At 55.4% G+C, this 280406-nt stretch overlaps 4 protein-coding genes, 1 long non-coding RNA gene and 3 other non-coding genes across 12 annotated transcripts; 5 read left to right on the top strand and 3 right to left on the bottom strand.

Moving 5' to 3' along the window:
* The first annotated feature begins 9254 nt into the window (after window positions 1-9254).
* Ddx27 (DEAD-box helicase 27) lies at window positions 9255-27019 on the top strand. Its single transcript, XM_005325225.4, has 21 exons — window positions 9255-9411; window positions 10330-10476; window positions 11085-11144; window positions 11366-11528; window positions 12002-12045; window positions 12134-12220; window positions 13052-13157; window positions 17042-17215; window positions 18183-18333; window positions 19661-19760; window positions 19880-20021; window positions 21090-21243; window positions 21964-22045; window positions 22149-22326; window positions 23520-23626; window positions 23748-23850; window positions 25278-25372; window positions 25464-25587; window positions 25960-26047; window positions 26658-26732; window positions 26869-27019. Exons 1-21 carry the CDS (start codon window positions 9319-9321, stop codon window positions 26885-26887), a joined length of 2292 nt encoding a protein of 763 aa, XP_005325282.2. The 5' UTR covers window positions 9255-9318; the 3' UTR covers window positions 26888-27019.
* Window positions 27020-28408: 1389 nt separating this feature from the next.
* On the bottom strand, window positions 28409-55383 carry Znfx1 (zinc finger NFX1-type containing 1). Of its 3 annotated transcripts, XM_078051959.1 has the most exons (15): window positions 55101-55383; window positions 54087-54271; window positions 52757-52869; window positions 46321-48129; window positions 44207-44338; window positions 42556-42704; window positions 41228-41377; window positions 39842-39956; window positions 37527-37774; window positions 35866-36005; window positions 34690-34844; window positions 34175-34320; window positions 33152-33262; window positions 32538-32633; window positions 28409-31895 (listed from the first exon to the last, which is right to left on the bottom strand). In XM_078051959.1, the coding sequence occupies exons 3-15, from the start codon at window positions 52836-52838 to the stop codon at window positions 29454-29456; spliced, it is 5775 nt and encodes a 1924-aa protein (XP_077908085.1). In that variant the 5' UTR covers window positions 52839-52869; window positions 54087-54271; window positions 55101-55383; the 3' UTR covers window positions 28409-29453. The 3 variants fall into 3 exon arrangements, with proteins under 3 accessions (XP_077908085.1, XP_077908084.1, XP_077908086.1); XM_078051958.1 differs by lacking the exon at window positions 54087-54271; XM_078051960.1 differs by lacking the exon at window positions 54087-54271 and having other exon boundaries at window positions 52757-52863.
* Window positions 55384-55642: 259 nt separating this feature from the next.
* On the top strand, window positions 55643-59359 carry LOC101964185 (uncharacterized). Its single transcript, XR_257777.5, has 5 exons — window positions 55643-55830; window positions 56162-56253; window positions 57092-57154; window positions 57424-57492; window positions 59145-59359. It is a non-coding gene; the product is annotated as an uncharacterized LOC101964185 (long non-coding RNA).
* Window positions 55996-56086, top strand: LOC120887067 (small nucleolar SNORD12/SNORD106). Its single transcript, XR_005730235.1, has one exon. It is a non-coding gene; the product is annotated as a small nucleolar SNORD12/SNORD106 (small nucleolar RNA).
* LOC120887068 (small nucleolar SNORD12/SNORD106) lies at window positions 56928-57018 on the top strand. Its single transcript, XR_005730236.1, has one exon. It is a non-coding gene; the product is annotated as a small nucleolar SNORD12/SNORD106 (small nucleolar RNA).
* LOC120887069 (small nucleolar SNORD12/SNORD106) lies at window positions 57246-57338 on the top strand. Its single transcript, XR_005730237.1, has one exon. It is a non-coding gene; the product is annotated as a small nucleolar SNORD12/SNORD106 (small nucleolar RNA).
* Window positions 59360-109883: 50524 nt separating the features above from the next.
* Window positions 109884-192588, bottom strand: Kcnb1 (potassium voltage-gated channel subfamily B member 1). 3 transcript variants are annotated; one of them, XM_078051956.1, is made up of 3 exons: window positions 192482-192588; window positions 190524-191255; window positions 109884-120503 (listed from the first exon to the last, which is right to left on the bottom strand). In XM_078051956.1, the coding sequence occupies exons 2-3, from the start codon at window positions 191088-191090 to the stop codon at window positions 118518-118520; spliced, it is 2553 nt and encodes an 850-aa protein (XP_077908082.1). In that variant the 5' UTR covers window positions 191091-191255; window positions 192482-192588; the 3' UTR covers window positions 109884-118517. The 3 variants fall into 3 exon arrangements, with proteins under 3 accessions (XP_077908082.1, XP_040129869.2, XP_077908083.1); XM_040273935.2 differs by lacking the exon at window positions 192482-192588 and adding an exon at window positions 191815-192002; XM_078051957.1 differs by lacking the exon at window positions 192482-192588 and having other exon boundaries at window positions 190524-191429.
* Window positions 192589-204496: 11908 nt separating this feature from the next.
* Window positions 204497-237220, bottom strand: Ptgis (prostaglandin I2 synthase). Its single transcript, XM_078051955.1, has 10 exons — window positions 236996-237220; window positions 227775-227898; window positions 226517-226695; window positions 225595-225738; window positions 222156-222307; window positions 218068-218249; window positions 211860-212028; window positions 210793-210974; window positions 209185-209336; window positions 204497-207212 (listed from the first exon to the last, which is right to left on the bottom strand). Exons 1-10 carry the CDS (start codon window positions 237067-237069, stop codon window positions 207068-207070), a joined length of 1503 nt encoding a protein of 500 aa, XP_077908081.1. The 5' UTR covers window positions 237070-237220; the 3' UTR covers window positions 204497-207067.
* Between the last annotated feature and the right edge of the window lie 43186 nt (window positions 237221-280406).

Here is a 280406-nt window from a genome sequence, read left to right as displayed (position 1 = left end):
GTTTACAGAGAAGGGAGCTGGGGGTATAATATAGCCGGGTGGTTTAGCATACAGGAGACCCTGCTTCAAACCCTGACATGCACACAAACACAATATATATATATATATATATATATATTTTTTTTTTTTTTTCCCAGAAAGGGCCCCATGCAGCAGAAGTTTAGATCTACAAAGAGGTACCAGCCATCTGGTGCTTACATCTGAGTCCCGGGAAGCTCCTGTGAGCGAGGACCCAAACAGCTGCGGAGGATGCTCTGCTTCACCATTGCTCGTCCTCGAGAGGGTTCAGAGAACCTCTTCTGTGAATTCTACAAAGAAACAAAAGTCCCTGCAAGTTGGAATAAATTGCCACTTCAAGGGAGAAATGCTGCGGAAGTGATGCTCAGAGCATGTCAGTCAAAAGGAACAAGGAGCTAGTGCCTGCTGCCTCCAAGTCGCCAGCCTCTTGCTAGCGCCCCCTGCAGGCAGGTCCTAGCAAGCCGGCAGTAGGCAAAGTGCAAAGGCGGTTTGCGGAGGCCTGCCCCGCCCCTGCCCCAGCCCCAGCGCAGGCCCCGTCCCAGCCCCAAGAAGCAAGGTAGAGGACGGCTGGTTCGAAGCTGAGAGGAGCTTAATCACTTTATTTTTAAATTTTGGTTTTGCAGTGCTGAGAATCAAAAGCAGGGCCTCTTGCATGCTAGACAGACGCTCTACCACTGAGCTACACCTCAGCCCCTAACATACTTTTTCCAAATTAATAAATTTGAAAAAATTAGATGAAGCTACACAAAATCAAAGAACAAAAATATGTTCCCCAATACCATTTTGTAGTTTCCCTACCCAGGGGCAATCACTGTTTTGTGAGTGTGAGTATGTGGTACTGGGAATTGAACCCAGGGGTGCTCTACCCTCTTAGCTACATTCCACACTTGTTCTTTTTTATTTTTAGATACAGTTTTGCAAAGCTGCTGAGGCTGACCTCAAACTTTCAATCTCCTGCCTCAGCCTCCTGAGTCTCTGGGATTAGAGGCACGCACCACCACACCCAGCCAGAGGCTATGACTCTCACTATAACCTGTTGAACATCTTTCCTGACAGTGTCCTTATTTTATTTTATTTTATTTTTTTTAAAGAGAGAGTGAGAGAGGAGAGAGAGAGTGAGAGAGAGAGAGAGAGAATTTTTTAACATTTATTTTTCAGTTCTCGGCGGACACAACATCTTTGTTGGTATGTGGTGCTGAGGATCGAACCCGGGACGCACGGCATGCCAGGCGAGCGCGCTACCGCTTGAGCCACATCCCCAGCCCTGTCCTTATTTTATAAATGAGAAAATTGGCACAGAGAAGCTAGGGAGTTACTAACAGCCACACAGCAAGGGATAGAAGCAGGGTTTAATCCAAGGCTGTCCCCGCTCCAAAGCCCATTCTTTTAACCATTATGGATCATGCTTACATACATGAATTATAGTTGGTGTTGTATGTACAGAGCTTCCTGTAAATTATTTCTTATTTACAATCATGCTTTCACATCTGTCCATATTCATACTCTTGGTTTTATTTCTATCATTTAAACTGCTATTAACTTTCTGATTAGGGCCAGGCAGGTAGCTACCTGGGAGGCTGACACAGGAAGATGGAAATTTTCCAATTACCCTGGGCAACTTAAATAGTCTCTGTTTCAAAATAACAAAACAGGTGAAGTGGTGCACACCTATAATCCCCACCACTCAGAGCTGAGGCAGGAGGATTGCAAGTACAAGGCCAACCTGAGGAACTTAGCAAGCCCTGCACAACTTGTCTCTAAATAAAAAGTAAACAAAGGGGGGGCACGTGAGGATGTGCTTCAGTGGTTAAGCACCCATGGTTCAATCCCCAATAACAAGAGAAAGGGAGAGAGGAGAGGAAGGAGGAGGCAGAGGGATAAAGGATGTCGCTCAATGGTAGAGCGCCCCTGGGTTCAACCCTCAGTACTACAAACAACAACAAAATTTCCCATTAGGACTTAACACGTTTTATTTATCTATTCTTCTAATGTGGACATTTAGGTTCATCTACTTCACAAACTTTTTTTTTTATAGCTCTTAAATACCCCAGAAATTATTCTAAGTGCTTTTTGAGTTTTCATTTTTTCAATGTAAAATGTGTTCCCAGAGACCCAGTGTGAGGATTTCTATAGAAATGAAATATTTTAGCTGCACCAGATGTTTTAAAGCATAAATTCTTTTTTTAAAAAAGAGAGAGTGAGAGAGGAGAGAGAATTGTTTTTTTAATATTTATTTTTTTTAGTTATTGGCGGACACAACATCTTTGTTTGTATGTGGTGCTGAGGATCGAACCCGGGCCACACGCATGCCAGGAGAGCGCACTACCACTTGAGCCACATCCCCAGCCAAGCATAAATTCTTAAAAGTAAAATTTCTGGGGGCTGGGGATGTGGCTCAAGCAGTAGCGCTCTCGCCTGGCATGCTTGGGGCGCTGGATTCCATCCTCAGCACCACATACAATTAAAAAATAAAAATATTGTGTCCACCAAAAACTAAAAAATAAATATTAAAAATTTTTCTCTCTCTCTCTCTCAAAAAAAAAAGTAAAATTTCTGTGTCAAAGAGTATGCCCATGTTAGTGTTCTTATTATATTTTGCTAAATTGCCTCTAAAGAAAATGTTCTACAGGTTTATATTCCCACCGATTGCCCATTTCCTCCACACCTTCACCAACATTGCATATTAATATCAATGTCTCAAAAAGACATTAGTGCGCTCTCTCTCTCTCTCTCTCTCTCTCTCTCTCTCTCTCTCTCTCTCTCTCTCTCTCTCTCTCTCCCTCTGTGTGTGTGTTTCTGTGTGTGGCTGGGGATTGAACCCAGGGCCTCATGCATGCCAGGCAAGCACTCTACCACTGATCTACATGCGCTGCCCTTTTAAAAATTTTATTTTAAGATAGGGTCTGGCTAAATTGCCCAGATGGGCTTCAAAGTTGCCTGTAATTCCAGGACACAGGAGGATCACTTGAGCCCACAAGTTAGAGACCAGCTGGGCAACATAGACAGCCTATCTCAAAAAAAAAGAAAACATAAGTTTTAGTTCATGCACTGATGGTGGATAAATAGAACATGGTATATGCATATAAAGAAATACTATTTGGCAATAAAAGGAAATAAAGTTCTGATGCACAACCCAGCATGGATGAACCTGAAAGCATCACTGTAGGTGAGAGAAGCCCATCCATCACAAAAGGCCACGGTTGCATGAGTCCATTCATATGGAGCAGGCAGCGCAGGTGAACCCCTAGAGGCAGGAAGTGGGTGAGTGGCTGCCAGGGATCAGCAGGATGGGGGAGAAAAGGAGTCACTGGCACATGGTCTCTTTAAATGGTGATGAGAATGTCCGAGAACTAGGCTGTGATCACGGTGGCATGACTCTGTGCACACAAGTGTGTGGACTGGACAAAGTGGGAATCACATCCCCTTGATGCTGTTTTGAATATGTCTTTAAAGTAAAGCTTTTTGTTCGATGTGGGTGATGCTTTGGTAGGGAGCAAGAAGGGGTGAATCACGTGTCTCCCCCATTCCTGTGCTGAAGTCTTCACTCCCTGGACCTCAGGGTGCTGTATTTACATACCCCAGGGGAGGTATTTGGAGAGGTCATTCAGCTGGATGGAGGCTGTCAGTGTGAACCCTCATTGCATACAGCTGGGGTGTGAGAAGAGGACTGTGGGACTCAGGCACACACAGGAGTCTGCAGAAGACGCAGAGAAGACACCACTTACAGTGACAGGAGAAGGAAGGTCTCAGAGGGAAGCAGCCTTGTCTGCACCTTGGATTTCCACCCTCCAGAACTGGGAGCCCATTCACTGTTGTTGGGGTCGCTCCTTCCTAGTGTTTTGCTGTGGCAGCCCTGCAAACTCACACACAAACTGAACCTCGGTGGACAATCCCCAGTAGAGCCCGGGCTGGCTGCAGCCTGCAGGCTCCCATGTCAGCAGCAGGGTGTTGACCAGGGGGATTTGGAGACATTTTTGGTTGTCACAGCGGGTGAGGGATGCCACTGACGTCTGGTGGATGGAGGCTGGAGGATGCTGCTGAACACCCTGATCAACCACACAGGACGGTCCCCACTAGACCCAAATGTCATTGTAGTGCCAAGACTGAGAACTTTTTTGACATGAAGGGAAAAAAATGTCTTGGTATCTCCGAATTAGCATCAGGCCTTGATTTTGTGACCCTTAAATGAGGTATTAAACAAAAAAGTGGTTGGATCTGATTTGCATTTTTAAAAATCTGCTCCTGCGTGGAGGAGAAGGAAGTAGAAGGCAGAGACTTCGAGGACCATGGTGTCATGATTACTGCCACATGCAGGGGAAAAGGATCTCAGCCCCGGGGGTGGGGGAGCATCCTCGTATTTCATAATAATGCACATTCACTGAACGGCAATAGTTGACATTATCAGTGTTTCCTTGTGCCAAGTGCTGTTTCCAAACTTGTAGTCTTCTAACAACTCAAGACCCGAGTTTCATTCTATCGCCTTCTGTGTGTGTGTTTTTAGACTTGAACCCAGGAGCCTCTACCACGGAGTTACATTCCCAGCTCTATTTTACATCTTGACACAGGGTCGTGCTAAATTGTCCAAGCTGGCCTTGAACTTGCAATCCTTCTGCCTTGGCCTCCACGGTCACTGGGATTACAACCATGTGCCACCAGGCCCAGCTTATTCTGTTGCCATTGTACAGGAGGGAAAACGAAGGCCCAAATCTAATTTGCCCAAAGTCACAGCTAATAAGAGGTGGAGCCAGGATTTGAACCCAGGAAGCTGTGTGATCAACCTCCCTGCTAAACTGCCTTGATATCAAATCACCAATAAACACCATCATTGTGCCAGGCAGCAAAATCATATTTGGAGCCAAAGCAGACCAAGCGCTGGTTCTCCTGTTGCGGACAATCTGGTGGGGGAGCCCCTCAGTCAGCTCGCTACAAACGGAAGCAGAATTGCAACTGCAGCTGCTGCTCCAAAGGAGAATCGCATCAAAAAGCCTTTTACTAAAAGGATACCATAAAAGCCTTTTACTAAAAGGAGAGAGAGGGTGAGAAAGGAAAAGAAGGGAGAAGGGGAGGGTTTGACTCAGGGGTTGGAGGTGAGAAGGAGTCGAACCAAGGAGAAGCTTCTAGGCCCTGTAGGAAGGGGTTTGACTAATCCTAATAAAACTTGGGAAGCCAATGAGGATTTTTAACAGCGCATGGGGCAGGGGAAGCACCCTGATTGGATGCAGGGAGCCGCCGTGTATGAAGTTCATTACTATTAGAGGTGGGGGAGAGAAATGGAGTTGCCAGACGTTGCAGGAGACGACATTGGCAGGGTATGGTGATGACAAGGGACAGAGGGGAGGGAGCACCGAGGCAGAAGAGAAATCAAGGATGCATGCCCCTGGAAGGTGCAGGAGAGAGAAAGCAGTCGGACCAGACCGGACCAGTATTGAGGAGGTAGGAGGGATAGTTCCTGGAAATGGATTCACTATCAGGAGATATAAAGGAGAGAGTGGCATTGGTGTTCAGTGGCATAACTCGATGCAACTGCACCATCAAAAGCAGTAGTCTCTGTCCACATGTGGTTGTGTAAATTAATTAAGATTAAAATTAGGACTGGGGCATAGCTCAGTGGTGGAGCAGTTGTCTAGCACACACAAGGCCCTGGGGTCAATCTGCTCTACAAAAGAAAAAAATTAGAATGAAACCCTCAGTTTCTCCTATAGCTATGTTACAAGTGGTCAATAGCTGCATGTGGCTAGTGGCTACCAAGTGGGGCACACAGATGTAGTTGCTCTTCATCCTTTACTCATGGAGTCTATTCATCCCCCTCCTTGCCTTTTCCCCCGCCTCTGGTACTGGGGATTGAACCCAGGAGCACTTTACACTGAGCTGCATCCCCAGCCCTTTTTAGTTTTTAGTTTGAGACAGGGTGTTGCTAAGTTGCTGAGTCTGGCCTTGAACTTGCAATCCTCCTGCCTCAGCCTCCTGAGCTGCTGGGATTACAGACGTGGCCACTGCATCCTGCTCCGTCCTTGCCTTCAGTCCTGTGTGTTGTGACTGTCCTGGATTCCCAAGTGTTCCAAGCTGGTGCTCTCAACACTGACGCCGACTACGTGTGGTGCTGAGCTCTAAGGCAGTGGTCTGTGACAGGGGCCTTCTGTCAACTGCTTATCACCTGCTTGTGACAATATAAATATAGAAGTTGAGAACAAGCATCCAGAAGATTTGCTGGTAAACTGACATTGTCACGTTTTTCGTGTATTTTAGAAGAGTCCCAGTCTTCTCTGGTTTGGAGATGCAAAGTGCTGGTCCTTCACCAGGGGCATTTGGGAGCCTGGCTCCTCTGTGCAGAGGTGACTCCTGCTCTCCGGATCTCGGTAGGGGTGGAGGATCCAGAGCGCTATGTCTTCTGCTTGGAGTGCAAACATTGACGTGTGGCTGAAAACCCAGGTCCATCCTCCTCCTTTATCCACCAACTATGTACTAAACAGCCACCCTGCCAGCACTGTAGGAAGCAGTAGGGCCGTCGCAGTGGACGAGGTGGAGTAGGACCTGTCCTCTCAGAGCTCCCTACAAAGACAGACCACAAGCGAGTTCCCCAAATGAATAAACACAGTGATTTCAAAGTAGTTAAATGCCCTGAGGGGAATAAAAGACGGTGAGATGGAGGATCTGCAAGGTGAACGCTTTCAGTTTCTGGGTGGTGAGGCGTCTCCAAGAAGTCCCATTCCAACAGAATCCTGAGGATGGGAAAGTGGCAGGCGTGAAGCAAGGAATCAGCCTTCCAGGCCGTCAGAACAGCCCATGCAAAAGGCTCTGGACAAGAACGAGACCAGGGAGACCAGGGAGGCTGCTGGAGACATCCAAGTGAGACACAGAGACCTGAGTAGAGACAGGAGCTTGGCTGGGGGAGGGCGGAGCTGGGTGGAAGGTGAATCAGATGGAGCTGTCCACTGTCTGTCTGGAACAAGGACTGAAGGGATGGACTTTGGGACGCTGTGCAGATTTTGTACCTATGTGCTCCCAAGGGAGTTTTTCATTTGTGAGAGAGAACTTCCCTGAGGATCTGTAGGTGAAGAAGCTTTGCCCAGGAGCTATCACTCAACCAAGTGTTAGCTACTCTTCATTCACAAGCTTCGAAGATTACTGCCATCGCCGCCGCCACCACCACCACCGTTTAAAGTCATCTGAATGCTGGGCCCAGTGGCACATGCCTGTAGTCCCAGTGGCTCAGGAGGCTGAGGCAGGAGGATCACAAGTTCAAAACCAGTAACATCAACTTAGCAAGGCCCTGAGCAACTCATGAGGCCCTGTATCTAAATAAATTATAAAAATTCTCTCTCTCTCTCTCTCTCTCTTTCTCTCCTCTCTCACTCTCTCTTTAAAAAAAAATAAATAAATTATAAAAAAAGGTTGGGGAATTGGCTCAGTGGTAAAACACCGCTGGGTTCAATCCCCAGTACCAAAAAAAAAAAAAAAAAAAAAAGTTGCGGGCTGGGAATATAGCTCAGTTGGTAGAGTGCTTGCCTTGCATGCACAAGGTTCAATCTCCAGCAACACACACACACACACACACACACACACACACACACACACACACATACACACAGTCATTTGAGACTATCATTAAAAAAAAAAGTGTTGGTGAGGATGTGGAGAAATGGAAAGCCTCATACATCGTGTAGATTGAAATGTAAAATGGTGCAGACCTCGTGGAAATCCATTTGGTGGGTCCTCAGAAAGCTGGACGAAATAATATGACCCAGAAATTTCACTACTAGGAAAATACTCCAAAGATTTGACAACTGGGTCTCAAATAGATGTTTGTGTGACAATGTTCATCACAGCATTATACACAGTAGCCAAAGGGTGGAACCAACCCAAGTGCCCATTAACAGATGAGTGAATAAGCAAAATGTGGTCTTTACATACAGTGCAGCACCATTCAGCCACAATGAAGTTCTGGTACATGCTAGCACACGGATGAACTTGAAAATATCATGCTTTTGAAGCAAGCCAGACACAAAAGCACAGATACTGTATGATCCCACTTATATGAAATCTAGGATAGGCCAATTCATGGCAAGGAAAGTAGATGGGAGTTTAGCCTGGTCTGCAGGAGAGTGGAGTGAGAGCTATTGCTTAATGGTTACAGAATTTCTGTTTGGGGTGATGAAACAGCTTTGGAAAGCGATTGCACAATATTGTGAGTGTAACTAATGACATCCAATTGTACACTTAAAAATGGGCAAAACTGCAACAAAGAAAAAAATAACAATGGATCCAACTTTTGTGGTCTGTTTCAAGAAGAAAATGTTGATTTGGAAAGGAGGCTAGGTAGTACAGGTGACTTCATCTAGGAGGTGGTGCTCAGGGGGAATTGCCTAGATCAGGTATTCTTAGCTGACTTAACAAGTAAGATCTTCATAAGCAGATGAGGGGGAAGTTTCTGCTATGCTCTGAGTCCTTCTTTCCTAAGAACTGAAGCTACTGCCTGGATTATACCCTTGGCTTTGTTATTAACTGTCTTTGTGACTCTGGGACCTCTCTGAGCCTCAGTCTCTTCATCTGTAAAATGCCAACAGGAATGGTTCCTCCAGACTGGGGTTGTAAGGATTAAGTTAGTGAATATGTGCACAAGTACTAAGATCAGTACTAGTACATAATAAATGCTATGTAAGCGTTAGCTATTCTTTTTTTTAATTTTTAAATTTGTTTTAATTGGTTATACATGACAGTTGAATGCATTTATGTACTTTGATATATCATACATAGATGGGATATATTGTCTCATTTTTCTGAGTGTACATGTTGCAGAATCATATTGGTCATGTAGTCACATATATACGTACAGTAATGGTGTCTGTTTCATTCCACTATCTTTCCTATCCCCGCATTAGCTATTCTTATGTTTACTTTTTTTTTTTTTATGAAAGTAAATGTTTACTGTGGGTGAAAAATCTAAGGAAAAAAATCACTTAAATTCTAGCCACGATTTTTTTGTCCAAAAATACAGACATATACAGCTTATCAAACACCTCTTTGGAAGTTTTCCTTCAAGTCTCGCACCATCCTCAAAGAATCCCATATTTTCTGAGAACACAGACAATGGAATTTTATTTACATCCAGGCCCGCCCCTTGATTTCGTCATACAAGCCACGCCCCCACAGCCGCGTGCGCGCTGAGCTCGGGAAATGAAGCCGCGTGGGCGGGCCTTCCTCGAACGGAAGTGACGTATGGCACATGCGCGGTGTCGATGAGAAGACTGCGGAAGAGTAAGGGCCTCTCCGCACGTCACCGGAAGTGGCTGCTGCTTCAGCATGCTGGCGGAGCTCGGTTTGATCGGGACCATAGGCGAAGATGACGAGGTGCCGATGGAGCCCGAGTCTGACTCCGGAAACGAGGAGGAGGAGGTAAGAGCCGGCGGGGGTGGGGGCGCGGCTGGGTCAGGGTGCCGACCCTCGGGAGTCCTTGATATCTTCTCTTCCCTATGATTCCTAGGTCGCTGTCCCTGAATCCTCAGCATCCCCTGGGGAGGGTCTCACTCGGACCCCGGGATCTTCCTCAGTTTGCTCGTTATTAGCTTTTCCCCACCTCTGCTGTTGGCCGTGCCATTATGTGTCGCTTTGCTGAACTCAGTATCCGTTCAATGACCTGGTATTTAATTCAGGCCCTGGGTAATAGAGATCCAGAGGTGAAATCAGTCTTGGTTCCTGCGCAGAGAGCAATGTTATCCATCCATTCAACTGTTCATCAAGCCACTAATTGACTACGTACATGTGCTAGATGTGGTGTTTAACTTTGGGGACCGAAGTGAACCGAGATGGGCGCTGACGCCTGCGTTGAGGTGGGATGATTTACAGACCGTGAGCACAAAGAAGGTGCTTACGGTTCAGAGACTCACCCAGGTGTTTCCCTCGGCAGAGACTCACCTGCCTACTTGACACGCCTTTTGTACAGATTCATCTCCTACAAGGCCCAGTTTCTGGTTTCCCTCAGCTTCCCATCCTGCCAGAAGGCTTGGAGTCATTCTTGACAGCTTCTTCCTTCTCTCCCCATTTCTCCCACACCCCATCCCCTGGCATCCACCTTTCTATTCTCTGTTTCTGTGAGTTCGAGGTTTCTGGTTTCCACGTGCCTTCTCATGTGGTAGGTGTGGTGTTTTGCACAGGTACCTTGGGAGGTGTCTTGAAAATTGTAGCTTGGTCGGTTTCTCACTCTATTTTAGCCTTGTGTGTTTCTACTTTCTTATTGGACATCCTCCTTTCCTTCTGCCTTTCCTACTGTTCTTTCATCTCACCTCACAGTCACCCTGCCTGTCCTCTTCCCAGGGGCCCATTGTGCTGGGCCGAAAGCAGAAGGCCTTGCAGAAGAACCGCAGTGCCGATTTCAACCCTGACTTCGTGTTCACTGAGAAGGAGGGGATGTATGATGGCAGCTGGGCCCTGGCTGATGTCATGAGCCAGCTCAAGAAGAAGGTGAGATGGACAGTCACAGGCAGCTCCAGACAGTGGGTCTTGGGACTAGCCCGACCTCACAGCCTCTTGCCCTGTTGACATTCAGCAGGTACCAGAATCCTGTGAAATGTATAGGATAGGGAACGGAAATCACAGGGGACCTATAGTCTTGATTAATACTAAAGTATAAGATACTGCAAAATTGATGGATTCCAGGCTAGTTACAAACATTCATAAATCTATAGTTAATGTTTAGAAGTATCAAAAATATTTATTTTCTTATAAAATTTACATGACAGCTTTTTCTGGAATGGGGGGTAATGAACTCAGACGTATTAAGACATGCCCTCTTGATTTTATAGTGCTCATCTGTACTCCCATTTGCTCAGGAGGCTGAGGTGGGAGGATCCCTTGAGCCTCAGAGTTCAAAGCCAACCTGGGCAACCTAGCTCCCATTTTTTACAGAAAATCTGGTAACAGCAGCCCAATGGTTTAGGAGCACCCAACATTACAAACCTTGTTTGACTTAAAAAATTACAGAGCTATGTTTAAGACCTGACCTTCGGAAACCTTGCTTGATATCTCTCCTTCATGCATATTTCTTTTTTTCTCTTTATTTTTATCTGCAGAGGGCAGCCACTACCTTAGATGAGAAGATTGAGAAAGTGCGAAAGAAAAGGAAAACGGAGGTGAGACAGGAGCCACTTGTCACCTTTCCCCAGCCGTCCTGAGAGCCTGGCTGTGCCTGTCTCTTTAAGCCTGGGTTGGGGTGCAGCGTGCAGGGCTCTTAGGGCTGTGCACGGAGGCGTCCCACAGTGTCTGCCCAGGCTCCAGACTCGGTATTGCCCCTTTAGAGTGTGAATTTCCTGAAACTTGTAATCACTCTTGCTTTCTTCTCTTTATGCCCCAGGACAAAGAAGCCAAGGCCGGGAAATTGGAGGAGAAGGAAGGAGAGGAGCCGGGGGACCCGGAGCAGGGGGACCTGGCGGGGACAGAGGAGGAGGCAGGCTCGGCAGAGGAGGAGTCTGAGAGCGAGTACTCGGCAGCTGAGGAGGACATCCTCACCAAAGCAGGTGTGCGTGTGGCGGGTTGGTCCCTGCGCCCTGGGGCACGTCCCCCTTAGGTTTCAGGGTCTTTGGGATTTTGCTGCTGTTACATGGAACCGGCGGCTTCCTCTTTCCCCATCTGCAGTCCCACACAGCTGCCAGCTGCCTCTGTGACTCAGACTTAATTTGAGGTGACCACGTCATGGGGTCCACCCAGGTAGCCCAGGAGGTATCTTGGGCAGAACTTTGTGCGGAGGTGTCACCATGTGTGGAGAGGACACGGTGTGGGCAGCCTGGGCCACACCTGCCAGGTTCCCTTCCTGCCTGACCGTAGCGAGTCACTTCATCACGCTGCCACCTGGGGTCCTCATGTTTGAAGTGGGGCTGGTGGCAGAAGCCCCCTGTGTCAGGTTGGGTGTGGTGGTCACAGGCGTGCTGAGGACATGGCGGGCGATGCAGGCGCTGGCTCCCGCTGTGCTCAGCAGGCGTCCTCTCTGTAGATACACTCAAAGTGAAGGAGCGGAGGAGGAAGAAGAAGGGACAGGTGAGCGTGGGCTTGGGGCCGGGCAGCTGTGAGGTCGTTGGGTTTTCATGGGCCCCGTTTGCTGAACTGTCGCCGTCTTCCCGTGTAGGAAGCAGGAGGCTTCTTTGAGGATGCGTCGCAGTATGATGAAAACCTCTCCTTCCAGGACATGAACCTGTCGCGGCCGCTTCTGAAGGTAGTGGCTTCTTTGGGCAGCTGGGAGGATCCTTACAGCAGCCCAGGTGGGCTCCTTGCTGCCCCTCTCTGTCCCGCAGTGGCACCCACTTTAACTTGGGGAAAAAGCCAAATTCCTTGTACTATCTTGTAAGGCTCCACCCTCCCTGTCCCCTCTGTGGCGTCTCTTGGCACTCATTCTCCGGCCTCACTGCCTCGCTAGGCCAGAGAGCCTCTTCCTCGGGGCCTTTGCAATTGCTGTTCCTCTCCCTGGAAGACTCTTCTCCCAGAGATCTGTTGCGGTTCTCCCTCACCCCCTCAGCGTTGGCCGAGACCCCTGTGCACCCACCTCTCCGCCCACCTCCCCAGCCCCCTGCTGCTGTGATCTTGGTCTGTAGCACGTCCTTCCGAGGACTGTGTTTGTCTTTTTGTCTGTTCCTTTTTCCCAGGTTGTGAGTTTCCTGAGGGACGGGTGGTTTTGTTTCATCCGTTTGATTTGGTACCAGGGATTGAACTCAGGGCTGCTGCACCACTGAGTACATCCCAAGCCCTTTTTATTTGTCGTTTTGAGAGAGACTCTCTCAAAGTTCTTTCTAGTCTTGTTAGGTTGCGGAAGCTGGCCTTGAACTTATGTTCTCCCTGCTGCAGCCTCCTGAGTTGCACCTGGCTCCTGGGCCTGTGTTGTGTTTTCTGTTGTTTATGGATGTCCTCCCTGGCTAGCGCAGCACCGCCTGCAGGCCCTCAGTCCTGTCTGGAATGAGTGTCCTGGAGGGTCTTGCTGCAGACCTGTTTGTTTCCTGCTGAGAGTCCTCTTTGTTCCCTGCCTGGTCTGACTCTGTCTCCTTCTCTTCAGGCCATTACAGCCATGGGCTTCAGGCAGCCCACCCCGATCCAGAAGGCGTGCATTCCTGTGGGTCTCTTGGGGAAGGACATCTGTGCCTGTGCAGCCACTGGGACAGGTGAAAGGATGGGGACTTGGGGTGGTGGAAGGGGATGTCACACCCCAAATAGGGCTTTAGTCGACTTCACACGCTGGCTTGCTAAATGTGCTTGGGTTTCTTAACTATATACAAAGTCTGCAGAAATCCGTGTTCAGTGGGTGATATTGATGGCTTTTGCAGGTGTGGAGCGATTTGAGTTGACGAGTTTCCATTTTGTCTTCATAGCTGCATTTTATAGAATGTTGAGTTTGTTTCTGGCACCTCCCCCTTAAGAGGACAGTAGCTGGAGGGAACCTGAGGAAACAGGAAGGGTCCTCTATGGTGGGGTAAGACACAAGAGAGTGCCGCTCAGCCTGCACTGCCAGTCCCAGAGGCATGTGCAGGTGGGAGACCAGGCATCTCTGCCTTGGACCTCCTAGAAGGTCACCTCTGTGTCCCGGCTCCCTACAGCCACAGCAAGGAGCAGAGGGAAAAGCTGGTTGAATAGTCCAGTCCTTAAGATGCCGCGAAGAGGACAAAATCAAAACTCCATCTACAAATCAGTAGTCTCAGGACTAGGACAGCCGGCAAGTCAGCCTGTTCCTGGGAGCCCGCCTCCCTCTGACCCCCAGGGGGTGGGCCAGGGAGCCTCAGTGCTCTCTTCAGGGCACAAGTGACATGACGGGGCAGAGTATGCTCAGCACCTTCCGGGGCACTCTTTGCAGTGTTTGGTCCCTTCTCTCAAACCACATAGCCAGCCATGGGGAACCAGCAGGTGCCACGTCGCACTCTCAAGTTTTGTTAGACTTCTGCCTCTTTCTCATTTTTTTTTCTGTGACAAATTGAGAATTGTCATAGTTTATTCACATGCTCTTTTTGGAGGCAGTTTGGCAATATGTGGATTCACTTTTCAAAGTGTTAAAAGAGTTTTTTAGTTATTTATACTAATTTACACTAAAAAATAAAGATGTGTAAGCAGAGGTCGAGAAGACTGGCTCACTTCAGTATTTTGAACATGGGACAAAATCATGGTTTTAGGGATGATGGTTTGTAAGAATTAGCTTCTTTAATTTCTACAACATTTCTCTTTTTGTAATGATTCAAATGCAAATATATTGGGAAGGGGGAGAGTAAAAAGCTCCCCCATCTGCCCCATTTGCATCTCCCCCACTAATGTGTTTTGCCACCAGATACTCCAGAGTGTTTGCATTTTTCTTGGCAAATGCAGATGCAATTGAATACATTTAACTTAAGTGCAGTTCAAGAGCTGCACCAGCATGTGCCACAGCCCAAGGCAGCAGACTACATGTGGCTGCGTGTGGCCTTTCTCACTAAATGGGTAATCTTGGATATTTTTCCTGCCAGTCCATGTGCACCCACGGGGTGTTCCTTTGATTGTGTCTTGTGGCAGCTTTTATGTTTGCTAATTTTCATTTACTGCATTTTCAATTGAGTATAACTTATATATTGTAAAACTCACATATTGCATCCAAAGTATATAGCTTGATGATTTTTTTTTTTTTGGCACCAGGGATTGAACCCAGAGCCACTTAACCACCGGGGACTACATTCATGGCCCTTTTTGTATTTTATTTAGAAACAGGGTCTTGCTGAATTGCTGAGAGCCTTACTAAGGGGCTGAGGCTGGTTTTGAACTTGCAATCCTCCTGCCTGAGTGCTGGGATTATAGGTGTGCACCACTGCACCTGGCAGCTTGGTGAATTTTTATATATGCCTATATATTGGTGATCTACTTGTATGTTTTATTTTATTTATTTATTTTTTTAGTTGTAGATGGACACAATATCTTTATTTTTTTATTTATTTTTAATTGGTGCTGAGAATCGAACCCAGTGCCTCATACATGCTAGGTAAGTGCTCTACCACTGAGCCCCAGCCCCAGCCCTATATTTTATTTTATTTTATTTTATTTTATTTTATTTTTTTTTTTTTTTTTAAAGAGAGAGTGAGAGGGGGAGAGAGAGAGAGAGAGAGAGAGAGAGAGAATTTTTTTTAATATTTATTTTTTAGTTCTTGGCGGACACAACATCTTTGTTGGTATGTGGTGCTGAGGATCGAACCCGGGCTGCACGCATGCCAGGCATGGCACGTTACCGCTTGAGCCACATCCCCAGCCCCATTTTATTTTATTTTTAAATATTTATTTTTTAGGTGTAGATGAACACAATACAATGTCTTTATTTTTATGTGGTGCTGAGGATCGAACCCAGGTCCTACCTGTGCTAGGCGAGTGCTCTACTGCTGAGTGACAATCCCAGCCCCATATTTTATTTTTTAAAAATATTTTTTAGTTATAGGTGGATACAATATCTTTATTTTCATGTGGTGCTAAGGATTGAACCCAGTGCCTCACGTATGCTAGGTGAGCGCTCTACCTCTGAGCTACAACCCCAGCCCTACTTGAATATTTTAAATGTTTACACATAGCAAATCATCCTCATTATCACCATCATTTATGGTACTAGAGTTGAACCCAGGGGTATGTAATCTCAAAGGGCCTTGTTGAGTTGCTAAGGCTGTCCTTGAACTTGCAATCCTTATGCCTCAGCCTCCTGAGTTGCTGGGATTACAGGAATGTGCCACCCCACCAAGCACAAATCAATTTTTTAAAAAATTATTTATTTCTTTCATACATGACAGATTAATATTTTTAACTGATATTAAGAGATACCAACACAATTCAGAGGGTAAAGAATTTTAAAAAAGGGGCTGGGGTTGTGGCTCAGTGGTAGAGCGCTTGCCTAGCATGTGCAAGGCCCTGGGTTCGATCCTCAGCACCACATAAAAATAAATAAAGTAAAAGATATTGTGTCCATCTACAGCTTAAAAAAAATAAATATTAAAAAAAAGAATTAAAAAAGATTTTTTTTGGTACTAAGTATTGAATTTGAGGTCTTGCATATGTTAAATACTTTATCTATCACTGAGTTAATATCTACAGCAGTGGATTAAAAAATTATAACTTTGTTACTTTAGGTCAGCGGGGAAGTAGCAAAAATAAAGAAGTGAGTCCCTTGAATCCCTCACTCAGTGGTAACATTCTAAGTTATTGTAGGTCAATATCATAACCAGGAAATCGGTGTTGATACAGTTGTGTTAGGTAGAGCTTGTTTAGATTGTCTGAGGCAGTAGAGGAGGTCTAGGCTAGTTCTGCGTCACAGGTGTCAAGGGGTCAGGTGGAGGTTGTCTTTCTTTAATCCTACCTAGTACCTCTTGGCCCTGCCCTGATAAGCCCTTCATGGGAGCAGAGAATTTATATAAAGGGAATGTTCATCACTGCATTGTATATTAGTGAAAAGCAACCAAAACATCCAATTATAAGGATCAGTTAATTTATAGTAGAGATACTCATATGCTAGAATGCTATGCAACCATTTAAAAAAAATAAAGAATATTTTTTAAAAGGGAGGGTTGGGGATGTGGCTCAGGAATAGAACGCTTGCCTAGAATGTATGAGGCGCCAATACACAAAAAACCAACCAAACAAAAAAACAAAAACAACTCAAGAAAACAGTTTACCTGGGGCTGTGGCTGTGGCTTAGGTGGTAGCCTGCTCGCCTTGCATGTGTGAGGCAGTGGGCTTGATTCTTAGCACCACATAAAAATAAAATAAAGATATTTTGTCCACCTGAAACTAAAAAAAAAATTAAAAAAAAGAAAATAGTTTACCTGAATTCTGAGTAATTTTCAATTTTATTTATTTTATTCTTTATTTTCATGCTTTTTTGACATTTCCTATGTAGTTTTATAAGACCATATAGTTTGAAAGCCAAAAAAAAACACAACTTTTTTAAGGTATTTTATGTTCCCCTGCCCAGGCTTACAGATTTTCTGTACTCGGGCAAAAAACCTGAACATGGAGGGAACCAAACCTGTTCTTGTTTCCCTGCTGTCTCCTCTAGGCAAAACAGCAGCTTTTGCTCTGCCTGTCTTGGAGCGTCTGATCTACAAGCCCCGCCAGGGCCCTGTGACCCGGGTATTGGTACTGGTTCCCACCCGGGAGCTGGGCATCCAGGTGCACTCCGTCACCAAGCAGCTGGCCCAGTTCTGTAACATCACCACCTGTCTGGCTGTGGGTGAGTCGGGGTGGGTGCCAGTTCCTGGGACCCGTGATGTGGTGGAAGGTGGATGTGGCTCACTCTGTGGGAGCAGGGGCTAGGAAAGGCCTGTATGTTCTCTTGAGTCCACTTAAAAATTGGCTGATGTGGGGCTGGGGATGTGGCTCAAGCGGTAGCGCGCTCGCCTGGCATGCGTGTGGCCTGGGTTCAATCCTCAGCACCAAATACAGATGTTGTGTCCGCCGAAAACTAAAAAAAAAAATTCTCTCTCTCTCTCTCTTAAAAAATAAAAATTGGCTGATGTGTTTTTGTAGTACTGGTACTGGGGAGGGGAGAGAGTTCATTGAGACTTAACTACTCTTGAAGAATGAAACTTTAAAATTATGAATTTTTTTTTTTTGGTATTAAACAACTTTAGGAAATAATTTCTGCTTAGCATGAATGTTGAGTCAAATGTTATTTGGGGCAGGATTTCCCTGATAAAGTTACTTGAGAGCTGGGGCTGCAGCTCAGGGACAGAGTGCTTGCCTAGCACGTGTGAGCACTGGGTTCCATCTTTAGCTTTGCATAAAAATAAACAAAGGCATGCTGTCCATCGACAGCCACACGCAAAAGTTACCTGAGAGTGTCATGCAGCCTGCAGTGTACTCTCCTTATGCAATTGGAAGTCAAAGGTGATCTCTGTCCTCACATGTCAAGACATCATCGGTTTTTACCAGGCCTCTTTCAGTCCTGGAATGTTCCAGTCATTCTATCTGGAAATGCTGTTGTGTTGTCACCTGTTTGGATTTTTCACTCCGTCTAATGTGATTAAATAATATGTCTCTCCCTGTGTGTTGCATCCATGTGGGCAAGGCCCCCGTTAGTCTTGCTTGTAGCTGTTTCCTGTTCATCTGACAGGAGACAAAGGCAGGTGGCTAGTGTTCTTAGAACACAGGTGACTGACTGGCTGACCTGGCCATCTGGTGTGTCTCTCTCCTTGCAGGTGGCTTGGATGTAAAGTCTCAGGAAGCAGCTCTTCGGGCGGCACCTGACATCCTCATTGCCACCCCGGGTCGGCTGATCGATCACCTCCACAACTGCCCTTCCTTCCACCTGAGCAGCATTGAGGTGCTCATCCTGGATGAGGCTGACAGGTGAGCCCTGAGGGTGCCGCCCGGGTACTCTGAGGTCCCTCTGAGCTGCCACCCTGCATTATTCTATAGGACCTTCAGCTAAGTGGAGACACCCCTTCATCCACCCACAAGGGCCTCTGTTGGTGCGTGGAGCAGATTTTTCTGCTTCTCCTTTCTTTCTGTAATAGTAATGGTTAGGAGGTGACGTCAGTCACATGTGGGCTCTGCTGCTCCTAACTGAGATCCGGGGATGTTGCACTCGGGTTCAGGAGTAGTGTCCCCGTCATGCTGAGTGGTGCAGGGGCAATGCAGGGATGGGCTGTGCGTGGTGGCTTCAGTAGGCATCTCCCTGGCTGTGGTGGGACCCCTTGTCCCTCCGTCCCTCCTCTTTCTCTCACAAGTGTCCCATCTGCTCACCTCTTTCCTTCATGCCTGAGCCAGGTGAGCTGGGCTGATGGCACAGCGGGCAAGGGGCGTGCTGAGGTGTCCTCTCACGTTGAAGCGTCTCAGAACTAGCAGGCCTGGGAGCATGTGACCCTGCATGTGCTTGCTTGGTCCTTGGCTCCTCTCATTTTCACACCAGCGACACCACAGTCAACTCGTCAGCTCCCCGCTGTGGGGCTCTCAGTGCTGTCCCTCAGGGTGGAACCGTCTCCTCCGCCTCCTTCAGGTTTCTGGATCTGCGAGAGAGAAGGGCATGGCCTCGCCTAGCCCCCAAACCAGTGGGGGTTTCTTGAATCCAGTCAGTCACCTGGAGATAGCTGGAGGGTGAACGAGGCTGAGGGGGCGTCCTGGGTGAAGGAAGCCTCAAAAGACACACAGCCAGCTGCAACCCGGGAACTCTGGCTCTCTGACTCAAATACAGGCGGCTGTAACTCACAGAGGGCAAGAGGAGGCGGGATGGAGGGAGGGGAGAGGGTCAGGTGTCCCCAGCACAGTGGAGGGATGGCCTCTCGAAGCCTCCTGATGCACAGCCCGTCTCTGCATTTCAGTTGAGGACATCTGAAAGTGGCCTGTACTTCAGATGTCACTCAAACACTGCCATGTCTTGATTGTGACAGGTTATGTGGGACAAGGTCATTGTCCTTACTGTGTGTTGGAATGTTTGGGGTCATGATATCTGTGACTTACTGGTATATAGTTTAGTAACAAAAAAAGAGTCATGAGGCAGGTGTTGCATGATGATAATTCTTGGTGAATCTTGGTTAAAGGGTAAAATAACAATAAATTAATTCTAAACACAACCAGGGACAGCCAAAACTCAGCCTGCGTGGTAGTCTGTGACTCTCGCTGTGACAGAAGCGTGTTCCCCAGTGTCGTGTCATGTCCTGTCTCTCTCTGCCCCAAGGATGCTGGATGAATACTTTGAGGAGCAGATGAAGGAGATCATCCGAATGTGCTCCCACCACCGCCAGACCATGCTCTTCTCAGCCACTATGACAGATGAGGTGGGCCAAGGGGCTTCTCCGTGGCGGGTCTGCACAGGGGGCCATGCGTGGGTGTGCGTTGTTGCTACCTTCCCACCTCCTCGCGGGAAGCTGAGCGCCCTTGGCTCTGTGCTCGGCAGGTGAAGGATCTGGCTTCTGTCTCCTTGAAGAACCCTGTCCGGGTGTTTGTGAACAGCAACACGGATGTGGCTCCCTTCTTACGGCAGGAGTTTATTCGCATCCGGCCTAATCGGGAAGGGGACCGGGAAGCCATCGTGGCAGGTGAAGGCCCAGGGCTGGGCAGGCTGGGCCTCCTGGGTGTCCACCCGAAGCATTAGGGTTTTGCCTTCTTGTTCCTCCGTCTGTTTTCCCCTCAATCAGAGCCACTCTGCTGTCCATCCATCTTTATCACCATGCTGGCCTCACCCAGCTCCTCCCTCCGTCCATTTTTGTGTCCTCCTGAGTTCCTGACCACTTGCCACCAGTTGCTGCTCTGTTTTTTTTGTGTGTGTGGTGCTGGGGATTGAACCTTGTCATGTGAGGCAAGCACTTTACCAGCCGAGTTGTGTCCCCAGCCCCAGTTGCCACTCTGGCTTCTTAATGCAGACACCACTGTGTGTTGCCTGGATTGTTGCTGCAGCCTCTTAATTTCCTCTTCCTGCTTCCTCTTGGCTCTTCATAATTCATTCTTCCCTCTGCAGAACAGTTTGTTTTTTTAATTTATTAATTTTTTAAAAAAATTATACATGAACACAATGTCTTTATTTGTTTATTTGTTTTCATGTGGTGCTGAGGCTCAAACCCAGTGCCTCACATGTGTGAGGCAAGCGCTCTGCCACTGAGCCCCAGCCTAGCCCCTGCTGAACAGTTCTTTACAAAAGAATACCTGCTCCCGTTACCGCCTTACTGAACAAACACCCTGGGTGTGGCAGCTCCGGTTGCTCTTATGGAAATCCAGACTCTACCTAGTGAACCCCTTCGGATACTCGAGGGCCACATCTGCCGGCTTGGGCCCCCTCATCCCCCATGCTCGTTCTGACCTCCAGGACGTGACATTGCTCTTTCTTCAGCCTGGCATCCTTGTCCTCATGGGATAGTCTGCCTTCTCATTCAGCCTCAGTCACCCCTCCAGGAGGTCAACTCTAACGCTGCTCTGCCACCCTCCCTTTACTCTTTCTCTTGTGACATTTATCACCCTGGGGAATTAGTTCCTGTCTGCCTTGGCCTGTGAGTTCACCCGGCAGGGACCGTGCCTGTGCCCCTGTGCCACTCAGCAGGCTCATTGTCAGGTGAGGGAGGCGCCTTGTGCAGCAGCGCACACACGGTGATGGCGCACTCTTCTCCCTCCAGCTCTGTTGACGAGAACCTTCACCGACCACGTGATGCTCTTCACCCAGACCAAGAAGCAGGCCCACCGCATGCACATCCTCCTGGGGCTTCTGGGGCTGCAGGTGGGTGAACTCCACGGCAACCTGTCCCAGACCCAGCGGCTGGAGGCCCTCCGGTATGTTCCCATGTCAGCTCCCTTTCCTCCTTGGGCTGATCAGAGAGGGTTCTCTGCATCTGACAGAGAACCTGGAAACGGGATCCAGAAGGTTATGTTAGAGCAGCAGCAGGGATACAGATGGCACAATGCCCTGCTTAAAAATTTTTAATCTAAACTGAGCTTGCTGGTGCTACCTGTCGTCCCAGCTACTCAGGAGCTGAGGCAGGAGCATCACCCGAGCCCAGGAAATTTGAGAGCAGCCTGGACCACGTAGCCTTAAAAAAGCAAAGTAAAGCAAAGACTTGGAGCGCTGTCAGGTCATGTGTTAGCTGCACTGATTCTCACAGAACAGAGTCGACCTCTAGGTGGGGAGCCCTGGAGAGCTCCCCACCCGCCACTGTTCCTCACAGGGTGCTGGGAGGGGTTGTTACAGCAAATCTGATCTGAACAGACGTCTGCCTCACGGTTTCCTGTAGTCTAGCTTGTTGGTTCTCACACTTGAATCTGGACAGGAATTAGTGCTTGAGATAGAACACAAACCTGCATGTCCCCATGTAGGCAGCTGTTAAGGGTGAGTGTAAGTGTCCACCGGCTGACCTTTAGAATGCATCCCCTGCTGCTTGACTCCAGGAGGCTTTGTGGTGACTTTCCCGTCCCTCTATTCTCTCGGCTTCTCGGGCTCCTGGGGAGCATTACTGGGATAGGTATCTGAATAAGCATCTCTGTGGCTATTTCTAGGCGCTTTAAGGATGAACAGATTGATATCCTTGTGGCCACAGATGTGGCAGCCCGTGGACTTGACATTGAGGGAGTCAAAACGGTGAGAAGGTCCTATCGTTTTTTGAGTTTTTCTTCTTGCCCCAGGGCAGCGTGCCACCCCCACTCGCATGCTGCAGGTCTGACTGCCGATTCTGACCCTGCAGGTGATCAACTTCACGATGCCCAACACTATCAAGCACTACGTACACCGGGTGGGGCGCACCGCACGAGCTGGCAGGGCCGGGCGCTCGGTCTCTCTGGTGGGAGAGGAGGAGCGGAAGATGCTGAAGGAGATTGTGAAGGCCGCCAAGGCCCCTGTGAAGGCCCGTATTCTTCCCCAGGGTGAGGAGGCACAGCTGGAGCAGGGCGGGCAGAGAGTGGTGCTCTGCAGTCAGGCCAGCTTGAGTCCCCGCTCTGCCACCTCCTTGTTGAGTCCCTGGGCAGGTCTACCTCAGTTCCCTGGGCTGTAGGCTTCTGTGTGTAACAGGACATGATAATAGCAATGAAAACACAGAGCCCGTCATAGGGGTTTTCCTGATCTGTGGGGTCCTGTAAAGCCCACCCATCTTCTTCAAAAGTTACTTTCATTAATGTCACAGAAGTAGTTATGTATTCATCATCTGGAATGAGTAAATAATTACAAATGTGTATGTCAAAGAGCTAGCTGGGGGGTTAGGGATGTGGCTCAAGCGGTAGCGCGCTCGCCTAGCATGCGTGTGGCCCGAGTTCGATCCTCAGCACCACATACTAACAAAGATGTTGTGTCTGACAAAAACTAGAAAATAAATATTAAAATAATAAAAAAAAAAGAGCTAGCTGGGCACACGGGCGCATGCCTGTAAATGCCAACAACTCTAGAGGCTGAGGCAGGAGGATTGCAAGTTTGAGACCCTGTCTCAAAGTAAAAAAGGGGCTGGGGATGTAGCTTAGTAGCAGCAGCATCCCTGGGATCAGTCCCTGGTCCCACCTTGTGTGCCAGTGCCCGCCCCTCCACACTCCGGGTCACGGTGTCCTCTTGCTCATTTTCCTTTGGTGCGGTCAGCCTGGATCGCTGTTGAGTGGTGCTGTGTGCCCTGCTCCACTTCTGTTCCAGGTGCTGGGGACAGAGCAGGGGACCAAACAGCTGATGTTCTGGTGGAGAAATCAAAGATAAGCCAGTGGTTGATGCTGTGGAGAGGCAGGAGCAGCCCCTGCTCTAGCAGGCTGCTCAGGAAAGGCTGGCCTTCTGCCGGGTCCTGGATAAGAATGTGGTCTTTTGTGTTTTCAGATGGGGGTCTTGCTATATTTCCCAGGCTGGCCCCAAACTCCTGAGCTCAAGCCATCCTCTCACCTCAGATCCCAAGTAGCTGGGACTTCCTTACAGGTTTTGTGTCACAGCTCCCTGCTCTCAGTGGAGATGTTAAGTAGAGAAGTCACACATTAAAAAAAAAACACTTTTCTGTCAGTAAACAGACCATCGCTTTTGTTTTCATTAGCTACATAGTATATTAGTATTCACCCATAGTTTAATGTCTTTTCTGTTCTCTCCCCTGGAGATGTCATCCTCAAATTCCGGGACAAGATTGAGAAAATGGAGAAAGATGTGTATGCAGTGCTGCAGCTGGAGGCAGAGGAGAGAGAGATGCAGCAGTCGGAAGCCCAGGTGCCCGCTTTCTCAGATGCTTGTCATCTGCCCCGGAGTCTGGGAGAGGCTGCCTGGAGCTGTTGTGCTGTGGATTCGCAGGCACAGTCCCACGGCAGCTGCTCCCTCACTGTCCCCACAGATAAACACAGCAAAGCGGCTCTTGGAGAAGGGGAAGGAGGCAGTGGACAAAGAGCCTGAGAGGAGCTGGTTCCAGACCAAAGAAGAGAGGAAGAAGGAGAAAAGTAAGTGAGGGAGGCCCCCGCAGCTCCACTACGAGGGTGTAGCAAGAGGACCTGAAAACAGGGCTCCGGCAGACGCCTATGCCAGCATTTTTTGAAGTGATATTCTGAACAGCCAAAAGGTGGGAACGGAGGTATCCATCAAAGATGAATGGATGAACAAAGCGATGTGCACCTCACACTCACGCTGGAGGATCATTCAGCCATAGGATGCATGAAAATGTGTCCCATCGATGAACCTTGCAAACATGCTGAGTGACATAATCCAGACACGAAGGACAAATACATGATTCCACTTAAATGAGGCACCTAGATAGACAAAACGTCAAAGGCATAGAAGTTGCAGAGATCCTGGGGCCAGGAGGGTGGGAAGGGAGCAGCTTGCTGAGTGGCTTACAGCACTGCTGCTTGGCATCATGGTAGTGATCTGGAGTTTTGTGATCAGGTGGTTGTACAGCATTGTGATTGTAATTAATGCCACTAAGTTACATACTTCAGGATGGGTGAAGTGGCAAATTTTATGCGATACATATTTTACAAAAAAACAAAATTTTTCCAAAAATGTATATACTTGGTGTATAATTTAAAAACCAACCAACCAACCCTACTCTACATTCCTTGCTTCTTTCACATATTTCATAGCTTGGGGCTCTTCTCATGTAGGCATATGCATAGCTGCTTTGTTTTTTTCTCCTTAGTGGCTGTGTGGGCTTTTATCGTGAGTAGATCATAATATAGTTAAGTAGTTTCTTATGGGAAGACATTGAGATTGTTTCCTACTTTCTGCCATTATGAACAAGTGATGTGAATAACCTCATATGTTGGCCTTTCATAATTAAGCAAGTGCACTTGACTTGGAGAAGTTTTTAAAGGTGGAATTATAGGTCAGAGTATATGGTTATTTCTAATTCTGGTAGAGATTGCAAATTTACCCTTTGTTTCTCGTTGTACCAGCAATTTCAGAAATATTGCCTTTATTTGATGGGACCAAAAAAAAAAGTGTATATACGTTAAATTTTCATGTTAAAGATAGAGTTATATTAGTGGGAAGGTGTGAGTAGTTTATGGAACCAAACCTTCATCTTTCCTAACAGGATGGTAGATAAGGAATGCCTTAAATGGATTAATAAAGAAATAGTAAACAAGAATGTTTTTTAGTGAGGTGGAGGAAATCATCATGCATTTTTCCTTGTCATTTTTAAAATTGTCACATATTAATTTAAAATAGGTGTGCTGGGGCTGAGGTTTGGCTCAGTGGTAGAGCACTTGCCTGGCATGTGTGAGGCATAGGGTCGATTCTCGGCACCACATATAAATAAAAGTCCATCAACGACTAAAAAGTACTTTAAATAAATAAAATAGGTGTGTTCTGCTAGTAATTTTAAAAATACAAAATGTTCCCTGAAACCTCATGTCTCTTCCCATTTCAGTTGCCAAGGCTCTGCAGGAGTTCGACTTGGCCTTAAGGGGAAAAAAGAGGAGGAAGAAGTTTATGAAGGATGCCAAGAGAAAGGGGGAGATGACAGTGAGTGGCCTCCCTGCAGAGTCTGGTCCCACCACCTCTGGGGGTCGGCGTGCCCTGTCTGTTCTGCATTCACCCCTCCCTCTTCTCCCAGGCAGAAGAAAGGTCCCAGTTTGAAATCCTCAAGGCGCAGATGTTTGCTGAGCGACTGGCCAAGAGGAACCGCAGAGCCAAGCGGGCCAGGGCGATGCCTGAGGAAGAACCGGCGAGAGGCCCTGGTAGGTGGGGAGGATCCTTCCCTGACGGTCGCCTGTTCTCATGATGGTCAAGGGGAAAATTTGAGGGATGATAGTAGGCCACATTTTTTGAATAACTGGTATGTACCAGGATATATAACGTTCCTGTATTGGCTTCACAAGGCGGAGTGACCCTTGGTTGGTGGGGAGAGCTATGATTTGGACTCTGGCCTTTCAGAGTCTTCTGAGTCTTCCCTGGATGCTACTTGGAGGAGTTGGTGAGGGTAGAAGGAAATGCACAGGGTCCTTAAACACAAGAGATCCTCTGAACTTGAATTCATTACCCGGAGCTAAAGGGGATTTCGGAGCTTGGGCCAAAGAGGACCATGTCTCATTCATTCTTTTGGCGCACAGCCAAGAAGCAAAAGCCAAAGAAGAAATCTGTATTTGATGAAGAACTCACCAACACCAGCAAGAAGGCCCTGAAGCAGTATCGAGCTGGGTAAGGTTGTAAGTTATCATGGAGTCCTTGGTATTTTAGGGAAACTATGAATCTTTTGATTCTTTCTCCATTCCCAATTCTCACATAACCATAGCATTATAATATATGAACTCAGAGATGCCTCTCTGTCCCCCACCCACCTAAAGCCCACCTATTGATCCCAGGGTGAGAGCAGGAGCAGGGTTAAGGTACCACTGCTCCATAGTGCTGTGGCCCCCCTGCTTTGGAGGTGAGATGACTCGTTTTTGAGTTCAGAAAGAGTTATCTCAGTCCTATTAGAACCCCCCCCCCAGAAAAGAATCCATGGGTTTGCCCATGGGAATGGTTTGTCCTGCCACTCTTCCCTGGGCTGCAGGCAGCTGGACTGCTTCCCAGGGAGTCTTAGTAGTCTAGTCACAGGGGAAGAAGGGCCTCCGCCAAGCTGGTCGTGAAGCTGGGCTTGATTTCCGGAAATGCATGTTGTCAGGTAGAAGGAGATGGGCTTGGAACCCAGGCCCTGGAAACGCGGTCCTGGCAGTGCTGCTCTTCCTGTGGCGGGGAGGGGTGGGCACGAGACATTACCCTTTGTCCGACAGCCTGCAGGTTCAGCTTTCCCTTCTCTCACTTGCAGCCCTTCCTTTGAAGAAAAGAAACAGTTGGGTTTGCCCCATCAGAGAAGAGGAGGAAACTTCAAATCCAAGTCCAGGTAAGCTGGGCATGGTGGCACATGGGTGTTGGAAGGCTGGAGACTGTGATTGTTTGGGGTTGAAAAACAAACCTTTTGTGGAATACAAGCTGCTTCTTCCTTTTTCTGGTCTTAACCTGCTGATTTTCTTTAATAGATACAAGAGGAAGAAATAGCCATGGCAGCCTGACGAAGTTTGCAGGGCATCTTAATCTCTCCCTTCCCTGTGGGAAGTCATCCTGGTTTGCTGGTTTTATCTGTCTTTTCTCCATTTGTTTTAAAAAAAAAAAAAAAATTCTTAAAAAGCCTGTCATTTGTGTGTTTAAAAAAAAAAAGTTGGACTGGGCACGTGGCTAGGTGGTAAAATGTTTGCCTAGCATGCATGAGGCCCTAGGTTCAATCCCTAGCACTCCCTGCCCCCCCCCCCAAAAAAAAGTTGCCAGTGGTAGAGTAGCACGTGTTCCCTAAGTACCCACCCAGGCTCCCTTCTGAGTAGCTTTCATATAACAAGTACAACCAAACATTAGTCTGGTTTGGCAGAACTCCAATATTTCACCTGTGTGGCTGTCTGGTAGCTGGGCACCATCGTGAACACTTAGTTATCTTTTTGCTCACAGGGGCTGGGTGTGGAGTGAGGAATTTGTTTATTCATTTGTTTGTTTGTGGTGCTTGAGACCAAACCCAGGACCTTTTGTATGCAAGGCAAGCATTGTACCACTGAACCATGTCCCCAGCCAGGAAGTAACTGCTTAGAGAAATGTTCTTTTATTAATGCCCTAGAACTAAAAGGCTACCATTGGGCACTTGGTGCGCTGAGTTGTGATTCAGTTTGCTGCCTATGAGGCAGGTACTGTTGTTCTCATTTTGCTAACAGAGACTTGAAAAGAGTAACTTTCTACAGTTATACAGCTGGGAATTCAGGTTTATGAAATCACCCATAACCTAACTTATTACTGCTGTGTGCTGTAGAGATGGAAGCCAAAACTGGGCAGGAGGGACCCTGACCCCATGAATTAGCTCCTTGTTGTAAAAAACAGCTTTCACTCTGCAGAATGGTTCTCATCCTTTTCTGGATCACAAGATCCCTTTCAGAATTAGATGAAAGCTATGGGATACCCTTTGGGAAACTGTAATTCATGTCCTATGTAATTTAAGTGTACGCGTGCCTCCCCCACCCCGCCCCAGTCGTGGGTTAAAAATAATAGTTTTCCAGTAGCACATGTGCCAGACACTATAGTAGGTTCAAAAGTATTCAGTCAGGCTGCACCTAACAGTCACCAACATAGGATCCGAGTTAGAAAATGATGGACACCTATATTTTAGAATGCAGTTCAAACAACTGTAGGCTCTGTATACAAAGAGTGGGTCCCGAGTAGGTCCCGAGTAGGCTTGAAAAGCCGAGTGCAAATTTTCTGAAAAGGGATATGCATTGCTTCAGCTGATCACCTCTAGGAGGACTCATGAAGTGAGCGGGGTGGCCACTGGGGAAGGAAACACCGTGTACCCTTTTGTACAGGTTGAAAAAAAAATTTTTCACCCTAGGTAAAAACAACTCATCAGCTAAATAAAAACCCCACACCACAAAAACAAAAGAATGGCTTCCATGTACATGTACGTTGCAACAGCTCTGTCCTGTCCTGATTGTCTGTCTTAGGCCTCCCAAGCTGTTTCTAAAAGGAGAGACAATGGATCACTGATTCTCCGTCATTGTTTTTATTAATTGGCTTTATAGGCTAAAGTGCATAGTAAAGACAGAAAAGAAAATGCATACATAGGAAAGGGAGTTTTTTCTTGCCAACATTAGAAAGGACCTGAGATATCTAAGTGTCTGTTCTAAGGAACACTGGACAGAGGGAATGCGGACACAGGCGGCTGGCCTGAGGCTGGCTTCTGGCCTGGGGCTGGGGCCTGCAGAAGCTGCTGGCATGCTAACCCTGCCCAGGTAAAAGCTTGGAGAGAGTGCTGGGACAAAGGCTTACACTTGGGAGAGGTGATGCTGGTACTGAATGTGAGCTTGACTCCATTTGGGCCAGGGAACCAGCACTGTTATGGAACCTCTTGGATGGCAGGTAACGAAATCACTATCCAGGTGTAAGTTTCAGGAAAGGGCACAGAAGTCATCCCAGCTAGTCTGGGCCTGCTACACACAGCCTCCTAATGGGGTAGTGCACTTTCCCCACTCTGAATATGCCGGTGGGTCAGGGTGAGCTGAAGAATCTTTGTCCATCACACGCCTCCAACTTCTAAAGAGGGGTGCCCGAAGAGGTGGGAAGTGGGGTTTCTTGTGCTCCTTGGAGGGAAAAGCAGTCCAGACTCCTCTGGGCCACTTATTACAATGAAATTTAGTCTATAGGTTAGGATCTGATAATTAGCATCAGTCAGCTTCACTGAGCTCATACTTGTGCCCTGGGAACACTGCAGAAGAAACATCCAGTCAAGACCCAGAGTTACCACTAGGTAGCCCTATGTGGAAGCCCCACGCGTGCTCCGGAGAGTCTGTCCCATACTTGCAGGAAAGAAAGAGGTGAGCTCTATTAACTCTGCTCTCAGTTCTGGAGGTAAAGTGCTTACTCTAGCGCAGGGGTAAATCTAGAATCAAATGTGGGCAAGCCCTAAAAGTGGATCCTTAAGTAGGTGCTAAGACTAAAGGACAGTAATAAAAAAAACCCTTCAGTTCCTCCATAAGGGAGCCGGTCCCAGCCAAATGGTGGCTGGGACAAAAGGCAGCAGTGCGCTATCTTCCTAGATCATCCTCCTGATCTCCTCAAAGTTCAGCAGGTTGTTGGCTGTGTTCGACCAGGCAGGGTGCTGGGCTCCATCCATCTCAGAAGCAAGTTGGTTGCTCCTTTCCAGAGTATGATTTTCACCACCAATTACCTCCTGACACTCAGGACAAGTGGCCCTCTCCATGGCTCCTCCACACTCACTAATCACATAAATGTGGCCATTGGGGCACTTGAACCAGTGGCCACGAGAGAAACCCATGGCGCTAACAATCTGCACTCGTTCTTCCTCTGAGATGCCCAGGCCAGAGCAGGGAAGGGTGGCTTTCAGAGCATCCATTTTTTTCTGTACAAGCTGTTCATCCTCCTGGGTGAACTTACATGTTTTCTCGAGGATGTTCCGGATACTGTAGACCTCTTCTGCTATGCTACCTTTCACCTTCCCTTCTGCCATCTTGCAGCGACTCAGGAGGTTCACCAGGTATGTAAGCCTCTGGATTTCACTCTGAAGGTCACTCAGTTCCTGGCTAGTGAAGCTCAAGCGCTTCCTGGCCAGCCACTCATGGACCTGGTCGAGTCGAGTCCTCACTTTACTTTGTTCTAAGACATGTACCTTTTTCAGAGAATCCCACAGGCTGGCCAAGTGGTCATAGAAGCTGATGTAATTCTCAACAAGCCCCAGGTCTCTAACTGATAGGTTTTTCTGGGCTAACTTCTCCATTAGCATCAGGAAGTCTTCAGGGAGCAGCTGGTGGAGGAGGCTCTTGCTCTCCAGCAGGGCCGTAAGTCGCTCCTGACTGGTTGCAATTTCCCCTGCTGAACCCTGGATCTTTTCCTTGACGATTTCGATCTCTTCTAGTCGCTGTTTGATGCTGGTTCCATACCTCAGGTTTTTGCGTATAGGCACCTGGCAGATAGGGCAGACCTTCAACCTGATGGCAACTTCGTCATCCTTCTGCTCATTCATGTAGCGGTCCAGGGCTTGTACCTCGAAGATGTGGCTGCAGTCTTCTAGCTGCACAAAGCGGGCATCAGGCTCATCCTCATAGCCAAAGAAGATTTGTGTGACCTCATCCAGGTGGCAAACACGGCACTTCTTGGGGCATGGCTCCCCACACAGACCAATGCAAGGGTGGCCACAAGCCAGTAGCTTAGTACAAGGCACATAGCATGGGGGTCGGTTGCAGGGCTCAGAGCAGAGTTTGGTGCACTGGTAGTGCTGGCAGTGCCAGACACAGGGTTCCACACAGGGGCTGCACAACTCCCCACACTTCTTCTTACACTGGCTATGGACACACCGGTTCTGACAGGTCCGCTGACAGGGCGGGCACTCACCAATGCAGGGCTCCTGGCACTTGTGTGAGCAGATGAGCAGGCGCTTGCAGGGCTGCTGACAACGCTCATGGAAGCGCCCTTCGAAACAGCTATGGCAAGAGCCAGGGCAAGGATGCCCGCAGTCCAAGATGGTGTCACACTTGGTGGTACACTTGACTGGCATATCGTACTTGAGGTCTTCCACATTACCACACTTCACCTGTTGGCTGTGTCCACACTTGAGTTCCACAGTGACCATTACTGAACACAACTGCACACAAAGCTCACCACATGGGTGGCTACATCTGTGGCCACATCTCAGGACCTTGGGGCAGGGCTCCTGGCAGCAGAAATCTGACTCAGGCATTGAACAAGGAACCATCTGTTCATGGCCACACTGAGGAATGGTTTTAGGAACCTTCACTTGACAAGGCTGACACTCCTGAAAGCAAACAAGAGGGCACCGGTGTCCGTCCTGGCAAATGACCTTCTGGCATGGCTTCATGCACTGGAACTCCTTATGCAGGGAATCATACGGGTGGCAGGCACGGGTGCAGACATGCCCACAGCCCAGCCGGAACTCACAGGGCAGGCTGCAGCCTCCTTCGGGCACTTTTTGGAAGTCGGAAGCTTTGGAGACTAAGGTGTGGGTATCAGGGTGGTTCTGGCAGCACAGTCGGAGTGTTTGGCCTATCTGATTGTTCTCTCGAAGGGTATGGATGATCTTGCTCCACAAGGGCACCTTGGCTAGCATCTGCATATTTCCAATGCAGTACATCCCCTTCTTGGCTCTGGACAAGGCCACACAGATACGGTTGGATATCTGGAGAAAACCCACCTTGCCCTCCTGGTTGCTTCGCACTAGTGAGAGGAGGATGATGTCATTTTCTTCCCCTTGGTATTTGTCCACAACATGGACCTTGACACCAGCAAATGTCTTGGCAGGCATGAGTTTTCGCAGGCAGAAAAGCTGCCCAGTGTAGGTGGTGAGGATGGTGATCTGGGAGGGCAGGTACTCCTGGCACAGAAAGTACTTGCACAACTCTACCACAAAGTGAGCCTCATGCTGGTTCTGATGGCTTTTGCCTTCTTGGATTTCCTGTTCAGGAAAGTTGTGTTCTACAAAGAAAAGGTTGGAAGAGACCCCCTGAAAAAGGAAAAAATAAGTTAAAAGTTTCCTTCATGGCCCTTGGCTCCCCCGGCTCATCTTCACATGCATTGGCCACTGTCCCAGCTCCAGGAAGAGACCCTGGAAAATTTCTGTACCTTCCATACCACAGTCTTTAATTCTAAAGTTGGTCACCATGTGCTATCTTTGGGCCAGGGCAAATTTTGAGCTGGACAAGGAATTTATGTCTACTTTACTTTTCAAACTACTTGTTTGATATTAACACTTTAAAAAAACCATCCAAACTCCAACCATTATGGCCAAGGGCAAAAGCAGCAGCTATAGTGACGATGGTGAAGATGACAGAGCAGCTAACCTGGGCACTCTACTGAGGGCTTTCTGTACTTACCTCCTCATCCCACTGTACTGGGATGAAGCAAGAGACCTGACACTCAAAATTCTTAGATAATCTGCTGAAGGTTACACCTACTCAGTGGCAGAGTTGAGACTCAAAACCCCAGGTTTGAATGCTTGATTACTACATTACTGTACTATTCTTCCTCAAGACCAGCTTAATTCTTAAAACTGGCTGTTCCCTTTTGGAAACCTTCTATGCCAAAGAAAAGATAGCCTGCTAGATTGTTGACACCATCAAAGACAGATCAGGAAAGACAGACTCACCTTAATCTTCTCATACTTGAGAACAGAGGGATGATTCTCCAGATCCTGGTAGATGTGGGGGGTCAAGAGGCGGGCAATTTCAGGGCGCATGCGGTGCTGAAATAACATATATGTCATTAGAAACAGGCAGAGGACAATTTCTCTGGTTGGTAGAGAATTTTTAAGTAATGTTTGAAAAAAAAATAGCGAGAAAGAGCACAATATAAACAGCTCCTTCAACAAAAACTTGCCAGAGTGACTTTGTGGTGTTTTATAACAGAAAATAAAATAAGTTTGACAGTTATTTCATTACTAAACCATTTTTTTGGGGGGGTGGGTACTGGGGATTGGACTCAGGGACACTCAACCACTGAGCCACATTCCTAGCCCTATTTTGTATTTTTTATTTAGAGACAGAGTCTCACTGAGTTGCTTAGCACCTTGACATTGCTGAGGCTGGCTTTGAACTTGTGATCCTCCTGTCTCAGTCTCCCAAAGCGCTGGGATTACAGGTGTGCACCACCACACCGGCTTAAACCAGTTTCATTTTTATAAGATCTCTCTTTCAGACAATTGGCAGGTTCCCATGGGCATTCTCCTGGGTAATTGGTAATAACAGATGACCGGTTTCTCACCTGGTAATTCAGACGGACAAAAGGAATGTTTACTTTCACTAGCCGTTCAAAAAGGGACACCTCAAGATTGAAGTTCTTGGCCAGATCATACACGTTGGCACTGGGGCGCAGCTGAGAAAAGAAACATAGCTGAGAATTCTATACTGCAACCATTTTCACCAACTATTCATTCATCCAGCAAATGTTTTTCAAGTACCTCCTATATGCCAGGCACTCTTAGGTGCTTACAGGCTAAGGGTTAACAGTGACAAGGGCTCTGAAGACAAGAACCAAGGATAACATGACAACAGTGTCCAAGGGTGAGGATTCTTTAACTATGTGTCTCTGAACAGTGACATCTGAGCTGTCTCCAGCATGGAGGAAGTTGTCAGTTATTCAGTCATTTGAAAAACAAGCCATGGGAGGGAATACAGTGAGCAAATGAGAAGTCAGGAAAGCAGGCTGATTTTCTTGGCCTCTGCAGACCATTTCAAGAAGCTTGATTTTTAATATGAAGTGCAGTGGGAAACACGGAGGGTTTTAAGCTGGAGAATGACAATGATTTAAAATTTTAATATTTGTTTTGGCTCCTTTATAAAGGATGTCTGATAATAAAAATGGAAGTAAAAATGGAAGCAGGAAGACTGGGGAACTTGCTGTCCTAACAGTCTACTTAAAAGGGAGGGTAGGAAAGTACAGAGAATGGATGAAGCCACTATACTAATGCTAAGCTATATGCCAAATATAACAGCACCTGTTCTTAAATTGAATACGGGAAGTAAAGAAAAAAAGGAATCACAAAAAGCCATTAACTAGCTTTGTGGACTCTTTTTAAAAAAAATATTTTGTTTCAGTTGTAGTTGGACACAATACCTTTTATTTTTATGTGGTGCTGAGGATTGAACCCACTCGCCTAGCACGTGCTCTACCACTGAGCCACAACCCCAGCCCCACTTTGTGAATTCTTTAAACAGAGAGGTGGGAGTCTTCCTGTTTGATTCCTCCCCACAGAGGCAGTCCATCTTCCAGGAGCTCTTGCCTTACCTGCTGGTGGTCCCCAATCAGGATGAGGTGCTGGCAAGCTTTGCTCAATGTAGCAATGGTATGGGCCTCAAGGACTTCAGCAGCCTCTTCCACAATGACAATTCGAGGCTCCACCTTCTGTAGGATCTGGCGGTATTTTGCAGCACCTGGAATAAGGATAAGCCAAGAGGTTCCTCTAAGCTGAGGTACAGGATCCACAGGGCCACTGGGTCTCTCGGAATCTCCTTGTGTCCTTCTATGTCCTCTAGGGCTGAGATGACCACTGAATAAGAGAATGAGCACTGGGTGGTCCAGATCCTCGTACCCATGTTGTCATTGTTGGGAGTTGCAAACTCATCAAGAGAGAATTTCACTAAGCGGTCCCAAAATATGGGTTGTTTTCAATAGCTTTTCATGGTATTTTTCCTCTAACCTATTAAAGAAGCTCTCTTTACCTGCCTCGGATACTCTGATAGGATCTGGGTACCAGAATGGAGCTTGGCCGGAACAGCTTTAATGTCCCCACGTTTTCTCACCTGTGGTTGTCATGCCAACAACCTGGGCATCTTTAAGGATATGCAGGTCTTCCTGGAGTCTCAGCTCAGCCATTCTCTCTGCTGATGTGCGGTACTGGCGTTCATAGTTGAGAATCTTCCGGCGAGTGTCAGCCTGATACATCTGTAGCCACAGCCTGGAGAATGGATCAATCAGGGAAAAGAGGCCATGAGAATGTACAGGAACCCCCTTCATGTGCCAATGTATGAAGTGAACCCAAGACCTATGAGGAGTTTCTAGGTAAATGAGTGTGAGAGAAAAAGAGAGTCAGACAACCAGATATAGAGGAGTCCAAAATGCCCCCCAAAAGATGTGTAGGGTGGTCAAGAGCTAAGAAAGGGAGTGTGATAAAGAACAAATGTTAGCTGGGCACAGTGGCACACATCTGTAATCCTAGCTACTTGAGAGGCTAAAGCAGGAGGATTTCGAGGCTAGCCTGGCAACTTAGACTCATTCTCACAATAACAATTTTTAAAAGGCTGGGGATGTTGCTCAATGGTAGGGCGCTTGTCTCATATGTGAGGCCCTGGTTCAATCCCCAATACCACAAAGAAAGAAAAAGGGCTAACTATTGGAAAGAAAATAAAGGACTTCAAAAGTTTCAGGAAGAATTTCTCATAGGTTCTCCCTATCACATTCCGGCCCTCCCTTAATTTTGCATAGAATACTTCGTCCTGATAAGTCTGACCCCTGTCCACACCTCAGACTCACTTGACATCTCTTTCTCTGTGCAAAAGCTATTCCATTTCTCAAATAGCCATTCTTCCTCTTAGCTCAGGGCCTTTCCCTACGTGGTCCCCTCAACCTCACCTGCTCCCCTTTGCCCTGATCATGTCTGTTCATCTTTCAGATTTTGCCTCCAATGTCAATTTCCTGGATATCTCAAACCAGCTAAGATCCCATATAATATTCTCAGTACTCTCTATTCATTTTTCCTAGTATTTATGCCATGTATAGTTTTTTACTTGTGAAATTATGTTCTGAACATGATGACAGAGCAAGTATCTCCTATCCCATGACTACATCCCTAGCCCTCAGTTCAGTGGTGGTACTCAGTCATTAGTTAACATTGTTGAAGGTCTTTGAGAGTATTCTGGGAACAGAAAAGGAATTCCCTGGGGAAATGACATGGGCCAGCTGGGCATGGGGCACAGTACCTATATAGCTGCCAGCGAGAATTCAGGTCCAGCTGCCAGACATCCTGGATCGCATTGGCCTCGGCCTCAGTCATGGTGTTCAGTTTGCGAAGTTCAACCTTCACTTTCTTCTTCATTTTCTTTTTCTGGTTACGCTGGGTCTATAGACATCAATACCAGGCAGGGTACCATCTGAGCAGAGGCAAGCCCAGTTCTAAGCCCAACATGGGAGCCCCAGCATGTAAGAAAATGGGCTGACACCTCTGATAGACTTCAAGTGTCTCACATTCTCACAACAGCTTTCCTACCACAGACTGGCTAAACAAGGACTCCAGGGCCAGAATGCCCGGGCTCTACCTATTATTAGATTGTGGGCCCCAGGGCAGGTTACTCAACTCCTATGTGTCTCAGAATCTCCCTTAATAAAATGGGAAGACTAATAGCACATCTCTGGAGGTCCTTACATGGAAAAAACTTACAATAGTACCAGCACTGTTATCACCAAATATCTTTAATTTTTTTTTTTTAAGTTGTAGGTGGACACAATACCTTTATTTTATTTGTTCACTTTTTATGTGGTCCTGGGGATTGAACCCAGTGCCTCATGGATGCTAGGGAAACTCTCTACCACTGAGCCACAACTCCAGCCCATCAAATCTCTTTTGATTCTTCTCTATTTCTCATTCCTAAAATGTGTTTGTCATGAAAGTAGTGGGGGCAGGGCTTCCTCATTGGATGCTATCAGTGTCTAGCATTTGCTGTTTAGTATAGGGCTTGGCATAGGGCCTGCTAAAGTGGTCCTAATGCCATCACATTACCTTTAACAAGTGGGTGAAAGGCACTGTTTGAGAAAGTGCTCCCCTCTAGCTCTGCCATGAGCCTTTAGAAGGATTGGCATGTGAGAAGAATGTTACCACATTAAAAATCCCCATCTCCAGAAGCTGTATGGCAGAAATATACTCAATACATGCTTCCAAGGATTGAGATCATGATGCCACCCACCACCTGAACTGAATTAGGACATCAGGTGCAAAGCCGGCATTCAGGTGAAAAACTGCATCCAGAGTTGCTCTTTTAAAAAAGTCCCTTAAATTGTGGTTGGGGATCACAAATTGGCATTGTGAGTACCCAGTCCTCTGCTGCAATATGAGGACCACTGGGTTCCACCAACAGGAGAAGGTCTACATGGAAATGTATGGGCACTTATACCACTCTGGCTTTAAGAGAAATGTCAAATTCCAAGCTGAAAGAAGAATAAGCATTCCATGTAGCCTGAAGGATTTACTTTAAGCCTCTAGAAATGTAATGAATGTCCTTAGATTTTGTGATTGAGAAGATAGGCACGAGGCACTAAGACTGTGTTTGATTTGACTCATATATACTACATTCTTCTGTAAGTTCCAGAGAAGCACTTGGTTACCTGCTTCTTGTCTTTCTACGTAGGTACTTCTTGCCAGCACCCCTCTGAACCATAATTTTTATACCCTTGGGATTTAGGCCAGGGTTAGGTAGCAAAATGGGTACATTAGCTAACTGTGAGGACCAAGTAAAGTAATAGAAGCTGGGAAAGACAGGAATGGTCAGAATACTCTCAGGCCTGTTCCAGCAGAGTCTTCACCATGCCCATTTGGCAGTAATAACATGTTTCTCATTGAAACTTTCATGGAACAAAGTAAGTTTACCTTCCACTCTCCTGTAGCTTGCTCCTGTCCAGCTGTAGTTCCGGAGCCATAGTGGTCTAGCCTCATGGCCAAAAGCATTTTAGCCAACTCCTGGTCTGCCCCATTCTCTTCCTTCTTCCGTCGCCGGGGCCTCACCACCTCTTCCTCCTCAATCACCCGGTCTGCTTGAATCAGGTCAGCCTCCTCTGCAATCTCAATCAGCGAACCCTCCTCCTCCCCTTCCTCCTCTTCTTCTCCTTCTGCCTGGGCTAAAAAAGGAAAGCAGGGAGAACAGGGATGGAGATTCTTGAAGTCAAGGAAGGAAGAGGGCACCTCCAAGAGCTGAGGTGTACGAAGACATTCTGAAGGGATTTAAATGGTAACCTGGGGAAAGGGAAACTGGGAGGACTGACTCTAGGGGAGGAAGACTTCACTTTCCTTATATGTTTTGTCACATATTTTACGTTTAAAAAATCATACGACCGAATGCCTTTTTAAGAAGGCAAATACACAGGTCTGAGGTTGTGGCTCAACAGCAGAGTGCTCGCCTAGCTCGTGCAAGACACTGGGTTAAATCCTCAGCACCACATATAAATAAATAAATAAATAAAAATAAAGGTATTGTGTCCAACTAAAAAAAGATATTTAAAAATACACAAAGGAGGGTAAATACAATATAAAGATACAACTTAAAGGATACTGAAGCCAGGTGCGGTGGCACACGCCTGTAATCCCAGAGACTCAGGAGGCTGAGCCCTGTATCAAAATAAAACAGGCTGGGGATGTGGCTCAGTGGTTAAGTGCCTGTGGGTTCAATTCCTGGTACCAAAAAAATAAAATAAATAAATAAATAAATAAATATAAAAACGAACATCCAGGTACCATCCTCCCAAACTAGGTGGAAACTACCAATTTTTTTGAAGATCCCTCTTGTAAGTCGTCCTAACCTGAATTTCGAATAACTCACTCTCTTATTTAAAAGAAAACCCAAAAAACTTTACCATATATGTGTGTGTATAAACACATACACACATATATATACATATACATGTGAATATATATTTACATATGCAAATAGCGTGTACATATAAATGTTGTTTAAATACCACAATATCTGATATCTGTAATTTTTTAGCTTGCCTTTTCTATTAAGTTTTTTTTTTTTTAGTATTTTTTGCTTTAGTTATAGTTGTACACAATACCTTTATTTTATTTATTTATTTTTATGTGGTATTGAGGATCAAACCCAGTGCCTTACATGTGCTAGGTGAGTGCTCTACCGCTGAGCCCCTTCAGTATGTTTCTGAGATTCATCTATATTGCTAGACATGATGTGACTCATTCCTTTTCACTGTTGCACAGTATTTATCTTAACAGACAGTAATAGATCCACCTGTTGTACAAATGTGGATGGACATTTCAATTCTTTCTGTTTTCCTTCTTTTTTTTTTTTTTTTTAAAGAGAGAGTGAGAGAGGAGAGAGAGAAATTTTTAATATTTATTTTTTAGTTCTCGGCGGACACAACATCTTTTGTTGGTATGTGGTGCTGAGGATCGAACCCGGGCCGCACGCATGCCAGGCGAGCGCGCTACCGCTTGAGCCACATCCCCAGCCCCTGTTTTCCTTCTTGTCACAAGTGGTTGTGCCAATTTATAGACCAACTGGCAGTATACCCAGAGTTCCACTGCTGCACATTTTCATTGAAGGGTTATATAAAACCTGGTGGGTGTGTGATAGTATTTTAGTGCTGTTTTAACACTCTAATTTTTTTTTTTTGGTATTAGGGATTGAACTCTGGGGCACTTAACCACTAAGCCACATCCCCAGCTCTTCATATTTTTTATTTTGAGTTAGAGTCTCACTAAGTTGTTTAGGGCCTTGTTAAGTTGCTGAGGCTGGTGCTTTTTTTTTTCTTTTTTCCAGTACTGGGAATTGAACACAGGGGCACTTAACCACTGAGCCATATCACCAGCCCTTTTTCTATTTTATTTAGAGACGGGGTTTCACTGAGTTGCTCAGGGCCTTGCTAAATTGCTGAGGCTGGCTTTGAACTTGCGATCCTCCTGCCTCAGTTTACAAGCTGCTGGGATTACAGGTATGCCACCACACTCAACTCCTCTAGTTTTGATGAACACTTTTCATATGTCAATTGATTAATAGGATTTCTTATTTTGTGGTGTGCCTATTCAAGGTCTTTTATCTGTTTTCCTATTTGACTTTCACTGATTGATTCACAGCTTTTCATTTATTCTGAGCACTAATTTTAAATCTTGCTGTCTAGTCTTTACCATATTCCAAGTGAAGAAGTGGTTCTAGGTTGACATGTACTTCTTACCTGCATTTTCAGGTCCTGCTGAGGCAACATTTTGAGTGAAAGAACCAACACCTAGACCCAGCCATTCAAGCATCATGGAGTGCTTCCACTGCTGGAAGCAGATCCACTCGCTGTCCTAAGAAAGGAAGAATTATCAATGATGAGAACTCCATGACAACCAGTATGAAGGCAGGGTTTCCTCAAATGATCAAAAATAACTCCCTTAGGGGCTGGGGATGTAATTCAGTTGTAGAACACTTGCCTAACATGTGCAAGGTCCTAGTTCCATATCAAGTTCTCAAAAACAAACAAACAAAAAACAAGTAAACATATAAACAAAATTCTCTTAAAATTCAAAAGTTGAAAACTGGCATTCCTTGGGCAACTGGAACATTTAATATGACTTATACAGAACTTAAAAAATCAAAATTTCTATCTTTTGACAAAAATCAGGATCTACACCAACAATAAACCTTTATTATTAAATGGCAACAAATGGCTGGAGCTGGTTGGTGCCACTCTCTCCCCTGTTTGCCACAGCCTGCTCCTTCCTAACATTTCATACTAAACTATTTGACTTATTTACTGAATTTGATTGATTCCCTTTTTTAGGGAGTTTGTCAAGCACTGGAAATCATCAACCCAGTGATAACAGAGGTCCCATTTCACTGGGTTCCTGGCTAGTCACTCTATAAATTTGGTCTCAGTTACATCTTATGGTATCTTTTGAAGGTAGCACTATTATTTCCCTGTTTAACTGGTGAGGATCATACTGGCCCAAGTCAAATAGTTAGTCTGTATGAGCCAAAACTCTGGATGTGCTAGGTTACTTCTGGTTATGGTTTAATTTCCATTTCAGGGTTTTAACCCAGGGGAACTTTACTTTTGATCTGTGTCCCCAGACATTTTTTTTCTGATTATTTTTTTAAATTTTGAGACAGGGTCTTACTAAGTTGCTGAGGCTGGCCTCAAATTTGTGACCTTCCTGCTCCAGACTCCCAACTCACCGAGATTATGGGCATACACCACCATGCCAGACCTTTATTAAGTTCAGAGTTTACAAATATTAACTTAATGATCCAAATGATAATCCTCAAGACGAAGTTATAAGTACTAGCAATTTCATATGGTTCACTTTAATGCTACTGTCCTCCCAGTTTTCTAACAGGATAAACAAACACAGAAAAAGTAATCTGCCCAAAGCAAAGCCAAGATTCAAACCTAGAGGTTGGTTCCTGAGTCTTCTTCCTGACCAGCATGTCCAACTGCTTCTCATCGTGAAAGGGAACATTTTGCCTTATGGCAGCATCAGATCATGCTATAGCTAAAGCTTTGTACTGCTACTTCTACTGGAGGCCACCTCTGAGTGCTGATGCAGCCATGTGTGTGACCTGGGATGAGTCCTACCTGCATCGGTCCACTCATTAGGCTTTCCCAGTGCCGGGGGGAGATGTACTTCTCCAGGTACTGTTCCCGAAGGACACCACGCATTGTGCACTCTAGGGTCTGGGCACCTTCATGGAGCTCTTGCTCTGATTCCTTCATCTCTGTCATGATCTGCCAAGAAGACAGGAAAGATGTAATGAAGACATATTACTCTCCCTCAAATTCAGTCCCTACCCTAAGAGAAAACAAAGCAAAAAAAGAAAAGTAAGAAAAAAGAATAAATGATCAGTCAATAATCAACAAACCCAGTTTCTCAAGGCACATTACATTACTGTGATCTTGAAACCAAAGGATTAGTAACCAAAAGATCTAAAAGATGCCCTCCAGTTAGTAAGAAGAGGAAACACATGAAATAAAAACAGGCCAAGGATATTGTGGCATAGACTACAAGTCTTGCAGTATTTGTTCTCTCTTTTCCTTAAAAATAAAAACTCATGGGGCTGGGGTTGTAGATCAGAGGTAGAGCGCTCGTCTACCATGTGTGAGGCACTGGGTTCGATCCTCAGCACCACATAAAAATTAAATAAAGATATTGTATTCACCTATAACCAAAAAATAAATATTAATAAATAAATAAGAACTCAGAGCAGGGCACAAAGGCATATACCTATAACCCCAGTGACTTAGGAGGCTGAGGTAGGCAATTCCAAGTTTAAGCCAGTCTCAGCAAGTTAGCAAGGCCCTAAGCAACTTAGTGAGACCCTGTCTTAAAATAAAGAGTAAAAAGGGTTGGTGAGTTAGTGCAGTGGTACATCACCTCTGAGTTCAATCCGCAGTAACCAAAAACAAACAAAACAAAACAAAACAAAAAAACTCATTTTTTTTTTTTTTTTAATTTTTAAAGAGGGAGTCTCACTAGGTTGCCCAGTCTGGTCCCAAAATCCTGGGATCAATAAATTCTCCTACCTCAGCCTCCTGAGTAAGTACAAACATAGATGCACAAGACTAAGCCAAGCTCAGATTTTGATCAGGCACAATGCTGCCCAGCTTAAAGATGACATTTCCCTGCCCAGTGGCTACATGCAGAAGTGCTATGGTGGCTTTGGGAAAGTAGCCTGAAGGTCCTGGTAGGGGCAGGGAGGGGTAGTGTGCCCTTCATCCTTACTCTACTTTGGATTGAGTGCAGGGATCACATCAAGGGATTCGCAGAATGAAATGTGGGAAAGAACCTGGGTCCTCCAGAGCTCTGAGGAGCCTCCATATCTACCCTGGGGAGCCTGCTCGGAATGCTACTGCTGTCTTGTGTAGGTTCCTTGAGCTACCTCAGATATGCCACAGCTGGAACTCACACTCATGTAGGCTCTTCGGAGGTGCATGGGGAGGTTACGGCGGAACTCCCGCTTGTTCCTCAGTTCCCTCAGGGTGAACTGCTTCAGGATTTCACTGTTGCTCCTTCCACCCACCCGCACAATGCTGGTCTTTTGACACTTATAGATGCCTGCGGAGCAAAGAACATTGCAGGGTTGAAAAGGCCTAGGCTGGACTAACTCAGATGAGAGTTATGTGCATTTGGGATCTTGTCTCATCTGGTCCCTTAGAGAACAAACTGTGCTTACAGGAAATTTACCCAATTAATGAGCCAGAGGGTCTTAAGAGGATATAAGCTTATAAAGTGTAGTGCTTAAGACCACAGGCTCTGGAATCAAACAATTGGGACACAAATCTTGTCTCTAACATTTATTGTTATGTAACCTGAGTAAATTATGTAATTTGTGTCTAAGTTTCATTGTGATTTGGAGATAGTAACAACTTTTTTATATAGCTATAATCTGGATTAAAAAAATAATAACTTTATGGCATTTAGCTAGGGCCTGGCACAAAGCAAGCACTCAGTAAATGTTATCTATTTTGCAGATTTGATTACTGTGTACATGTCCCAGGCAAGTGCCAGGTTTTGAAGATACAGCAGTCAAAACACAAACTCAGTTTTTACTTGTTCTTCTGTTTCAAGTTCTAGCAAAGAAGATACGCAGTAAACAATCTATTTTAATAACAATCTATTTTAATAGCCCTAAGTATGAGTCCTATAAGTACATGATGCTACAAGTGGATAGTAGAGGACCTCACCTGATCTGGGCCGGGTAGAGATCTATTTTTGAGGATCTACTATTTAAACTGAAACTTTAAGAATAAAGAAGATGTAGGTGAAAAGAGGTTACAGAGGAATAGAAAATAAGCAAAAATAAAAACATTTATTTAGAAAATAAGCAAAAATAAAAATACTTATTCATTAATGCTGTAAATTTTTTGTTATTGTCTGCAGTGCTGGAAACTGAACCCAGGGTCTTGCATATGTAAGCCACCACTGAGCTACACCCCCACACAACAATCAGTATTTTTTGAGTGTCTGATATATGCCAGGATCAGTGAATACAGTAATTAACCTGACCAGTCCTCAGTATTTATGATCTAGTGTGGAGAAACATGAAAGAGATTAAAAGAAAAAGTACAAAAGGAGACTTTAACTTTGTTTGGGGGCAATGGAGAAAATCCACCTGAGAGATTTAAGGTAAGACCTGAAGAATAAATTAGAGCCAGACAGGCCAACAGAGTTCAAGTTGGAGAGAGAGAGAGGGAAAGAAGAACAGCATGAGCCAACTGAAAAACTACAAGAACTCCGGGAGGGCTGGGGAAGTAGCTCAGTGGTAGAGTGCTTGCCTAGTGTGTGCAAGGGCCTGAGTTCAATCCCCAGCACAACAATAAATAAAATAGTAAATGAATAAATAAATAAAGTTCAAGGAATTGAAGACAATCAGTGCTAATGGAGTTAGGAAGAATGAAGGAAGAGAACAAAGATCAGGTTCAGAGTCAGGCTAGGACATGTGGCCTTGCAGGTCATGGTCAAGACTGTGGCCTTTGTATTCAAAGTGCAATATAAAGTTATTGCAGTGGTTCACCATAAATGTTTTGATAAAGAACACTTTTGCCCATAGACATTACCTTCCAGAAACTGGTCCAAAGCATGATTAGTATAACATACAACCAAGATGGGGAACTTCTGGCGACTAATTTGCCAAACGGACTCATTGGTCAGAAGGGCTTGAACAATTTTTAGACCCACATAGGTTTTGCCTAGAAAATAAAAAAAAAAAAAGAAGCTAAAAATTCTAGGAAAAGGAACAATTAATTACTTAGAGCAATTTGTTTTTATTTTTTAGACAGGGTCTCTATGTTGCCAGGCTAGCCTTCAACTCCTGCCTTACCCTTCCCAGTAGCTGAGACTACAACTGTATTCCACCATGCCTGGCTTTTATCTTTCTTCTCAAATTTTGAGGTAATACATCGAGATGATTAAAAATCTAAACAGCATAGTAAGTATATTGTGAAAAGTCTCTTATGCCAGAGTTTATCTCATTAGAAGCAACCAATGTTACCAATTTCTTGTGTAACTTTTCAGAGATAGTCTTTCTATGTATACACAAATACATACATACATATATATATATATATATATACTTTTTTTTTTAGAATTTTTTTAATATTTATTTTTTAGTTTTTGGTGGACACAATATCTTTGTTTGTATGTGGTGCTGAGGATTAAACCCAGGCCGCACGCATGCCAGGCGAGCGCGCTACCACTTGAGCCACATCCCCAGCCCCGCATATGTATTTTTTTCCCTTAGCCTTCTGCATCCCCCCACCCTATGCCTTTTTTTTTTTTTTTTAAAAGATAAAAGTAGGGCTGGGGTTGTGGCTCAGTGGTAGAGTGCTCGCCTAGCATGCACGAGGCACTGGGTTTGATCCTCAGCACCATATAAATGTAAAATAAAGACATTCTGTCCACCTAAAACTTAAGAATAAATATTAAAAAAGATAAAAGATTATTTTTACTGTTCCACATCTTGTTTTTTTTCACTTTATATATCTTAGAAGTAGTTCTCTATCAATAAACAAAGAATACTCTCTCTTCATGACTAAGATAATTTTTAGCTAATTAGTTTTCTACTGATGGACACATATATTGTTTCAGATCTCATAGAGCAAATTCTTTAGAAGTGGTTTTCATACAGTATGGTAAATTTGCCTTTGTGATGAGAGACAAAACTTATGAAAATCAACATAAGACTTAGAGCTATGGACTCATTAATTAAATTTACAAACTGCTAAATTTTTGCATTGTTTCAAGCTAAGTTTGCTACTGTCCTCAATAACTCAGAGTTGAGTGAGGGAGCAATATTGGAAAATCAAAGATTTCAATACAGTATAATAATTAATAATTTCTCCCTTTTTTTCTTTAAATAATGTTTATTTATGTCAATCAAGTGTCAGACACTGAGTGGATACAACAGATACAATAGTGAGCAAAATAAACATGGTTGGTGTATCCTCCTAGATCTTACAGACTTTTAGATAAGAGACTTGCAGGTGGGAAGGTGGCGGTAGAGAGGAATACTTCTATGAGAAGCACAGTGGGGTAGATATGAGCCAGGACTCTACAGCCAGACTATCTGAGTTCAAGTGCTAGGTCTGTTACCACCTGTGTGAGCTTCACACTTCACATTTCTTAAATAAGGGGTAATTTAACCATTCTTTGCCTTAGTTTCTTCATCTGTAAAATGGTTTTAGTAATGGTTTCTAACTCATAGGACCATTATGAAGATGAAGCGAGTTAGCATATGTAAGGCATGTAAAACAGTTTGGCATATACTGTGATTATTACATATTTGGTACTATTTAATTTAAAATAACATAAAAGGGCCGGTGATGTAGCTCAGTGATACAGCACTTGCCTTGTACACATGAGGTCCTAGGTTCAACCCCTAGCACCACAAAAATAAATAATGTAAAATTAAAACAAATTAATAGTTTTTCAATGAAGCAGAGTAAAGTATCTCCCTGAATTTGACCTCTAGCAGTCTTTCTAATCTTGTGATTTGAGTTTGTTACTATGCATGCCCATGGTCCCCACTGGAAAATCACTGAGTGGCTACTTTATAAACAAAATGTATGCCATTTCAGGGCAGTGTTTCTAAGCGAGACATTCTAGAAACCCAGAGCAAAGCCTCCCTATGTTATAGGGTATATGTCAAATGCTCTGAAAAAATTTGTCTTACCTGTTCCAGGAGGTCCTTGAATAATTGCCAACTCCCTTGTGAGAGCAAACTGCAAGGCTTCCATCTGAGAGTCATCCAGCTTCAGGGCTTCTTTTGAGGGCCACTGACTAGGGTCTAAGACATTAACTCTAGGACGTCTCAAACCCTCAACAGTCCTCAGAGATTCTCCAGTGGCTGAAGGATTCTCTATTAAGGGGGTGAAATCATATCTGCCCCCCATTATCAAGTACCTGGGCTCCTTCACATGAGAGTCACATTCCACAATATTCCTCTGGAAGGGGACGTCTTCTTCCTGGACCTCCTGGAGTCCTTCCAGGACATGCCTATAAGCCTCAAAGTATGCTGTTGTCTCCACCATGAGGAAAGAGTCAGAGGGCTGAACCTCTGCTAGCAGCTGTTGGCTCTGCTCATTGAAACAGAGTTGGACAATTCCTCTGCAGAGATCTTCATGCTCCCGATTAGAAACAGTGGCAAAAAGAAATGTCTCAAAGTTGTCCTTGGACATGCATACCAAAGACCCATACAGCAATCGCTTAGAGTTCTGCCAGCGAACAAACTTCAGTGGTTTTGTATCAAACTGAACCTTATAGACAATGCCTGATGATGAACACACAGGAGTGATGATCCTCGTATCAAAGTAGATCCGGATGTCATCAAACTTTCTCTTCCTCAAACACTGATCTTCAAAGCTTTGGAGAAGTTCCAAAATGCCTTCCCTCAGGGGTCTGACAAAATCTTCTCTCAGGAGTCGGAAGTGGGTATCCAGATAGACAGCAGTGCTCTCATATTTTCCAGAAATGATGTTGGGACGAAGGAAGGGCCTCTCATCTAAGTGCACTTCATTGTAGGTCGGGTAGATGGGCATGGTCCGGTAGCTCTCCACATGGCCTTCTGCCTCAGGCTGCACCAGAGTATAGGTATCCATTCTCAAAGTGCCTTCTCGCCTCTTTTCCTGCAGATGTTCAATGATGGTCTGCACCTTTTCCAGGTTTTTTTCTGTCTCCTCTTCTATGTCAACACCAGAAGCTCTCAAAGCATTAAGAGAAGCTGGCAGGAGAGAAATGAGCATGGAAGTTTCCTGCACAGAGCTGGCAGGGAAGACGCTTACAAGATCCTGAAGGAGGGAGATGATATTGCTTATGTGTTCCGGATACTGGTTTCGAATGTCAGGATTGGGTTCGGTAATCATCCCTACCACATAAGCAGGCAGGCAAACTTTGAGGAATTTGGAGTTCTTCAATATGCCTAGTACATGAAGAATACTCTGGCGGTCCATTTTGGAGCTGCAAGCCTTCCGAAGAACCTGGCAGATGAGCTCAAGGAAGTTGGATTTCACGGAAGAATGAGATAGGAGCTCTTTCAGCCCTAAACTTGTGGCAAGTGTGATGACCACCTCAGAGGGGTCTTTTTGCAGAAGACTTTCTAGGAACTTATAGCCCAGTTTCTTAACCTGCTGTGGCTGTTCCGTAGGCTTCTGGTGGGGGGCCCGCCACTGCTGGAAATTTTCATTGGACCATGGTGGTCTGCGATTCCTACCCTCTTGGTTGTCATTTCTCTGCCTGGTATCATTCTCTGGACCATGTCTTTGGCCTCTAGCTTCATCACTGGTATGCCCTTCCTGGTTCCTCCTTCCCTGATGTGGATTCCTCCCCATGGCCCTAAATCTCTCCTCCCTTTGCCGGTAAGGAACAGGATGACTGTTGGCCCTAGGATGCCTTCCAGGATGGTTGGTTCCTCCTCTGAGAGCATTGGCTGGTGGGTTATTGGCCTGATTTCTAGCTCTTGGTGGCAATTCTCCATCCATAGGCCCTAAACACAATGGGAATATTGGGTAAGCACAGAATCAAGGGGCAAAGAAACTGAATGAGACAACAATAAATATGCTTTCATTTTCCAAATAACCAAGGAGCTCAGGTTTTGTAGAGACAAAAATTTCCTACCAAGTTGTATAATAAATGAAAAATAGGGCTGGAGGTGCCGCTTAGTGGTGGAGTGCTTGTCTAATTTACAACGCCCTGGGTTTGATTCACAACACCAAAAGAAAAAAAAAGAAAAGAAAAGAAAAGAAAGTTTATTATGAGTGTCATACACATTATAAAAATATTATTTTTCCAAAGGACGCAAAAAAAGGGAAAATAATAAAATTTGTTAAATGCCTAATATATTGGTTCTAGTCTTTTGCTACTATCAAGTAACGGCCAGAACATAAATTTCAGGGCTGAATAGATCTTGGCTTGGCCACGTCCTTCACTGTGTAACCATGACCAAGTTGTACAATTTCTCTAGGTCTCGATGTCTAGATTGTCGTAGTTAAAAGTTTATAGGGCAAGCTGGGAGCAGTGGCACATGCCTGTAATCCCAGCAGCTTGGGAGGCTGAGGCAGGAGGATCGCAAGTTCAAAGCCAGCCTCAGTAACTTATCAAGGCCCTAAGCAACTCAATGAGACCCTGTCTCTAAATAAAGTACAAAATAGGACTGGGGATGTGGCTCAGTGGTTGAGAGCCCCCAAGTTCAATCCCTGATACCCCCATGCCCCCAAAAAGCTTATAGGGCTGGGGCTGTAGCTCAGTGGTACAGCACTTGCCTAGCATGTGTGAGGCACTGGGTTCAATCCTTAGCATTGCATAAATATAAATAAAATGAAGGTTTGCTGTCCATACACTACTACAACTTTTTTTTAAGTTTATAAAATACTTAGAATATTACCTGACACATGAGAAGCTCTTAGTAAATATTAGTTATTGTCAGTAATAACTATTTTTCACTGGGAATACTCTTGATTTCTGTGGTTACTGGTTCTGTTAACCAATTATCATAAACAACAGACATCAAATGGAATAAAACTATGAAGGAAAACACTATCTGAACTTTGCCCAGCATCAGCCAAAGCAGTTTGAACAGGAAAGAGGAAGGGAGGACTTCCTTTACCAAGATGTTTTTACAGCTAATAGATTGTGAAGGAAACTGAAACATGGATATCAAGTTTTGTTCCAGGAAACTGAAACTGAAGTTTTCCTCCTTTCTAAGAAGAAGTTCATAAACACAGTTCTTATTGATTACCACCAACACTCACACAGAAAGCTGAGCTAGAGGAGGGATAATGAGGTCACACTCAGTACACACAGGAACATGAATGCTACTTTGTGGATGACACCAAACTTGTTTTCCTTCTTCTACCAGACATTTCATAAGTGACCTTACTCAACATACCCAAAGTCCAGTTTTTTTCACTTTCTGTTCCTCTAGAACTGATAATGGAGCTAACTCAACTTATCAGAATGACACTGTGATTTTAAAAACAAATAAGACTATAAATTGGGCATGGTGGTGCATCCCTGTAATTTCAGTGACTTAGGAAGCAGAGGCAGGAGAATCACAAGTTCAAAGCCAGCCTCAGCAACTTAGCAATTTAGCAAGATCCTATCTAAAAATAAAAAATAAAAAGGGCTGAGGATGTGGCTCAGTGGTAAAACAACTCTGGGTTCAATCCTTGGAAAAAAAAATTTACTAATTAATTAAGAATAAGACTGTATACAATGATTGGATAAAAAAATGTTATAAGAGGCTAGGGTTGTGGCTCAGTGGTGGAGCACTTGCCTAGCATGCGTGAGGCACTGGGTTCAATCCCCGACAGCACAAAAAAATAAAAACAAATAAATAAAGGGATTGTGTCCATCTATAATTAAAAATAATATTTTAAAAAATGTTATGAAAACTGAAAGTACACAAAATATTTAAGATAAGCATATTATTTCATGAGACCAGATACTAAATACACTTATATACTTCTTTTTTTTTCCTTTTATTTTGAACTTTGTAGAGAAAATTTTCATGTGACAACATAAAAGAGTACTTGGCAAATATGAATGCTATACATCTGAACTCTAAATTTTTATAGTTATTTTCATATTTACTTTTCCAACTCCTACAATATAAGAAATTCCTGCTTTTAGTATTTAGGTCTGATTAGAAGACTGTTATCTGAAAGAATGAAAAATGTATCATTTCTCATTCTTTTAACACACAGTTCATAAAATAAAATTCCACAGTAATTCCTCATTTGTTCCACAACAAAAATTTGAATGACATCTTACAAACTAAAAAAAAAAAAAAGCAATAATCTATTAGTTGTTTGTTAGAAAGTTCTAAGCAAACAATAATTTCTTCAGTACAGTGATGCTCTTAGAATTAACTTTGGTTTGAGGACTAGGACTCTAAACCTATACTAGCCACTAGCCCCACATGGCTATAAGAAAGTGAAATGCGCTGGGTGCAGTGGTGCACACCTGTAATCCCAGAAGCTTGGAGATGAGACAGAATTGAGGGTTCAAAGCCAGCCTCAGCAATGATGAGGCGCTAAGCAACTCAGTGAGACCTTGTTTCTAAATAAAATACAAAATAGGACTAGGGATGTGGCTCAGTGGTCGAGTACCCCTGAATTCAATCCCTGGTACAAAAAAAAAAAAAAATAGTAAAATTTGGCTAATATTTAAGTATTTGACGAGATTAAAATATTATTAAAGTTTTTAAAGTATTATGATAATGAAGTACATTCAATTTTAAAATGACAATATTTGGGGCTGGGGTTGTGGCTCAGCAGTAGAGCGCTTGCCTAGCATATGTGAGGCTCTGGGTTTGATCCTCAGCACCACATAAAAATAAATAAAATAAAAAGGTATTGTGTCTGACTACAAATAAAAAAAAATTTTTTTAAATGACAGTATTTGGATACAATAAGTAAGAAAGATCATTAAATTTTTATTAAATACCATTAAAGTTTTTTGAATAAAGCATATCTACTCTGGAAATAAACCACATATGAAGAATTTCTTATTAATTACTCACAACTTTTAAATAAAATAAAAAAATTTCTGGGGCTGGGGATGTGGCTCAAGCGGTAGCGCGCTCGCCTGGCATGCGTGCGGCCCGGGTTCCATCCTCAGCACCACATACCAACAAAGATGTTGTGTCTGCCGAGAACTAAAAAATAAATATTAAAAAAATTCTCTCTCTCTCTTTCCTCTCTCACTCTCTCTTAAAAAAAAAAAAAATTCTACTCTTACATTTTGTGAGGAAGGGGCTGGGGTTGTGGCTCAACAGTACGGTGCTTGCCTGGCATGTGTGGTGTGCTGGGTTTGAGCCTCAGCACCACATAAAAATAAAATAAAGGTATTGTGTCCAATTACAAGTAAAAAACCCCCCAAAAACCCAAAATATTAAAAAAATATTTTTTGTAAGAAAAAAATTGAGTAAACTATTTTATATGGATGCAGACAGGCAAGCAAATAGTATATGCTAGAAATTCATTGTATTTGTTATCTTAACAAAGGTCTTCTTGATTTTGTTGCTAATTAGATTTGATTTCTAATCCCTGTTTTAAAATTTCTTGGGATGGGGTATTGGCTCAGTGACAGAGCGCTTGCCTTGCATATGTGAGGCACTGGGTTCAATCCTCAGCACCACATAAAAATAAACAAAATAAAGATATTGTGCCCATGGATAGCTTAAAAAAAAAAAAATCCTCCTCAAAGAGATAATTGTAGAATATTAAAACCTGCTGGAATTTTCATATAGTCCAACTCAATGTGCTATTTGATATAAAGCAACTATTGTACTTTTCTGATATGGGTATTAGAATTTGAATGTGAAGTTAATTTTTAAAACAATTTTCAAGAAATGCTTTTAAAAAGTTTTTATTTATTAACTTTTACACTGGCTACTAACAGAAACATTTTAAAATTGGAATTCATTAGTTGAATGTTCCATCGGAATCTCCAAATTAAAATAAATTTAGGGGCTGGGGTTGTACCTCAGTGTTAGAGTGCTTTCCTAGCATGTGTGAGGCACTGGGTTTGATTCTCAGCACTGCATATAAATAACCAAATAAAATAAAGATCCATCAATATCTAAACAAAATTTTTAAAAATAAATAAAATAAATGTAGATCTAAGATGTATGTTTATCACCTTACTTTGTTCTAATGAATATGCTCAATTCTGAAACACAATTTTACAGGGAAAGGAGATATAATTATAATTGAAATGTTTTATGCTTATTCATAACACTTCACATATGAAAGAAATCAGTATTGAATTTTAAAAGTAAATTTAATCTGCTTCCTTTTGCTTTTTTCAATTATGCTACTAGAAAATTAAAAAATTATGTTTCTATTAATAGCATTGTGCCAAACCAAGAGTTATTTCCATTTCTGACATCCCATCACTGTATTTGCAAATTGAACTACACCCATCTATCATCTCTCTTAAGGAAAGGAGAAACTTATCTGTTTTTCATAGTCATTCATGCTATAGTTAAGGAATAAGTCATTCTTTACTTGAAAGATGCAGGCAATCTCAGGTGGGCTCATTGATAGGCAACCCAGGTTCCTTCTGATTGCTCAGTATTTCCTTCTCACTAGGTAGGAAACTTTGCTTACCTCTGTGGTTGGTATGGGGATTCCTGGGCCTGGCCTCCAGATGAGGTCTTCTGTCTTCCATGTTTAAGTCACTTGAATTCATTCACGCTCACGTTACTTTCAGTTATCTGGAACTGCACAGGTTGAGAATTATCAGTGCCCTGAAACAGCATCTAATAACAATCAAGCCAGTTCTGCCTTTACTTTTCAATGATTAACTAAGAGTTAAATGCAGATTTTAATCATGAGCACAAAGTGCTCAACTTTGTGAGTAACCAATTATAAAATAAAACATTAAATTCATAATTTAGGTGATTTCAAGGGATCAAATTCTTCCTTGCATTTCCTTGGGGATGAGGGAGTGTCAATTCACATTCAAAACTATTGTTCAGTTTATACCTCTAGCTAAGTTGCTTAAACAGTTGCTAGGTTTCATTTTCCTCTCCTGTAAAGCAAATATTGTTGCCAGGAGAAAAGAGTACATTTTTGTTAATCCAAAACCATGTACTATCACCCTATCTGGCATTATTACAATACTCCATACCTCTCAATCCTCTAGAGTTTGAAAATAATGAGCAATTATCCTTTATCCTATTCTTTGGAACACAGCTAAGTGATTAAACCCTCTGCTGTACTAAACCAAGAGAAAGAAATTACCTTTCAATAACTAGTAAGCTATTGATTAACTTAGCACCTATGAGTCCTGTTTCCTCAGAACCACTAGAAATCCGCAATTCTTTCTTTTCTCTTTCCTTTATCTAAATGATTTTTGACACTGGTTCTGTAAGAGGAAGCTTCTATAAGGGAACATCTCAGTTTAACTCACGCATATCATGTGAGCTAGGGTTAGGGAAAAAGCAGGTGACTCAGAGTCCTCAGCAAAAAAAAATTTGAGACTGTCCAAAGTTTTAAAATATTCATAGTTAGAAACTGTGAATAGATCTAGCATTATATGAGGGGCACTGTTATTCTCATCAGAAAAAGGAATCTCCCCTGCACCATGGCTCTACAATACTTTTGGCCAGTCTCTTCCCTAATCTTATCAAACCCTGCTCTCATGGTGGAGGTTCAATAGTTTGTTTGTTGTTTAAGGGGAAAATTTCTTCTTTTCTTGAAAAATATTAAAACAGAAACCCAGAAATTTAGGGGAAATAAAAGTAGTAAGGGGAAATAAAGAAAAAAAGAAACATCAGCAAGAAAGGGAGGCACACATAGGAAGAGGAAATGCCATGAATAAACAGACAAAATGTTTTTTCTTTGGGGGGGGCGAATGAAGGCAAAGAGGGCAGGAAGAAGAAAATCGGTGATGGTCAAGCGGGTACAGGGATGAGAATGAGAGCACGGTAATTACCAGGGTGGAATGAAAGAGGCTGAAGGAGGTGGTGAAGGCTGGTCTGCAGGGAAGTGTCCAGAGTCCGGGGATAAGTCTCTAGTGCACGGGAGCCCAGTTCGGAGGGAGACGCTGTGGGGTCACGGGGCAGCGGGCTGGGGGCAGCCCTGGGCAGGAAGGCGCATTCCCAGGCTCAGCGGGGGCAGCTGCAGAGGTGCGGGGGGCGGGCTTCAGGAGGCGGCAGGGCAGGGTGCGGGGCCACCTGCTGAAGTGCTGGGAGACCCCAGGAGGGATGGGGAGTGCGGGCTGTTGAGGGCACTTGGTAACAGACAGGGGTGAAAGAGGTGACAGGGGTGAGGGACGGGGATGGACATGGTGAGGCAGGGGCAGTGGTGGGAGCCGGCACTGAGGGAGGGCGAAGGTGAGGGAGGTGTTGAGGGCGCTGGGGAGACCACCGGGGAGCTGGGGGCGTGGAGCTGCTAAGGACTGCGGAGGGGCGCTGAGCGGGACGGGCTGAGCAGCGGGGACAGGACTGGAGGGAACAGGGGCTGAGCAGGTGGGACAAGACTGAGGAGGCAGAGGGTGGGGGGACGAGCTGGGGGGGCAGGGGTGAGCTCGGTGGGGGGACAGGACTGGGGGAAACAGGGGTGAGCAGAGGAGAAAGGACCGAGGGGGACGGGACTGAAGAGGGGACGAGACTGGGGGAAGCCGGGCTGAGGAGACGGGGGCTGGAGGGGACAGAAACTCTGGGGAGTGACAGGGACCGAGAAGGGGACAGGGTCTGGGGAATGACAAGGCTTGGGGGTAACAGGGGGCTGAGCAGAGAGGACGGAACTGGGGGGGGTGACGGGACCGAGGAGGGGACGGGACTCCTGGGGGTGACGGGACCGAGAAGGGGACAGGACTCCGGGGAGTGACGGGACCAAGGAGGGGAAAGGACTCCGGGGGGTGACGGGCGCTGAGGAGGGGCCGCGGGCTCCGGCGGGCGGCGCGGGGCGGCGCGGGGCGGCAGGTGCGGGCGCGGCGGGCACTCACCGGCTGCGGGCTCCAGCGGCAGAGCCGGCGGGCGTGGGGCTCGGGCCCAGCAGGTCGGCGGCCCCGCCCGGCGCCGCGCACTTTCGGTTTCCTTTCCCGCAGACCCGGGGCGGGGCGAGGAGCCGGGCGGGCGGCCCGGAGGAGGAGGAGGTGGACGAGGGGGAGGAGGAGGAGGCAGAGGAGGCGGTGGGGCCGCGGGCGCAGGCGAGGGGCCGGGCCGAGCGCCCCCGCCCTCGGGGCGGGCGGAAGGCGGGCGTCGCCTCAGCTCCCCCAGGCGGCGGGGCCGGCGGGCGCGGGCGGGCGCGGCCTCGGGGAGGGGACTGCGGGGGCCAGGCTAACTGCGTCCGGGGCCGACGCAGGCCTCAGCCGGTCCCGAGGGAGCGGGGACCGGGCGAGCCGCTCGGTGCGTGCAAAGCGCGACATGGCGGCGAGGCCTAGGAGCCCGGCTGCCCAGTGTGTACGAGGCGGGGGGCGGGGCTAGGCGCGGCCTTGACAACCATTAGAGCGCTTGGGGCTGCGCGGCTCGGGGACTATGTTTCCCAGGGGCCGTCGCGGCGGGCCGGAAGGGGTGGGCCTCCTGCCACTGCGCACGCGCGCCAGTCCGGCTGGTTATATAAGGGAGGCTCCAGCCACATTCGTTCTTTTGCTTCGGAGGCGTTTGTCGTTTGTGGTGGTTCTGTTGGCGATTCTCGGCATGTCTTCCTTCGCTGTTAACCACGTTTGTTTTATGGTGAGTGGGTACTCCACTGTTTTCCCGTCACGAGTTTGGTCCTCTTGTATCCTCGTGGTGCCATCGCCTCCCCTGCTTGGCCTCGTCTTCTCCAGCGTTAGGGCCGTGGGGAGATGAGTTAGCTAGGAAAACTCTTTCCTTCTGCTTGACTCTAAGGAGCCCTTGGCTGGTGTAAATGATGACTTCACTTTTTTCCCCATCAGATCGACAATGCTGATCTTTTTTAACACTTGCCAGTTAATTCTGACACACCAGCTTCAAGATGCCCTTCTTCTCTCCATGTTCTTTCCTGGCCATGGAAAATGGCGACTGACGCCCTTTTGTATTTTAGGTTAACGCAATTGGATTCAGAATGGATGTTGCAAGACGGGCTCACCTCTGGGCTTCTACGGGAACCCCACTTTCTATCTTCGGAGCTCTGGGGTAAGCACGTTTGTCTTAGGATCTAAGACAAACTTTAGGGGTTAGGATTAAATTTAATTGAAGTTAGATTTTTTTGTGTTGGTGCTGGTTGGAACTCAGGGCCTTGAGCATGCCTAACATGTGCTCTGCCACAGAGCTACTTTTCCCAGAGTTTTGTTGAAACTCTTGGGTTCTTATAACAATTTATATATTGAATGGGTTCCTAGGAAGAAACAGTTCTAGAGGTCCAAAGAGCTTTCTTGAGCTTTTCCATTTGTGAAAAACCAAAAGAATTTCTGTTGACCTAGATACTAACTGCAGAGCTTATCCCCACAGTGTCTGGCTATATATTGCTTAGGCTAATAACTCAAACTTCTGGCCTCAAGCTGTCCTTCCAGTCAATGCCTTGTCCTCTCAAGTGGCTGGGATTTCAGGTGTGACTTCTGCTCATTGAATGAGAGGAGATGTGGCAGCAACTTATCTTTTTCATATTCCTCTCGTTAAGAGCTCAAAGAGCAGCTGCAAAACAGGCCTGTAATCCCAGTGGCTCAGGAGGCTGAGGCAGGAGGTTTGCAAGCCTTAGCAACTTAGTGAGACCCTGTTTTAAAATAAAAAAGGGCTGGGGATATGACTGAGTGCCCTTGGGCCCAATCCCTGGTACTCCCTCCCACCAAGAAAAATTCAAAGAGCTGCTTGCTGGCATATATGATGACTGAACTTTTTTCCCCGACAGATCGACAATGTTGATCTAACTTTCCTAAGCCAGTTTCTGTCTGATATGCCTGCTTGAGCACCAACCATCCCCTAATCCCATGCCCATCTGACTGATGGGATTTAATCTTTCTGTGTTTTATCTTAGGTTTGCTACCAGAAACCAGGCTTTGAATGAACAAGGATAAATTCCAGGAGTGTGAAAGGATTGGTAAGTGATGCTGGCATTTCTTCCTCATCTGAACAGTAACTGCTTTTTCCTAGTGTGGAACTGTCTTTTTGACTCAAATTTTACTCATTGAGCCGGTGCAGCTGATGACACAACTTTTTTCCCCATCAGATCGACCCTGTTGATCTAACTAAACCTGTAAGCCAGTTTTATCTGATGCATCGACACAAAATAACTTCTGTTTTTATTTGTTGCTTGCTCAGTTGGTTGGTGTTTTTCCAGCATTCAGATTATTTGTTCACTTCCTGCAGGAGTCCTGGATGCTACTATGCTGACATTAGTCTAATCTGATGTCTTTGCTTCAGTCCATCCTGCAACAGGTGAGGTTTCTGCTTTCCAGCTGTCACACCCCACTTATGACGCAGTACTGATTTGTGTTCAAAGTGGGAGGGGGGAATGAATTTGAAGTTGTGCTTATGAGGGGTGGGTGATGTTGGCCTGTTTACTAGAAGGTCTTAAAGTTGCTGGACATTGTAGTTTCCTTTCCCTGGCAAATACTGCATCTTTTAAAATAAGGAACTTGTCTGGGGTTGTGGTTCAGTGGTAGAGAGCTCACCTAGCACGTGCAAGGTCCTGGGTTTCATCCTCAGAACCACATAAAAATAAATAAATAAAATAAAGGTATTGTGTACAACTACTAAATTAAAAAAAAACAAGGAACTTGTCTCACATGAGTTGGAATTTGTTTGATCATGATTATTTTTGTGGCATTCAATTATAAGCCTTATTTGTGTTTTACAGAAGATCCACTTTTGCCAAATGAGTATTCCTTTACTTGCTTAGAACCTTTAACTAGTGAAAAGAGTAAACAACAGTGACAGCTCCCCTCCTTGAGTATGGTGTTCCTGCTATAGATTACAGATGTCTCCTAGTAATTCATTCCGTAACTTTATTTTTTAGTTGTAGTTAGACACAGTACCTTTATTTTATTTATTTTTATGTGGTGCTGAGGATCTAACACAGTGCCTTGCACATGCAAGGCAAGTGCCCTACCACTGACTGAAAAGCTGTAGAAATTTAGATTGTTGTCACTCATTACCCTAGATTCGAAGTGTTCTGGGATGGCTTCAGGCTTTCATGTGAAGATTTGACATTTAGAGAGGATCCTCAGCCAGGCATGGTAGTATGTGATCACTTATAATTAAAGCTACTTGGAAGACTGACACAAGGCCAGCCTGAGCTACTTACTTAAACCCTCAAGGAGGGATGTGGCTCAAGTGGTATCGTGCTTGCCTAGCATGTATGAGGCACTGGGTTCAATTCTCAGCACCATGTAAAATAGTTTCCCACCTAAAACTAAAGAATAAATATTAAAGGGCTGTGAATGTAACCCATTTGTAAAGGCACTCTTGGGTTCAATCTCCAATGCAGAAAAACTCAATGATCCTTAATAACTGAGAATACTTTGTTACATAGTCTATTATCCATTACACATTGACACATATATGTATTAATTGTACAGTGCATTTATATTTAGGTTGTCACTTGAGAATCAACAAAATTGTTTTGGGGGCAGTAGTAGGGGTTGAACCCTGGGCTTTGACACTTGGTTGGTACACTAGGCTCGACCACAGAGCTACTCCCCATCCCATGTTTGTAGTTTTAGTCAGTCTTGCTAACTTGCTCAGGCTGGTCTTGAACTTGGGCCCTCCTGCATCAGCCTCCTGGGTAGCTGTATACCACTATACCTGGCTAATTCCCCGCTTTCCAAAAGTTTCTCATTGTGGATTTATTTTTTGACTGTTAACCTTTACCCAGAAGGGCTTATATCTGGATTTAGATTAAGTATTTCAATTGTAACCAGTGTGGGAATAATACATGGGCACAAATATTGGCAGTGTAGAAGAGACAGGTTATCTTAGTGGGAGTTAGCCAGCATGTGGAGAACCACATGCTTCCATATTCTCAGATAGAAAGCACTTTTCTGACCAAAATGGAACAGATTATAATGTACTTTCTATTTTCCTTTTAGAAGTTGCTCAGCCATGGAGTTGGAGTACAAATACTGAAAGAAAAAGGAGTCCTGTATTTCCAGCTGAAACAATCCCACAAGGTGTTTGTGTACTTAGCTGGAGGGCTAGCTCCAGTTGAAGGCCATACTTCCCCCTTTCTTGAAAAATTCAAGAATTAAATTTTTGACTTTGTAGCATTTCTACCTGCAGAAAGAATAAAAGAAATTAAAACTTGTATTTTGTCATGGGAGGTAAACATTCAACAGCCATAACAAGTAGCAAACAGGTATCTGTAAATTTCCTTTGGTTTATGTGAGAATTCAGTGGCCTAGTAGGCAGCTCTGACTTGCTAGGTCTCTTTACTTTGCTCGCTTTGGTGGAGCAGCCTGCCATGTTGAAAGGGGCAGGGGACTTGGTATTTTGAAGCCATTAGTAAGGGGTATTCATGCCAACAGGTGCTTCTCTAGTGAAGACACCAGCTGATCACAACTTAGTTATTTTAAGTCTGTAGCATAGGAACTATGGTTTCTGCTGGTAGGTTGCCAAGATATGCTCATTTAAATCAAGACCCTCTGCAAACTGAGGAGACAGCTTGCTTGAGCTGCCAGGCACTCCTACATCTTTGCCATGTGGGACTTCAGAGGGGTCTGTGCTGCAGATGAGACCTGGCTTTCATTAGCTTTCATTAGCTTCTGAGGAATGTGCATGTACATCTAAGGCAACTGACAGTGATTGGATTTTTTTATAGCGAGACCCTGTCTTCCACTCCCTGAAGTAGACCTGGATTCCTGATCCACAGCATTTATTTCAAGCTATGGAATAGTTATCATGACATATAAAATGTATTTGCTTAGAATCTATGCACGTCCTCCAATAGTCTTTAAATCATTTCTAGATAATACCTAATAAATTCAATGCTATAGAAGTACAGTATTGTTAGGACATAATGACAAAGTGAATGGGACTGTAGCTCAATGGGTGTGCTGGGCTAGCCTTGGTTTGATACCCCACACTGCAGAGGGGAAATAGTCTGTACATGTTTAGTACAATTTTTTTTTTAATACTGGGGACACTTGGTCACTGAGTTGCTTAGCACCTCACCAGTGCCGAGACTGGCATTGAACTGTCCCAGCCTCTGGAGCTGCTGGGATTACAAGCATGCACCATAAGGCACAGCTGCAAATGTGTTTTTTGAAAATATTTTTGAGCTGTGGTTGAGTCCACAGGTGTGGAACTCTGGATAAAGGTCCAACTGCATTCCCACAATCAGTCCATTAATATTTCTCAAGTAACTACCACATGCCAGGGTTTATTCTAGTTTCTGGAGATACAATAGTGGAAAACAACCAGAAAAAAAGCTTGCCTGTGCCAGAGATGACTTCTCCAGTAGAGGGAGAAGCCGAATAGAAAATAATGCACTGTAAGGTGCAAGGATTCTGGCTGTGGATATGTACAGGGCAGCGCTCCTCTGGGGAGCAAACTTCTGGAGGGTAACAGGTGCCCTGTCATGAGTATTCTATAGTTTCTCCCTGGAACTAGTAAGATGACTAATAAATGGTCAATGCCTAGCTGCTATGATAATGTCCTTCGCAAGGAGGCTTGTCAGCCTGGACCTTAATCTCAGACACTCAGCCTCAGTGTGTCACTGGACCTAAGCCTGCCCACATAACAGTCACTTTATACAATGAGCAGTATGTGCAGTATGACCTCAATGACCTAATGTGACCTATGGATATGAATAAAGCTGGCAGCTCAGATGAGCCCTTTTTACTTTGCCCCTGCACCTTGCTTCTGTCTCTCTGTTTTAACACTAAAGAAGGGGCTGGGGATGTGGCTCAAGTGGTAGCGCGCTCGCCTGGCATGCGTGCGGCCCGGGTTCGATCCTCAGCACCACATACAAAGATGTGTTCGCCGAAAACTAAAAAATAAATATTAAAAAATTCTCTTTAAAAAAAAAAAAAAAAACTAAAGGGACTGGGGATATAGTTCAGTTGGTGGAGTGCTTGCCTCCCATGCACAATCCATGCACAATCCCTAGCACCACAAAAAAATAAATATAATAATAATGGTAATAATAATAATAAAGCCATGACTTGTCTGAGATCACCCAGCTGGTAAGTGGCAGAGCCAGCCCTCTGTCAGTCTGGCTCTGTTGGTAGCCTTTGGCTTCATTGCAGTCCAGCAGACACAGGAAAGGAGCCCATTTCTGATCCTTCAAGGGTCATATGCTTTTGACTTCCCTGTGAAGGAGACACTACAGAGGTCAGAAGTGCCAGGGCAGGAAAGCTCCCTAGAGAGCTCCCCTGGCCCACCACCCCAGTCTCTTGGCTTTGCTGTCATCACTTTCCCAAGCCCTGGGGGCGGGGGCAGTCCTCCAGGGCTCATCCTGGGCAGCTTGTCCCTCAGCTTCAGTCTCTTCCAAAACCTGATGCTTCTAGGATGATCCTCGTCTTTGTCCTCTTAACTGAGGTAACTGGGGCAAATTCTTGCACCTGTATAAGCCTCAGTTTCCTCATCTGTGAAGTGGGGTTCTTAATGCCTCCTTCAGAAAGGTTTCAGGCGCAATAAAAATCACATCTGTAGGGACCTGGGTTGTAGCTCAGAGGTGGAGCACTCTATCATGTGTGAGGCACTGGATTCGATCCTCAGAACCTCATAAAAATAAAGATATTGTATCCATCTACAACTAAAAAATATTTAAAAATGATTAAAGAAAATAATTTCTGTAAAGTGCTTAGCCTCAGGCCTGGCTTGTGGCAGGGACACAATTCGTATCTTGTAAATAAACACATCTTTTTGCCAAAGTTAGATGGGAGGTGTTTGATAGTGGAGAGGTAGAAAAAGAACAGTAAGTGTGTCCCGTAAGTGCTTGCCATGGGCCCATGCTGCATGTATTATCTCAAACAGTCTCCGCCCAACCCTGCTCATTATTGAATTTTATAGATTGGAAAACTGAAGCTCAGGGAAGTCGACTGACTGACTTGAAGTCACACCTTGGAAGTAGCTTTGTTGTATTTGGGTCATAGCTCTGCCACTTTGCAGCCATGTGACCTTGAGAAGCCATTCACATCTCTCTGGGCCTCATTTCTTCATCTGGAAATTGGCTCACTGGCTTATTCATTGAATTCTGTTTTCAGGGTTTCTCCCTGGGTAGCACATATCAGAGTTTTGAGTGGCTGAGTAACGCTGTGCCCATGTCTGCGCCAGAGTTATTCATCTATGGATGAATGGGCAGTTGTGTCCACCTTTGGGCTATTAAAGTGATCATTGTCATACAAGTATCTATTTCAGTCCTTGTTTTCAATTCTTTGGGGGTAGGACAAGGATACCACCTCTGGGGAACAGGGCTCTCATAGCTCTGCCTGGAAAGGGACTTCTCAAGTGCTTGCTGTTTCCAGTTTATTTCTACTTTTAATTTCTCCTGGATTTTGCTTGCTTCACTCCTAATTGTGGCTATACAATTACCAGGGAGGATGGAGCCAGATCTTCCCCAGAACCTGCAACTGCAGCCTCCGTCTGCAGGGGGCACTGCGGGCACACATTTCTCCAACATGTGACCAGAAGCTTCCAACCCCAGCCAGGAAAGGGGAAAGTAGCCCTGGCTAGGGCCTTGCTGATGGGAAAGCTTGTCAGAACCTGCAGCCAGCACTTGAAGGGTGGACTGCAGCGCTGGAGCCGGTTCCCCAGGCCTGAGACCGCACAGCTTCCAGGCTCATCTTGCAACTGACGAACAAATCAGTAATCAATTTCCACGGTTCCGGGTTTCCTTCTGTTCTATTATGTTTTCATAGCAGGGCGGCTACTACCAGCTACTACTCGCTAAAATGTTGGCAGCTGAAATCACTTTTATAAACTAACAACTGGGCAACACACATGATTGGGCCTCATGGCCCTGAGGCCACCAGTTTGAGACCTCTGTAACTGTGTCCTTTTCAGCACTGCCCTTGTCATTCCTGAGTGGGATGCCCAGTTAGATGAGAATGTCGGATAAACAACTAATAATTTTTTAGTGTTTAAGTATGTCCCATGCAATATTTGGGACATAGTAAAAAATATTTGTTGTGTATATGATATTCTAATGTAATGAGCCATTATGTACTTTTATTTGCAAAATCTGGCAACCCCTGTCTTGGGGCACCTGGCTTGGGACAGTGGCATCTGTTCTTTAAGATGCAACTCCATGGACCTGGTATCTTCTGAGTAACTTTCATATAATTTGTCAACTTGAATTTTTCCTCCAAAGTTATCTGGGGGGCATTGGGCTGTGGAGTCTTCCAATAGCTAGTCTCTAAACTGGCTTCAAAGCCTGGGCTGGTGGAATTGGCAGGCTGAGTGGCCAGTCTGACAGGTCCTCTCCTCCCTCCTCCCATGGTCCTGATGTTAGTTAACTACAAGTCTGTTTAGGAGATGTCTTAAGGGGCTGGGATTATGGCTCAACGGTAGAGTGCTTGCTCAGTACACAAAAGGTACTGGATTCAAACCTCAGCACCACATAAAAATGAAATTAAGATATTGTGTCTACCTATAACTAAAAAATAAATATTAAAAAAAAGATGTCTTAGTCCAGTTTATGTTGCAATAACAAAATCCCTTAGACTGGATAATTTAAAGGGAAAGAAGTTTATTTTGACTCCCTTTTCTGGAGGCTGGAAAGCCTAAGCGTGTAGAGCTGGAGAGGGCCTTACGCTATTTCAACTAAAGGCAGAAAACGGAAAAGTAAGTGGACCTGTGTACAGGAGGCGGAACATGAGGGGCAGCTTCACGTTATAAGAACCTACTCTCAGCAAAGCTCAGCGTTGCACGCCTGTAATCCCAGCAGCTTCGGAGGCTGAGGCAGGAGGATCCCAAGTTCAAAGCCATCCTCAGCAATGGCAAAGCCCTAAGCAACTCAGTGAGACCTGTCTCTAAATAAAATACAAAATAGGGCTGCAGATGTGGCTCAGTGTTCCACTGAGTTCAACTCAGTGACCCTGAGTTCAATCCCCACTACACCCCCTACACAAAGGAACCTGCTCTTATGATAACTACTCCAGTCACATGAGAATAACCCAGTTGTGTGAGAGAGGCATTCATTTCTCTTAATGACCTAATCATTCTTAAAAGGCCACAACTCTCAACACCCCCACAAGGGCAATTAAATTTTCAACATGAGTTTTGGGGGAGGGGGATAAACCAGCTTCGGCAGAAACAGACCATCTTGAGTTTATTTTTATCTGTGGCTTTTTAAAAAAAAAAAAGAAAGAAAAGAAAAGGAGAAATCTGGACCCTAGCATTTGGCAGGCTCCTTAAACAAATGGTCTTCTGCTAAAATAGACCACTGGCTGGTGGGAGCCTGTGGTGGGTGGGGGAGGAGGACACAAGTGGATGCCAACATTGTTTTGCCCCCAGGTTAAAACGGCAGGGCGTGCAGTCTAGGACTTGGATGTCCCCTTGGCTCTGCCCGAGTACCTGATGTTCTTACAGGTAGAGGGACTACCTGGTGAGCATGGTGGTGTTTATCCCAGGTGGTAGCAGGCAGGCTGTCTCAAACTGCTCCCCTGGTCCCATCTTTCTATCACATAATTTGTCCACTGGAGTCGGTCATAGTGACAGTAGTATATTCCCCACCAGGCTCAGTGCTGGGTACTGTACATACTTTAAACACGTTTTCCTCCCCTTGACTGGAGCAGGGAGGCCACATTATTACTTTACAGATAAGGAAGCTAAGGTCAGGAGAGGGGAAGGGACTTGCCTCAGCCCCAGGTAGTAAATGGCTTTGCCCGAGTCTTCCTTTGCCCCTCCACATCCCGTCTGCCCAGGGCTTCTGGCTCGACAGGTCTGTGCCCTGTGGTTCCCAATGGGTCCCCCTCGGGAGCTTCGGCAGGAGGTGGGAGGAGGCTGGCAGGTGAGGCGCAGGTCCCAATCCCCTGGCTTGTGCCCTGCGGGACAACTCAGGCTGGCTGCTTCTCCATCGAAGGCCACCTCCATCAAAGGCCACCTCTGCAGGGCTCCTCCAACTGACTCTCCTTCAGGACTCCAGTGACTGCTCCTTTATGGCCCCTTCAATTTAGGGGGTGCTTCCTGTTCCCAGCTTCAGGGCTCTGCACTAGCCCTTGAGTCCTTCTGGAATTATGCTTCATTTGAGCCAGACTGTCCAGTGGGCCATGGCTGGTACAGAGACAGAGCTGGGGTTTGAACCCCTGACTCCAACAGAACCTCTGCCAAGGCCTCCCAGAGCTGCTTGCTGGATGCTCCTGCCAGGCTGAGCATCTCCCTTCTGGCTTGGACCACGATCTGCTCTAATTTTTATCACTTTTCCACAACAATTGAAGAAAATGTTGCCAAACACATGCTCTGTGCCCGCCAGGCAATCGGCCCAGTTAAAAATACCACAAAATGTGTTGAGTTTGACAAGACTTATTCCGAGAAGGAACTCCTAGTCCACGTGTATTCCCGCCCCTCCCCAAAGGCTTCGTTAGGACCATTTTAAGAAGCCTTTCTAGAACATTCCCTGGGGGGAAAGCACTGCGCTGCGCCAGAGTAGTGACAGGGAAGATAGTCATCCCCCATCTGGCCCCTACAGCAGTTCACAGCCAAGTCACCAACCACCCGACTGGTTCAGGACACAATTTCAAGGGAGAATAGACCAAGTCGCTCATCTACCTGTGGTGTTTGAAAATAGGGACATAATTTTTTTATTAAAAAAATTAAAATCATGTTAAAATTCAGGTGGGTTATATACTCAAATATATTCTTAATAAAAATAACTATTATGAGGAATAAATTATTGATAATAAAGACTTGGACCTTAGGACATATGTTTAATGACAAAAGCCAGTTTCAAAGTTTGCAACTAAATGATCATTGATAGACATTCTCGGGGGGAAACTGATAGAGATGGAGAAGGAATCATGACGGGAATGGGAGAGAGGAGCTCAGGCCTAAAGGGTAGCACAAAGATTCTTTTGTAGTGATGGGATCTATCTTGACTGAGCTGGTGGTTACAGGAAAATATAAATCTCTTTGTGGGATAAAATCATGTGAATTATATATGCATTGAGTTGCATAGAATTATGTGTGTGCACAAAAATGGTGGCAACAGAATAAAGTCTGAATCTCATTAAACAGCATCACGTCTAATTACTATTCCCTTTGGTTTCATACCGTACTACAGTTATATAAGATGCCACTCTTGGGGGCAGCTGGGTTAAGGGTACGCGGTATTCTCTGTATTCTTTTTGCAGCTCCCTGTAAATCTATAATTACTTCAAAACAAAGAGTTAAAAATACTTTCGTCTATTGCCCAATCAGAATATGTGCATGGTAGAAAGTCAGAAATACAGAAAGAAAAAATATATATATAGCGACTCAGACACGCCACTGTTAAATGTTATTGCGTATCTTTCTAGATATTTCTCTAGCGTTTCTATATCCCATAGGTCTTTTTTTCCAAAGTTGCATCACACTGTAACGCTGTTGTAACCTGCTCTCCGTTACCGTCTTCATTTTCCCACGTTAATAAAATTTCCCATTGTCCCCCAGAGTTCTGTGCAGTTGACAAGGACTTACACCCCATGCTCTCACTGTGTCCCTGGTGCCCGCTGCTCTAGCACCTTCAATCCCTTCCCTCACAACATGGGCTTGTCCGGGGCATGCTTTCATTTTCTGGTCCATCTGATTGTCCCCCCACCCCGGCCCCCGGGGTCTTTCCTGCTTCCTCCTCCTCCTGCAGATCCTGGAGGTTGGGTGTTTGCTCTAAAGTCTTGGTGGAGTCCAGTTAAATATTTTGGCAAGGAAGTGTGGTGGACAACACCGCATGTCCTATGGCATCCTGGGGCATTTATCTATCTGTTTATTGGTCCTGGGGATTAAACCTGGCAGTGCGTAACCTCTGAGCCACATGCCAGCCCTTTTTATTTTTGATTTTGAGAATACTGATCTGGGAGAAAGGGGCTTTTTAGGTGTTATTCCATCTGACTGCACTCAGCAGTGTCGCAGCAACTCCACACACCCCATCTGTTAGTCCCCGGGTGGGGAACTGAGGCACCGTGAGGGCTGTAACGTGACCAGCGTCTGCACCTGAGGTTCCAGCTCCGTCTTCAGCTGATATTCTCTGTAATCGAGTCCTCTCTATACGCACGCTGCTGGGTGACTGCGAGACACAGTTCCTGCGGCAAAGGTGGGATGGATACTGAACCTCTCCCCTTTGGTGCCACTTTCCAAAGTAAGGCACTTTGTGATCAGCCTCAATGGGGACACATGAAGTTTGTTCTAAAATTTAACTTATTTTCTGCAATGGAAATAGAGCCCAGGGCTTCCTGCATGCTGGGCAAGCGCTCTACCACCGAGCTGCACCCCAGCCCTTGGTCCCCCCACCCCCCGGCTTTCTCAGTTTTGAGTATTATCTACTCATGGACTTTTGTTAATTGAATGTGCTTTGATCCATTAGAATTATTCTTCTTTAAAAATTAATTTCAGGGGCTGGGGATGTGGCTCAAGCGGTAGCGCACTTGCCTGGCATGTGTGCGGCCCGGGTTCGATCCTCAGCAGCACCACATACCAACAAAGATGTTGTGTCCGCCGAGAACTAAGAAAAAAAAATAAATAAATGTTAAAATTCTCTCTCTCTGTCTCTCTCTCTGTGTCCCCCTCTCTCTCTCACTCACTCTTTAAAAAAAAAAAAAAAAAAAAAAAAAAAAAAAAAAAAAAAAAATTAATTTCATTTTGGTGATGGGGGTTGAATCCAGGGCTTCGTATGTGCTAAGCATGTACCCTACTGCGGAGCTCCATCCCCTGCTCTAAATTAATCTTTGGGTTGAAGCATAACAGGCACATAGAAAAGGACAGGTCATTCAGCTCAGTGAATTCCCACAGAGAACAGGCCATGTGACAACTGTGCAGATTGGAATTCAGAACCTGCCCCTACCCACCCACCTCCCAGGGCACCCACAGCCCAACCTTCCTCCTCCCAGGTCCTGACTTCTAAACCCGTACCTTAATTTATCATTGTCCTTTTTTGGTGCTCAAATGGCCACAACTTTGGCCTGTAGAGACCCCTTCAGGCTGGCTGCTGTTTCCTTTGAGGCGATACCATTAGTTTTTGAAAGGGTCCTTGTTTTCTGGCGTACCAAGTCACAAAGGAAAAATACTGCGTGGTTCTGCTCTTATGGGGTCTCTAGTGTGGTTAGACTTCTAGACCCAGAAAGCAGAAGGGTAGTTGCCAGGGACAGGCGAAAGGAGAATTAGGGAGGTGTTTCCTGGATGTACAGTTTGAGTTTTGCAGATGAGGTTCTGGAGGGGGCCGGGTGTGGCTCAGTGGGAGTAGGGTGCTTGTTTAGAGACTGGTTGCATAGGAAGGTGAACCTACTAAACTTTATTGAGATGTACTCTTTTCTTTCTTTTAGAATTTTCTTTAGTTGTAGATGGACATAATATCTTTGTTTTACTTCTTTATTTCTTTATGTGATGCTGAGGATCTAACCCAGTGCCTTACACGTGCGAGGCAGTTGCTCCACCACTGATCCACAACCCCAGCCCCAGCCCCAGATGTACTGTTAAAAATGGCTAAACTATGGGTTATGTACATTTTATAACAATTTTAAAAATGCAAGGGCAACCATAAACTGGTAAGACAGAAAGAGCAGTAGCCACCACAGCGCTGACAGAAAAGGCAACTTTCCATGACAAACATTGGATCGAGTTTCCTGAATGAGTTCACCTGAAAGCAGGTCAGCTCTGTATGTTCAGCTCTATTAGCTGATGGCTTTTAAGGGGGAAAAAAGAATTTGTATCACCTGCTTTAATTTGCATCACCTGTAAAGTCTCAGTAGTTCTTTACACAAATACACTTTTCATATCATCTGTAAAAAAAATAATAATAATTCTTTTTAAAAAGTATTTATTTATTTTAGTAGTACATAATACCTTTGTTTTTATTTATTTATTTTTATGGGTGCAGAGGATCGAACCCAGGGCCTCACATGTGCTAGGTGAGTGCTCTACCGCTGAGCCCCAGCCCCATTTGGCAGTTTACAGCTGTCATCAGCTGCTAGAATAACAGGAAACACTGGAGTTGGCGGCTTGATGGGTGCTGATTCCATTTTCCACGGGCTGCTGCCTGCCCCCAGGGCATTGTTATTATTGTTTAATCTGGAAAAAATAGAAAAATCGAGTTCTCTCCCTTTTTCTTCTTTAGATGCACTGAGAATAATTGTGGTTTTTCTTCTCCCTCCCTCCCTCCTGCTCTTAGATCATGCTCTTTAATATGCCGAGTTCTTGGTTATGCAAACAGTCATTGGCTGAGAATTTGCCCCTGGTGAACATCTCCTAGTGAGCTGATTATTCCTGGAGAAGCTGGCCAGGTGGCGGATTTAGATGCGGTTTCGAAAAGTGCTCACCCGCTTATTTATTTTTCCATGCAACTCGTTTTATCTGATGTAAAATTCTCCACAGTGCTAAGGTCTTAAAAGTGCTCTTGATACATAAGAAAACAGCTCCAGGGTGAATGGCCCCAACCTAAAAAAAAAAATGCTAAAGAAAACACCCCTCCAGGGGCTGGATTATTTAAATGATATTTTTATCCTGAACCTTTAAATAGCACTGTGTGGTGATCAAGGCGCACAGGGTTCCTGGGCATGGTGATCCTTAAATCACAGTGCTGTGGTGGCAATAAAAGAAAGTGACTAATTCTCAAGTCTCGTGTGCCTATTAGTGGTTCTGGCTCTGCCATTTACTAGCTGGGTGGATTTGGGAGAACTGCTTTATCTGCATATATTCTCTTATACAAAATGGTCTAAATGCTGCTGGCTTCTATCTCATAGGGTTGCCATAATCTGCAGTGATCACTAGTACCGTTTGGTGCGGCCACCCTGACCCATCCCCCCCCCCCACCGCCACACACACTGCTTTTGTACCACTGGTGCCAACGTCAACACAGTGAGAAAGGTCGATGACATCTTATTGTCTTTATGAAAATTCTTTTGACCTTGTAGATGTTATTTATTTATTTATTTTTGGTACCGGCGATGGAACTCAGGGGCACTTAACCACTGAGCCACCTCCCCAGCCCTATTTTGTATTTTATTTAGAGACAGGGTCTCACTGAGTTGCTTAGCTCCTCACCAGAGCTGAGGCTGGCTTTGAACTTGCCGTCCTCCTGCCTCAACCTCCTGCGTGTGCTAGAGGCTATATATTTTAACAAGCACTGATCTATTCCGTGGCCTTTGTTTGAATTTTGCTGATTTTTTGATTAATACCCTTTTATGAACCAAGATCCAGTCAAGGAGCACTTGTCACGGTTAGTTGTCTTTGGTCTTTATTGGCCTTTCATGATTGAGACACTTCAGTGTTGGCTAGGATTTTTGCAGAATGTCCCTCTGTTTAGGTTTCCTGTGGCCTGCTGTTTCCCTGTGAATGAATTCAGGGTTTGCACTTTGGGGCCTGAGTGCACAGAAGTGCTGTTGGGCCCTTCCCATCCCAGGATGTCAGGAGGCACTGGATGTCCACGTCCCGGCCGGGCTGGTGTTAACGGGATCCCTGCACTTTCCTTATTCCAGGTTTGGAGTCACTCATCTCTCCAAGGAGCCCTGGTTCCTTTTTCTGGAGAAACCAGGATCTCCATGACCATGTGCTCGTGGTCACAGGGGTGTGGCTGCTCCTAGGCCTTTCAACAGACAGAGTCGGGAAATACCGACTCCTGACCTCAGGCTTCCATTCTAGCTGGGGAGCCAGGCAGTGGACAAGGAAGCGAATACAGAGAGGTGATCATTCAGACAGTAGTAAATGATATCAAGGAAATAAAATGGGGAGATAGGAAAGAAAATGACCCGGGGACCATTTTGCCTATAAATACTCAGGGCAGGCCTCCGAGGATGGGACATGTAAGACAAGACATGAATGATGGGAGAGTTGGGCATGTGAAAATCCGAAAGGAAAAAGCATTGGGAATGGGAACAGAAAGTGCAAAGCCGCCGGGTATGGTGGCACTCACCTGTAATGTAATCCCAGTGGCTGGGGAGGCTGAGGCAGGAGGATCAAGAGTTCAAAGCCAGCCTCAGCAAAAGCCAGGTGCTAAGCAACTCAGTGAGACCCTGTCTCTAAATAAAATACAAAATAGGGCTGGGGATTCAGCTCAGTGGTTGAATGCCCCTGAGTTCAATCCCCGGTACCAAAAATAAAGAAGGAAAGGAAGGGAGGAAAGAAGGAAGGAAGGAAGGAAGGAAGGAAGGAAGAAAGGAAGGAAGGAAAGAAGGAAGGAAGGAAAGAAGGAAGGAAGGAAAGAAGGAAGGAAGGAAAGAAGGAAGGAAGGAAGGAAGAAAGGAAGGAAGGAAGGAAGGAAGGAAGGAAGACAGGGCGGATAAAGGCTTTGAGATGGAAGTGAACTTGGTGAAGCCGCACAGAACTCTGTCCTGCATTCTACTTCAGCTGTTGAGGAACTTGTCCATGATGAACTTGATGCACATAACCAACATCAAACACGCGCTTATCTGGACCTGGATTTGTTAAGGTGGAACCAAAACTTTAAACCCCAAACATTTCTCCAAAAACATTCAACAAGTTTCCTTTTTTTGAATTGGAGCTTGAGCCCAGGGGCGCTTAACCACTGAGCCACGTCCCCAGCCCCTTTTTGTATTTTATTTAGAGACAGGGTCTCAGGGAGTTGCCTAGGGCCTCACTAAGTTGCTGAGGCTGGCTTTGAACTTCTGCTCCTTCTGCCTAGCCTCCTAAGTTGCTGGGATTACAGGCGTGTGCCGTCACACCTGGATCAACAGGTTTCCTTTGCGCAGGAAGAATTTTGCTGATCTCTAAATCGTGGGGCTCCAATTTCCCAGACTTTCTCTCATAAGAAGGAAAACTGAGCTGTAAAGCTAAGCATCCATTGAAAGGGCCACAACCAGCTCCAACCTAAACTTCATCATTTTCCAGTGCAGCCAGCTCAGCATTTGGCAGAAAATGGTGAAACAATATTTGCCTGTATGTCCGAGAGTGCCATGTGCACCAGGGGCTGGGCTTTACCCAAAGGCACTGGAAAATTCGTTGGATCAGGCATCTGTCTCTTAGACCCTGGCCAGGCAGGACGTCACCTGGATAACTTCCTTGTCTAGAATTAGTTGTGTCCTTAAATAAACATATTACTTAAAACATAAACACACAAAGGGCACCGGGAAGGCAGCCAGAAAAAGTGGCTGTTCCACATTGAACATTTTGGGATCTTGATCCAAGGCCCAAGTCAGGCATTAACTGACTCAACGCCCTCATTTACAAACATTTACAATGGGCTGGGCGTGAGGAGGAAAGCCTGCAACTCCAGCTACTTGGGAGGCTGAGGCAGGAGGGGCACAATTTTGAGGCCAGCCTCAGCAACTTTAGTGAGACCTTGTCTCAAAATAACAATAAAATTGAAAAAGGGTTGAAGATATAGCTCAGTGGTAAAGCACCCCGGGGTTCAATCCCTAGTGCTTGGGGGAAAAATTTTTTTTGTACTTGCCTGTACTTTTGGGCTGGGTGACCTCAAGCAAGTGAATTTACTCCTCTCAGCCTCATCTCATCTCTGAAAAAGTCAGTAGTGGGGGGGGGGGCAGCAGCACAGCATCCCTTGGGAGACTTGCTGGAAGTGCAGATTCCGGGCTGCACCTCAGATCTACTGAATTAGACGTTCTGAGGCTGAGGCAAAGCCATATGGTTTAGCAAGGTCTCCAGGTGACTCTGACACACCCAACAAAGTCCGGACCTTGAAGTGCTGTGACTGACTTGTTTTGGTTTGCCGGGGACCTTTCTTGATACTGAAGGTCCCCTGTCCCAGAACCTTCTCCCGCCAACCCCCACCCCACCAGTCCTGGGCAAACCGGGTCGTTTGTCATCCTACCTTGATGGGGCAAGAGAGAACTTTCTGGGGTCTTAGTAACGTTCTATGCCTTTGCCTGGGTGGTGGATAATGAGCATATATGTGTAAAAAAATAGCAAGGGGTCTTGTGAAAGTTCACACACTGTATGCACTCCACCCTCAAAAACACTGAAGTCCAGATATATTCTGGATCCACTCAAGCAATGTAAGGGCCTGGCGAAAAGTCGGAGGAAGAGACCACCAAGAGACTGACTCATGCAATTGCAGAAGGGGATTTATTGGGGATCCATTCCAGCGCGCTGGGGCTCCGTGCTCACTCAAGAAGGGAGAGTAGCCCAGAGCCCCGGGGAGGGGTTGAGCAGTGCTTAAGTACACTTTTTGGGGAGGTGGGGGGGCTTTGCATACATCATAACAAATCAGCATGAGGCTCGGGGAAAATTGAACAACAACTCTCCTACATGATTAGCATATTCATTGGCGGGAACAGGTGGGGGGGGTGTGGGGGGTGATTGGTCACTCCTAAGCGGGGTACACACTCAAACTGATTGGTTCGGGCCCTGTATGCCTACGTGACAAGCTGCACAGGGCCCTAGGCTAAATGGCCAGTAGGGCCTTGTCTTCACTGCCTCAGGAATTTCAGGTTGTGGGTGTAGCAGAGGAACTTAACAATACCTGGTCCTTCACTTTTTAACTCAGGCCTTGAAGCTCAGAAACTTTACCCTTTCAGCAAGAGCTCTGGTGGAGGATTCCAGATGTTGGTACCGTAAAAACTCTGCAGGCATTTTCCCTGCTCAGTCAGGTTTGTGAATGAACACGCAGATCTTCAGGGGTCTTGTTAGGGTGAAGATGCAGCAGGTCTGGGCTGGGGTCCCTGAGCTTCTGCCCACACACTCCCAGGGCTGCTGTGGCTGCTGGACCGGGCTCTGCGTGGGAAGCCTAGGCCAGGTGTACCGTCTAGGGTGAGAGACAGGGCCACCTCCTGAGACTTCTCGGTGCTGTTAGTGAGGAAAGAAGGAAGTGGGGGAACAGGGACTAGCTGTGAGCCAGGTAACCCAGCAGCATTCAAAGAGCTAAGATTTAGGGTCAAGTTAGAGAAACAGGGGTACCCAAATGGGCCCTCTCACCAGTCGGAAGCCAGGCATCTGCTCCAGCCAGGACTTGCCCAGGAGGGCCATGTCCGCCTGAGCCTCGGGTCTCCTCACTAAGCAGTCAGGACTGAGGACTCAGGCACGGCTCAGGCTCAGCCTGCTTGTCCCAAAGTCGCCCAGGGGTTTGCCTGTCTGGAGCAGCCATGCGCAGCGTCCAGCGGTGCCCTCCTCCTCTGCGGGCAGACACCCTGGAGACTGGCCCTGGGCTGCGGCTGGTGTAACTGCCCAGATGGAAGCTGGCAGGGGTGCCCTGCATGGACAGAGATTAGTGACTCCATTATCTCCCGGGCAGTCTTGCTCTGTGGCCCTCCTGGAATGTAGACAGAAGGTGTAAGTAAAGTCCTTGTCTGAGCCTTCGCAGTTTTCATCGTTTCCACATGGGAATTTGTTCCCCGAGACCCTGGGCTCAAAGCCAGGAGGCGTCTGTGTCTGGAAGACTGAGCTGGTCCGTTTGGGGCCTGAGGCAGTCCTCCTGAGCAATGGGCTGAGGCTTGGGGGCAAAAACTGGACCCCCCCCTTTTCTTTTTATTTGGTACTGGGGATTGAACTCAGGGGCACTCGACCCCTGAGCCGCATCCCCAGCCCTAATGTGTGTTTTATTTAGAGACAGGGTCTCACTGAGTTGCTTTGGGCCTTGCTAAGTTGCTGAGGCTGGCTTTGAAGTCTCCATCCTTCTGCCTCAGCCTCCAGAGATGCTGGGTGGTGTGCACCACCGTGCCTGGCTGTTTTTTAATTTTGATTCAGTTTCCCCCCAACTTCATTAAAGTATCAGTGAAGCACATGACATAGCACATTTAAAAAATTTTTTTGATCTTTATTTATTTATATGTGGTGCTAAGGTTCAAACCCAGTGCCTCACACATGCCAGGCAAGTGCGCTGCCACTGAGCCCAGCCCCAGCCGATAGCACATATTTTTTTTTTAATATTTTATTTTTTAGTTCTCGGCGGACACAACATCTTTGTTGGTATGTGGTGCTGAGGATCGAACCCAGGCCGCACGCATGCCAGGCGAGCGTGCTACCGCTTGAGCCACATCCCCAGCCCCCCGATAGCACATATTTGAAGAGTGTAATTTGATTATTTTTGAGTAGATCCACCCATGAAATCATCATCGCAATCAGAAGAGAGAACCCCTGCAGCACCCCAGTTTCCTTGTATCCCTTTACATCCCTTCCTCCCTCCCACAGCCCCTCTTCTATGTAATTCTGTCACTACCAATTAGTTTGCACCTTGTAGATTTTATATAAATAGAATCAGGCAACACATGCATGTGCATATCTTCACCTTGCCTCTTTCACTCACTTCATGATTTTGAGAGCCATGCATGTTGTTGATATCAACAGTTTGTTCCTTTCCATTGCTGAGTAGTACTCCATGGTATGGGTATGCTGTAATTTGTCTGTTATTTTATCTGTTGATGAACTTTTTAGTTTGCTTCTAGGTTGTTTTTTTTAAGTGTGTGTGTGTGTGTGTGTGTGTGTGTGTGTGTGTGTATGTATGTGTGGTGCTGGGGATTGAACCCTTGTGTGTGCAAGACAAGCACTCTACCAACTGAGCTATATCATCAGCTCTTTTTTTTTCTGAGAGTGAAGTGGAGTAGGGTGGGGATTACAAATAAAGCTGCTTTGAACATTTGTATACAAACCTTTGCATGGAAAAATGTTATAGTTTCTCTTGGGCAGACTCCTGGGTACAGTGGTTGGCTCTGGTATGGTGGTTGGGTCATATCACTGAAACATACATTATTAACTCTTCAGGAATCTGCCAGGCTGGTTTCCAAAGTGGTTTGACACATTCTGCATGGCATCAGCTGTGAGTGAGTTCCATGGGCTCCACATCCTCTCTGGCGCTGCTGTGATCAGTCTAATTAAAAGTGTCCTAATGGGTGTGACGTGCTGTCTCATTGTGATTTTCACTTGCATTTTCCCTATGACTAGCTGGTGGACGTCTCTTATGAGCTTATCAGCCATTCACATCTCCTTCATCTTCTCCTTCTCCTCCTTCTTTTTTATTTATTTTTTAAATATTTTTTTGACAGAGAGAGAGAGAGAGAGAGAGAGAGAGAGAGAGAGAGAGAATTTTTCAATATTTATTTTTTAGTTTTCTGCGGACACAACATCTTTGTTGGTATGTGGTGCTGAGGATCGAACCCGGGCCGCACGCATGCCAGGCGAGCGCGCTGCCGCTTGAGCCACATCCCCAGCCCCCTCCTTCTTTTTTCTTCGTCTTTTCCTTGTTAGGGATCAAACCCAGGCACTGTGCATGCCGGACAAATGCTCCACCACGGAGCTCCAACCCCAGCCCAAGTTTTTAATATATTCTTTTGTGAATCATCCATTCAACTTCTTTCCCTTATTGAGTTATTTGCTTTCTTATTATTGAGTAATGTAGATAAAAACAGAGACAGAAGCAAGCAAAGGGCAGGGGCAAAGTAAAAGGGCTCACCTGAGCTGCCAGCTTTATTCATATCCATAGGTCACATTAGGTCATTGAGGTCATACTGCACATACTGCTCATTGTATAAAGTGACTGTTATGTGGCCAGGCTTAGGCCCAGTGACACACCGGTGTTGTCTAAGAGAGCGCCTTTATTCCCAGAGGCCGAGTGTCTGAGATTAAGGTCCAGGCTGACAAGACTCTAGCAGAGAGCCTCCTTGCCAAGGACATTACCATAGCAGCTAGGCACTGAGCATTTATTAGTCATCTTACTAGTTCCAGGGAGAAACTATAGAATACTCCAAATGTGGATAACAGGGCGCCTGTTACCCTCCAGAAGTTTGCTCCCCAGAGGAGCGCTGCCCTGTACATATCCACAGCCAGAATCCTTGCAGAGTCGTAAGAGTTCTTACAGATGTGCTCAGTGCTGCCTTCCAAGCCCTGTGTGGCCGTCCTGGTTATGAAGAAAGGAACTCAAAGTGCCGTGTAAATCAGTCTTTTTGTTATGATTCCTCCCAGGCCTCAAGCACTGCATCCTCTTTTAGACTGAGGAAAGATGGCCTCTTTCTGAGCTGCTTCCAGCGCCTGGCTCCCAGGCAGGTGGTCCCCACGCACGCTCCCAGCAGGGGTCAAGACAAGACACCGAAGGCGCTGAAGATAGGAGAGGTTCCTCACCCACAATGACCCTTTGCTCCATCTCCTGTCTCCTGGTCGCTTCTGGAACATTTGGAGTTTGGCTCTGGATGCCCCTGGCAGCCCCGAGATGCTCCTTGGTATAGAGGAGAAGCTGAAGTCTCTCTGCTGTTTGGGGCGCCCCACTGCACGGGCTCCTTCCCTGCTGACAGGAAAGGATGCCCCACCCGCCCCTGGCTGTCCCCGCCACCTTGGCAGAAGTGCCATGTGTGTGAAAATGGAAAGCATTTGGACCCCCAGTGCAGCCTTGGGAGGACCTCAGCGGCAGCCACTTTACCACAGCAGCTGCGTGGGGGACCCTGGAGTGAGGACCACCCAGTAGAGCCCTGTCAGCCCTCAGCACACTGAGATGCCAAGAAGCCTCTGAGGTCCGGGGCGGCGCACCGCACAGCAGTAGATGAGGACACAGAGATGAACGGTGAAGGAGACCGAGGGGGCCCTGCCCCCACCCGGAGCACAGCCCACTCAGCCCAGGTCCACGGGTGCTGCACACTTGGGTGTGTCCATCATCCCTGTCCAGTGGGCAGGAGGATAAGTTTCCCCTTGTGGCTGGAGATGTTGCACCTGCCAAGGGCTCGCAGCCCCCAGGGCCCTTGCAAAGGACAGCAAGGGAGGTTTTCTGGGAACTGGGTCGCCAGTCACTTGGATGTTTCAATTCTGGCAGGAAGGAGAGAAACGAGACGAAGGAGGCTGAGGACTTCATAGGAGACCGCAGGGCTGTGTCTCGAGCACACACCACAGTTGGGAGGTCCTAACTGTGTCCTCACTTGGCCTCCGTGTTGCTGGGACCTCTCTCTGGAAACGTTTGTAAATCTTTATTTGTAAACTGCATTTTAATATGTGCTCTCTCTATTAAAAGCAGCCACCCCTTTCTTCCCACTCCCTGTTCAGTTTTCCAGAGGCAATGACTTCACATTTTTTCCCACATTTATTTGAAGAGATAATACAAAGCATGTGATTAAAATGTCAAAAGCCACCAAAGGTAAAGAGAGAAAAGCTGGATCCTCTTCCTCCATCTCTAGCATCCTACTCTGGTCCCCGCCTTGAAGGGCAACCTCGCATCTCCTTCCAGACACAGGCTGCACAGAGACGATAAACAGAGGTGGCATCATGCCCCTGGCTTTGTCACCTAATAATGCATTGTAGAGGTCTTCCTCATCACTGCAGAGAGAGCCTCTTTATTATGTTCAGGGGCTCATAATATTCCAGTGCAGAGACAGACCCTCACTCCTTGGCCAGCTTCTGAGATAGACTCCAAACTTTTGATATCACAGCAGAGCAGCAGGAAACCTTGGACTCACCTTTTCTAGACTCGAACCCCCCCATCCATAAGGATTCCTGAATCAAAAGGTACACGATTTTGTAATTTTGATGTCAACACTATCCTCCAAAGAGACTGCCCTTGCTGTCCTCGTCTGCCAGCTTCATGATCAAGGCCCGCCTTTCCATTTCTTTCCCGGTTCTCCTCGAATACAGGTCAACTTTTTAGGTCTCCAGGACTGGGCTGGTGGAACAATGTGTCTGTACTTCTGCACTCGAAAGCAACTTACCAGGGAATCGAGCTTCCTCATAGGCACAGTTGTCATGGCCACCGCTCTGGCCCTTTGTAGCTGTTTCTTCTAGTTATTTCCCTGGAGCTTATGTGGCCATTTGTTGATTTAACAGATTTAGATATTAACTATTGATTTTTGCCCCAACACATGAGGATTTTGCTCACATTGAGCATCATCCTCTTGCCTTCTGCCCACCTTCTGTCTCCCTTGGTTTATAAAAAATATTGCAGGCTTTCCGTTTATGATGATAATTATCTTTCTTCCTTTTCTTTTTAAAAATAAACAATCTTTTTTTTTCTTTTCTCTTTTGGTATTGGGGAATGAACTCAGGGACACCTGATCACTGAGCCACATCCTTAGCTCTAGTTTGTATTTTATTTAGAGACAGGGTCTCAGTGAATTGCTTAGGGCCTTGCCATTGCTGAGGCTGGTTTTGAACTTGCCATCCCCCTGCCTCAGCTTCTGAAGCTTCTGGGATCACAGGTGTGCACCACCGCACCTGGCTGAAAATAGACAATCTTTTTAATAGCAGTTTTAAGTTCATAGTAAAATTGAGCAGAAAGTACAGAGAGTCCTCACAGCCCCTGCCCCCCATCCTCCCCACCATCGATACCCCTCCCCAAAGTGGTACCTTTGTTATATCCATGAGGCTACATGGACACTTTGTTAGCACCCAAAGTCCACACTTTACACTAGGTTCACTCTTGGTGTTGTCCCTTGACATTTTATGGGTTTTGACAATGTGTAATGACAGGTGTCAATCATTATGGTATCAAACAGAATAGTGTCACTGCACTGCGGTGCTGGGAATCAAACCCAGGCTCTCAGGCTAAGCCAACATCCCCAGCCCTTTTCATGTTTCATTTGACACAGGGTCTTGCTAAGTTGCCCAGACTGACTTGAACTTGGGATCCTCCGGCCTCAGCTTTTTGAGAGTTGGGATTGCAGGTGTGCACCGTTGTGCCCGACTCGGATTGTTTTCTTTCTTTTTTAAATTAATTTATTTTTTAGTTGTAGTTGGACACAATACCTTTATCTTATTTATTTTTATGTGGTGCTGGGATCAAACCCAGGGCCTCCCACGTGCTAGGTGAGTGCTCTACTGCTGAGCCCCAGCCCCAGCCCCAGATTGTTTTCTTACAGTAATCAGTACTTAAGTTTCCTCGATGTCTTTTTAAGGCTTGATGGTTTATTTCCTTTAGCGCTCCTCTCCCATTGGGTAGATGTGCCACCGTTTGTTTTGCCTACCGGGGACATCTTTTCTGCTTGCATGTTTTGGTGATCATGAATAAAGCTGCTATAAACATTTGGGTGTGAACGTCTGAAGGCACACAAGCTTGTGACTCCTCCGCGTAAATGTCAAGGAGCAGGCTGGCTGGTTCATATGGCAAGAGGACGTGTAGTTCTGCAAGAAGCTGCCCAACTGTCTTCCACAGTGGCTGCACCCTTTTACATTCCCACCAGCAATGAACAAGAGTTCCTGTTGCTACACATCTTGCCAACAGTTGGTGTTGCCACCGTTTTTTGGATTTTAACCATTCTAATAAGTTAGGAAGTGGTAGCTGGTTGTTTTAATTTGCAATTCTCTATGACACATGAGGCTGAACATCTTTTCAAATGCTTAGTTGCCATCTGTACGTCATCTTTGGTGAAGTGTCTGTTTAGTTCCTTTGCCCGTGTATAAAGCAGGCTGTTTGTTTTCTTGCTGGGCTCTGCATGTCTCTGTCTATTTTGGATAGCAGTCCTTCATCAGATGTGCTTTTTTGGGGGGCAGATATTTTCTGTGGCTTGTTTTCTCATTCTCTTATAGTTAAAGCAATCCTAAATCGTTCGAAGTTTAAAAAGTGAGTCCACTAAAAGAGAAATATCCGGGAAATGATAGTTAAGATGGTAGGAATGTGGCAAAAATGCAGGTGACTCAGGTTTGGGCGACAGTAATGACATTAGAGTCTAGTACACAGCCTGGCTCCTGGCTTGTACCTGGCAATTGTCGTGGCTCTTGTTCTTATTTCATTAATAGTAGCAGTGACTCTTGTAGTATTGCTATCATTAGAGAACAGTGGCTCTTATACTACAGTGGCTGTGGCTGTTACTGCCTCAACAATGCACTGTGGTTTTCTACAAATACATTGCCTTATGAATATATTTCTAGAATATTTTTGGATGACCCCTGTATCCCTCTATCTTCCGGGGGACAATGAGGGCTCTACAAAGTTATGGAGACTGTTATCTTCGCATTTTGTCACCACAAGGAGTTGTGCGAAGTTTGGATAGGACGAACGCGGTGCCTCTCAGCCCCGTGACAGGTAGGAGGTGGGTCGGGAGAGGTTGGCCGGGAGCCTCCGCCCTGGCTCAGCGAGGCCCCGTAGGGTCGGTCCTCCTGGAGGTCCGGATGCACAGCCTGAGCTCGGCCATGGTCCCGCGGCGCGTGGCGCGTGGCGCGGATCCTGCTTCTGGAGCTCGTCCTGGCCGTAGTGGCGGCGGTGGCCTGGGAGAAGGCGCCGCCGGCCGCTCTCTGGCCCATTAAGGACGGTGCTGCGCTGGCCGCGACCCGACGTTAATCGCCCAAGGGCCCCCGCGTTACTTCCGCGATTAGGCGCGCGGCTCCGCGCGGAACTGCGAGCAGACGACGCGCTGGTGTGCCCGGGGCCGCAGCGGGAGCGAGGCGGGGAGCGGGGCAGGGGCGCCGAGAGGGAGCGGGGCAGCCGGGATCAGGGCGTGGAGGCGGCGCGCCAGCCGGGGGCAGAGGGGACCCGGAGGAGAGCGCGCCGGCCAGCGGGGCACCGACGTTAGGAGGAAAGCGGGGCCGGCATCTGGGCGAGCGGGTCTCGGAATGAGAAGGTGGAGAGTTGAGGGCGTTTGCGCGCGAGGACTGCGCGCGGGACTTGGAGAGGGCGGGTCGCAGCACAGGCGCAGGGCGCGGGGGCTGGACAGAAGTGGGGGGCACAGAGGGGGCCGCAGCCAAGAGCAGTAAGCGCAGGCAAGAGGGCACAGGCCCCTTCACAAGGGGGACCTTGTGAAACTTGAGACTGGGGGCTGGGAGAGCCTGGAGAGGGGTAAGCGGCCAGATTTAGGGCATAACAAGTACAGGACGGCCAGCTGAACCTGAATTTCAGACAATTCGCTAATAACCTCTTAAGGCCAGGCATGACCTGAACACCCTATAGGACATACTTATGAATCATTGGCTGGGGCGGGCGGGGGCGCGAGCCTGAGGTCCCAGCGACCGGAGGCTGAAGTGGGAGGATCGCTTGGGCCCCGGAGCTCAGGGGCGAGCGTGGGCAACACAGACCCCGACTGGTGGGCACCGCGGAGTCAGGGGGAGGAGGGGACGCACGCGCTACTTTGCAGGAGGGGGTGGGGGTCGTGAGGCAAACGGAGAAGGTGATCAAGAGCCAGGAAAGGGCTGATGCTTGGGAGGGTTTGGGAGGGCGGAGGGGTGAGGAGAGCGAAGGCGACATCAGGGAGGCGTGAAGCAAACGGTCAGGTAGAGGCGTCCTGTGACCCTGGGACTCCCCTGGGACTCGGGTGGGTCCAGGCATTTCTTGTAAAAGTCCTCAGTACCCACCCACTGGGATCTGAAATTAGGGGGATCTTCTAGTTGAGTCGCTAGTAGGGAGGGTCCTTTTTAAATTCCACAGAGACAAATGTCTGAACTCTGTCCCCTTGTAAAGTGGATATGACCCAGTTCTATGTCAGGGAGGAGAGAGGGTGATTGGCCCCTCTACCCTGAGACCCAGATAGCTGGAGGTTCCTTTAGGAGAGAGAGAGAGAGAGAGAGAGAGAGAGAGAGAGAGAGAGAGAGAGAGAGAGAGAGAAGCGGGCAGGACATGGGCCCCCTCAGTGATCCATAGGGACAGGCTCTGTCTTCTCAGAGTGGTGGGAGTCCAGGCTGCAGCGCCAGGAAAGAGTGATTTTGAGTGTGTTTTCTTCCCAAATCATAGCAAATGAGACTTCCTCCTGATTGAATTTGGAGAAGAAATGTCTTGGAAAAACTTTTGGTCTGCCAGGTGTGGTGGTGGCACATACCTGTAATCCAAGGGCTCAGGAGGCTGAGGCAGGAGGTTGGCGAGTTCAAAGCCAGCCTCAGCAACTCAGTGAGACCCTGTCTCTCTAAAAAAAAAAAAAAAAAAAGGCTGGGGATGTGGCTCAGTGGTTGAGTGCTCCTGGGTTCAATCCCTGGCACCAAAAACAAAACAAAACCCCCCAACTTTTGTCTGCTTCCATGAGGAGACCAGGCCAGGGCTGAAGAGCTGAAGCCCCAGTTTGGCCCCACCCACAGGGACTCTGCTGCCACAGCCTGGGGCCTGAGGTCCAGGAGCAGGACCAGGCAGGGGGATCAGGCCTGCAGAGCCACACGGTGCTATCAGCTCTCCCTCTCCTCAGTCCCCTTTCTATGGAGCAGGACTGATGGGCCTGGGAGCCTTAGAGCTTTTTCTTCCTGTTTTGCTCCTTTGGCACCTGCCCCCCCCCTTTCTGGGTGAGGCCAAGCCAGGATCTTGTGACGATACCCTGGGGAAAAGTCATTTTTCACCTCCCCTGGAAGCAGGCTGGAGGGGATGAGAGAAGGAGTTAGGGTAAACTGTTAAATAGGAGGGCTGCTGACCCTTGAGCAATTCTCAGGAGCATCTGGGTTTAGCCACTAGGGCTGGAAGTTCTTAATCTGTGATCCACCATCAAAAAAGGCACCACCAAGGGAATTCAGGTGACAGGTCAGAACTGTATTCTAGAAAAGTCCTTTGGGTAGACAGAGAGGAGGGTGGACCTCCAGGGGGCCTCATCGTCGTGAGGTTCAGAGGACTTTATCAGTCTGGACCACTGATAAAGGCACGTCCTGGTGAGCTGGGCCTGTCGGGCGCGGCAGAGCGTGTCTAAGGAGAATGGGGAAACTCGGTCTGGCCACTGCCAGCTCAGCAGGCACGATGTCATCAGGGTCTCCAGGGTTTCAGGAGCAGTTGCCTCACCGCCCCTTGTCCCCTTTTCTATTGCACTAGAATTTCATCAGAGAAAAACTGTGCAGGCTTGACGTGGGAACAGCGCCACCTGGCGGTGCCTTTGGGCGATGTCAGCCTCTGTTTGTATCCTTCGCTGTGAAGCAAGATTTTGTCCCTCTGGGATCCACTGCCCAACACTGTGCTTGGCGACAGGGACCCTGCACCAACGTTCTGGTGTGTGTGTGTGGGGGGGATAGACACCGCTCAGACACACACGCTTGGCCAGTGGGAGTCCTGGGAGCCCTCCTCTCCTTTTCCTCCCTCCCTCCCTCCTTCCCTCCTTCCTTCCCTCCTTCCTTCCCTCCTCTGAGTGCTTCAACTCTGCCAGGATAGGTAGATTAAAAGACGGCTTGCTCGAAGCCTAAATTTTAAACCTCTTAGAATTTACACAAAACTTGCAGATGCCAGAAGCAAGGCTGTCTGGTTTTGCAGCGCAGTGACCCCAGGTCCTGGATGCAAGCCCTCCCCACATTCCACCTTGCTGACCAGGGACATGTCTGGCAGCTGGTGTGCGATTCCTGGAGGCGGACTTCATGTTTCTGGCTCCGAGTTGTTCCGTGGTTCTGCCAGCCTGCCTTTCCCTGATGTCTCCAGTCCTGACTGGGGACTGTGGACTCGGAATGTGGACCACAAGGGCCAGGGGCCCCATCATCAGGAATGTCCCACTGTGTGGAGCATCTCAAGGACACGGATCCCTAGCACCTGCCTTCTTTTACGGGGGAGGCTCCGAAACAAACCTTGACAAAGGCCCCTGGAGCTGGTTTTCCTCCCACCCCTTCCTGGCCGCTCTCCTCAGAGGTCACACACACTGCATTAGGCATTTGTATTTCCTATCACATTTGTGTGCATATCAATATATCAACACACACTTGCAGGCCATTCTCGAGATTCATGGTGCTCTAGTCTAAAAACGCTGAATGAATGCTGAACCGACTCCCAGAGGAAACAGGTGCACACGTGTCCTTCCTGGATTGCAATCTTAAGGCTTGCTGGGAGGTCTACAATCCTTCAGAGGGATAAGTGTTAAGTGATGCCCGAGGTGCCCCACTAGGTCCATCCCCCTGACCCTGGGCTCCACCCCTGCGGTCTCCATCATGTGGTCATCTCTGAATGAGGCTGGACGAGACAGCAGGGCCTTGTTTGACTTCAGCTGGAGGTGTGCCTGTTGGACAACTTGAAAGTTTTGCCTGCTCTGTTTGTCAGTAAGTAACTGAAAAAGTACTTCAAGTATTGATTTGGGTTACAAATAATTTTTAGCAAATAGGTGAATTAGCAAATACAGAATCTGCAAACAGTGGGGTTGACTGAACATATTTATGTATTTTCTATACCACTCTATAGTTCTGTTTTGCAAGGTTTTTTTGATACTGGGGTTTGGATCCAGAAGGGGCTTAAACCCCAGCCTTTTATTTTGAGACAGGGTCTCACTAAGTTGCTTAGGGCCTTGCTAAGTTGCTGAGGCTGCCCTCAAACTTGTGATCCTCCTTCCTCAGCCTCCTGGATCGCTGAGATTTCAGGTGTGCGTCACCACACCTGGCAGGTTTTTGAACTGTATAGAAATTGCATCACATTGGTGGTGTGCCTCCTTTTCCTACTGGGAAAGGGAGCAACTCCATACTGTGGGCAGTGTAGCTATGGGTCATTTTCACTGCTATAAGCCTTAGCTAATGTTTATTGAGCACCTGCTGCATGCTGGGAGCAAATCCTTGATATGTCATATCTAGTTGGAGGCTCAGGCTACCCTTTGGGGGGATATTATTACTGTGTGTGTGTGTGTGTGTGTGTGTGTGTGTGTGTGTGTGTGTGGTGCTGGGGTTGAACCCGGGGCCTCCTATTCTCTCCTTCCATCTTCCCATTAGCTCACTCATCTTTTCATCCATCCACCTGTTCAGCCATTTCCCTCCCTTCCTTCTTCCACCCATCCATTTACTTCTTTTAAACAATCAGCTGTCATCCACCTGTCACCTATCCATTCCTCCTGGCCATTCATCATCTCTTCACCATCCAGTCTCCTACTCATCTCTGTGCTCCCAACTCCCCTTTCTTTGCCCTCTCCCCTCCATGTATCCCTTCAGCATCATCCATTCTTCCTTCTTTTCATTCTTCCATCATTTCAGTCATCCATACACCGACCCACCCATTCTCTCAACCAACCATCCACCCATCCATCATCTACTCATCCATCCACCCATCCATCCACATATCCACTCATCCATCCATCCATCCATCCATCCATTCAGTCATTGACTCTTTCCTGATCACTCACCTATTCGCTCACCATATCACTCATTCAAAAGACTTTTTTGAGACTCACTATGCAAAAGGCCTGGAGTCTCAGAGATAAGCACGCTCCTGCTTCCAGCCCTGTGCAAAGGGTACCCATGGGGCCACCAACCAGTTCCCAGATCTCGTGGACTCCTTAGAGACTCTGATCACATAAATGACTCAGATACCAGGGATATGAAGCCTTGGTGTCCCTATGTGGCCACATCCTGGGGCGTTGTATCACCTAACTCTGCTTTCTGCTGCAATCCCTGCTCTGATAACCACGGGCAGCTATGGCAAGGAGCGGGAAAAGTGAAGTTATTCCCCAGGAGCAGGAGTAGTTGGATAAGTGGAGCCAGCAAATCCTGAGTTTCAAATTAGAATTCATAAACATTTTTCCTTGAACTAAATTTCTGTTACTCCATGTCCCTCACTTTGATCACTCCACCATCTCCCCACTTACCACCCTGTTACATCTGCACCTCACGAACATTGATTTCAAATTCTGCAATTATTGGCCTCTTCGACTTCATTCAACACTATGAGTGAGTACTATGTGACAGGCATGGTGCTGGGCCTTTGTGACACAGCAAGAAACAACAAAAAGACAGCAATACTTGCCACCACAGTCTCAAGGGAGAAGAGAGAGATAAATAATGGGTCAGATACTGCTAAGTGCAATGGAGAAAAATAAAGCAGGGAAGTGGGTGGGGATGCCAGGGACATCCTCACCGAGAAGATGACATTTGAATGAAGACCTGGAGGAAGAACATGTCAGGAAGAGGGAACAGTTAGTGCAAAGGTCCCGAGGCAGGGCAGGTCTGGTGTGTTCATGGATCAGCAAAGGACCAGGACTGCTGGAGAGCAGGGAGAAATTAGGTCAGGAAGATAAGGTGTTGGTGGGGAGGGGGGTGCTGTAGGTTGTGGTAAGGCCTTGAGCACTTTCATGAGATGGATCACAGCAGGGTTTTGAACAGAGTAGGAGCATGATCTGACTGAAGCCTGGATGCTACTTGGTGATCGGTTTGCAGAGAGGAAGTCAGGGAGGCCACTGATGAGGCAGCTGCAGGGGTCCAGGTGAGGGTGTGGGTGGCCCTGTTACCTGGTGAAGGGGGGCTGCAGGGTGGAGGCACCAGCACGCGGCAGATCCCTGGCCCTCCTCAGTAAACCCCAATGGAGAGAACAAGGTGACCGAGGCGGCAGCGGTGGAGGCGCCCGCAGAACGTAGTAGGTCTCTTTTGATTGCACGGGACAGAAACTCAGCCCAGGCTGCCCCGGGTGGAAAGGAGCCGCGTGGTGTCGTGACTGGGAGGGGAATTTGACTTCCCTCTTTCTCTCCCTCGGTGGCTTGCCTTGCTTCTCCGGCAGGCGCCGTCCCTGCAGTGGTCATCTTGGGGACCAGGCGCAGGCCCTCCCTCTCGAGCCTCGGTCCGTGGGTCAGGAAGGAGCCTCTGATTGGTCCTGCCGGCATCCGGGGCCATTCCTGAGCCAATCGCCGTGGCCGGGGAGATGCGGGGCCTCTGATTGGTCGGCTCCCGCCATCGGCCGCTCTAGTGACAGGTGTGGGCCCGGTGATGGTCCCCACCGGGCCAGGTCACGACTTCCCCCAACAAGCCACCTGAAGGGCAAGTGTCGGGAAGACCTTTCCAGTTGCCACACGCTCCTGGCCGACGACGGGGTCCCCTCCCGGGACGGGAACAGGTTTCCTGCTGCCCGTCACGACTCCTCGGGCCTCCCCGAGGCTGCAGCCACCAGGGGGCAGCAGCGCCACACAGAGCCGCCGCGCGTCCTTGCCAAGCGGCTGTCCTCCGGCAGGGGGCGCTAGGGACTGCTGCTGAACTTGTAGATAAAGTTGGGGAGAAGGAACATTTTGGCAGACTGGGTCTTATTTCAGATTCCTTGGAATTCGGAATTTCCCTTTTAAATCGTCTCACGGAAAATCTTCCTATAAAATAAGACCTTTTGTAAAATGCAGTGGAGTGAATAAGGGTCGTAAGGGGTCTTTTCAATTCAGGAGTGTCCACGGTGGGTCCTGCCCTTATCAGCCATGATCTGTTGCTCAGACCCTTGCTGATTTCCTATCTGTCAACCGGGGTTTTTCTGGTCCATTGGATCAAATGATTTGTTCAACAAAGTTTGTTGAGTCAGGTGGAGTTCTAGGAGTTGAACATAGTAGAAAACAGAAATCTCTGCCTTTGTGGAGCGGGCAATCTAATAAGGAGAGAAATGAGACATGGGCTGTGTAGGCTTTTGTAGAAAGAGCTTAGAACAGGGCCTGCCAGACCGCGCTAAGCCCTCTAAATGTTCATAAAACCAGAGCGGAGTTTTTTGTTGTTTGCAACCTTTTGATGTGAATTGAATTACCTAAAAGGCTTCTGGAGAGGGGAAAATTGGGTCTGGCTGCACATGTCACCCAGCTGTGTGACTTCAGGCAAGTCCTTCACATAGGATTGTGGGCAGGCTCCTGAGCCTTGTGCCCAGCAGGACCCCTTGCAGGTACTCAGTAGTAGGAGCTTCTGTGTCTGATCCCTAGAAAAGGGATAATGATACTTGTGGAAATGAGATGTACTAGGTGTGATGGACCTGGCATATAGTAGGTGCTCAGTGAATCACTGTCGGAGAGCATTGTCACACCGCAGAAGTCCTCCTGCCGGCCTCCCTCCAGCCTCCCTCCAGCCTCCCTCCCACTACCTGTCGCAGGCCTGAGATTCTTGAGTTCATTCTTTGGGAGGGTGGCCCCTTCTTAGAGCCTCAGTTTGTCCGTCCATCTTTGGATAAGCCTTTTCAGCTCTAAGACTCTGATTAACCCCAAATTTCTGTTTTTGGATGTACTTCTGTGACGTGGGACTGGGTACTTGGTGAGGCTTGGGGGACAGTCACAGGGACCCGTCTCCACCAGGGATGGGAAGGAGCAGAAGGGAGAGCCAGCCTGATGTGGGCCAGGTGCAGCAACAGGCGATGGGAGCTCGGAGGAGCCTGAGCTCACCTGGAGGCCCGGGCAAGGGGGCAGATCGGAATGGGTTGAGCCAGCAGCTGGTGAGAGTGGGCACCAAGGCCACGGTCCCCAGAGGGCTCAGCCCGCCAGCCGCGCATTGCAGAAGGGTTTGTGGAGCCCAAGAAGAGTCTCTGAGTTTGGGGCCAAGCAGAAGAAATGTGGCCTGTGAGCTGCTCACCTACTGTGTGCCAGGTTCTTTGAGAATCTTCTCATGAAGGCCCCCACACCCTTCTGGGACAAGAATCATGAACTTGATTGTATGTAACGATGATGGCAGTTATAGTACCTAAATGCTACCCTCTGTGAAGCGCCTCTTCCGTGTGGATGCCGTGCTTAGAAGCTGACCACAGTGGCTGGCGCATGATAGGTGCTCAGTCGGAGGTTTTTTTTTTATTATTGTTATTATTTTGCCTCATTATTATGAATTTTTTTGAGCACTCTACCCCTGAGCTTTGCCCCGGCCTTATTTTGCCTTTAAAAAAAAAGATTTAAATTATTTCTACAGAAAATTGGCTGAAGTGTCTAGGAACAGGTCAGTGGATGCTTGGGGAGGAGATGCAGCGAGGTCGCCACCAGTCAGGGACAGCAGCTGAGCCCCGTACCCCAGGTCCCCCTTAACCTCCTCCTCTGCAGAGGGACTCACAGTCTTGCTCTTAGGGTCCTGTTTCCCTGGTAGCTTTACTTGCCTCCGAGTGGAGTTTCACTTTGAACTTCCTGTAATTGAGACCCTGCAGGATGCGCCCTTGGGGACCCAGTTCCCTGTGGAGTCTGCAGATCCCCCTGCATTCACATTTGCCGCTTTAGATTCTTTTTTGTTTTTGGTACCAGGGACTGAGCTCAGGGCTACTCGGCCACTGAGCCACATCCCCAGCCCTATTTTGTGTTTTATTTAGAGACAGGATCTCACCGCATCGCCATTGCTGAGGCTGGCTTTGAACTTACGATCTTCCTGCCTCAGCCTCCGGAGCAGCTGGGATTCCAGGCGTGCGCCGTGGCCCTGGACTCCACTTTAGGTTCATTTTCCGTGGAGGAGATGGGAGCTCCTGGGAGCTGCGCCACGTCCTTACGTGATCACGGAGCCTGTGCTCTTGGCCATGATGCCGTGTTGTCCCCCAGCAGAGGAGGGAAAGGAGGCACAGAGAGGCTGAGGAACTGGCCTGGGATCGCCCTGTGTGTCCTCAGGGCTGAGCAGCTTGTGGCCATTCCAAGGCCAACCTCTCCCGCAGCCCAGGGCCCACACCTGCAGGGCGCTCAAAGATGTTTTAATTTTAATTTCTTTTCAAACAAGAAGAAAGAGCTAATGTAATCATGCGTCTCCAAGAGCGAGTCCAGCCTGGGTGGCGCTCTCCATGCCGTGCGGCCCTAACCACTGGGGAGGGCCCTGCGGGCGAAGGTTGCTGGTGCCCAGGGAGTTGGTGACACTGAGCCAGCCCATATTTTGCAGAACCAGCCAGTGCTGTGGCAAGTGGCCGGCCACCCTGGGTGCCAAGGGACCTGGGAGAGGCCGGGCAGCTCCTGGACTGTGCCTGCCCGCAGTTCCCGTCCTGGATAGGGTGGAGGGAACCCAGGCCTGGGATCCCGCAGGGCGGCTGAGCCAGAGTCGGAGCTGGTGGCCCCGTCCCTGAGAACGTCTCCCTCAGCCCAGGCTTCCAGGTCGCACCTCCTCAGCCTGCTCCTGTGATCTGTGCTCTATGCTCCTTGCTGTAGGCTTAGCTTTTAGAATTGACTTTCCACCTCCTTTTTATACTTAAATAAATCTCTTTTAAAAGGAAACTTGAATACACATGTTTAAGAAGGAAATATTTGATGGCAATTATAAATGACAATAAACCACAGCAGTCAACATTTATTAAGCCTGTTGGCGGGGCAAGCACTTCTCTTGACGTGTCACCTGATGGGTCATCGAGTTGGCTGCAATTCTGAGGAAGCTGAGGCCTGAGAGGTTGAGCCACTTGCCTGAGGTTAACAGCTAGCGAATGGCTGGGCCAGGATTTGAACCACGAGCTACACCAACTGCTCGGGTTCCCCGCACCAACATGGCAAGAGGTGTTGGTTGACTTGTGCGTCCCTGGGCCTAAGACGGTGCCTGGCACATAAGCATGCTCAAGGAAGATGTCAAATGCATGCGTGAACGATCGGTTGCCATGAGAAGAGAACAATCAGAAAGATAAACACGAGAAACCCAGCAGACCTGGGTTAGCTGGTGTTGCCCAGCTTGACGTCTGTTCTCTTCTCACTTACGCAAACCGCCAGTGCTGGAGAGGGCCAAGGGACGGGGTGCTCGCGGACAACCTAGAAGAGTTACAAGAGTCAAAGGCGGTTAATTTTCTCCCCTTGAGTGTCAACTGTATTTTATTATTTTTTTTTTGGTACCAGGGACTGAACTCAGGGGCATTTGGCCACTGAGCCGCATCCCCAGCCCTATTTTGTATTTTACTTAGGGACATGGTCTCACTGATAGTGCCTCGCTGTAGCTGAGGCTGGCTTTGAACTTGTGATCCTCCTGCCTCAGCCTCCTGAGCTGATGGGATTACAGGTGTGCGCCACTGCACCCGGCCAGCTGTGTTTTATGGCAGCTTTATTGAGAGTTATTTATTAAAGCTTTATTGACAGCTTTATCCACTTGCCACACCATTCACCCACTGTACATATACCACTCAGTCATCTTAGGGTATCCAAAGGCCTGTACAACCATCACCAGAGTCTAATTTTAGAGCATCTTTAGTCCCTCTCCAAAAAATGACCCAAAGAACCTCTGTCCCCATTGGCTGTTACTCTTCGTTCCTCTGACTCCTCCAGCCCTAAACGATGACTATTTTTTTTCTGTTTTTATGGATTTGCTGCTTCTGGGCACTTTATATAAATGGGGCCACAGGATTCGAGATTCTCCGGGACGGGCGTCTTTCAGGTGGAGAAGGCTTGCGGGTGCCTCCACCCTAGAGCGGGTCTGTGCTGGGCCCTGGGCCTCCCAGACCAGCCTCCCTGGAGACTCCTGCTTCCCGAGCACCCTGCCACCCCGGGCAGAGGTTCAGTGCCCGCCTTGGCCCTGGGCACACTGACCCACACTTCCCTGCCCGGGGCTGGGCGGGGTGCATGACCAGCTGTCCTTGGGGCTGGGCAGAAACTGGCCCACAGGCTGCCACTCGATCCTCCTTCCTAAATCAGGCCTCCAGGGCTCCTGACAACCACACTGTCCCCACTGTCTGGCTGTGGAGTGAGTCACCGAGTGGCATTTTGGCAGCACCCGTGTGTCCTGTTCCGAGTTGGGGAGCTGGGGCGATGGAGGGGATGGAGGAGCGGACAACCTGGAGGCCAGCAAGGGGCTGTGGGAGCAGCCTCCAGGACAGGCCCCCCAAGCCCTTTCCCTGGCCTGGGCCTTTGTCCCTCGCAGGCTGCAGGGCTGGGCGGCTGCCGGGCTCTGTGCAGGCAGTTTGGAGGATCTGGTAGCTGTCACTTTTGCAGCCCCTAAATCGTGGTCCCTGTTTTAATGCCCTCAAGGACCGGACCCTGCGAAGTAGGTGATCTGTCCCATTTACAGATAAGGAGACCGAGGCCCCAGAAGGACCCGTGGACTCTCGGGATTGGCAGTGTGGGGGCTGGGTGGGGGCTGGGGTCTGAATCGTGCTGTGGGCCCAACGGGAAGGCGGACGCTGTGATGGGCGCAGGGCTCTGGGATGTGCGGCTGGCGCTCGCACAGGGAATCTGTCGGGAGAGGCCGGGGTCTCCATCCTCCTGGTGCTTAAACAAAAAGATGGGCGGGTTGGGGCGGAGGCGGGGCATCCCAGGGGCTGTTTTGGAGGCTCGCCCCACACCAAGGATCTCAAGTCTTTACGTTATCGAGGCTCTTTGCGGGGAGGTGAGTGATGGGACTCACTTATTTTAGGAAAATGGGGAATTTATAGCCGGGGGTGGTGGCAAGAGTCTATAATCCCAGTTTCTCTGGAGGCTGAAGGGTGGAGATCAAGAGTTGGAGCCCAGCCTGGGCAGCATAGCGAGACCCCATCTCGAGAAAACCCTGTGTGGGGCAAGATGAATGGACTCACGCCATTGAAATACTCAGGGTAAGGCTGCAGTCAGGTACAGCGGGATCCAGGGATTTAAAAGCTGAAGCTGGGAGTCACTTTCTTTTGGTGGTGCTCTCCTGTGTCAGCTTTGTTCTTGGGTAGGTACCTTGTGGTGGCACTGAGTGGCTGCCAGCATCTCCAGGCCGTCTTCCTCCCAGTCTGTCTCCACTCAGGGGAAGGAGGCATCTTCCAGTGGCTCAGCCTTAGCTAAGGTCCTGGGGTTGCTGCTGACGGACCTGGCTGACATCTTCCCATATCCCTGGTTCATCTTCCTGAACCAGTGGTGGGGTGAGGAGTGGGGTGAGGAGTGGGGTGAGGAGTGGGGTGAGTGAGCTCTGACTGGCTGGCCCTGGGGTCAGGTGGGCTTTCGGGAAAGTGGGGGAGGGTGGTCCCCTTGAACCACGTGCGCCAAGAGTGAGGAGGGCTGACACCCTGGGGAAACCTGGAGGCTGGCGTCAGAAGCTGCAGGACAGGGACTGGGCAGTTCCAGACCCTGGGCTTCCTCCTCATGCCAGGTGGAGGGGCTGCCGTCCACCCACCCGGCTTTGCACCAGCTTGCTGCGAGATGGTGAGTGGGCCGCCTTCCCGCTCTGAGCCCTTTCCCCCATGGCCAGTGACGATGTCTGAGGGCTGTTCCAGTCCTGACCCTTGGAGGCCAACACACTTCCTCCAGCCTGCAGCCCAGCCTCCGGGCATGACCGCTTGGGCACATGCGGTCTTCACATACCGGGAGCTGACCGGCCGGCCTGGCCCCTGTTCCCGCCCATCCCGAGGGTGCAGCCTGTGGGGGTGGAGGGAAGGGCCTGGGAGGTTTCCTTCCCATCCGCGATCCTCCTCTAGAGTTGGCTCCAAATGCAATGATCTCATCGGAGCCCTGGGGAGGGTGGGGGGAGCAGCTCTCTGGCGCAGCTGGCATGGTTGGTGACTAACCTGCTTCCCTATGGAAGGCAGGGAGGGACAGGGCAGGGAGGGACGTCGCTCTCTTGAAGACAGGGTAAAAGTTAGGGGGAGGAAAAAGTCCAGGTAAACGGACAGGAGGCTGCGCCGTCCAGCCTTGGGGAGGCCTGTACTTCTCCTGCTCCGAGCCAGGGGACCATGCTCAGGCGTCCCCCTGACCTGCGCTCTCAACGTCCCCCTGATGCTCACTTCAAAGCCTGGCCCGGGGGGAGGGGAGCCCGGCCAGTCCCTGGAGCCGTTTGTCCCATCTGGATTCTTGGTGGAGTCTGCGGCCGGCTGAGCGCGTTTAAATGCCCATACATTAATTTTGAAAGATGAGCTCCTAATCAACTTGTATCGAGCTTGTCAAAGCACCATCTGCTTGGCGTTTGTCACTGTTGCATTACATAAGAGGAAAGACATTTTTAAAGAATGCGGCTACATTTAGTAATTGGATCGCCGGAGAGCAGCCAAGCTGGGGCGGATGGTACTGTGATTCAGAAATGCCACAGGCCCCTCTCCGGGGTGCGGGGGCCTCCCCAGATTCCACATGGTCTTGGCAGACACCTGAGCACAGCCCCGCGTGGGAAACAGGCCCGAGAGCTTCTCCTCCGTTTGCCTGGCTCTCCCGCCCCCTCCCTGCCTCACCCCTGCCACCCCAGGCCACTTCTCTCAGCCATGACCTGATGACCTCACCTCCCCCAGCTCCAATTTTCTGGCTGCAAAGCCCACGGCCCCACCCACCATGCCCCATGCTCCATGGATGAGCGAGGGAGATGGAGCCCCAGTCTCCCCCTCTGACAGTGATGATCTCTGAGGGCTCATCCAGCTTCTGAGAAGCGACCGTCCTAACGGCAATGTCTTACGGTGCTGGCACGAAGTTCAAGTGCGTCGGGCCATCCCCGGGGCAACGTGCTTCACCAGTGTCAGCTAGTTCACAAAGCTCTGCCGATACCCGGCCAGGCCCACCGTCACTTTCCACCCTTCTCCCCTCCCGTCCACGTGATTCAACGAGCATTTAGGACGTGCCCGCGTTGGAGGCAGAGCTGGCTTCGTGCACTCGCAGCCTGAGCACTTATGCAGGGCCCATGCCCAGCTGCCATGGCCTGAAACTCTTGGTTTCTGAACAAGAGACCCCACGTTTTCATCTGCTCAGAGCCTGTCTTATTTGATTGTCAGATATTGAAAATAACCATCAAGCCAACATTTCAAATCAGGAGAGTGCATGTAACATCTAGCTGTGTGTGTGTGTGTGTGTGTGTGAGAGAGAGAGAGAGAGAGAGAGAGAGAGAGAGAGAGAGAGAGACAGACAATGAGCTCATTTTGCCTTCGAGAGTCTGTGTCCTCCAATGCTGCCGCAATGGGTCAGGGCTGGTGCCCTTCACAAGGACTCTTCCGCTGTCTCCACCATCCCTAGGGACTTGGACCAAGTCCCTCTGCTCATCTACAGAGCATGGTGGCTGGGCCGTGGGCTCTGCAGCCGGTGAGCTGTTGGGTTCTGTCAGTCCGCAGGCACTAGACGTGGACAGCGGCTCCCTGGATTTCTACCTGTCAAATGCGGCGATGATACCAGCCGGCGGGCTTTGAGGGTTAAAGTAGGAACACACGTCAGGTGTCTAGAACACACTGTGTTGTCTTTGCTATTCTTTCACTGTCTCCTGGTGAGGGTGAAGGCCCAGGCTGGCCCCTCCAGGAGCTGGAGGCTGGACCTGTAGTAGCTGACCGTAGCCTCCTCCTCCTGCCGTCTTGTGTGACATCCCTTGGCAATGTCACTTTCTCTTCCTACCCCTGCAGCGCAGAGTGCAAAGCATCATTTTTAGGGAGAGGTCTTCTGCCCCTTAAATAGGCCAAGTCAACCCACCTCAGGGCCTTTGCAAAGGCTACACTTCTTCTTTACCTCCTCCTCTGTCTCCTTCTTTCTGTGCTGGGCTTGGAACCCAGGGCCTCACACATGACGGCAAATGCTCTACCACTGAGCTACAACGGTGTCCCGCTTTAGTTTTCTTTTGGGATAGGGTCTTGCCGAGTTTCCCAGGTTGTTCTTAAGGTTGTGATCCTCCTGCCTCAGCCTCCCAAGTGGCTGGGATGACAGGTGTGGGCTAGGCTCACCCTTGCTTCTCAGAACTCCTCTTCCCTTCCTCTTTGCTTAGCTGTCTTTTCACTCTGTCCAGCTCAAATGTTCCTTCCTCCGAGAAGCCTGCCCTGCCACCCTAAGAAGAGTAGCCTGTCACCTGTCAGTGGGCATTCACCTACATTATTTTCTTCCCAGAGCTTGTCTGTCTGCCAGGAGCCTGGTCTCTCTTGGTCACTGCTCTATGTCCAGCTCCTGCACCGTTGCCTGGCTCATGGTAGCTGCTCCAGAATTATTTGTTGAATGACGGAAGAAAGGAAGGAGGAACTTGAACTCACTACCTGCTCAGCTCCGCCCTGCAGAGAGGGACCAGAGACCTGAGACATGGAGAAGGAAGGGCACATGGCAGGGAGGGACAGGAGGGATGCAGGGACTCTGGTTCTCTGCTTCCTGGCATGCTGTCCTCGCCCCACCCCTGCAGGAGGGAGCAGGGTGGACATGAGGACATTAGCTCATCGGCCACCCAGAGGGGTCCGTTGTGCCGTGAGGCCGGGAACAGCTTCTGAGGGTGGAGAGCCAGGCAGCCTGGCAGCCGGGAGGTGAGACTGTTTGCTGGGGCTGGCGGCCGTCACCATGACAACTGGACAGCCCACAGATTCCTGCGTCACCGGGGAAGCAGGTTGCACTTTGGCTGGGATGCAGCAAGGACACAGTGGGGGGCAGTAGCAGAAGGGAGGGGACCCCGCACACTCAACTGGGGGAAGGGAGTTATTTCTTAGGGTTGCTCAGGACTGGGAGGGCCGGTGGTGCTATTTGTGTGTGTGTGTGTGTGTGTGTGTGGTCCAGGCTGTGTGTGTGTGGGGGGTAGGTAGGGCTGGGTTTGACTCTCCACTTTGCCACTTCTGTGCTGTGACATCTTGAGCAAGTGAATTAACCTCTCAGTGCCTTAGTTTCCTCCTATGTCAGATGCGGAGCAGTGATAGCACCTCAGCAGCACTGGGGACGCCCCTTGTATTGTTCCTTGGGTCTTGACATCGACTTACACTGGACTCCAGGTGCCTTCCTGCGGGGTCTGGGGAATCGCATTCTCAGGGATCTCTACTCACCTGGCTTCTTTCATCCATGCAACGAATATTTATTGAGCACCCAGTATGTGCTGGGCACTGTTCTAGAGGCTGGGGATACAGCAGAAAATGAAGTGGACAGACCTCCCTGCCCTGTGGAGCTGAGTTTCTAGTGGGGTAAGCACACATTGAATACTATAAAAAGGACCACATGACGTCAGATGTGGAGAAACACAGGGCAGGGCAGGGGTAACGGCTGTGTGGGGGGAGTGTCTTGCAGTTTTAGAAGGCGATGGGGGATGCGAGTGTGCAGGGGAAGACATAATGAAAAAGTGACCTCTGAGCTACATGGCTGAGGTGAAAGGTCCCTCCAGGCAGAGGGAACAGCAAGTGCCAAGGCCCTGAGGCAGGAACATGAGCAAGTATGTGACTCGATCTCCGGGTGTGTCTGCGTGTGCACTGTTTCGTGGCGCGTGGGTGGTGATGCGTGTTTGTGCACGCACGTGGCTGCTCCCTTCAACCACAGAACCTGTGGACCTGTGCCAGTTGGAGGGAGCCATTCAGGAGCTTGTGGTGCAGGGGACCCTGTGGAGCTGTGTGACCTGCATGTAAGTCCATCAGCGTGTCGGTGAACCGCGCTCCTGGGCGTGAGCACGTCAGCGGTCTGCAGATGGGGGCGTGCGCACGTCTTTATTTAAAATGGGGATGTGTTGTTCACCTTGGATTTTGCATTAATATCGATTTCCCAAAATATTGCATTAAAATGTGATCGACCTCGATTTCTCAGCTTTTTGGTGCCCTTAGTGATGGTGCGTCCGAGGCGGGTGTCTGGCTCCCTTTGCCCTGGCCCTGCCCCGGGAGGGGATGAGCGCAGGTGGGGGCCTGGCTGAGCGGGGGCCTTCCCTGACCACGGGGCGAACCCGGGCGGGGGACACTTGGTTCCTTTCAGACCAGATTTATTCCGCGCCGACTATGTGCCAGGGACTCGGCATACATTACGCCGTTCCCTCCTAACAACCTTCTCTGCGTAGACGCTGGCTCATTCAAATGCGCGTGTGTCTGAGGAGGGCCTACTGTGTGCCAGCAGCACCGTCTGGCGCTCTCGCCGGCCAGGCACAGGCCTGCTGTTCCGGTGGCAGCTCCCTGCGGGAGCCTCCCTCGCCGCACTCCGCACTCCAGGGCTCGGCCCGGGCCTTCCCAGCGGTCTCCAGGCCCCCGGGGGCGGGGCCCAGCTAGCCCAATCAGCAGAGGCAAGGGATGCAACACGTGACCCACATTGGTCCAATCAGAGTGAACCCTGGGACTTGGCTTCCGTGTTGGAAGCTTCCCTCTGAACATTTACCTAGTATTTCTCGCTGTAGGAACGACGTTGCCCTGGTTGGGGTCCATTGCTACAGGGAAAGAGGAAACTGAGCCCTTCTGCCATCTTAGTGTCCCCTGGATCCAGCTCTACCTGAAATCTTTAAGACTTTCCAGTTCTATGATATTTATGATCATTATGTTTGAACCAGCTCGAGCGGGCAGGGACGCCGTGTTTGGCCTCTCCGCACGTCACCTCCTTTCCTTCAGGGATGAGTCCTGTGAGGAGGGGGCTGTGGATTTGTCCAAGATCACACAGAAGTTTCCTAGATGTCCTTGGAGCTTGAACGTGAAACCAGGTCCTTCTGACTGCGAGGACTTCCTGCAGAGTCCTCCTGAGCCCATCGTGGCCCCTGTTCTGCTGTGTGTCTTGGTCAGTGTCCCCTCCTGTAACCCGAGGAACACGGCAGTGTCTGCCCCCGCCACGGGTCACGTGGCGGCGTGTGCAGGTGGGGCGCTCGGAGGGGCCAGGCCAGTAGCTCTCCCCACTCTTGCCACCATTGCGCTTCCTTTGGAGAAGGACGGTGGCCTGGGTCTCTCCTGCCACCAGGATCCCATGGTGGCACTTCATCTGTCTTCTGCCAGACTCAAGCAGGGCCTGAGTCACTCACCCAGGAAGCTGGCACTTAAGGAGCTGCCTGCCCAGTTTCTCTTTTAACGTTTGTTACATAAATTTCACATTTCCTGGAATCGAGGTCTTGAACGTCTGGGCTCATTTGGAAATCGAGTCAGCGAAGAGCCTCATTTATATTAATGGGGTCTGGAGTCTGACTGCAGAGGAGGCTGAGACAGGGATGGATGGCTCCTGGGCTGAGCCGCAGGAGGAGCAGATCCCTCTCTCCAGGCTGGGACTCTGGATGTGAGGACAGTGTGGCTCCCTGGCTCAAATCCTCTGCTGGCTGCCTGCTGCCCTGGGTGTTCACCCTGCCTGAGGAGGTGCTGTGTAAGGGCCCCTGCTGGCTTTGCCCACCTCCTGCCCACCTCTCATCTCGCTCCTCAGCCAATCCAGCCTCCCTTGAGCCTCCTGCCACCGGGCCTTTGCACTTGCTATGCCCACTGTCTGAAAGGCTGTTCTTCATACTTTCCTATGGCAGGCTCCTTCGTATCAATCAGGTCTTGTTTCATAGTTGCCTCCTCAGGGAGGCCTTCCCTGATTGTCCCTCTGGAGTGACACTCCCCAGTTACTCTCTGCCACACCACTGGTTTCATGTTCTTCTTGGTGCTGAGAGGTAGCCTGTTCTCCTGTTTAGTTATTTGCCCATTTATCTGTTGGCCAACTTCCTGTTCAGAATATTAAATCCTAGGATCTGGCCCAGAGAATGTGCTCGACAAGTGTTCGTGGAGTGAGCGCCTGGGTCCACTCGGCAAAGCCTTCCTGAGGTTGGCCCCTGGGAGGCTCCTGAGGCTGGAGCTGGGCGCCAGCAGCACAGGTCAGGACAAGTGAGATTGTTGCCTGTCTGGAGCTCACACTGGTGCAGAGGGACAAGCTACAGTTACTAACACTTACCAAATGTGACAAGGGTTTTATAAAAGACAGCCCATTTAATCCTAAATGCAAACCTTGCAACTGTTATTTGTATCAGTTCATGAAGCCCAGAGAGGTGAAGTAACTTGCCTGAGGTCCCACAACTAGAGAATAGAAGGGCCAGAATTTGAGCTTGGGCCATCTGTCACCGTGTCTGTTGGGTTAAATGGCTCACAGAAGCCACAGGAAGTTGGAGCCTGGTGCCAGGAGGGCTGTGATATGGTGGAGGTTGGACTCTGAAGGCTTAGGAGCCAGCAGGAAGCATGGATTCAGCATTTTATGGGGGAAGGGCTGAGAGAGGCCCCCTGGAGGACATGGTGCCTTGGATGTGCTTAGAAGTCATTTATTTTTAACTTTACATATAGCTTAATAATTTTTAATATCTCCACCCGCCCAGATTTAAAGTTTTCAGTAATACACATTATTCCCGCGAGAGGCAGTGCTATCCTCATCGCTGGGCTGTTGCATCACTGTCATTTGAGGCTCTCTTGGTGTTGCAAGAGCCCATTCCCTGAGCTGGCTGGAGTAATGCAGTGCTCCGGCTCTGGGCCTGGGTTCAAGTTCTAGCACTTTCCCTGACTTGGCTCCAAGCCTTCTCCATGCCTAGGACAAAGACCTTTCCCCAAGTCACAATGTGGCTGGATGGTGGACAACCAGACAGCTGGGACCGTGCCTCCCAACACCACCCGTGCCGGGCTGCCAGGGGACGCGCAGGCCGGGCAGCCGGGACAGGGGCTCTCTGTGAGCCGTTTAACCCAACAGACACGGTGACAGCAGGTTCTGGGGAGTTAGGTTGTCTTAAGGGAATAAAGGAAGAAGACATCTCACCCAGACCCCAGAAACAGTGGCTGCCTGGGAGAGAACTGGTGGCCAAGGGCAGTGGAGAGGGGACGCTCCTCGCAGGTCCTCTGCATTTGGGCATCTTGTGAAATCATCATCTCGTAAATATAAACATTTTCAGCACTTAGAAGAAGGCAGATTCTTTGTGTCTGTGGACTGAACTTTCTGTAATGTTCTTTTGCCTTTATTCAAGTAGGTAGTTCTCTCTCCTTGTCTGACCAGGGGGGCTGAGGCTGGAGGGGGGGTGCCTGCTCGAGGTCACGTGGTGCTTTACTGTCAGACCCCAGGCTTCAGGCAGACAGGGTCCCCCGACCAGGGGCTTCTCCCTTCACTGTGGAAGCCACGCCCAGGAATGGCGCATAGCTCCGGTGCCATGTGGACCGAGCTCAAGTTCTGGTGTGTCCTTTGCCTGCCGTGGGACCTTCGGTGAGTTACTCAACCTCTCGGGCTCAGTCCTGTGGTTACTGGCTCCAAAGACAGCCCGGTGAGGCTCGTCCCCCAGTCCTCACCCCTCTATGTGATCCCCGACCTGTGTGGCCCATGGGCTATTTTAGAAGGGACAGTTGGTGTGACTCCCAAGGCTGACTAATAAAAAAGGCATTGCGACAATGGATTGTTGTTCAGCCTTTAGAAGGAGGACAGTTGGGACACATGGCACAGCCGGGAGGACTCCAGAGGACCTGCTGTTGGTGAGGCGGGTCAGTCACACAGGGACAGAGGCCCACGGCCCCACTCAGGAGGGCGCCTGGCGCAGTCCAGCGGGTGGGGACAGAAAGCAAGTGGTGGTTGCCAGGGTTGGGGGGTGGGAGAGGGAGGAGGAAAAGGGGAAGGGGGAGGGGGAGGAGTGAGGATGGGGAGGGGGAGAGGGAGCTGAGAGTTTATGTTGAGGCTGATAAAAATGTTCTGAACAATGTGTCCAAATGCTTTTTACTGTCACATATAACTAATTAGAACAAATTAAAAGAAAAAAACCCACAAATGAAAACAAAACAAAAAACAAACAAAAATGTTTCTGATGGAAAGTTTTATATGTATTTGACCATAACAAAAATATTGGGCTGGGCGTCATGGCACACACCTGTAATCCCAGCAGCTTAGGAGGCTGAGGCAGGAGGATCATGGGTTCAGAGCTGGACTCCAAAACAATGAGGTGCTAAACAACTCAGTGAGACCCTGTCTCTAAATAAAATACAAAATAGGGCTGGGGATGTGGCTCAGTGATTGAGTGTCCCTGAGTTCAATTCTTGGTTACCCCCTCTCCCCCCAAAAAAATACTGGGAGGGGGAAGATATTATGGCTTCTGTTAGCCTCTGGGATCACTCACTCTGGGGGAAGCCGGCAGCCATATTGTAAGGACACTCAAGAAGCTCTGTGGAGGGCTGGGGTTGTGCCTCAGTGCTCACCTGGTGAGTGAGAGGCCCTGGGTTCGAGCCTCAGCACCACAAAAATAAATAAATAAATAAAGGCATTATGTCCAATTACAACTAATAAATAAATAAAAAGAAGCTCTGTGGAGAGTCAGGTGGTGAATGGAGGCCTCCAGCCCGCCCTCCACACCAACCATCCAGCTATGCCAGGGGGTCACCTTGAGTTCCCCAGTCAGCCTCAGGGGACCTCAGCCCCGGCCCACACCTTGACTGCAGCTTCATGGAAATCTGTCCCAGAACCGTCCGGCTAAGACACTCCCAAATTCCTGAGTCACAGAAACTGTGTGAGATGATACATGTTTATTGTTTCAAGCTGCTTAGTGTCAGAGGAATGTGATGCACAGCGGTAGGTAACTCCACAGGTTCTTGTCAGTGAGCTAGGGGTGATGGTGAGTTCCCGGGGCTGAGGATGGTCGTTTTATTGTGACACTTCTGATGGTGCTTGCCTAGGTTGTGTCCGCAGAGTTAGCCCCTGAGGTGAAGGGCTGGGAGCAGCGCCTGGTGCACAGGGAGTGCTCGATAAGTGTCCACCAGTGTGGCTTTGTGTTCTCTGTGGCCACTGGCCTGCAAGGCACTCAGCCTGGGGGCAGTTCCTCCTGAAGGAACCCACCGACACCCTGGTCTGCCATGGAAACAAACAACGGCTCCCTTATTGCTCACCAAGATTCAGAGAAGGGAAATGACTGCCCCAGGCCACACAGCAAGGAAACGGTGTAGACGGAATCTGAACTCAGGTGCTTCGGATCCCAAAGATTCAGTCTGAACCCCTGGGCTGAGAGCAACTTGAAACCCTTCCCTAGAACTCTTTCCTCTTTAGCAACATCCTGCTGATCAGCTCGGGCTCATAGCCCCGCATCTGACTTGGGTATCATTGGAGACTTCTCCTCCTGTCTGCAGTGCGGTGCCCTTTTCCACTTGGAGACTGGGGAGCACAGTTCTTCAGGAGTTTTGTTTTTGCCATTGCAGACTCCTCCCCCTGGGTCCCCGCTGCAAAGGCCAGGGACGGGAATAAGCCGGTTGCATGTGTTTATAGAAAAAGCCCAGCTGGGCGCAGTGGCGCACGCCTGTGATCCCAGTGGCTCAGGAGGCTGAGGCAGGAGGATCGGGAGTTCAAAGCCAGCCTCAGCCACAGTGAGGCCCTAAGCAACTCAGTGAGACTCTGTCTCTAAATAAAATACAAAATAGGACTGGGGGTGTGGCTCGGCGGCTGAGTGCCCCTGAGTTCAATCCCCAGGACCAAAACAAAACAAAACAAAACAACAACAACAAAAAACAAACCAAAAAAAAAAAAAAAAAAAGAAACACAAGAAAATAAAAAAGAAAGAAAGAAAAGAAAAAGCCCGGATGGTGTGCCGGCCGGTTCCTGCAATGCCCTCTCAGGGGCGGTCACCAGCCCCCACCATTGCAGGCTGGCCCTCCAGACGCACCGCCAGCTGGCTCTGCACAAACAGCTCTCCCAATATTTGCTGTGGGGCCATGTGGCTGACAAGAGGAGCTGGTCCCCAAACAGACCATGAGCTCAGGCCACGGGCATTGCCACACCTGCTCCTCTCCCTGACGAGGAGGGCGGCTGTGCAGCCGCTGACGACATGGCCTTTTTTGAACTTGGGTCTCGTGTGCCTGCATGCACAGGAGGGCAGACGGGGGCCAAGGCTGGCAGGAGCTGGGAGTGGGGCTGTGGTTTCTCTAGTAGCTTTGACCATGAGTGGCAGGAAGAAGTACTTTGCATGGCGATATGTAACACTGGCTTGCGCGCCTGCGCACACACGATTGTAATGAAAGTATCAAGAATCTGTGCTGACCTTTTTTTTTTAATTGAGCAATGCATGCTGGTTTTCTTCTCTTCCATTCCACTCTATTTTTTCATTCAGTCATTTAAAAAGTGCAAGTTGCAACCCGTGAATTTGATTTCAAAGCCCTCTAATGCACAAGTTCATAATCTGGTTCTATGAACTTGGATAGGACAAACTCTCATCTTCACTCTCACCAACCTCTTGCTGAAATGCAGGACTTCCTTCAGGTATGGGTGCTGTGAGTGGATCATAGTGGCAAGAGCAGTCGCAGTAACATCAGCACAAAGACACCCAGCTGGCCTGCATTTCCCTGAGGTCCTGCGGCAGCTGCGCACAGCACTGACACTCCCTGACGCCTCCCAGTTGAGGAAGTCCCTAGACCTCCTGCAAGTCTTACTACTGAGTTTATTAATGAAGAGGTACGTGTGTTATTACTCATTTACACGTTTACAAATACTCTAATAACAGCCTTTCAAGAGAATAGGTTTCCTCTGTAAACCTATGTGTTTTATGCACCTAAAAATATGATCTTGAGGAAAGGTCTGGGGGTGTGTGTGTCTCTCACCAGACTCCAAGGGTCCACGGCACACAAAGTTTAAGAACCCCTGTCCCAGCCGGGTGTGGTGGCACATGGCTGTAATCCCAGTGGCTTGGGAGGCTGAGGAAGAGGATCACAAATTGGAGACCAGCCTCATCAACCTAGTGGGACCCTGTCTCAAAATAAAAAATGAAACAAACTGGGGATGGGACTCAGTGGTCAAGCACCCCTGGGTTTAATCCCTCGTACAAAAAAAAAAAAAGGAGTGCCTCTGTCCCCATGAGCCCCACGCAATTTTGGAAACTGCCCCAGGCTGAAAGCTTCAAGGAGACAGCTCTGGAGCTTGCGGCCTGGCTCGGGAGTCACGGCCATGTCCAGTGTTTCTGCAGCCCTTACTGTGCCAGCGCCCACTGGACCCTGGGCACACAGTGTCTCCTTAGATCTTTGCAGCAGCTCTTGTGAGATGGCCCTATTTTTAGCCCATGTCTCTCTTGGTCTCTTTACTGATTTTGTTTTTCTGCTCAGAACTCTCCCGTCTTTGGGGCTGTTGGTTGGCAGTGTCCCCCGCGAGGAGGTGGGCCTCTCGGGGAAGAGGGGGCTGGCTCTGCTCCGTGCTCATCCCCCAGATATCGAAATAAGCAGGATCCAGGGGGCCAAACCTCAGTCCTCACAGTGAAGAGGATCTGACTGCAATATTTAAAAACGAAAACTAACGCCAGCAGTTCATGATGAGCACATTTCCAAACAAAGCCAGGAGCCGGCCCTGGACTTGGGCACCCGCCTGACCGGCTCCTCGCCCTCTTCCTGGCCCTCCCATAGCTGACCGGAGTCCCCTGCCCCATTCTGCAGACGGGCCACTGAGGCTCAGAGGCAGAGACCCGGGGGAGGCAGGACTGTGGCTTCAGGAGAGTAGTGGCTGACCCGGTGCCTTGAGCTGCCACCCTCGGCCTCATGAGTGTCACACTGGTGTGGTCCTCATGTCCTCCTGGAGGTTTTGTGAGGCCTGGAGGAAGGGACACAGGAGGGGCTTGGCGACACCCAGGCACAGGAGATCCTGGGTGCCCAGGTGCCCCCGATTGTGCGTGTGTCAGGGGATCTCTGAAGCCCCTGGCCTGGATCTGGAGCCAATGAGTGCGGCCTCCTTCTTAATTATCACCTCATAACTGGGCGGGGGCTTTCCCCGTTCAGCTCGGTCTCCCTGCACCCAGCAAAGGGCCTTTTACACAGTAAGTGCCCAGTAAATGTCTGTGGACGGGGCGGGGGGGCAGGGAGGGGTGAAGAAGGGGAGGAAAAGGAAGGAGGGAGGGAGGGAAGGTGTCTAGCCATCTCAGAATCACGCGCCGGAGCTCTGTGACGGACGGAAGGTACAGGATGTGTTAAGGCCTAGGGAGGGTGCTGCTGGGGACCACGAGGTTCTTCTGCGCCCTCCTGGGCAGGCCTCCCGCTCCCTGGTGGAGCTGGTGCCTGATGGGGGGCCCAGGACGTGGCCCTGGCTCCTCTTCAGCTGCCAACCTCAGCGGAGCCTGTGGCCAGGGGTGGGGTCTGGACCCGAGTGTGCTCATCCAAGAGCAGCCGCCTGTGTGTCGGAGGTGGCTGTGGGCACCCGGCCTGTGGTCGGAGGCTCTGAAACCTATCGGAAGGCACGCCGTCGGCCCCTGGTGAAGACCTCTCCAGTCCGCAGGAGTGAGAGACAGGAAGCACAAGGTGAGGAGGGTTTCCGAGAAGCCATGAGCCTGGCCCACAGGCCTCATCGTCAAGCTGCTGGGGGTGTACACAGTGCTGCCTCTACAGCGGGTGGCCCTGGTACCACAGCTCCCAAGACTGCAGATGGCATATAAACCCTTTACCCAACAATTTGACTTCCAAGGATCTTTCTTAAAAGAAATACACACACAGTATGAAATAACTTTATTACGCAGGCATTTGTTTTAGACCCACCAATTATTTATTGAGCATCTACTCTATGCTGGCATCTCTCCAGGAACCAGAAAGACAGCAGTGAACAGAGCCAATAAAATCCTTGATCTTGTGGAATTTTCATCTCGTTGGAGGGAGATAAATAATAAACAAAATCATTAAAATACAGTGTGTCAGGAGGTGATAAGTGTCATGGAGAAAGAAAAAGCAAAGACAGGAGCGGAGTATGTGTGTGAGCGTGTGGTTGCTGCAATAAGTAGGACTGCCAGGTGAAAGGCTGTAATCAGGGGGCCCCTGAGGTCGGTGCGGCTGTGCGGTGTGTGGGTGGCCTGGGGAGCATTTCCAGGCCAAGTAGAAGGAACAGGCAGGGGCGCAGTGAGTGCCCTGCCACGGGTTGGGAAATGGACAGGGAGGGCCCTGCGGGGGAGGGGCATTGGTAAGGCAGAGCTGGGGGGGGGGGCGGCATTGGTGGGTCCAGGCTGGGCTGTTTGAGGAGGCGGGCGACGGCCAAGCGGAGCCTCTGGGTGAGATCAGGGAGGTGAGGTGGAGAGGCCACCCCGCCAGTGGGTGTGTCACCTTGCGCAGTGCGCCAAGGACTTTGGATCTCATTCAGCACGTGATGGGAAGTCTCGGGAAGGTTTCGGTGGTGAAGTGACATGAGAGTGACAGTTTGAAGGGACCCCTCTGGCCACTGTGTTGAGAAGAGCTTGGAAGGGATCCAGGGCCGAAACCGGGAGCCTCTTCCGGAGGCTGCTGCGTGAATCAGGCAACAGACCAGGGCGGCCGCGCAGCCGAGGGTGGGCTGGGTGGAGAGAGGTGCAGGATCCAGAGGCCCCGGAGCTGCCGCTGGCCACCCACTTCTGCGCTTAGGTTGGAGCAAAGTTCAAAAGGGCCTGAACAGCAGCCGGAGATTAGCACTGACCACCTGCCGGGGAGCAGCTGGGGTGGCTTAGGGAAGAAAGAGGAGGCGCCTTCAATACGAAGATTCCCAGGTAGATGAGTGAGAGCAGCAGGGTGCGGGACTGTCTGTGTGTGACTGTTTGTGTGGAGCAGACCCAAACCAAACAGCCTGCATAGGTGTGTGAGTGTGTGTTAGAGAGTGTGAGAGTGTGAGAGAGTGTGTGTGTGCGAGTGTGTGAGTGTGTTAGAGAGTGTTAGAGAGTATGAGAGAGTGTGTATGCGAGTGTGTGTGTGTTAGAGTGTGAGTGTGTGTGAGCGTGTGTGTGTGCAAGTGTGTGTGTCTGTGAGTGTGTTAGTGAGAGACTGTGTGTGCGAGTGTGTGCGAGTGTGTGTGTGAGTGTGAGTGTGTGTGTGTGTTACAGAGTGAGTGTGTGAGTGTGTGCGAGTGTGTGTGGGTGTGATGTGAGTGTGAGTGTGTGTCAGTGTGTGTGTCAGTGTGTGAGTGTGTTAGAGTGAGTGTGAGTGTGTGTGTTAGAGAGTGTGTGTGTGTGTTAGAGAGAGTGTGTGTGTGAGTGTGTGTGTGAGTGTGTTAGAGAGAGAGTGTGTGAGTGTGTGTGTGTGGGTGTGTATGAGTGTGTGTGAGTGTGTGAGTGTGTGAGTGTGTTTGCATAGACCATCTCAGGGGCACAGGAGAAACTGGCATGGTCACTGCCTCCAGGAAGGGGGACTGGGGTCCAGAGGTCTGAGGGACATCCTGCTCCTCACTGGACCCTTTAGGCTTTGCATTGTGAACCTCCTCCAGTATTTTTCAACTGGAGGTGATTTTATCCCTCAAGGGACAGCTGGCGATGTCCAGAAACATTTTTGATTGTGCAGCTTCAGGGAGGTGCCATCTGCCTCCGGTAGAGGCCCCAGATGCTGTTGAGCAGTGCACAGTGCATGGGACACCCCCCAGAGAATGTGCTGCCATAAACATTGATTGGGCTGAGCTGAGAAACTCTGATCTATTAAAAACTTCAACAAATTTTTTTTTTTTTTTTTGCACTGGGCATTGAACTCAGGGTCACCACTGAGCCACCTCTCAGCCCTTTCAATTTTTTATTTTGAGACAGAGTCTTGCTGAATTGCTCAGAGCCTCACTAAATTACTGAGGTTGGCCTCTAATTCGTGATCCTCCTGCCTTAGCCTCCTGAGTCACTGGGATTACAGCTCCCGATAATGTAATTTTGCTTTTAAAGGATTGTCTCTTATTCTGAGATAATCCACTTTGGGGATTTGAAATGCTCTTTGTTTCACAAGGTGACGATAGCAGGTTATTATTATTATTATTATTTATCATCTTTACATAGAAAAATAAAATGCTGGTAAGACTTCCCTAAACCCAATGGGAAATTTTTCTGGGCTGTAACATTCTGCGGTTGGAAAAGTACCCTCTGCTAAACAGGGCTTCAGGATGAGGAGTTTACAAACATGTCCCCAGGCCTGGCACGCTCTCGCCTGCTCCGTGAGGCCCTGGGTTAGATCTCTAGCACGGCACAAACTAAGTCCTTAAATTCATTTTAGAAAACGCCCCTCCCCCTTCTTTGGCACTTTTCCCTGCAGAGGTGGGTCTCTACCAGGACACGCAGGAGCCCTGCACTGAGATCCGCGGGAGCAGCACAGGCCTCCTGCCCGCAGCCAGAGAGCAGCGAGGCTCCTGGGCCCAAGTGAAGTGGCGCCAGGGCCCAGATGAGCGGAGGACTGAGACCTCAGGGCAGACCCCGGCCAGGACCCCCGCCGCAGGTGATCCTGAGCCCCTGCCCTACACACACCACGAAGGAGGTGACAGCCCCTTCCGGCTGCTGGGCGTTGGGGTGACTTGTTACACTAGGAGACCGCGGAAACCCGAGGCCACACCCTGCTCAAGCGGGTGCCTCCCTGGCCAGGGTAAGGCTAAAAGCCCGGGATTCCTAGGTGACATTTTTAAGTTGGGATATTTCCCGTGAAAATCCAGGTCTCTGACTTCTCTTCAAAAGACCCAGCGCCGCCCCGCGCTCACGGCCAGAGGAAGGGGTCCTGCTCCCTCCGGGTGCGCCTGTCCAGGCTCCTCCCTCGCGGCCGCCCCAGTGTCTCACTGTGTCACCTGCCCGTCTCCTGTCAGCATTTGAGCCTCTGCCTTCTGTCGGGAGACATTTTTCTGAGAGCCACAGTTGCCGAGGGCCATGTGGCCACAGTTGGGGCCTCAAGGCCTGGACACCGTCCCAGGGGGTGGGGGTTGCCACTGGTCTGCAGGCTTGGGGTGACACACCAGTGCATTGTCACACCCTCCCTCTTGGGGGGAAAGAGAAAACATCCGTGTGCCCCTTTAGGTCCCCAGCCTTCTTACCGCCCTTCCCACCCGGCCCCCGGCCCCTCCACAAAGAACCCTGCAGCAGGGAGGTTGCTTTCTGCAGACCTTTATTGAACTCGCAGACTTGGTCGAGGGACCATTTGCCTGGAAATTCTCAAACATCTGGACACATTTTACAAGACAGGGCAGCAGCTGGAGGTCACACAGGGATCACAATTTCATCTCACCACATGCATAAAAAGACACTGGGATTTCCGTTGTTTGGTTTCTGTGTGTGTGTGACAGAGAGAGAGAGAGAGAGAGAGAGGGAAAGAGGGGGGGGAGGGAGCCCAGGCACAGGGCCGTGCTCACCGTCCCCTTGACAGGAAGGACTAGACATAAACTGATGAGAGATGACAGACCCACAAGCTCGACCCCAGAAGGGGGCTGAGGACGGCGGTTGTTTATGGCTGTGACTGGCTCCATCAGGGCCGGGCAGTCAGATGGCTTGGCAGGAAGGAAGACCCCAACCTCACACCACGGTTCCTGGAGGGCCCAGGGTCTCAGCTGTTGGATGGGGGGCACATGCTGTCATGAGGGGCTTGGAGGCTCAGGAAAGAGGAGACCATGGGCTCTGAAGCTGGAGGGCAGGGGGCCTCCGCGGCTCAGCAGGGCAATACAGTTCCAGGTGGTGGCCCCTCTGTTCCTACCCCGCCAGCCCCGGACCAAGGGAAAGCCCACTCTGGACCCTTGGTTTAGCGGGAAAACCACGGTCTTCCCCAGAGACGAGCGACAGCTGCACTAAACCAGAGGCTGGAGGCTGCAGGGCGGGAAGACAGGGAGGAGGCTGAGCGACCTCCTGGGCCCTGGGGGAGGGAGGCGCTAAAGGACTGTGGCCCTAATCGGCTTGGGGACTACAACTGTCAAATTTGGATGTCATCGTGAGCCCAGATGGAGGCCAAGAACAGGTGGCGTTGGTGGGGTGTTATGGGCTTCATCGAGGGGGGCTCCTGAGCCTCCTTCCCTCGGTCGGCAGCTCTGCAGCCAGGTAACAGCCTCCCCCTGCCCACGCCCACCTGCCAGTCATCCACCCAGGCCCATCCTTCACACATTCACTCCCCAAACAGGCTGGATGGCCACTAAATGCCAAGGGCACATGCTGGCGCACAACCCTGAGATCCTGGTACAGAGAATGGGGATCCCCGCCCTTGACCTTGGACTGAGGTCAAGAAAGGTCTGGAGAGCCAAGGGGCCAGCTACCTGTACACCCACCCAGGCTCATTCAGGGTCAGAGGGCCCTAAACCTGGGGGCCAAGAGCCACGCTGTAGGGGACCCGGACCCCTTCTCCTGGGCTGCTTCTCTCTAATCCAGCTTCGCCCAGGGAGGCAGCCAGTGTGGGGGGTCCCTGCCGGGCCCTGGGAGTCCAAGGGGAACAGAGCAGGGGTTCCCTGCATTTCCTGAACTGGTCAGGTGCTGCAGTTTCTGCAGGCAGAGGCTCCCGGGTAAGATCCCGGAGGCCGGCTTTTGTTTGATCTGGTTTGGGGGAAGGCAGCTGCAGTGGGCCCAGCCACACACACCAGCCACTTCTCCTTATTATCTTTTCTTTCTTTCTTTTCTTTTTCTTTAGTTTGCGAGTGCAGGGGAGGGAACCCAGGGCCTCCCGTGTGCTAGGCAAGTGCTCTCCCACTGAGCCGGACCCCCAGGGCCGGCCTCACCTTATAGAAACCCCAGTGCCACCTGGAGGTGGGCTTACCTGCAGACGAAGTCCCACCTCCCCAAGCCCACCCCACACAACGGAGGGCGGGTCTTTCCACACTGCCCTCCCATGTTCTGTTTGGGGAAGGCAGGAGCCGCCCCGTTTGGGAAGGGGTGTGGGAGAGGCCTCTGCTTGGCGGCAGCTGACATGGTTTTCGCTGTTAAAGCGGGATCTGGGTGGCCTGTCTCCGTTGCCTTGCTGGGTTTACTTCCCGGGGAGAGATTGCCCAGGTCTGGAAAGGGAGGGATCTCCTATTGTACTTGCCAGAAAGTAAAAGCCCTTTGGGGACAGTGCCGTTGTTATTGCCTGGGCAGTGGGCGGCTGGTGGGTGGGTGGGAGAGAGATCACTGCGTGTCTTTGAGGGCCAAGGGTCTGGGCACAGGGCAGAAGCACCATGAGACAGCCAGCCTGAGAGGAGGACTTTACAGACGGCTCTGCGGCTGGCATGAGGGAGGGTCGCGCAAATCCCGTCCCACGGTGGCTCCTGGGAGGCCACTGGGGATGGGCTGGACGGGTGACTGACATGGTCATTAAAATTGCCAGAGACCCGGAACAGGCAGAGAACAGAGTCCCCTTCCTTCTTGGGCACCCTCTATGATGCCTCCAACTTCTAGAAACTGAGTTCGTCCTCCCTGTGTTCCACACCCTGCGCCTCCACGGAAAGCCTGTGCCCAGAATATCCAAATATCCAAGTCACCTGCACACACGCGCGCGCACACACACACACACACACACACACACACACACACACCGAGAAACAAAATCGCCTCGATGGCTCAGTCTGATTTTCACGCAATGCCAGGGCCCCTTTGTGTCACCCAGTTCACGTCCCATCTCGCCTCCCTATAGACACCTGCAGGGCAGGGGGCTCATGACCAGGGTGGCCTGGGGGTCTGAGCAGACAACCGGCCTAGCAGAAGGGCTTCCTCAACTTGAGCTGGAACTGACTGCCCTGTCCCTCTCATGCCAGAGAACCCGTCCGAGTCCCGCCTGCAGCCATCTGGCAGCTGGGTGGTCTCTTGTTCCCGTCAATGTCCCACCTCCACCCCACCCCCCACCCCGGCCAGCCTTTGGGGATCTTTTCAGGAACATGGCAGAAAGGAAGAGAGTTAGGCTCCCGGGTGAAGAGGAGGGTTCTCTCAATTAACAGAGCCCTTTTCCATTTCAGTTCTCCAAGATGCCATTTTGGAAAGTTCAGGAGAAATTCCGAGCTCAGACCATATCAGGGATGGTGGACAGAAACACAGACAGCACATCCTCTTTCCCAGTGAAGACGGCCAGGGCCAGGGGGTTTGCCTATCTGGGTACCGAACCCAGGAAACGACTGAGAGGTAATTTTGTTGTTCTGGTGCAAAAGTTAAAAAAATCTTGTCAGTTTTATTTTATCTTATTTGTATTTATTCCAGATTGCCAGGGATTTGGGGGGTGGGTGGGAAAATCCAAATAGGAGCATAGTCCAGAGTCACAGATTCCTATTTGTGTTGGCTTCCTCTGGGGATCCGTGCTAGGGGCTGGGTCACTGCTGTCTGGGGGTCTTGGTTTGGCTCAGATCTCTATTCTGGGCAGTGTCCAGAGACAGGAAGGCAGGCGGGACATAAAGCCTGAATGATCTGAGGACCTTCTTCAGGGTCCTGCATGAGCCCGTGGGCAGAGAATCACCTTCTGCTGAAGGTCCTGCTCAGTGAGCTGTGCTCTGCCCACCCACGGTGAAAACTGCCTCGTGGAACCAGTTATGAGGACTGTGCAAGGCCTCTTCAGGCCAGATAGGCCGAAGCTGGAAAAGTACTGCTGCCCTTGAGACCGATCCAGCCAGGCAGGTGGAAAGGAAAGGCCCGGGGAGAGGAAAGAGCAGATTTGGGGGCCATCTCTTCTCGTCTCTTGGCTGCAAGGGTGTGTGACCACTGTTTCTCAGTTAGAAGTGGGTTGAAATGAGGGGCTGATACAAAGTGGAGGAGATCTGGGGCCCAGCGTGGTTTTCTGTGGTTCAGAGAAACCTGAACACGCTCTGGTCTTCAGGTCTGGTTGGTGGTACCAGGAGCTGGACACCGGGCGTGGGAGCAATCTGACCGAGATGGACTTGGGAGTGGTCTGGACCTCAGAGAAGCCAGGGACGAGTTTGCTTGCATGAGGCTTTTGGTTCCAACATTTTGGGGGAGGAATAAAATAGACCTTTCGGATTCCTGGAGGGTGGGGGGTAGGAGCTCAGCCCTGAGTCAGCTCAGGGCTGACTTTGAGGGTCCATGTTACCGACTCCCCTCCTCTCGCTCCTGCATCTGAGCCCTGGGTTCTAGAGAGCAACGAGTAGGAGAAACACAGAGTTGGAATGAGGTAAGAGACAGACATTTCCTAGTGCCCGGAAAGACCTACAGGCAGGAAGTCAGACCCCAAGTCTTCCCACCTCCAGAGAATCAGCATCCGCAGGAAGAAAAGAAAAAGTCCCAAAGGACTCTGGGAGGAAATGAAAAAGATCAGAAAATATCAGCTAGGATAATATCCAACCATGAGACTCCTAAGATAGCACTCTGTATTGCAAAAGAAGGAGTTAGACTCAATTGCCCTATTATAAATCTGCTAAAAATACATATACATATATATATTTTTTTATCTGAACAGAAAAATAGACTACTCTGAGATGCGTGGCCACTCTGTGATGTAGTCACACATCAGATGCTTTTAGAGCCAGGAGAACCGCAAAGGTGCGCTGAGGTTGACTCTCATTTCTGGGTGTGGCCAGGGCTGGTTTGGGTCATCCCGCTGGGTGACATGAAAGTCACATAAACGGTGGCAGGTGAGAAAACTTGGGGTTGGGAGTTTTCTTGTCCTTCTGGGGATTCAGGAATGCCCCTTCTTTCTTCTGCCAACTTTGAAGTTACAAAAAACCATCGTTTTAAACGCCCCGAAGGCGAGGGACTCTTTGCGGCGGCCACCTTGGACTGAGGCTGGAAAACCTGGGGTTGGTACTTGAGTCTAGTCGGCAGAGAAATGGGGGAGGAAGCGGGTGGGGGTCTGGGGATCTGGCTTCAGTGAATTTTAAACGTCTGCTTGTTCATGGACTAGACATCCCAGTCACCTGGGTGCAGGACAGAAATATACAACGTCACAGATATCAACAGCACATTTCGGTTTTACAGAAGAGAACACTGTTTTGTTTTCCCTTAGAAAAGCGGGTCGTATCAGGAGGAAGGCAGAGACGAGGCTGTGGGTCCCGAGACGCGGAGGACACTGGGGGACGGCAGGAAGGAGCTTGTGTCCCCAGCCGCCGTGGGGGCAGGCTGAGCGGTCGGTCGGAAGGACAGGGCTCCTCAGGATTCTGTCGCTCTCCCTTCTTCTTCTTCTTCTTCCCTCTTGGTCCCCGATCTTTCTAGAGAAAGGGGCCTCCCGGGAACAAGTGTTCTCTCTCCTTTTTCTTTCCCCTCAAGAGTGTGCTTAAGATGGAATTCCTAAAGAAGGCACTGAGACATCCACGGCACCGCAGACCTCTTGTTCTCTTTTGCCCCAAGAGGAGAAGGCCAATGAGCGGCTCCCCGGGGCTGGCCCTCCTCTCCCCCAGGTGGCCAGACCCTCCCAGCATGACCAGAGCATGCAGCAGCCTGGTCCCCGGCCCTTTCTGGTGATGGTGGAAGTTCAGCTCAGTTGGATTCAAGGTGAGTTTCATTGAGCTCCAGCCGCCGGTCTTGCCTGTTTGGGTCCACCTGCTTCCTGTGTCTGGTGGGCTCAGCATGGCGACCGATGGCAGGCCCCAGTCCTCTTCAGCTGCCCCAAACCACGGCCGTCCCTCAAGTTCCGCTTCCCACTGGGGACCCTTGGGCAGATTTCCCAGTGCGTGGCCGCACGGGTACACTGGTTCAGGTCGGCGTATGCATGTGCAGAGTCTGGGTATGTCCTTTGTTTGGCAGAGGGGGGAAGGCTGGGGAATGTCACGATCCTCTATTTTGAGTTGAGCACAGGGTAGAAGCTGTGTTCCCGCAACACACACAGAGTCAAGGAGGGGAGAACCCAGACTGCAGTGGAGTACTCTCTAAGCATAGTATATGCTGAATTCCAGTGATTCTGTTTCTATAAGAACTCTATATAGGACTCTGGCTATGCAGCCTGAAAAGGGAGGTTCTTAATGATACTTCTGAATTCGTCCTTCAAAAGTGACTCAATAAAATGCTACTTTAAAGTCAGACAACACACACGAGGGAGGAGGGGACAGGTCCAGCGTGACACAAGACAGAAAGGGCCTTTGGTTACAAGGAGAGTTGCACCAATTGGTTATTAGTTAAAAAAAGGGGGGGGGCAGGGAGGAAGGATGGAAGGAAGGAAGGACGGAAGGAAGGAAGGGTCTTTCCAATCTGTGCACTCCTCATCTGCTTCAACCAACATGAAATGCCTTGGTTTAAAGAAGGGGTGATGAGTTCCCTCTTGCAATATATGGCTATATTTAAACATGTTTGCTCTCCTGATATGTAAAATAGGCTATATTATTGTTAGTGGTATTGATTTTTTTTTTTTTTTACAGATAGCATCAGCTCTAAAAATATCTGAATCGGAAATCACAACTATTTACTTTTATCAAAAAGCATTTGATTGTTTTCCCTGAATTTTCACATTTGTGATGATGGTGGACAGAACGTGATGGAAATGAGAGAGACACAAAGATGCCGGCGAGGACTGTCCCCCAGTCGTCCTCAACAGGCCCAGCCCGGAGGTACACCCAGGGAAGGATTTGGAAGCGCTGCTCTTTCCTGCCTCCAGTGTGCCTACCGACTTAGGGTGACCTCACGCTGTCCTGCCCCGGGTGGCCTCACGCTGTCCTGCCCCGGGTGGCCTCACGCTGTCCTGCCCCGGGTGGCCTCACGCTGTCCTGCCCCGGGTGGCCTCACGCTGTCCTGCCCCGGGTGGCCTCACGCTGTCCTGCCCCAGGACCTATGCGCTTGCTGTGTGAATGCCCTGAAGACTCCTAGGAAGACCTGAGTGCTTTTTTTCCATGTTAAATCAGCAGATAACAGGACTGTTCCCTTTCGGGAGGATCCACAGTCCCTGGGGATGCTGAGAAGTGGTCTGAATTGGGTTCCTGTACAGCAGAAAAACGCATTTTTGAGTGGTAAATGACCCTACATGATCATATCTGTGACAGGTGGCCAATCTCGTGCCATTGAGTGGAGAGCAGGCAGGACAGCCCTGTGATACCTGTGTACTGACAGGTAGGTGATGCCGTTGTACAGCGGGCAGACCAGCCAGTGAAGGACAGGCGAGCCACCAGGAAGACACACGCCTGGCACTGTACCGAGGACAGGCAGAAGCACACCACTGGACCTGGGACAGCACCCACCAACGTCACATGAAGAGAACCACATGGCACTATCGTGCTGCAGACGGGCAGACCGGGACACGGCATCGTTACTGACAGACAGACGGATACCACAGTGGTCCAACCCAACGTCACTGGGCTGAGGGACAGCCAACAATGCCACGCCGTGGACTGAAAGCAGGCAGGACAATGCCAGGTCATCAAGCTAGGACAAGAGGACCAACAGCAAGAAACAGAGCAGGGCGCACAGAGACTTATTGCTTGTGTCTGCACCATCTGCATGGTGGCCGCAGGAGGGACAGCGGAGCTTTCTGGACAGACACTGAAACACACCCAAGGCTGGTGGACAGGGAGAGCGGAGTGGAACACCCGGTGCCCAACCGTCGCTGCAACCTTCGGAGGGCGCCCGTCTCCTGTACTCGAGTCTGGGGGAGGCCCTGGCCCCTCCTGCCCCCTGAGGGGTGCGGGGAGGAGCCTCCAGAGGGGCAGGGAAGGAGCCCCAGACTCTGGTGTGGCCCACAGTGGTACCCACCGTGGCCAGAATGGGCATGTGGCCACAACCCAACCACAGGGTCAGCAAGCGGTCCCCGGAAATAGTGCTTGTTTAAAGTGCAAGAGGTGGACACTGTCCCTGGTAGAACTATTTTTGAAAAACATAAAGTGCTTTTTATTAACATTTTTTTTTTTTAGCTTGAATATAACAGGAAACAAAAAGAACTTTCTATCATAGTAGGCGATCTCCCCGCTGTAGCAGGAGGCATCAGGAGTCCGGGTGAGGCAATGAGGGCGTTCTTTCCCTTGCATTTTTGCAGGTTAAAAAAAAAAAAAAAGAAAGAAAAGAAAAGAAAAAAAAAGAAAAGAGATTGGATTTGATGCTGTTCTTCGGTAGCACACGGTCTCTTTGAGTAGCTCTTTCTTTTGCATATTTGACACTTGCATTTCTTTCCAGTCTACCCTAGCCAGCACAGAAGCATCTTCCTCCTAGATCCCTAGGCCAAAGCTCTGAGTTCCTCCTCTGAACCCTCCCCAGACTGCTGGGGGCAAGTAAAATTGAGTACAAATGGTGCCACTCACCCTGATGACATCTCAACACAAACCCTCAGGCTCGACGGGACCCTGAAGTCCGCGAAGTCTTTTGAGCGAGGTCTGCGCGGGGATCTTGACTTGGGGCGCAGAGACTTTCCGGCGACACAGGCTCTCTCAGTAGCCTTCCAACAGCGGATCCATCCAGGAGGTGACGATCCAGGAGGCGACGGGCAGGTGTGCCTGGAGGTGGCCCGCCACACCCCATACCAAATCGGCCAACCCACTCTTTCAACGGCCACTGGTTCTAGTTTCTCCTCCCGCGGAAGCCGGGGCGATGGACACTTGCCCTCGGAGGCCGTGACGGACAGCCTCGAGAGAGGAGTGGGGAGTGGGTGGCCTCAGTCAGGTGGCGATGGGGTGGTGGTGGCTGTGGCCTGTCATCTCCCTCGGAGGGCAGTAGGGTTGTTACAGGGAGCCGCTGTCCCCCCGGGCATGGCCGGTTTCATGCTGACGGGCCTGTCCTGGCTCTCCGGGTCTTGGGGGACCGTCTCTGGAGTCCCTGGGGGCTTGGCAGAGACTTTCTGTCCACCCGGGAGAGCTCTGCGGCAGGCAGCCGGCCGCCCCCTCCCTGGGCCTCCCCTGCACGCGGCCTCCTCCGCGGCCAGCTCAGAGGCTCTGATCCTTGCTGCTCCCCAGGACCCCTCCTCCGGGCCGCACCCGGACGTCGGGGGGGAGGTGGTTCCCCTGGGCCCCGGGGCCCCTGCCAGCCAGCGCCTCGGCCGGGCAAAGGCAGTTCTGCGGAAGGGGTTTGGGGGAGGTAGGCACCGGGGTGCTCTCGAGGTGGTTCCTGTCCGCTCTGGGGCCCAGGCTGAGCTTGGGACTGGTGCCCCCGTGGACGCTCCTGGGCGGGCTGGAGTCCACGCTGTAGAGCAGCTGGCCCTCGTCGTCCGTGTCGGCGTCGATGTACTGGTGGACGCCGGCTTCGAAGCTGAATGCCACGGCTGAGGGTCTCTCGGGCGACCTGGGGGGCGTCCTAGCGCTTGCCGTGGTGTAGACGGAGGACTCCGGGCTCAGCACGGGCTTGTCCAGGAGGGTGGCGCGCTCCAGTCCGGCGACGGCGGCCGCCGCGCCCCCCCTGTTCCTAAGAGGGTCGGGGTACATCCCCAGGACGGGGAGCAGGGGACTGGGGTCCCCCTCCATGAAGTTGACTTTGAGTGCTCGGAGCTTCAGGGGGTTGTGGGTCTTGATGGAGCTCTTGGGGCTCTCTATGAGGAAGCTCGAGGAATGGCTGCCGTCAGGGGTGGCGCTGGCCTCCCCCAGCCGGCCCCCGCTGGCCCCCAGGGCTCCCCGCCAGCCCACCTCTGGAGCCGTGCTGGCCCCAGCCTTGGTGGGCAGGGAAGCCAGAGGACTGTGGGAGAACCTGGTGGCCTCGGGGAAGTCTGTGGCACAGCTGATGAAGCTGTCGATGCTGGACATGCTGCGCATGTCAATGACCCCTTCCGTGCGCGTGGGCAGAGGGGCTACGGGGCTGGGGATGCTCTCCATTTCGAGTTCTTCCTTTGGTTTGCTCTGGGTGGCAGGCTCCTTGGTCGTGAGGATGGGCTGGGACTGGGTCTTGGCCATCTTATTGTACATGTCTTCCAGCTGCTGGACGTTCAGGTGCTGAGGACTGGAAGATGACCTGGCCTTCTCGGGGGATCCCTGCTCCTTGGTTTCAAAGGACTTACTGGAGCTGGTTTCGGACAGTGTCCTCTTTGTCCATTTCCACTTGTTGGGAGACAAGTGGTTGTCTTGGAGTTTATCCTTCTTATCTCCGTTTTTCTCAATCACGATGTCCATCATCTCGATGCTCCTGGCAAAAGCGTCCTTCATGTTCATGGATACGATGCTGCCATTCCTCTTGGCCCTCTCCAGAGCCTCCCTTCGCTTGATGGCTTTCTCCTGCCTCTTCTGCTCCTTGTAGAACTCGGAGAAGTTGTTGACGATGATGGGGATGGGAAGAGCGATCACCAGGACCCCCGCGATGCAGCAGAGTCCCCCCACTATCTTCCCCAGGAGAGTCTTGGGATAGATGTCTCCGTACCCGACAGTCGTCATGGTGATGGTGGCCCACCAGAAAGAGGCCGGGATGCTTTTGAACTTGGTGTCGTCCTCGTCCTTCTCAGCAAAGAAGACGAGGCTGGAGAAGATCATGATGCCCATGGCCAGGAAGAGGATGAGCAGGCCCAGCTCGTTGTAGCTCCGGCGCAGGGTGAAGCCCAGGGACTGGAGGCCGGTGGAGTGGCGCGCGAGCTTCAGGATGCGGAGGATGCGCATGATGCGGAAGATCTGGACCACGCGGCGCACGTTCTGGAACTGCAGCACGCTCTTGTTGGACTCGGTGAGGAAGATGGTGACGTAGTAGGGCAGGATGGCCAGCAGGTCGATGGCGTTGAGGGGGCCCTTGAAGAACTTCCACTTCTTGGGCGAGGACAGGAACCGCAGCAGGTACTCCATGGTGAACCAGGCGATGCACACGGCCTCCACGTGGGCCAGCTGCGGGTTGTCCGTGCTCTGGCCAAACTCATCGAGGCTCTGCAGCTCGGGCAGCGTGTTGAGGGACAGGGCGATGGTGGAGAGGACGATGAACATGATGGAGATGATGGCCAGGATCTGCGAGGACAAGGGAGGAGCGAGTTAGCACGAGCGAAGGTCACGGGGACCCTGGTGTCTGCATCATTGGCCGTACCTGGGGATACTCACCACACACGTCCCTGCCGCTGCCCGGAGCCTGTGGGCACTGGGGACGTGAGTTGGTTCTGAGGTTCACCTCGGCGCCCAGAGCCTGCTCAGGCAGTGACCCCCGACAGGGGTTAATCGCACAAGTCCATGGAGGCCCAAGTGGGAAGGCCAGGGCCAGGCTTCAGCCCTCCACCTGGAAGGGGGCATCTCTGCCTGGCGTTAGGGAGGCCCGGGCGGAGCTCTGTGCCTGTGCAGAACAGCTGGCTCTGAAGGTGGGGTGCATTGCCGGGCCGCTCCCCCAGCCTCGCGCCTCTCCCACCCCCGCTTTTGCACTCTCGCTACAGTTACCCCCAAAGTGTCCTCTGTTTCTAAAACCACGAGCATTTGAGTCCTAGTGTCCTGATTTGCATCCATTGAAAGAAAAAAATTTGTGATCACTGTAAAATGAAATCTTTGTTACACACAAGAGCAGCCCCACTTCACATGGAGCTCTGAGCCGTCATCAAACGGACACTCGTGAAGCCACCACCAAGTTGGGGATAGGGGCCGGTAGCAGTGACGGTGATACCCCCTGGTGTCCCCCCTCCACCCCAGAGGCAATTGCTGTACGGAGTTTCTTTCTTTTCCTTTTGCTTTTGTGCATAGTTTTCCTTACGAATATGCGGCCTCCAAACAGATGGTCCCTGTCGGGGTACCTCACTGCGTGTGTCCTTTGGCTCCATGGACCACTCTTTCCCTAACGATGAAGGTGAATAGCAAAACTAAACAAGACCCCCGTCTACCTTCCAGGCTGTAGTTCAGCCTTAATAGTATGCAAATGTATGCAAATGGCTGATTCTTCATGCTATTGATTCATGCACTAAATACCCATCAAAATGAATGAGTGGTCCCTGGAATAAACATCTGGTGGCAGACTCTGGGCAGGGGAGTGGACTCTGCGGCTGGCCCCAGCTCTGCCCTCCTTGGCTGGGTGGCCTGGAGCATCGGAAGGCTGCATCCCGTGGTTCTCAGCTGGGGACGATTTTGACCCTCATGGGACACTTAGCAATTTCTGCAGAAACTTTCGGTTGTCACAGCTGGGGGCAGGGTGCTACTGACGAGGGCCGGTGGCTCAGGGTGCTGTGCAATATCCTCCGATGCCCAGAAGCACCGGCCTGAAAAGCCCATAGTACCGAGGCCGAGGGACCCTGGGACGTGCCAGGGGCAGCCCCTCACAGGTGGTGGCATGGGGGCATGTAGAGCTGTTGGCACGGGCTGGCACAGAGGGGGTCAGGGCTTGTGGGCAGCCAGAGGGGGTCGGCTGAGCCCTGTGGAGCTGCTCCCGTCGTCTCTGACTCCAGGAAGGGGGCGCCTGTGTGCAAGGCGCCGACTCCGGGAGCGGAGTGTCCCTTTAAGACGTGGGAGGACGCTCCAGTTTCTAACCCCAGGTCACTCTGCGTGGAAGGCCCAGGACTGATGTTCTGTGACAGACGCATGAATTATGCACCCAGCTCATTGTCCCATCTCGGAGCCTGTTTTTCTAAGGCAGCACCCCCCCCCGCCCCCCAACCTGAGAACGCGTCCTCCCGCCCTCTCCGCAGCCCAGATGCCCAGGAAGGCCTTCTGGGGGGTGGCGTTGGGGCTCAGGGCCCCAGGCCCAGCTCTGTGCCCCGCATCCTGTGGGAAGTGCAGCCACGCAGCGGGGGGGCAGCAGAACGTCTTTCTCTTCCAGACCCACTGAAGCCCGGAGAGTCGGGGCCACACTCCCTGCCCAGGGAGCTTCCACGGGTCCGTTACGCCCTCTGTGCCTCAGTTTCCCCGCCTGTAAAATGGGGGATCGTGGCCCCCTTGCAGTGAGCCCCCCGTGAGTTCACAAGGCCTCAGGACCGCCCGAGGCTCAGCGGCTCTTGTTTTCACGGCTCCACAGCCTGCATTTAGTCATAAGCTGGTCTGGGACTTGGGTTTGAGTCTTTGCAGCTGTGTGGTCTTGGACAGTCCCTGGCCCTCTCTGAACCTGCATTTCCTACCTCTCAAGTGGCCTCGTGACAGGCACTGTTATTAAATCATGATTCAGGTGACTGTTAGCCCCAACCCCACCTGGATGGTAGCTTCTAGAAGGCCGGCCCTAGGTCTGCGGGCCCCTCACAGCTGCTGAGGCAGAGGCGTCCTCTGAGCATCTTTGAAACCCTGGACGGAGTGATCTGCTCCCTGGGACGGAGCATGGGGACCAGCTGTCACCCGGGAGTCCTCCTGGCTCAGCTCAGGCCCTAACAGGGCTTGGGTTTTCCTGGGGTGGGAGCCCAGCGGGGTCTGGTGGGGTTCTAGGTCCCTAGGGAACGCAGGCTGGAGCTCCAGGGACAGGGCGCTGCCCCCAGATTCCCTCCCTGTGAGGACGGCCTGGTCCTGCTCCCGGGGAAGGACAGAGAGGGCAGCTGGGCGTCCTCAGGGTGAACTGAGGGCTGGGAGCCAGGCCCCCCGTCCTAACTGCCCACTGCCACCCTGCGGGTCCCCTGCTGCCCTGCTGTGCCAGCTGCGTGGAGGAGGCAGGGACGGGAGTCCAGCAGAGAAGGGAGGGGAGGTGCCCACGGCACAGCAGCCATGGCGACAAGACACCCGGAGCCCGGCCACGGGGACGCTCAGGGCCTGCTCCCCCCCAGCCGCACGAGCCCCGGTGTCCCCCAACTGACTGGCGAGGGGACAGACTCGGAGTGGCCTGTCACAGGGCAACATTCTCCATGGCATCCAGGTGACGGGCGGGTGGAACAGAAGCCAGCCGGGAGGGCCGCTCCCACCTGACGAGGCGGGCTGCAGGACACCCCGGAGATGGGTGGCTGCCAGGGCGGGCGAGGGTTAGCCGCCAGCGGACAGGAGGGGTTCCCCAGGATAATGAGAATGTCCTAAAACGGACTCAGGATGATGGCGGCGCGGCTGGGTACATGGATGAGAAGTCTTGAATCCTACGACGGAAATGGGTGAACTATGTGGAATGTAAAATGCGCCTCCATAAAACCATAGGAAGTCGTTTATTACAAAGGGAATCCCATTGCCTTTAAGTCCCACCACTGCTTCGGGCGGCCACACACCTGAGCAGGCCGCAGGTCAGCCGTGAAGCCTGCCCTGGACGCTCTTGGACAGAGCTCCAGTTCCTCCCTGTTGGTTAGCATGTGTGTATTGAGCACTTACTAAGTGCTCCGCCATGGTAGGGTTGCGGCATTAATAGGAAAGACCGTCTTCCTGTGGTTGGAAGGTAGAGGTAGAAGAAAAAATAAGCCAGTCCCAGGGGCACGGTGATGTCAGGCAGTGTTACGTGCGCACGTGACCAAGGAAAGCAGAGTAGGGGCTCCAGGAGAGAAGCACCAGGTGTCCACGTGAGGACTCTCCTGGGGTGAGAACGGTCAGGGAGGACTCTCCTAGGATGTGCCTGTTGCTGAGACTGAAGGATGAGAGGGAGCAGCAGGCGCCACACATGCAAAGGCCCTGGGGTGGGAATGGGCTTGGCATATTGAGCAACAGAAGAAAGTCACCGTGGCTGGGGCTGCGTGGTGAGGGGGAGAGTGGGAGGAGAGGAGGCCAGAGAGGCGGCAGGGCCTGATGAGGCATGAGAGGAGATGGGGACATGTGTCCAGATGACCTTCCTCTCTCTCCAGATCATTCCGCCCACTGCAGACTCCACGCTGAGTCCTGGCGAGACCGCTTACTGCCCCAAGATGCCCCGCAGTCAGCCACTCGCCTCCAGATGCCCCTCTGTCTGGAGGGCCACCCCCCCACACACCTGGCTGACCCCTGGTGCCCATTCAAGCCCCAGCGTGGAGGCCACCGATGAGCCCCAGGGAACACTCTGGTCCTCAGGGTGGCCTGAGTCCGCTCCTCCCTGGGTGTCCCAGAGCCAGGGCATCTCCCACCACAGGGCTGCCGGAATGGCCTGTGTCCCCCGCTGGGTACGGAGCGGGAGCTCCCCAAACAGTCCGTAGATCAAGGATGGAGAAAATGAACGCCGAGGCTTGGGGCACGGGTGACGCAGTGGCGTTCCAGGGGCACACGGCTTGCAAGCGGTGGACAGTGGCCGGGGGTCTCCCGGGAGCTGCCCGAGGGCGGGGGAGGAGGAGGAGGTTCCGGACCTGAGCTTCCGCTTCCCGGCTCTAAGGGGGCTTACTGCTGGGGAGTTTCAATTAGAAGGGTCACTGGCCAGATCCGATTAGGGCCTGGGGGCGGGGTTGTCCTCCTCCGCCCAGGTGGGGGCCATGACGGGGTGGACACTGGAGTCAGGAGCAGGGGCCGCTGGGCACACAGGGACAGAACCCAGGGGCCTGTGTCGGGCCTGCCCCAGGAGAAGGAGGCCCAGAGGCGGAAGGGAGTGGCCCTGCCGAGGACCCCGCCGCTGTGACCCGCGGAGCCGGGAGATTCGTTTTACCCACTCGCCCGAGTTTCAGAGTGGGGAGAGCCAGACGTTGGCCTTCCCTTGGGAAAAGCAGAAGCCCTCTCACCTATCTGTCTCCCCAGGGGCGACCACCGGTGGGCGCTCCAGAGCAGCTGCCCCGGCGGGGACACAGGCCCCCACCCCAGGGGTCCAGGCCTTGCCTTATCTGCAGGTCCTGGGCCTGTGACCCTGGACAGGCCTGAATGTGAGGACAACAGCCACTTACTGACCTCCTACCACGTGTGAAGAACCTTCCAGACAAGATGGCACAGGCCAGGGACTCAGGGGTCCTCTTGCCACACCCCATCTCTTCCTTTGTCCCCACAAACAGCCTGTGGCCCAGCCTGGTCACTGCCTGTTCACAAACGTCCCTGCATCTGGCCCAGCCTCTCCCCCTGCACCACCGTCTGTCCCAAGCCTCCAGCCCCGCCCACCAGGACCACTGCCACAGGCTCCTTCCTGGTCTCCCACGGCCTCTCTGGCCCACGGTGGCCGAGTCCTCTGGACACCCCCCGTATCTGTCCTCCTGTTCCCCCATCACAGAGCCTCGGGGACACAGGGCTGCCCAGAATAAAGACCACATTTCCCAGTTCCCCTTGCAGCTCACTGTGGTCACGTGATTAAGCTCAGCAGGAGAAGGTGAGCAGATGATCAAGCCTTTCTCCCTCCCCTTCTTGCTGGCTGGGAGGCAGATGTGGTGGCCTGGGCAGGAGCAATCCTCTTGGGCTACAGGTGGTTACAGACAGACTAACCCCGCCCCAGCTTCTCTCCCAGCTCACCCCGGCTGCCAGCATCCTTTGCCCCGCGTGGACCCCAGGACTCCTCCTGCTTGGAGCCTGCCCAGGCCCTTCCCTCTGCCCGGGTGCTCTTCCCTCCCGCTGCCTGGTGAGCTCCTCCTTCCTACCTCAGCTCGGGGCCCACCTCCTCAGGGAGGCCTCCCTTCCTGACCGAGTCGGATCCCCCGTCTTGGGCTCTTGGGCCCTGCTCCCCACGGCACTGTCTACACTGCCGGTTTGCATTAAGTCCACCTCCCTAGACTAAGCAACTCGAGGGCCAGGTTGAGCCTGACCTTCTCCAAATCCAGAATCGTCAGCACCTGCAGCAGATGCTCAGGAGACGTGAATGGAACAGAGGACCCCATTCCACCCTGTTCACAATCCTGCAGGTCACCCTGTTTACAACTGGGTAAACTGAGGCTCGGAGAACAAAGCCCAAGGTAAACATGAACAGGAGTTTAAACCGCAGCTTTAAGACTCCAAGGCGCTGGGTTTTGCTCGTTTCTTTTTAAACATCTTTCTTATTCCAGCGTCCAGGGGTCTGGGTTATGGTTTCTTGTTTTGTTTTGGCTCTGGGGATTGAACCCAGGGGCACTTTACCACCTGGCAACACCAACCCTTTTTATTTTTTTATTTGGGGGCTGGGTTTTGCTAAGTTGCTGAGGCTGGCTTGGAACTTGGGATCCTCCTGCCTCAGCCTCCCTTGTCTCTGAGATTACCGGGGAGCCTGCGCCAGGGCTGGGTTAGGATCTTTCATTAGTGCCCCATGGAACCCTCTCCCTGAGGTGACCGACTTCCTCACGGGCACCAGGTTGGGCACTGTCTTCCTAACAGGCCAAGTGAGTTCCCGTGAGCTTTGCCAAAGGCAGGAACTTGGGGGAGCTGGAGCCGTCACGGCCTCCCGCCCACCTGAGGACGGTCCTGGTGGGGAGGAGGAGGGCCCGCCCTGTGCCCTGCAGAGGGCAGGGCGAGGGGGCTGATTCCGAAGTCCTTCCTGTGTGCGGAGGGCGTGAGCGCCAGGGAGACTGTGGGTGTCAAGGTGATGAGTGGCGGGGACCCATCCCTGCTGCAGAGAGTGGGTGGGGGGCTGAGAAACCCGAGGAGCTGGGAGTGCCACGCCACGAGGTCTCGTCCCCTGCGAGCCACAGACAGCCCTGGCCTCTGGTCCGGCGGGTCGGGGAGGGGTGCTGGCTTCCGGAAGCTTGGCCAAGGTGGCTGCGCTGGCTCAGGGGAGTTTACTACGGGCCTCAGGAAGACGCTGCCTCTGGCCAACGTCAAAGTGACGGCGCTGAGTGGCCAGACCTGACAAGAGCCAGAGTGGCTGGACGATGCCCAGCACACACCAAGAAAGAGGCATTTGGGGGACTTAGGGTGGATCTTTCTCCTGCAGCAGATGAGTGTGAGCAGAGGTTCACACCGGGAGGAAAGGCGCAGGTGAGTCGTCACGATACCTATTTCTCAGTTCTGGCTGGGCACCCTCAGGCGCTGGCCCGTGTGGTCAAGGCCTGAGCCTGCGGTTCAGCTCCTTTCCCCTCCCGACCCGTCTTCCAACCCCTGCGTCCCCGTTCTCCAGCTCTGAGCTCCTGGACGAGTGTCCACCTCTCTGAGCCTCAGTTTCCGGGGCCCTCCAGGACTCTCAGCCCCCTGGGGCGTCAGGTCCGAGTGCGAGGAGGCGACGGGGTGGGGCCTGGCACAGCGTCCTGGGCAGAGGGGACAGCGAGCGGAGAGGCCCTGGGGGAGGAGCGAGGGACAGCGAGGGCGGCCGCCAGGGGCCCCTCCACGCTCTGCACGGGGGCCCTGCGTCCATCACTAGTGTCGTGGCTCGGTCTCCCCTGCTCCCCTCCTTGCCCCCCACCTGGGCTCCCCGCACTCCCCGTCCCCCCTGCTCCCCTCCTTGCCCCCCACCTGGGCTCCCCACACTCTCGGGCACCCCCGGGTTCACTGGGCCTGGGCCCGGGCAGCTCCTTTCCACCCCCGCCCCCGCCCTCAGCCCCCCCCCCCAGTTTGGTTTCTTACTTATTTTAGGACTCAGTGGAAATGTCACTCCTCAAAAAAGCCTTCCCAACTTCCTGCAGACTGAAGTGGGAGCTGGGGAGGGGGCTGGCCTTTCGCTGCCGCCAGGGCCATCTCTTAAAGGTAGAAACGAGCCTTGTCACGCCTCTGAAAGCCGCGAGGCTCCACGGGAAACCCACTGACACAGGCGCCCACAGCCCTGCTGACCTGCCCTCTGACGGTTCCTCAGGCCTGGCCTCCCCGGCCACCTTCCACACAGGCAGCCAGTCACCCTGCCCCTCCACATGCCCAGCTCCCTCCTGCCTCAGGTCCTTGGCACGTGCTCTTTCTCTGCCTGGAATGTTCTCCTACCAGATTTTTCTTTGACAGGTCTTTCTCTCTGTGGAGGGGCTGTCCCTGACCACCCAGTTCAAAACAACCTGGCTGTGACCCTGGGTGAGCCACTCTATGACTGAGCTATCTTACCTGTAAAATTAAGGTGATACCTCTGTTAGCCAGGTCCCTTTATGTTTGTAAGATCAAAAACCCAACCCAGTGCACAACCAGAGACATGAAAAATTGTGCTCTATGGTGCAATATGAATTGAAATGCACTCTGCTGTTATATATAACAAGTTAGAATAAAAAAAAGGAAACCCAACCCAAGCCAGCCTGATTTTAAAACCACGTTCCCCCACTTTGATGTGTCAGATCTGCAGCGTCTCCTCCACCCGGTTCTTTGGTGCCTTCCCACCGACCAGGGAGCTGGGGACTGCAGGAGGTTGGATCCTCACCGCCCAGCGTGGAGCCTGGTGTGGGTGGGCACTTCGCAAATACGGGTCCATTTGATAAATGAATGGTTCAGGGGTGGTTCAGGGATGGCTGATGGTCAGCCGGTCGGAAGGATGGGTGGACTGGCGGGTGGATGGATGGAGGGGGCTTAGAAGCCGTGCCTGGCGAGGACCGCCAAACACAACGTTATGGAACCTCCATCTTCTCCGCGGCGCTAGGAGGAAATGCAAGCCTGAATCAGCAGCTGAACAGCGGCCGATCCTGAGGCGATCGTGACAGCTCACACTCATTGGTTTCCCACTCTGCAGGCACCGCGCCAACTGTGTCAAATGACCGGCTCATTCACTCCTATGCCTGCCCCCAAAGACAGACACTCCCCTAATTCCTGGGTTGCAGTGGGGAGTGCCATAGCACACAAAGCAGCGAGGCTGCCTGAGGAAGGAGCCTCTGGGCATGGAGGCTGGGCATGGAGGCTGCCCGAGGAAGGAGCCTCTGGGCATGGAGGCTGGGCATGGAGGCTGGGCATGGAGGCTGAGGGGATTCCAGTGGGGAGAGCTGGGGGAGGGGTGTTCTGGGCAGAGGTGGCTGCGGGTGCACCAGCTTGGAGGTGGGAGCCACGGTCAGCCCAGTGTGGCTCAGGGAAGGCTGGCAGGGGCAAAGCCACCCTTGCCCAGCGCCTTCTGTGAGCAGGGCCCTGTGGCATTACCCACCACACCCGAGAGGGAGCCTCTCCCACCACCTCCCTCTTCCCGGGGGTGGCTCCGAGGCTTGCAGCAACTAAATACCGTGCCCAGAGCCACCCAGGAGAGCTAGACTTGAACTCAGGCCTGCTGGGCCCTGGGTGGGCGTGCGGGGTCAGGGGTGCGATGAGAAGGGTGGGCGTGACTCATCCTGGTACTTTTTTTGGGAATTACTGGGGAAAGCGGAGCTCTCTCTCGGCAGAGGCTACAGAGCTGACGGGATGTCCGCCTGCAGGACTGAGGGTCATCTCTGCCTGCTGGAAATCATCTTCCCACAAAAGTAGAGGAAGCAGAGGGTCTTTGCCAAGAGTCAAAGGCAGATTTATGATGACGCTGTTTGAGCATCTGGATCCAGCCATTCCTGAAACCAACGTCCTTGGGCTTTACAATAACATGAACCAATGAATTTTAAAATCAGGCTGGTTTGGGTTGGTTTTTTTTTTTAATTCTAACTTGTTATATATAACAGCAGAGTGCATTTCAATTCATATTGCACCATAGAGCACAATTTTTCATGTCTCTGGTTGTGCACTGGGTTGGGTTTTTGATCTTACAAACATAAAGGGACCTGGCTAACAGAGTCATCACCTTAATTTTACAGGTAAGATAGCTCAGAGTCATAGAGTGGCTCACCCAGGGTCACACAGCCAGGAAGTGGTTGAACCACATGGAGTATCGCATAGTAGGTGCCTGGCACCCAGTAAGTCTTCCACGTTCCCTTCATGGATAGACCACGGGGTGGCAGAGTGGAGGACTGGAAGAGATGGCATTTGGTGGACCCTCCCCGAGCTCCAGGCTGTGGGTCAGATTCTAGACTCTTCTGGAACCTTCCACACTTTAACTCTCCCAGCCTGTCTCAGGGTCTGGTCGGAGCAGGAACTAAGGCTCAGGGTTCGAAAATAGAGTGAGCCAGATGAGCATTTGAACTAAGTTCCCAAAAGTCTCACTCCCCCAAAAAAATGTCACCCAAGGGTCCTGGCTGCCACCTGGGGTTTCCAGGGAAGGGTCCAGAGCCCTGGCACCCCTCGGAGTGAATGCTTAGAGATTGCACAGACAATGGCTCGGGGGACCCCAAGGCTCCTGTGGGCACTGGCGCTCCCCACGCTCCTGCAGGTTGGAGCTGGACGGTCAGGTCTGCCCTGCAAACTCAGGCGTCGGCCAGAGCTGGGTTGCAGCCCTGGCTCTTGCCACCTGGGTAGACTCTGGCCCATCCCGTCACCTCCTGGGCCTCGGTTTCCCCTGGGTGAAATGGAAGGAGGAAGCCAGGCAGACAGGTAGGAGCTCCCGGGACAGAGCTGGGAACTTTCTTAGGTTGTGGACAGGCAAGTGAGCTCTAGATGCGGGTTGAGCCTTGGGTGGACGGTCCATGTTCCTTCGTGGAAGCCCCAACTGACCAGGGGGTGGGGAGCCCAGGCCTGAGCTGTTCAAGTCTGATTTGCGGCCTGGGCACAGAGCTTGAGGCCTGTGTGGCCTCTGCAGGGCTCTGGGCCTCTAAGCCCAGGAATAAACCACCAGGAGCGCGGCCAGCGACGACGAGGGAAGAGGTCAAACAGTGCAGAGAACAGGACGGCTGGCCTGGGCTGGGTCCTGGGTGCTCCCTGCTTGCGGCGGCCCCTCACCCCCCACGTGGCCCGACTTCCCATCTGCAGGGAAGTGCACTGCTGATTCTCTGGGGTCCCACTGCGCTTACTGCTGGGAAGCCGCCTCCCCTTCTCCACCACCCATCCCGCCACACCTCAATAAGACAGAGCTACTTAAGCTCATGTGGCCTGGGAGAGCCTCTCCAAGAAGGTGATGTGTGAGGAATGCAGAGGAACCAGGCATGGTAAGACTCTGGGAAAGGTGTTCCAGGAAGAGGTAACAGCAAGTGCAAAGGTCCTGAGACAGGGAAGCGATAGAGAAAGAGCAAGGAGAGCTGCACACCTGGAGACAGGGAGGAAAGTGGAGCGTGTCAGAGATGAGGCGGGAGGGAGAAGGAGGCGGGCCCACAACTGGATAAGACAGACTTCTATTCTGAGGGCCCTGGAAGCCACGGAGGGTCTTGGCAAAGTAGCAGCATGGCTTGATGTAGGTTTTCGATCCTCCAGCTGCATTTAGGAACCTGTACTGGGGTTGGAACAGAAGCAGGACTCAACCTGCGGAGGGCCAGGAGGTGTCGGCGGGATGGAGGCTGTGGAGCCAGGAAGACAAGTTCAAGACTTGCTCTGGAGGCAGGACCAACTGACCTGCTCATGATGCACCTACGTGGGGGGAAGGGAAGAGGAGTCGAGGGGGACCCCAGGGATTGTCCTGAGCGATCAGGGTAGTGGGCACTGCCTGAGATGGGGATGACACGGAGGAGTGCCTGGGGCCAGATCCTGGGCCCAGATAGGGACAACTGTGAACTCTGGCGGAGGGGTCCGGAGGAGACCTGCAGGCAGCGGGAGCTATGGGAGGCTTTTGAGGAAAAGCAGCCCCTTCCTTCAGTGCTTCACAGATGCCCCGGTTCCACTCTCTCCAGACAGTGGGGCTCCCCACCAGCAGCCATGAGTTACAGGCATGAACCTCCTTCCTGGGACTAATGTGTGCCCCAAGGAGCTCTTCCTGCCGTCCACAGCTGCCCTGGCCCTCCTTCCGCGTCCCCTGTACTAGGGCCTGAGGAGCATCAGAACAGATGTATTTACTCCCTTCCCGCGGGTCTGGACCATCTCCGTAACTTCTGTATCCCCCTGCACACAGTAGGTGCTCAATAACTACAAGGGAACTGAACTTTAAACATAAATAGATGACCCTTACACAGCCACACTGAAGGACTGATTGAGACCCTCGAGTGCCCTGCTCAGGGCTGGGCAACCCGTGGACATTCAATACAGTGAGGAAAACAGAGGAGCCACAGCTACTTTGTCCCAGCGGCCCTGGGTCGCATCTCTGGGGGGTCTTGAGGTTCCCTGGGGTGGAGGCCCTGCCAGGGAGGGAGGCTGGCCTGAGACCCACCTTCGGGGAGGGCCTTGGGCCTGCCCTAATCCCGGCTAAGCAGCGGATGCAGTGGTTGCGTAGGGAGGCTTAATCCATCCGGTCCTCGGGCTTAGCCTGACCTTGGCTGGGGTGACCTGAGCCTCAGGCCATCAGCGCTGAGGCCCCCTCGGAGCTGGGACAGAGGGCAAAGGGAGCCCTGCCTTGGGCAGGGTGGGGGCTCTCGCAGGCATCTCGCCGCCCTGCCCCGTGCCTGTGGCCTGCGTGACGGCCACCTCTCCCAGGCCCGGTCTCCGACCCAGAATCCTCCTTGACGGGGCCACGCTGCCCAGAAACTGTCAGGGAAGGAAATGTGGACGTCAGGCACCGGCTCATCCAGCCACCCATGCACTCAACGTCTCCGGAACCCAAACCGAGTGCCGGCACCGTCCAGATTCTGAGGACACAGTGATGGCCAGGACAGGTCCGCCCCCCACCCCCCTTGGGTAGGCAGCAGTGGACCGGGCGGAAAGAAGTGCGTTAGCAAGGTCGCCTCATTAGCAAGGTCACCACATTAGCAAGGTCGCCTCATTAGCAAGGTCGCCTCATTAGCAAGGTCGCCTGGGGTCCCAGGTTGCTGGCTGGCGCCTGGACACAGGCCGTCGTCAGTGCACAGCGGGCCGTGGTCCTGATGCCTGTCCACCCTTCAGGCAGCTGGTGCTGGAAGTCTGGTTCTCCCTGCGACTGGTCGAGGGGGCGGGGCCTGGCGGGAGGCGGGGCCTGGCGGGAGGCGCTTAGCAAACTGGGGGCGGGCCTGGGGGAGGGATTGGGGTCTTGCTAGGGGACCCTTCAATTAGTTCCTATGTGACGGATCCCATAAAAGCACTAGCCTGCTCCCTACCCGAGCCTCTGGTTTCCTGGGGACGTGACCCTCCTGCGCACCTCCTGCCTCTGGCGCCATCTGCCATGAGGTCAGGCAGCTGAGCCGTGGGGCCCTCAGCTTCCAACATGGGGAGCTAAATAAACCTCTTTTCTTGGAAATTTTGTTATAGTGACAAGAGAAAAAAAAAAAAAGACTAATATAGGAGGTAACGTTTGACCTGAGACCCAAGGAGAAGGTTGGAGCCTCTGAAGATCGGGAGCACCCAGACCGAGGGAGACTTTAATCTCCTGAGTCACAGGAGTTGGTACTATTCCATTTCATAAATAATACCTAAGGTTTACTGAACACTCACTATGTGCCAGGCTCCCTTCCAAGTACTTCACATGCAATTAATCATTTAGCATCTGAAACAATCCATTTTGTCATCCCATTTTCAAATAGGAAAACTGAGACACAGAGATGTCAAGTACCACGCCTGAGGCCACACAGCTAACCTGCAGCACAGCCAGGATTTGACCCTAAGGCTGCTCTATCTTCCAATCTATGGCTGTTCCCTATTCTCACACAGGAAGGAAAAAATTAATTATTGAGCATCTACCAAGCACTAGTCCCTTTGACCCGCGTCACCTTTACTGGCCCTACCTCTGCAGCTTACCCACTGGGCCACTCTGCTGCACAACTCTTTCCTCCTCTTTTGATAACCCTCCCTGGCCCCTTTCCTGGAGTGGTCTGTGACCAGCCTGGTCCAATCAGCATCGGTCCTCTCTCCTAGCCACAGTGATTGGCTGGGGAATGGGCATGTGACACAAGATGAGCCAATGAGAACGAGTCCTGGACCTTGGCGGTGGCTCGCGGGAGGGAGGTTCTCTTTGCAGGCGGACTGTCTGGCTGGGCCTCAGGCCGAGAGCAGGAGCAGACCCAGGGAGAGGAGCTGCAGTGACGGGGGCTGGCCACAGTGCCCAGAGCCAGGAGGCCCCCTCCTCATCCAGCCTGAGCCAGCAGGGGCTGGACTCCTGCCCTGGAAACCGAGGTCAGGGCCTCTCCTGCTCCCAGCAACATGAGGCTCCTGCCACCACCGACGGACCCTTTTGGTCATGGCCACCGCTTTCTTTAAGACTTCGACCACTGCCAGGAGCAACACTGTGGCCACCTCAACCAACACCAGAGCTTGGGCCGCTGTTGTGACTGTAATGATGTCCTCATGAGGACCCGGCTACTGACATCCGCTTTCCCTTCCAGGCCACGCCCAGTTCTCCTCTCTGTCCTGTCCCCTGAGGACCTCACCACTGCCTTGAGGGGCAAGCGGGGACTGTCAGGTCCACCCTGGGGCTGGGAACGCAGCCTGGAGCCAGGCCCTGCCACTCGGAGCCCCTGCCCCTGCCCCCTGAGGGCCACCACTGACCGCCTTCAGCAGGGGGACAGGCGGGAGCAACCCCGCTGGCTCCCAGCAGCGCTGGTCTCCACTCGTCTGCCCTCCTGAGCTGCCAGGTGGGTGGCTCTGTCACATGTCAAGAGCCCCTTCCAGGCTCCGCTGGACACCTGGCCAGGCGCTCTCCCCTCCCTGGGTCCTGCACAAGGATGTCACCTCTTACTGAGTGCCTCGGGCAACTCACCCGACCTGGAGCCCTCTGACCAGGGAATTCCTTGGCAGGGAGGGTCCCGGCTGTCCTGGCACCTGGCTGGCACACAGAGGGCACGACTCAGTGCTTGTTGGGCTGCTGCTCAGGGGCGGGGCGGGGCCTGCCTCCTCCCTCCTCCCTCCTCTCCATCCCTCTCTCCCGCCCAGTTTTCCATCCATTCTCTTCCTCTCTTCTTTTCAGCTGTCCATCTCTCCGTCCATCCGTCCTCTCCCGTTTCTGCACATTCCCCTCCCTCTTTTCCCTTCTCCCCTCTCCCCTCCTCCCTTCTTCCATCCGTCTTTGTTCTTGGGTTCATCCATCTTCCTGCAAACTGCCCGTCACCTGGCGCCCCCGCCTCCATCGCCACCTCCGCCCTGTCCCCTGCCCTCCCTGTGTTGACTGGTCCCTCAAGTGCATGAAGCCTTGGGCCGGCAGCCGTGGATAAGGTGCTGCCACTTGATCCCCACATTGGAGAGCACATTTGAGCCTCTCCAGGGACCCTTGTCCCTGTCCCCTAGCCTCCCGTGGGAGCCGGGCTGCACCCAGGAGCTGGAGCCTCGGCCCCCTCTTTCTTGCCTGCGTTTGCAGGAGCCCAGGCAGGCACCACTGACCCTCCTCCTCCCCTGGCACCGTTCCCAGCCCCGCCTTCAGGAACAGTCCTGGGCTGGGTCAAAGTGCTGCATGGCTGGATGAAAAATCAGCACTGCTGGAGCACCTACTGAGTACTGCCCCATTGGAATGTAATAAAGAAGACAGCCTCGCATTTCTGAGCACGACGCCCGCCTGGGCCAGCTCCTTCCTATTAACTGTTCAGGGGAAAGGGCGGGAGCTCGGCCAGTCTGCGCAGAGCCAGGCCTGGAGTTAGGTCTCCTGACCCGCCACCTTCACCGACTCCACTCCCCAGCCCCTGGTCTCTGTGCCCAGACAAGGAGGGCCCACTCCAGGTTTCTGTTCCAGCTGGGCCTCCTCACAGCCTCCTTCTCTACATGTGAATGTTTTTCTGGCTCTTTTAGGTTTGCAAGAAGCTTGCGAGATTGAGCAACAAAAAAAAAAGCTTGATGCTGTCAGCCGTCCGCGGCCCTCCGCGGCCCTCCAGGACTTTCCCTGACAACCAGGCACAGCGCTGCCCGCGGGCGTGTTCTCAGGAGCGTGGACCATCCTGTCTCTCCCGCCCGCCAGGCCCTGGAACTCCAGGCTGCAGGGGTGGAGGGCAGAGCAGGCTGGGCATGACCGGGAAGGGGTGACAGGCCACCTCTCCAGTAGTCCCAGGTGGCCCTGTGCCCTGGCTTTCTAACTTCTTAATAGCAACAAATAAATCTTGTGCGTGTGTGTGTGTGTGTGTGTGCGTGTGTGTGTGTGTGTGTGTGTGTGTGTGTGCACCCTGGATTTGTTAATGTTGGCGACTAATTACAATATGCTAATGCAGTCCCAAACACACATTTGCAGACTAGACTGGCCTCACCCCTTCACAGTCTCTGCTGTTCGGTAGTGGGTCCCTTCACCCAAAATGGCCACAAGAGAGTTCGGCTCCAAATAAAGCTTATTGCTTTGAATACAAACAACATAATAATAACAGTAATAATAACAGTAGCAGCTACCACAAGCTGAACACCCAACACCAAAGTCACCCCTGGGAGAGGTAATTGGGCTTTTGCAAATAAGAAAACACAGGGCTCAGAGAGGTTGGGGGACATGCCCAAGGTCACACAGCTGACTGGCAACTTGGATTTGAACCCAGGCTTGTGTGACTCAAAAGGCTGTACTCTCGCTCAGTGGTGATGGCACTGTCCCCTGGAGAAATTCAGGAAGTGAGGGGGAGGGCAGGCGTTTCTGGTTGTCATGGTGACGGTGTCTGGGATGCTGGCGTTCAGTGGGTGTGAGCCGGGAATAAGCCGCATCCTGAGCTGCACGGACCTGCATCACGAGGGCCTGTCCTGCCCCAGCGCCAACAGCGCCCGGGCTTCTCTTCCCCCACAGTGGTGGCCATTATTGGGTGACCCCCATCTGCCAGAGACCTTAGGTCCAGCAGCGCAATGAGGTGGGCACTGTGGGGACCCCCCTTTTACAGTCAGGAAGACAGCAGCGAAGGAGGGACTCGGAGGCTGGCAGGGGGCAGCGGAGCAGGGACTGGAGTGACAAAAGTGAAGGTCGCAGAACCTCAGGAGCGGCTGGAAGGATCCTCCAGGTGGACGCAGCCCGCACACCAGGGTGGCGCCCGAGTTGGAAACACACACGGCCTGTCCAAGGGCACCGCGCCTCACCCACGGGGCATCCCAGCGAGCAGCGCACACAGCACCGGGGGCACCTGGCGCCTCCCACCGCATCACGGGGCTGAGCTGGACAGGGCCACAGACGATCATCCCGGGCCACCCGCCACTACCCTGGCGAAGATCAGAACTCAAAGTCTGGAGTCCGGTTTCTACTGAGTGCACGCGGGTCCCTTTTACACCATTGTCCAGTCACAAGTTAAACCGTCCCAGGTCACGACTCTCTGTCACACTTTAATGCAATTAAAACAAGAAAATCAAACAACGCAAAGAAAGCCGCGAGGGGCTGGGGCGTGGCTCGGTGGCGAGCACCTGCTGGGCACGTGGGAGGCCTCGGGTCCGCCCTCAGCGCAGTGGAACCAGTGGGTGATGAAGGTGACTTCTAAGTTTTCGGTGAAGACGGGGTCAGTGACGGGCCAGCTGACCGCAGGAGGGCCTGCGGCAAGAGGGAAAACTAGTCCCATCTTGGATTTTTGTGTCCAAGACAAGTGCCTCCCTTGCCTTGTCCAGCTGTCCCAGTCCTGGGTGACAGAGCCGGGGTTTGAACCCAAGGCCACAAAAGAGATGGCGCCTGCCTCTTGCCAGCCTGAGAAGAGCTGGGGAGTCCGTGTCCCCCACCTCAGCTCACCAGGCCTTGAGGGGCTGCTTAGGTCACAGCCTCAGGGAGCCGTGATTTGTAGCACGGAAGACAGGCCTTTCACGAGGGCCAGGCGGTGGACGGCTGGCCAAGTGCTGGGATCCCGACTTCCATATTAAGCGCTGAAGTTGTGATCCGCCGGCTCCGTCACACACTTCTAGAGGCCTCTTTGGAAACATTCTCGTAGAAAACAGGATGAACGGCTATTTCTCCCTGGAGAGGAGCACAGTGGCTTTGTGGCAGGACAACTCTAACAGAGTGGCCCTGGGCAGCAGGCCTGGGCCAACTCCAGTCCTGCCCCTGACCGCGGGTCACCTTGGGCAAGTCGGGGCCCTCTCTGAGCCTCTGTTTCCTCATCAGGAGTGGGGAGGAGAGGCCCTGGCCTGCAGGTGAGGGAAGACGGGAACCACACTGAGGAGCCACATCCTGGTGACTTTGCTTTCAAACGAGACCACGAGAGAGGAATGTGGTCACTCACTTCTGCAAATCCCTCGATTCCATTGTGAGGACTTGAGACCTGGAAGCTCAGAGGCCGAGGAGTCACGCACTTCCTGTCACGTGTGGCCTTCTCCCGGCAGCGGGCAGGTAGATGGTATCTGGGGGGTGGGGGGGGTGCTCCGGGCAGGGGGAGGACGAGGGGGAGATCAGGAAAGGCCCCCTCCCTCCCTCTGTCTCTCCCTTCTTAAGTGGAAGCCGTCAAGCAATGGGCTTTGTCACACGGAGGCGCCCATCAGGGCAGGAGACAGGCAGCCTCAGAGCCACCTCTCCTGGCTGTCACCATGCGTGGGAGCTAAGGCCACCAGGGTGTCTGTGAGACAATCACAGTGGACTCAGCGGGGGCGGGGACCTCTTGGGGGCCTATTTGTGTGTCATTGACTCCTTGACTTGAAAGGAGGGTCCCCAGGGCGTGCAGAGTGGCAGGGAGGGATCCTGGTGTGGGAGGGCCAACAGTGACCGTGTAAATAAGCAAACAGTGGGGTCAGGGAGGGACAGACCAGCCGCTGACGCCAAGCGAGGCCGAGGGGTCAGCAGGGCTGTGGGCTGTGGGCTGGAACTGACTCCAGTGGGCAGGACCCTTCTGGGGATTTCCGAGGGAGGAGGACCGGGGGTGCCACAGGCTGTGAGCCGCCAAGGTAGGTGACCCGGTGACCTGCGAGGCACGGGTCAGCCCTGCTCCTTGGAGAAACTTCCCTGCCCATGGGGTGCCGATTGGTGGACGCGCTGAAGGGACACCTGTGCGCTTCCTGGCCCCCTCGGGCTCCATCTTTTGCCAAGCTTTGAGTGGACCCTGAATTTTCCAGAAACGCAGCCGCAGGAGAAGGTGGGTTTGCTCAGGACCACAGTGAGCTGCTCCCAGGGGGGCTCACGCTGCTGGGGACAGGCAGCTCCAGGGGTTGACGGCCAGGCCACACTGCTTCCACCGGAGGGCACGCGCCTGACAACGTGGCGTTCACTGAGGCCAGGAGAAGGGGGATTTGCATGTGGCCACGCATGGCAGGCGGCCTGGACACGCGTGGCGGGCATGGTGTGTGAGAGAGGGAAGGGCAGAGGGTAGGACCCCAAAGCCCTGGGTTCGAATCTCAGCTGTGCCACTGACCCAGCCTTGGGATCTTGGGCAAGTCTCGTCACTGTTAGGGCCTCAGTTTCCTCACCCACAAAATGGGGACAGTCACATCTACCTTGAAATGCGGTAAAGAAGGTGACAAATGCAATGTGCCTCGGCCACAGTTGGTGATTCATAGATGCAGTCTGGTCCTGCCCCCCATCTGCCCTCCCAGGGCCCGAGTAAGAAGAAGGGTCACTCACAAGGACAGCTGCCCAGCAGCGACGCCCTCTGGACCAGGGACCAACCGACGATTTTTGTTGAGAGCTGACAGTAAATATTTTAGCCTCCGTGGGCCGCATGGTCTCTGTCACAACCAGCCAACTGTACGGTGGCGCGAAGTCAGCCACAGACAGGTAGGCCTGGCCACGTGCCCATAAGCCTTTGAGGATCCTGAAATTTTAATTTCATATCTTCTGCAGATGCCATGAAATAATGTTTCCCTCTGATGTTTCCAACCACTTGAGATCCAAAGACCGCTCGCAGGCGGCCTCTGCTGACACAGGTGGACACTGGATTTGGCCCCTGGTTGCTTCATACATGCCAAACCTGGCGGCCCTGCTCTGAGGGACCAGGGCCCCGTGCAAGGTCCCCTGGCAGGGGCAGTAAACGCTGGAGACTTTGTGGGCCATGGTGTCACTGTCAGGAGAAGCGGCCTGAGGCTGGGGCTCCGGCGAGCCGGGTTTGGAGCCCACCCCAAGCAGAGCCTGGTGGCCGCTACTAGCGCTCAGACGTGCACGGTGGTCCCTCAGCCTCCACAGGGGCGGCCCCGGGACCCCCAGAGGCCAAGCGCTGCGTGGTCAGGTCCCTTGTACAAGATGGGGTGGTGCGTGGCAGAACCCACAGGCGGCCTCCTGCACCCTTAGCCATCCCTAGATGACCAGCATCCCTGACACTGCACATGCCGTGGAGGTGGCGACTCGCGGGACTGCTCAGTGGGCAGGGCACGAAAGAAGGGTCTGTTCGTGTTCAACGTGGACGGTTTCTTCAAATACTTCTGCTCCATGACCGGTTGACTCTGAGGATGCAGAATTCAAGAGGCCGACTGTCCACCATCTCCTGCAGCTACCCCGTGAGCCAAGTGGGAGGGGCCAGTTTGATGGGCAGGGGGAGATGGGGGAGGGGCCAGTTTGATGGGCTGGGGGAGATGGGGGAGGGGCCAGTTTGATGGGCAGGGGAGATGGGGGAGGGGCCAGTTTGATGGGCTGGGGGAGATGGGGGAGGGGCCAGTTTGATGGGCAGGGGAGATGGGGGAGGGGCCAGTTTGATGGGCAGGGGAGATGGGGGAGGGGCCAGTTTGATGGGCAGGGGAGATGGGGGAGGGGCCAGTTTGATGGGCAGGGGAGATGGGGGAGGGGCCAGTTTGATGGGCAGGGGAGATGGGGGAGGGGCCAGTTTGATGGGCTGGGGTGGCCTTGGGCTGGGCAGGGACTGAAGCTTCCAGGCCCCTCAGCCTCCTGAGCCTCTGCAGTCCTCTTCCTGCGCTGGTCCCAGCTGCTGTGGGGACCTTGCCTGAGGATCTGGCCTTCCTGCTGCACCTCCCTGAGGACCTCCAGCCCCCCAAACCCCAGTGCTCCCCTCCATCTGTCGTGTTTGGTGTTCATGATGCATGATTTTGACATAACATCCCCTAAGTGACATTTGGCTAAACTGTGCCACCTTCCTGGCACTGCAGCATCTGCGATGACAGCCGCGCCTTGTCATCTCCTCCGGGGTGTGCTCAGATGTTGACTACAGCAGAGCCAAACGACCCGGGAACGCTTCCCTGCGCGGGCCCTCAGGTGCCTCGTCCTGTGCTCTGCGGCTCAGTGGTGCCCACACAGCGGGCGGCAGATCTCCTCCCTAGTGGGAGCTGGAGACCCAGACGGGAAATGCCAGGTGGTGGGAAGAGCCACGAAGAGCCACGCAGGGTGAAAAGGAGGCTGGCGGGAGAGGGGGCCAGTGCAGCCCTGTTCTCCCAGGTGGAGACCCAGACGCTGGCGGCCCTGGCTGCCCAGAGGGGAGATTTCCCAGCCTGCCCTGCTGCTAGGAGTGGCCACGTGGCAGGAGGAGCGGGAGCTGGGCTTCCCCAAAGAGAAAGAGACCTTCTGCCTGCTTCCCAGCTGGAAGTTCTCTCAGACTCTGACCTGGCCTTCCCACTCCCTCCCTCCTCCCTCCCTCCTCCATCACGCTGTCTATCACCCGTGTCTCCACCCTCCCACTGACCCATCCATCCAAACACCCTGCATCCATCTGTCCAACTGTCCTTCCGTCCACTTGGCAACCGTTTACGGGAGGCTCGTGCCAGATTCTGGGCTGTGTCCTCAGGAAGCGCAGCACCCCTGGAGCGGGCTAAGTACTGCACTGCCCACACCCCAGGACAGGGAGCAGGCGCGCCCACTCTGCCACGACACTGGCCCCGAGATGCCCACTTCCCTCCCTGGACCTTGACTTCGGTGTCACTAAAAACAGGACAATCTCTGCCTCCAGAGACGAGAGGGGAGGGGGAAGGCGAGGCTCCTGGGGGAGCGGGTGTATTGTGGGCAGGGGAACGCGGGTTCGGTTATTCCAAGTGGGAACCCGAGGTCCCCCGGGGCCTGGGGATGGGCGCGAAGGCGTGGGGAGGCCTGGCTCTGCCAGGGGGGTGTCGGCAGAGGCTGGAGGGCTGAGGATTCAGAGGGGCCCGTGGAAGAGGGGTGTTCTGACCTCCTCCGGAGGGCCAGCAAGGTTCAGAGGACAGAAAAGGACGGGATGCAACAGGTGTGACGGGCTCAGAGGGGCGAGGGCCTGCTGTCCAGGTGACCCAGATGGCCCCAGGCAGACAGCACTGGGCCTGAGAACTCATCTCTGCCCCAGGCAGGCCCCCTCCCTCCGCGGTCTGGCTCTGTGGGCCTGGCGGGCGGGAGAAGTGGGGACGGACCCTGGTCTCGCCTGGCTTCTCAGACCCCCCAGTCCAGGGCGCGCTGAGCCCTGCCGCCCGCCTGGACCCTCAGGACACCAACCTCAGAAACCTGCTGGCCTCCTCTTTCTACCAGCGCGACCTGGGGCCACCTTCAAATCAGACCCAGAGTGGACCACTCCTCCCCACCCCGTCACGCTGGCCCAGGCCACCCTGTGTGAATGACTGCAGTGGCCCTCACTGGTGTCGGGCACCCCACACCTCCACTCAGACCCATGCTGTCTCAGCCCCTGACCCCCTGCCGCTCTCCCCCACCTCAACTGGCTCCAGCCCCAGGGCCTGGCCGGCTGGTCCCTCTGACTGCGAGCTCCGCCCCGAGGCCTCTGCAGGCCTCTTCTTCCCATCCTTAGGCCTCAGCTCCAACCTCACCCTGCAGGCCTTCCAGGTCACCCCAGTACAATATTCCCTTCCCCTCACTTACCCCACGACCACCCTTTGGGGTTTCCAAAGGACCCAGGCATGTCTTCCTTGACATGTTAACTGTCTCCCAAACTCGAGTGTAGCTTCCCTGAGGAGGCAGGGACTATGCCTGCCTAGACCCACTAAGCATCTCCAGGACCCTGGCACACAGTAGGTGCTCAATGAAGGTTTAAAGCCCGCCCCAGTGGCGAAGAAGGAAACGCTGAGAACCAGAAGCACAGACTCATGGGAGTATTGGGGGGACACTGGAGTGGGGTGGCCCCTACAGACCCTCGGAGCCACCCTGCCCAGGGTACAGATGTGGACACGGAGCTCCAGAGGCGGGAGGAACTGGCCTCAGCCACGCAGCCTGCCCCTCAGCCAGCTCTCGTTCTGGGAAATGGCTTCACAGGAGCCTCCTAATGGCCCTGAAGTCGGCGGAACCCGTGGTCCTCTGCTCTCGCCTGCGCCAGCCCCTCACTCTCCTCGCCCCACAGTGACCTCCCCTGGACCCTCAGGCTCTGGGAAGCCCAGCTCTTTCCTCTCTGGGGACCCCCTGGGTAACTCAGGGGCCGTTAGGAAGGTCACCTGGACAAGGGCGCCCAGCCCCGAGGCCCCTGCCAGCCTCCCTGAGCCCTGCCCGGCCCTGGCCCTGGGCAGCAGGTGACTGTTCCGGACGGGAGTGGGGGCCTCGCCCAGGCGGGGCACCCCAGCTCTGCCCTCTGAGCCGTGTCCTCCTGGGTAAAGTGGGACGAAAGCCACCAACCCTGCCACAGAGCAGGCAGGACAGCTTCTCTTGCTCTTGCAGGAAAACACCAGCAACCTATTTTGAGCACCTACGGTGTGCATTCTAAGTGCCTTGGTAGAAGCTTTCCAGGGACCAGGGCAAGGACACGGCGCCCGGCCACCCTGCGTGTGCGTGGGCACATGGTCCTGATGGTGTCTGCCACCCTCCAAGTTGACTTTGTGACCCTGGGTTTTAAGGCATTGATTCCCTCAAACCTCACCCCACCCCACAGGGAAGAGCTCTCCTGCTCACTGCCCAGGTCGGGGGTGGCCCAGAGTTGAGCCCCTGCCCCGCAGCTTAGCTGGGCTCCTGGCCCCTTTAAGTGCAGGCTGGGCGCAGGCCCCTTCCTGGGCAGATGGCGTCTCTCCGCGATCCTCCACAGCTCCTCTTTTGGTTTCCCTAAGCAAGATGTCAGGTTAGTCAAACACATCCAGAGTTTAATTAAAATAACGAGCTGGCCGGGCGGGAGGGCGCCAGGGCCAGCCAGAGTGGGGAGGGTGGATGGCAACTGGGTTCCGGGGGAGGGGGTGAGTGTGAGGATGGGGGGGGCGGGGAACAGGGAGCAGGCCTGTCGCCTGTCGTCCCAGCAGCCGGGGAGTCTCAGGGCCAGAGGCCCGCAGGTTCAAGGCCAGCCTCAGCAATTTAGTGAGGATACGAGCAACTTGGCGAGACCCTGTCTAAATAAAATAGAAAGGGCTGGGATGTGGGGAAGTGCCTGGCTTCAGTCTGCAGTTCCGAAAACAGGAGGAGAAAGAGGAGAGGGGACAAGAAAGGGGGAAGGAGGAGAGGCGGAGAAGGGGAGAGGCTCTGGCTTGGGGAAGAGCCTGTTTCTCTGCAGCTGGGCTCCGCCTCCCCTGACCCCTCCTCCCGGAGGGTCCCGAGGGTCCCCCACAAGAGCTAATCGTGGCACTCCTCTGCCTTAGAGCCAAGGCTCCTGGTGCCTCGGAGAAGACGGACTCCCACCGAGGCCTGAGGGCCTGCAGGACCTGAGTCCCGCTAACTGGCCCTCCTCTCCCCCTGGCCTCCCCACGCCCCCTCTGGGCCAGTCCGCGGGTTCCGTGCTCCCCGCCCCCCGCTCCTCTTGCTGGGCTGAGTCCTGGGAACACCCTTCCCAGCTCAGGCCTCAGAGGGGACCTGAAGCCAGGGCCTAGCACCAGTGGAAGGAGAACTGAGGGAACCTGGGCCAGGCGCTGGGACAGGACGGCCCCCCACGGGGCCTGTGGGCCTGCACCACCTGACAGGCAGGAGCTGCTGCTGGAACCTTCAGCCAGGGCCCGAGCCGTGGCCGGCAGCTGCGGGGCAGGGTCCCCCAGTCCGGCTTCAGAACTCGGGTGCTCACCCACAGGCTTTATGCGGGTGGGTGGGCAGGAAGGAGGGAACAGGAAGGAGGCCTGGTGGCCTGAGATGGTGACACAGAGCTGACCCCGAGGGCTGACCACGTGGAGACGGAGGGGAGCAGGGGCAGCAGGTGCCCCCGTAGGAAGATTCCGGGCCCAGAGCCCGTCAGCCCCACCCTTCAAAGACGTGATGGGCCCAGACCAGCTGGGTGGGAACCAAGTTCACTGAACCCTGCAGGGCTGGGCTGAGTCTGCTCGTCCCAGGCACAGGGCTCCTTCCTCTCTGTGGGGACACAGAGGAACATCTGGGGCATCCAGGAAGGGAGGCGCTGCCAGACTTTCCAGCCACCAGGAGTGAGGGAGGCGGGGCCTGTGTCTTGGAATAATGCTATTTCATTATCAAAAATGACTGCCTTCTTCACCTGCTCCCACCTACGCGTGACCCACCTGTCCCAAAGGCCTCTTAACCCCATGTCCTGCTTCTCTCCCTCACACACCCCACTGCAGCCACAGTGGCCTTTTGCTGTCTCCCCAATGCCCCAAGTTCATTTCTACCCCAGGGCCTTGGCACTGCAGTTCCCTTGGCCTCGAGTGCTCTTCCCCCATCCACCATCAAGGCTCAGCTTCCAGGAAGGGGTAGGCAAAGGGGGTCTCATGTCACCCAGTCCTCTCAATCCCTAAGGATCTGAGGCCAGAGTCTTCATGATATAGGAATGAGATCATTCACTGTGGCTCTGCTTGTGAAGTCAAAGTGTCGGAGATCCCCTCAGTGTTTGTCCCCGAGGGAAAGGGAGGTCAACGGCAGGCCATCCGCGCAACGGAATAGTACGCAGCTGTAAAGGAGAAGGAGGCGGCGCCATGCGCGCGAACAGGGAACAGTCCCAGGGAACGATCCTGAGGTATGCCATCAACAGAGACCGAGTGGCGGCGAGCTCCCCTCCGCTCACACCAGGAGGAAGGACACGTGGATTCAGTTCCATGAGGATATGAGATTTCCGGGAGGGATCACAAGACCAGTGACAGGTCTGCCCTGGGGTGGCGGACGGGGGCTGGGGCAGGGGAGGGGGCTTTTCACTTGGTCCCTGGATCACTTTGACTTTCATGGTAGGAGAACGTGAGACCCATTCAAAACCTGGCCCCCAGTATTTTTAGAATCGTGACCTTTTCTCTAAATGGGTCACGTGCACCACAGGGACAGAGTGATGGCGATATAAAGAGACTGTTGGAGCCACAAGGCTGCTCTCGCATCCTCCCGAGTCACTTCCGGGGACGCCACGGATGGAAACAGGGACACAGGAGTGAGCAGCCTCCATCTGCGGCTTCCTGGGGCCTCACATGCGTCCCCTGTGGTCCAAAATAGCAGTCTCCAGGCCTCTCTTGGCGGAGGCCCATCCCAGGCCTCCCAGGGAGGCAGGAGAGACTCCGCTTTCCACGACCAGGGCAGAAAAGCCCAGTTCTCAGGAGGATCGGCTGCCCACAGTCCCACGTTCAGCGGCTCCCAGGGGACAGTGACAAGTTCACAGGGCACAGAGGCGGGGCCAGGGCTGCCCCTGGGAATTTGGCTCCTGCTGAATGCAGCCAGGAAACAGCCCCTCCCCCTGCAGGGCCGCTCCTGCTCTCTCCGCCCAGGCCTCTGCTGCCCCAAGACCACCACATCCTAGTGGGAGGTGTTGGTGGCCAGGGCGGTGGCCTGGTCTGACTCACAGTTTTCCAGCGGCCAGCAGGTGCCACTCACCGTGCGTCTGCTCCTCCTCCTGTGTGAGCTCTGCGGCTCTGTCCCCAGAGCGCACGCCAGCCTGCGGCCACTCGCTTCCCACCACCACCCCAGGAAGGCACAGTGGCTTCACGGCTCCCATTTCACAGATGGCAGAGCTGGCGCCCGGGCGGGGAAGGCCTGGTCAGGGGTCACGGGGCTGGGCAGTGCCAGCATGGTCAGGTCCCCGGAGCGCTCCCGAGCCACACTGGGCTGGCTGCGTGGGCCCTGCGCGGCCCCAGAGCCTGTGCGTGAGCGGGACAGGCCTTCCCCAGGTGGGCAGAGCCCTGGGTGGAGGCCAGGCAGCTCGAGACCCAGGTCCCGCTGAGCCGGGCGTGAAGGGTCCCTGCAGCCACCAGCCCAGGGCTCGGATGCCTAACGCAAGAAGTGCCAGGTTGTCTCAAGAGCCACCTGCAACATGCCACCTCTCGGCACCGCCCAGACGGGCCGGACCTGGCCAGTCCTTTCCTTCTGGGAGGGTTCCAGCTGCCCTCGTTGTCTTCCTGCTTTAGTCCTGGACCCTACAGGAGAACCCCATCCACTCCCCACGTCCATCCAGAGGGGTCCTGTTAGAACCCCAGAACACGCTCAGGACGACAGCCAGAGGCTTGACAATGGTCCACGAGGCCCTGCTCGGCCTGGCCCCTCCTTGCTCTGGTCTCATATCACCCCCTCCTCACGCTCCCCCTGCAGCCGCCCCGCCTCCTGCTCCTGGAACACGGGTACTTGCTCCAGCCCCAGGGCCTTTGCACTTGCTGGTCCCTCTGCCCCAACACTCTACCCCATAGACACGCCTGTCTCCTTTCCTCACTTCCTTCAGTCTCTGATCCAGTGTCACGTCCGTAGAACAGCTTTCCCTGACCTCTCTGTATCATTGGTGTTCCCCCCAGGTCAACGCTTGTCCCTGCCCTTATGACATTAGGTCTACGGGCAGAAGCGTATATTTAACTGTATTTGGGTCTGTTCCCCTCCCTTGCAGAGTGCAAGCTTCGTAAGCCTGGAACTTTGTCCTTTTCTTGATTGTTCTACTCTCAAAGCTTAGCAAGGGTCCAGCGAACAGCAGATACTAAATATTTGTTGAAGAACCAACAGACGGCCTCCAGGTCTCGGGCTCCTCCCGGCTGTCTCTCATGCCCACCCCCTCCCCAGGCAAACCCACCGTCTCTCTGTGGTGCAGCAGTGAATCTGTTGGCCGCTTGGCCAGGTGACTGCAGTGACAACGCCCGTTAGTCAGTGTATTTTGGGGTTGGAGGCAAAGAACACTCTGTTTCCTGGAGGCAGTTAAACAAACACAACGAGAACTTTTGGAGCTCGAAGGAAAATTTGTAGACTGAAATCTTGGTCCAAATGCATGGTTTACAGGGAAGCAGAAAGAAACCAGAGATTATTTCCTTGTAAACAGCAAAGACGATCTTGTTCAAAGTTGACTTTTCCTAGGGTTGGCTGCCGATTTCAAAAAAGCCCAAACCAAACACACCTACCATATTATGATGCAGAAAGTAATCATTCATGATAATGATGGTTAACTGAGCAGCTATTATGGGCAGGCACCATGTTGTGGGCATTACACATGCCGTCTTATTTAGTCTTCCCAATATCCTTGGGCAGTATCCCTGCCTGCTAGAAAAGGAAACTGAGGCTCAGAGAAGTGACATTGCCCAATGTCCCAGAGTCACCCAGAGAAGGACTCAGTCTGATGTTCTCACTCTCTGACCTTCTCACCCCAAATTCAAGAGAAGAACCTCAGTGGACACTAGCATCTGCAATTTGCTGCTAGGGCAACCCTGTGAGTAGCATATGCCCACTGGCCAGAGCCCGGCAGGACAGGGTCCCAGGCACCATCAGCAAAGGTGGTGGTCAGGCAGCACCAGAGTCGAGGCCGGGGCTGGGGCTCTGACAGTGTGTTTCTGGAAGGTCTCCAGAGGTGCTGGCCGTTTGCTCTCAAAGGCACTGTGAGAGGACAGGGACGATGTGTTTGGAAATGGCCTTTGGGTTCCACTAAAGCACGATGCCCTGCTCACACACGGGTCTCTCCTGCTCTGAGAAGGCGCTTGGCTGAGGCTGACCGGGTGTCCTGGATTCCCACTCACATGGTCCTTCTGGGGAATGAGGCAGGGACACTGGTCCCAGGGCAGATGGCAGACCGAACAGGGGCCTGCCTCACAGTGGCCCAACGGGCAAAATGAACTTTGGCCCAAACCCACTTTGGCCACCATGAAGTTCTGGAGGAGCCTTTGAGGTTTACCGGTCCCGCAGAGCTCTGTCCTCCCAAACCTCTGGACCCTGCCGTGCCGTGGACTTGCTGCCCCGAGAGTCCCAGCGCATGTCCCCCCACCTCCTCTGAAGTGAGGCTTAGGCTCTTCCCCTTGTGACTCAGAGCCCACACCTGGGGAACCGGCAATGTACCTCCTGTTTCTTGCTCAGGATCCTCCTGGAGCCCAGACACCATGCTGTGAGGAAGCTCAAGCCACCTGCTGAGAGGAACTGACAGGCAGCTCCACCTGCCAGCCAGGGAGCTGGCCCCACCCACCAGCGCGGCCTCAGAGCCCAGGTGACCAGCTCCCCAAGCTCCTGCCTGCGTTGCAAATCCGTGTGCAAATGTTTTAAACCACTAAGTGTTTTTTTTTTTGGGTGGGGGGAGTGTTACACAGCAATAATGAACAGAACATCTTCCCTACTTGGAAGGAATTTCTTGGGCCCTGCAGGGACCCAGAATCCGTAAGTAGGACTTTAATAATATCAGAGACCTGGGGGTTATTGAAGGAGGCTAAGAAATCAGGTCAGAAAGCCTCGCTGCTGACTGTCCCTGGGTCCCCCAGCCCCTTCAGCTAGAATAGCCACAAACAGGGCGGGCCTGCTCCCCATTCCAGGGTCCTCTGTCCATCACACAGAGCCTGCAGCTCCTCCAGCCAGGGGAGGGGGAGGGGCAGGGCTGAGGGGGAGGGGCAGGGCTGAGGGGGAGGGGCAGGGGCGGAGGGGGAGGGCAGATTTTTTTTCTCAATTCAGAATTTTCAATATTTCCCAAGGAGCTCGGACTGATCTAGTCCTATTTGGAATGTCAAAGGAGATGGGTTGCTCCCAAGGAAAGTGCCGGAAGGCCCCGCCGTTGCTCTCCTCCTCCTCGTGGAAGGAGGGGGCGGCGGGTGGTCCAGTCTGTGAGATCTCTGTGCACACCTCTTTTTCTTGGAGTTGGCTCAGCCTGGCTCTTTGCTTTTCAGGGAACTGGGTTTGTCACGTGGTTTTAAAAATCTTTAAAGCTGCCTGTCAATGGTCCCTAGATTTTATTTTAAGTCACTAGAACTCCCAAAGGGGACGAGGGACAGGCCCAGGGCCTGCCAATAATATGATCTGGGACAGGGGCTTGGCCGCACGGAGAGCCTGCCTCAGGGCTGGGTGGGGACGTTTTCTCAGAAACCCAGGGAAGGTGAGAGGTGACCCTGTGGCCTGTCTGAACCGAGGACCGAGCTCCACAATAACCCAGTGAAGCACACGCTACGCCCCGTGGTGGGTCCCCAACACTGAGCCAGCGCAGACAGAGCTGAAGGCCTCATGCTGTGTGATCCACGTAAGTGAAACTTCCAGAGAAGGCCAAGCCTTGCGTGGAGAACGGAGACCCGAAGACCCCGGTGGCCCCCAGGGCAGGGGGAGGGACCCAGGCCCACAGGCTGGAGGTGTCTTTTGGAAACATTCTGAAACTGGGCTGCGGCAACGGCTGCATGACTCTGAAAATTCACGAAAAGTCACTGAATCGTACACTTCAAAGGGATGAGTTTGGTGGCATGGAAGTCACACCTGCACAAAGGTGTTCAAAGAATGGACCAGGGACGAGGGAGGGACGGGGAGGTAGGGAGTGGAGGTGAGCCGGGGGCATGGCGCAGCTGGGTGGTGAGTGGACACAGCCTGGTTGGAAGGGACAGAGCTGTGATCGTCTAGAGCCCTCACTGGGCAAATCCAGGAGCAGAAGACCCCTGACCTCCCCCCTGTCCAACAGTGACCGCTGCTGACAGCCACAAAGTGCAGGTCCTGCACCAGGCACCGGGCAAGGCCCTCTAGGTCTCAGACGCCCTCTGCTCCTCCTCCTCCCAGAGGCCTGTGACATGGTGCTGGGGGACAATCCCCGGTGTCTCTCAAAGTCCGAACGTCTTCCAGAGCTTTGCCTGGACACCTTCCGCAGACGGCAGACCATGGCCGTGGGGGCGGAGGGAGCACCTCCAGGGGCGGAGGCAGACGGCTTCTCTGCCAGAATCAGAAAGATAATGTCTCCCTCTGGGGCAGAGGCTGGCAGCTCGCCCAGTGTCCCCCTTATAAAATCGGGAACTCCTCGGCTCTGGGTCCCCAGCTGAAGGAACCCGCTGTGTGCAGTGTCCACCTGGGGTGCTCTGCCTCGCTCTCAGGAACCTGGGGCAGAGGGCTGCTGGGCACTGAAGTCCCCGTCCTGACCCAGGGGGCTCCGTCCTCGGCCCACCCATGAGGCTGCAAACGGGGCCGAACCTCAGGCCCCTCGGGGTTCCCGTCAGTGTTCACATCACCTCACTGTGCAGATGAGGACGCTGAGGCCCCGAGAGGGACGTTCTTATCCCAGACCCCGAGGTCAGCAAGCCACCGAGCTGGGGTCCAAACCCAGGCCGATGGGGAAAAGCAGGAGACCCCGGGAGGGACGGGAGCGGCACAGCTAGGAAGGCAGCAGCTGGACCCAGCCCAAAGGTCCGCCTCCCAAACCTGCGCCCCCAGAGGCTGCCTGTCCCCACATCCGGCCGCTGGGGCTGAGCAGCCAATTTGGGACGACCGCGATATATTTAACGGTGAGTCACGCTCTCCCCAGCACCAGCCGCGGCAGGCTGGGGGGATGCGGAGCATCTCTGGAACCGGTGCCCAAGGGTCGCCATGGCAACCCCACGGAGTCGCTTGCCAGCAGCTGGGACGCCAGCACCTAAGCCAGGCGGGACCAGGCTCAGGGGCGGAGTGCGGCCGAGGACAGGCAAAGGCCACCGCGGCGCCGCCCAGCGCCCAGGGTGGACGAGGGTCGGACTCACAGGGTCACCCTCCAGCCCAGGGTCTCCTGGAGAGGCCTGGGGTCCCCCGCGTGGCGGGGTGAGGGCCCCTGGGGATGGCATTCGGGAGCCACTCCTGGAAGCCTCCGCCTGCCTGTCAGAGGCCCTTCCATCTGGGGGCCGAGGAAGCACCCTAACACCCCAAGACCGGAGCCACCTGGGAATGCCAAGCCCAGGTCACTTTCCAGAAGAATTCTGAAGGATGGAGCCTGTGCCGAGCGCCACACCCACTCGCCCACGGCCACACGAATATTCCATGAGCGGAGCCCATTCACCCGCCCCCACGGCTCATTCATCTCTGCTCCCCGCGCCTTTGCCCCTGTGCAGAGCCCCACACGGTCACCTCTGTCCTCAGCCCCCACCCCCGCTGTCCCCGGCTCCTCACACTGGTCCTGTCACACACCAGGCACCGACCTGCTTCAGGATGTCACACCTGCTCCTCTGACTGCCCCGGCAGCCACAGCCCGACCCCCTCACTCCCTGTAGGTCCCTGCTCAAATGTCACCTTCTCAGAGAAAGGCCACCCAGCCCACCGGGAGGAGGCACCGATTCAGCCTCAGGGTAAGGCCACACACCACCCCACCCTCCTCTATTCACAGCAAGGACAGAATTGAAAACCGGTGACCTGGAGGTGGCCCGGCGCAGACTCTTCTGGTTTGAAACAGTTTCCAAAACGTTAAGCCAGCGGCTAAGATGTTTCCCCTGGGGGTTGGACTTCACCATCCTGTCAGAGTCCATCTGATCCTGAAATCTGGAACATCAGGCTACATGTTTCCACCCGTGTGACCGCTGGGTCCGAGGCCCCAGGGCCCCCTGTGTTCATTTTGGTGGCCTCGGCCAGCCTTGGGAGCCTCCGTGCCTCCACCCCATGTCCAGCCCGGTCCTGAGGGTGTCTGCCTGGAGATGGAGGGAGGAGGGCGCCGTGCTCAGGGCCAGGAGAGGGTGCGCTGCCGGCTCCTCTCACCGACTAGCGGCTGCCGGCGGGGGACCTGCATCTCAGGGTCAGCGTGCAGACCCCACACGGTCACACGTGCGGTCAAGTGCTCAAGGAGAGCCAGCCATGGACACGCAGGTGGGAAGCAAGCAAGGCAGAGCAAGGTCCTCAGCCTCCGCTGACCCTCGAACCTCTGGGACCCGGGCCCAGGCCAGACCCTCGCGTCGTCCCCAGGTGTGCCGAAGGGGCTCACCCAGAGGAACCCTGAGGTGGCTGAAGGCCATCGTCGGCAGAACGCGGCCGGTTGCAGGCGCCGTGTGGACAGTGGCTACTCGTCCTGCATCTGAAACAGCCCCTGGGCTTTCCTCCAGAACCTTCCCTCCTCCGTCCCCAGGGAGCGACTCCAGACGGGAGCATGTGGCCCTGAGCGGCCTGATCAGAGCTTTTGTCCGTGGCCACGGCCTTGGTCACTTGTGTCACATGGCACACCCCAGGCCAAGGCCAAGGCCTGCCCGCCGCGGGACTCCCCCAGAGCCCCTGGTGCCCGCTGCTGTGCTGTTTGGATGCCAGCCTGGGGCTGCCGGGGGCCATCCTGGCTGCCACTTGGCAGGGGGCATCTGAGAGAAGAGTCAGTAGGAGGGGGAGAGGGCCACAGGCGAGAAGAACGGAACCTCAGAACGCGTCTGAGCACCTGGATTCAGCCAGGCCTGAAGCTGTGGCCCTTGGACTTTTCAGTCACATGAGCCACCGATGACCCCCTCTTTCCTTCAGTCAGTTGGAACTGAGTTTCTCGATGGGTCCAGGCCTCCGTGTGAAAGGACTGGGTGACAAGGGCCCAGATGCAGACTCGTACACGTGCGGATCACAGTCACAGTGGGAAGAGGCCAGCCGAGTCCTCCAGGGCCAGGACCCGGAGGGCCCGAAGGCCTGCTGGTCACTTCCGGCTTGTTCTGAGGGTACAGGGGAGCCACAGAGGGCTCTGGGGAGGGAAAGGAACGGGGACGGAGTTGGCAGTGGGGACATATTGGACAGCAGGTCTGGCTCAGGGTGCAGTGGAAACCAGGCCGAGGTGCACGGGGTGGGGGCGGCGTCTCCCCAGGACCCTCCGCTCCCGGCTCCCCCACCCGGGCTCCCCACAGCGGTGTCTTTACCACAGATGTGCCGGTCCCCTGCGAGGACCACTCGCCACCCTTCCAGGGGAAAGCAGAGGGGAGTTCTTCCGAGTCTGGGCTCTGCCTACGTCTCTGTTCTCTGGGAGGAACCCTCTCAGCTGTGCCCCGGCGGCAGGGCCTGGACCCCCGGGCTGGGCTCCATCGGGGGAAGAGCCAGCAGACGCCGTGGACACATGCCCATTGGCCAGGAGCTGCGTGGGGCAGGGGTGGTCACGGGGTTCCGGGAGATGTGGGGGCCGGGGAGCGGTCATCCAGGCCACAGCCCATCCCAGCCCAGCCTCTGCCTGTTCCCAGCTGCTGGGGAGGGCCACCCGCATGTCCCCTGGAGATGCTGCCTGGACTGCGGAAGCCGGGTGGACACTTTGGAGAACCTGCACCGGGTTGGACCCAGCCCACCCACTTGACAGGTGGTAAGGCTGAGGCTGGGGGAGGCATGGGTGCCCAGGACCGAGGAGCATCCGTGACGGGAGACCCGTGTGTAGGAATGTCATCTGCGTTGGTCCCCCTCGTGACCTGTCACGATGACGTAGTACCTGCTAATTACATGCCCTGGAAGAGCCCGTGTGAGAGGAAAGACCAACTGCTCTCCTGCCACTTGTCCCCTTTACAAAGAATTCCCCCTCGTCCCCTCGATTTGACTGTCTTGACTGTCTTCAGCCAGCAACCGCTTTGTCCCACTTTGCAGACGAGGACATGGGGACCAGAGAGGTTTCCCGCCTCTGCAGATCACACAGCTTGGAATGGTAGAAGCAGGACTCGAATCTGTGACATCCTTAGACTCTTCAGGTAGAGGAAGAGACCCCCCAAAACAAGGCCCAGATGAGAAGCAGGAGCCTTGGTTCCCAGGACACTCTGGGGTCAGTTGTTCTACAGAATCTGGGGGTGCAGGAGGCGGAGAACAAGTCCTCAAGATGCTAAACCGATGCAATCGACCCCGCAGCCCACCTCCTGGTCTACACCCAAGTGAGTTGAAAATCCACGCCCTGCACAAAAGCACCCAGCACTGTCCACGGCAGCAGCATGTGCAGTGACCGAGACGTCGAAAGGACTCAAAAGTCCACGACCGGAAGAAGGATGAGCAGAACGGCGGGCATCTCGCAGGAGGTGCCCTTCACCCATCACAGGGAACCTCGCCCCGGGCCTGCCACCCACGGGGCCACACCGTGCCACTCCATCTAGGACAAGTGTCCAGGGGAGGGGTGTCCAGGGGCAGGTCGGAGGCGAGGGCCAGGGGCTGCGGGAAGGGGGAGGCTGCTCACGGGACGGCATTTCTTTTGGGGGATGAAGATGTTAAAAAGGCGTGGACACAGGGGTGGCCACGCGACCCGCGAGCCCACACTGAAGCCGAGTTGTGCACTTGATGTACGAGTGTCACGGCACGTGGCCATTTTACAAGAGACCAAGAGAAGCGCTTCCACAGCAAGGGGGTCTCAGGAGGGGGACACAGAAATGAGGAGCACGGATGGGCCCCTGCTCCTTCCTGATGTCGTCCCGAGGGCTGGTTCCCACAGAGCTGAGGGTCGCAGGGCATCTCCTCCAGGCAGCCGCCCCACCTCAGAGACAAGACAGGAACCCAGTGTGGTGACCAGGTCCCCAGTCTGTCCCAGAGCCCTGCTCATGCTCTCACTGAAGCCATGCCACAGCCTTGCTGAACTGGAGGTGCCATTATCACCTCCATTAAGGAAATTGAGGCTCAGAGAGGTAGAGTGACTTGCCCAAGACCACACAGCTCTTGGCTCTCTTACCCACATTATAGTACCTGGGAATTTCCAAGTCCTGGCCAGGGTCCACGTTCTGAGGGGCCCTAGGCAAGTTCCTTGGCTTCTGTGAACCCTAAATTCCCCATCTGTACCATGAAACCCCAGCCTCCCCTTCACCATCCTGGGGGGGGCTGCAGCCAGCGCACCCCACCCCCAATGTGAGGACGCCCCCCACCTCACCAGCCTTCCCTTGAAGAAAGCGGATCGTTTCCTTGGGGCGCCACCTGCCAGGGATCCTGGTCCCTCCCTCCCTCCATCCCACCACATGTTCATCGACTGGCCCGTTCCCCGTCCCTGCCGCTCTCCACTGACCTCATTCCTTTAGTAATGGAACAAACGTTGACTGAAAGCCCACTCTGCGCAGCAGGAGTCGGCCACCGGCCACCGTGGGAGAAAAGACAAAGCCAGGCGTCACCCTCGCGGAACTTACAGTCTGGTGGAGGGAAACGGCCTCAGGAGACACGAAGTACGTCCAGAAATGGAGAGAGAGGGTTCAAAACTCGAGGGACCCGATTTCCGCCGTGAGGCGGGGAGGCTGTGTGAACAAGGTGACTTTGAGGTGAACCCTGAAGTACGATCTACAATTTATCATTTAGCAAGTTTCTTGGTTCACCAAGTAGAAAATGCTGACTAAGAGAGGTTCAGGCAATCAGGGGATTTGTCATCCCGCAACGTGAAAAGTCCTGCATCCAAGTTCCCTGTCCACTTACTCCAGCATCCGTAAAGGGCCGGCTCCATTCCTAAGCTGCCTCACCTCATGGACACAAGATGGTTGCCACTGCTCTAGCCATCAGGTGTGGACATGGCCACATTCAAAGGAAGGGAAAATACATCCTCTCCTCCTCCGACGGTTTTCTAAGATGGACAAAAACCTCCCAGAAATTCCCGAGCAGACTTGATGGTGGCATCACGTCCACAGCTGGGTCATCACTTGGCAAAAGGGTTCACCATGATGGTCTCAGACCAGCAGTTCTCCACGAGGGGGGATTTTGCCCTCCAGGGGACTCTCTGAGGCTTTTGTGGTTGTTACAATTGTGCATATGCAGGGATGGGACGCCATGGACGTGTGGGAAGGGGGGGGGACGCTGCCATTCATCCCAGTGCCCAGAACAACCCTCTGCCACGGGGAATGACCCACGGGCCAATGGCACCAGACGCAAACCCTGCCCGGGTGCCCCAGGCCAAGGGGGTGGCGAGTCGTTTGGGAGGGACCCTGGAGGGTGAAGCAGCTCAGGCTGCGCCCATCCAGGAAGGGGGCAGCCTCCGGGCCGTGGGGGTGAGCGGCGAGGACGCCCCTGTCTTCTCTGCCTCTCCCAGTGACGTGAGCCCGCGGGGGCAGGGACGCCTGTCACCAGCCGCTGCACCCACTGCCGCAGAAGTGACACAGTGGGGAAGAACTCTCTCATGACAGTGAAACCCCACCTGGCACTCCGGGGCGTCACCCAGAGTGGATGCTGGGGACGATGACTCTGGAATAAGCAGGAGGGGACAGGCCCCGGGGGACGCTGGGCTCAGTGCTCCAGCAGGGCAGACCGAGGCTCAGAGCGGGGGAGAGAAGAGCCCAGGTACAGAGGCTGGGGCAGAGGCAGGCCAGACCCCAGGCCGTTCCTGACCCAGGGCTGACATGGACGGCAGACCCCCACGCCCCTCAGAGAGGGATGCAGCCCGCGGTTTCCAGTTAGGATCCCAAGTCTGTTCTGGGACTCTGGGCTCCTCCCACCTCCCCTCCCGGTAAACTGCCTCCGGGGTTCCCTCCTCTCAGGACCCCCCAGTGGCGCACAGTGGGGCCACCATTCTGTGAATCAGGTGCCCCCCTCAGACCCGCGGCCAGCCCAGCTGGCCCGTCAAACAGGCTCTGTCTGACCCACACAGTTCTTTCAAAAAGTTCCTTTTCGCATTCTTTGCCAAGAATAAAATAACTGGCCCAGCGCGTCTGTCACCCACGTCTCTCCCTAGGTGACCAGAAGGTCTGGCAGCTCGGTGCCCAGTTTTCTGCTTGGCAGCCATTCCCGGGAGCTGGGCAGCGGCTGCCCCTTTGGTCAGTACAAGTGTCCAGTTTCAGCCCAGTGACCTCCTGGCCACATCACTCCTGCGCAGGAGTCGGGCCCAGGCCGCTGCGGGTGGGACCCAGTAAGTGGGCGGGGCCACCAGGGAACACAGGCAGGACACGCCCCCTCCCTGGGAAGGACGCCCCTTGGTTGTCATGGCAACAGGAGGCCCTGTGGCATCTGTCCCCTGAGCCCGGGAGAGGCAGGACAAGCCCCCCTATTCTCAGTCCCGGCAGCCACAGCTCCTGGCACCCCGAACCCCAAGAGCGAGGAGGGGACGTGTGACTGGTCCCCCGCAGCCTGGGCCCCAGCTCAGACGCCTCAACACCCCATTCGTGGGACAACCGGAGCGGGGCCTTGGGTTGGATCGTCTTTATATAAAAGGACCAGAACGCGTTCGGGGACGGCCTGAGGCGTGGGCACCAAAGACGGGCTCTCTCCTGGGCACCCGCACACCCTCCGCGACCCTCCTGCCCCCCTCCGCCCACCTCCCCGTGCCAGCAGTCCCTGCACCCCGCGATTCCAGAGTGTCCCCAGGGGAGGAAGGGCCTCCTGCGATGGCCCCTGGCGACGGCTGCGACCCTCAGAGGCTGCACTGAGGAAAGAGGCAGAGGGGGGACACCAGGTGACACCCAGGCCGGCGGGAGAGTCGGCGGTAACTATGAAGGAGGCAGTCCCCTGGTGGGGGTGTAAGGCCCTGGGCTTCTCCTGCAGGGAGCAGCCTGCTGACCGCAGCCAAGGATCAGTGCGGCTGGCCTCGTGCCAGGGTGGCCACCGAGTGACCGCTGAATCAGAAAGGACAGGTCCAGTGTGTGGCGGGGGCAGCGATCTAGGGCAGTAGGCGGTGGCGAGGTGTGGCCGCGGGGTGCCCGGCTTCCCACAGGGAGGGCTGCAGAGCAGGAGCTGCCCACCCTGCAGGCGGGATGGGGCAGCGCAGGGTGGAGGGCAGCAGCCTGAGCCCCTGCCCCTGGGGTTGGGATTCATCCCTCCTCCTCCAGGGAGGCCTCTCCCTGCCCACAGCCCCGCCCAGGCCTTCCTCCACCCCGCCCCATGCTTTTTTTCCTTTTATCATTAGAACTTTTAGGATGAAAAAACGTTATAATATGTAAGTCACTCTATTCGTCTTTACGCCAATGACACATTAAAATATCAGGTTTCATATTTTTTATGGAGGAAAACAGAAGTGCCCAGAGCCCAAGAAATGCATCCTGGGGCAACGTTTCTACGGGCTGCCCCTCCCTCTCCCCCTCCCCTCCCCCTCCCCTCCCCCTCCCCCTGGCTCCTCCCTGCCACCAGCCAGGGGACCTGAAGCCATCAGGTCCCAGTTCTTTTCGAGGCAGGGCCAGTGTGAAAGTCAGAGGAGCTTCAGACAAAGCGGGGCTCAGTCTGGGTGGCCTCCTCCCTCTCCAGGAGTCCTAGGTCCCAGGGACGGAGCTGAGGTCCTTGGAAACCTCAGAGGCTGGCCCTCTCCCTTCCTGGAAGTGAATGCCCCCTGGCCCCCGGGAGGCTGGGGCACGCACGAGAGCGGCCCTTGGCCCTGCTCCCGTCGGCCTCATCCTTCCAGAACAGTCAGAATGGACGGCGCCGGGTTCAAAAGTCACGCTGCATGCCAACATGGTGACAGAGAGCTTCAGAAAATGTGGCTTCTGGCGCTCGGTGCAGGGCACGTGCCCTCGACCTTGCCAGGGGCACTGGGGTGGGCTCGGTCCAGCCCTCTCCCCTGCTCCTCCAGAACCCCCCGGGAAGGGGCCCACATTGCCCCTCCTGCCACCTTCCAAGACCACAGCCAGGAGCCAACCCAAACGACAAAAGCCAGGCCCCTGAAGCACTCCCTGGGCCTGTGCTAAGCACAGGGTCCTCTTGACCCGCTCTAATCCCCACAGCAGCCTTCTGAGGTGAGTCCTGCTGCTGTGCCTTTGGGCAGGTGAGGAGACTGAGGCAGAGAGGTGAAGTCATTGGCCTGGGGCCACCAGTCAGGAGGCAGGCAGAGCTGGAACTCCACAGGGCCATGGTGGGTGGCGTGCGCTGCTGGCTCAGCTTCTGGACAGGGGCCCACAGACCCCAACTCTTTGATGCTGTCTCTCGAGCGTGGGCCGAGCACAGAGCAGAAGGGAGCGTGCAGCTCCTGGGCTGGGAGTCCTGAGACCCGTAGAGAACCTGGGCTCCACCACAGCTCAGTGCTCCTGCCTCCACAAGCCAGCACATCAACCTCCTTGAGGTGTGTAGAGTCCACCCCAGGACCTTTGCACTTGCTGATTTCATCCCTGAAACCCACCCTGTTGCCCATGCATATGGCTCCTTGTTTTTCTAGTTTATATTGGAGGACCAAGAAGTGGGGGGAGGGGCATGACTGGCCTCCTCTGAGACAGAGAGGACTGTGCTATTCCTGGTGTCACCTAAATGTGCCACCCCAGTCACTCAGCTCTCCACCTTCCCTCACTGCCCACTCCTTCCTGAGCTCCATTCCATGTTGCTCAGCCGGCAGCCACTGTCGCCCCTCTGGAGGGGGAGCTCTGTGAGGACGGGGGCTTTGATCCCACGCGGCCCCAGCCCCTGGCGCTTGCTCCTGTGGCCAGTTAACCCAGCCTGGTTCCTTCACCTGCCAGGCAGGGACGACGTCGGTGGGCAACTTGGAAGCCCCTCCGCGGGTCAGTGCAGGAAGGGCGTCCCTGACATGTGGAGGGGCCGGGCACTGGCCCTCATTCCCGGGTGTCATGATCAGTGGCCAGGGACACTCGGGAGGTCACAGCCTTTCTGAACACCGTCAGCCCCTCCCGCCCATACCCACAGCCTCTCCCATCTCAAGAGGCCTCCAGGGGCCCTTCCTGGCACCTCTGGGCACCGGGAGGCTGTTCCCTGCCCCAGCTGGCCCTCCCCATCCCCGGGGAACACAAAACAGAAAGGGACAGACGCGGGAGCCTGGCCGTGGCGGAGGGCAGTCCTGCCGCACCTGACGAGAAGCCAGGGACAACCAGACGGAGGCGGGTTCATGGGCACCACACGTTCCGGGCCGTGGCACGCGGCGCCCGCTGTAAAACCGCACTGTCCACAGATGATGCTATTTGGGAAGGTGAGCCCCGCAAGAGCTTGAGCAAGCAAAACCGCCGGAGGGGCCGCGGGGAAGAGGAGGATCTCCTCCTGCCCCCCCCAGAGGTGACCCCTGTTCCCAGTTTCTCGTGGACTCTCGACAGCAGGCTCAGAACAGCAGCCTCGGCCAGGGGTCTGGCCACGACCACCTCGGCCACCTCCTCCCAGGGGAACTCCATGTGTCCAGGTGGCAAAGTGCCCAGTGGGACCACTCTGTTCCCAGGTTCCCTGGACGCTAGGAACTGACCTGTGGCTCAGCTCCGTCCACAGGGATGTGTGTGGACGTCTCGGGAGGGAATTCCTTCCCATTTCCCCACAGTCAAAGTGCTTGGAAGAGAAGAAAATTGTCTTTTCCTTTTGTTCTCCTCCCCCACTTCCCTTCAAGGGATGTGGATGTGATGCCTGGAGGTAAAGCATGCATCTCCAGACCATGAGGACCAGAGCCACACACTTGGAACGGGACGTGGGCAGGAGGAAGGCGGGGCCGTCAGCCCTGGGCTGCCTGGCCGTGGACGCGTGTTTGTTCAGCTCTCTGCTGGGCTCTCTGGTCCTCGCAGCTGCAGGCCTTCTGGCAGATGCACTGTGACTAAATACGTTTATATTTATCTATATTCCTCCTTTCCCCAGAAATGGTGGCGCACCCCACACCCACCCTTCAGGACCTTACGTCTTAATGATATATTTTCGAAGTTGCTACAAGTCAAGACGCACAGAGCTACCGCAAATGCTCCACCATGGGCACCCTGTGCCCACCCAGCCTTCGACCTGTGCCTGGGCAAAGGCATGGAAGTTCCCAACCCCATGGTACAGCCACACGGACGCAAGACCAGCGGCTGCGCCTGTCACTGTGCCCGGGAGGGGTAGAGCTGCCAAGGGAGAGGGCGGATGTCCTGGGATGTTCTCAGCTGCTGTCAAGCTGCCTGCAGAGAGGGTTGGTCCACCTGGTTCCCCCAGCACCAGGCCCTGAGTCGCTTGGGCCTCACTAAGTTGCTGAGGCTGGCCTTGAACTTAAGATCCTCTTGCCTCAGCCTCCTGAGCCCCTGGGATTACAGGTGTATATGCCACCATGCCCGGCCCCTGGTCCTTTTGACAGCAAGATAAGTGTCCATTTTACTGGACGCGGTCTGACCAGGGGCACTGCCTGACGTTGGGGCTGTGAAGACCGTTACAGGATGTCGCCTCCCCGGACGGCTGGACCCCAGAGCCCCTCAGCAAGGAGGGAAGAGCCATTGGCCCCACGCGCTGGCCAGAGCCTGGGGAGGGCTCGGGTGGGGCTGCGGTGTCTCACTGTAGGAGCAGGTCCTGTCCCCTGGACCTCGGTGTCCCCATCTGTTAAGTGACAGGCTCAGAGTCACTGGCCTGTGAGACCCTTCATGCCCAACTTCTTGAAAACCAACCTGTCTCCCGGGAGCTGCCCTTCAGACCCCAAAATGGAAACAGCAGATTTTCCTCCATTCCCAACCAGGCGGAGGTCAGCAGCGTCCAGGGGGCTTCTATTTCTATCTGTGGACTGAGGTCACGCTCCCTGGGGAAGCCCTAGCTGCGGCAGCTCTGTCTGCAGAACAGCTTCCGGCTCTGACTCCGGGGGCAGGGGCGAAGGCTGCGTGCTCTCCAAGGTGCACCAGGGCTAACCCAGAGGGAAGGGCGACTCACCTCCCAGTCCCACAGACAGGAAACAGGCACAGAGAGGTCAGAGGACTTGCCCAGCGTCCCTCAGCCAGTAGGAGGGGGCCAGCACTTGGTCCAGGGACCTGGAGCAGGGTCCGAGCCTCTAGGCTGCAATCTGACCCTGTGGACACTTTGGGTCAGATGGTTCATTTGTGGGTTGTCCAGTACACCGGCCCCTGGTCCTGACAAACAAATATGTCCCAGACAAATCAAAACCACCCCAGCTGAGAACTGCTGCCCTAGCACACCTCTGGAGCAGGGGACTCTGGGCTACTTACAGTCCCCGTGTCCAGACCGACTCGAGCTGCAGCCCCTGAAGGACTTGCATGGACCCTGGTCACGTGAAACCTTGACCCTGGCCACAGCTTCCTTTATGGCCCTGGTCTTCCTTTATGGTCCTGGTCAAAGACTGGGTCACCGCATGCAGGTCACCTACTAAGCTTGGTCTCAGACTGAGCCACGACGCTTTTCAAGAAGCAGCTCTGGCCCTCAGCACACGGTCCTGACTGGCGCACTGCGGGGTCCCTGGCCCCACACAGACAGATCCTGGTCTTGGGCATGAGCTAGCCCAGACCCTCATCCCAGGTCCTGACCTCAGGATCAACTGTAACCCAGGTCCTGACCGCAGGATCAGCTGTGACCCAGGTCCTGACCGCAGGATCAGCTGTGACCCAGGTCCTGACCGCAGGATCAGCTGTAACCCAGGTCCTGACGACAGGATCAGCTGTAACCCAGGCCTAGACCGAGCCACAGCCTTGGTCACAGTGGTCTCTGACTCTAGTCCTAACCCTGGACAGGCACTAGCCTGACCCTGGCCTCAGAGGCCCAGCTGAACACCGCTGCCCCCTACCCAGGGCTCAGGGAACTCCCAGAATGCCCCCTTCCCACCCGTCCCAGAGCTTGGATCAGTCATTGTGCTGGCCTGCGCAGGGTGGTCCAGCCTGCCACCTCCCAGGGCTGATGGGCACCTAGGGCACCCCAAGAAAGATGGGGATCTGATTCAGATGGAGCCAAACTCAAGAGGCCTCTTTCCACCTGAGGCCACCGACTCTGCCCAGCCCTCCCTGCCCAACGCACATCGCTCCTGCAATAAAACCGCAGAATTCTGTCCACAAGTGGGGCCGGCCAACATCAGCCACCCAGCAGCTGGGCAGAGGTCATTATCAGGAAGAAGGGTCCCTGCAAGAGGGACTGTGCCATCGAGGGCAAAACACCTCACCCTCCCAGCTGGCCTCCCTCCTGGGCTGTGGGGAACAGCAGGCTGCCCAGGTCACCCTGTCCTGGGGATCTGTCCATATCCGAGCAGCGGCTGTGGAGACTTTGAAATGGTGCCCGGCGGTGCCTCCCAGGATGGTAGACCCCAGACAGGGCCTGATGTGTGGACAGTGTCCGTGGTCCCCCCAAAGAGCAGTGTCCCCTAGGGCCCCAGAGAACAGGGAGGGTGGGAGGGGACACTCAACCTCCACCACGCAGGGGGGACAATGTGACCGAGGAGACTGAGGCCTTCTCCAGCTTCCTCCCACCCTGGGAGGGAAGGGCGACCTGCTGGGCCTGCGGGGACTCTGGAGGGGAGGCTGGGCGGGGGCTCCAGCTGCGCATCCCTCAGGCCCTGCTGACCCCCAGACTGTGGCCCAGTGCAGGGAGTCAAGGGTCACACATCCATAAGCCATCCATGGGGCAGAGGTGGGGACCACCAGCCAGCCGCCACGTCATTCCTTGGATGCAGCAGGTCCAGCAAGTCACCCAGCATTTGCAGGGACCTGGTCAGACAGCCAGCAGACAGATGGATGGCCCGTCAGTCAGGACAGACAGGCCTTTGTCATCATGCACTAGTCAGACCTGACAGGCACCAGCAGGACAAACAGGCTGTCAGACCTGGTCAGCCAGCTTTGGAGATAGCAGGACAGTCAGCCAGAGAGGGACAGTCAGCCAGAGAGGGACAGACCTGCTTGGCCAGTCACCTGATCATAGCCAGCCAAGCACTGGAGGACAGACCCACAGACGTCAGTCAGACAGACACAGAGACAGGCAGCTTGTCCCTCCTCCCGTTAGACTCCCAGACAGATGGACAGACAGGCATGCACACAGGAGAGAGACAGAAAGGCCATCTGCTCCACACCTCACTGGTTAGCTCATGTGCCAGGTAGAGAGTCAGAGGACGGTGACAGTGACGGTGTAGTCCATCCGTTATGCCCTGCCAGTCAGACAGGAAGACAGACAGACGCAGCCAGCCATCTAGTCAGCCAGTCGCCTGCCTCGTGGTGGACAGTCACACTGCCAGACAGTGTCCCTCAGACCCATCCTGCTCCCTGGCCAATGACACAGCTGGTCACCACAACTGACATCCAGGCTGACAGATGGTGACCAGCCACTGTGAGGGGCCAGAGCCGGGGATACCTGGGTCTCACACTCCCTGCAGGCCTCCAGGCAGCCACCTCCAGGCCAGAACAAAGTGTTGGCGGGGGCTGGGGTCACACGTGTCCCTGTCCCTTTTTCCTCTGCAGGCCACCCACGGGGACCCTGGAGCCACCTCCTTCTCCCTCCCAGGTGCCCAGCTTCCCCACAGGCCACAGGGCCAGAGAAGAGGAGGTGGTGTTGTGCGTGTGTGCATGGGGGACGGGCAATGTCCCTTGCTGGCCCTCCTCCCTCCAGCTCTGCCAGGCCCCCCCCCCATCAGCTGGCTGGAGTGGGGGCGGGGAGGCCCTCCCTGGCCACTTCCCATTTTGGGAATTGGACGGAGAACTATGCGGAGACAGAAAGAATTCCTTTTTCGAGCCGAGCCTGGCCAGGCCTGCGGCAGCCCAAACACTGGCACAGAACCAGCACTGGGGAGGGCCGAGGGGGCAGCTGGGCGGCCTGAGCCCTGCGCCCAGAGAAGCCAAGACCTGGCTCTCAGCAAAACGACCTCGTCCGCTTCCAGAACCTGGAAGATTCTGGGCTCCCAGCACCGAGCTGCTGGGCAGGGAAGGTTCAGGGGAGGGGCAGGTTACAGAGACCAGAGAAGAATCCGAGGCCCCACCGCAGGGGTGATGTGCAAACCGACTGTTTCTAGTGACAAGAAGAGACCCTGGATGTTTCCTGGGAACAACGTGCCCCTCCTCTGGCAGACCCACAGGCCACGCAGAAGCACTTGGCACACAGTAGGTGCACACTGAGTGCAGATGTCCCGATGGGAGGCTGGAGCCAGTGTCACATCTGCTGTACTGCTCCGTAGCACGACCCTAGTCAGGGTACAGGGCTCTTGGACTCACGTCGTGCATCTGTGAACCCAGAGCCCCGAGGGAACCCGCTGGGACTAAGGGACTAGATAAAGATGGGCGCCGAAAGTCCAGCGCATAGTAGGTGTGCACCACATTTTAGTCCTTCCTCTGAAAGCGTCATTATCATCTCACAGGGAGGGCAGTGGTAGCAACCCCAAGGCAGGCCTGGGACCCCATTTTCTGAGCAGCACCACCAGGACCCAACCCTTTTAATCTGAGCTTCGGTGCCCCTCCCCCATGTAAAATATAGTTTCCACTAGAAGGAGATTGGGGACATGCCAGTGCCTGCAATCTCAATATCCCTCTCACATGCACTTTCCTTTCCCAGCCCCTCCCTGCTCTGCTGGGGACCCCCCCCACCCCGGTGAAATGAGGAAGTCCATCCTCCCCACCCACCAGGGAAAAGCCACAGGTCAAGATGGAGCCCTGAGCCTTAGGCTGGGAACCCGGGGGTCTCTGTCCTGCAGGATGCCACGGTGCCCTGACCCTGGAGCCTGCAGGTGCTCAGTCTGGGACTCCCATGAGGGGCCCAACCCCAGAACCAAGCTGACTCCAGGGGACATGGCAGAGAAGGACACTGACCCTGCCATGACATGATGACCCTCCCGCCCCTGGACCAAACCTTTTGCCAATTTTAATCTTCATCATGAGCCTTCTGAATAGATAAGACTGTTCAGAAACCAAGGCTCAGAGACGTGCGAAGACTCATCCAAAACCACGGATCGGCCTTTCTCACTTAGCTCTGGGCTAAGGAGAGGAGAAAGCCAATATATGACAGCCACCACCAAAAGCCAGTCATGATTGTCCCAGGAAAGACCGACCCCTGACGTCAAGCCTGGAAGGTGCTCAGAGGTCACTCAGCTCAATCCGCTTCACAGATGGGGAGACTGAGGGCCACAGAGGAAAGGGACACAGGGAACAGGCGGCAGCAGCGCGGGAGCCAGGCCTGGGACAGGAGGCCTGGGACAGGAGGAGATGGCTCCTACAAGGGGTCCTCGGCTGGTTCCCGCCACTGGGGACCCTCCCTCCTGGGGTCTCAGGTGAGGCCGGCCCCGCCTCCGTCTCCGCCCACCCAGGCCTGGCCAATCAGAACTGCGCACTCCTTTGGCAAACATCAATTGGCTCAGTTTGGACACATGACCCAGATCCGGCCAATCCGAGCGAACCCTGGACCCTGCGGGGAGGTTAGCCCGAGCTGGGGCTGTTGGTGCTGGCTCTTCAACTAACTTAGGGTGACCTAACTTAGGGTGACCAGCTCAGCTTGGCTCCCCAGCCTCATCCCGATTTTCAGCTGAAAGTTCCGCCTCTGGGAACCACCTCAGACTCCTCCGCGTGGAGACAGGGCTGCTAAGTCACCCCGCTTCAATTTGTGTCAGGTAAAGGCTTTCAAATGGCAAGTTCCTATTAAAATAAACGTGCAATTTAACCAGCGAAGCTGGTGCGCTCACCTGTAACCCCAGCCACTCGGGAGCCTGAATCAGGAAAATGCAAGTTCCAGGCCCGCCCAGGCGACTTGGTGAGCCCTTTGTCTCAAAATAAAAACTGTAGAGGGCTGGGACATGGGTCAGAGGTAAAGTGCTTGCCTGGAATGTAGGAAGCCCTGAATTCAATCCCCAGTTCCAGAAAAAGAAAAAGAAAAAAAGAAAGGAAAAGAAAAAAAATCCGTTTAAAAGTGAACATTTTAGGGAAAAATACTAAGAAGATAAAGTACCTTGCTGAAAAGCTATGGCAAAAAACCACGATGGCTGCATGTGAGCGAGCCATGGTGTTAAGAGAGGCAATATCTGCAGGTCTGTAAACCTGTGCCCAATTCCCAAGTTGGTGGATGACTCACTGTTTCACCCTGGATGAGTTGCTTACCCTCTCTGAGCCTCTACAACCTCCCCACCTCACAAGGTCAACCATCCTCAGAGGAGACAGAGAAGTCAGAAGCAGGGATGGTGGGGGCCCGGAGGACTTGTTCCCACTCTTAAGGAGGGCTACCCCTCTTTCAAGTGCGAGCTCCCCCCAGGGGAAAACATGGAGCCAAGGCAGGGCCCATTCACAAATCCTCGGGAGGCCTGCCATTCTCTACTCTGCCACTGCTGTGCTTGTCTGATGAGGCAAATTAGCCACCATTCAGCTGAGGCACCCTTAGAGATGCTAATTGCCCAGTGCCCGTGTGACTCCACCCTCCCTGGAACAGGCTGCTGGCAGTCGTCCCCTGCCATTATTTCCTGATAACAGGGCTTGATCTGTCTACACCAGGCCCGAGCGCTCTAGTGTCCAGCCACCGGCCGGTGCGTGGAAGGCGGGCAGTCAACACTCCCTGGCAGAGCAGTCTGCTGCTGGCACACGGCTGCCAGGCTGTGGACACATGTGCACCCCTACGCCTACCTGCTCAGCCCCAGGGAGGATTCGGGGTCCCCATGTGCATGGCACTCTGTGGACACCGTAGGCACAGATCAGTGCAGTGCACTTGCAGGAAGGCCCCTGGGGTGCTCCAAGAGCGATGGCGGAGCAATAAAGGAGCTCTCTCATGGATGGTTTTCCCCAGGGCTTTTATACATCGAGGCGTGGTTTATACAAACTAAAACACACAGGTTCCCAGTGTTGAGCGCCTTCGGATGAGTGGATGTCCCTGCGTAACCACCACCCCATTTAAGGTACAGAGCACTTCCATCACCCAGGGAGGTCCCTGGGGCCCTTCGCTGCCCCAGGGGCAGAGGCAACTGCTCTTCTGGTTCCTCTCCCTGCAGTTGAATTTCGCCTCTTCCTGAAGCTCAGTGAATAGACTCGCTCAGGTGTGTGCAGCACACACGCGCAGCCTGGCGCCCACACCCATGTGCACCATCGCACAGTCAGACACCCTCAGGAGGGGGCATTCCAAACAGTAAGTCCCCTGGCCTCAGTTTGCACTGGGGGGACCTGTCCTCCCTGGGACAGGTGGCTAAGGGTGGTGGGGCGTCCCCTGGCCCCAGGTTCAGACTGCGGGAGGCTCCTTCCACTTCCCTTGAGCTCCCCGGCCTGGGTGACCTTTGGCAGGTATTAAGACCTCGCCTTCTCTCTGATGGGAGGCCTGATGAACCCTTCTCGTAACCCCCCAGCACTGAGCGCCCCGAGGGCTGTGCAAGTCCTAACCCACTCCGTCCTCCCAGCAACCCCAGGTCCAGGCACAGGTGTTACCCCTGAATGGGCAAGGAACCTGAGGCACAGAGAAGTCCAGCAGCGTGTCCAAGCACACACAGTAAGAAGTGGCAGTGAGGATATGCCCCATTGCAGCTCGGCCTCCGCCCGGTGAAACCTGGAGGTGGTCGCCTGCATTCCTGCCTGCAACACGGTAGGCGCTTACTAAATGTCAGAAGGTTACTTCCAGGAGCACTTCATCCACGATGCATGGGTGCCTCAGAATAACCCATCTTACAGAGGAAGAGACGGAGCCCAGCAGCCCAGCAGGGTTAGAACGGCTGTTATGAAAAAGACGAAAACAAGTGCTGGAGAAAAGTGGGGAGAGGAGCCCTTGCGCACCACTGGAGACGGGAATCAGCACAGCCATTCTGGAAAACGGCGGAGGTCCCTCAAAAAAATAAGAAATTAAGCTGTCAGCAACCGCACTCCGGGGCGCACCTCCAAAGGCAGTTAAGCCAGAGGCCGAGAGACAGCGGCCCGTCGGGTCTGCGCAGCACCATGCACACAGCCTCAGTGGCCACCCATGAAGGAACCACCAGGGAACGCCTGGTCCGGAGCACGGTGGAATACTGTCCAGTCCTGAAGAAGATTGGAATCCTGCCATTTGTGACACCATGGATGACCCTGGGCACACTAAGTGAAACAATCCAGGCACAGAAAGAGACACGGCACAGTGTCACTCTATGTGAAACCTACAAGTGTTCTCCTAGGAGCAGAGAGCAGAAGGGTGGCCACCAGAGACCGGGGAGGGGTGTGGAGAGGTGGGTCAGGTTCAAGTGGCCGCGGCACAGCGGGGTGATTAGTTCATAAAATATATCGTGTATCTCAAAAGAGCTAGGAGAGAGGATTTTGAGTGTTCTCACCTCAGAGAAATGGTGTTTGGGGTGACGGATGTGCTGGTCCCCCCAACTGAGCCATTACGCAGTGCACGCGTGTACCAGAGCACGGCCATCACCCTTTCCTGTGCACAGCTGTTATGTCTCAAATGACACTTCAAAAATGAATTTTAGAAATGTCAGTCAGCGGCGAGAGCTCCAGGTCTTCTGATTCCAGATCCCGTCTTCTTTGCATCCTCCACCGGGACATTCTATTCCACGAGGCAGGAACTTGGACTCTTTGTTGACATCATGTCCCCAGAACCCTGACGAGTGCCCCACGCCTTGGCATTCAGTAGTGTTTCCCCGGTGAATGGGTCGGGGGGAGCTGGGAGGAACCACTCTGCCCAGCGCCCCCTTTACAGCTGGGGGTCCCAAGCCCTAGAGGGGGAGTGACGTGCCCAAGGTCACAGGGCACCTTGGCGCTGGCGAGCCTGTGACTTTCTCCCCTGCCTGCTCACCTCCCCCCATCCTGACAGCAGCAGCCAAAAGGTTCGGGAGCCCTGGGGCCATGTTAATGGGCAGCTGGCACCAAGCCACTCCCGACCTCATAAAGCCATCCAGGGCCGGCCGAGGCTGCCAAGCCGAACCTCAGAAAAGCCGGTGGAGGGACAGGAGGCCCAACCTGCCAGGGCTCCTGCGGGGCTGCAGCGGGGAGGGAGGCTTCCTGGCAGCCGGCAGTGGGGGAGGCCCGGCCAGCCCTTAAAAGCCCTTCGCGAACAAACGCTTGGAACGCAGCCTCTCTGGCCCGTGTCCCCACCATGTCAGCAGAAGCAGCGAAACCTCCAACAGGGACCGTGGAGAGGGGCCTGGGGTCTGTGCTCCTGGGCGTGGGGTCAATGAGAGCCCGCGCGATGGTGACATTGGGGAGTGTCCCCCCAGCCCGAGGGCCACCCTTAGTCAGGTCCAGCACTGGGACACAGATGTCAGTTGGAAACACTGCTCCCCCCCCTTGATGACTGGCAGGTGGCCCCTGGGCAGAGGCTGGGACAGGAGGGTTTCTGTCATTGAGAAGGTGCCCTTAGGAGAGACAGGGAGGGAAGCAGGCGGGCAGGGCGTGTCGGCCAGGGCACGGGCTTGCTGCCGTCTGGTCTCGGGCTGGACCCTGGGAGCTCCGGGAACCACCGTGCACAGTGCAGCATTTGGGAAGTCAGAGGATCAGTGTCCTCCCCTGGCTCGGCCATCGCTGGCTGGTGGCCGTCTGGGGAGAGGAGAGGAGGGCTGCTGCAGACAGTGTGGGCAGGCAGGTCCCAGGGGCCCAGAGTAGTTGTGGGGGCAGTTGGGGGCTCTCAGCAGCCGTCTCAGAGCAGCCAGGGTGTGGCGGCACCAGCTGTGAGCAGGGTGTGGGCCGGGCACCTCCAGTGTCCACCCCACAGGCACCCGCTTCCTGTGCAAATTCAATGCTGCCTCCCCAGGCCCGAGCCAGCCTCGGGGGAGAGGGGAAGGCCTGCCCCCTCCCCCGTGCAGGCCACGGCACCTGGCATTCAGTGCAAAGCCACTGTTTGCACACCTGGCTGCCCCACGCGAGCTGTGCCTCTGAGATCTGCAGAGTCTGGACTGTGAGGACCCGAGGGGAGACCTTCAGAACAGGCCTCCCGCTGGGGGCCTCTGATGGAGGACAGGACGCGCTGTGGAGGAGGAGCGGGCAGGTGAGGTTACAAGGGGAAGAGAGGCATGGCTCCCCGAGGGGCCTCACCTGAGACACGGAGGATGGGGAAGGAGGCATGACAGGCCAGGGGACCAGACAAGGCAGAGGGTCCTGGGGAGGTAAGGCCTGGCCTGCAGCCCCCATCCCGGCTGCAAAAGGCACCGCAGACTCAGCCCCGCAGGGCCAGAGAGGAACACTCTTCAACTCCAGCCACGCCAGCTCCGCCCCCGCCTGGGCACAGCACTCTACAGTGAGCAGACCACTAGCTGTGCACTGTGAGGCGGTGAGTCAGAGACTGAAGGCCACACAGCCTGCACTCATTAGGAGATGTTGACTAAGCACCTACTACGTGCCAGCCCTTAATCCCAGTGCCGGGAGACTTCCAGAAACAAGCAGAACCCCCGTCTCTCAGAGCACAGGTTCTGGGGGGCCGGGTGGGCGGGGTAGGAGCTCAACGTTGCCATGGGACAGAGTAATCGAGCAGGGAGGGGGATGAGGTGGAAGCAGCTGGTGACAGAACAAGGCGTGCAGATGACAACAGGACCAGCCTCTGTCGAGGCCCAGAGGTGGGGAGACCTGGCCAGAGAGGACAGGGGTGGGACCGACCGCAGGGCCTCGTGGACGCTGTATGGATTTTGCTTTAGCAATGCGTGAAGTGGGGAAAAGGACTCAGGGGGGACCACTGTGCAGCAGGTGGCAACGAGGACAGGACTGTGACAGTCCAGGGCAGTGAGGGCAGCAGCTGGGTCTGCAGTGGGGCTTCTCAACTCGGCCCTGGTGACAATTTTAAGATTGAGGCTGGAACACGCTTTGTTGTGGGGCTGGCCTCACCAGTGCCTGGAGGACATCTGCCCACCAGGCGCAGTAGCACCTGCCTCTGTCGTGACAACCAAAACTGTCTCCAGACATTGCCAAATGTCCCCGGGGGGCAAAATCACCCCCGGGTGACAATTCTGGTCTGGCACAGGGATCAGCCAACTACGGCTCCCAGGACAAATGCAGCCGCCACCTGTTTGCCCAAAATGCAAGCCGAGAACAGATTTCAGGTTTCAGATGGTCCCACTTTCAGGGATTATGTAAGTCCCTCCGTGGAGCCGCCGTTTGCCTCTGGGCAGCAAACTTCGATTGTTTACTCTCTGGCTCTTTAAGAGCCGTCCAACTCCTGGTCGGGGTGTTAATGGGGCGATGAGAGGAGGAGGGAGGCCGGGAGGCCTTGCAGGCAGGACGCAGGGTTGGCACGGTGAGCGTGGCTGGAGCGGGCACGGCTCTGGGTTTTGACCTCTGCTCCCCCTGGAGATGCTGAACGGGGGCACTGGGCAGCACGGGCTTGCAGTGGGCAGAGCGGCTTATTTGGACACGTCAGGTTTGAGGAGCGTCAGACCCGTGGACAGTCAGGGCAAGATCACCAGTTCGGAGCTGCAGGCTCAGCTGTGTCTTGGGCAAAGGACTTGGCCTCTCTGGGCCTCAGGGTCCCCACCTGCTGAAAGGCATCGGCTGGGAGGTCCCTGGAGAAGGGGCTTTGTGGTGAAGCCCAGGACGCAGGCAGCCTGCTCGCACTGCTCCTGAGGACGCTCCGTCAGGAGGGACTGAGGTCTGCGTTAGGAAGGGAGGTGGCGGCTTCGACTCTGGGGGCTGGGGGGAGGTGGCATCTGAACTGCCCGGGGCTTGAGGGGCCCTGCCAGGGCTGGGGAGCCTGTTAGGAAGACTGTGGCTGTCCCCCTGGGGAGACTCACAGGTCCCTTCAAGATCACACAGCCCGAGAGCACTGAATGCACGCAGCTGGCGAGCGTGGAGCTGGGCCAGAACAGCTGGCTCAGGTGACCGAGGCTGACTGAGCTGGGGAGGGACAGGTGAGTGGAATTTCATTGCAGGACACTAACCCGGCTGGACCTGGAGATGGACAAGTTTCCTTCCAACTCATGAGTGTTAGGCGGCCCTCCCCAGGCCCTCCCTGTTCAGCTGATTCCTTGCAGGAGTCTGTGACACCCCTGACCTCCTGGTTGGCCCGTCCTGCAGCCCCGTGGCTCGCTGAGGCCCTGCGTGTGTCCACGGGAGGCATGTCTGGGGCTCTGAAGTCTGGTTTCCCAATCTTGGCCACACGGTGGGGTCACTGGGAGCTTCGCCAAGCGCCAGACCCTGGGTCCAGCCCCAGAGACTGGGATTTAATGGGTCTGAGGAGTTCCAAAGCTCCTCAGGTGACGCTCGCCCGCCCCTCAGCTGGTAGGTGACCTGGGGATGCAACATTGACTCGGAGCCAGAGGGTGCCATCCGCTCCAATCCTCCAGGGGAGTCCCAGGAGGAGGCTAATGGGGCTTTGACATGACCACAGCACCGGCTCCCCTTCGACCCAAAGGCAGGTGTCAGGCCCCGGCGCCCGGCTGGAATTTCGCAGCAGGATTTATGGGAAACGGTACCAATTCTTTGTGACATCAAATTTCCTTCTGAAACAGCTTGATTTCACTAAGACAAATGAATTAATTTAAAGAGGCACATTACCCATATTCTGTTTGGGGGGTTTATTGGACCTAATGGTGGCCTGAGCCCAAGCGGGTCCCTGGCTCTTGTCCTCCTCTGGCCACGGGTGTCACAGGACCCGGGCGTGTCAGACAGGAGCCAACCTGGGGTTTGTGCTGGAAGAGCTGAGGGAGGTTCCCTCCCTGGCCTTCATGTGGGGGGAGGAGTCTGGAGGCAGGTCTGGAGGAGGTCAGACCTGTCTGTCCCAGGCCCCGGGGGGAAGGGCGGCCCTGGGTTTGACCCACACACCCACCCGCGAAATGGCACAGCGTCCAACTAAACCAGGTTCTGGTGACTTCTCTGGGGTCGGCATCAGAAGTTCTCCTTCCTAGGTTTAGAGGCTGCGTATGGGGAGCTTGCTTGGGTAAAATTCTAGAGAATCCACAAAGCAGCCCGAGTGGGGGCCTTCGCACAGCTGCAGGGGCTGCAGGGGCCACCAGCACACAGGCCAGAGGGGCACCTGGCCGTGGGAAGGGACTTGGTGCCCAGGAGCGGGAGTGGACTCAACAGAAGAGACGTGCCTGGCAGGCTCCCGCGTTCCCTCCCAGCACTGCCAGGAAAGAAAGGAGGAAGGAAAAAGAACTTGGCGCCCGGTCCTTTCAGAGGATGAAGGCCCTCGGGCTGGAGTGGCGGCTGGGCATTCCCGCGGGCTCACCACTCGCCATGACCCGAGGGGCGCCATGTTGGCCAACTTTGACCAACCTCCGAATTCAGTCATCTGTGCACTCACCCGACAAGGTCTCGGGGTGGATGAGGGGTAGGCAGTGCTGGGCGCAGGGAGGCAGGGGTACCCGGGACCAAACCCCAGTCCTGGGCACTCCCAGCGCAGAGGGAGGGGCAGGCAGAGATCAGGTCACAGTGGGACACAGGCCAGCGAGAAAGGTGGCCTAGGGGGGCACACGGAAGCCGGACAACCCATATCTGGGGGATGGAGCTTTTCGGAGGTTGGGGAAGGCTTCTGGGAGACGGTGGCATTGGATCTGGATGCTCCAGGACGGGGAGGCAAACGCGGGGTGGAGAAGAGAGGAAAAGCGTGTGCCAAAGCCCAGGGCAGGAAAACACTGGTACGTGGAGATCGGTGGGGCCAGGAGCAGAGGCAGGAGGTGAGCAGGGAGGTGAGAGCCGCCTCAGTCTCCCAGGGACTCGGAGCACCGGCCACCGGAGCAGACCAAAGGAGAGCGTCCAGTCAGCCCCCTGCTGCCTTGTGCCATGAGGATATGGAAAAATCCACTGCCCTGGTTTTTGCAGTTTCAAAAATATAAAACATCCATAGGATTGAGGTTGTTTCAAAAGGCTTTTCTCTTGTGAGGAACCCCCAGTTCAGGGAAGATAATCCAGAGTGACGGAACTAGGAATCCAAAATCAGAACAAGAGCATCTCATGATAAATTCTCAGGAAACAGACCGGCGCCATGACGGAGGGAACGGATGGCATCTATTCAGGGAAGTCAGGGGAGTGGTGGTTAGGCAGAGCCTTAAAGGGTGAGTAAGAGATGTCACAGAGGCCAGGCCAGTGGCTACCAGGTGTTCTAGCCAGCCAGGCCACATGAGCAAAGGCCCTGGGGTAGAACCCAGAGCAGCCTGCCAAGGGCCCGAGAGAATTTCCAGTGTAGCTAAGAGAATGAAAGGCAGAGGTGAGGTGAGAATGGAGGACGGAGACGAGGTGCTGGTTCTTACAGGACCTTGTTGGCCAGAGAGGGATCTTGGAAGTTCTCCTGAGAGCAGCAAGAAGCCACCGCGGGGTTCCTGCCTCTGTTCCGTTGTGTTCCCTCACCCCCAAGATGTCCGTATGGACTCTGGAGTGACCGGGAGCTGGGAATAGGAAGACCCCTGCAGCGGGGAGCCAGCCATTCCTGAAACAAGAACCTACCAGCACCCACTGTGTGCTCGGCTCGGCTCTGGACCACGGAGCCCCTCTCCGTGAAGCTGAGGACGCACAGGGTTGAGGCCCTAGAACCAGAGAGGCACAGACTGTCCCAGGCGGTGACAGCCAGGGAAAGACAAGGCGGTGAAGGCACGGCGGTGGGGGTGGGTCTGAGCCCGGTGCCAGCGGAAGGATCCAGCCGTGGCTCTTGCCAAACCCCTTGCGCTTGAGAGATGGTTTCCAGCTCCTCCGCGGCAAGATCGATCAGCCCCCTCCGCTGGCTTTTGTGGTGACTACAGCCACCAGCAACCCTCCCGCTCCCTGCACCTGCGCCAGCCGCAGCCGGTAGCCACAGCCCCGGGATCTCCCTTGACCCCTGCCCCATGCGTCTGCCCTTCTCTGGGGGACGGCGGTGAGCTGCCCAGGCCCCACGGTTGGCAGGGCCGCCCCCACGGCCTGCTCCAGGGAGGCGTCGCGCAGAGAGCACGGCTCCAGGGTCCTGCACCTGGGGAGGAGGAGCTGGCAGAGTGGCGGAGGTCTGTGGGCCCCCTGTGGTTTGATATTAGGGAACTGCTGCCAGGGGCAGGGGTGATGAGGCCCAGCGACCGCAGGAGGGACCAGCCTCACCATGTGACAAGCAGGGAACTAGAGCGCAGCTCCCAACACGGCATCTGATGGCATCTGCCAGGATTCTGGTCCCGGGCACCACGAAGCACCCTACTTTGAACCTCAGAATTGCGGCCCTGGACATGTTCCAACGTCGCCCGCGGGGGCGTCGATCATGAATGGCAAGGCTCCCGCCCACTCCTTGGGCCAACTGTGGATGCAGGATGGCCGTGTCCTGACCTTGAACCCCGGAGCTGTTACCTTGAATGGTGGTGTTCCAAAGACTAACAGCACAGCGCGCCGAGCTGCAGAATTCCAACCTGACACAGGATTCCAGTCCGGACCTCCAGGGCGGGCACCTTGGTGTCCACTGATTATCTCCAACACCCAAGGTCCCCGCTGGGAAGAGCAGCGCTGCGTGACCCAGGAGGCCCGAACACCGGAGTCCACGGGGAAGCCTCCACAGTTCCTGCTGCCGGAATAAGCCAGTGGCTCCAATGGCGATGGCGATGGTAAAAAACAGCAGTGAATCCTGGCGCGAGGGTGTCCTGTGCCAGGAGCTTGGCTTCGTGCTCCACGTCCCTGTCCCATGCAGTCCTCTGGACCACACCGGAGCTTGTCATTCCCAGTTTACAGCCAGGATTCCCAGGCTCAGAGGCGGCCCAGTTTGCTGGCTCAACAGGCTGCCCTCCTCCCGCCACTGGTCAGCGCTGCCGCCCTCATTGGCTGGTTTGTTCCAGATTCACCTGGGAATTTCCCGACTTGCGGGGACATCCACCAGGGCATGAGCCGCCTTGAGCTTGGGAGCCTCGTCCAGCTGGGTGGGATGTCACCTCGTCCCAGCTGGGTGGGACCTGCACCCTGGGCTGCGCTGTGGCCAGGTGTAAGAAGAGGCCGGGATGTGAGGACTGATTTTGTGTCAACCAGGTGGTGCTGCAGGGCGTCCAGGTCCAAGGTCTCCAGGGTCTGTGTCTGTGAGTCTTCTGGATGACGTTGGCCAGAAGGTCGCACCGTCCCGTGTTGTTGCGCCCCAGCGGCCAGGATGTGGGTGTCCTCCTGCCCCAGCACGGGGATTTCCACCCAGGCGTCCCCGGGGGCTCAGACTTTAGGACTTGGACTGAATGACACCACCAGCTGCCCTGGGTCCCCACACAGGGGACTTCTCAGCCCCCGTAGTTCCTCATAATAAATCGCATGTGCAAATCTCTCTTACTGTCTCCATTCTCTGGCGAACTTTAACAGGGGACCTGTCCTGACGCCCACACCCCATCCCCTCTCCTCCCTCAGGTGGAAGGACTCAGAGGCAAGAAATCATCCCCCCTCCATTTCAGTCTATTGCAGGGGTCAAAACCAGAAGCCCCAGGGCCAGGCACGGTGGCACACGCCTGTCATCCCAGCAACTCCAGAGGCTGAGGCAGGAGGACCACAAGTTAAGAGGCCAGCCTCAGCAATCTAGCAAGACCGTGTCTCAAGAAGGGCTGGGGGCGGGGTGTAGCTCCGTGGTGAAGTGCTGGCCTCGCGTGCAGAAGGCCCTGGGTGAAATCCCAGCACCCCAGAAAGACAAAACCGTGAAGCCCAGAGCCTGTGTGTGGGGACGGGCATGTCCCCCAAGAAGGTTTAATGTTTTAAAATTACTTCCCAACATTAAAAACTTGGGAGAGCTGACCACAGACCTGCTCCCTGCTGCCCTTCTGGGGCAGAGGCTGTGTGAACTGGCCCCCTCGGGCCTGCCTGGGCCTCCTGTCCCCCTGCTTGTTAACAGGGGCCCCATGTGCACCCCTCGGCAGGGACCTGCTTTTCCTTTGAGGGATTCTCTGGAGCCGAGGGGTCCTCCTGGCCATCCAGGGCGCAGGCCCCCGCTGAGTAGGGAGCCCCTGGCTTGGGGCTCTGTGTGGCCATCATGGACGCTCACTGATCTGTGACCAGAGGCACGTTTTTGGTTGGTGTCCTGCAGATTCCGCCAGCTGGCCCTGCCACTGGGGCCTGGGGAAAGTCAGCCCCGACCCGCACACCCCGTCCCAGGCCTGTCCCAGTCTGTGGTGGACACCCCTTTGGACGGCCAGTTCTCTCAGCAAGAGATCAACAAGGGACTTTCTTATAAAGGGGACTGGGGGCAGCTTCCTGGAGGAAAGGAGACAGAACAAGGGACTCCCCGGGGCACTGTGCATAGTGGGGAATGCGCCATTTGTCCCTCAAAGTGTGGGGGAGTGGGATGGCCAGAGAGGATGGCCCTGGGGGAGGCCAAGGGAGCGACTGGCCTGCAGCCATGCTTTGGTGCGTGAAGAGACCCAAGAGTCCCCACCACGGAGGACATGAGTGGGGAAGGGGCGGCGAGGTCGGGGGCAGACCTTGAGCAGGAAGTACCTGCAGGCACCAGGCGCTGGGCCTGGCCTGTACCACCTGCCGCCTGGGTGAGGACGGGAGGAAATGGAGGCCCGAGGAGACCAAAGGTCTACCCGGATCTCGTGCCACGGCCTCCCAACTGTGCACCCAGACCAGCCCTCTCCCACGCACCCCGGAAACCAGAGACACGGAGCTGCTTGGCCCTCCTTCCCTCCCTCCCTCACGTCCCCCAGAGTCCCCCTCCTCTGCACCAGGCCCCAGGTGACTTCAGAACCCGGATCGGCACAGTGTTCCTGGACAGGGCTGGGAAATCGTGCGAGCGAGGCTTTGGGCCTCCCGTCTGGAAGCAGCCGAGCACATTCCCATAAAACTGCCTCCCGCCCCCACCCACTGCAGGATCCAGACGCCAGTAGGGAACGGTCCCCTGAAATGTCCTGCTTCATGGGGGGAGACGACGCCAGCTCAGAAGAAAGCAGAATACAGGACGGAGCGGGGACGGCGCCGGGGAGGTGGACGGAGGCTGCAGGGGAAAGCTCAGTCCTGCATGTGGGGCAGAAGCCAGGTTCAGGTTCACGGCCAAGGCCTCCGCTGATGGGGCCCGTTGCTGTCTATCAACACACCTTGCTTCGCCCCAGGCACACACCCTGAGTGCGCCTCCTTCCAGTTCTCTGGTGCTCAGTGCCCACCTCCTGGAGGCTGGAGCTCCAGGCCACCTGGGTTACTTATTTACTTACCCCCACCCCCTCCGTCTCTCTCTTCAACCCGTCTTTGGAGGAACCATCTCTTTCCCCTTCTCAGTCTCTTGAAAATGTCAGCTCCTGGCATTGACATGTGACCCAGACCTGGCTGATGATGGGTTGGGGATGGACCGATGAAAGTCAGCCTCGATTTTGCTGAGACCATTGAGAAAGAGACCTGCTTCTCCCCAGGAAGGAAGCCGGGGGTTGCAGGAGGCCGTCTTTCCAGCCACGTTGGCGCAGCCTATGGAGAAACCAACCCAGAAGAGCAGCACCTAGGTCCCCAGGACGTGTTTCAGCCCCTGGATCCAGTCTTGCCTGAAGCCTTTCCTAACTCAGGGCTTTTAAAAGCCCACTTGAGCTGCATTTCTGTCCGCTGCAGCGGAAGAATCCTAGAAGGTACACAGAGGCTTCTCAAGGGCCTGGCACTAGCGTGGGCCGCACCCACCCTAGGCCACCCTGAAACAGGCGCACACACCCACAGAAAGGGAGGAGGACCAGAGAGGCCTGGGGGGCAGCCGACTTTGAGACTGCAAGGATTGCCCTGGGAACGGGAGGGGGCTGAACCGAGCTGCAGTCACTGTTTCAAGGGACATGAAGGACGTGCAGTCCTGTCCACAGGGAGGAGATGGAGTCCTCAAGCCGTCGATGCACAGGTTGGTTCAGTCTTGTCATTTCATCCAGAAACACTCAGCGTGTGTCTAAAAGGTCAAGGTTTTGAAAACGCTATTGCCCAGCGGCTCTGCCCGGGCCTGCTCTGCCCGCCGCAGGGCAGTGGGGTTCTGATGGCGGACAGCCCTCGGGGGCCGGGCCACCCCGCATACCTCCACCTGCGTCTCTGCTCCTCACAGGTGGCTGCCCGGTGACCCTGGGCTGCCTCTTGGGTACACCTGGCTCTGTGGACGCCGAGGCAGGGCTGGCCAAGGCCACGGCCCGGGGAGCATCAGTGGACACCTTGGCTGTTCTCGGAAGCTGCTTGGTCCCAGGCCTGTCACCTGGCAGATGTGGGACCGCCGTAGGTGACATCTCACCCTCAATGTCAGGTTCTGCCCTTGGCCCCCAGCACACAAGGAGGGCTCTCTGCAGGAAAGTGGAGCTGTCAGTTCTGCCTCTTCTCCATGAACGAGGAAAAGGCACCTGTCCCTGCCCAGGGAGCGTGGGGACAGGGAAAAGGCAGGCAGAGACAGGAAGGGAAGGGGTGGGCCTGGGTGACCCTTGCCTTGTAGTGAGATCCCTCCCATGGGTCGCCACAAGGTCAAGTGCATTTGTTCAGTTCTGTGCTCGACAAACCTCCACTGACGTTTAACAGCAGTGGTAACCGCGAGGCCATTCGCCGGGTGCTTCATAGAGCAGCCCTGGTTGCTGTGAAGCTCCCCAAATTATAAGTTAGGAAACTGAAGCCCAGAGAAGTTAAGTCACTCCTGAAAGAGCACACAGCACCCATGGGGCTGAGCAGGGATTTGAACCAGACAAAGGGGCGGCGCGGCCTGGGTTTGTGACCTTGCTGCCTCTAGGCCGGGCCTGCTCCCCGTCCTCCCAATGGTATGAACATCAGGCTTCCAGAGCCAGAGGGGGAGCCGTCCACGCTGCTGAAGGGGGTTAAGAAGGGGTCACAGAGGAGGCTGAGGGGAAGCCTGGCCTTGGGGGTGGGAGAGAGGAAGAAAGGGGCGCGAGGCAGAGGAGGGATCAGCTTGGGAAGTCGGGTGCAGCCCTCGGGCAGGAAGGAGAGTCAGGGGCTGCACAGCTGAGGGCGGTGGTCTCTGGGGCCTGGGGAGGAGGTAGAAGGGTAGGTACAAGGGTAGAAGGCTTGGCTGGGCCTGAAGAGCAGGTAAGGAGCTGGGGCTCTGTGGGCAGCGGAGGGGCTTTGGATGGGATGGTCAGCGTGAGCACCTGGCTGCTCTCGGAGGAGGCACTGGTTGAGGAAAAGTGGAGGCAGGGAGGCCAGGGTGAAGGCTCAGGGATCAGAGGAGAGGTCAGAATCCCGTGGTGACCCGTGAGGTCCTCTCTCTGGTCTCACCTGCTCCTGCCTCCTGCTGCCTCCGGGCTCCAGCCACAACAGCCACTTGAATGTCCGAGAGGCCGTGGGCACCCCAGGGCCTCAGCACCTGCTGTTCTCTGAATACGACACTCCCCTCAAGTGTCTGAGCACCCTCCTCCCTCCCTCCCTCCCCACGGGCCTCTGCTTCACCGGCACCTTCTGGGCAGGGCCTTTCCTGAGCCCCTGGCCAAGCCCTGCCTAAGCGCTGTCCCCGCCCTGCAGCCTTTTCCCAAAGTGCCCCCAGACATTCAGACTGAGGCCAGGCCCCATGGCGCACGCTGGGAGGCTGAGGCAGGAGGGTGGCGAGTTCAGAGCAGCCTCAGCCACTTAGCTCAGTGAGACCCTGACTCTAAGTAAAGCACAGCTAGGGCTGGGACCTGGCTCAGGGGTTGAGAGCCCCCAAGTTCAATCCCTGGTACCCCCAAAACACTCAGAGGGGTTCAGTCTCGTCATTTCGTCCAGAAATACTCCGTGTCTAAAAGGCCAAGGTTTCGAAAACGCCATCGCACGGCGGCTCTGCCCCAGGCCTCCCTCTGTTCACCGCTCCCCGACCGCAGCAGCCGCTCGGTGGGCGCTGGCCTCTGTTCTCTGCCCGCCCAGCTCCCAGCCAGTGCCCAGCATGCAGCAGGAGCATAATAAAGCTCACTGAACGCCTGGACACAGCTGGTCGCAACCCAATGGCTCATGGCCGACTCTGCGGGCCTTTGTCACCGTGACCATCTGGTTCTTGCGGTGGCCCCGGGGTCGTCAGGCCACTGTACAGAGGAGGCAGCTGAGGCTCGGCCGGGGCCAGGGACAGCGGGCTCCCAGGCCGCCTGCGCCTCTACCCCAGCCCGGCCCCTGCCCTGCCGCCGCCTGCTCCAGCTCTGCCCTCTGGCCCCTCCTGGCCCCGCGGGCCTCTCCACCAGCATCCAGCCAGCAGAGGCCGGGAGGCTGCAAAACACGCTCGCGCACAGCGGAGGCCATCTGGCCCCAGATGCAGCCGGGCTGGGGCCGGGCACCCGGGCTCCGGTAGAGGCTCCGGGCCTCCATGGTGGGCTGAAGACCAGGCTTCCAGCAGCGGACGAGCAATGGCAGGGCAGGTCCTGCGGCCACCAGACCCTTCTTCTCGTCAGGTGGTGGCACTCTGTCTCCTCCAGGACGGCGTGGCTCCTTCAGTCACGATGCCCCGGTGCCCGGGGTCCTACTCTGCGGCAGGCACTGAGAGGCGAGAGTGGAGGAACCCATCAGAGGAGGACGAACAGCAGGTGAGGGCAGTGGACAGTGCAGGGGGCTCTTTTAAATGGAGTGTCCCCCTGAGGAGATGGCAGTGGGGCTGGGCTTGATGGATAGGGGAAGCGAGTGTCGCAGCTTCTGTGGGAAAACAGTCCCAGGCAGAGGAGGAGCCTGTGCAAAGGCCCTGGGGCAGGAGGGTGCCTGGTGTGCCTGAGCCCGGGTGAGGAGACCAGCACGGGAGGAACCAAGTGATGGAGTGGGAAACTGGGGGGGAAGGGGGCGGGGACTCGCCGGGCCACGGGCCCTGTGGGTAGATGCTGGTGAGGACTCGGTTTTTCCGCATCTGAGATGAAGCCACAGAGGGTTTTGACAAGAGAGTGAGCGGCTGGGTGGAGGAGAGACGGGCAGGGGGAGGCGGCCTCTGCAGTGGTTCAGGCAGCAGAGGGGCGGCAGGGCAGCAGTGTGTGGTGAGAAGTGGCCACATTCCGGACACCTGTCACTCACACCCTTCACTCCCTGCTCATACCCCACCAGGCTTTCACGGGTGGGAGAAGGGTGGTGGGGCTGTGCTGGGTGGTCACCAGTGACTGTCCACCGCAGCTGGCTATGGCCCCTTCCTGCCTGCCCAGCACCGTGCACAGGGTTCCGCACTGTGCTAGCACCCCCGACCCCACCATCGGGGTCGTCCCCCCAGGCTGGGCTTCACGGCGCGTCCAATGCCTCAGACTCACCCAGGACAACAAGTGGCCCTTCCCTCCCCCGGTGCAGAGGCCTAACGTGCAAGTGAACTACAAAACCCTCAGAAGAGAACCTGGGGGAAGCCAAGCCGCTGGCTTTGGCTGTGGTTCCTTGGCTCAGGTCAAGAGAGAGAAATCCATGCAGAGCCGAGTCCAGCTGGGAGCGCGGGCGCCGTCCCCAGCCCGGGGAGCAGAGGCCGTTAGAGCTCCTGTGCGTCAAAGGCCACCCAGCAGGCCCCAAGCCACCTGAAGAACACGAGGGCGTCCCTGCTGACCTCGCACCATCTGGTGTGTGAGACCAGGTGTGGATTCGGACGCGGGGTCACAGTGAGGAGCGCAGCGACAGCAAGGCCCACTGACAGCGGTTCTCCAAAGGCGCAAAGGACCGCGAGCTCCTGCCAGTCGACGGGTTCCAACCAAAGCCCAGGAGACTCGGCTTGTGCTCAGCAGGAGGCTGCCGACGAGGATGCGGGGACAGCGTGGCGGGTCCCCGAAGAACTAATGACGGAATCCCACGTGCCGCTCCCGGAACACACCGCGAAGAACCGAGCATGGACTCCAAGAGCCACTGGTGTGCCCGTGTCCCCAGCAGCGCGGGTCACACCCGCCCAACAGGTGGAAGCCACAAGGGCCCACAGGTGGCCAAAGTGGCCAACACGATGTGGGGTGGGCGCGGGCAGACTGCTGGTCAGCCTCCAGAGGGAGGGACGCTCCGGCTCGCAGCACAGAGGCCTGAGGACACTGCGCTCAGTGAAAAGCCACCAAGGAGCACAGTAAGGCCCCAGGCGCCTCCCAGAGGCGGAACTCGTGGGACAGGAGCCGCGGGCTGAGGGCCGGGCAGCTGTTGTCCAGGAGCAGGGGCTTGGGTTCTGCAAGACGGAAGGTTCTGGAGCCGGTGAGGGTGCTGGGCGAAGGGCAGTTAGGACAGCAAATCTCGTGTCACTGTATTTTGCCACAGTTCTGGGGGGTCCCGGGGGTGGCATTTGGCCTTGGCCTGGAAGTCTCCCAAGGCCCAGGTGGCCCCGGGTGCGCCCAGGAGGAGCAGGCTCCACGCTGGGCCCCATGGCACCCGCCCCCCACTCTCAGAGGGGCGAGGTGCGGGGACTCCCATGGCCGGGCGTGGGACCAACCCAGCGGGACCCAGCTCTCGACGTGGCGCGCACACGACCTCATGTCCGCTTTGTGACCTGTGTCACCAGAACTTAAGAATGGGCTCCCTGGATGTCATCGCCTGCGAGTCCTGGCCCCCACCCCCCCACCCCATGTGGGGCCGGTGCTGCCCCTGCCCTGAGCCCCACCTGGCCGCGTCCACTCCGACCGGAGGCGCCACAGTCGTGACACCCACAGAGGGCGGGGGACCATCTCCATCGTCTACTACATAATGCTTGATGCCAACCTGTGTCCCCAGTAGTCCCGTCCGGTGGTGTTCGGGACCAGGAATACTCTGTAAGGTGGGGGACACTGACAAACCTCTCGTCTCCCCACTTCTCCCCGTGAAGCTGGGGCGCTAGGGCTGCATCCGCGAGATGACACCTCATTTCCTGAAGGTCACTGGCACAGCCCAGAGGTCAAAGTCAGTCCCCGGTGGGCCCCGTGCCAGCCGCCCACAGCCGCGTGACCCTGTCCAGCCTCGGTTTCCACAGCTGTGCCACGAGGACCGTGCCCTTCCCCACCAGGGTGACCAGGGAGCCGGGTTGAAAGTGGCGTTGAACGTCCTCCTCACTGCGCCAGGCCAGGGCAGGGAGAGCGGGAGGAGAGGGTGACTAGGGCGTGTCACCAGGCGCATAACCGCTGGGGACAGCGAGAACCTTGTCCTGCTGGGGAACCCCGGGGGCCTCCTGGTGACACCCCCCGGCGAGCTGGGCACTCACACGCTCCTCCGTGAGTCAGGAGCTGGGGCAGTGGCCGGGGAAGGCTCTGGGCTGGCGACAGCACGTGGCGTTTAATAATAATCATATTTGAAAGGAGCCTGTTTATCCTGCGCGACTGTCAGGAGGATCGAATGAAATGAGAATTAGCAACCACAACCACCACCTCGCAGTCCGCGCGGTCCTGGGGCAGCCAGCCCTCTCCCAGGGCTCTGTGCACACTGAGGCCTTGACCTCTGTGGGGCCTGAGGAGCCGCACAGGGAGCTGCGACAGGGAACAGAAGAGCCGACCCCGAACCTGGACCGTGCAGCTCTGACCTCAGGGCCCCCACGCAGGACGTCATAGTGTGCACAGGACACCCAGGGCTGGGTAGGCAGCTGGTGCCTAATGCGTGCTTGTTCTCTTCCAGTTAACCGAGCTCTGGCGAGCCGCTCGCTGCCGCTTTTCGCTTCCCAAGCATTTCCACGGCCCCCAGCCCGGGCCAACCGCCAACGCACGTCCTGGCCAAGTGTCCTGGGGGACGGGGACCCCCAGCCTCTGTGGGGTGGTGCTAGGGGTCAGAAAGGCCTGGGGATAGCCCTGGACCTGTCCCTGATTTGCCATGTGACCCAGGTAGGTCACGGAAGCACCTGGGGCCTCCGCGTGTCCCTGGTCAAATGACGTAATGGGTCTATGGAGCCTGGCTTCGAGACCCCCACAGGCCATCCCAAGTCACCCTTGGGACGGCCCTGAGGGCGGGCTTGTCATCACTCCCGTTACACTTAGGTGGTCAAACACGGGCTGGGGACCCACAGCCGGCCTTCCGAATCTCTGCCCGGTCGTCCCCAAACGCAAACAGCCCTCTGGGACGTGCGGGGCAGCAAGAGCCTCGGCGGGGTGACCCCGAGCCCCAGGGCCCCTCCTTTTCCCTGAGAATCAAGCATGAACCCCCGGCTCAGGCCAAGGAGGCCGCAGAAGCAGGGGACCCCAAAGGACCACGGGCGGTGACCCCACAGTCAGCACCAGGGCTCGCTGCTGCCCGCCCAGGCGCCCGAGGGCCTGGCCCGGGGGTGGGGGGGCTCTAGATGGACTTTTCTTCTCTAAACGGCCCCAGGGCTGCCTCTCCCTAGCTCCCACTTCACGGTAGGAAACGGAGACGCAGAGGACGAGAGGGACTTGTCCAAAGTCACACTCCTGGGAAGAGGAGTTGACCTCAGAGCTGATGTGGGCGCCCCAGGCCACCACAGGCCACCGTCCCTGAGCACAACGCCCACCTTTCAGCAGAACAGAGATCCGACCCAGGCGCTCCCTGGTCCCAAGTTCCACTCACTGAAATCTCTCTGCCCCGCCGTCCCCACAGCCCCGAGGTGGCAGGGCTCAGGGGATGAGCTCAGAGGGCTTAAACGCCTGCCCCAGTTTCCAGGGCTCAGGAGCACAGGCCTGGGGACCAGAGGAACTGGACCAACCCAGCTCTGCCGCTCGCACTCACTCCTTGATGAGCGTTCACTCAACGCTGAGCTGAGCGAGCTCGGGCGAGTGGCCTCCGCTCCCGCCGAGGGGCTTGGCCTCACTGATCAAACGCTTCCTTCCCTTGTCTGGAAGAGCTCAAGGCCTGCTTTCCCAGCTTCCCCTACAGCTAAAGCACCAGCGTGCGGCCTGATCCTGGTCAACAGGATCGTCACGAAAGTCTGCTAGGATGCTCCGGGGAAAGATCTCCCCCCAAGGAAAAATAGTGGAGAAAATGCCCCTCTTCCTGGGTAGGACATCATTGGATCTACATTTGAGGACTAGAACTGGGCAGCCATCTTGTGATGTGAGGCTTCCAGCTGAGGACCAAGCCATTGGCAGGGGATGGAGGAGTAGAGTCTAGAACCCTGAGGGCATCGTGGAGCCAACAACTCCGCCCTACCCCAGTCACCCTGGAAAGTGGGCTACACGGGATGATTCACCTCCTCTTTCCTGTGGAAGCTGCCTGGACTTTTCCATTCTGTTACTTACAGCCCAGAGCAGCCCTGCTGGGCGCAGCACCTGATTGGCTCGCTGGAAGGATTTCGGTGAGACAGCGCACACAAGTCCCACTGACCGCGCCCGGCACCATCAACAGAAGCTACTCTAGACACCTGGGACTCCAGAGAAGGCAGACACTCAGGGCCGGTCCCCTGGGTGCCCCTCGCTCCACCGGGAGGAGCCTAGAGTTCTCCCAGAAAGCCCAAGTCCAGTGGCGGCCCAGCACTCCACAGGGACACCGCGTGGGGCTGACCCCCCCCCCCAGGAACCAGTCAGCCGCCTTCTGCCTAATGGGTTTTGATTTTTGCTCCCCTGACAGAGCAGCGGAGGCTGTGCTCTCCTTTGCCCGAGTTGCCAGAACATCCCATCAATTATTAACGCTGGCTCCAACTTCCTGGTCCTGCGGGCAGAAGGAGCGGGTCTGGGGCCACCCAGCCCACCCGGCCCAGAGGAAGGGCTCTGCTCTCCTCACCCCAACACCACCTGCTCTGCCAGGTGCTGGGCTGAACCTCCACAGTGTGGAGGCCGCAAGCTGGGCCTCCACTTCACAGGTGGGGGGTGGGGGGAAGGCAGGGGAGGTGGGGGAGGGCAGGGGGAGGGAAGGTGGGGGGTGGGGGTGGGGGGAGGGAAGGTGGGGGGTGGGGGTGGGGGGAGGCTGGGAGAGTTGAAGAAACCGCCCAAGGTCCGAGGCTGGGGAGATGGCGGAGCTGGCCTAGAGAGTCTGTCCTTGTCCTTCAGCATGGGACATGTGGCCACGTCTGCACCTCACAGTCCCCTGGAAATGACCCCCCACTTGTCTCCATTTGTGGCCTCTGAGAAAGGCCGTGGTCCTCCCTGTTGTGACAGGCCAGGTGTCCCATTGGGGGGCTGAGGCAGGCCAAAGGCCCAGAGGACACGCTTGCCCACGTGGCCCACAGGCGGGCAGTGAGGTCGGCAGGTTCCCAGACCCGAGACGGCGCCATCTGCGCGCTTCCTCCACCGTCCACTCGCTCGCTCCCAGGCAGCTCCTTGGAGCAGCTCTTTGGAGCGCCTCTGGGCCAGGCACCGCGACACCCGCTGGGAACCAGGCGGTGCATGGACTCCATGGCGCTCACACTCCTGTGAGTGTGAAACAGACACAGGGAAGCAAACACGATTCAAAGGTGCACAAGGCCCAGGCAGGAAAGACAGCATGGTGCGGCCGAGTGAGGGGAGGGGCCTCGATGGACAGGAGTCAAGAAAGGCCTTCTGTGGCCACTGCTCAAGAGGAGAATGAGGGCCAACAGCCGGCTGTGGAACAGGCTGGGGCAGCACATCACAGGCAGCGGGAGCAGCAGGTGCAAAGGCCCTGAGGTAGGATAAGGCCTGGCCTGGGTGGGAACAGCAAGGAGGTCAGTGGGACCAGAATTGAATGGACTAGAGGAGAATGGAGGACATGAGCTCAGAAAGGTCCCGAGGACCAGACTCTATAGGCCCTCGAATGCCGTGACGGAGTCTCGATTTTATTCTGAATAGCTGGGAAACCTCGGGAGGATTTTAAATAGATGAATCATGTGATCCAATTTACATTTTGAAAAGTTCACTTTGGTGGTTGTGTGGGGAATGGCTTGCAGGGGGCAAAAGTGGAAGCAGGGAAACCGGGGAGGAGGCTGAGGTACTTAATCATGTGGAAGGAACAGGGTGTTCAAAGTCACACTTGGGTTTGAATTTCTGGCTACTCCTCTGAGCCTGCTGTGTGACCTTAGGCAAGTGACTTCGCCTTTCTGAGCCCCATATGTGTTAGGTATTTGCTCAGTGGCAGTCAGGGACCTACACTGGAGACAGTGGGCCTGACCACCTTCCTTCCTTCAGCCCTGGCTGCAGAAAATCCTAGACGGTCCATCTGCCAGGAATGTGAACTGACAGCCCAGTCTGGGATCATGGAGAGGTCACGGAGCTCGTCCCCGTGGTGAGCGGATTAACCCGAGGGAGAGGAGAGGCTGTCTGTACCCAAACATCGCCTCCTGAAGCCGGAGCGCCTGTGCCCTGCCAGATGGCAGCACCAACGTGCCCTTTGCCTGCTTCTTCCCAAGAGGGAGGGCACCGCCCATCTCCTGCCCCTTGATGTCACGTCTGGGGACAGAGCGGGGAGGAGGGAGCGCTGGCCCCTCCAGGGTGTGCAGTGCTGGGACCTGTGTCAGGCCTGGAAATAGCAAAGTAAGTCTGTTGATCCTAAGCCGGTTAGGGGGGGCCTCTGTGCCAAGAGGGGGGCTTTCTGGACACGAAACCCGGGGGCAGGATGACGGCCAGCGGCCGCCCACAGCTTCCGGGGGAAGTCAGGTCTGGGAACCTCCCTGTCCTTTCTAGGGTCCATGGGCAAGGCTCCTCCCGCCTTCCTAGGCGCTGCCCTCTCCCACGGCGTCTCCTGGGGCAGCCAGACCTGGGGAAGGAGCCACACAGTCCTCTTCAGGCCAGGGGCCAGTGAGGGGCTAACTGAGTGACCCCAGGCTGAGAGCTAGGCTGGATGGTCCCCAGCTCATAAGTCACAGCTGAAGGCGAGGACGTCCCCTCCCCCTTTCCTTGTGCCATGAATCTGTTTTCCTGCCCCCCCCCCCCTGGGAGTGCATCATCTCCTCCCAGCCCAACCTCGCTGGATCTCACCATCGGCCTCTCCCTCTCCTGGACCCCACAGTCATGAGCAGCTGTGATCATCTACCCCTAGGCCCTGCGGCCGGCCACAGGAGGACAGGCCCCAGTTCTCCAGGCACCCTGAATCCCTGCCAGACTCAGAGGAGCTGCCCAGCAGCCGGTCACCACACGCCCTGCCCTGGCCCCTGCCCCTGTCCCCGCCATTCCCAGCTCCTTCCACTTCCACCGTCACCAGGCAGCCCACGGGGCGGGATCAGACGCCTCCCTGCCCCTTCCTCCGCTTTCTCTCCAACTTTGAAATGCACCCCCTCCTCCAGCAGCCAAGGCCCCTTCACACGCTGCATCAAACCACTACGGGAAGAAACTCACCAAACACAGAAATGAAGAAAGAGCCAGCAGCCCTCGTCCACAGGCCCACGCCAGCTGCGGGCACCGTGTCGTCCACCCCCCCCTCAATGTCCCTTTGCCGCATTTTCCTTAATTCTGCTAAGGCCACCCAGCAGAGTCTCTGCATCCTCCAACACACCTGGCAGCTGCTTCTATTTCTTCCTGGGGCAAGAGGGGCTGCCAAGAGCTGCCTTCCCCAGCCTGGGCTTGGGACTTAAGGGAACCAGACCCAACTCTGCCCCGGCCCAGCAAGCTCCATGTCCTTCCGAGCCCCTGCTTTCTGGCTGTGGCTCTGTATAAACCCTGTGAATCACTTCCCCCAACAGGTGGGCCAACACAGCACTGAAACATCAAAGGCCAGGCCATCAGTGCCCTTAGGAGAAGTCAGAGGGTGTCGGTCCTCACCTCTGGGACTCGGCCAGAGCCCCTCTCCTACTGGGCTTCATCGTGGGGAAGGCAGCGGCGTCCCCAGTCGTGGCCCTCGCCCGGGTTGAGTGCCCAGGCCCCCAGTCCGGGACCCCAGCCTCACCTTGGCCGCCACGGAGGAGTTGGGCTTCTCCAGCAGGTCCCAGAGCTTCTTCCGCTTCTCGGCGCAGCACGTGTTGTCGAACTCCTCGCCCTCGCGCTCGCGCAGCGTCTCGGCCTCGCGCTTGAGCTCCTCGTTCATCTGCTCCTTCTTCTGGTGGTAGCGGGCCTGGCAGCAGGACTCCAGGTAGATCTCGTCGATGCCCCAGTAGTCCAGCTCCTGGCTGAAGCTCAGCGCACACATCTCCTCCATCATGTGCAGCCGTCCGGTGCGGTAGAAGTTGAGGATGGAGGTGAAGGCGCCCGGGTGGCGGTCGAAGAAGTACTCGTTGTCGTCGAGGCTGTAGTCGTCGCACACCTCCAGCAGCGAGTCGTGTGTGTTGCAGTCCCGGAGCTTGCCCAGCCGAGTGCGGGGCAGGCGGTCCAGGGTGCGCCAGAGCACCTCGTGCGCCAGGCCCCCGACGTTGAGGCGGACGCGCCGCGAGCACGCCTTGCTCCGCACGATCTCCATGGGCTCGGGCGGCAGCGAGCTGGTGGAGCGGGAGCCATGCTTCGTCATGCCCGCCGGCATCGCTGGTCCGGCCGCCCCCGCCCCCCCTGCCCCCCCAGGCCGCTGTCACTGGACGGCAAGGCCCTCTGCCGCGGGGGAGGGGGGCAGGGAGCGCTGTGGGCTGCTGGGGTGCAGGGGTTCGCGCGGGCGGGCGTCACGGCCGCCTTCTCACCTCCATCCCGACGGCTGCAAGGCAGAAAGCGAAAGCGGACGCGGGTCAGCAAACCCGGAGCTGGGCATGGCTCCTCCCCGCCTTGCCACTGGGGTCCCCCGCAGACCTTGACCTTCGCGGTTTAAGCGGCTCAAGGAGGTAGGACGGCTGGACGCTGTCCCTCCCGCCGGTGCTGAAGTCCGCCCCACCCCGTGGACGGAGGGAGGGGCCGCCCTTGGGGCGGGGAGAGAGCCCCAGGAGGAGCCCCTGGACCCCCGGAAGCCCTACCCCGGGCTTCCGCGGCCCTGGAGCGACCTAGCCACTCGGGGCGCTGTCCGCCCCGTCGAGTGCTGAAACTCCCTTCCCCGTGGGTCTCTTGTTTGAGTCCTGAGCCTGGCCCCGCAATGTGGAGGGAGGGGAACAGCATGAAAAACTTTCTTCCTTCCTTCCTTCCTTCCTTTTTAAAATGACTTCTCATCTTCCACCTTCCTTTGCTGGAGATAACCAGGATGGGGGCAGGGGAATGGCAGAGGGTTTGCTTTTTCTAAATCTTTAAAGATCTGGGGGAGATTCTGGGGACTTCCAGATGCCCACCTGTCAGAGGTCACCGTGGGCAGCGTATTCACCTGTCCCTCTGCCCCGGAGCGACCCCTCTGCACATATCACCGGGGCACCTCGGGAGGTCGCTCGGGCGACTGGGTGGGCCCGAAAGACGCAAAGCCAAGCCCCTTGCGGGGTTCCGCCCCTCCCTCTGCGCCCCCTACCCCACCGCAGGAGGGGCACGAGGAGTGCTCGGAATCCGCCTGCTCCATCCTCCCCTCGCTGCTGCTGCTGCTCCTCCTCCTCCTCCTCCTCCTCCTCCTCCTCCTCCTCCTCCTCCTCCTCCTCCTCGCTCCTCTCCTGCGATGGCTTTTTATAACTCCGGGTTCTGCGCCTTTCCCCGGGCTTGGAAGGGAAGGGGTGGGGGAGGTGGGAGGCGGGGAAAGGAGCTGAATTTTCTGGCCTTTCAAAACGTGCCCTCCTTCCGCCGCTCACCGGTGATTTCGGGGGGTTCCCCGAGCCCACAGCATGTGGGGCACACGCCCTCATCCCTCGCCCCAGAATGGGGATCGCGCGTCGCCTCGGGCCCCAGCCCTTGCCCGCCCCCCACCCCCAGCTTGGAGCCGCGGAGCCCGGGCACACCAACAGGCCGAGCCGCGGCAAGCGAGCCCCCTGCCCGTGTCCTCCCGTCCCCGCGCCGCCCGCGCGCCCCAACACTCACCCCCAGGGCGGCCGCCTCCCGGGGCCAGGGACCGCGCATCGTCCCGGCCGCCCGGGCGCCCCCGCCCGCGGGCAGCGGCGGTCCCGGGGCCGGGCTGGGCCCGGCCTACCCGGGCCGGGCAGGCGACGCGCCGGGGCTGCAGGCGCCGCGGAGCCGGGCGCGCTCTCCGAGGCAGGGGGCGCGGGCGGGCGCGGGGCGCGCGGCGGGCAGGACCGCGGTCGGGCGGCGCCTCCGCCACCTCCCGCTCCTCTCGCTCGCCCGCGGCGGCGGCGGCTGCCTGGGCGAGATCAACAAGTCGGGCTGAGCTTCGGCGCCGCGCTCGCCGCGATTCTGTCCCGCACTTCGGAGCGCCGGGAGTCGGCACCGAGGCGGGACGGCGCCACCTGCGGGTCGGAAGCGCGCACGCCGCTTAACTCCTCCCTGCCCGGGCCGCCTGCCCGCGAGGCCGGGGGCGCGCGGGGGCCTGGGCCAAGCGCAGTCGCGGGGCCACCTGCCCTCCCCACCCCGCTACCTCCACAGCCTGCCCGCAGATCCCGCCTTCCCTCCTCCTGCCATCCCAGGGGCTGAGCGCCTACTGTGTGCAAGGCACCAACAGGCGTCTGGATACAGCTGTGAGCCAAACGCCAACATCCGGCCCCGTGGAGCTGCCTGGAGACAGACTATAAACAAAAGTGAATGAATGTGTCAGTCAGGAATCAGCGCAGCCGGAGAGCGAGCCGGGAGGGGGCTGGAGCTGGCGGGGAGGGCAATTTAAATAGCCCGGCTCTAGCCGGCTTGCATTCTAGATCCCCAAGATCTAATTCCAGAACGGGATGAGATTCTAGTAGCGGAGGGTGGACATGAACACCACGAATCAACATGGAGCGTGGCCGCTGGTGGAACCTGCGGAGAGGAAACACTGAGCAAGCTGGAGCGCGCCAGCGAGCTGGCTGCAGAGCCGGACTCATTCCTCCAGTCTTGAAGTCGGACAGCTGGTTCCTGGGAGGTCCTGGCATGTCAAGCCCGTGAAGGGCGCGTCTTCCCCTGGGGAGCCCTGTCCGGTGGGAAAGGATGCCCCAAACAACCGTGAACGGGGATACACCGGAGTCCGCCTGGAGAGGGCAGGGCCTGCGGCTGCCACAGCAGGCCAGCTGCTGGGGTTGCTGGTTTATTCTTTCACACACATATTTGCTGCCTGATGAATAAGTGCATGCTGGGGACACATCAGTGACACCCTGCACTAGTGGAGAAAAACGGAGCCAGACGTGGTGCCCCAAAGTCAGCCCCTTGCCCCCTCTGGCCCTTTTCCTCTCCTCCTCCTTTCTCTGTGCACAGTGGGTGCACCGCCGGGTTATATCTATTAGCCCATCCACTTCCTCTCAAGCCTCATCCTGATCCTTGTCCAAGGCACAGCCATCTTGTCTGCATGCATCTTCCCCTCTCCCTCCTCCGCCTTTGCCTCCTGGCCAAGCCCCCCCCCTCCAAGATCTGACATTTCATACACTGAATCCCGTCTCTTGTCTGCTCAAAACTCCCGGGATTTCCACTTGCTTTAGACTGGATCCGAAGCTTCTGACCTGATGCTCTGACCCAGCCCTGCCCTCCCCTCAGCTGGTGGGCCTGGGGGAACCGGGTAACTAAAAGCAAATTGTTTTAAATGATAAAGAGTAAGACCTTGGTGAGTGTTTTAAAGGAAATTAGCTGCATGGTGGGGTGCAGCGGGATGATCTTGACCTGGGTGAACAGGAAGGGCCTCTTGGAGAAGGACAGGACTTGGAAGATAGGAGGGCATGGCCGGGCGGAGGACGAGAGAAGGCGGTTCTGGGCAGAGGGTCCAGCAAGGCGGTGCTCTGGGCGGGAGAGGGGGGTGGATTGCAGGAGCAGCAAGACAAGTGGCTGGAACAGAGGAAGCAGGCGAGTCTCCACTGGGTGGTGAGGGCTTATGTGGCCATGGCCAGGACCTGGCTCTCACCCTGAGCCAGAGAGGGCCTTAGGCTGGACTGGAGAGCACCCTGGAGAGCACCCAGGGGACAGGGGTGGGAGTGATACCAGGGAGGAGTGGCTGGAGGTGTGGAGAGGGGCTCGGCTTGAATTTCCAAGGCAGCGCTCCCAGCATTTAGCTCTCAGTGTCCCTCTGGCTTCACGATGGCATTCCCTGGGTAAGGTGTGGCTCTCAACTGTCCCCACCCACTGAGCCAGACAGCTGAAGGTGACCCCCTCCCGGAGATCTGAGCATTTCCACAGGAGGCTGCAGAGAACAAAGCCTCCCTGTCTAGAGGGAAAAATTACTTGGGGATGGTGAAGTACCCAGGTCACCGCAGCTTACAGCCACCCAGGTCCACCTAAATGTCACCAGAGGCGCCTGCCTTCCTTCACTCCACGGAGCCAAGGTGTGGGCATGGAAGTTTGCTGGGTATCGACTACAAATAGCCCCTGGAGGCTCCAAGCAGATGAGGTGGCTTCCAGATGAGGAAACTGAAGCTCAGAGGTGGCACCATCTTGCTGGCAGTGCCTGGCGCAGCTAGGAGGGAGACCTTGCCACCCGACTCCAAATCACTGGGCCAGACAAGTACCAGCGCTGCCTCTGCAAAGCCCTCCGCCCATCAACTCGTGTGTTGTCTCATGGAATCACCCAGGCATTTCCTGAACGTCCATATGGGCCTGGCGTGGGCTTCGGTGCTGGGAATGGAGGGTGAAGAAACGGACAGGGTCCCGTCCTCATGGAGCTACATTCCTCTCGGGCCAAGGCCAGGAGCCTGGAGGGAAACTTGACACGTGGGGTTTTTTCCTTCTGTTGTTCTATTCATTTATTTTTTCCCTTTCCTCTCCCCTCCCTTCCCACCGCCTTCCCCACAGACAACACTTGTCCAGCACTGGCCGCCTTCTGTTGGTCTGGGTGAGTCCTGGAAAGGTGTGCTTGTCGTGATTTTGTGCCTGTGTCATCCTATGGACACAGTGTGTGCCACAGCTCTCGGCCTATGGCTTATTGTCCTCCAAGAGCTGTCCGTGCTGCTGGGACTACGGCCATCCACCGTTCCCAGTGGCTGCACAGTTGTCCAAGGTGATATGTCCCCTCTTCACTGTCCACCGTCGCAAGACCCCGCAGAGGACCTTCAGCTCCAGACCCACAGACACACCTGCACAGCCCCTCCTACGCGACTGCCGTGGACCAGCCGACGGCTTTCAGAAGCATTTCCTGCGGGTTTGGATCTGATGCCTTGGGAGATGTGTCCACACTCAGCTGAGCTCACCCAGTGTCCCTGCGTCTCTCCACAGGCTCAGGAGTCCCCACGGCTCAGGCTCTGCTAACGTTAGCTGTTACCCAGATATCTAAATCTTGACAGTCTAACATATGCAAAGTAACATCTCAGTGTATTTAAATTTGCATTTGTCTGATTACTAATGAGTCTGAATTCTCTTCTTAGGCTTGTTGTGCAGAAGTCTAACTGCCAGCACACCCCCCGCCCATCTTTCTGCTGGGGCTCCTGCTTTATTTTCGTTTTTGCTTTGGCTGGTTGGTTGGTTGGTTGGTCTGTACTGGGGACCAAACCCAGGGGGACTTTTAACAGTGAGCCCCATCCCCAGCCCTCTTTTATTTAGAGACAGGGTCTCCCTGAGTTGCTTAGCGTCTCCCTCTCCTGGCTAACTTGCTGAGGCCGGCCTAGAACCTCCGATCCCCCTGCCTCGGCCTCCCAAGCCGCTGGCACCATGACCCCACAGGCTTGTTTTGTTGTTTGGGTGATTTGCAGGACTCCTTTGTAGGGTCTAGATTTTAAGTCCCTTGTTGACTTTAGAGATTGCAAAGACCTGTCACTTCTCTTATTAGCTTTGTCCCTGGTGTCCTTCATTAAAGAAAGTTGCTTTCTTTCATGTGACAGAACAATTTGGCTTTGCCTGCACAGTTGGGCTTTCGAAGGTCTTGGGCCCTCCCCTGCCCTAAGTCACGAGTATCTTTGTCCATTACCTTTCCGTTGCTGTCTTTTGCTCCAGGTCCCCCCTGGGACACGTATGTATGACATACCTGCTCTCTAGTGGGACGCGGTGGGACTTCCCCCCCAGGTTAGCTGGTCTTCAGAAATCCGCTCCCCGCGGGGCTGTGGCCTCCTGCCATGTGAAGCTTGGTGACTCTGTTTTAGCCTCACGTTCACAGCGGCCGGCACTGGGCCTGGGCCTCGCTCTGCTGTTCTCCAGCAAGCGCGCTGTGTGTCACCGTCATTCCCTCCATCAGGTTTTTAGTCCCTTTATTAAGGGACAGTCACTGTCCCCTGGCTCTCGTCTCTAACTCCTCGTCACCCTCTGACACCGACTCCTACCCGGGCCCCTCTGCCCCACAAGACCCCCGAGGAAGCAGAGCGTCCCTGGAAAGAGACCTGGGAAGCTCCAGAGCCGAAGCCACGTCCCTGGGAAGACGAGGAGGCAGTGTCTGACGTTTGCTGGGCCCGGCGATGAGCGCATGTCGCGTGTTCCTGACAGCCAGACCCGGGCTGCAGGGCCGTCCTGCCGGCTCTAGTAGGCAGAGGCCAGGGAGGCTGCCGAGCGGCCCGCAGTGCCCAGGACGCCCCACCGCAGCCTGGAAACGCTGCTGGAGCAACCAACAGTGAGCACCTACTATGTGCTGCATGTTACCCTGGACCCTGAGGTCGCGTGGATCAGTCCGTCCCTGCATAAGTCCATAAACAAGCAAATACATCAACCAGAGCTTCAGACGGCGCAGCGAGGGGCAGAAACGGAGCAGGAGGAGGTGTCGGTGTGACAAGCCAGGCTAGCAATGTCGGGCTGGGTGGTCAGGGAAGGCTGCTGGAGATGTGAGGAAGCCCAGAGCCCAGGGAGGAGTCAGCCTCGGGGAGTCCTGGGGGAGGAGGCCCAGACAAGCCCAGGGAGCCGTGGGGGTGGGGCAAGGTACACAGGAAAAGTGACCAGGAGCTCTCTCCTGGTCTCCTCCTTCCTCCCTGCCTTTGATGAGGCGACCCCGGGCCATTTAAAGCCTCTGGTCAGGTATGCTGGTGTCTGTTTCTCTCCTTTTTAAAGGAACAGCAAGCTTGTGAGCAGTCCCCAGCCCTGGGCACAATCCCCTGTGCCCACAGCAGGAGTCCCGGGCTGGAGGTCTAAGGTGGGCGCTCTTTGACTGGCACAGTAATTTTTTTGAGTCAATATTTATTCAGGGGAGTTTGCATAAAAATATGAATTCCTGGATTCTCTTGAAAAATTAGAGGCTCTGGTTAACCCAGAGTAGGGTTCATTTGTGGCACCGCAACGATGAGTGTCACAAGTCTGGTGGCCCTTGAGTCACAGATGCTCCTCGAAGGCAGGACCTTGTCTCCTGTTGGCTGCAGTCCACACCCCACCCGAGTGTCTCCCACTGACTCACTTTTCTTGTTTGCATTGTCACCTGAGTCTGGACTCCTGGTGTGCAAAGGCCAGGCAGGTCCAAAGAGGTCACCTGGCCTCTGTGTCCCAGGCTCTTCACAGGGCTTCATGTGGAATTTTTATTTTCTGACTGAAAAGATTCCAAGTTATTTATCTATCTGTCTGTTGTTTCAGCAGTGCTGGGGATTGAACCCAGGGTCCCCAGCCGTTTTCCATTTCTCAATTTGAGACCAGTTCCTGCTAAGTTGTGGATCCTGGCCTCCATCCTGCAATCCTCGTGCCTCAGCCTCCCGAGTTGCTAGGATTTCAGGCCTGCACCACACACACCTGGCAGCAAAGACTAAGTTATGTGAAGACACATGCCCCTTTTTTCCTTACAATTTCCTGCCATTATAAGAGGAAGGACTCCCTGGAACAAAGCCCATTGCAGGGGAGAGAAAAGATGAGAATTAAAATACTGAGTCCTGACAATACCGTGACAGTTTCTGGATCCAGCCATGCCTAACGGCGGATTTCCAGTTATTCGAGCGAGTAGATGTCCCTTTTACTTGACCCAGAAGGAGCTGTCATTCTGTCATCTGTATCCCAAATAGCTCAACGATAACCGTCCTCTCCACCGACCAGAAATTCATCATCACATTGAGAAGAGCACGCGGGTGACACACCTCAGAGCACCTGCAGGGAAGGGTGCCCCACGCCGTGAGGCCTCAGGTGCAACCCTCTGAAGATGGGAAAGCTGAAAGGCTTGAGGAGGGGACAGCCTCCTGCTGTCAGCCACAAGGGGACACTAGGTTCCCATACCGGGTCTCGGGATGCCCAGGCCTGGGGGGCAGCCTGAGCGAGGTCCTCGGCCAGTCGTCCCGCGGGGAGCGATGCTTCCCCTACACAGTGCTGCCAGAGAGCGTCCTTTGAAGTCAGATCCTCTCCTCTTGGTCTCCGACACCAGCATCATTTATTCATGACCCCTGTGCTGCCTCTGGGTCTCTGCACATCTGGGCACAGCGAGGCCAATTAACCCCCCAGGAGAAGCGGCTCGGCCAGGGTGGGGGTGGGGGTGCTCGGAGGCTGCGCTGGGAGGCTCAGGGGAGGTCGTTAACTGCAAGTGGCTGTCACTCAGGACAGCTGCTCCTGGCGGTGGCCTTGCTCAGACAAAGCTCCAGCGGCCCCGGGGGTTTTTCCACCTCTCCTCTGTCCTGCTCCTCTTAGCCGAGAGGAGAAGGGAGGGAGGTGAAGCTGCCCCCCAGGAGGACCTCACACCTGTCGGGAGTCACGTGAGCAGGAGGGACACCTGGAGGGGGCAGCTGGCCCTGGTGGCGCTCCTGCCAGTGCCAGGCTCTGGGCCGGTGGCTCCGTCTCCCCCCACCTCTAGAAGAGCTTTTATGTTTAGTTGTGGAGGGCAGAGGCCTTCGCCTTACTGATCTATTGTTATTGGTGCTGAGGACGGAGCCAGGGCCCCACGTACCAGGCAAGCGCCCTGCCACGGAGCCCCAGGCCCGGACTCTCTCCTTCCCCCCAAGGCCGTAAATGACCAGGGAGAGCTCAGGGTCCCTGGCTCTGTCTCCTTGGGCTGAGCATGGAGCATGAGAACTGTCGGAACCAGACCCTGGGCCGGGGGTGACCTGGGTGTCTGCAGCCTTTCCTGGCCCGGCTTCACGCCCCCACGTCCTGGGGAGGGAACAAGCCTGGCCCCTGGGGACCCCCGCTGCCTCTCTGTCACCCTCGCCTGGCCCTCCCCGCTCTGGGCCCAGCCACACGGTGTCACCCCGTCCCCAGCCAGGCCCTCGACCCCTCCACACTCCTCCATCCGCCACTCGCCATCCCCCCCACCATCCTGCGCCCTCCTTCGTCCACCTCCATGTATCCGCCAGGTGCTCATCCAGGCCACTGTCCCCCCACGGGGCCACCCATGGGCTGCCCACCCTGCACCCATCTGCCCCTCCACAGAGCAAACGACCCTCCTCCCGACACCGCCCACTCATCTGTCACCACGGCCCAGGCAGACAGGGTGTCCTCCCCCCTGTCACCCACCCGCCACTCACCCCCACCCTCTACCCACCGCTCCCTGCCTCCCCCGCCACCAGCCTTGAGTCTGCCCCCCACCCCTGGGCCACCCACATTTGGGTGAGGCCTGCGCTCTCCCCGCCGAGCCCTGGTCTCTCTCCCGCCTGGGAGCAAAGGTGGGTTCCAGAGGGTCCCCGCAGAGGAGCCGCACAGACCTCTCTGGGCGGCATGTTCAAGGCCGCGGACTTCCAGGGTGTGCGGCCAGGCCAAGACGGAGTGCAGGGCAGGGCGGACGGGAGACGCTTCCAGCAACTAGAGGGGAACCGTCTGTCTCCAGAGGACGAGCTGGGCACACCAAGAGGCCCTGGGAAAGGGGCGAGTGAGCAGGAGGAGACCAGGGCCACACTAGAGCTCCCTGGCAGACCCCCAGGTGGCGCCCCATCAGTGTCCCCCCACACCTGCCCCCTCTGGTTCCCCCCATGGCCAGGGCAGAAGCCTGGTCCTGCCCAGCCCCGTGACCCTCGTGACGCCTCAACCTCAGAGCCAGGGCCGGCCTCCAGGACGAGGCGGAGGCCACTTGTCCAGTAGCACCTGCGAGGTCTGAGGGGCGCTGCGCTGGGAGGCAGCCGGGGAGGACGGTTAAAGACCACCATGAAGGAAGGGGCAAGCACAGGGGAGTGTGGTAAGAGGAGGAGGCAGTGCTGCGGCGGGAGTGTGGGCAGGAGAGTCAAAGGCCCTGGGGCAGGAGGCAGACTGCAAGGTGGGGACAGAGGCCTTTCGATTCTAGGTCAAGGGCGCTGAAGGGCTTTAGCAACCTGATCTTCACCTTCAAGAGTGGCCGCTGGCGAGGATGGAGCTGGAGGTCGTCCCCATCTCCACGGAGAGAGGCGCCTCTCCTCTCCCTCAAGCTTGGGAGTCGTCACGGGGCGTGTCCCTGACCCCTGCTGGGTCCCTCCAGCCTCTGGGCCCACTCCTTGCCGTCCCAGCCTCTGCCCAGACAGCCAGACCCTGCACGGACCCGCTCTGCATTTGGCCCCAGCTCATCCTGGCATGGACCCTGGGTGCCTGGCCAGCTCTTTGGCCAGGAGGCCGTGGTGGAGTGAGGCGGCTGAGCCAAAGGCTTTAGGAACAGGGCAGCTCCTGCTCCGGGGCTTTGACGGCCCTGGTCACCGTGTGCAGCTGGCGGACCCTGGGAAGAGGTGAAGAGAGCGGCTCAGCCGCGGCATCACCCGGATCCCAGCCTGCGGCCTCCCGCCAGGGCGCCAGCATGTGAGCCAAGTTGCCCTGGTGCTCCCGCCCACCCGCCACCCAGGAGAGCCTAGCGGAGAGTCCTGGCGACCCACAGGGTCCCTTCCCAGTCGCCTCGCCTCAGGACTGTTACCAAGCCACAGGCGCCTGGTGGCCACCGCCGCTCCCTCGGGTTGGGCTCCCTGGCCCCACGACCCTTGTGTTGCCACACAGCAGACTCCTGTTGGCCCTCCCGGCACAGATCCCAGGCGGCTTCCCGTCGCAGTCTGAGCCGCTCTCTGGGGAGCTGTGACGAGGCTGACGGGGGACACAGGGATTCAAACCCAAGCAGAGCCCCGGCCAAGCCACTGGGGTGTGGGGCCCCCAGGCAGAGTTGAATAGCCACGTCCCGGATTCTCTCAGTTACGTGAGATCCAGGCGTAGGTGAGGCCAGCCGCTTAGAGGTCTCAGTGTTCTTGGTTGGTTTCTCCAAGTCTCGTCCTCGTGACCACAAGATGGCTGCCATGGACAGGTTCTCACATGACAAGCGAGAGAGAGACAAGGAGGAGGAAAAGCCTCCCGTTGCTGAAGTTCCAGGGCTTTCCTGACCATCTCATTGGCCAGTGCCGGGTCACATGACCACCACTTGGCTGGCAAGGGTGCCTGGCACGGAAGCCTGACTTGGGCTTGTTTTCATCTGGAGGTTGCACCCGGAGCCGGCTACCATCTGAACAGACCTTCTTTGGGGCTGGGCTTGGCGTTGCCGGCCACCTGCCTCACCCACCGCGGCTCTGCTGTCACCTGACGCACCGTCGTGAAGACCCTGTTAGTTCCAAGGATCTGGGTGTCCAAAGGTGGCGTTCCTGTGCAATGTGGGTGCCCTGCCCTGTCCCTGTCCCTCTCGGGCCACCCTGGTCCTGGGAAGGTGCCGGGCCTCCAGCTGTCCCCCACTTGGCCCTCAGTGGCCTCACTCCCACATCTCAATGGCCACGGCTCCCACACCCTGTCTGTGAGGGCTTGGAGCTTCACGGCTCGCTGGGAAAGAGGAAACGCGGGCCGGAAGGCAGGTTCCACAAAACCAGGTTGTTTCCACTGGAAGGAAGGCGTGGCCTGCTGTCCTGCTCAGTCCCCCGGCCTGAGCAGAGGGACCAGGGGACAGGGCTTCTCAAGCGCACCTCTGCCTGGCCGGGCCTCCGCCTTCCCCTGAGCGCCCCCTGCACCTTCCCAAGGCTGGCGGGCTCGCATCCAGACCCGGCTCACGTGGCCACCTGCCTGGAGACGTCCCTGACTGCCCCAGGGCCACCTCAGGGCCACCTCTGCCTCCACCACCACCACGTCCCTCCTGCTGTCTTGGCTTCTCGGGCCTGGCGCTGCGCCCGCTCTGATCCGCTCTGGTGGCTTCTCGAGTCTCTGGGGCCTGGGCATGGAGTCTACGCCTCGGGCCTGGCCGCTCCCACACACGCAGGTGGGGGATCCTGCTGGGCAGTGGACTGTCCTTCCTCTCCCCAGAGCCTCCACGGCACCGGCCACCCGGCCTCCTCCCTGGTCCTGGAACCTGCCGGGCTGCCTGGTCTCCATGGCACCTGTCTGAACACTCTTCCTCAGACGCCCGGGGTCGCGCTGAGTGTTGGCTCCCCCAGCCCTTCTCCTCTCCAGCCCTGTCACCAACTGACACGCTGCGTTTTACTTCCTTACCCCGGTTCTCGGTCTCCCCCATGCGCCGCTCAGGATGTGAGGACGGGCTGATGGTCATTATGATGGGGTCTGTTTTGCTCATTGCTGGGCACCCACTGATAGAAGGGTCCCCGGCACATATCCGGTGCTCAAGATGAGCAGCTACTGAGCGGCAGCCACCCGGGGCCCGGGACCCTCCCACGGCACACGTTCCCACGGTGCCCGTGGTCACAGGGCTGGTCACAGCTGTCCACGCTGACACTGGGACACGTGTTCCTGACATGGAACAGCCTTCTGCTCTAGGGATGTTCAAATCTCTCAAAGACGGACACTAGAAGTGAGTGACAGATGTGTCCCTTAATGTCCAGACCTGACAAAATGAAATGCCGGGGTCTTCCTGCTGGCTTTACCAGCAGGGCCGTGAGGGATCAGACCCCGAGGGAGCTGTGTGGGTCAGCTTGAGCCACTGGGACGAACACCTGGGAAAAGCCACTTGGAGGAGGAAGGGGCCCCTTTGGCTCTGGAGGTCGGAGGTCTCAGTCCACGGCTGCTCGCCTCTGTCCTGAGACAGGACCTCCTGGCGGGACAGTGTGGCAGAGGAGAGCTGTTCAAGGGACGGTGGAGGGGAAGAGTCTGGGGACAAGACATGGCCCCCAAGGACCACACCCTGAAGGACCCACTCCCTTCAACTGGGCCCCATCTCCCACTGTCCCCCTCCCTGGTCCATCCAGCCGTGAGTCCCTGGGTCACCACCTCAGTGCAGCAGGAGCAGGGATGCAGGAGCCCTTGGGGAACGGTCCAGATCCAAACTGTGACAGAAGCCAAGCCCTGTCCCTGGAGCTCAGTCGGTTCCTGGTAAACAGGAGAGTGCACTGTTTTTATTGAGCAGCAGCGTGGTACCCTGGGGTGCAGCCTGGTGTCCTGGAGCAAAAGACTACATTTCCCAGCCTCCACTGCAGCAAGAGAGGTCAGGTGACTAAGGCATGACCAATAGCGGAAGCAGGCTTCTTTTTTTGTTCCTCCCTCCTTCTTGCTGTCTGGAAGGTGACAAAACAGCTGGACTCAGCCAGCCACACTTGTCCCTGAGGCTGCAATCCTGCCTACGGTGCAGGAGGGACCAGGAAAGAAGGGCCTGTGGCTGTGGAGACGCCACACCAGCTCCGGTCTCCTGTATCTGCACAAGAAGGAAATGTCTGCTGCTCCGAACGTGAACACGTTGACGTGCAAAACCTGCGGTGCTTCTGTGGGAGACCTCACCCCTTGATAAGATTCCACGAGAAAGCCACTGGGGTCCCTTTTCTGTTTTTGCCAAAGCAAACTCAATTCATCTCATGCTTTTCTATACTAAAACAAACGTGTGCATTCTGGGGGAGGACAGAGAAGATGCCGTGAATTTTTCGGAGACCTTTTCTTTTTGTCTGCTAGGGACCCTCCATTGGCCCCTCTGCTGTCAGCAGGAGGAGAGCACATTACTCACAGAAACAGAGTCTGTAACAGCAGAGAGGCCTGGCTGCATTTGAATCCTGAATCTACTACTTGTCATGCACATCTTAGACAAGTCACTGAACCTCTATGACCCTCAGTCTCTTTCTCTATATAAATGAAGACAATAACACACACCTTTGGAGGGTGGCTGGGGGAGTGACTGCATTCTGTTTCCTAGAGGCTCTGGCCCAGAGCAGGTTCCCTGTGCTCCCCTCCCAGGGCTACCCTGGCTTTCTCAGACCCGCCAGCCTCCTCAATGGATCAGAATCACACACAGACAGATCCACAAACAAGCTGGTTTAATCGATTTAGCCCCTTTCCACTCAAATGTTATGTGAAAATAGAATCTTTATTAAACGAGCAAGGCCTAGCAGTCACGCGGTGTTTACTAAGACACCAGGAACATCCAGGGCAATTACTTGGGGCCTGTCTGGAGAGGGGCAGGTGGCGCCCCCTGGTGGAGCACATGCCCCTTCGAGGCCCCCACGGGACAGTCCTGCTCCTGAGCCCAGACCTTGTGTGCTCACCAGGGAGAAGTGGCCGCCCGCGGGCAGCCCTGGCCTTGCGGGGCTCTGGGCCTCGGCCGTGGTGGCCGCAGCCCCTCCCCAGCCGCGTTCTTTTTCAGCCGTTTTCTATTTTGGGCAGTGAGCGCTGGCTGGCCATTACTGGCAGCAACCGGAAGACAAATTTAAATTTAAAAAGTGAGTCTGTCTAAAGGAGAATATTTGGAAAACAACTTAAAATACAGGAAAGGAAAAAAAAGAAGAAGAAGGAAGAGTAACAGCCAGCAGGGACAGGGCTGAGGGCCCCTCTCGGCGACCTTTCCGGGAGGCAGGAGGAGGGCGAGGCCCGGGCCTTCCTGGCCCTGCAGCCAGCACTGGGCCGCCCTCTCTCCCCATTCTTTAACACTTACTAAAGGGAAAAAAGGGAGAAAAGAAAAGTCGAGAAAAATTCTAAAGAGTGAAGCGAGAGCAGTTGACCCCTGCTCCAGCGCCTGGGCCGCGGGGGAGCCTCTTCTCCAGGAGCCGTTCCCATGACCTGCTCCAAGGAGGAGGGACCGGCCCTTCTTTGAAGGCAGGAGAGAACCCAGCCTCGGGGACAGCCCGGCCCAGCCTGGGGGGGTCCTCCCCGCGCACACGCCAGGCTGCAGCCGGGAGCTCCGGGCTCTTCCGCTGGCCTCCTTCCTTCCCCCCAGCAGCGAGGCGGCAGCGGGGGTTGCCATGGAAACCGGTCATCCTCCCACAGGAGGCTGCCGGCTCTGATTTCCTGCAGAGTTAAGAAGCAGCCGGCGGCGGGTCACCCAGGCGTGGAGATGGGTCCCCCCGGGGATATCCAGCCTCCTGCCAATCACACCGTCTGTCTGGGAATCTGGGGCTGCCTGGCGACAGAGGGCTGGGGAAGCCCCACACCCGCACTGCTCCAGGAAGGGACGGACCCCTGGGGCCTCTCCTGTCCACCTAAAGCCAGAGGACTAGCTCTGTGTCTGTGTCTGTGTCTGAGGGTGTGAATGCACACTCAAGCCTCTGGCTCTGGGCACTCCAAGGCCAGACAGAATGGCACCCCACCAGCCCTGGACCCCGAGGAACATGAGCCCATCCACCATTTGCTCCTAGAACAAGAAGTGTGGTCCCAGTTCGACCAGCTGATGAGCTGTGTGACCCCAGGAAACCCACTGCACCTCTCTGAGCCTGCTTTCCCATGTACAAAGAGGGCATCACCATCCTCTCTTCACAGAGACATTGTAAGGAACAGAAACCCGTGTCTGCTGGCCCGCCACAGCACCCCAGGGGCATCCGATGAGCAGAACCTGCGGCCACCATCAGGGTTCACAGGCTGTTTTTCTGAGGCAAAGGTTGGTTTCCTCACCGACCTGCTTGTTCAAAGGCCAGTGCAGGCAGGTCAGTTGGCTGGTTCCCACCAGATCCGTCACTTCTGCTCCTGTGACGTCACTTCTGGGAGCCTCAGACTCGGGTGCCCTCGGGGCCAGAAGGTACCGAGAGGCAGAGCCGGAGCCCGACGCTGGGGGAGCAGATCCCAGGCCCGGCCAGGCAGAGGGCAGCCCTCGGCTCCTGCGCGGTGCCCTGCGCAGCGCCCGGGTGTCAGGAGAGCTGGACGTGGGACTGCCTCCCGCAGACGGAGGGATTCAGACTAAGACCAAGTCCAGGGTCTCTGAAGTGTCGGCCAGGGAAACCGCCTGCGGTGGACAGTGCGCGGCAGGGATCGGCTCAGGAGCTCAGCCCCTCCCGTGCGCTGGCTCCTCAGCCACCTGGGGCCTGTCTCCTGGTCCCCGCGGCAGGGAAGCCCACATCAGAGGACTCTCCCAGAGCCCAGCGCTCCGCGAGGCCTAGGGACCACACCCGGCTGCCGCTCCTCGGAGATCCTTCTGTCTCTCAGGTGTCCCGTGGACGGTGGGGGGACTCTGTCCAGTGAGTGGGGCACCCAGGGAGGGAGGGGTCCTGAGGGACGCCTTAGCAATCGGGACAGAGCTGCGCTGTGGACACACTGCTGGGTCCAAGGGGCCTCTCCAGGCCAGCATCTGCTTTGACCGGCTTGGCCTGGACCACACTAGTTGTCAAGGGCTGGGACAGGGACCACCATGGAGCTGGGGGCCTGGCAGCAGGACTCATGGCCCTGCCCTGTCTGGATTAGCTTCAGGGGACATCACCAGGTGACAGGAGCAAGGCGAGCCGGGGAGGAGGAGTCCGGCTGCGGCTTGAGGTCTGCAGCGGCCCGAGCCTCTGCGGTCTTTCCTGCTGTGTCCTTTGCCGCTCCCGCCCCTCGTCCCCTCAGTGGACACAGCCTCTGGAGCAGCAGGAGAGGGCGATGCGGTGCAGGAAGGCAGAGCCGCGCAGGTCAGGGCCGGACGCGGAACCGCACAGGCACGTCGAGTTCCGGCTGCAGGAGGCCGAAGCCGTACCTGCTGAGGTCGAACTCGGGGACCTCCACGTCTGCGCGGACCAGCTCCAGGTCGCAGTGCGTCAGCACCAGGACCACGAACCTGCAGAGAGACGGAGCTGAAGGTGGGCCGCGCCTCTGGTCCGCCGGCCCCTGCTGAGCCGAGGCCCGAGGACGGGCTCTGGTGACCCGGGTTAAGCAGAGGTGGCCAGTGTCACTGCCACGCCTGACTCCACCCTTCCCTGCCGCCTGCCCGGTGGCTGCGCAGGCTTCCTGTGGAGATGGGGCACTGCAGAGGGGCGCCTGCTGGCCCCGAGTCCTGCAGCGGGGAGGAGCCCAGGCCCAGCTGTGGGGCTCTAAGCCCTGGGGCTTGGCGGGCCCCTCCTGCTCCTGCCCACACCCCTGGCCACTCCTGGGATGTTACTGTCGGTCCCACCTGTGTCTCGGTGACAGAGAAGCAGGCACTGCCCTCCCCAGACAGTATTGCCACAGGTAAGAAAACTGACCTCGTATACCCAGACGGGTGCTCCCTGCCGCCACCTTCCAGGACACTGTCCAGGGACTACGCAGAGCTACCACGCCTGGGACGCCATCAGTGTCCCCAGTAATGCAGTCACGGACTGACAGGCCCTGCTTACCTGCCTGACCACTCACACTAACTGTGGCCGGGACCTAACGCAGGACAGAGCAGACTCAGGAGGACGAGGAAGAGGGAAGGCCACTCTGGACAGGAGATCTGGGCTCTGTCACCTGCGGCATGTGGCCCTGGCCAGGTTTTGTTTTCACTGGGGGTGAGGTCCCCATCTGTGGGAAGGGTCCCTTCTGCCTGGGCTGCAGGGTGCCCGCGGTGAGTCCGCTGGGGCGAAGCTCAGGGCCCAGCCTGGACCCGGACCCTGGCATCTCCACTCGCCAGATGCCCGAGGGCGGCCCATGACCTGACCATCCAGAAGGCTTCAGACTGACCCCTGCCTGGCAGGGTGGCCGTGATGACCGAGAGGCTTTTGACCCTCGGTGGGCCAGACGTGGTGCTCAGCCTTTAGGACCCACGTCTCCTTTTTGCCTGTCCAAAAACCTGAAGAGGCAGGACCCCGCCCAGCTCTGCCGCAGCGCTCACTGGGAACCGTGGGCGCGATCAGCGACGGCCCCTCAAGGGCAGAATCGAGGACAGCACGGTGTCATCCGTGAGAAACTCCAGGTGAGCAAACCCGCCCGGCCCAGCCTGGTGTGCAGAGCCCCCAGGCTCACACCCCTGGCCCCCGCGGACGCCGACCTCCCCCTCTTGCAACCTGCGTGTCACTGGTCTTTACTGGGCTCTCCTCTCCCGAGCCGCTGAGGAGGCCTCAGCTGGGCGCCAACAGCTTCTGTCCCACGAGCCCTGGGCAGTTCTGCAGGATGTCACAGCGAGAGGACGTGGGATCACTGAAGCCCAGGAAGCGTCAGAGCGAGCGCCACCTGAACTCCATTCACCACTGGGAGAACCGAGACCAGGCTTCAGGTGCAGAGCCGTCCCCGGCCCAGCCTGCACCCTGGCAGCAGTGACACAGTGACAATGATCATTCAGCACAGCCTGCAGTTGTCACGACCCCCGGGACGCGGTTCTAACCAGCTGGGGAACAGGCTCCGAGGTCCCCCAGCTCGTGACGGCACAGGGGCCAGACAGAGAAACGTCATGACCCTGGTCCCATCGGTTGTGATCCCAGGGGAACGGAGGCACCTGGGTCCAGGCAAGAGTCACCAGGCTCTCAGCCCCAGAGGGGGACGCTGAAGCGAGGCCGGGTTCTGAACACACAGCAGCAGCTGCGAGGGACAGTTACGGGCGGCGGGACCCAGTGCCCAGCGGGCGGCATTCAGAACCCCTCTTGGAGGGACGCTCCTGCTGCCAGACCTGGTTATTACAAAAGGTCAGAAATCTGGCCTTTCATGTGAGCTCCTTCCGTCTTTAAAGACATTAATGAAGATGTGTGGGCAGGAGAGGACCCTCGGTCAGCTTGGAGCCTGCCCTCACTGCACCCTGCCTGGCTGAGCACTCGGTGTCTGGGGAGGAGGGCGCGGTGCCCCCGGGGACCCCCACTCACTGCTTGATGCTGCAGACGGCGTAGCCCCTGCCCAGGCACTGGTTGTGGCCCATCCCCCAAGGCACGCTGGGGTGCTTCAGCCGCTTCCGGTCCTTGTAGAAGTCTCTCTTCTCCGACCCGTCGGCGTTCAGGAACCGGTCGTACTTAAACGTCTGGAAATGGAGGAGGGCCCACTTTTAACCCCAACCCCAACCAGCGACCAGTGAGTGGATGGTCCACGAGAAATGAACGCGGACGTCCTCGCACGCTCGATGATCAGAGGGACGCGGCAGAAGTAAGGTCCACCAGGGGACGGCTACAGAGCCTCGGCGGAGGGTGAGGGTCTGACGGGAGGAAGGACTGCTGTGGCCGTGGAGCAAGCAGTGCACACGCGTGTGAGTATGCTGCCACGAGTCCATGAAGGAAGGACACAAGTGAGACACACTCCAAAAACAAGACGGTCAGGGAACTCTGGCACTAGAGGGGGGGACGACATCTTTCCTTTTTACTTTATGATCTGTGACCGTGGGGACGCACCACGAAGACTAGAGCGTCCTGAAGAGAGAATGGCACTCCCTCGGGCTGCCTGGGCAGGGGCAAGGCCACGGCACGTGAGCACCAGGCCCAGCAGAGGAAGGGCCGCAGACGTGCCCAGGGAGGCGGGCGAGCCCACCAGCTGGACAGTGGGTGGGTGGGTGGAGAGATGAGTGGGTGGAGGGATGGATCTCTGGATAGATGGATGGACGAATGGATGGATGAATAGATGGATGAGTAGATGGATGGAAGGTGGATGGATGATGATAGATGGATGGATGATAGATGAGTGGATGGATCTCTGGGTGGATGGATGGTAGATGGATGGATGGATGGTAGATGGATGATAGACGGATGGGTGGGTGGATAAATGGATGGATGGATGGGTATCTGGATAGATGTATGAATGGATGGATGGATGGAAGGTGAATGGATCTCCAGATAGATGGATGAGTGGGTGGATGGATGGATGGTGGATGGGTAGATGGATCTCTGGATAGATGGATGAGTGAATGGATGAGTGGATGGATGGATAGTGGGTGGGTGGGTGAATGGATGGTAGATGGATGAGTGGATGGGTGGATGGTGGATGGATGGATGGATGGATGGATGAGCAGATGGTGGATGGATGGATGGTGGAAGGATGAGTGGCTGGGTGGATGGTGGATGCATGGGTGGATGGGTGGATGGTGGATGCATGGGTGGATGGTGGACGGATGAGTAGACAGATGGATGAGCTTATAGCCTGAGATCTGCCATACAATAAGCAACTAATCTGTTAGCAACTGTGAAAGTTTGCTCCATCTCTAAGTCCAGGGAGAGGAAGAAGCTGAGAAACGGATAGACACAAAGTGGCCACTTAGGTAGCACTTGACGTGTGCCGGGTCCTGTGCAGCCTTTTCTCACGTGATCTCCCTGACAACCGTGCCAGGCAGGTGTCATGATGGGGACCATTCCACAGGTAAGGAAAAAAAACCACAGAGAGGCAAAGCATTCGAGGCAAGTTCACACAGCAAGCAAAGACACAGGAAGGATGCCACCCAGACCTAGATGTCCCCCAGGGCCCCTGGTGTGACCAACACCCCTGCCGTTTACCTCGGGATCCGAGTAGATGTCAGGGTCTCTCTGGGGACTCAGGAAGGGGAAGAGGAGGAGGCGGTCACCACGTCGCAGAGAGAATTCCCGCCCATCGGCCATGGGCATAGCCATGTCCACCACCACCTCCCGGGTGATGAAGGGTGCAGCTGTGAGCCTGAGGGTCTCATCCAGCACACTGTCTGCATGGGCAGTGAAGGGAGGGTCAGGTCAGTAGGCCGTCCTCAGGTGCCATGCCACCCTCATGTGACAAAGGAAGACCAAGAGGCTCAGAGAGGGTACACGCCTTGCCCACAGTCACGCAGCAAAGTGAAAGAGGCCGGATGTGATCTCTGGTCCCTCAGAGACCTTGAATGACAGGGGTCTGGTTCTGACTCCAAAGGAAGCTGTGAGCGGGGAGCCAGGGGGACATCAGAGTGCTGGGGGCGTGTATCTTTGCCTGCCCAACATCCCCGATCTGAAGAGTCCTCTGGCATTCCTCTGGGGACTACCCTCCTAGTCCAGGAGTCAGGATCCTGGCCCTATTCTTCACTGTGGAACTGGACTTTGATGGGCCAACCAGAGCGCTGCAATTGGTTAAGGATGGGCCTTTGACCCAAAGGGCCAATGAGACCAAGTCTGGGACTGTAGTTAGGAATGACTCGTCACAGAGCAGAAGGCGGTCAGTCTTGAGCTGTGGCAGCCAGCCACCTTGCCAACCCGAGACTGGACCAGCCTAGTGGAAAATGGGCTGAGAGGCGAGAGAGAACTGGTCTTGATGACATTGTTCAAGCACCTGGATCCACCTGTGCCTGAAGCCCAGTTACCTCTGGACTTTTCAGCTCAGTGCCCCAAATAAAGCCCCTCTTCCACTTCGGCCAGTTTATTTTAGATTTTCTGTCCCTTGCAACCAAACATCTCTACTAGGACCATGAGCCTCGGGGCAGGTGAGACTGGAGAATGGAGATGCCAGGACTCCAAAGACAGCAGGCTCTGGGGACCCTGGTCAGAGGACACTGACGGGCCCTCACATCCACGCTGGGAGACAACTCGGGCTTGGGGCTCTCCTGGAGGGTCTGCCATCTCACCGAGCACGGGCATGTTGTCTAGCACCTTCTGCGGGAGGGTGGTCATCTGTGAGCCGGGCTGCTCTGCTCCCCAGAGGACGCGCTCCAGCTCCCCGCGGACGGCAGCCAGGGCCTCGGGATTCTTGAGAAGAAAGAGGAGGAGCCAGAAGGCAGCAGGCCCCATGTTTCCCTGCAAGAGAAGGAGCCCGTTGCCCACTGTGACGGCCGGCTGGGCTGGTCTCGGCCGTGGGGGCAGCTCTGGCCAGGGAACGGGGCACTAGCAGGGTCTACTGCAGCCCAGCCACAGCCAGACTCTGCTTGGTGCTTTGGCCTAGCCCAGGACCTATCTCAGGGCCACTCCTGGCATCGCTGACCTTGAGCAGAATCCCTGGACCGAGGTCACGAGGAGCTCCTCAGAGCCCATCAGCAGGTGTCAGTCCTGACGGACAGGAGCATGGCTTGTCCGTCAGGACTACTGTGAACATGGGGGATGAGCAGGTCGCCGGCCCCAGTTTTCCCCACTCCCTAGATCCGCACCCTTTACCATGTGACTCCCATTCCTGGGAAGAGGCAGAGCACATCCCCTGTCCTTGAATCTGGGCTCAGCCCTGGGCTTGCCTTGGCCAACAGAACAAGGAGGAATTGGCAGGACAGCAGCTCTGAGCTGGCCCTAACAGACCTTGTGTGTTCCCGTGCCCCACAGACCCAAGTCCAAGAAGAGATGGGAAACACATGGCCTGCTGGGCCCCAGGTGGACCACGTTGGCCCTCAGACCTGTTAATTAAATGAAGGCTGATCAGAGACGCCACTGGGTCCTGGGGATGTTTGTTACACAGCAGCAGCCAACAGACACACCAGCCAAACAAAGTTTGGGACACAAAATTTCCTTATATGCTTTATCTGTCACACTTCTATTAGTCATCTGAAGAATAGGTACATGTGACTATTGTATTCATATAAAGGAAAATTGACGGTCACTGATGACTCTGAAAACTTCTAAGTTTTAAACAAAGCTTATTTGAAACTTCTCAATAGATAAATAGTTAAGAAAATCCATGGAATTTCTTGCTCCAAGGCTGAACACTTCCGTAAACATTTTGGCCTCCACCACCAGTGACCTAATGTGGACGGAATATGAAAGGCCTCAAGTGGAGGAAAGGATTGTGTCTATCATAAATGACCACCCTGCCCAAGCTATAATGAAATATGAAATCGTGACTCAATATCACATCTCCCCAGGAACCAAGCTCATTGCAGATACACGTGTGACCTGCACACGGCCAGGTCACATGCACGGGACATCTACTTCTGTGCTAACGTGACAGGGAAACGTGGGAATGGGCTCCGTGTCCATCCACGGGAAAGCCGCTGGATGCATGGTGAGCAGCCCTGGGGTGACCGCACATGAAGTCGTCAAAAACCCGTGCAGAGCCACCTGTGTGTGGGGACAGGAACTGGCTGTGGCCACCTGAGGAGGTACAGGACCTGGTCGGAGGGTGCCTCCGGGGCAGCGGGTGGAGGACAGGAGGACGGGGACGGGGACACTCTCTCTCCTTACACACTGGAACACTCTGGCAGATGCATGAGGGCGGAGGGTGACTTTACAGTGATCTGCAGTGACATGAGAGGCCCGCGACCCAATGCTGACTCAAGCAGAAGGCGGGGTGAGAGCCAGGGCGCAATCCTGGGGACGGAGAGGCCTTCCTGTCCTTCTGTCTGCATTCCTGTCCTTCTGTCTGCGAGCTCAGCACTAAGGAGGCGCCCCTCCCCGGCGCCACCCGGCCACGAAGCAGGCGCCACCATCAGGGCCTTTACTGAAGAGGAGAATAGAGGGGTCCTCCTGGCGCCCAGCGTATAGAGGTCTCCAAGACACCGGACGGAGACCTGGGCAGCTGGGCCATCCCAGCCCATGACTCTAAAGAGTCACCTCCGACTCCAGGCTAGCACCAAGCCCGGCTGAGGGTGATAAGAGACCCCTCCGGGTGGCCACGGGGCTGGCGAGCCTGGTGCAAGTGACCCCACATGGCCCCGAGCACAGAGCGGGGAGCTCCAGGGGACACCACTGTGCCGCCCGCCCCTCCCCAGGGTTGAGCACAAGTGGGGACAGCAGGCTGAGACCGCCAGGCCCCTCCCTGTCCATCACTGATGGCCGATGGCCCGCCGATGGCCCGGGGAGTGTGGGCGATGAATAATTCAGCGCTGGTGAGCGCAGCGCCAAGGCCCTGTTAACCGCCCAGTGGGAGGGGAACCCTCGGGCTCCCAGGACACAGCAAGAAGGCGTCCCACCCAACCACATAGATGTGCATGAGCGTGCGTGTGTGCAAGCCGCGAGTGTGGCCACACAAGGGATCCCGAGTTCAGCTCCCGTGGGGCCCTGCCTCAGCCGATTCCCTCCTGCTGCAGGGAAGCCCGAGACCTGAGGCTGCTGCTCTGTGTCATGGCAGTCCCTCGGGGTCCTGCGAGCCCCGTCCTAGGCCCGCGGCTGCACCACCAGTGGTGACGGGCACCTGCTGCCTACCTGTCCTGCAGACGCTCTCTCGTCCTCAGGGGGCAGCGCCCACTCTCCTCGGCTTCACCCCATGTCCATGTAGATCATGGGGGGCAGCCCTTCCCCCTAGACCTCAGGGTGGGCCTGTGACCCAGGAAGGGCACTGCACGAGCCACTCAGAGGGGACAGGGGACCCAGCTGGGCAGGTGTGAGCATCAGATTTGGGATCTGTGCAGTTCTCACGGGGACGACAGCCCTCCTCCTCGGGGATCAGGAAACCGCCTGGCGCTGCCAGTGCCATCGGGGCCACCACACAGGGGAAGCCCCCGAGGGTGCAGCCAAGGTGACAGGAGGATGGAAGGTCATGGGGGGCATTTCTTTTAATTTGTGATTTTTAAGAAACGTGGAGGGAATAAAAACACACCCTCGGTGTGACAACCACGTACCCAGGTGGCTCATACAGTGTAACAAATGTACCACGGGGTGGGGGAGGGGCTGCAGGGCAACCCCAGCCCTTTCCATTAAAATTTAAAATCGCTCTAAAAATACAGTCCACTTAAACAACAAAACCCAGCACCCAAGGCGGCATCCTGACTGGATCCTGGAAAACCAGGAAGATCTGAATCAAGCAGGGACTTGAAACCACAGCCACGCGGCTGGGCAAGGTCAGCTGAGAGGAAGCCTGGGCGGGAGGTGCCTGGAATCCCCTGCGCTCTCGCTCTCCGCAGCTCTTCCATGATCCAAAACTGTTTCCAAATAACACTACCGAAGGGAAAAAACCCTTCACGGGGTGAAACTGAAGCTCACCGACGTGACTGTGCACGATCCCAGCGCCCACCGGGCCGGTGCAGGGCTGCGGATCTGCACGTCCTGACGCAGGGCCTGTGCGGCGCGGGTCTCTGTGCGCTGACCGCAGCCTGCGGCCCCCACTCCTCCCTCGGGAGCACAGGAGGGCCGCATGGGGACAGGTGGGGCTGTGGTCCTGCCCTGAGCCCCCACCGCGCGGGCCCCACTCACCTCCCTCGGCCCCCCCACCTGACTCTCCTCTTCAGCTGCGTGGACTTAGCTCTCGCCCAGGGCGCCCCTGCTTGCCACCCCCTGGATGCTGGACCCCCGCTGCCCCCTCCTGTCTTATTCCGGACTCTGGGGTCCCAGCTCCATGGAGCCTCATGAGGCGCTCGGGAGGTGAGGTGTGCAAAGCGGCCAACAGGACGTGTCCACGGGACGTGGTCAATGGCTTTTGAAGCCCCACCCCCACTCACCCGCGGGTCTGACAGCAGCGGTCTGGACACTTCTCAACCCTCGCAGCCTCTGGGCAGCTCGTCACCACTGCCCGCCGGGACGCTCCTGCTGGCCTCCCACTCCCTGGCCACCATTCTTGGCCTCCCTTGCTGGCTCCTCTGGTCTTTCCCACCCTCACAGCTGGGGAGCCCAGGGCTTGGGCCCCTTCTCCCTCCACCCTCACCCACAGAGCTCTGCCCAGCCCAGTGGCTTCATGGTCAGCTCCTACAGCTGCATCTCAGCCTGCACCCGGCCCTGAGCTGCAGGCTGCCTTCTCCAGGGGGCCCCGCCCCTCCCCCTCAGCCACCAAAGGCCCCCCGGCTGCTCCCAGGCTGCTCCCCACCATCCCCCTGGCTGGTAATGGCACCTTCACCCTTCCTGGCCCTTCGGTCACTCAGACCAAAATCTGGATCTCCGCGGACACCCTGCCAGGGTTCCACCCGTCGTCCACACCAACCACTTGGCCTCCCTTGCTGGCTCCTCTGGTCCCGCCCGGCACACCGGGGCCCACAGGCCTCCCACGTGTCTGCTGGGTCCCTGCCGCCTGCTGGGCCAGCCTGCACCCTCCTCCCTCCTCCCGACCCTCCCGGGGGAAGGTGCTGTCCTACAGTCAACTAAAGGACAGGGTGGGGGCGGGGGACGGGGACTATTGAGACAGGAAGTGGTGAAGTCACCCAAGCCCAGGCCGCGGGTCACCACGCTGGGGCCAGGCTGCTGGGCCTCCAGGCCCTGCTCCCTGCTCCCAATGCTCAGGCCGTGAAGGTCCCCACTCCCGGCCCCACCAAGGCTGTCCCCTGGACTCTGCCACTCGAGCCCCAGCCAGCCCCAGTTCTGCTGACACCGGGCACTTCCACGGGCTCTGGGGACAGCTTGGAGTGCAGAGTCATCTCAGCCCATAAATATGTCATCAGGCACTAATGGGGAGCCCTGATGGAAGGCACCCCCAGCCTGGGCCTCGAGGACAGTTAATGGCTCTGAGAGAGCACTAAAAATAAGTCACAAGTCGATGGCACAGGAACTGCCCAGAAACGTCAGCCTGGGCGACTGTCACTGCCAGGGACGAGCAGGGGGGGGGGGGGCTCGAGAGCCAGAGCAGAAGAGGACCCGCACCAAGGCCACCCCACCCCAACTGCTGGCCCTTACCATTCCCTGCTCTGCTGTCCCCGAGTGCCCCGGGCCATCCATCTCCTCGCGAGCTTTGGCCACCCCTGACCCTGCCACCTCTCTCCTCGTTGTCCCTGCTCCTGCCCTTGTCCCTAAGGTCCCAATCCTCCTGTGCTCCTGCTTCACCCAGAGGAAATCCCAAGTCCCCATGAGACCTACAGGACAGAGCAAGGGGAGAGGGGATCCTAGGGAACAACGGTGACCGAATTAAATTACGTCAAGTGCACGTATGAATATGTGACAATGAGTCCCGATACTTTATATAATTATAAGGCACCAATAAAAACGGGGAAGAAAAACGCCCTACAACCCGCCCCAGGACCTCTGCCCCGGGTCTGTCCTGTTCACTCACTGCCGCAGCCACACTCCTGGCTGTGGCCCCAGCACCTGGCAGACGCGGCCCCAGGGCCTTTGTACTTGCTGTTTCCCTTGCCTGGAATACTCTATAGCCCCTCCTTTCCCAAGGCCCCGAGTCTAGCATTCTTGTCACCCAGGGAGCAGTTCAAACATATCCTCCCTGTCCACCATGGCTGGAGTGCACTCCCTGGATGGCTCCATTCACGGCGGCTCCATACCCTGTACACCAGCCTCTAAAGTGGTCCTGCAGGTTTCCTCGACTGTCTGCCCCCTGCCTGACCCTCACCACACCCTAAGCAAGACCAGGCGGATCTCGCAGCCTGGGGGGAGCACTCCATGGGACTTTTAAAAGATTCTGCAACACAGGTGGCCCGCAAGTCTCAACAACGTCGAGGTTGCGGAAAAGAGTGAAAGAGGTAGGAACTGCCAGGTTAGAGGGGCAGAGTGGCTGGTGCAGCCTGTGACGCTGGCCCACGAGCCAGAGGACACTTGGACCTAACGGGAATGTGGACGAACAGACAGCGATCCTGTTCCTGGGCTCTGGGTGCTGCTGAGCTGTGGTCACGGGCAGCAGGCCTCTGCTTATTCACAAGGACTCCATCGAGGACCACAGGAGGGACAGAGAAAGGAAATGCGGGGAAGGCGGAAACCTGGGGAATCAGCCATGTGGCGCTGGAGTTCATCAAACTGTTCTTAAAGCTTTTCTCTAATGTGGCATTGCCCAAAGAGAACACGGAGGCAGGAGCCTGCTCGACTGCTGGTGTCAGGAAGTCAGGGAACGCGCAGGCGGGGCGTGTGCGCTGGGTGTGTGTGCACCAGGCGTGCACCGACCACAAGTGCTCACGGCACACACCCACAGCCACACCGTGCCTGCCCACCTGCACACGCACAAGCTTTCGCCACACAAGCCCACGCCTGTCCCCGCGCACGCCTGCCCACCTGTGTGGCCCACAGCTGCAGCACCAGGGCCCGCGCCTGCATCTCCTCCGACGCCCCCAGCTCCTCCAGGTGCCGCAGGTAGCTCTCCAGCCAGCTGCTCCGCTGGGCCCGCGTGGCCAGCCTAACAGGGGACAGCAGCTTCCACAGGTGGGCTTTGACGCTGCACACACGGTCCTTATCCCCTGTGGGGACAGAGCACAGAAGACCAGGGCTACAGGTCCACCCCTGACCAGGGGCCGGCCAGCCCTGGCCTCCCACAGGCTGTGGGTCTCCTGGGCCTCACTCCCTGGAGGTAGGAAGTTCTGCAGGGAGCGAGGCTGTGGCTGGAAGCCAAGGGGAGGCCCGTCCAGGGCGGCCTGCTCACTGTCCACCTCGGCTCCACGGAAAGGACAGGGGCTCTGCCTGCGGCAGGGGGGACCCTGCTTTAGTCACCTGTGTCCCCAGAGCGGAGAATACCCTATCACCCCACCTTTCCCAAGGCCCGAGTCTAGCATTCGCACCAGAGGCTCAACAAATGGTCTTAACAGAAAGGTGACTCTTCACGTCCCCCCCCAGCCACTGAAGACGCAGCGGCCTGCGCCCCTCCCGGGACCCCCCAGAGCAGGACCGCAGGGCCACACTGCCTGGGGAGGGGACGCACTGACCGGGTTCCCAGCTCCACAGCTCCAGGGAAAGTCCGCTGGGGGGAGGCCCAGAAGGAGCCCGGGAGCTGGAGCCAGGCCATGGCTCCAGCGTGGGCCTCGGGCCTGTTCCCCACAGCAGCTGAAAACCCAGGAGTCGGTGTGGAACCTTCTGGTGACAGGAGTTGTGCCGAGCTGGGGATCCAGCCCCGGCCTGCACGCCAGGCACGTGCTCTCCCTGAGCCACACCACAGCCGCTTCTAGCATTTCTAAGGTCAGCCTCTAGGTAAGACGGCCGGTCACTGTGCAGGCCACAAAGCATCTCTGGTGGTCAACCCTGCCCCAGCACACCCTGCAATGGGACGGAAAATCAACAGTGGCGTGTTTACACGGGAAAAGCCACAAGACAGTGGAAACAAACACAGGTCTTCAGTACAAGAGGGCCCAGGCGCGAGCCAGCTGCAGCACGCGAGGACCCACCTGGGGTGACCCCCTCCGCGGGGTCGGCGGGCTACGGGCCATCCTGGGCTGGGCTACAGAGCCATGCCTGCCCGACAGGGCCACAGTCAGCGAGGCCATGTCCAGGACAGCGTCCCGTCCAATCACCTCCCAGGGAGGTCCTGGCTCTTGGTCTGCGTTCTTCACACCCTGGTTGTGCAAGGCACCATCGCCTAATGGCGCCTTTCTCAGAATACCTCCTGTCGCCAAGCCACACGTCACTCCGTGTCACGAATATCAACTTTGGTTTCCTCCAAACCCACCAAGGGAAAGCGTTGCCGGGACGTTTCAAAGTGCTGGAGCTTTCTCCCTGAGCATCTGAACCAGGGGCTGTTTCCCGTGCACCCACCCTCCCCAGCTTCCCCCCGGGCCCTGCTGTCTGGGGGGTTCGCAAGCAGGGAAAACGGGGGGGGGGGGGGACCTAGACCTTTTGTTTGCTTCAGTGTTTTGGCTGCATTTTCCAACAGCAGGCCCAGTGTCTTCCCTCAAATCCGCACACACCGCGGACGGCGCAGCGCTTTCCTGTGGAAGCCCCGGGGCCCCAGGCTCACCGGAAACGCGCTACTTTCCTGCTCCCCGACTTTTTGGGTACTTTAAAGAATCACTCAGGTCCCACCCCAGGCCTGTGGTGTCAGAATCACCGGGGCCCGGCCTCGACGTCCAGGGATCTCAGCAGGTGACTCGGAGACACAGGAAATGTGGACACCACCTCAGCCGGTGCTCACGGTGTCACCCAGGGGATGGCAAAACAGGGAGGCAGAGAAAGTTGGCTTGAGAAAGGCCCGCACCCCGAGGCCCAGCCAGGCTGCGATCTGCACCTGCTGCAGACACCGCTTTACAGTGACTCACAAGCAACACGGACCACTGCCACCTTCGCCCACAGGGGGCCTGGGACCTGGGAGCACCAGGCACAGACTCCCAGCTGTGTGGGCCTGGCTGAGGCCCCGCCCATCTCCATGTCCCTGTCATAAAATGAGGACCCAGGTTGTCCTCTCAGGTTTCTCCTTGGAAACCCTCTGGGCCCTGGAGGTCCGCATGACCCAGTCCAGAGAGCCCGGGGACAACAGGCCCTAAGTCTTGCATTTAACTTTTAAAACATGCTGGAGTTTTGCATCAGAATCTATGGCTCTTTGACATAAGATCTTCCCCCAAAAAAGTTCAAATAACAGCCCCCTCAAGCGCCCCAGGAAAACAATGTTCCCGAAAGAAGCACCGGGCTCAGCTCTGGGGTCCACTCAGCGGCCCTCTGCCCACAACTCCCTGGGTGGGAGAAGACCCAGATTTAATCTTCTTTTAAAGTGTCTGTATTTTAACAGGAGGACTAACACACGCCCACGGAAAAAAATAATAACAATAAACATAAGTTGGCCTGCTGGGAAAGAGGCTTCTCTCCACCCAGCTCAGCACGCCCAAAGCAAGTCTGCAGTCCCCCGGGTAAATCCCAAGGGGCGTCCTCGGCCACCACCCTGGCTCTCCCTCCTGGGGGCCACCCTATGCCTGGTTTCGCAGTAGCACAGCTTGCTCTTATAAGATCTCAGGATTCAGGTAACTTGTCCCGACCGGCGGACGTTATCTCCACCGTTGCTGTCACAGGCAATGGGACAATACTTTGTGGAACTGTAGGCCCAGAGGGGGTACAGGAGCAAAGGATGTGCATTCTATATTTTGGTCCTTCCTGCCTAAATGGAGTTCCAGGGATGGGGGAAGCCGCCCAGGCCCCACAATGCACGCAGGCTTCTGGCCTCATCCAAGAGAAACTGTCCCCCAGCACTGCCACCTGCCGCCCACTCTGGGAAATGCAGCCTTCCTGTGTCCAGCCCTGGTGCAGCCAACCACCAACTGGTCTGACAAGTGCCTCTCTGAGCCTCAGTTTCCTGATCTGCACAGTGGGCCCTGAAATACCAATCTTCCAGCAATGACGGGAGGGCGCAATAAGACAATGAGCTGTGTCTAAGAGGATCACACGGATGACAGCTCACAAAACGGTGAGAGAAACCTAAAAGAAGTGTTGTCCCTGCGGCCAGGAAATGCCGCAGGTCAGAGGCCCCTTTCCTGACGTCTTACTGGAAGGACTTAACTTGCTAACGCATGTTGACAAGGTTGTGACAAAAATCAAATTGAAACAATAAGCCACCAGCCTCTGCCCATCAGATTGGCAAACAAACAACCTCAGTGACGAAGCTGGATGCGCGTGACTCTGGTTCCGAGGGCAAGTGGGGCGCTAATGGGACCTCAGTAGACAGAGAGGAAAGGCCTGAGCGAACAGGCCAGAGGGTGGCACACGCCTGTGACTCCCGTGGATGGGAGGCTGAGGCAGGAGGATTGCAAGTTCAAAGCCAGCCTCGGCAGCTTCGCGAGGCCCTGAGCAACTCAGTGAGTCGCTGACTCTAAATAAAACACAAAAAGGGCTGGGATGTGGCTTGATGGCCCAGTGCCCTGGGTTCAATCCCCAGGAGCAAAAAAGGAAAGAAAGAAAACAATAAAAATAATTCACGGCTCTGTGTGTTTATGTGTGTTTATGTGTGCGCGTGTGTGTGCGCGCATGTGCGTGTGTGGGGGCGGGCACCTGTGTGGAGAGGCACTGCAGGGCTGCTCCTGGGAGTCCTGGTGCTGACCTCTGAGGAGGACTGGAGCGGGTGGGGATGGGAGAAAGTGGGGACCCTTACTGCTCCCTCAGATCATTCTGGTGGCTTGAGTTTCGATACCAAGCATGAACTACTTGCAAATTTCTTAAAAAGCCACTTAAAACAAGGAAAAGAACACACGAACACTCCCAGGCCCCACTCCAGAGTGCTGAGCTAGAGATCCCACCAGGAGCCCACCCGGCCCAAGCCCCGCGGGGGTCCCCACCCCACAGTGGGGACCTCCCCGCCCCCGAGGACATGGCACCCCCCTCCCGTGTGGCCTCGGTGTTCAGGCGTCTGACTCGTTCTGCCTGCCCACCACCCACAGGGACCCCTGGGTGCTCACCCACTGACAGGGAGCCTCGCGCCAGCTTGGGGAGCATCAAGTCCAGCTGGCGGAAGGTGTGGTAGACGTCGGCCGAGTGGGCTCTGTCCTGGGCCTGGCTCTCCGGGGTGCGTGGGGACGCCTCCACTCCATACAGGGTCAGGTAGCCGGCCCTGGGGCGACAGAAGCAGGTCAGGGTCCTCTGCGGACACCCGTGGCCTCGCCCCCTGGTGGCCTCTAAACTGTCTTCACTCATTCCCCCTGGAGCTCCTGGTCTCCCTCCTGTGTGCCAGGCCTGTTCCTGACATAGAGCCGACTTTCACAACAGACCAGAGCCCTGTCCCGTGGACTCCCGCTGCGGTGGGGGGACAGAGGAAGCAGGAAGGCAGTGGAAACGGCGTGGGCGCCAGCTCCACGGAGCGTGTCTGCAGCCCCAGCGACTCAGCAGGCTGAGGCAGGAGGCTCAAGTTCAAGGCCAGCCTCAGCAATTTGGCGAGGCTGTGTCTCAAAGCAAAAAGGGTTGGGGATGCAGCTCACGGTGAAGCGCCTGGGCGCACACTCACCACCCCAAGAGAAAACTGAACGGGCAAAGAGCAGCATGAGGTAAAGGAGCGACAGGCGGACACAGGCGGGCAGCAGCAGGGGCGCCTGTGGGCGGCTCCCAGTGGAGCTGAGGGATAAGAAGGAACCTGCTTCGGGGCAGACCCAGGGCAGACCCAGGGCGGACCAAAGGCAGACCAAGGGTGGACCAAGGGCGGACCCGGGGCAGACTTCTTGGGCAGCAAGGGCCACCAAGTGATGAAGCAGTAGGGAGGCTGGTGCAGGGGAGGCGAGGGGTGAGATGGGGGCACCAGTGGGGACAGGAAGACCCTGTCCAGGAGGGGGTCGGGGCAGGCTTCTGGAGAAGGGCAAGGGGAGGCCAGGTGTCAGACAGAGGGCGCAGCTGGGGCTAAGGCCGGGGGCTGCGGGGCAGCGGAGGCCTGCCCAGAGCTGCTGGGTGTCTCTGGAGGCACCGGAGCTAGGGCGGGGCCTGAAAGGTGTCCAGGGGTCGTGCCCGGCAGAGGGGACATGGAATGGGGGAAGCCCGTGCTGGAGCTGAGGGACCCTGGGAGGTCAGCCAGGCTCAGCCAGGTGTGCAAAAGGACCAGGCCGGGAGCCGACGTGCTCAGGTGTGCGGGCAGCAACGCACCACCTGTGGGGCCACCTCAGGGGAAATGCCCCCCCCAAGCCCTTTCCAGTGCCCCAGGCGCCCAGTGCCAGCCCCGGGCCCTGGCCTCAGTCCTGGGAGGGAAACGGCGGGTTCTCACTTCTCCACATGAGAAGGGCTGCGGCCTTGGCAGAGAGCCGCCACTGAGGTCCCAACCTCCCGTCCCTCACTCCCCTACCCCCTGACCCCACCCCTAGATCTCCCAGGACAGAGGTCCTCCCGGCTGGGGACAGGGGCGAGCAGGCATGGGCTGACAGCAACCTGGGTGGTCCCCACTCTGTCCCTCACTAGCACAGCACAGGCCCAGGGTGGCCCGACACGTTGGTGGGTGGGCAGACGGACAGAAGGACAGGGTCAGAACAGAACCCTGAGAGCCCCGACCATGAGAGAATGAAGGGTCACCACAATTTGGAGCCGAGCCACCAACCCCCACTCCACCCCCACCCCTGCTGATCCCACTCCCCCCCCCCGCCTGCCTTGGCTTCCATGCCCCCAGGGATGGGGACCTCACTGCGGTCACAGCCCTCCCCACGACCCCCCGGTCCAGCCCAGGGGAGCTCCCCCTCCCCTCCACGCACGGCAGGCCTGGCCCCTCTGCAGATTAAGGCCCCGGTTTCCTCATGGCAGACACTGCAAGGAGGCAGCCCTCCACCTGGACGCTCCGTGGGGTCCGCAGAGGTCACCTGAACCCCTGCTGAACCTGCGCTCAGACGCCAGAAGAAACCAGGGCAAAACCTGGGCCTCCCAGTCACCGCTAGAAAGGGAGCCGGCCACGGCCCGCCGACCCGGCAGGGCAGCGCACGGCCACTCCTTCTAGGCAGCAGGTGCTCGCCAGGCACCGCGGACCTCGCCTGGCCCCGGGTCTGTCACGGTTTAAAGTTCGGCTAAGCACCTGGGTCCCTGTCTTTCGGACTCTGCTGTTTCCCTAAGGCAGAGAGCCAGTCCCACCAAAATAGGTGACGAAGAACAGCCAGGCACAGCAGCCCAGGGGACCACCGGGCCTCACGCTGCGGAAGCGAAGACCCTTCTGTGGCTCCTGGTTCCAACATGGTGCCCAGCAGCCAGTCAAAGCCTGCGTAAGTACACAGGCGACCCCTAGGTGGCGCCAGGTTCATAAAAAACTAGACCCAGGTGGACGACAGGCGTCTTCATGTTGATGACCTGGTGTCCAACAGGCCTCTCTGGGCAGCTGGCACTGGAGATGGACTGACTGAAGTGAGGAGGGAGCCACATGGACATGTGGGGAACAGCATTCCCAGGCAAGGGAACAGAACTCCTGATGTGGGGCGGGTGCTTGGCGGGAGGGAGACTGGACCACGGCGGGGCGTGAACTCACAAGCAGAAAGCTACGAGGCACTTTCACAAGCATCTTCACCTTAGGCTTAACCCAGGAGCCGTCACACCCAGCGCTTCCCACCTCCACCTTCACCACCGCCCCTCCCCACCCGAGGTCTGGTCTCCAGTCCCAGCCAAGGCCGCTGTGAACCCCTGAGCCGCTCCTGCCTTGCCTGGCCTAACCCCTAACGTCACTCTGTCTTACTGAGAGCAAACCTCAAAGCCCTTCCTGGCCTCGAGCTCTGTGAGACCGGCTTTGTGACTTCTCCAGCTTGTCCCTGAACCAGTTCTGCTCCAGCCACCCGGGCTCCCTAGGAATCCCACCTCTGGGCCTTCCACTTGCCAAGTCCCCTGCCAGGCCCTTGGCACGGGAGTGGGTACCCTGTCCTGAGGTCTCAGCTCTGCGGCTGGATCCTCAGAGAGGCCCTTCAACAGTCTGGCTGACGCTGCCCAGGGGCTGCCACCCTCTGTGGGTCTCTGTCCCCACGTCCACCACTCTGGCATACAGAGTCCATCTGTCTTGTCCCTGCTGTAAACCAGAGCCCAGAAGAGCGCTGGGCACCACTGCAGCACAGAGCTCGGCCCTGCCGTTTTCACGGGTCTAGGAGGTCTGACCCCGGCCGAGGGCCTGCTGGGCTCCCAGCACCCTGTTTCCCAGCCTGCGAAACCCCAGAAGGTGGGAGCCACAGGACAGGTGCCTCGGAGTCTTGCTGGGCTACCCCCTCTCCAGGTGACCGCAGGGCCCTTTCTCAGCCGTGCCTGCTTTTCAGCTCAGCCTGGATCAGGTGACCTTGGAGTTTCAGGTACTCAGGGTCCTTCCTTCATCGGGGGCATCCCAAACTGCCCCCGCCCAGAGTGCTCACGGGGACAAAGATCCGGAGTGTCAGGCCCCACCCAGGACAAGGCTCCGGGGCTCACCTGAGCAGAGAGCCGTAGCAGAGGTCCAGGAGGCCCACCTCCCGCCAGCCGCTGGCCCCTTCTGTGGCGTCGACCAGGAGGACGGAGCAGAGGTTGGTGAACATGGCTTCCGTGAGCGCCTGCAGGTCTCTGTGGACGAGCGTCCTGAGCCGGGCAAGGGCAGCGTGAGAGCCTGGCTCCCAGGGGGGCACCCGCGCCCATAAATCCTGCCCCAGCGGCAGCTGGCCTGGCACCCGCCACAGCAGTGCTTTACAGTGCTGGACACAGGGGCCCAGTCCACGCTCGCCCACCCACCGTACCCATCTGGGAACAGAGAGGAATGGGACACGCCCAAGGCCACACAGCCGTGACAGCTGGGACTGAAACCTGTGTGTGGCTGCAGGGCCTGTGAGCCGCACCTGGGCAGCCCATGCCGACTGGGCACTGGAGCTGGGCCAAGGAACCCCACCTCTGGAAGAGCAGGAACTAAGAGGCCAACCCTGGAGTGAGGGGTCCTGTCTGCTCAGCTACAGTGTCCCCTGACCAAGGGCTGCTAAGAGACGGGACCTCAGTGAGGGTGACATGAGGCAAAGGAAGGGGCTGGTGACCTGGTCCCACCACGTGGACCGAGTCGGAGGACAGAACAGCCCCGGAATGTGGGCAGAAGTGGGGGCCTTCAGCCCCTCCCGGGGCAGGCTCCACACTGCGCGGGATGAGGTGGGGGTGGCCGGGAGGGGAGGCGGTCCCCGTCCAAGGCTCCTGGGGACCCGGACCTGCCGGCCGTGGCCTGCTCAGCAGCGGCACCTGGCGGCGGCGGCAGGGACGGCAGGCGCGGGCCCGGGCTCCGCCTAGTTTCCGGGGTTTGTGGTCCTCAAAGCCCAGGCGCCGGGCACCTGCGGCCGCCCGCACCCCCCGCCTGCGCCCGGGGCGTCGGGCCACTCACGGTCTCATCCGGGCCTTCTCCTCCGTGGGGCTGTAGTGCGGGAGCTGCACGTCGAAGATCCTCTCCATGAGGAAGGCGGCGTACGCGTGGAAGTCCAGCCGGGAGCGCGGCTCCCACGCCACCCTCTCGTAGGAGTGGGGGTCCAGGAGCACGGTCACGTGCCGGCCCCCCACCAGCACCTGGGGAGGCCGTGAGCCCAGCTGGGACTGAAACCTGTGTGTGCCGCGTCCGCCCGACGCCTCCCTGCGGCGCGACCTCGTTCTCCCCTCCGCCACCGTGAGCTAGGGACGGTCGCCAGCCCAGGGTGCCCACCCCGAGGCTCCCAGGGAGGATGCCAAGCGCCCGAGATGCCACGGCCGCGAGTGGCAGGGCCAGGGCCGAAGGCAGGGCTTTCTAAAATCAAGGCTGCGACCTAACCACCCGCTGCAGGCCCCGGCAGGGTCACCTTGGCCAGGCGCGCGGGTCGCCAGCGCAAGGCCACGGACCTCGTGAGGGGCCGCGGGAGGGAGATGACGGTGGGCGAGCTGCGAGGGTGAGGGGTGCAGGGGGCTCAGGGACCCCACACTGGACTGCCACGGGGTGGGCAGCCAGCAGACGGGTGGAAGCTAAATGTGTGGATAATGTGGGGCCCAGGGGTGACCGGCGGTGTGTCCGTCTCGGTGACCAGGTGGAAGGATGAGCGGGGTCCGGGAGGCTGGAGGGAGGCGTGCAGGGGGCCCGGCAGAGGCCTGGGCAGGTGGAGGCCCAGGAGGGTGGAGGCCTGGGATGGCGCAGAGCGGACAGGGGTGGGCAGGGCTGGCGCAGCTGTGCAGGCGGGTGACAGGGGTGGGTGGAAACCGACTCTGGGCTAGAAAGCCGGAGGACATGGCCGGGAGTGAGGATGCTAGGTAAGTCTTGGGAGGCAGGCAGGGACCTTGTGGGTACGGGGAGAGGCTGGGGCAGGAGGCGAGGAACACCGCGGGGTGTTGGGTGGAGGGTGCTGGGCAGCTGTGGGTGGGAAGGCAGAGGAGGGAGGGACACGGAGCCGGATATTGGACAGACGGAAGCAGAGTGGACGGGCAGCGGGATGGACGCTGGGGTGTGGTAGACCCTGAAGGACCATGCAGCTCAGTGTGGGAAGAGGCTGGGGGACACCGAGGGTCGGAGGTAAGGGAAGCACAGTGGACAGACAGACAGACTGAGGGTGGGGTGGGGCGCTGGTGCAGGTGGGGGCTGGCAGAGTTCGAGGCACTGCCCCCCTGCCCCCAGAGGCACTTACGGTAAAGATGTCGCCGTGCTTCTCCTTCATCCTAGCGAGGAAGCTGGCCGCGTCTCTCCCAAACTCCAAGGCGTGGCCCAACCAGGGGATGCTGCCCAGGTCCAGGGGAGGCTCGCCAGGTCGCCTGCAGAACCCACAGCACTTAGTAAAGTGAGGCAGGGGATGGAGAATGCAGCGTGGGGAGGTCAGTGGGCAGGTCAGGAAGGCACTCGGGTAACTGGAAGAGCTTTCCAGAACGGCAAGTGCAAAGGCCCTGTGGCTGGATCACACGTGTTCAAAGGACAGTAGGAGGCTGGTATGGCTGGACTCAGGGGGCAAGGGGCAGCAGTGGGTGCTGAGATCCGAGGGCGGGCAGGACCAGAGCCATCTGGTGTGGGAGCACTTCTGCTTTCTCTTGGAGGTGGGAGCCATGCAAGTTTTGAGTGGAGCGACATGACCTGCTTGGGTGGAGCTGCCGTGCAGAGTGGACTGTGGGTGGACATGGGGGCGGGGCGTCCAGCAGGCGACCACCTCCCTGCAGGCGGGAGGAGCTTCCACACCCCACAGCAGCAGGAGTTTCTGAGCCAGCCCGGACCAGGGTGTCGGTCAGCTCACACCCTGCCCTGCCCACAGGGATGAGAGAGAGCAGTCTGCTGCCCCCAACTGCCCCTCGCCAGCTGCGAACCTGAGGCGCCTCGGGCAGCAACGCCAGGCCAGGTGTCCAGCGTGGGCGCTGGCGGAGCAGGGCAGGGGGTCGTGTGTGCCAGCCAGCCAGCCCCTGGGTGGGGTCCGCATCCTCAGCCACCACACCCTGTGCGAGGGGGGACCCTGGGGACACTGAATGGGACAGCTGGTGCAGTGGGCCTGAAGGAAGGCCCATCCCTTGGTGGCCCTACCTGACCGGCTGGGCAGGGCTTAAAAGGACAGGGCTCTTCCCGGCAGAGAGACTCAAGCCCACGTGGGAGGGGACATGGGAAGTCTGTCACTGGCTTCGAGGCTGGTAGGGACCCTGGGGCCGGGAACGTGAGTGGCCCCCAGGAGCCGTGAGCGGACCTTGACTGACAGCAGCAAGGACGCAGGTCCCTAGTCCTACCCAACGCCAGACCCTCCCTTGAGCTTCCAGTGGCAAGGAGGCTGCGCCACCTCAGCCTCAGCCTCCTGGGCCTCCGACAGAGAGCCCCGTGGGCTCGGATCTCCAATCGCAGGGCTCAGCCCCTCCTGGGGCTCCTGGCGGGCTCCAGTGAAGCTGCCTAGTGCTCAGCGTTTGCTTCAGCAGCGAGCAACTACTCCGCCCAGACTCCGCACCGCTCGCGGCCGGCCACAGGCTTCCCATCCTCTCCACCCCTCTGCGGCAGGGAACCTGCGCTGAACGGCACTCGCGATCACACAGCAGGCCTCACTGTATCGTGGGGCAGTGTTCACAGTGGACCCCACGGAGGTCCCTAGTCTCGGAGTTATCAGAGCAACAGGGTGTGGAAAGTCCGGCCCCGGCTGCTGAGAGGCTGCAGGGACAGGGAGATATTCACCCCAAGCAGGTCCCGGGCAGGGCGCTGGGGACAGCAGGGAGCAGGGCCTTGGGAAGACACACAGACAGCAAGACAGAAAAGTCGGCCACAGAGCGGCGATTCTGACGACAGCTCCACAGTGAAAAGGCAACCTGGCTGAATCACCAATGACGAGCTGGGCGTGAGGCCCGCGGCAGAGCCAGCCAGCCAGCACGAAGCCTGGGTCCCGCCCAGCACCAGAAATAAACAAAAACTAAAATGAAGGACGGATCTGAGCAGGCGTTTCTCCAAGGGATACACAAGCAACAAGTGCCAAAGTCGCCATGAGGCTGGGGCAGGTGGTGCACACCTTCAGTCAGGAGGCGGAGGCAGGAGGCTGCAGGTTCGAGTCCGGCCCCGGCAACTTGGGGAGGCCCTGAGCAACCTGGTGAGACCCTGCCTCCGAGTGAAGGATAAAAAGCTGCAGATGAAGGTTGGTGGCAAAGCGCCCCTGGGTTCAGTCCCCGAAAAACAAAGAAAGGAAAAGAAAAACAGATCGCCATGAAGCGCCACTTCAGGCCCCCAGGACGGCGGTGAGACATTGTCAGCATTTTTTTAAAAGAAGAACGAGTGTCCACAAAGATGTGGCGAGGTTGGAGGCTCCCTGGAATGTGAAGGGCGGGTCGTCTCTGAACACCAGCCTGGCGGGGCTCAAAGGGTTAAACGCGAGTTGCCGCGTGACCAGTGGTGTGTCCCCCGGCAATAGTCAGAGGGGACACCAGCCAGCCTCCATGACTGACGGGCGGGTGAGCCCCGTGTGGCACATCCCAGCCAGGGATGTTACTCAGTCACAAAAGGAGTCACTGAGTCACCGCCAGGGCTCCTGGACATCACGCTGAGGGAAAGGAGCCAGACCCGAGGGCCACGTGCCGCACGTCTAGCTGCCACCCATGCCCAGAGCAGGTGACTCCACAGACGGGAAGGAGACGGGTGGTGGCCAGGGCCGAGGGGAGGTAGTTCTGTGGGGGATGTTGAAAACAGTCTGGAACTAGGTGGCGGTGGCGGCCGTCCAACCCCGTGACTACACCAGAAACCAGTGCGCCGCACACTGTCAAAAGCACACTTTAAAAGGGTGAATTTTGTGGTTCATGAATCACGCCTTATTAAAGAAGAAAGAAAGAGGTGATTGAGACAGTGGGGGTAGCTCAGAGAAGGTGGTCAAGGACAGCCTCCTCAGGGAGGTGCCATGTGAGCCAAGGCCAGAAGGACGGGAAGGGACACTCAGGAAGGGTGTGACAGGAGCCCTACAGGTAGAGAGAATGGCAGGTGCAAAGGCCCTGGGGTGGGAACACTGGGTTTTAAGACAGCGGGATCTGGTGCAGCTGGGGTGGAATGTGCAGGTGAGACCCAGGCAGTGATGGCGGGAATGTCCTTGAGGACCCTGAGGGCCAAGGAGAGTGTGGCTCCTGTGCCTCGTGCGGTGGGGATGGGTGGAGGGTTGGAAGTGGGAGTCAGGAGGCGAAGCCTGTGTTTTAAGAGAGGCAACAGGAAGGAGGCTGCGAGGCCACCCCGGAGGGCAGGCCCAGCACCTGACCCCTCACCCCAACTTCTGGAGCAGGGGGTCCCTGCGCAGGCAGCACTCCAGGGACAGGCCAGCAGGTTCCCCCCGTCCTCCCTCGCCCCGACTCTGCCCCTCTGTCTGGCTGTCCCCCACCGGAACCCCAAGGGCGGGCAGGGGGAGCAGCAGGGGTGAGCCTCAGTGCTGGGAGAGAGCGGACCCAGGATGGGGTCCGACCCCAGCCTCCCAGCCTCCCGGCCTCCCGCTGCCCGGAGCCCACCACCCAAGTCCCCCTCGCGGGCCCAGGAGGCGGCCAGCGAGGCTCCAGCCCTTCCCCGGGCTCTGGTCTTTGCAGCCCTGGGCCACGGCAGCTTCTCCAGCTGGGGACCAGCCTGCTGACCCGCGGGCACCCGCCCTGCCACCCGGGCAGTCTGGGGAGACGGGCCCAGAGCGGGCAGTTGGCCTAAGAGGCAGGAGAGCCTGGTGGTCACAAGGGTGACCTCAGCACCGGTTCCTGGCCCCAGACCCCGGCTGTGCCTTCGCTGGCCGCGTGACTCGTGCCTTCTCCACGCCTCGGTTTGCAGGTCTGTGCCGGGGGACGGGAACAAGGGGTCAGGGGAGCCAGGAGCAGCCCGGCACTGGAAGCCAGGGGGCCCGGGGTGACCGAGCGCCCCCAGGTGCTGTGCCCGGCCTTCTCCAAACTCTCCCTGCTGCCACTAAGGCCACCGTGAGAAGCCCTGACCGCGGGCAGCCCCGCTGGCCCTCAGCCCCAGGGGTGGGCGAGTGTCCTCTGGCCCTGAGGAGCCGACCAGTCCCCAGGGGGGAGCCGGGCTGGCTGCGCACTCTCCGGGCCTGGGGAGGAGCTGGGTCTCCCTCAGCAGGTCTGACCCAGGCCCCGTTCTCGATGCTGTCGGCCCCACTTTGCGGGTGAGGACCCTGAGGCACCGAGGGTCTTCAGGGACTGCCCCATGCAGGGCAGGGGGCCTCCCGGGGACGCGCGGGTGGGGCTTCCCTGGCCGCCCGCCCTCCTGGCTGGGCCAGCGGGGCCAGGTGTTGTTTCTGGCAGCCTCCTCCTCCTCCTCCTCCTCCCCAGAAGAGGGGCCAGGAGCTCGCAGACAAAGGCAGGAAGCGGGGCCCAGGCGCCTGCCCCTCAGCTCTCCAGCCGACCCCCAGCCTGGCCCGGGCCGCGGTCCAGGGTGACTCAGCCTGCGGCCGGGGGCGAAGGAGGCTCTATTTCAAGGCCTGCGCTCTCGGCCTCGCCCACGGCCACTCTCACCGACTTGAGGACCTGCCAGGCCTGGAGGGAGCGGGGTGGGGACACAAGGCTGGACTCTCCTGTCCCGGGTTAATGCCCACTCGGCAGACGGTGGCCTGCTCCTTGGGTTCAGACACCCCACCATCCCCGGGGTCCTCTCCTGGGGCCTCAGCTCCCACAGGGAGGACCCGCCGTCCCTCCCTCCCACACGCCAGCTGCCCCGGGTCTCTCTCCCCACCTAAAACCAGGGGAGGGAGGGCTGGGTGTGCTGGCCCCGAGGCATGGCGCCCTGCCTGGACCAGGGACTCGGTGTGCACTCCAGCACTCAGAACCCTGCGCGGCACACAGTAGGCGCTCACAGAATGTGTCAGACGAAGGAATCACGTACACAGCTGGTGCTCAGTGAGCAGGCCTGCCTCCAGGGTGGAGGGAGCCAACGCGGGTTGAGGCCCGCCCAGCGCAGGCTCTGGATGGTGCGGAGGGAGCTGCGGCTGGCCAGGGCCGTGCCAGGCCGAGGGGCGCCAACGCTGCTAACAGTGCCCAGTCCACTCCGGCTCTCAGGCCCAGGAGGACCCGATGGGGAACAAAAAGGAGCTGCCGCTCCCCCCTACACACACACCCACTGGAGCAATCTGAGCTCCTCCAGGGCTCAGCCCAGGCCGCCAGTGGCTTCTGGTCCCATTAACAGAGGGTCCCCCTTATGCTCTTCCGGGCTCCCACAGCCTCCCACTGTGCAGAGAAAGCACGTGGCCTTCTTGCTCTGGCTTTGTTCTCCTGATACTTGTCACCACCAGGAAAGACAGCGTGGGAAGGAGTGACAGCAGGAGAGCTGAAAGCAGGGGCAACGGGGACAGTGGCAAGGTCTGGAGAGGGCTCCTGCCTGCCAGATCTGCTGGTGTGCACAAGAGGCGGAGGCCTGGGCTTGCACATGGAGTCCTCCAGTTTCCCCAACCCCACCAGGGCCTCCAGGGCGGAATCCCACCTCAGACCACCTCGGTGACCTCTGGCTGCTGCGGGTGGCGATGACACAGATTCACGCCTTCCTGGGAACTCGGCACCCTGCAGAGGTCCGATCAGCCCCGAGACACAGGAACCCACACCGGATGCCACTGCAGCCTCCGGTCCCACAACTGCCCACCCAGAGGACCTGTGGGAGTGCTCCCCGCAGCAGCCACACCTGCCCAGGAGGAAGAGAGTGAGTCGGGGGGACCCAGGTCACCTCTGGGAGCACTCTCAGTACCAAGGGCAAGAAGGATGTCTCCGGTCCCCACAGGCAGATCACTGCCTCAATGGGCCAGAAGGAAGAATCCTGCCTCCCAGCACCTCAGTCCTGCCAAGAGGAGAGTTTGAACTTGAACTGGGAACTAGATGGCATTACAAATTCTTTTCACATTCTCAGGGCGATGAAATCAGGGTTACCATCGTCTTCTGATGTACACTCAGGGTTGAAATATCATGACAGCTACAATTGTTTTAAAGAATTTCTTTTTCAGTTGTGGATGGACACAAAACCTTTGTTTATTTTTTTATGTGGTGCTGAGGGCCGATCCCATGCCTCACACATGCTAGGCGAGCGCTCCACCACCGAGCCCCAGCCCCAGCCCAACGGCTATATTTCTTAAATGATATCAGTGACTGTAAAATCAGGGTCAGGGGACATGGAGGTTCTTACAGTACTTTTTTCCTGCATGGTTGAACTTTTTCGTAATTAAAAAATTATGAAAAACTTTTTTTTTGTTTGTTTTGCTACTGAGGATTGAACCCAGGGGGCACTTAACCACTGAGCCACATCCCAGCCCTTTTTATTTTTTACTTAGAGACAGGGTCTTGCTGAGTTGCTCAGGGCCTGGCTGAATTGCCGAGGCTGGCTTTGAACTTGCGATCCTCCTCCGTTGTTTTATTTTATCTATTTATTCATTTGTGGTTTGTTTAATGCTTACAGGTAAAGCAGTTGCTAACTGACTAGAGTCACATATTTCACTAGCTGTGGAGTATAATTTCTGTGACCTTGGGAAAGTCACAACATTTTCAAGCCCAGCTGCATGGCACAGGTGACGAGTGACCTCACGCCTTGGTCAGGAGAAAGGGGCGAGGCCAGGCAGAGGGGAGCCCTACCTACTTGCATCCAGACTGGGTCACCTCTGAGGACGCAGCATGGACGTCACCCACCCCTTCTTCCCACACCTGGGGATCTGTCCTTCCTGAAGGCTTTTCTGCTGTGGCTGTGGGATCTCAAGGTGACATGCTTCTACAAATTTCAAGTATCCAGATCCACCAATGTGATGAGAGGGAACAGTGGGGGTCCGTCTTTTCCTGGGAATTACAAGTCGTTAGAGCTGAGAGTTTTAATCGAGGCAGACCCTGAGGGATTGCTTGACCTCTCTGAGACTCAGTGTCCTCCTCTGTAAAACTGGGGTAAACAGAGTGCCCCCTTAAGGCAAGTTAAAAAGAAAAGCTGGGCACAGTGGCGTGCACCTATAATTCCACCAACTCAGGAGGCTGAGGCAGAAGGATGGAAAGTTTGAGCAATTTGGCAAGAGCTTTCTCAAAATTAAAAAAAAAAAAAAGTGGGGTATTGGGGCTATAGGTCAGTGGTGGAACACCCTGGGTTCAATCCCCAGCACCAGGAAGATAAAAAGAGGACAAATGAGATTGAGAAACAAATTGGGACCCCTGAGGGCCTTGCCAGAGTTCACACTGTTGTCCCCCACCTGCTAGTGACACCTGTTCCTGTACTTCTCCCCAATAACCCCTGGTGGCCCTCCCAGGTGCCCAGAGGTATAAATTTCAGCCCCAGAGATAAGCAAGCTCCCCAGATTGCTAGTCAGCAGGACGTAGCCCAGAAAAGCTGGACCCACATTCCTTCCCACCCAGGGGTCCCATTCCCACCCACTATCACGACCATCATCCCCATTTTTTTTTTAGTTGTAAGTGAACACATACCTTTATTTTTATGTGGTGCTGAGGATGGAAGCTGGTGCCTCACAAATGCAAGGCAAGTGCTCTACCGCTGAGCTACAACTGCAGACCCCCTTCATCCCCATTTTAAAGATGGACATACTGAGACCCAATGGTGCATGTCTATAATCCCCAGCTACTAGGGAGGCTGAGGCAGGAGGATCTCGAGTTCAAAGCCAGCCTGGGCAACTCAGCGAGACCCTGTCTCAAATAAAATTCTCAAAGGACTGGATGTAGCTCTGGGGAAAGTGCTTGAGCTCGTGAGGCCCTGGGTTCAAGCCCCAGAACCACAAAAACATTTTTGGACAAGTGAGGTGGAGAGCAGCCCCTCCTCTCACTGGCACATTCCATGCCGGGGGACCTCTATGTGTCCAAGCACCCTGCCCCCAGGACCTACGACCTTCCAGCTGTGCCCACCCACACCCAGGAAAAGTGCAGACCACGGCCGCAGGATGACCAGCACATTACCGGAAATATCAAAAACAGAGGACACAGCCGAAAAGTCCATTCTCAGGGACATGGATAGAGGGAAAACGAACCGCAACCGATTCAAATTCCAGCACACGGGAGAGAAGAGCAGAAGAGCAGACCACAGCTCCGTGCGCACACCGACCAGTGTGGAGCCCAAAACCCAGAGCAAAAAAACAAATGAACCATCGGAGAGCCCCTCCGGACAGAGGGTCAAATAGCCCGACACACCGGGAAAAAGAACTCATTGCTTTGTAGGGAAACATTCCTCATCTTCTCCTTTTTTTTTTTTTTCTTTCAGGCAAATGATTGAATGTGTAGTTTTAAATTTCACCTGGAAAAGTATGTGGTGCGAGGAAAAACACAGGGAGATCATTGTTTGAAATTTCAACTAACACATTGTTTAAAAGTTGAAGTTCCCAATGTTTCTGGGATTTTCAGCCACTCTACTGTAAACACTCTCTCTCTCTCTCTCCCTCTCCTCCCACCGTATTGTCACAAGCTCTCCTCACTGTATTTAAGAGTAACTATTAGAACATCTGGAGACATGGAGGAGCTATTGGTCTCAATTGCATCCTGGTCCTTAATGGAAAGCCCAGAGAAATCCCGGGAAGGGCTGCAGTTTGGTAGACAGTAGGGTTCCGGGCAAGGTCGGCAAGTTTTCAGTTACACAAACCTACCAGGATAACAGAGGCGCTAGGGGTGGGGAAGCTTGGCAAGTCTGCGCGATCTTGGCAGACTTTTTGTAAATCTCAGACTAGTCTGAAATAAAAAGTGTATTTTTAAAATATCTGGAAGGTTCCACCCAAAGTGAGCAACAGGAGGTCTGGGGAAGAGGAAAGGACCCGGGGTGGGGGTGGGTTGCCGGGGGTCCTCGTCTGCAACAGGATGAATATTGGTTGTGGGTCAAATGGAGTCTGCTGTCCCTTGTGCAGTTCAAACTAGTGTTTTAAACACTTCATAAGAAGACCTAGCTCCCTGAACCCGAGGCGTCGTGGTTCGACTTTTCCCCCTAATTTACATTCCCCGCGGGACAGAAAACCCTCTGGGACGGAGGCTGAGACAGCGGCCCTGGGTCTCCTGGGCTTCTCCTCTGGCAGAAGTTAACACGGAGCCTAGGGACCCCTGCTCTCGCGAGCGGGACTCCGGCAGGAGTGGTCCCAGGGCGCCACGAGCAGGTCCCCCCACGGCCTCCACCCTCCAGCCTCCGGGCAGGGCCGCCGGCCGCGGGGCAGGACAGGGCTCCCGCCCGGGGTGGGTGGGCGCCGGGCCGGGCCGAGGCTGCGGGCGCGAGAGGGCCTCTTCCACCCGGGCCCCAGGCTGTCCCCGCACCTCTCCATCCACGCCCGGCCTCGCCCGAAGCCCTCCCCAGGTCCCGCCGTCGCGCCCACAGACCGCGACTTCCCGCGGCCGGATCGGCCCACGGGACCCCCCTGCGGTCCCCGCGAGCCTCCGGCAGGGGCAGGGTCCCTCGCGGTGCCTGGGACCGGCGCGTCCGGCGGGGGCTGGGGCCACTCACCGCGTGCGCCGGCGGGTCAGCAGCAGCAGCAGCAGCAGCGCGGCCAGGAGGCCGAGGAGCGCGGCCCAGGACATGGCAGCGGCGGGCGCGGTCCCTCCAGGTAGCAGCGCACCGCGGCCCCGCGGTCCCTAGACCTCGCCGCCGCCCCGCCCCAGCGCGCAGCCCCGCGGACGGCCCCCGCCCCCGCCCGGGGCCACGTGGAGGGGACGGCGGGCGGCGGGGGCGCGGGCGGAGGAGGGGGCGGCGCGAGGGGCGCTGGAATGCCTGGGGGAGGGGCGGGGGAGGGACCCGCCGGCCCAGGCCGAGGGGGAAGCCGGGGACAGGCGGGCTTTCCCACCGCCCGGCCGAAGCCCGTCCGCCTCCCGAGCCTCCCTCCCCGTCCCAGGCGCTGCGTTCCCCCCGTCGGGCTGGGCTGCGAGGCTGGACTCCAGCGCTCCTGCTCCTCGGTGCATGGTCGTCGGGAACTCCAGCCCGAGAGGAGGAGAGCCGCCCAGCAGGTCCTCACCGGGGCAGTCCGTGCAGAGCACCGACCTGTTCCCGAGCTTTTAGGGCCTCAGAATGCCGTGGCCGCTGGTGCCCAGGGTGCCAGCACCCCCCCACCCCCCACCTGTGTCTCTGCAAGGGACCTCCCCGGGTGCCCAGAGGACCTGGGCTTCCCGTTTGCAGGGAGCAAACCTGGGCCTGGCTGCAGGTTGGCTCCCCAGAAGCTCCCGCTGTCCCCCTTCCCATTTCCACCCCAAGGAGCCCGGAGCAGGTAGCTTAGGGCAGTCCAGCTGCCAGGTAGAGACGTACTTTCCGCAGGGGGTTGTGAGGAAGTGACCACCTTGTCACTAAAAAGGAAGTACCAACTGCCCAGGGTCGGTGCAGGTAAGTTCCGTGAAAAGACGGGCCAAGGTGCTCTGGCTGGGTCCTGTGCCTCGCTGCTGGCTCAGGCAAGGTTTGGGCAAGTTTGGTGTCCAGCGCCACCCTCATCTCCCTGCAGTCCAGGCTTCCCACAGAAGTCAGAAGACCTGCTCGCCACGGCACTCCTCACCCAGGGCAAGGCACGTCTTTACAAGGCCCCCCAGGACCCCCAGATCCTCCCAGCCCACCTGCTCCTCCCCGCTCCAGCCCTGCTCTCCCCTACACTCTGCAGCAGTCACACTGATCTCTCTGTCCCTCCCAGAGGTGCCAGCTGCCTTGGCACCTGCTGTTCCCTCGCCCTGAAGCTCTTCCCAGGGAGATGCACACCTCACCCTTTTTGTCATGCCCCCCCACCTCGTCTCTGCTCATGACCGTGGCCCTAAAGCAGTCACCATCACTCTGCTGCTTTAACCCGTTGGACCAGGGTGGGGGTGACACCTGTGTGTCCCACTGTCCTGCTGGAGATTCCTTTACTAGACATCAGGGAGCCAGGTGAGCTTCACGTGGCCTCAGCAGACCCACAACAGAAGGAGGAGGAAGCCAACGGCTCCAAGAAGGCTGCGTGGGGCCGGGAGGGTCTTCCAAACCTGCGGCCCCCCTCAGTGCGCTTCACGGCGCCTCAGCCAGCGCCCGGCCAGGGGACCCTGGGCGGTCTGCTCCATCTCTCAGCTGGGGCTCCCGGCTGATGCGATGGAGAAGAGAACCTCATGGGGTCAAGGTGGAGCAGTGACCTGATCCAGGTGACACACCTGTCCAAGAGCCAGGTGTGGGTCAACATGGCCAGGGTCCTGTCTCAGTAGGAAGAACAGTGCCTTCCGCACAGGGCTGGGGGGGTGTTAAATGAGAGAGAATGATTCACCCAGCACAGGGCGGGCACACTGTGGGTGACTGAAGAAGGTCAGCTCTTCGACGGCCACCCCGGCTCCGTCAGTCCCGGCCATCAGTCTCCCTGGATACCCCCTTCCCACCTGCACTTGGGGCAAACTCCCTGGGAAGCATCCAGAGCTGCTCACACCAGAGAGAGAAGGCTGTGCCCCTCACCCACAGAGCCCGACTGGTTCAGAGCCGGCGTTAGGGAGGCCACCTGGCTGTCCCCACAGTTGGGCTGTGCCAGTCCAGGGGTACCCTGTGTGCCAGGGATTGGTCCAGAGGTGGACACCTTCCGGAAATATGTGTAGGTTTCTGGAAATGTTTCTATTTGCCTCCCCTGGACTTTGGGGACCATTGTGAAAGGACAAGATGGGGGCGTGGAAGGCCAGGGATGTTGCGAAGTTCCAAACCGGAGCTGCAGAACCGCCACCCCTGGAAGCCCCACCCAGACTTGTTCCATGAGATGATGGAACGTCGGCTCATGGTGAGTCAGACTCTCTCTCCATTCCTAAGACGACCTCTGTGCTGGCCGTAGGGAGGACTGAGCTAATCGGGCATCCAAAGCACCTCGTGCAGGACTCGCCCCGTAAGAACTCTGAGCAGGGAAACTCAGATCTGGCTGTGCCTTCTGGCGAGAACGGCGGCCCTGAAAAGCAGCCGGAGTTCAAACCCCCCCCCCAGGACTGGGAGGACCCTGCCCAGGCCTGGGCGGATGTGGCCTCAAGGGCAAAGAGGAGTGAGGGCTGCCCCAAGGGTCACTGCTGGCCCGCCACAGCAGAGCTGGAGGACAGGACCTGAGCGCCACGTGCCCACCCCAGAGTCCCTCACGTCACACACAGTCCTGGGCAAGTCACTTCACCTCTCGGAGCCTTGACCTCCGCCTCTGTGACATGGGCACGTGGCTGGTGATCTCGGGGCTTGCCCACAGGCTGACCTTGGCATCCAAGGCTTCATCTGGGAAGTGGAAGCCACGGGCTCGTCCACCTCCCAGGAAACTGCTGTGCCAAGCAGCAGGACCTTCTGCTGGAGGAGCCCCAGTGTGGCCAGATGGCTGCTGTCCCCAGAAACAAGACATCTGCGCAAGTGTCCCTTTCCACCCAGCTTCCGCTGACTTACGTGGCTGTCACAGGGTCAGGAGGACAGGGTCAGGAGGACGCCATCAGAACATGGAGTGTGCCCGGAAGGGCCCCCCTGGGCGCCTACACCCCGCTTTCTGTCTCCGGGGCCTGTGTGTCCGCATCCTGACGACGAGGAACACATGGTGTGGAGAAAGGAGGACATGGGGGTGACACGGCCCCGTCAGAGAGGCCAGTCTTCAGTGTGGGGTAACTGTAGCTCTCGCTTGAGGAGGTGATTGTTAGGGTTTGGATAGGAGGTGTCCCCGGACCCCGTTAACAGGCGTGCGGAGGTGAAATGCCTCCATTGTGAGTCTCGTGACCTGACCGGTCCATCCAAGTTTGAATGACCCCTCTGGATGGTGACTGTCAGCAGGTGGGACGTGACTTCCACTCTGCTTCCTCACTGCCATAAGGGACAGCTTTTCCCTGGGGGCCAAGTGTTGTTGGACTGAGACTCTGAAACCATAAACCCCAAATAAATAAATGTTTCCCTCTCTAAATTGTTTTTGTCAGGTGTTTTGCTCACAATGACACAAAACTGACTAAAACAGTAATTAAGGTCATTTGAAACTCTTTTCCATAAAATCTCATTTACTCCCCACAGGGATCCTATAAAACAGAGACTATCATTATTCCCAACTGCAGATGGGGAAACCGAGGTCCAGAGAGGGTCAGTAACTTATGCAAGGTCACAGAGTGCTTCCTCTGATCAGCCAGGGCATGGACTGCCAACACCTCTCTGGAAGCTCCTCTGCCCTTTTGGTTCTGGCAAATCTGTTATGGGGAGGGATGTTACCCTGGTCTTCTGAGTCACCAAGATGTGACATTTCTGGGAGGGAAATGAGGAGGGAGCCAGAGGAAGCTGAGAGAAAGAGATGGAAAAAATGGAAAGAAAGGAGGTAGGGAAATGAGGCCGGAGAGGATGGAGGCGTGGCTCCAGCTGGGGAGAGGGATGGGGGCGTGGCTCCAGCCCAGGAGCGGGCAGAGTGGCCGGCTTCCCCTCCCTGCACCCCTGGGCGAGAGCTGGGAGCAAACCCGGGAAAGCAGGGCCTCTGCCCACCCCAGGGTCCAGCTGTCAGTCAAGCTCCTGCACGGGACATCTGAGAGGGGCCTTCCCGTGGCGGCTGCAGCTGGAAGTGCAGTGGCCTCTGAAACAAGAGCCGGAATCCCTGCTGCGGCTTCCTCCTGCTGGAGGGCAACTGGGTGGAGAGGAAACAGGGACCAAACTGGCAAAGTCTCTGTAGCTTTGTGCTTTTAAAGAGGGTGGCAAATTCAACGCATCCACCAAGGATAGGGTAACGCTGGGGTAGAACAAAAGAGACTTCCTCCAAGCTGGAATGTGTCTGGTTTATCTCAAGCTAATATCAGTGCTCCCAGCAAGTATTTCCAAGCATGAAGCAAGCCAGTCATATGGGGAGGCGATAGGGAGGGGTGAGGACAGGGGAAAACCGGAACATGCTGTTCCTTACAAAAGGAAGCGGCCAACTGTATGCACACAGATATACAGGCCCAGCAGAGCGAGACTCCAGGCTCAAGGGAAGCAAGAAACCACGTCTCAAATGATTTTAGAACATGAATAGGCCAACCACACACGTCTGATGATTGCCCTGAAATCTAGCTGTGCCAGGACCCGTGTGCTGTGGAGCAACCCACGGTTCTCTGTAGGAGGAAAGCCCCCAACGTGCCCCAGGACCCAAGAAAGAGGCAGGCAGATTGCAAACTGCAGAGTGCCATCTCTTGGGAGAGTTACCCACTGGGCGGCAGTGAGAACAGGTGGATCTGCACCGTCGGGGTCAAAGGGAGGGCTGTGCATTAGTTAAGATGGAAGTGACTCATTCAAACAGAATGGAGCTGGTCATCTGAAGCTAACATCAGCCTGGCACCGGGTGGATGACAGGTGTCCACATTCCACTCTGACGGTTTTGTGCGGGGAAACTATTCAGGGAAAACAACCCGGGGCAGTGACGGTGGTTAGGACAGTGGTTAGGACTCAAGATGGTCACAGTCACGTCAAGCCGATCACACGCCGTGGTCCTTTCTGTTGGGATGTTCTCTGTATGGCTTACGCACACGGCAGACTGTTTTCTACCCGGGTTTCCCATCTGGGCAGGGTAATCCAGGGCTCCCCTCCCACAGAGGGGACGTGTCTCGACAGGCCACAAGCACTGTGTTGTCAGCTTTGTCGCTGCTGTGACTGGAGGATCCAACCAGAACAACTGTGGAGGAGGAGAAGCTTCTTTGAGGGCTCAGGTTCCAGAGGTCTCAGTCCACAGCGGGCCGGCTCCATTCCTCGGGGCTCAAGGTGAGGCTCAGCATCATGGCCGGAGAGAGTGACCCAGGAAAGCAGCTCACATCGCGGTGGCCAGGAGGCAGAGAGCGGCCACTTGCCAGATACAGATATGTGCCCCAAAGCTGCGCCCTGATCCCCACCTCCCAGCCACACCCCACTCCCTCACCACCCAGTTAGCCCCCAGGAGGGGATCAGCTCCCTGGCTGGGTTGAGGCCCGCACAGCCCCCCATTCCTCCTCCGAACCTTCTTGCGTGTCTCACACGTGAGCTTCTGGGGGACACCTCACCTCCCATAACAAGCACTTAATGACAGGGACACACCGTGTGTTCAGCAGCGTCTCACTGGGAATTTCAAAGGAGAAAGGGAAGACCAGAGGCAGCGCGATGGGAGACTGGCCCTTCCTGTATCCTGGTCCTGCTGCCAGCCGCCTCTGTGGATGGGGCCCGTCCATGTATTGAGAGACCTGAAGGACGTCAGCCGTCACGAAGCTGCCCTGCAGTGTCCTCTCCCCAGGAGAGCTGGGATTACGAAGGGAATGTGTTGGGCAGAAAGCCCAGAGGCCGGGGCAGCTGCAGACGCACAGGGGCTGGACGGACGGCCCTTTGTTCGGCCTCCTCAGGATGATTCCACACAGGTGCCATCTGGGGCTGGGAGAGGATTCTGGGGAGTGGCCACCCTCTTCCAGGCTAGAGGCCAGAGGGGGAGGGCACTAGAGGAGAGGCTCCAGGTGGCCTTGCCTCCTTTGGCTTCCCCAAGACCAGTGCATAGGCCGCCATGGCCCCGACCCGCTGTCTGGGCACCTTGCACTGGAAAAAGTGATCCAGGCAGCCCTCACCCCCTCAGCTCCCTGCTGTTCCGCCCGGGAGCCAGGCCCCTGCGGAGGTCAAGAAGAAAAGAGAGCCATGTGGATCCCCCACCCAGACAGACCTGGAGAGCCACAGCCCCTCTGTTTGCTCATATCGAAAATGGGGCAACAGCAGGGTTCAGTCGCGCACACCTGTGATCCCAGCAGCTCGGGAGGCTGAGACAGGAGGATTGTGAGTTCAAAGCCAGCCTCAGCAAAAGCAAGGTGCTTAGCAACTCACTGAGTCTCCATCTCTAAATAAAATACAAAGTAGGGCTGGAATGTGTCTCAGTGGTTGAGTGCCCCTGAGTTCAATCCCCAGTATAAAAAAAAAAAAAGGAAATGGTGACAACAAACAGTGGCTCTGCTCATGTCCCAGAGTTGCCAAAGAGGACTCAGTGAGACCATGGGGGTGGGGAAACGGCTGCCTCTGTGACATCTTCCCTTCTTTTGGAAATTCCCTTAAAGCACCAAGAACGAGGGAACAAACAAAACCAGAAGCTCCAGTTCCAGCAAGAGCAGGAGAGAGATGGAATCCACAGGCTTCAGAGCCTGAGTGATGTTTCCTAGAAGCTGCTGAGAGAAGGCAGAGCCCAGGCGGGAGCAGGTGACAGATCTCAGCGGGAGTCAGCAAAACTACCCTCGCCTTGACCCAGGTGAGAGCTGGAGTCCGTGCTTAGAAAACGAGTTTGGGGACCTGGGGAGAGGGGGAGAAGGCCCCCCAGAGCTGGCTGGGTTCAGAGAAACAGAGCTTTAGAGAAGACATGTTGGCAGGAAGCCCTCTGTCCTTGTGGCAGAGGAGAGACTTGCTGGTATGAAGCCCAGGAAAAGGCTCTGAGTCCTCCCACCCACGGGAGCAGCCAGGAAAGAACAGACCTGCTGAGGGCCATTGCCAAGTAGGAACGACACATCGAAATTTCCTTGCCAGCGTACCCCATGTTAAATGGACTTGCCTTGGACATTGCATGTGTCTTTGAGAAAGGTGACCCTGCTCAAGGACCAGGGTGGATCCAGGATTAGGGTGTATCCTGCAGGTTTTAGGAAGTATCTGGGTTTAAGACAATTTGGGTTTAGGGCGTTCCCGGTTTAAGATAATCAGGGTTTAGGGAAGTTGCAGGTTGAAGGTTATTCCTGGTGGGAGTAGGGCGTTCCTGCTGCCTGAGTTCCCGTTGAGTTCTCGTGGAATTCAGAAAGTTTTGGGACGTGAATTGTGCGGGCAGAACTCGGATTTCCCCAGAACGTGTGTAGAGGCCGGTGTGAGTTGGGGAATAAAGAATTGCTGTTTGAATCTACAAGGTGTAAGTGGCTCGTGATTCTGTGCCCAGCCAAGACATTGGCACAGACCCAGGGAACTCAACCCTTCTAGGACAGGATGGAAACAATGAGTGTAAAAACGCAAATGTTATAATAAAATATGCAGAAAAATCTACCACCCGATGAGAAAATGTTCACACAAAGTGAATCCAAATCATGTTGGCATGAAGTTTAAAGGAGAAAATCCGAAACGACAGTCACCTCCATGACGGAAGGTAAGGGAGCCACAATCCAGGAACTCAGAAAACACGGAGGTGATGAGCAAGAGGGGGTTGAACATGAGAGAGAGGTAGAAAGGGGAAAGTCACAGCAATTAAGACCACGCTGGAGGGAACACGAAGGAACAGCCCCTGTGGAGAATACAGTGAGGGGGCACAGTTCTAGAAACAAGAAAAAGAGACAGAAGTAAGAAAGCACCAGAGAGATTAGAAAGGAGACAGACAAAGGTGAGCCAACACACACATAATTGGAGTCCTCCAAAGAAGAAATATAGTAAGCTAAGCACAGTGGTCCACGCCTGTGATCCCTGTGACTCAGGAGGCTGAGGCAGGAGGATCAAAAGTTCGAGGCCAGCCTCAGCATCTTAGTGAGGACCGAAGCAACTTAGTGAGACCCTGTCTGAAAGTGAAAAATAAAAAGGGCTGGCGAGTGGCTCAGTGGTAGAGCCCCCCTGGGTTCTGTTCCAGTGTAAAACAAAAAAACAAACAAACAAAAAAAACAAGCAAAACAACGTGAGAAAGATTAAACAGGAGAGGGGAGAGGATGGGTGTAAAAACATCAGGCAAATGCAGACAAAACGGGAGACGGGACTGCAGTGTTCCATCAGTCAGAATCCAAGGAAGGAAGCCTTGAACGAGACAAAGAGGAGCTCTTTACGGTGCTGACGGTACAATTGTCATTGAAGACACAGAGATGTGAGCATCCCTGTGCCCAATCCCCCAGCAACAAGTCCTTACAGACCTGGAGACTCGGTTCACCTCTGCCCTTGAAGAGAACACAAGGGAACACAAGCTACGGATCTCAAGGTCAAAGACACCCAGTGAGCAACTGCAAACACGGACCATCCACAGGCCTCAAAGACACCTCCATCATTTTTTAAAAGCAAAATAAAAGTACAAATAATAGTCTGAGATCACAGTGCAGTTAGGTGAGAAGCCAATAACAAAATTATTTTAAAGGGCCCGTTCACTTGGACATTTTTTAAAGGCACATCTCTAATTCTTTAGTCAAAGAAGAAACAAAATCAATATTTGAGAACAGTTAAAACACAAGGAGAACAGCAATTCCACATCAGAGCCTGGAAGTTTCCACCGAGTGATGAATAACCCTATGGGCCTTAAATCTATCAGTAAAAGAAGGGGAAATTGGGCATTCCATTTAAAAGGTTTTCTACAAATGAAAGGCTTTATCAAAAGGCTTCAGTGCAGACAACAACCACAAAGGTAACTGACAGAGCCTCTTCCTGTCCCGGGAGGGAAAATGTCAGTCCTTCAGCACAAGGGTCCCCTGCAAGCACATGCAGAGAGCGCAGAGACGTACAGCAAAGAAAGAAAACTTTAAAATTATTTTTAGGAAGCAAGTATAATATTGGCATTGAAGCCTAAGAAAGACCTCACAAAGAGACCAACAAGTCACACCTGTAACAACGGGTTCAAGAATTCTAAGTAAAATAAACAAAACCCAGAAGCACAAGAAAAGAATAACTCAGAGCTAGGGTGCAGCTCAGTGGTGGAGCCCTCGCCCAGCAGGGGCAAGGCCCTGGGTTCCATCCCCAGCACCCCAAAAAACAAAGCAAAACAAAAAAAAGGTAACATATTATGGCCAACTGGTTTTATTCCAGGAATGCAAAGATAGTTCAATACTGGGAATTCTAGTAATTTATCTTATTAACGGATATAAGGAGAAAAGTCATGACCTGAAGGCATTTGAGAAAGTTCAACACCCATCCTTGATGAGAGTCACACACACAAGCATTCAGTAGGTAATATACCACTCAGTGAAAGAGAAACAAGTAGTTCTCCCCTCCCCACTATGATGTCACACCGAGCTGCATAAAATAGTCCTGGAATTCCCAGCCAATATAATGGGGTGGCCACTAGGAAAACAGAGACATCAAAACAGAACTAATGAAGGTAGAAGGAACAGTATCCTGCGTATGGAATCAACTGCCCTGACATCTGGAAACTCCAAGTTAGCGACTTTCCTCAACAACCATCCATTAGAGGATATGATAAAATTCCTCATCCACAATGTCAAAAATAAGGTTAAATATCCAGGAATACACTTAACCAGAGATGCGCAAGTCCTAGGTAAAGGAAACTTGAGCTCGCCACTGAGCACACACAGACACCTGTAGCAAGGGACAGGAAGGGCGTGAGGGCGGACAGGGCGGCTCGCTGTGCTCACCTAGGCCGATTTATACGTCCAGTGCTACCCCCAGAAGACAACCAGCACCTTCTTACCTCGAATTTAAAGTTAATAATACGAAAAATTAAATGAGCAAAATTTCACAGGAAGTGATCTGGAAGAGAGGAGCTATGAGAGGGAACTGCCAGACCATGAAGCTTGGTGACCCAACATTGGCAGCACTTGTCATCAACAGATAGGAACAAAATGGCTCAGAAGTAAATCACATCCACTCACATAATCATTCTTTATTAGGTAACAAAGTCAATGTGGTAGGTCATATTCTCTAGAAATAGCCCCAAAGCTAGGTCAGACACCTGGCTTCCTCTGCCCGTGGGACGCGTGCCCTGGAAACCCGTGCACCCTGAGGGGAGCCGGGGTTGGTGGAGGTGGATCGCTCTTCACTGCAGCCAGCACCAGCTCCAGCCGCGGGAGTGGGCCACGTGGAGGGGATCCTCCGGCCGCAGGAAGCTGAACAGAGACAGGTCTTCCCCACCAACCCTATCAGCCACACACGGCGCCATGGTACCAGGGGTTGAACTCAGGGCAGTCTGTCTGCTCCTAGGGCTGTCCGTCCTCCACATGTCTCTTTGTCACTCCTCAGGGCCTCTCCCTGTGACCTCTTGCTGTATCAGGAAATCTTGGATTTCTCCAGATCTTCAGATCTCACATGAAGAAACAGAGCTGTCAGGCCTTCTCAGGGCCGGAGTCTGGAATTCTCAGAATGTCACTTCTCCCACGGCACTGGGGCACTGGTCCGAGCCGTCGTCACAGCACTAGCCTGATTCAGGGGAAGGGGCACTGACTCCACCTGAGCTTCTCTCCTAGACTTATGTCTACACAGCAGGTCAGCAAGTGAATCCAGGTCCACACGGGCACGTCTCTCTTTAAGAAAATGGGTTCACGTCACGTAGACCCACTGTGTGCCACCCCTTCCTCGCCCAAACACACGGCGGTGCTGCGGCTGATTCACGAAAGGCCAGCGGCGCACGTGCAGGGGGGTGGGCTGGGGGCGTCTTTGGGGCTGAGCCAGCTGGCCGGCCACTCAGTCGGGGGAGTGGACAGGAACTCCAGCAGCTCACAGAGAGCGAGACGCAGGCGGCTCCTGGGCATTCAGTAGGCGCAAACCAAGCTCCACGGGCAGCTGGACAGACAGTGGCACAGGCCTGTGATCCCAGCTGCTCAGGGCTGAGGCAGCGACTGAGTTCAGGGCCAGCCTCAGCAAGCGAGCAGGGCCACCTCCCAAAACAGGCAAAAACTGCCACGAACATGTTCACCCGCAGCACAAAGGTTGGGGCAGGTGCCTCGTTGGCGGGCCCTGGGAGACGGCTCCCTTAGGCACTGACTGGGAGCAGAGCTTGGCTCACCGCCCGGAGAGGGGCATCTATTTCCTACGGTGTCCGCAGACTGTGGCCATTACGAATGACGCTGAGGACAGGAAATTAAACGTGGGACCGCGCGTAACACGGAGTGCAAGGAAGAGGTCACCCACAGAGCGTCTCATACGACATGAACCCCGCTCTCAGAGGAGGGTGTGCCCGCGCTGACGTGGACTCACCTCCGGCCCGTTGCATGGAAGTCCGGGAGGAGAGGCCAGCGTTTTCCAGGGGCACCTCGGGGAAGAGGGTCCCGTGATCATTCTGATCCTCCACAGCAGAAAAGGCAGGTCTGGTCCTCAGCACCTGGTGGTTCTGCTTTGGACCCTCTGGGTGTGGGGGAGGGACGGGCAGCTGGACAGGCCAAACAGGCCGGGTCCTGAGTCCCGGCCCACATCTCCAGGAGTCAGCTCCGGGTCTGCCCCGGTCCACACGGCTCTCTCTCAAACAGCCTTCTCTTTAAAAATCAGAAAACCTCCAGGTGGTCGCTGAATCATGACCACTGTCCACAGCCCCAAAACCTGACGTGTGGACCATCACGGAGCCCGACGTCCACATGCACCACCTGTCCGCAGAGGCTGGCCCACAAGAGTGCGGTTCCAGAGCCAGGCTGCAGGGACGAGATTCCAACTAGGGCGGAGGGCGCCCTCTCCCTCCCCCTCGCCCGGCCTGGGTAAGATGCTCCCCCGTGGCCAGCCGCATATCAGAGTCAGCCTCAGGGCTGTGCCTGGTGCCACACAGGGCTCTATGCTCGGTGGCCCTATGCATGACCTAACGCTCCGCTCTCAATCCTGAAATTCTTAGTATTTAAAAAAAATTAAGTTTATGAGCCAAGCATAGTGGTGCATGCCTAGAGTCCCAGGTATTCAGGAGTCCAGTGCCAACCTGGGCAGCATAGTAAGACCCTGTCAATAACAACAACAGGGCTGGAGATGTGGCTCAAGCGGTATGCGTGCAGCCCGGGTTCAATCCTCAGCACCCCATACAAACAAAGATATTGTGTCCGCCAATAACTAATAAATAAATAAATATTTTTTAAAAAATGACAACAACAACAGTAATAATAATGGCTTTACTGTGTGTTTAGGTATACAACATGATGTATAATACACACACGGTTATTTATTTATTTACTACAGTGGAACAAATTTACATAACCATCTTCTCACATACATTTTTCCCCACTGTGGCAAGAGTAGCTGTGATTCACTAAAATCTGAATACAATATGCTGTTAACTACAGCCCACCTATTGCTCCTGAAATCTTCCAGTGTGTTCTCCTGCATACTTGCTACTTTGTGTCCTTTGACCCCATCATCATTCCCCAACCCCCACTGCAACTTGGTGACTTCCTTCCTTCCTTCTTCCCTCTTCAGACTCCACATATAAATGGACCTCTTGTGATACTTGTTTGTGTGCAGCTTCTTTCATTCAGCATAATGTCCTCCAGGCTGACCCATGTTGTGCCGGATGGCAGGACCTTCCTTTACAAGGCTGAGTCATATTCCATTGTGTACATACATGCGCAGTTCCTTCGGCCCATTCATTCACTGATGGACACGGAGTTGCTCTCCACATCTGGGCTACTGTGGAGAACACTGCATTGAACACTGGGTGCAAGTATCTTTCCAGAGCAGCGCTTTCTTTCCTTTGGCTACACACCGAGAAGAGGGATTTCCAGGTCACATGGCGGTTCTATTTTTAATGTCTTTGGGAACTTGCGAACTGTTTTCCTGAATGGCTGCACCAATCCCCTCTCCCACCAGCAGGGCCCAGGGTTCCTTTCCTCCGCACCCCCAACCCCTGTCACCTCTTGTCTTTGACAGCAGCTATCCCCACAGACGTGAGGTGGAATGCTTCATGATTCTGAATAAGGAGCCTCACAATTTCGTTTGCACGGGCCAAGGCAGGGAGGCAAAGAGCCCCACAGCAGGAAAGGGGTGGGGACGAACCTGAGCTTGCACGTGCCGTGCCTGGCGACCCCGGATTGCGTGGCCCTTCACGGTCCTGCCTCGTGCGCCCGCAGGTGACCCTCTTATCAACTTCAGGAGCAGAGAAGGTCACCTGGCACCAGGCCGAGAACCTGGGTGCTGCTGGGCAGTGGGCGCCCCCGCCACAACCTGGGAAGGGCGGGAACAGGCGGGGGCAGGAGCGGTGGGCGGGGTCTTCCAGGCTCCCTCCGCCTCCCCGCTCGTCATTGGCTCGCTCACAGCCCTGAGAGAGTCTGATTGGCAGACTTGGGCATGTGCCCGCCCCCTGACCTGGATGGGCAGCCAATGAGAAAAGAGGGTTTCCAGCAGAGGGCGGGAAGTGGGGCCAGAGGGCGGGAAGCAGGGCCACGTGCTCCCACTACTCCACGAAGGAGGACAGGGAAGGCCACAGGGGCCGGGTGGGCAAAGCCGCAGAGCCTGGGACAGTGGACCCGGGCCTCCTCCCCCATCCCCGGGACAGCAGGCTGGCCCGGGAACAGCGGGCCATTGTGCCCGGCAGGAATGAGCGGCAGCCTCCGCCGGAAGCTGCCCAGACGCTGCCCAGACTGGCCGCTGCTGTCGGGAGGCCCTGGCTCCCCGCCGCCCGGCCTCAATCCAGCCCCAGCCCAGCCCGTATCAGGAGACTCGGGACAGAGGGGCACGTTCCCAGCATGTTCACCGCTGAGGACCCGATAAAATCTGTCCAGGCCTGGACACGGCCCCGGCATGACTAGTCCCGAGTCCCGGAATGTCCACAAAACTGAAGCCCCTACACGGGAGCTGGTGAGCTTGGTGCCGAGCTGCAGAGGAGCTCAGGTTGTTGAGGAAAAGGAGAGGAAATTGCGTCGCTTGGCCCGCAGAGGAGCACCGGGACGGTCCCAGGCTGTGGTCCGCCCACAGGAGGAAGCCCTCGGAGGGCTCTCACAGGTTACAGCGCCCTGTCCCCTTGGGCCTGCGATTCGCTTGTTAATTTGGGACAGTCCTTTCTCAGATCTTCTGGTACCTGCCCCAAAGGCTGCATTACTTGGTTCCTATGGCGGGTGGGTGCTCAAGGACAGATAAATCTGCCAAAAATGGGGAAGAAGGTGTAATCCTTTCTCTCCTGAGATTAGGGACGGGGAGAAGTGAAGGAGGAGCAGGGAGAGCGGAGAGTAAGCAGCAAGTCCGCTTTAAAAATAAGTCGCCTGCATTCAAAGCAAGAAGTGAACCACTGCTACCTGCCTGCCGGAGTTCAGATTCCCCAGCAAATTCACTCTGAATTTAGACCTGCAACGACAACCAAAAAGGCTGGTTTCAGGCCAGTCTCTACCATTTAGAGAGACACTGTCTCAAAATGAAACAGGAATGGGGTGTAGCTCAGTGGCAAAGTACCCCTGGATTTGATTCCCACAAAGAAAAAGCAAACAAGAAAAAAAGAACTTTCTACATTTTCCACAGGGGCTGTGTAGTGCAGTGGTTAGCAGCACAGGATATTCTGAAGCCGGAGGGCCTGGATTCAAATCTCACTCTTGATACTGCGTCACTTAACCCCTCTGGACCTCAGTTTGCTTTGCAGAGGAATGCGGGGGGACAGATGTCTGGCATATAGTAAATACCACAAAAGACACTATTACTGTTCCCTGTCCCGGGTCTGATCCTGGTCTTGCCCTCACGACGGAAGAAATAAAAAATCTTAAGCCAGGCTAGTAATTTAAACTACTCTCCATAAACAGGTTTCACTTGGATGATTTAGGGACAAGCTCAGCGGCTGGGTTTCCCTCCATCCTCTGCTCCTCTCCCAGATGGCCTCTGGTTTCCAGGAAACAACCCCAAGGGGAAAGGTCAAAGTTAGGAAGCGCCCTTCAGCCAGGGGAGAGGAGCAGGAGGACTTGAGTCCTGGACCCCCTGGGCAGGAAGAGTCTCTTAACCATGCTGTGGCGCTTGGGAGCCATGGTGGCATCAGGTGGCCCCAAGCCTGGCCTTCTCTGCTCCTCATAATGGGACAGGATTCGGATTCTGTGCTCCAGTTGACCCATGTCACTTGATCCCTTCAGGAAAAACTACCTCATTAATCCAAAAAAAATGATGATTTTTTGGCTTAGGCAGGAAAAGTCCAGGGGTGGAATCTTGGCTTCAGGGAACTGGAATTGAAACAGCTTCAGGAGCAGCAGGATCCAGGGACTCCAAAGGTGTCAGGATTCATTTCTCTCCCGCTCTCAGTAGTGTCTTCCTCTGGGTTGGCTTCCCCTCTAGGCGGCCTCTCCCTGTGTCATGTCAAGATGGCCCTTAGCTGCCCTTACACTCTCCACCTCAGTAGGACAAGTCTCTTTATCTCGTCTTAATGAAAGTCTCAGGCTGGCTCAGGCGGCCTTCTGAAGTCAGAGGCAGATCCCTTGACTGATTCCTTTAGTCATATGAGCGGCTCCTATTGGCCAGGCCCAGGGTCGCCTGCCACCTATGGGGCTGGAGGTGGAGACTGGGCACCCCAAGCAGGGTCGTCCCTGCACAGTCCCTTGGGCTGTGAGTTTACTTTTATGCTCTGAATCTGGGCTGGGCTTGAGACTACAAGGGAAGGGGGGCTGTGCTTGTCCCCAGCCTGGACTTGAAGGGTCCTTGCAGTTTCTCCTCTTTCTCTGAAGACTCTGGGTAGCTACTACCAGAACCAACCTGCACCAATTTGCTTCAGGTGGATAAACCACATGAAAAAGAAATCCGTCCTCCAGCAAAAGCCACCCAGACCAGACAGCAGCCGTCTGACCTCTTGATGTGTAAATGAGCCATCAGTATCAGCAGAGCTGCCTACCTGACCCCTGCTGGCCATAGCTGCATGAGACCAGCTGGGACCAGTGATTCCCAGAGCACCATTGACTTGTGAGCAATAGTAAATTCATATAACTTTAAGTCATTGAGTTTTGGGGAAGTTTGTTATGCAGCAGTAGCTGACAGATACAGCATCAGGAGGGAAACGAGATATCAAGAAGGGAAAAGAATGGGGCTGGGCTGCCGCTCAGCAGCAGGCACTTGCCTAGCACGTGTGAGGCCCTGGGTTAGATCCCCAGCACCACATAAAACTAAATAAAGAAAATAAAAGTTTTGTGCCTATCTACAACTAAAAATATCTTTTAAAAAAAGAAGAAGGAAAAGGAACTCTCAATAGTTTATTGCTGTGTGATCATCATCCCCATTTTGCAAGCAGGGAAACAAGAGTGTCCTCAGTTGGCACATAAGACAGAAATTAATTTGGATCTTTGTTCTGCAAAGGATCTCAGAAAAACTAAAAATATTAAGTGGTCAAGCTCAAGTCAGTGTAGCACAGACACCAACGTCACCATGCACCTGAGACGAACCAGTCGTGACGTTTGAATAACATCTGCAGCCTCCTGGCAGCTGAGGTGAAAAGGGAAATGTGTTGGTTGCAGCATCCTATTTAACTGAAATTTTTTTAAAAAGGAAAAGAGGACAGATAGATAGATAGATGTAAGTTTGTTTGGAGACACAGACATTTTCTTGGCCTTGGCTCCAAGGAGAGTGGCTGTGAGGGATGTTCATATATGGACTATAACAGAAAAAAATGTTGAAACAGACACTGCTCATTTCACTCTCCACAAAGTGGGAGGCAGCCTATGTCACAGGCATTTCTGGAAGGCACTCAAATTATGAGGTCTGTTTTCTTTTTTTCTCTTTCCATCTTTTTTTTTTTAATAACATAAAAGTTTGTTTTGTTTCTAGTGTTACAATCTAGAGATCACTGGTCCAGAGTTGGTAAGGCAACTTAGCTATTTCCAACATGCAGCCTTGACTTCTGGGTACAACATAGTTGCTCTAGCTCCAGCCTTCAATCCTACCTCCCTGCCAGCATAACGAAGCATGCACACACATACACCAAAAACATAAAGAGCAAGTATTCAAGACTGATATCAGTTTGACCAGGACCAAATCAAAGCGCCAACAGGGTCACAATCCCTTAGAAGGCTCTACGGGAAATCACTCCTCGCCTTCCCAGCTTCGGGCGGTTGCCAGCATTCCTTTGCTGATAGCTGCGTCACTGTGGTCTCTGCCCAGGTCTTTGCCTTGCCACTGCCTCTTCTGTGTGTCTGTCTGCTCTTTCTCTTCCTCTTATCATACATCTGATGCCATTTAGAGTCCAACTGGACAACCCAGGAGAATCTCCTCATCTCAAAATCCTTCATTCAGTCAAATCTCCAGGCTTGACCATGTAAGGCTCTGGGATTAGGACCCCATGCCTTAGAGGACCACCGTGCAGCTGTGTGACCTTAGGCAAGTGTCTTTACCTCACTGTGCGGCAGTTTCCAACAGTGGCCGCCTCATTGGTTTACTATGGAGATTAAATAAATCACAAAAGCACTTGGGGCGGGTTTCAACCCTTGTAAGACCTCCGTAAGGGCGACCCTTACTATGCTCAGGAGCCTTGCCTAGGGATGAAGTCCCCTTGGGGACAGATCCTTTCTCTGTCCTGTCTGTCTGCCTTTTCAGCGCCTGCCTAAGGTACATGCACATAGTAGGTGTTCAGTAAACATTGAAAGCTTCTGTACCGTTGTGTGCTGCTCTGTCTCCTCTCTGGTCCCGTTTCCTTCGCCTCCCGGAGGGCTGCTGGCGGAGAAAGTGTGTTCCTTCTCCGGAGGGCGTGGGGGTGCAGGGCCAGGGGTCAGCAGCCAGCGCAGCTGCTCTCTCTCTGAGTCACCCGACTTGGGGCCAAGTGTCTAAATATTATGAGTGAGCCTGTGGGAGATAAGGTGGGGAAACAGGGATGTGGCCAGAGCGGCCGCAGCCCAGGCGCCAGGCCTGGTTCCTGAGAACGTCTCAGCAGGATGACTTAGCGCTCAGCACCTGCCAGGAACACGGGGTGCTGACCTGCGACCCCACAGCGGCCCAGACGCCCAGCCTGGGCAGCCGGTGCTGCTCTTCCCGTCCGTGCAGAGGACCCGCATGGAGTCCCATCCTCTCAGCTCAGGGGAGAAACCGAGGCCCCAAGACAGCGAAGGCTCTGACCAAGGTTCCGCAGTGAGGCCACGGGCCCAAGAGTCCTCACCCCCAGGCCAGGGACCACGGGCACCGCGGGAGGGCGTCAGACGTGCTAATGCCCGGGGGTGAGAGACCAGACGCTCCAGAGCTGCAGTGAGAGCAGGCTCTCCCCCCGGGACTCACTGTGAGGGGAAGGGAGCCACAGGTGGCTTTAGGAGCAGAGCAACAGGATCTGAGTGTGGTTAATGACCCAGAATCCCCCACCGTGGGGACTGGGGACGGCTGTCAGTCCCCAGATCCCTGGACCGCTGTGTCAACAGGCCCCATCCCGGGGATCTGGAGGCAGCCACCCTTTTAGAGAGTGCAGAGAAGCTCTGGTCTCAGACAAGCCTGGTTTGAAGCCCCGGCTCTGCGGCTGCTGTGTGACTGTAGGCCAGTTACTGCACTTCTCTGAGGCGCACTTTCTCCTCCTCTAAAATGGAGACATTGATCTTAGTATTTGCCTCCTGAGGTCACTCTAAGGATTGAGAAAGATGATGTGGGCTGGGGCTGGGGCTCAATGGTAGAGCACTTGGCTTGCACGTGTGAGGCCCTGGGCTCCATCCTCAGCATCTACAACTAATAAATTAATAAATAAATAAAAGAAGAAAGACAGTGTGTGGGACCGGGCTGTGGCTCGGCAGGAGAGCACCCACCTGGTGCGTGTGGGGCACTGGGTCCGGTCCCCAGCACCAGAGATGAATGAGTGAAAACTAAAGGCGCTGTGTCCACCCACACTAACATACAAATGAGCACAAAGCACTGTGCACAGCTCGGAAAACCTTCCCAGTCGTCAGGGACTCCCTGAGGTGGCAGCAGGGAGGGGGAGGGAGGCAGGGAGGCCGGGGGAGGCCAGTGCAGGATTCAGGTGGAGCCCCGTGGCCCGCGTGGAGGCTGCCCCCTGGCCTGGGTCAGGGCAGCAGGGGGCAGAGGTGAGACCTGCTGCCGTGGATCTGGGGCTCAGCTCGGGCGGGACCCGCGTCAGCTGCCCTCCAGTGGGCATCGCTGCCCTCTGGGCTCCTCTACCTCGACCCTGCCCAGTCACTCTGGCCAAGTCCCTGTCTGGGCCAACTGTCCCTGGAAGTCCCCCAGGGCCAACAGCAGGCCCCGGTGGAAACAGCCTGAAGTATGTCCAGACCCTGCCACAAGCTTCCTGGGCGCAAAGTGACCCCTGGTTGAGGACACGGCTCTGTTCACACGCAGGGGCGGAGGCCAGAGGGCCAGGGGCCCGCTCCCAGCCCTCGGCCAGCCGGCCCAGGCGGGGTTCAGCCGCAGGCCTGCCCCGGAACCGCGGTCGGCCTCTGCCGTGAGGAAGGGTGTCCGGCCACAGGCACCTGGGTGTCCACGGCGGGTGGCCTGGGGAGCCCGGCTGCAAAGGGGCCGCTGGAAACATCGGTGTTGACCCAGGCCGCGGGTGGGGGTGGCCATGGAGTCAGGGGACACCAGACTCACGCTGGCCCTGGGGGTGCGGCCCAGGGAGGGGGACACTGCAGGCAGCAGGAAGGACCGAGGTGGAGAAACTGGGCAGTTAGCTGGGCCTCCAGAACCTTTAGGCCAGACATCTCTGCTGTGGACGCTGCTCCTTCCTGTGCGGCCAGAGGGAGGCCCGGAGGAGGTCCAGGAAACGGAGGGGCCCGGGGACAGACCGGGAAGGCCAAAGGCCGAGGATCAAAGACCCTAAGAAAACCGCGGGACTCTGGGAGTAGCTGTCCCTTCCGTGGGTTGGCATCCAGAGCCTTCCAGAGCGGGACCGCTGCCACCAGTCACCCCCGGGACCGCTGGCGCCCAGACGGGTCTGGTTTTTGAAGCGACATCAGGAATGGAATCCTGTGTTTTGGGCCCGTGTTTTCCCAAGGCCGTTGGGGGTGGGGACGGTCATGTCCAGAAATGTCCACCAGACAAGTTACTTTTCTAGGCCCCAAAACACTTTGTTTACACAGATGGTGGCCGTAGGACCCCGACCTGGGGACCTGGGGACCTGGGCCCGTGGGGAAGGGGCTTTAGGATGCAGACAGCCTGGGGGAGGTCACCGGGGAACCCAGGCCCCCACGGGTCAGGGCCAGCGGCTCCGCTCTCCCCAGACCACAGCTCCCCCCGCGCCCCTCCTGGGGAACGGCGTTACTGCCCAGAGTGTCATTTCCTGTCACCCCAACCCGAGGCCACCATGACCAGAGCCTGCAACTCTAGGAGGAGGACGGCAGGGAGCTGAGGCAGGAAATGGCGCTCGTTAAAAAGTCAAAAATCAAAAATCAGCCCCGGGCCGTGCCTTGGCCGCAGCCAGCTCCTGTCCCCTCCTGGTCCTGCCCTGGCTCTTTGGGCTCCTGCCGGGCGCCTGGGGACGCCTCTTCTTCTCGTTCCTGTCCGGCCACCTGCGTGGAAAGCCTGGGAGGTGTTGGAGGGAGATGTGCAGACGGAGGGCAGGGCAGCCTGGCCTCCGCCCTCAAGGATCAGTGTCCACGGATGATCCTGAACCTTCTGTGACACTAGTCCCGGGTCTCGGTGGAGGGAGCAGGTCTGCGCAGGGACACACTCTGGGAAAGTGAGGCTGTGGCTGGGGACCACGCTTGGGGGTGGGGGCGAGGCCACCCACTCGCCCATGAGGTCACTGTCAGAGGCCAGCCTCGTGGCCACCTGCTGCTCTGCTCTGGCTGCTCCTGCCCCTGGTCTCCCCCCCCCCAGGTGGGGCCTCTCCTGCAGCAGGTGTGGAGCCAGGCAAGGGTTCAGGGAGTGTCTGGCCGGAAAGATCTCTCAGATAGTCTTGTTGCTGTGACAAGAGATAAGAGCCCAGCTCAACGGAGCGTGTCCAGCAACCCATTGCTGGACACGGTGGGAGGGGTGAGCGGGGTCTCTGGTCAGGCGTGGGGGGGGGGCAGGACGGCGGAGGCAGCCAGGCTGCGGCCTGTGGGGAAGCAACAGTTTCCACAGGATCAGCCAAGAACCCGCTCCCCGCCAGGGGACACTGGGTTCCGAGGCTGCGGCTGCAGGAACCGCTGTCCCCTCCTCCAGCCCCTGCCCCAGGCTGCACCCTGGGGCAGGCTGGGTTCAGCCAGGGACATGCCCATCCTGGTCTCCTGTGTGCCCCAGAGTGGACCCAGGACCCCGCCGCGGTGGGCAGTTCCCACGGTCAGCTGAGGGCCAACGCCCTCGGGGCCACCAGTACCCAGCCCCGCAGTGGCTCCTGCTGGCTCCTGCTGGCCTCCCAGCTCTGCCATTGGGTCCTTGCTGCCCCGTGGGTGGGCTACAGCCTCTTCAGCTTCCGCTGCGGAGGCCACTCCAATGCCACCCACTGACCTCAACTGTGCCCCAGCCCACTTACTCGTGACCCCGTGACTCATTCCACGCTGCCACCACACCCCGGGGGGCGGACACTGTGTCCTGTCTTACTGATCTGGCAACTGAGGTCCCAGAGATCACGGCCCTTAATCCAAGTCACACAGAGGGTGAGCAGCAAGCACCGGAGGCCATCTGGCTCCAGAGCCACATGTCACCATCAGTTTAGTGGAAACCTGCCACCAGGAGTGAGACCCCCACTCTCTGTCCTTCACCCAAGTGTCCACGGGGTTCACAGGAGGAGGAAGAAGGCCACTGGCCCAGGCCTCACACATCAGCCCATCTCCACACCACACTGTCCCCTCTGTACCGCTGACCTCCTGGCTGCTGGGTGACATCAGCCCCCAGAGGCAGGACCTCGTGTCTGGGAAGGGCTGTGGCTGGGCAGGGTCAGCGCCTGATAAACTGGGGCCATAGACCAGTCGTCCACTATCAGCCCCCACCCTTCCTGGGTGACCCTCTCCAAGCCTCCCTGGGTCACCTGCCCTGGCCAGGATTATTGTCACTTAGTCCTACGGTACTGAGCGTGACATCGAGTCACATAAACAAATGAGTGACATCAGCGATGGGAGGGTCTCTGGAGAGCAGGGCCACAAACCAGCGCCCAGCGCCCAGCGCCCAGCGCTTAGCGCCAGGCAGGGATCAGAAACCACAAGTAACACAAGTCCCGGGTTCAAGCCCCAGCACACACACACGCACGCGCACACACACACGCGCACACACACACACGCACACACAGACACACACACGCACAAAAACCACCAACTCAGCTGGTGGGGACGGTGGCAGCCGCTGGCTACTCAGCCCTGGTCCCCCACACCACAGACCTGATTTCTCAAGAAAAACCAGAGACCTTGAGTTTCACAAGGAGTTTCTCAACTCTTAACAGTTGGGACTAATTTTAAAACCCTGAAACTCATCTGTGGCTGCAGAGACCCGGATTCACCAACCACTCACGGCCGCGGGGAAACTGAGGCCCAGAGCGGGCGGCCTCCCACCCGTAGGCAGCGCAGAAATTGGAAGGAAAACGGGGACCTTTCTCCTCCGGGGCTCCGACTCCCGGGAGCAGCCAGGCCTCTCCTCCCGGCTGGCAGTTCCGGGGTGAGGGAGAGGCCAGCATCCCCGGGCAGACTCCCGCCCGCCTGGAGCAGGCCGCACCAGGCGCTGACATCCAGAGAGTAGCTCCTAGCACCTGCGCCCGGGAGGCAGGGCTGTGGGGAGCGGCCACCCTCCCTGCTCTGGTGGCTTGGAAACCACTGCGCCAGGCCTGGGCAGAGGGACAATTTAAACTCCTGCTTCTGGAGAAAAGCTCTGCCGCCCAGGCTGGACGTTTGGCCCAGCGGGACTCTTAGAACCATAAAATGTGTCTGTGGAGCAGCTCCTGTTGCAGGCCCATCTCACCAGCGCTCCCCTGAAGCCCCCTGCACCTCCCGGCCACCTCCTATCCTCACTCACTCTGCCCAGCCGCGGTGCTGCCTGCCACACCCTGCACACGCCAGATGCTCCCACCTCAGGGCCTTTGCACCTGCCACCTGGCTTGGCTTCAACCATTAAGCATATGGCTCAGACCCTCCCCTTTGAGTCCTCCGTTTGCATGTCACCCTCCCAGTGAGGCCCTCCCTGAGGGTTCACCCGGTCTAAATCCGCACCCCATTCCCAGCATTCTCTCTGCTTGGGCTGGCTCCGTCCCCACGGCACTCCTGGCCAGGTGGCCGTCCTCTTTATACTTGTCGGCCTGTGTCTTTGGCTCCTGGGGCTGTTATAACAAATTCCCACAAACTTTGTAGCTGAAAATGACACAGGTTTTGGGCTGTGGCTGGGGCTCAGTGGCAGAGCGCTTGCTCACACGTGCGAGGCCCTGGGTTTGATTCTCAGCACCACATAAAAATAGATAAATAAAATAGTGTGTCCACAGGTTCATTATCTGAGGATCCTGGGGGTCAGAAGTGCCGTGTGGGCCTCCCGGGCTAGCAGCGGTGTGGGCGCCGGCTCTGCTCTAGACTCTGGGCTGATCACCTCCTGCGTTTCGCAGCTTCTGACCACCCCCAGCCTGCGGCTCCCTCCCCATCTTCAAAGCCACCAAGTCCAGCTGTCCTGTGCCGAGTGTCCTGCTTCCTCTTGCTCACGAGGCCGAGTGGTCGCACGGGGTCCACTGAGGACCCGGGCTCTTCTCCCCAGCTCGGGGTCAGCTGCCGAGCAAACAATTCCACCAGCGGCCTCGGGTCCCTCTCCCTGTGACCCGCCCTGGCCACAGGTTCTGGGCCGGGGCCTCTGGGGGAAGGGACATTGTTCTCTCTGCCTCACACACACCGGTGGCAGCTCCCGCGGGGCCTGCGGCTGCCTCGTGCCCGGCGCCTGGCATGGTGGGTGCTTTAGTGAATGTGCCAGAGAGACCTGGTGGCTGCAGGGTTGGTGAGGAGAGTGTGAAGGAAGGGGGCCGAGGGGTGACAGACGTGCGGGGTCCCCTCGTCTTCCTGGTGTGGAGACAGTGGCTCAGAGACACTCAGGTGACGTAGCCCCTGGCCCTCCGCATGGCCTCCCGCCCCTGCCCCACAGTCACGCTGAGCAGTGTCCCCACCCAGCTCCCGGAAGGGGCCGCCTCCTGTGCCTCAGCAGGAGAGAGCGAGCGCTGTGGCCGGCAGCTTTGAAGGGACCCTGGCCCGAGTGGGCCCCGAGTGGGCCCCAGCACCGCCCCTGCCCCTCCCAAGGCCCAGCCAGACAGCGGCTCTGGCCCCGCGAGGCCACGGTCCTGGCTGACCTGCCTGGACGCCCAGCGGGGGAGGCTTCGTCACCGGGCAGCTGCGTCCCGCTCCCGCCCCGTCCTGCGGGTCCTCCCCAGCGACAGGCCTGGGCCCAGGTTCCTCAAAGACCCGAGCGTGCCGCAGGCTGGAGAGGCCAGGCCGCTTGTGACCCCAGGGCCTGGCACACCTGGGTGAGACTGTCTCCTAAGGACATGCAGCCACCAGGGACGGGGACATGGGCCTGGGGATCCAGGACGAAGGAGAGACTTTAACAAAGTGCAGTAAATCAGAACCAGGAGCCTCCTGACCGGCGGGGACTCGGGGACACTGTGTCAGCTCAACAGCAAGGTGCCCTGTTCACTGAGGCCCGTTTCCTCTCCTAGAGCCACAAGAAAAGCCACAAGAAAAGCCACGACGCTCCCCACACCCAGGGTCGCTGAGCCGCGGGGAGGCGGCACCAGCGCCCTGGGGTACACCGCTGAGTGAAAAGGGGCTCCTGAGCCCCAGGGTCCCCAGCCCAGCCCCTCCCCGCCCTGCCCACCTCCTGCTGCTGCCCTCTTCCCCTCCCTACAGCCCCCTTCTGTACCCAGCAGCCAGGAAGACGGCTCTGAAGTCCACGTCCCACTGCCCGTGGCCAGGGCTGAGGCAGCAGAGACTGGGGTGAGGCCGAGGGGCGCCAGGGCCCCACCGTCAGGAGCTGTCCCCAGCGGCCTTGCCCTGCCCGGCCCCACTGCCAGGCCTTCCCACACTCCCAGGCCTCGCCCTGCCCCAGTCCTTCCAGAACCCTCCATGTCCTGCGCAGGCCCAGGGCCCAGGCCCCATCCCCACCCCAGCCTCCTCCTCCCCGCGGCTCCCCCACCCCCACGCCCGCTGGGCTCTGCTCAGCCTGCGCCCCCACCTCTCCCCTCGCCCCCCACTCCCCCCCAGAGGGCCCCGGCCGTGGCTCGCTCCTCTTCTGTCAGAAAGGTCTCGGGTGTCCCCAGGCCCACCCAGGAGCGCTGCAGAGGCGCAGGGTGGTTGGCCGCCGCCCTCCCCGTAAAGGCCGCTTGCAGACAGCTGGGAAACCCCGGGCCAGCGAGAGCAGGGGACCAGGGTGACGCTGAGTTCCCCCATGGACACGGACGCCCCTGAGGGTGACGTCCACGGATTCCCAGACTTGGGGCCCGGGGTTTTCAGGTGCAGCCCTTCTGGGTCCTGCAGGGAATGAACCTGCCTCCAGAGGACTCCGTGGGGTCCCCCTCGTCCCCCTCGTCAACACGTGGCTCTCGGTGCAGCTCCATTGAGGAAGGACCCTCGTGTCCCCTTGAGGCCCTTCTCCGCTCTCTGACGTCGGGCACAGGGTCTGCCCAGAGCAGCCCGGGGGCTCCGCGGGACCCACGAGGGTCTCTGGAACCCCGTTTCTTTCCTGGCACAGGGTCCTCGGAGCCTGGGGTCCCAGGGACAACTGGCAAGGTGGCACAAGGGCAGGCCCGGGGCTGTTACTGGCAGCTTCCCGAGCCCCGTCCTGCCCCTCCCCAGAGCAGGGTCCAGCACTGGAAGGAGGCAGCCGTAGTCCTGGTCCTCGGGGCTCAGGGCTCAGAAGACAAGGAGGAGGAGGGCGGAGGGAGGACGGAGGAAGGAACCAGGAGTGAGATGTGGTCGCCAGGCTCCTTCCCGCCTGGGCTCCTCCCTGCCCCTCTGTGCTCTGGGGCCAAGGTGTCCTGGCGGGAGGGTGTCCCGGCTCTGCCCGCTGCGAGCCTTGGGGCTCCACAGGGTGGTGTCTCCCCCGCACCCCGCTGCGGCCTGAGAATATCTGTTGAGTGGAAAAGGAGCAGCGGGGGCTGGGGTTCGAGGCAGCTCACTCCCCGCCCAGGGAAGGGCCCAGCATCCCCAGTGTCCACCTCGTCCTTTCTATGGGGGATTTGCTGAGGCTGGCTTTGAACTTGCCATCCTCCTGCCTCAGCCTCCAGACCTGCTGGGATTAGGGGCGTGCACCACTGCACCCTAAAAAAATTTTTTTTAATCAGTTGCTGATAAAGGACCACTGTAAACAGTGACCATCTGTGATAAGGCCACACACCCCCTGTCCAGGCCACCTCCCCGCGGCCCTGCAGGAACCGGCCCTCGCCGCCCTCCCTCTGAGAGCAATGGCAGCCTCCGCGTGGCCCCCTCTGATCTTGGCCAGCCCGTCGCGGCTGTGTGTGAAAGTGTGGTGACTTAGGCCCATTTCCTCCCGTCCCCTGGCTCCCACAGTTGACCTGTTGCCAAACCTGGGCCTGCCCTGGCTCCGGTTATGGTGTCCTTGGGCACTTTCCCCCCAGGACTCCCAGCTACAGGGCGCTGGGCCCAGAGGCTTCATGGGGGACCGTCCCCAGCTCTCGGGTGGTGGGACACCAGCGTGCAGCCCCTGAACCAGCTGCCCAGGCTGCGGGAGGCGCCCTGCATCCTGGAGGCGCTCAGACGCACCCTCCCCCAGGAGGCGGCCGGGGCGGCTGGCGGCAGAAGGGCCTGTAATTTTAGCCATTTTTCTTTCCTAAAATTGTTTCTCATCTGGAAATGGTTTCCCAACCCTGCCCAGGAGAGAGCTGGTGGCTCAGGAACGTTGCAAACAAAACGAAAATAAATAAAACCCATGATCAGACGCTGAACCTCTGCAGCCTGGGCTCCAGAGGCCTGGCTGAGCACCAGCTGTATACCCTGCTTGCAGGGGCCTCCAGAAGGAGGGGCACAGGGTGAGGTGGACTGTCCCAGGCTGTGTTCCCAGGACCCATCCCACCCAGACAAGGGTCTAGATGCAGGGCTGGGAGGGCCCAGGAGAGCTGGGGAGAAGGGTCCGGCCTGGGCTGGACAGGCGGGCCAAGCCTGGGGCACCGAGGACGGCAGGGCCCTGGTCACACAGGCGCCACTTCCTGCAGAGGGAGTCCTCCTGCCGGGGCTCTGTGCCCCTGCTCTGAGCATCTCCAGGGAGAAGCGCCCTAGCTGCGCCTGCCTGGCTCTCCCGTCTCGCCCAGCCCTGGTGGACCTCTGACGCCGGCCTGGGCGGGCACCGCGGCTGGCGGAACTCTAATGTTCTTCGCTCTCGTTGTCTTTACTTTCATGCAAGTTTTCCACGTTCGCTCATGATGTAAAGTTTCCTTTGGACAGAACAAGTCTAGCGGCCTTTTTAAAAAGACGGCTGGGGAATCCACTGAAAATACACATCAGGGAAAACAGGGCAGAGGTGGCACCAGCTCAGAGCTGCCTGGGGTTTGGAGGAGACTTGTGTGGACTACGGATCAAGGGGCTGGACTTGAACTCTGCTCCTGACACATGTGGCCTGTGTGATCTTGGGCGAGTCACTGGCCCTCTCTGAGCCTTTGTTCTTTGTAGAAGAAAAGCAAACAGCTCCTCCCTCCTGTGGTCATCTCTGCGGATTCAGTAGACAGCCCATGAAGGACCCCAAGACCTCGCTCCCTCAGTCGGAACCCACTCAAATGTCCCTCCCTCCCTCCTTTCCTTCCTTCTGTCCCTCCTTCCTTCCTTCCTTCCTTCTTGTCTCCACTGAGAACTGAAGTGCTTCCCCCGTGAGTCACATCCTCAGCCCTTACGATTCTCATTTTGAGTCAGGGCCTCTCTAAACTGCACAGGCCAGCCTCGAACCTGTGCTCCTCCTGCCTCAGCCTCTGGGAACCACAGGCGCGACACGGTGCCCAGCCAAAATGTTTTCCTGAAAAGCAGAGAAACGTGGACGTGCTCAGAGCAGGCGCAAGTGCACAGCCGTGGTCATGGCTGGCCCAGTGGGTCCCACACCTGTGCCCCTCAGCCTCCCTGCCAATCAAAGTCCCCCAAACATGGGGAGGTAGCCCTTTGAAGTTCGACGGGCGGTGGAGGCCGTCCCCTGGGGTGCCACGGCATCCTGTGTGTCCCGGGTCCCCTGCAGGCGGTCTGACCGTGTGGCCAGGTCTCAGGAGTTGCCCCTGCGGCCTCGCCCAGGCCCCTCAGTCCTCCCATGGCTCTGCAGCCAGACTCGGTTCCACGTGTTCCCCTCCCGCTGGGCACACCCCTGAGCCTGGGCCCCGCTGCCTTCTCCCGCTGCCCCAGCCCCGACTACCAGCCTCTGGCTCTGACAAGGAGGTGCCGCGATGCACTATGGACAGAAGCCCCTGCGGTCCACTGCGTCCACACTGCTGGTCACAGCTGTCTGCTTCCCCGCCTCAGCACGCAGACCAGCCCCTCCCTCCCCCCGGAGGAGTGGCACCTCTGACACTGTCACGGCTCGGCCTCAGGCACAAGGTTGGCCTCCTGGCACCCACAGGCAGCAGGGGGCAGCATTGCTCCTGCTGATGCCCACCGGGTCCAGCCCCAGTAATGGGCCCACAGCGGGCCCCTCGTGCTGGTTATGGGGAGGCACAAGAGTTGACCTACGTGGGAGCCCCCAGCACAGCGCCTGCCTGAGCGCATCCGGCGAGAGGCAAGGGAACAGTCTCCCAGTGAAACAGTCCACGGGCCTGGGCTGGCTCTAGGGTGGGACAATGGCCTTAAGTCTTCTTCTGGGCTGTCACCAGCAGCCCTGGTCCTAGGAGCCACAGGGGAGTCTGGGACTCTGCACTCCCCCTGCTGGTCACTCCAGGCAATGACAGCCCTCCGCTCTGCTCCCCAGAGCTGGCCAGAGGGCACCTCACCAGCTCCCAGGCACGGGGTCATCTGTGTCCTCTGGGACCCTTGGTTTCTTCACCTAAGACGAGGCAGCAGAGGCTGTCTTCCAGGATGCACATCAATGTTCCTCCCTCAACACCAGCACTTAATGAGCACCTACTGCGCGCAAAGGACTAAGGAAAAAAATGGCGGGACATGAACCCATCTCTTCAGAGTCCTAGAAGGTAAGAGGAGGAGGACAATGGGAATGTGACCAAAACATTGTCTCTTTTGAGCACCAACTGCTTGCCCCCACAGCGGCCAGAAGAATGGCCATGACACCTGTTCAACTGCATTCATTTATTGAGCACCCACTACAGGCCTTAGCCCCGATTTAGCTGGAAGTTTGTGTGGATTGATTCATTTAATGCTGTCAAGACACCAGATGGGTACTATTTTCATTTTTAGGTAGGAAGCTGAGGCCCAGAGAGGTTAACTATCCTGTTCAAGATTGCAGTTTATAGGGCTGGGGATGTGGCTCAAGCGGTAGCGCGCTCGCCTGGCATGCGTGCAGCCCGGGTTCGATCCTCAGCACCACATACCAACAAAGATGTTGTGTCCGCCGAGAACTAAAAAATAAGTATTAAAAATTCTCTCTCTCTCTCTCCTCTCTCTTTATTAAAAAAAAAAAGATTGCAGTTTATAGAAGGTGGAGGTGGGACTAGAACCTACAAAGTTGTCATGTGAAGCAGGAATTTTTTTTTTAGAACTCATCCTTTATTTTTTTATCTGTTTTTATGTGGTGATGAGGACTGAACCCAGTGCCTCACCTGTGATAGGACGTGCTCACCACCGAGCCCCAGCCCGCTGCTGTGGTGCAGATCCGTCCATCTACAGATACCTGAATACTGGAATATGCTGGCACCGGCTGAGGGGACAGCTGTGACCTAACAGACCCGCCCCTGCTGGCCGCATGCAGTGGCCACCTGGATGAGCGGACAAGAAGGGAGATAAGAAAGTCAAGTCGGAGTCCCCTGGTGCTTCCTGCTGCAGAGAGGGAGGGTGGGTGCTGTGGGTGGGTTTCACCTCTAAATGGTGGGGCTGGGGCTCAGAGGCAGAGCGCTGGCCTAGCACGCGGGGCCCTGGGTTCGAGCCTCAGCACCACATAATAATAAATGAATGGAATAAGGGTAAAAAAAAATGGTGGAGCCCACCTCGCGGGCCTGGCGGGGGACCCCACTGTGGGGGGGTCACTGGAAGGCTCTGAGCTGGGGGGGCCCTTGCCTGACTTGGGTTCTCACAGGACCCCGCTGGCACAGGAGGCCAGTCCTCTAGGGACAAGGGTGGAAGGTGGAACCCAGGGACACGGTCGCTGGGGCCTGGTGGGGGCAGGGCAGGTGGGGAAACCGAGTCAGAGTCTGGCTGGATCCCGAAGGTGGATGGGACATGGGACAGGGGCCACAGAGGGATGGGGACCCCTGGGTCTGGTGGGGGAGCTGCGGCCGAGGGGCTCTGGGGAGACCTGGAGAAGCCCTCAGACGCGCCTGCTCCCAGACGCCTCCTGGTTGGGGTCCGTGGCACCGGGACACACGGCGACCAAGGCTGGGTGCTACCGGTGCAGGGACGCGGAGGGATGCTTCCTGCTCCCGCCGGTCCCGCGGGGCCGCTCAGTCTCCGTGCAGCCACCAGGTGGCGCCAGGCCGCGGCGCCCCGCCCACCACCCGCCTGGCCCGGCCTCTCCCGCGCTGCAGGACCTTGGCAGCATCACCTCCTTCCCCAGGTGACAGGCACTGCCAGAGCCAGGTGGCTCAGGGCTGGCGTCCCAGCTGCTCCTGAGGCTGGGGCAGGAAGATCACAAGTTCAAGACCAGCCTGAGTCCCTGTCTCAGAATACAGAGCGCCGCGTCGTCCTGGGCACTGCACACTGGACCTGTTCAGATCGCAGAGGGGGATGGCACCTCCAGAGCCACTGCCCTGCCCTGCTCAGCCATCTGTTTACTGAGTGTCCCTGTGTCCTGGGCTGACCTGGGGCCCCACCCAAGGCAAGTGGGGCTCACGCTCAAGGACCCACTAGCAGGCATTGCTGGACCCCAGATCGCCCCAAGGCCATTAAGGAAGCAGAACACCAAGGGTCAAGTCCGTGCGGGCAGGGGAGGGGACCCAGCTCCACCGGGGCCTTGCAGGGCAGAAGTCGCTGAGTCTCTGGGCCTTCTCTTCCCCTTATGTGGAGCGGCCTCCCTGGGACAGAGTGCGTTCTGGGATGTCCACTGCAGGATCTTCAGTGCCAGGACAGGGCCTGGTGCACTGTAGGGCTCGGGTGGCCCTGCTAAGTCCAGCCCCACCTCCTGCTGGCTGAGTAACCCTGGCCACACCGTGCACCCCATCTAAAAAAGCGGGAAAACAGGAAGGACTTCCCAGGGGAGGTGCAAGGCCCTGTGGGGAGAGCAGCCGGGGCCACATGTGACCCAGCAGGTGGTCGGCTGCAGTGGCCATGGGAGGTGGCCGTCTGCAGTGCCTGGCTACCATGAAACCTAGCATGAAGGGGGGGGGGCATGGCTGAGGTTTCTGCTCATCAGACCTCGGATCTCCTGCTTACACACCTGGGGCAGGTGTGACTGCCGGAAATGGGGACCCTGAGAGCTGGATGCAGGGCAATGACCAGGGCAATGGCCCAGGAAGGCTTCCAGAGCTCTGGATGGCAGCCTCAGGAGGGCAGGCCGAGGACAGCACAGGCCTGACCAGCCTCTGGGGGCAGGAGCCAGGAGGAGCTGTGACCCGGCCTCCGCCAGGGTGGGGGGAGCGAGGATGCGCTCCTCACAGGCTGACAGAGAGCACCCTGGACGGGCGCAGCTGAAGTGCCTGGAGCACAGCAGGGGTGGGGACAGCAGACCCAGAGTCAGCCTGCCGGGCAGAGTCCTGAGGACCAGCTGTGTGTCTTTGACAAGTCACTTAACTTCTCTGTGCTGTGGTCTCCACCTCTGTGAAGTCGGGAGAAGATCACCCCTCCTGGGCCCCGGGGTAGGCGTGAGGTCCTGATGGGAGGCTATTTCCACAAAGAATGGCTGACAGGCTGAGGGCCCAAGTGGAGACCAGCACTGAGCGGCACCAGTGCTCCAGGCTGGGAGGGGAAGGGACCTGAGCAGGGCCTGGAGGGGCCAGGCAGGCGCTTGGCCGTGGGGGGGGGGGGCGGGAGCGCATCTTCTCAGGATCAGGAGCCGCCAGAGGAGCTGCGGCAGCAGGAACAGGGGCCCGAGAATGGAAGATGACGTCGTGGTGGCCACAGACACTGAGAGCTGCTGCTCCGACAGCCGCCTGGACCCCCACAGGGAGAAGGGCAGACCCTGGCCTGGGCAATAGGGAGCCACTGCAGATGGCGGAGGGCTGAGCTGCCCTTGCCTGAGAGTCGGCACCGTGGGGCACTCCGCTTCACAGCTCTATCCCCAGTGCCAGCTTGGGGCCTGCCACACGAGGTGGTCAGAGGGACAGTTTTTTGTTTTTGCTTTTTTGGTACCAGGGATGGAACTCTGGGGCACTTGACCACGGAGCCACGTCCCCAGCCCTATTTTGCATTTTATTTAGAGACAGGGACTCACTGAGTTGTTTGGTGCCTCCCCATGGCTGAGGCTGGCTTTGAACTGGAGGTCCTCCTGCCTCAGCCTCCTGAGCCGCTGGGATTACAGGCGTGCGCCACCTTGCCGCCCAGTTTTGAGTGAATAAGCAAATTAAGGGGTGACCTCATCTTTCCCGATGCCTCAGGGATTCAGTCCCTGTGACCAAGCGGCCCACACTCCAGGGTCAGGAGCAGGCAAACTGCAGCTCCTACCAATGGGTGTGAGAGCAGCCAGGGTGCGGTGGCGGGGCTCTGAGGTGGTGGATCTGGGGACAGTTGAAGGATCCACCAGAGCACATGTCCTAGGGGAGGAGAGCCCAGGGAGGCAGAGCACAGAGGGGGGCTGGAGGCTGGAGTAAGCCCAGGGCAGGGCGGGCTGCTGGGGGACGGGCCAGGCCTGGGTGGGCACAGCCTTGCTGCCCCGGCTCCCTGCAGTTCACTCTTCCCCCTAGAGCATCAGCCCCCCCCCCCCACAGATGCAGAAACAAACGAGGCTCCAAAGGGGGAAGGATTTGTCCAAGGCCAAGGTCACCCTACTGCTGAGCAGCAGAGCAGGGCTGACCCAGCCTGTGGGGCGGCAGGGGCACTGAGGGGCCAGCTGGCCCCAGCCAGGACCCAGCTTCCAAGCCCTGCTGCGGGACCTCCAGGGAACACTGGGTACTGTCGGGATGAAGGCCCCCTCCCTCCAGGCAGCTGGGATCATGACCAGGCCCGGCCAGCAGGCTCTGCGAGTCACCAGACTAGGCACAGAGCTGACCTCTGGCAGCAGTAGCCACCCCAGAGTCTGTCCCCAGCTCCCCACCCAGCACTTGTCAAGTGCACCCACCCCTCGTTCCCCAGGCAGTGCAGGTCACCACCACCCGGAGCCCCAGTGACAGGCTGACAAGCTGCCACCAGAAATGCTCTCCTTCCTTTGCTGTGTGGCCTCCGGCAAGTGCCCTGCCCTTTCTGGGCCTGCAGTGCCCCAAGAGTCTGGCCCCAGTGCTAGTCAGCTGCGCCCCTCCCTGTTCACTTGAGGCTGGGCTGGTTGCTGACCCAGGGTTCAGTGCAGAGGGCGCACAGGGCGGGACAGGAAAGGGCAGGCCTGGGAGCCCAAGGCCGCAGGCTGTGGAAGGGGCAGAGGCCAAAGCTGTCCCAGGGCCCGGCCCCACCCAGACAATTGGAAGAGGGACACTCCTCTGTGGGGTCCTGCTTCTTCTTAGAAAACAGAGTGAGCCAGCACTAGCGTTTATTGACACCTGATGCCAGCTGTTCCCGTGGAGCTGTGGCTATGGCCCCACTTCATCTCAGCCTGGGATGGGGGGGAGGAGGAGGGGGAGGGGGAGGGTGTCTATTTTGCAGATGAGGACACGAAGGTCCAGAGGGGTGGAGTTCTTGCTCAATGTCCCCAAGCCAGCAAGCAGCAGAGCCAGGATCAAACCCAGGCCTGTCTTGTTCCAGAGCCCTGGACTGGGTCACGCAGCCCCTGGACTTTAAAATTCTCACCCTCCTCATTCGAGCCATGTCACCCTGGCCAGGCAGGCCTTCACGGCCTCAAGAGCACAAGGTGGACTTGGTAAGGCCTGGTGGCCTCTCTGGGGACAATGCAACTGAGAGTCGTGGCCATCACCGCTGCTTCCTGCTAGGCCCTTTCCCGCGGTCAGGCCCACATCCACCTGGGCCTGTGTGACCAACTTGGAGATTCAAAAGCTGAGGCTCAGCTGCCCAAGGTCACCCAGGGAGGGAGCCCACCTGCCTCTCCTGGCAGCCGTCTCCCCGCTCTTAGGTTCTCTCAAAAGACTTGGAAGGGACGGTGCCTGCGGCTCGGTGGCAGGGTGCTCACCTGCAGGCTCAGGCCCGGGCAGCGCAGAACAGGAACAAACCAAGAGAAGGCTCAGACCCCCAGCCGACCCCCCCCCCCCCCCCCCGCCCCCAGGAGGGCCTCCCCGCCCCGCCCCCAGGAGAGCCTCCCAGCCACGCCCCCAGGAGAGCCTCCCAGCCACGCCCCCAGGAGAGCCTCCCAGCCACGCCCCCAGGAGAGCCTCCCAGCCACGCCCCCAGGAGAGCCTCCCAGCCACGCCCCCAGGAGAGCCTCCCAGCCACGCCCCCAGGAGAGCCTCCCAGCCACGCCCCCAGGAGAGCCTCCCAGCCACGCCCCCAGGAGAGCCTCCCCGCCCCGCTGAGCGAGCTCCTTCCAGAAACGTCCTTGGCCGCAGCCCTGCCCACTCTGGGCACCGAGATCGCCGCCCTCCTCCACGCGGACACCTCAGGTCCGCCAGCGCCCTTGACCCTCACCTGGGCTCTGCCCCAGAGCTCATAAGTGTCTGCTTGAAGCATCCCGGGAAGCTGGTGGGTCTCCCCTGTCCTCCGTCCTGCCGGCCTCCTGCCTCGCTCCTCAGTGACACCCGCGTGGCCAGACCTGGGGTGGGTGTCACCTCGATTCCCGTCTCCCTCGCCAGCACGTCAGAAGCCTTCCTGCTCGCCCACTCCTCCACTTCACCGTGGCCCACCAAGCTGCCTGAAGCCTCCTTCCCTGTTTCCCAGCCAGGGGAACCTCCAGAAACGACAAAATCAAAACAGCCTCCACAAGGCTTCCAGGGGCCCGGCTGCCCTCCCAGGCTCCTCAGCTCTCACCTTGGCCTCCAAGCCCTGAGCCCTGTCCACCCGCAGCCCCTCATCAGCTGCAGGGCTTCCTGCCACTCCCCACAGCGGGCCCAGGCTCCTGCAAAAAGGGCCTCTGAAGTGGCATTTCCTACAACTGTCACTCGCTCAGCCTCCTGTTCTCCCCATAGCTGCCTCATCTCAACCATCACATCAGAGTCACTTCTCTGATCATTTAAGAGATCCCTTCCCGCCTGGCCACCGCCAACCCCACCACTCCCACTTGGAGCTCGCTTCTTGGCCTGTTTCTTGTCTATTGTTGAGAGCCACAGCCAAAGGGGCCCCAGCAAACTTCCAGCTGCCGGCTGATGATTGGCTCACAGCGGCCTAGCAACATCTAGCTGATTGGCTCCTCTGCGGTGATGCTCATTGGGCTGTTTCCCTGCCCTTTCAGACCACAAAGCTGCTCATTGGGGGACTTCTTTGGCTCCGCCCACACGACCCAGCCAATCGGCCTCAAGAGCAGGAGGATTGTGGGAGTGGGAGAGGCTGGTGTGGGGGTGAGAGGCTTGTGGAAGCCGGTGGTGGCAGTTGGGCTCTGAGGGTTTTTCCCTGAGGAGCTGTTTTGTTTGGCGTTTGTGGTTCTAAAAATAAAGTTCGTTTCTTTTGACAAGTGGCTCCTGAATTGTGCCCAGCCAGACTGCGGCAGTCTATCTACCCTTCTCCCCAGAACATGGATTCCATGTTGGAAGCCAGGTACCTGGCGCAGTGTCTGGCACATAGTAGAGGCTCAATAACACTTAACAGATGGGCGCTGGCCGCGGGGCCACAGCTGGACCCCGCCTCTCTCCAGAGACCCACCTTGGCTTCCCGCCCCTACAAAATAGACAACAGACCCTGCTGTGGGACACTCAGAGCTCAGAACTGGTCCCAACGGTCACCCCCAGGAGACAACAGGCCGTCCTTTCTGGACCTTAGGAAGTGGAGCAGTTTGCGTCTGCCTCTTCAGCCAGGTCGGGGGCACCGAGGGCAGGGCCACCTGCATCGCCAACCTCAGGGCTGGTGACCCTTGGAGAGGTGGGTGGGCAGCCCCTGCGCTGTGCCCGAGGGGCTGCAGGAGGGCTCGGAGCTGGTCAGATGCAGACGCAGGAGCGGTTTCATGGTTTCAGGTCACTGCCCTTGTCCCCAGCTTTGACAGTGTGCAAAGCTGGGGCTCTGCAGGGACAGGGGAGGTGGGAAGCCACAGAAACCCAATGGCAGTCTCCCAGGAGGGGCAGGTTTGAAGGAGGGCGACCCCCACTCACCCCGCAGCACCAGAGGGGGCCACCCCCCACACAGAGGGACTCCAGCAAAGCCACAGCCCTGGAGATTCCCGTCCTGCTGCTCCTCCTGGTCTCTCCAGCCCTCCGGCCCTTCCTCGGGCAGCCTGAGGAGGACAGAAGGACAGGAGGACAGGAGGACACCTCAGCTCAGCCTGCAGCGGGGCCTCTTCCAACCTGCACCTTCACTGGACGCACAGGTGGCTGCTGGGGATCCTCTGGGGGTGCGGCTGCCCTGGGACCAGGAGGTGTGGCCGGGACCAGGAGGTGTGGCCAGGACCAGGGGCTGGTGGCCCTGCAGAGTCGCAGGCCAGAGGACCCTCTGAATTGTCCCCACTGGGGGTCGCAAAGGGGACCTTGAGACACTATGTGGATGAGACCATAGGCCTGGCCACCCCTGTAGAGGGCCCTTCTCAGGCAAAAGGCAACCCTGGTGACAGCCCTGCCCTCCCGGAGCCTCTACTGTGTGGAGGAAGCGAGGTGGGGCTGTCACATCCTCCACAGACCCGGGAGCATTCCACCACTGAGCCATGTCCTCGCCTTTCTATTTTTTATTTTGGGACAGAGTCTCACTAAGTTGCTGAGGCTGGTCTCCAACTTTCGATCCTCCTGCCTCAGCCTCCTGAGTTGCTGGGATTACACCTGACTCAGGTGTGATTTTCTTTTTAGAGAATTTTTTTTTTTCATTTTAGTCATCACTTGTTATAATTTGTCCTCATTAACTGCACAGTTACCTTTAATTTCATACTTCTACCCTTTAATCTTAAATCATACTATTTTCATTTTGGGGGGTCTGGAGGATTGAACTCAGGGGCACTCGCCCACTGAGCCACATCCCCAGCCCTATTTCGTATTATATTTAGAGACAGGGTCTCACTGAGTTGCTTAGCACCTCCCTGTTGCTGAGGCTGACTTTGAACTCATGATCCTCCTGCCTCAACCTCCTGAGCTGCTGGGCTTACAGGTGTGCGCCACCCCCAGCCCAGCTTGCTATTTTCTTAATTTATCCATTTGCTTTAATTTTTTAAAAATAATGAACATTTTAAGGACCTGACTTTTCATGTATGGGCAGCGTCTGCCGTGGTCCCTACTCTAGTCTCCACGACCTGCCATCTCCATCTTGATCTCCCTCTGATTCTGGGTCGTTTAGAAAAGTGGCTCCTGTTCTTTAAGAGGTTAAGAATTGGGGGTCTTTTGGTGACTTATTCCTAATCGTAGTGGATTCTGAAATGAGAGCGTGAGTCTAGACCAAGTCGCGGCCTCTGGGCGGTTTCCTGGTCCGTGGGAAGGGACGTCTCTGGGGAGCAGGGCGTTGGGCACCTGGTCAAAAGCAGGGGCGGGGGTTTGTCGGGTGCCTTTGCCTAGAAGCTGGTCTTCCTCATTTTATGTTTACTGGGGTGGCTTTGGGGTGTTAAATGGTGGGGACGGGGCACCCCCCACACCGGCCACGGTAAGGCCCAGGCCTGACACAAAGCTCCTGGTTCAGGGCAGACCCAGATGCTGGCTTCCTCCTGACCCGGAGCCTCAGAGCCGCAGCGCAGGGTGGGCGGGTAGTGTGTCACCTGTACCCTGCGGTGGCCAGCAGCAAGGACAGACTGTCAGGAGCAGTGGACGCCACCTGGGGAATGAGCTCTGCTGGGTGCTGCCGGTCGCCGTCCCTGGAGGCTGAGAGCCACCAACAAGGCGTGTCCTCCCCTGCCCCACCACAAACCTCCCTGCCACCCTCTCCCACAGCCGCGGCGCCCCACTCAGCGGTGGGGGCCTGGGGAAGGAACAGGGGGCCGGGGAGACATCTCCCACTCCCAGCTCGGAGACAGCAGGACCAGCGAGGTGCTCCCCAGCTGTGCTCCGCGGGGAAGCCACCTCCTTCCCGGGAGACCTGTTCCCAGCAGTCAGGGGACAGGAATCAGGTGAACCAGGGTGGCCACAGAGCCCAGGGTCAGACTGTAAAGAACCTGCAGGAACATTCCATTTGTTCCCTGGACAAACTGCCTTGGATGGTGGGGCACCAGGCCCTTGTCCTCAGGGAGGTCACAGCTTTGAGGGGAGACCCGTGAACAAGCAGGTAGGCAAACACGGAGGAGCGGGTCACCTGTGTGGGAGGCTGACTAGCCCGCGACTGGGCCTGACTCCCCTGCTGAGCGGGTGGCATCCGGCGGCGGTCACGCTGGTCAGCTGCCCCGCGGCCTGTCTTGGTGCCCGGGCGTGGGCATGCCTTCCTGCAGCCCCGTGGGTGGAGCTGCGCTCACCTGTTCCTTGGTGATATCACCCCCTGCCCTGTTTGGGACAGAATGTCCCATGGAAGTGCCTTGTGTGTGTCCCCTTCTCTTACTGTGCCCTTGAGTGTGGCCTACCCAGGTGTCAGTCAACCTGCTGACAGTGGACATCATGAAGACAGACTCAGCCCTTTGAAACCTGACTCCTGCCACATTTGAATAGCTTCTCCTCAATAAAAGGGGTCAGCGCGTGCTCTCTCTCTCTCTCTCTCTCTCTCTCTCTCTCTCTCTTTCTGTGGACCCTTAAGGTCAGAGGCGCCGTCACAGCATCTTTCAACAAAAGCAAGGGCCAGCAAGCCTTCTGTCGGGGGCCTGATGGCGAGTACTTTTGAGTCCGGGGCCGTGAGTAGTCTGACCACTACTCAACTACTGGACTCTGCCGTTAGAGCTGGGAACAGCCATAGACTAAGTACAGACAAATGGGCGAGGCTGTGTGCCAATAAAACTTTATTTACAGCCAAGCAGCGGACCGGCCACAAGTTGCCAATTTCTTTTTTTTTTTTTTTTTTTTTAAATATTTATTTATTTAGTTAGTTTTTGGCATACACAACATCTTTATTTGTACGTGGTGCTGAGGATCGAACCCAGGGCCACACGCATGCCAGGTGAGCGCGCTACCGCTTGAGCCACATCCCCAGCCCCAAGTTGCCAATTTCTGAGTGAAGTTAAAAATTAACAGAATATGAATAGTGAACCCAGGTGTGGTGGCACATCCCTGGAATCCCAGCAACTCAGGAGGCCGAGGCAGGAGGATCACAGGTTGGAGGCCAGCGTCAGCAACTTAGCGAGGCCCTGTCTGAAAATTAAAATTTTTATAAAAGGGTTGGGGTGTGGCTGGGGCAGAGTGCTTGCCCAGCCTGTGGAGCACCCAGGTCCACTCCCAGGACAAGAGGAAAAGGAAGAGGAGCCACAGAGCAAGGCATCCAGGAAGGACAGATGAGAACATGTCCTGGCCGGTCCATGGCAGGTGACAGGACAGCAAGATCAGGAGGACACCAGAGCAGCAAGGAGAGGAGACAGGCCAGCAGAGAGGCTCCGTCAGCAAAGAGGAAAAGGAAGTGACCGGCCGCGACCCATCATGCGGGCACACGGCAGGAAGGGCGTGCTGGGGGCAGTGGGAAACCACCCTCTTGGGATCTGGGACTGGCCAGAGAGGGAACTGGACACTGAGGGCAACGCGGTTCCCTACATGGTGTCTGTCGCCTGCCTGAACACCTGGTCAAACCAGAAAGCGGGAAGCCAGGGCTGGGTGTGGCCAGCGCGGGGCCTGGGCCGGTCCCTGGCATCGCCCAGACCCGAGGACAGGGGCTGCCCGCCCCGGTGTGTGCGTTGGCTGGGTCTTCACGGTCCTTCTTCCCCATCAGGACAGGACAGGACAGAGCTCAGTCCCCAGCACCAGCTCCAGGACTTGGGGTGGGCACAGTGGGGGCTCAGACTTGCTGAATGGCGGGAAAGAGGAGCCTTCAGGGCTGACAGGACCCTGGCCAGGCAAGGCCACAGCACGAGGCGAGAGTCCCACCTGGGAGCCCAGCGCCGGGCGAGGCTGCAGTTGTCTCCTGTTTTCTCCTTTCCAGCCCAGGTCCCCAGACAGTGAGCCCAGGTCCCCAGACAGTGAGCCCAGGTCCCCAGACAGTGAGCCCAGGTCCCCAGACAGTGAGCCCAGGTCCCAAGACAGTGAGCCCAGGTCCCCCAGACAGTGAGCCCAGGTCCCCAGACAGTGAGCCCAGGTCCCCAGACAGTGAGCCCAGGTCCCCGAGGCAGTGAGCCCAGGTCCCCCAGACAGTGAGCCCAGGTCCCCCAGACAGTGAGCCCAGGTCCCGAGACAGTGAGCCCAGGTCCCCCAGACAGTGAGCCCAGGTCCCCCAGACAGTGAGCCCAGGTCCCCAGACAGTGAGCCCAGGTCCCCAGACAGTGAGCCCAGGTCCCCAGACAGTGAGCCCAGGTCCCCGAGACAGTGAGCCCAGGTCCCCCAGACAGTGAGCCCAGGTCCCCCAGACAGTGAGCCCAGGTCCCCAGACAGTGAGCCCAGGTCCCCAGACAGTGAGCCCAGGTCCCCGAGGCAGTGAGCCCAGGTCCCCGAGGCAGTGAGCCCAGGTCCCCAGACAGTGAGCCCAGGTCCCCCAGACAGTGAGCCCAGGTCCCCAGACAGTGAGCCCAGGTCCCCAGACAGTGAGCCCAGGTCCCCGAGACAGTGAGCCCAGGTCCCCAGACAGTGAGCCGGCCGCTGGCTGAGGTGCGCCGGCCGCGGCCTGTGGCAGCCTCCTCCTGCAGGAGGAGCTCAGGAAAGCCGTCCCTGAGGCCAGGCCACAGCACCTGGGCAAGGCGGAGGTCGGTGCCAAACACCAGCGTCCCCTTGAGGGCAGGTCTTCAGGGAACTTGGAGCAAGAGGACACCAGAAAGGTCTGGGCTCCACTGCTTCTTCCGCTCACACTACTTTTGGCTGTGGACCCGCCAATAAGAACGCGGTTCAGCCAAGTTCTCAGCCAAAACGTTAGCGATTCCAGAATGAAGACGACGTCGGAGCCTCCCCAGGTCAACAACCAAGTGCAGTGGACACATGGCCACCCTCGTGCTTGAGAGGCCTCCCCCCCAAGGTGCTGAGGATAAAATCCAGGGCCTGACACACGCAGCACCCCAGCCCCTACATACGACCCCTTTTTTTTGGTGGTGCTGGGAGCTGAACCCAGGCCTGGTGCATGAGAGGCCAAGTGTTTACCACTGGACCACATCGCCAGCCGCCTCAGTAGGGTATTTTTTCTTAATATTATTTTTTTAGTTCTCGGCAGACACAACATCTTTGTTGGTATGTGGTGCTAAGGATCGAACCCAGGCCGCACGCATGCCAGGCGAGCGCGCTACCGCTTGAGCCACATCCCCAGCCCCCTCAGTAGGTTTTTGATAGAACTTCACAAAATAAATTTTGATTTCACTGGATGGAGAAACTGTGTAAAATTTGCAAAGAAAGCTGGGCACAGTGGTGCATGCAGGAGGAGAGTGAGTTCAAAGCCAGCCTCAGCAACATAGAGAGGCCCTGAACAACTTAGTGAACTCCTGTTTCAAAATAAAATATAAATAAAGGGCTGGGGACGTGGCTCAGTGGTTAAGCACCTCTGGTTCAATCCTTCTTGAAATATAATTACTGAGAAAAGTTTAATAAACAATCATGGAGTGACATGACCACGTTCACACTGACCATTCAAAGAGCTGCTGGCTCATGATTCATGGATTGTATGTTTACCACCCTTTTATAAAAGCTTAAAAAGCACGGAGGACAATGTGTCCCCAGAAGCTCATGTGTTAGAAACAATCCTGATGCAAGAGTGTCAAGGCAGGGCCTGGTGGCAGCTCTGCCTCCTAAATGAACTAACGTCATTATCAGTTACTGTCCCCCTGCCCCTCTTTAGATCCTCCTGCCTCAGTCTCCTGAGCAGCTGGAGCTACAGCTGAGCCCCGGGCCTGGCGACAAACGGGTTGTTAGAAAAGCAAGCTCAGCCTTCTTGCCCTTCCGCCTTCCCCCATGCATGACACATGGCCCTCGATGGCCCTCACCAGAGGCCAGCATGAAGCTCTTGGAATCCTTCCAGAACCATGAGCCAAATAAACTTCTGTTGATTATAAACTTCCAGTGTCAGGTGTTGACTCAGCTGCTGAAGACAAACATGGGGATGAGACATTGTCTTTTAGGAAAACCTACTACAGAGAACTGCTCACAGTGAGACCAGGGCCGGGTGAAAGGAAGGGCCTTCATCGAGAATTCACATGTACCAGATGGGGTTTGCTAAAGACACGGGGGAAATTATGACTTATTCAATATAATTATGGACAATTAGCAATCCATTCAGAAAAAATACAGATCCCCTATCTCATATACACAAAATCAATTCCAGGGGATTAGAGATATAAACGGCAAGAGGTCATTTATAGATGGTAGAAGGGCCATCGAGGGCCATGTGTCATGCATGGGGGAAGGAGGAAGGGCTAATTCACTCTGTAGTTTTAATTCATTAATTATTTTTGGGGGAGGGGTAATGGGGTTGAACCCAGAAGCATTTAACCACTGAGCCATATCCCAAGCTCTTTTTTATTTTTTGAGGCAGGGTCTCACTGAACTGCTTAAGGCTTCACTAAGTTGCCGAGTCTGGCCTCAAACCTGCAGCTACTGGCATGCACCACCATGGTTGGCTCACACTGCGTTTAGCTTGGTGTATCCCATCATTCACGATGTGGGGGATCCTTTGTTCCATCAGTGTCATTTCTTGCATTCTCTCAAGGTGGCCTGCTCATATAGCTTTCCTGGATTCACGCATGGCTGTGTTCACTGTGGTACATATAATGCAATCATGGGAAACCTCCAGATCCATCAGGGGGAATGGCTGAACAGGTTATATACATACATACCATGAGTTATTACATGCAGTCATCAAAGGAATACGATAGGCCCACAGTCATTCATTTGACAAATATTTATTGAGCATTTACTATGTGTCAGACGAGTTCTTGGCACTGGGGATGGAGCGCAGAACAAGAGTCTATCTTGAGGCTGACAGTGAACAAAGAATGACACAAGTGCAACATGATGCGGAGTGAGAAATCCCGGGAAGCAAAACAGCGGCGTAAGGAGAGGGAGGGAGGGTGTGCCCTGGCCCAAGCCCTTACACAGTCTCCCCAACAAGGTGCCTCTACCGTCACTCGTGGGAAAGAGGTCTCCAAGGATGCTAGAAGAACGAGCCAAGGTAATGCAGGACATTTAAGAACTAGGACTGTCTGCCTCCCTATTCACCATTGCAAGGGAACAGGTTCCAGTACAGACACCACCCTGCCAGTTGGGCACAGAGTCCCGTCTTTCACAATGTGAGGACCTTGTCTTGCC

Source organism: Ictidomys tridecemlineatus, chromosome 5 (genome assembly GCF_052094955.1).
Source record: "Ictidomys tridecemlineatus isolate mIctTri1 chromosome 5, mIctTri1.hap1, whole genome shotgun sequence".
NCBI lineage: Eukaryota > Metazoa > Chordata > Mammalia > Rodentia > Sciuridae > Ictidomys > Ictidomys tridecemlineatus.
Note: the sequence above shows the minus strand (reverse complement) of the source record. Positions and strands in the feature narration are given on the sequence as shown.

Excerpts from the sequence above, each read along its gene's own strand:
- Znfx1 (XM_078051959.1), bottom strand. The coding sequence starts at position 52,838 with ATGAATTCAAGTGACTTAAACATGGAAGACAGAAGACCTCATCTGGAG. Across the intron at positions 41,378-42,555 it reads TCCGAAGAGCCTACATGAGT|ATCATGACAGAGATGAAGGA; the intron begins GTGAGTTCCAGC and ends TCTTCTTGGCAG. Across the intron at positions 31,896-32,537 it reads TCAAGTATGAGAAGATTAAG|GGGGTCTCTTCCAACCTTTT; the intron begins GTGAGTCTGTCT and ends TTCCTTTTTCAG.
- Ptgis (XM_078051955.1), bottom strand. The coding sequence starts at position 237,069 with ATGTCCTGGGCCGCGCTCCTCGGCCTCCTGGCCGCGCTGCTGCTGCTG. Across the intron at positions 226,696-227,774 it reads AGCACGGCGACATCTTTACC|GTGCTGGTGGGGGGCCGGCA; the intron begins GTAAGTGCCTCT and ends CGGCCTCCCCAG. Across the intron at positions 225,739-226,516 it reads GAGAAGGCCCGGATGAGACC|GACGCTCGTCCACAGAGACC; the intron begins GTGAGTGGCCCG and ends TGCCCGGCTCAG.
- Ddx27 (XM_005325225.4), top strand. The coding sequence starts at position 9,319 with ATGCTGGCGGAGCTCGGTTTGATCGGGACCATAGGCGAAGATGACGAG. Across the intron at positions 9,412-10,329 it reads CCGGAAACGAGGAGGAGGAG|GGGCCCATTGTGCTGGGCCG; the intron begins GTAAGAGCCGGC and ends TCCTCTTCCCAG. Across the intron at positions 23,851-25,277 it reads AGAGAGGAAGAAGGAGAAAA|TTGCCAAGGCTCTGCAGGAG; the intron begins GTAAGTGAGGGA and ends TTCCCATTTCAG.
- Kcnb1 (XM_078051956.1), bottom strand. The coding sequence starts at position 191,090 with ATGCCGGCGGGCATGACGAAGCATGGCTCCCGCTCCACCAGCTCGCTG. Across the intron at positions 120,504-190,523 it reads ACTCCTCCGTGGCGGCCAAG|ATCCTGGCCATCATCTCCAT; the intron begins GTGAGGCTGGGG and ends TTGTCCTCGCAG.